The sequence below is a fragment of the Mustela putorius genome, unplaced genomic scaffold, assembly GCF_011764305.1.
Source record: "Mustela putorius furo isolate JIRA1106 unplaced genomic scaffold, ASM1176430v1.1 tig00000421_pilon_pilon_pilon, whole genome shotgun sequence".
NCBI lineage: Eukaryota > Metazoa > Chordata > Mammalia > Carnivora > Mustelidae > Mustela > Mustela putorius.
The window spans coordinates 2,928,416-3,216,773 of record NW_025421375.1 but is presented as its reverse complement, the minus strand read 5'-3'; the positions used below and the strand labels follow the sequence as shown (position 1 = coordinate 3,216,773).

The 288,358-nt window shown below is 40.8% G+C and overlaps 1 protein-coding gene and 1 non-coding gene across 2 annotated transcripts; one reads left to right on the top strand and one right to left on the bottom strand.

The window, feature by feature from the left end:
- Positions 1 to 97,375: 97,375 nt before the first annotated feature.
- FREM1 (FRAS1 related extracellular matrix 1) lies at positions 97,376 to 278,922 on the top strand. The gene is given in 38 exon segments (XM_045079647.1): positions 97,376 to 97,836; positions 126,380 to 126,877; positions 131,671 to 131,765; positions 134,044 to 134,345; positions 136,141 to 136,337; positions 156,031 to 156,354; positions 160,214 to 160,322; positions 163,885 to 164,016; positions 171,692 to 171,825; positions 171,827 to 172,037; positions 172,747 to 172,889; positions 178,326 to 178,519; positions 179,218 to 179,308; positions 180,591 to 180,758; positions 184,330 to 184,538; positions 187,051 to 187,144; positions 192,688 to 192,940; positions 197,817 to 198,011; positions 199,094 to 199,279; positions 204,722 to 204,918; positions 208,902 to 209,124; positions 213,545 to 213,689; positions 218,367 to 218,508; positions 221,412 to 221,607; positions 226,034 to 226,298; positions 234,616 to 235,030; positions 240,748 to 240,949; positions 242,087 to 242,231; positions 251,999 to 252,128; positions 255,101 to 255,173; positions 260,760 to 260,909; positions 262,398 to 262,636; positions 263,456 to 263,503; positions 263,790 to 263,939; positions 264,123 to 264,251; positions 264,688 to 264,803; positions 273,357 to 273,442; positions 275,672 to 278,922. Coding segments are annotated over 37 exon segments (6,519 nt in total). The 5' UTR covers positions 97,376 to 97,836; positions 126,380 to 126,646; the 3' UTR covers positions 275,872 to 278,922.
- Positions 215,753 to 215,859, bottom strand: LOC123392008. Its single transcript, XR_006606687.1, has one exon. It is a non-coding gene; the product is annotated as a U6 spliceosomal RNA (small nuclear RNA).
- Positions 278,923 to 288,358: the final 9,436 nt, after the last annotated feature.

The following is a 288,358-nucleotide window of genomic DNA, read 5'->3' as shown; positions in this document are numbered from 1 at the left end:
AAATTGTATGGTATTTTTCTTTCTCTGATTTACTTATTTTGCTTAGCTTTATACTCTCTAGCTCCATCCACATTGTTGCAAATGGCAAGATTTCATTCTTTTTTTTTTTTTTTAAAGATTTTATTTATTTATTTGACACAGAGAGATCACAAGCAGGCAGAAAGGCAGGCAGAGAGAGAGGAAGGGAAGCAGGCCCCCTGCTGAGCAGAGAACCCGATGCGGGACTCGATCCCAGGACCCTGAGATCATGACCTGAGCCGAAGGCAGTGGCTTAACCTACTGAGCCACCCAGGCGCCCAAGATTTCATTCTTTTTATGGCTGAATAATATTCCATATATAGTATATTATATATATTTATGCCATTTCTTTATCCATTCATCAGCACCCTTGGGCTGCTTCCATATCTTGGCTATTGTGGAAAATGCTGCTGTAAACAGTGGAGTGCGTGTACCCCTTTGAATGATTGTTTTTGTATTCTTTGAATTAATACCTAGTAGTGCAGTTGCTGAATCACAATGTAGTTCTATTTTTAACTTTTTGAGGAACCTCCATACTGTTTTCCACAGTGACTGCATGAGTTTGCATGTCCACCAACTGTGTAAGAGGGTTCCTTTTTCTCTACATCCTCACCAACACATGTTTCTTGTGTTTCTGATTTTAGCCACTCTGACAGGTGTGAGAAGTTAGTGCATGTAGGTTGTTTTGATTGTTTTATTGGTTGCTGGGAGTTTGTTTTTACATTGGGTGCAAGGCACACAGGCATGGGGCATGGATAGTACAGAGTGGGGTTCTCTTCGCGTCCTTTTTGGTGTTTTGTGGTTTTTCTATAAAAGAGTCCAACTGTTTCTGCTTGCTGCAGTCTACTGATTCTGTAGGCTGCAGCCTTCAGGAGGGAGAGGGGGTTTCTGATGAGCCTAGCGCCTGGTGGAGCCTAGTGGTGACCACTCAGGACTGGGGCCTGGTTTTGGCTTTGCCAGGCTGGCCACCAGATGGCTTGCTCATGGAGATCATGGAGCTGGAGGCTGGAGGGGACTCCGAGTGTTCTGGGGACTCCAACACTGCAGCCATGAATGGGAGAGTGGACTTCTGAAGGAAGCAGCTTGCCCACCAGCAACCCAAGTGGGCCATGGGGAGCCTGGGGTGGCGAGGGGCAACTTCCCCAGGATACTCTGCACTTCGTGTTACTGGAAGTGGAGCCCAGGCAGCGCTGGTCATACTGGTGAGTGGCCACAAGCCAGCTGCTGGAGGGGATGGCTGCCATGTTGTGGTTTGTGGGCTGGTGGAAACCCTGGTGATGACCCCTTCCCCCCTCCAAGCCTCTGCCGGCAATCACGGGTGGGTGATGGGGTCAGGATGTTAGGCTGTGGAACCTCATTGCAGAGGAGACTGCTGGAGGCAGCTCTGGGACCGAGGGACAGGTGGGGGTCTGCATTGGAGGTTTGATTTGCATTTCTGTCATGATGAGTGATGCTGAGCATCTGTTCATGTATCTGTTGGCCATCTGGATGTCTTCTTTGGAGAAATGTCTATTCATGTCTTCTGCCCAATTTTAAATTGGGTTATTTGTTTTTTGGGGTGTTGAATTGTATCAGTTCTTTATATATTTTCAATACTAACCCTTTATTGGATATATCATTTGCAGATTGCAGATATCTTTTACCATTCAGTAGGTTGTCTTTTAGTTTTACTGATGGTTTCCTTTGCTGTGCCAGAGCTTTTTATTTTGATGTAGCCCTAAGAGTTTATTTTTGCTTTTAGCTCCCTTGCCTCTGGAGACACATCAAGAAAAAAGTTGCTACAGCTGATGTCAGAGAAAGTTACTGCCTGTGCTCTCTTTTATGGTTTCAGGGTCTCCCATTTAGGTCTTTAATACTTTGACTTTGTTTTTGTGTATGGCATAAGAAAGTGGTCCAGTTTCATTCTTTTTCTTCTTTTGTCTGTAGCTCTCCAGTTTTCTCTATGCTATTTGTTAAAGACTGTCCTTTTCCCATTGGATATTCTTTCCTCCTTTGTTGAAGATTAATTGACCATATAATTGTGGGTTTATTTCTGGGTTTTCTATTCTGTTCAATTGATCTGCGTGCCCACTTTTGTAGGAGGATCAAACTGTTTTGAGGACTATAGCTTTGTAATACAACTTGAGGTCTGGAATTGTGATGCCTTCGGGTTTGCTTTTCTTTTTCAAGTTTGTTTCAGCTATTCAGGGTCTTTTGTGGTTCCATACAAATTTTAGGATTGTTCTAGCTCTGTGAAAAATACTGTTCGTATTTTGATTGGGATTGCACTGAATATGTAGACTGTTTTGGGAAGTATGGACATTTTAACAATATTTGTTTTTGCAATTCACAAGCAGGGAATGTCTTTCCATTTCTATGGGTCCTCTTCATAGGAAACCAATGAGTTTTTATTCATTTTAATACTCCCCCCCCATCTTTTCTTTATGTGCATAGGTTTTCCTCGCATGTTTGTAAATCATTCCGAACAGAATTAAAAAATTTTAATATCCCAGACTTCATTTTAGGTAGAATATTCACTTACGTTTACTCAAAATATATAAGCAAATATCTACCTGAATCACCCAATTATTCAAATGGACCGAGTCATCAGGAGCTCTCCAAATTGCTTGTTTTTGTTGCTTCCTGACCTATACTGGTCCTGTGAACATAATAAAAGGCTTAGAAGAGAGAAAATATCCTCTTTAGTTAGGGACTGCTCTTTAATGAGACAAAGGAAAGGAAACTGATTAAGGGAATTTAGCCCCAGGTGCATTTACTTGTCCCTGTGTAAGTCACGTAACTTCCATGACAATTTCCCAGTGGACATGGTATCACTATGGTCCTTTCCAGGTGGAATAGCCAACAGCCATGGAAAGGCATTGCCCCATGTTTCAGGAGATTTCCACTGTAGGTAAAACATCGCTCTCACCTGTAGAACTCTTCTGTGCGAAAGAATGGACAGTCACCAGTTACAAATGCACTGTATTCAAGAGGATTTTTTGGCTAATTCAGTTTGGATTGGAACACGTTTTCCCACATAAACGATGTTAAACATAACAGTTCAATTTCCAGCTAGATGGCTGAGAGTTCTAATTGTATTATTTTTATTTGCTTCTGTCATAATGGATCTTGTGTTCTATCTGGAATCTAAAAGTCCAGTAACATATCACATATAAATAGCATTTAGCCATTTAGTCTTTAAATGCAAAATCTTCCCTTTACCTCTTCTTCCTTAGTCTAAACTCCCACTTGAAAGCAGAGAAGATTAATAATAACAAAAATAATATCAGCTAACATTTATTGTAGGTCTACTATGTTCCAGTCATTTCACTGAGCACATTATGTATTTTATCATTTAATTCCCACTACTTTCCCCATTTTATACATGTGCAAACTGAGACCAAGAATTCAAGCGACTGTCCAGGGAAAGAGAGTTGTTGAAAGGCAACAGCTGGCCTGAGGCCTCCAAATCCGTGCTCCTGCCTGCCCCCTTGTGGCAGCAGGTGCTCCTGAAGGTGACCCCTGCTGCCATAACCAATATCTATTGGCCGAGTGTTCCTTAGTAAGAATCCCTTTCGGTACCTTTCCCCACTCTAGGCTCATTCAGTTGCCCGTAGTGAGGCTCTCCCAGCCTTGAATTTAGATTGCTCATAACTTTTATACTAGCATGTGTGTAATTATTTAATTAACTGTCTCCAGGCTTCACTAGATGGCAAGTACCATGAAGGAAGGGACCATATCTGCCTTCACCTTTGTTCCCATGCCAGGGACATGGTTGGGTCTCTCTTAATATATTTAGAACAGATGAATGAAGTAGAAGTGGGAGCATCGCTTTTCTGGGAACAGAGAAAGAAGAGTGAGCGCGGGCAGAATCCTGGCTTCAGTGTCTTGGGGCAGGCTTGGGGCTCCCATATTGATGGATTGCTGGGGCAGTCATCGGTGCTATAGCTCCTAGCGCTAGGTGGCCCAGGATGGCATTAGAGTCACTGTTTTACCTGTCTGATCACGACGTCCATCTTTAATCTAAGTAATTTCCTTGGAGACAATTTCCAAACAGTCCGGAGGTTTACTATCAGTACCGTAATTTCTCACTGAGCCCTGTTACCACAATCCATTGGTTCTTCACATGTTTTATTATTTATTTTAGATTTCCCCCAGCTTTATTGAGGTATAGTCGACAAATAACATTGTGTGAATTTTTTTTTAAAGATTTCGTTTATTTGGCAGACAGAGATCACAAGAAGACAGTGGCAGGCAGAGAGAGAGTGGAGGAAGCAGGCTCCCTGCTGAGCAGAGAGCCCGATGTGGGGCTCGATCCCAGGACTCTGGGATCATGACCTGAGCCAAAGGCAGAGGCTTTAACACACTGAGCCACCCAGGCGCCCCACATTGTGTGAATTTAAGGTGTACAACATGATGACTCACTACCCGTAGGTACTGTGAAATGATTACCCTGGTGTTCTTAGTTGAGGCTCTTTTGCTGAGGCAGAGGGTTCCTTTTTTGCTTTGGGGAGGAATCCTGACATACTTATCCAAGGCCCTCAGCATTTCCTCTCCTCTCCTCCAAGTGCCCATTGTAAATACTCTTGTCTGGCCGGTCTTCTCCCCCTCATTGGACTCCATCCTCATCAGGGCTTCCCCCATCTCTGCCTCCAAACTCCTTCTGCTTCTGGGCGCTCCTCCTTTGCTAAACCCTAGGGACCCCGTGAGGCCTAGTGACTACCTTCTCTACACAAAGCCTTCCAGACCCAGAGCTGTATCTGCTAAGTCTGTGCGGTACCCACTTCTTGCGTTCTCTAGGGCATAAGTCTCACCAGATGGCCGGATTCCCACCTGCTTCCTTCCCTGTGTCTGTCTCCCCCCCCCCCCCCCCCCCCCCCCCGCCCTCCCAGCCCCGGAAGCTGGCTGCAGTACCGCGCGTTCTTCGGTAGGTGGCAACCTGCACAAACAGAATTCAGGCAGTTTTTGTTGTTTTGCTTTACAGGATGGTGTCCCTAATGAGAGGCACAGATGCCCCAGCAGCTACCTCAGCTGATCTTGTTCACTAATTAGAAACATTTGCTTCCTTGGAGTCACAGAAATGTTCCCGCTATTCTGTTTTGTGAAGGGGAAACAACCTGAGTTGTTATTTAACTGATTCCATTTTCCAGCGCTCATGGGCGTAGAAGATCAGAAGATACCAAAACAAAGCTCTTATTTACTATTATTATTTTTTTTTCAGAGAACGAGGGAGAAATCATGATTCTTATTTTTCAGTTTTGATATGGAATTTTTCTTCTTACAAGATGATGACAATATTAAAATTCTGTGTAGGGATCTTTATTGTTAAAAATAATTAGAAGGGGAGAATGTTTTTGGAAACACAATGGTTGACTGCTAATTAAAAAAAAAAAAACTGGGCATATCATTTAGAATTCATTCCCTCCTTAACAAGAATATTTGAGAAAGGGTGGCTTTACGAAATGGAGATGTTTGGTACCTAACCCTGGGCACATCTGGTACCTGGACTCTTCTGGACTCTTCTAAGTGTTGCCCTTCCTAAGGTGGCTCGCTCTCTCTGAGATCATACCTTGAACCTTTGTTGTTACTTACTAAAGCATCTTACTTGGAAAATAGATGCACCCCCTTTTCTTGTAGTATTCTTCCAGAACTTTGGTTCACCACTGGAAATTTTACTTCCCAGGGTGTGCTCCTCGGATCATCCAATCCCTAAGATCACTTTACCCTCAAACTATCTTCATTTGTGTGTACAAAACAAGTAGAGTATAAGGAGGTGAGATTGAAATTCAACAAGCAAACTGAAATGTGTACTTCTAAATATATGTGGTGCTCTTCAGAGAAACTCCTGTGGAAGGGCCATAGAGTTATTTTAGTGATGAAGCAGTGTCTTAAAACATTTGAAAACTTCTCCTAGGGTTTTATTTCTGAAACTGTTAGGATGGGATAAGCTCTGTTCTGAGGTCTTAATTCTTAATTAAGGATCCTTAGGTCGTAATTCGTCGTGCACCTTTGCATTCTTGTACTGTTCAGATGGCATTAATCTCATGAGCTTTGTATCGGAGGACAGGTCTTGAACTTTCTCTCCTTTGCAATTTCCATATAGAAGACTTTACTCCTTAGAATGTTGGTATCTGTCCTGAAAAATGAGTAACTTCCGTGGCCTCTACACCACTAGCGTGTGGATCTTTAATTTCCACTGGACTCTCCTCATCTCCAAGGACTGGAAATGTATTTTCTTTCTTTCTTTCTTTCTTTCTTTCTTTCTTTCTTTCTTTCTTTCTTTCTTTCTTTTTTAAAGATTTTATTTATTTGACAGACAGAGATCACAAGCAGGCAGAGGCAGGCAGAGAGAGTAAGGGAAGCAGGGTCCCTGCCAAGCAGAGAGCCCAATGCGGGGCTCAATCCCAGGACCCTGGGATCATGACCTGTGCCAAAGGCAGAGGCTTTAGCCCACTGAGCCACCCAGGCGCCGCCGGAAATGTATTTTCTAATTTAAATAAAAATATACAGAAAAATATCCCTGTAAGCAGACTCTCCACTAAGTGCAGAGCCCGCTGAGGGGCTTGATCCCAGGACCCAGAGATCATGACTGGTGCTGAAAGCCGGAGCTGACCGCTTCACCAACTGAGCCACCCAGGTGCCCTTCAGTACCTCATATATTAATTAAATTTTATCTTTATCTATTGCTTTGGAGTGATCAATTTAGTGAAATCTCTTGTTTGAATATCGGTTTGTAAGGGATAGCACAGCCCCATAGAAACATATGCTTTGCAAATATATTCACTCGCTTATTAATCAGTAATGGCCTAACATGTTCCCTTATTCATTCACTCAACTGCCATTGACTGAGCATATAGTCAGCGCAACTGTTTATTACTGCGCTGGTGACAACAGCAGGAAACAAGACACTCAGTCCCAGGGGGGCTGGCTGTCTGGTAGTTTGCCACTTTGTAAGGGAATCAGAAGTAAAATACTGTTCAGGGAGTACCTGCTGGGTTATTTTCACTTTCAGCTACTTTCACTGATGGAATTTTATTTAATCCTCACAGCCCCCTTTTAGGTTGGGTATAACTAGAGTAATCTGTTTTATTCCAGTGACAAAAATGGGGGAGGTGGGATTTGAACCCAGAAGTGCCACCTCCCTGGCCAGAAATACCTCCTTCTGTGTCTACCAGTTTACTACCTATTTTCTTTCTAGCGAGGGTTTGCTGGAGACTTAGTGTGGACATGACCGTCCTGGCCTCTGAGTTTGGTTGCCTCCACCATAGTCAGTTCCCTTTCCTTAATCTGCTGTATTTTAGCTTAGACTTCATGGTAACAAAAATATAAAAAGAGAATAGTAGCTATAGCCATCTTCGTGTGTTTCTTCTATGTGGGGCACTGTTCTAAGTGCTATGTATGTGCTCAATGAATTTTCACAAAATCCTGTGAAGGAGATATTGTTCTTATTGAATAGGTGAGGAAGCAGAAACACAGACATCAAGTAGGTGGCTGAGCTGGGATTTGAGCCCAGATTGAGTGTCAGGATTTGGGGCATGTATCACAACACCCTACTGTCACTAAACAGTTGAACCCCCACTGTGTGACCATCCACACGAGAACTCCCTCCTTCCACACTCCATAACCAGATAGGGTCTATGTGTCCACATACATGTGGGTACTCTGGGAGCTGCTGCACGTGAGGTACACGCTTTGTTAGGGTTGCTCTGCAATTATTCACCCCAGCTCTGCACAGGCTACTGGTAAGAAGTGACTGACATGGCTTCTCAAGACCTCAGCAATCTCAAAGTCCCCGGACTCTTTGTCATGGTGAATGGGACTTGATAATGACTATTGCAAAATGGTCTTTCTTGTAACCATGGAAGGAAAGATTTTAGAAGCCTCCTTGGTTTTAGATTTTAAAAGTGCTTACAAGTTCCCCAGTCTATTTAGAAATACCTCCTTCTGTGTCTACCAGTTTACTACCTATTTTCTTTCTAGCGAGGGTTTGCTGGAGACTTAGTGTGGGCTCACATTCTGGGCTTGCCATTTGATTTTTTTAAATTGCCATTGCCTTTGGGTTACACAAGCAACTCTTTGAACATAATTTGATTTTTTAAAAAATAACTGCATTATTTTTAGATAAAGCTCTATTATTTTTTTAAAAGATTTTTATTTGCTTATTTCACAGACAGATCACAAGTAGGCAGAGAGGCAGGCAGAGAGAGAGAGAGAGAGAGAGAGAGAGGAGGAGGCAGTCTCCCTGCTGAGCAGAGAGCCCGATGTGGGACTTGATCCTAGGACCTGAGCCGAAGGCAGAGGCTTTAACCACTGAGCCACCCAGGCACCCTCTATTATTCTTTTAAGTCACAGTTCATTTCATGGATTGTATATGGCAGGACTTCAACCCTGATGGACTATTTCAACAATGAATATATGTTTATGAATATGTTGCTTTACGACAATAGCATGCAGCCTTAGCTCTAAGAAGTCTCCAATACAGCAAGATCCTTTGAAATTGGAGCAGTTTCCTAGCATGGTTAAGTTGTTTTTGTAGTCTAGTTTTGACATTATCATAATCTGTTGTTCCACATCATGCTATGGATGAGAACATTCTGTGCCTTTGCTCAGCTCACGTAACGCAATTTAAACTTCATCATTCTACTTAAGACGAAAGTGGATGTTCAGTTAAAAAGTTGTGCCAGTACTGAGTAAAAAAGCTCAAAGACAACAGTTAAAAAAAAAAAAATCTCTCCCTAAAACACACTGTGTGTGTATGTATGTGTTTGCGTGGCTAAGATAGTCAATTCTAGTTGTGCCCACAGCTTTGATTAAATCCTTGCTCAGCGTTGACATTATTACGATCCTATAAGTTGTTTACTGCAGAAGCAAGTAATGCTTGAACATTACATTTCCTTTCTTGTGTGACTTTTTCAGCTTGATGTTATTAATTGCCTTATTTTTTCATTTGCTTTGTTTGTGATGTATGCATTGATAATTTGTTTTCCAGATGCTCCGACAGATTTGTCAAGCATCTTTCAATAATTTTTGAAATGTGTAAAACAGTTGGAAAAAAATCTGTGGGCTCCATTCCTTCACCTCCATCTTCCCTATCTCCATCTTTCTCCTCAGCCACACTGAGACTTGACTCTCTGGGACTACATCATAGGAATCATTGCAGGATTTCTCTGGTCTTGGATGAGTTGTTTTCAGCATTCCTTGTCTTTCCTTTCCATATCTTGATTTTCTGAAGCACAGCCTTGCTGGAGAAGCATGTTTTTGAACTCTTGGGCAGTGTGTAAATGTCTTTATTGTATATTACACCTTGACTAATTAATAGTGTTTCTGGTATGGAATTCTGCTCACATCTCCCAGGATTTTGAAGGCCTCATTTACAGTCTTTCATAAGCTAGTTTTTTTTTTTTTTTAGCTTTATTGAAGTATAATTGAGAAAATTGCAAGGTGCTTATTAGAGTGATGGGTTTTTTCATCCGGAAGACCCATGTCCTTCAGTTTTGGAAAATTCTTTAATTTTATTTCTTTAGCAATTTCCTCCCTTCCTTTCTATTCTCTCTGCCTGGATCTTCTATTAATTGGATCATGGGTATCTAGTGTAATTTTGAGTTAGAATTAGGAATCAGACCTGATTTTATTATCTTCTGTATTATTCTTGGCTTTTTCATTGTGTACTTTTCCAACTCTCATATTGAGTTTTTAAAAAATGTAGCTGAGCTACTTTTCAATTTCAAAGAGCTCTTTGTTTTTATTTTTTATTTTAAAAAAGATTTTATTATTTATTTATATGCTCTTTCTTACAAAAATAAAATCTTTTTAAAAAGTATAATTTCCATATAATAAAATGTATCTATTATAAAATATACAAGCTTGATGAGTTTTGTACACATGGGTAACCACCAACGCAATCCAGAATTATAACATTTCCATAATCTCCAAAACTCCTTTGCAGTCAGTCTGCCCCCAGGTCAGGCGAACATTGATTTTCTTGGTCACAGTGGATTAGTTTTGCCTGTTTTAGAATTTCATATAAATGGAATCATCCACTATGTAGTCCATCTTCTTTTGTTCATCATAATGCTTCTGAGATTCATCCATCTTTTAAAATAACATCTTATTTATTTGTGAGAGAGCACAAGTGCACGAGCAGGTGGAGCGGCAGGCAGAGGGAGAAGCAGACTCCCGCTGAACCAGGAGCCTGATGCGGGCCTTGATCCCATGACCCCAGGATCATGACTTGAGCCCAAGGCAGACAGTTAACCCACTGACCCACTCAGGAGTCCTGAGATTCATCCATTCTGTATCTACATCAGTTACTTTTTATTGCTGAGTGGCATATGGATATATCACCTTTGATTATCCACTTATCCATGGACATTTGGGTTATTGGGACTTTCTAACTTGGAGCTATTTTGAACAGAATTTTAACAAATTTCATATGCAAGTTTTTGTATAGATGTAGGTTTTCATTTATTTTGAGGAAACATTTGGGAGAGCAATTGTTGGGTTCTCTATGGTATTTTATGGTTAATTTAAAAAAGTATATGATCAACTGACAAGTGGGTGTACCATTTTACAATCCCACCAGCAATATGTGAGAGTTCCAGTTGCTCTACATTTTTATCAGCACTTCATATTGTTGCTTTTTAAAATTGTAGCCATGAGACACCTGGGTGGCTCAGTCAGTTATGTGTCTGCCTTCAGCTCATGCCTTCATGATACCAGGGTCCTGGGATCAAGCCCCACTCCCTGCTCAGAGGGGAGCCTACTTCTCCCCCTCCCTCTTCAGCTCCCCTTCTTGTGTTCTCTCACTCTCTCTTTCTCTCTGTCAAATAAATAAATAAAATCTTAAAAAAAAAAAACTAAAATTGTAGCCACTCTAGTGAGTGGTATCTCATTGAGATTTAATTTGAAATTCCTTAATGACTAAGGACATTCAAAATATTTTCTTGTGCCTATTTTCATTTGTTTAGCTTCCTTTGTGAATTGTTGAAGTATTGCTAATTTAAAACAATGGGTTGTTTGTCTTACTGAGAAGTAAGAGTTCTTTTCTGGGTACAGATCTGTTTCATATTTTCACCCAAATTGGCTGGCTGACCTTTTCATTTTTTTAACATTTGCAAAAAAAAAAAAAAAAAAAAAAAAAAATCCTGTTATCAGTTTCTTTTAAGTTGGTTTTTTTTTTTTTAAGTTTTGTATATGAAAAATCTTCACCAGGCCATGGGGTGAGTAGTTTTTCCTAGGTTTTATTCCTGAAGCTTTATGGTTGTAGCTCTTATGAGTTAATTCCATGCACACAAGGAGGTTAATTTTTGTTTCTATGAATATCCTTCTGTTATTCTTTTCTCAGAGCATAGCCTGATCTAGTTTGTCAAAAGTCAACTGGCTGTATTTATAGGATTCCTTTTCTGTTTCATTATTCTGTATGTTTATCCTGCATTACCCTACTGCAGCTAATCCTAGGTCTTGAAATCCAGTAGTATAAGGCTACCAACTTTGCTTGCATGTTTGAGGACCCTTGTCTGTCCTCTCATTAAAACAATAATCACTTAAAAGCACATTGGAAGCTGGGGGAAGAGTACATGGGTTTAGGGCTGTGATCTAAGGTTTTCCTTGAGAGAATCCCTATTAATATCTGTTGAGTTTTCTCTCTTCCTGTGATGTTTAATTTATTTAGATCAGTATATGTTACCGTCTTTCCTGTAGAATATATAGCTCCCAGCAGCAGGGTAAGTAGACCCAATGTTTACCATGAAGGTCCTCCTTAATCCCCAAAGCTCCATGCTTCAGCCCAGCCCCCTGTTTCCTGATGGTTTTGAGTCTCTCTGGTCTGTATTTTTCCGAGGCTAAATTTCCAGTCTCCTACGCAAAAGGGAGAAGGCCAGGGCCTGGCTGCAGGGAACTGGGGAAAGGGGAGGGGCCCTTTGTGTTGATCACTCCTTACTTTGTGTACAGATTTTCCTCCCTCCCTTGGTCTAGGTCCACTTCCGGGTTCCTGGTACGACCACTTCTGAGCCTTTTTGTGGTACTGGGGGTGATTTGGCTTTGTATTTTAAGATATTTTTTTTCTGTCTTAGATATTGGATCTCTTCCCTTTGCTAGAGTTGCTAATACTCCCCTGTCTAATTTCCATTGTTGAACATTTGTTGACCTCAATCTTTGGCAGTCATCTCCTCCCCATTTTTTCTTTGTTTTGGTGCATTTGTACATTTTTATTTATTAATATTTTATTTTTAAAAAGATTTGTGTTATGTTAGTCCCCATAAAATACATCATTAGTTTTTGATGCAGTGTTCCAAGATTCATTGTTTATGCACCACACCCAGTGGTCCATGCAATTTTATGTGCCCTCCTTAATACCGACCACCAGGTTCGCCCATCCCCCCATATCCCTCCCCTCTAAAACCCTCAGTTTGTTTCTCAGAGTCCACAGTTTCTCATGGTTCGTGTCCCCTTCCGATTCCCCCCTTCACTTTTCCTTTCCTTCGCCTAATGTCCTCCATGTTATTCCTTATGTTCCACAAATAAGTGAAACCATATGATAATTGTCTTCTTCTGCTTGTCTTATTTCACTCAACATAATCTCCAGTCCCATCCATGTTGATGCAAAAGTTGGTGTATTCATCCTTTCTGATGGCTGAGTAATATTCCATTGTGTATATGGACCACATCCTCTTTATCCATTCGTCTGTTGAAGGGTATCCTGGCTCTTTCCACAGTTTGGCTATTATGGACATTGCTGCTATGAACACTAGGGTACAGATGGCCCTTCTTTTCACTGCATCTCTATCTTTGGGGTAAATACCCAGTAGGGCAATTGCCAGGTAATAGGGTAATTCTATTTTTAATTTGCATTTGTATACTTTTAATGCCTGTAATTTATTTTAGTGGCACCTCAAGAGGTGGCGGATAATTGCTGTTCTTCATTCTTCATTCCACTGTTATGTCACATGTGCCCTTTAAAGTATAAATAAATAAATAACAAAGATTTCAGGAATGTAATTCCTAAGGAGGTTTGTTGTCCATGAAAGGATGCTTTGTAAAACGCCTGTTGCTGACTAATAATGGCTCGTGTTTCTACTTGCTCATGGTCATAGTTTTGCTCTCCAACCTATGCATTCTGGGCTGGTCACCTTCGGGCCCTGCCTCTGGGTCCCAAGTTCTTTGTTCTTCTCCTGTTGTACCAATGGTATTGCATGGTGGTCACAGGGGTTGCACAGGGATTTCTATTTCTTCTGATATGAAGAATAACTTCGTAGCTAGAAATGATTTTTCCGGAAGTATAGACAACATTAAGCATCACCTTAAACTGCAGCAACTCTAAAGGATTTTTCCTACTTTTGTGGCATCTACACATGTATATTCAAAGTTATAAACAGTGTGTGTAGGTCTCACATCAACTGGAGACCTTCCTTTAATGCCTAGTAAGTTTACACTAGTGCCTTGAAACCATGGCCTGTAGAAGCCCATCCCCATCAAGATTTCTGAAAATTCACAAGGAACTTGCATTTGAATGCTCCTCTCTGACAACTGTGCATGTGTTTTTCTTTGGGCTATGCTGCTATAGCCCGTGTGTGGTGTGAATTCCAACCTCTTCAAATTCCAAAAAACCACCCTCACTCAGAGCATCTGTCAGTATTGAATTGAGAGGTTTTTAACTGAGTAGGGATTTGAGTAGGGAAGAATTTGATTTGGGTAGATGTTGAGTGGAGAAAAGTTTGAGTTGTATAGAGACGGAGTTTTATTAAGGTTGAGTTGAGTTGAGATTTAATTGGATGGTGTGGCCGATTTGGGTAACATACAGAGCTGGGGTCATAGTTTACATAGTAGAGTAAACAAAAAGAAGTCCATAACGAATTCTCCAGAATCATTTTGGGCCCCTCCTTTTGGGGTCATCTTTTGTCCCTTTCCAAAGGGAAAGGGGGAAGGGCTTTATCACAAGGTAAATCTTGCTCTGCTCCCTTGCCCCTTCTTTCTCTCCTCCCGCCTCCACTCATTCTAAAACAACAAAGAAATTCCTTTCCTTGTTGCCCTCAGAGCAATTTCAAGCTCTTCTTGGATAGCCAGATCCTTACTGTTTCAATTTACACTCCAAGTTCTCATCAATTTCTCAGAGCCTCTTTCACTCCTAGGAGGGTGTGGCAAAACTGCTAAAATGATACATTTTTTTCCTACCTTGCTTGCTACATCAAATTAAACTAAGGATAAATTGCAAATTGCCTTTTCTTTCTCTTCTTTCTTTTTGGAGTGCATTGAACAGAATGCCAGGAGTATACGAGTCCATACTGACACGGAAAACTCAGTGTGTGCTCCTTGGAGAACATTAACATCGAACTCTTATTTATTTACTTATTTATTTGAGAGAGAGAGATCACAAGTAGGCAGAAAGACAGGCGGGGGGGGGGGCGGCGGGGAAGCAGGCTCCCTGCTGAGCAGAGAGCCGGATGCGGGGCTCGATCCCAGGACCCTGGGATCATGACATGAGCCAAAGGCAGAGGTTTGACCCCCTGAGCCACCCAGGCGCCCCTAACGTTGACCTCTTGTACATCAGCCCATATTGGGATTGTTGTCTGTGGTTCTATCAATGAATTGGTCAAAATGGCAATGATAGTTGGGTTTTTTTTTAAATGGCAACATGTCAAATGGACTGTGATGAAAAGCTGCTGCTGTGTCTTACTGTCACCATATCACACACGTATATCGCTGCATACGTATTTATGTAGTTATGAAATCCCACCGGTTGAGCACACAAGTAACTGAAGTGCCAGTTCCCAGGTTAGATCTGAAATTCCAAAGCAACTTACAATAATAACAGGCAATGCTTGTGTATCAGGTGCTTAGCCCTCTTGTGGATAGAAAAGATGGGTAAGTCACAGTTCTTTTTTTGAGGGAATCAGAGAATCTTATTAGTGGAGTAAGACCGAAGCAGAAATAATTTTTAGGTAATATGCAAGAGCATCAGCTTAAGGGTGGAATTGTAGGGAGTAAAGCTCTCTGTTTTGGGACTTTAGAGAAGGGAAGGCTGTTAGAGTTTAGTCAAATGGAAAGTCTGTGGGAGGGGAATGGGGCGTCAGCTGTGCCCCAGCGCAAGGTGGTGGGCAGATCGGGAGAGGGCTGGGTTTGGACAAAGATAGGGTTGGGGGAATGGATGAAAGAGGGCTAGAAGAAGATGAGAGGACTATTTCTTAGGTAATACTAACCACTGAGGTCAGCTAGGTACGGTGGGCATTGATTGGGTTCTGGGGCAAAGAGACAACTTTGTCTCCCAGAGAGGAAGAAACCGCCACAATCTGACTATAGACGAACAAAGAAAGACCAGAGTAACTGCACAATTCTGTGTGTGATTCCACAGCGCTTACAGGTCTTTCTCTGTAGAAAGAGGGAGAACAAATTTTTTCTTTCTCAATGAGAAAGCTGCAAAGGGAAATATTTTTGTGAGAAATTCAAATTAAATTGTTTTGCATAATGTGGATGAAAATAAAAATTTCTGTTGACGCTGTACCATGTCTGTCTGTCTGTGTCTGTTGACTTGCCCGTCCACCTTGAAATAAAACCCATTTAAAAACTTATTTTCTCCGTCTCCTGGGAGGCTCAGCCCGTTAAACATCTGCCTTTAGCTCAGGTCATGATCTCGAGGTCCTGGCATCAAGCCCTTGTCAGAGGTCTGGCTCCTTGCTCAGTGGGGAGTCTGCTTCTCCCTCTGCCTCTGCTCCCCCTTCCCACCACTCTTGCTCACATGTGCTCTGTCTCAAATAAATAGAATTTAAAAAAAAAAGATTTTATTTATTTGTTTGAGATAGAGTGAGAGTGAGAAGAGAGAGAGCACGTGTGCATGAGCCAGGGGACAAAGGAAGAGGGAGAAGCAGACTCCCTACTGAGCAAGGAGCCTGACACGAGGCTCGATCTCAGGGTCCTGGGATCATGATCTGAGCCAAAGACAGAAGCTTAACCGACAGAGCCACCCAGGTGTCCCAAATACATACAATATTTAAAAGAAAACTTATTTTTTCTTCAAGAGGAGCAGGCTCGTGAAGTTTGTTATATGAGGGTTGATGAATTCTCTGTGGAGTTGCTGGTGTCCACGAAGATCACCCCCAGTTACTTTATCATGAGGAAGTTTCTCTGGCTTGCTGCGTTCTTTTGTGTATACTCAAACACTTTCTAACAAGAGTTCTCTTTTGTCGAAGCACTGGAGTGTTCCTACAATTGCATTTCAGTCTTCTCAGGCAAGCCTGGTGGACTGAGGAGGCTGGAGGTGGTCTGAGGAAGCAATGGCTGATTTTGACCCTCAGAGGCTTTCAGAGTGCTTGATTTTGAAGAACCCATTGTAATGTGTGAAAATGCACCCATGTTCTAGGATCAGCTTCCTTGATGTGGAGATATTACTTGAGCTGAGGTAATGTCACATTTGGTAAACATTTTAGGTGAATACTTATTCATTTTAATTTTGCAGGGTTTAAAAAATTTTGGAACAAATGGTTTTTTTTTTGTTTTGTTTTGTTTTGTTTTTGTCTGTGCTAGGTCTCCGGATTTGCTGAGGCTGTGGAGCAGAGAGCTGGAAGGCTGTGGGCCCTGTGTCTCTTATGCCTACTGGCTAAAAGTCCTGGAGGGAGGGCCCCTTGAGAGAGTTTTTGGTGGAGGAGGAAGGGTACTGTCATCCCAGTGTGGTCGGCGAGAACTCCAGGGCCGGCGCTTGTACCCACCCCATCCCAGCTCTGCTTCTCTGAGTTCCTGTGGGCAACCCAGGGAGAAAGGGAAGAAGTGGCTGCCGTGTGTGTGTGTGTGTGTGTGTGTGTGTGTGTGTGTGTGTGTGTTTTTCCCTGAGAAATCTGCTTTAGCTCTCCAACCCCTTAGTCCACCCCTGTCTCAGCCCCCATTCGCTTCCTAGAGTCCCAGGTGTTGGCGAAGGGCGCCTGCTTCTCCCTTCTCCAGACACTCTGGCTTTTTTGCAGCCAGAATGGAGAGTCTGTGCTGGGCAGACCCCCAGGGATCTAGGCTTGAGCAAGGGGACTGCTCCCAGTGCTGCCATGGCGTTGCTGGAGACAGAGGTGTGGCTGGGGCATGGGGGTGGGGAGGGGAAGGAGTGGGCTTAGATTTAGCAAGGAGAGAGAGAGAGAGAGAGAGAGAGAGTGGTCAGAATGGATCTGAGCGCACGCACATGAGAGCCACTGCAGACGTAATTCAGAGGAGCTTTGCAAAGGCTTGGATTCCTGCCTGAGCAGTGTGGTCAGCCTTGTCTCTCCCTACTGAGGTATTAATGTTGGGGAGTGTGGGGCACATTCAGGGCGCGTTCCCACCGGCCCACCTTCCCGACTTCTTTCCTTCCAGCGCCTAGGGCTTGATCATTCCCTGTTCAAGTTAGTGTTAGATGTGCGGAAGCTTAGACAACAAGTCTACATTCCTCCCTTTTCAATTATTCTTGAATTCATGAGAGGGGGATCTGAGTAGGTAAGAGCGGGCAGGCTTGGAGAGTGCTGGCAGAATAGTCCCTAACACTGCCTGGGGTGGGTGGGATATAGGCTTTCAGGAGGAGAGTTGAGTTGGGTCTTAAAGGGAGGGCAGGAGCTCAGCGCGTTGGTGGGCGCGCTGCAACATACTCAGGAGCATAGCTTCATCTCAGTGGTAGGAGCTCAGCGCGTTGGTGGGCGCTACAACATACTCAGGGGCATAGTTTCATCTCAGTGGCAACCACAGTAACAAGTGTGTATTAAAAATTTAGTAGGTTCTTGGCATTTAAGTTCTGGCATGTTACAGACATGATATCATTTCATCTCTCGGAGCCCAGAGACCGGAAGGGGCTTACAAGTCCTGAGGAGTGGAACTGTGTTCAGGGATTGTCTCTCACTTTTGTCTTTTGAACCCTTTTATGTGGCTTCACCAAGGCATGACTTTCTCTGTTACCTGCCTAAAGTAGAGCATTTCATACCCCTTGGCACCAACACACTTAGACATCCATGTTTTGTCCATTCCCGTCTAGCCCGCTCTATTGGCGACAAACCGTCCTCTCTCCTCGCCTCTCTCGGGTGATGGCATTTGTCGGGTTTGGGTCTTTTCCCTGGAGTAGGACCCCGGGCTCCCCTCCTTGGTTCCCCAGAACCCCAACTCCGAGTCACACCCAAAGGAATTTTTTTTTGTTGTTTTTGTTGTTTTTTGTTTTTCTGACTTTTTACCATTTTGTCAAATTTCATCTAAAAATTGTAAAGCAAAGAAGTGTGATTTTTTTTTTTTTAAGGCGCGGAACAAAAACTTTGCATGTCTTACACAGCGGCCATGTGGTGTACATCCAGTGCCCAGTTTACAAACTCTAATATAGAACATATTTGAAAAGACTCCCAGCTCATCCACACCGAGAATATCTATGCGCTTTTAGGGGGATTTTGGCATGGGCGTTTCTTTTCCGGAACAGGTGGCGAAGCTAAATTTGTTTGGTGTGCTTGACATACTTGGAGCCTGATATTAAAAGATTTCAGGGGCTGTAATGAACAGCTCTTCCCTTCTTTGTTTATGGGGGGATTGGGTCTTTCTCTGGGTGTCGGGTTTCTGTTTCTGCCCGCGGGGCTGGCTGGAAACCATTCTCGGCCCACGTTCTTCCAGCGGGACAAACAGCTGGGCTGATTTGGGGTTTGGAAGCCTTGTTGCTTGGCTGTGACATGGGGTCCTCCGTTCCCAGCATTTGGGTCGGAATGGATTTTGTGATTTTCCTTTAGGTCCACAGACACAAAAGAAATGTCTGTCATTTCTTCACGATCCCACGCTATGCGAAAGTGCTCCCTGACAGGGTTTCAGTGTTATGGGGGGGCAGGGAAGAGGTTGGGGGTGCATGTAGGCAGGGCATCAATATAGAAACACAGGAGGGTGACTGCTTGCTGGATGTGAACATCTTTCTGGTCTAAAAACAGGTCCTTCAGTGTTTGTTTGTTTCAGCTAATTCCAACAAAAGCCTCTAAATCACCTTTTTTTTTTTTTTAAAGATTTTGTTTTTTATTTTACAGAGAGAGAACATAAGCAGGGGAAGCAGCAGAGAGAGGAGGAGAAGCAGGCTCCCCACTGAGCAGGGAGCCCAACCTGGGGCTTCATCCCAGGACCCTGGGATCATGAGCTGAGCAGAAGGCAGACACTCAGCTGCATGAGCTACCCAAGCGCCCCTCCGGCTCATCTTTGTGATGGACAGTGAGGCTTCCCTCCTGAGGAGGAGGGCCACTTAGGTCCTTGAAACAAGCCAGACTCGGGTCTTTCGAAGTGTAGATTTTGGACTGACTACTCTCCGGCATCGGGCTCCTGGGTGCCCCTGGGATTTGGGTGGCAGCGGTGCCTTTGGTGAGTGGGGATCGGGGGTGACCACAGCCACAGTCCCTTGGTGCTGCCTCTCGGGGCTGGGACAAGTCCCTGACAACATGTTACTTCGTGGGGTCGTTCACCGTGTTGCTTCCCACAGCAAACCTGAATCCGGTTCTTATCTGCAACGGTCGGCATTGCGCTTGCATAGCTGGGGTTTGCAGAATGCCTCTCCGTCCTTGAAGCTGTTGATTTGTTCAAGATCAGGGGGCCTGAGCTTTCAGGGGGATGTGGCACAGGCTTATTTTAGGCACCAACGAGTGAAAATCAGTTTGCCTTTTTGCCCTCTCTCGCTGCCAGCTTGACCTCCTGATACACTTTCTCCTTTCGGTTTCTGCGGGCAAGACTGTACAGTCAGTAAGAAACTGGCCTTTAGATTCACACAGATTTGGGTTCAAATATTGGACTCTGGTGTTTATGCATGATGTGACCCAGATAATGAACGAGTTACCATATACATCCTGTCTTGTAGCCAAGGACGCAGCAAGGCAGAGTCACTGGAACAGAAGCTTGTCTATCTCATGCAACACAGCACCTGCTGCAGGACTGCGGAGATGACGGTATAGTGTCTAGTTTCTTGTTCTATAACCTTCTCTCCTGTGGTCCAAGCTGGTGGCCCCAACTTCCCCTGCCAAATCTGCAGCCCAGACAGTGGGAGGAAATGATGGGCTCTGAATCTCAGAGTCAGAAAATGGATGCTGGAGCATCTAAGAAAGAAGGAGGCAGCTCCTGCAATCCTAGGCGTGGGATCGTGGCCTTCAGCAGCTGGGGGACGCTGACCTTGGGTGGGTGACAACACTAGATGTCTCCTCCTTCTGAGTTGCTCTGATTTTTAGAATGAATGCATTAGTTGAATCTACATGCTTGTTGTAAAATCTCTGCCTCTTTCCTGAGGGTTTCCATCATTTCAGTTGACTATAGCTGCCATCCGTTCTCACTGCAGAAGTTTTGCCTTTAACAGTTAAGGATTGGTTCTCACTGGATGACGGAGAATCACATGCCAGACCGTGACACTAGGAGACAGGTTACCAGCTCTTGCCTGGATCCGTGGTCCCAGGAAACCGGGGCACAGCAGTGAGATGACAGGGGGGAGCCTTCACAGACGGGGCCTATGTGGGAGGGATCGTGGCGAGTCAAGGAAGGTCACCCCAGCCCTGAAAGGTATGGAAGCTGACAGCTTCTGAGGCTGCCATGATGCTGGTGGGCCAGTTTTGCTTTACTGAACTGTCTTCCAAATCTCATGTGGTGACATAACGTGGTGTGTTGTGACGAGAAAACACCAGAGTGCATCACAGACGGTTAAGAGCAGTGTGCACTATTTAATTACATATTTCTATATAGGTTTGTGTGCTCTGAGTCAGGATGTGAATGTTTTTTCTTACCGCGGGTCATGGTAAAAAAAAAAAAGGTCAAAAAGTTATGGTTCTAGTATGAGATGTACCACGTTCTCACGGCAGAGCTTTTTTCCTGTGGTTTGTTTAACTTTATTCCCTGATCCAGATAATACTATGGTGATGGGGAGGTAGGCATTTCTGGGTTTTGTCATCTGTATCTGCCTCTTTCACAAGATGGGTGGACATCAACAAAAAGGCTGGCTAGCACCATCAGCTGCATTCCACAGATAACTGTTGAGCATGAACTGCATACAGACTTTGTGCTTGGGGTGGGGGGGATGGGGGGGTGTAAAACCCTTTGCTGCCCTCCAGAGACTCCTAGACTAGGGATGGTGGCAACAGAGAATTCAACCCCAAGACCAATCAAAGTAGAAAATACAATTAATGTTGATCTAATCGTCATGAGTTCACTTTCACATTTTAGTGGAGGTAATTAGAACTTTAATGTAGGTAACTAAAATATTCTTATTGCCAAGAAATCAATTATTTGTAGGAGATACTCTTTCAACTGGAAAAGTTCTAAAATTTGGTGTGGGCAGAGGTTTGGTAAAGTGGGGACTAATGCATTTCTGATGGGAATGTAAGCTGGTATCATTTTTTTGGAAAGCAGTCGATGGACAATCGTCCATTCTTTGCAGTAATTCCATTTCCAGTTATCCATCTGTTAAAAAATCAGAGATTTGGACAAAAATTAATACATAAAGATGTTTATTGCAGCTTTATTTTTTTAGAGTAAAAAATTAAAAACAACGAATGCTTCATAGGTGAAATGCATGTAAGGGGTTACCATATATGTTAAAGTCACATTTTCAAGAAATGTGTTAAGATACTGGTGTTTATAATATAAATGGAAATATAATGTAAATGGAAAAGAGTAGGATCAAATACTAAATAGGCAGTATTGTCACAGTTCTGAAAACAAAAACAACTCTATTTGTGCATAGGAAAAAACTAGGAAGAAACTCAGTAATATACTATGTGTTTAACCTCCACAAATTGTCAGATTTGGTGATTTCTGTTCTCTTCCTTCAAAGTTTAATGTATTTTCTACAATATGTGATTTTTAAAATAATCATAATTAACAAATGCTATTTTACAAAAACTTTAAAATCCCATTAGTGCTGACATGCTAAGGTTGAGTGTATTAATTTTACAAGAGCCTTCCAAGTACTATAACTCCATTTTTTAAAATTTCATGGATGGGCCTAGTACTTGCCTCCTCCCTTCACTTTGCCACTGGTGGAAGATGTTTATTATGGCAAGAAAAATGATTAGGGCAGTCACATAAATTTGGTCTTTAAGAAGAATAGAATGTGAAATGTTTGCTAAGCAGTTGGCCCCATCTGTGTATCTACTTAGATTTCTTGGAGTCCACTGGACTTAGATGTCAAGGCCAGGACTAACCAGAGACCTTCATGCTTGGTCATGGACAAAAATGAGCACTTGGACTGAATTATGGATTATTTAATTCACCCATATTATATACACAGAACTTGGCGGGGGCAGGGGCAAATGCTCCAAAGACAAAATGGCAGCCACTAGCAACAATTAAGCACTTCTTTGGTGTTGATATCCTAATGGTTCAACTAAATTCATTTGCATTATTTCATTTAATTCTCATAATAACCTAATTATTCCTACTGTGATCCCTGTTTTGTATACAGGGCGCCTTATATCTAAAAAGGTTAACTGTCCAGAGTCCTGTTGATGGTAGATTCCAGAGCTGGGCCCAAGCCCAAAGGAGGCCAGAGACCAAGTTTTCAGACTCTTTGCTGTTCAGCATTCCTGGGCGATCCCTCTCATGCCCACTGAGACCCACGGCAACATTTGCGTGTGGCTAGGTAATCATTTTTAAGAATTCCAATGTCAGAAGAGACTTTCTATCGTGAGACTATTGCCATTATGACTAAATTATTCTGAACTGATTAGGAATGCCAGATGCCTTCAGGTTCATTCTATTAAAATTAGCTTTGCATATTTCTGCCCTACACTCCGTGGAACTCATGTTTTAATCTCCTTGCAAATCCAGAAAGAAAAAAAAAGGCAAAATCATTTTATTGCCAGCAAAAATCTTCTAGGTTTAGTCAAAGCAAGTTATAATTTCTGGTGCTCCTGGGCTCATTAGTTCTTCCAGATGGTGCACGAAAACATGGCAGGAGCTGCAAATTGTGTGGAGGCCGAAATGTAAATCAAGAAATAAGTATTCATTATAATTTGTATGACAAATGGAAAGGCTATAAAGCGAAACAGTGCGTTGCTCGATGAATTTCATCCCATTACTTTTGGGATCCCCCAGAGACTATTTTTGGAAATGGACTTCCCTGATTTTGTCAAGGTCAATTGTCATTACAATTTAGAGGAGTCCCCAGCACAGTTCAGATATATTTAGGATATTGTAACTGCTTTTTTCCTGCTCTTGATGCTCTATGGGCTGATTGTAGTTCTCCGAGAAGAGGGGAAAGGGAGAGAGGAAAGTGTTACCTTAACATTTTGAGGGTTATTTGAAAAGGAATAAGAGGCTAGTGACAAGTGTCCCCAAGCCTGCTGTGGAGGACGTGATGGTGCCCTGTCCAGAATCCCGCCCCCCTCCGCCACCTTCTAGGACAGAGGTGCTCATTCTGCTGTCCTGCTGGAAGTATTGAAGGCTGGTAACTCTCCGTGGAGGCCCTGAAAAGATCTCCCCAGCCCAAGGTCAAATGTCCTCTGGGCAGTCCATGTCTCTTGATGGGTGGATGTAGGAAGATGAGTGCTTAGGCTACCCATCTCCCCCTCTGCTCCTGCCTCAAGTCAGAACAACTCTGAGTGGCCACTCTGGTTCCCAAGTTGCTTACAGGGTTGGCCACGGCCTTTGTTGCGACTGAATCACAGTTCCACTTTCTGCCCAATTTTTTTTTAAAAAAAGATTTTATCTGTTTACCATGTCAGAGAGAGAGAGAGAGAGAGCATAAGTAGGGGGAACAGCAGGCACAGGGACGATGAGGTACTCCAACCCAGGACCCTGGGATCATGACCTGAGCCAAAGGCTGATGCTTAACCAGCTGAGCCACCCAGGCGTCCCTTTTCTAACCAAATTTTTAGTCACAGGTTAGTCTCCAACATAAGCAACACCACCACAAGGAGGTAAAAAGGGACCCAGACCAGGAATCACAAGACCCAAGGCATAATGCATGTTTTGCTGCTACTAAACATTAAGATCTTAGGACATGTAATTTGTCTTTTATGTTCCTTATTTTTCTTCTCTCTCAAGTGTAAAGCTTGGCCTGGATCAGCATTCATCCCCATGGGGTTTCCTCCAGTGGGTATCTTTGGACTCTGAAATTTGACATGCACAAGTCTCTGCATTTTTTTTTGTCAAGAGGGGCTGTAACTTTCTTCTGCTTCTTGAAGGGCTCCACAGAAGTTTAAGAACCAAAGCATTAGGTGATTATCAAATCATCCCTGACTCCACCTAAGAACAGATGCCTCTATGAATTTACCATGTGAATTAAGATGGAAATTATTCAGTGTCAGTGTTTCTGGGTAGAATCTGTAGCAAAGAGGAACCTTTACCGACTTGGGCTCTGAGAGAAAAAGACTGAGTCAGTGGACCAGAAATTTCAGTCTAGGGGTGTTGGGTGGCTCAGTGGGTTAAGCATGTGCCTTCAGTTCAGGTCATCATCCCGGGGTCCTAGGATCGAGTCCTGCATTATTGTCAGTGGAGAGCCGCCTTCTCCTTCTCCCTCTGCCGCCCCCCACCCCAAGCTCATGCTCTCTCTTTCTCTCTTTCTCTCAAATAAATAAATAAAATGTTGAAAAAAAATTTCAGTCTAGTGGAAGTGGGAGTGGTAGAAATGGGCAGTTTTTTGCCCTTCGTTGGGGTGGGGAATTTGTAGAGAAAGCTGCAGAGAACTCTGGTTCACTTGATCCTCAGGAAGCGGGCATTTTGAGGGATCTGCTCAGCAACCTGAGTATATCTGTCTGAGCATACGTATCAGCAGTGACACCCGTGAGGGGAGCAAGCTGGCGCGTGTGCCAGGAGAGATTTGAAGAGCGCCTCTTTGCCTGGTAGCCTATTGGAGAGAATGAATATTCATCAGAAAGTTGCATCTAAAGCGATAGAGGTTGTTGTACCAAAGGGAAAATGTGAAAGTAAGTGAAGAGTGGAGCACAGGTGGGCTGTTTCCCATCTGCAGAAGCGCGGAGCAGAGGCAGAGAAATCGCTGGACAGGCATGTGGCCGGGGGTGGGCACAGGAATTCCTGCCCTGGCAGAAACGCTGGACTAGGCTGTCTTACAGTTGTCTGGGTCTGTGTTTCTCTGAACCCCGTGAAGGATTTTGATCCCTGCTGATTGCGTGGGGAACCTACAATCAGTAGAAGGGCTACAACATTTAAAAGCCACACGATGATGGAAAAGAGATAATGAAGCCAGTGAGGAAATCCCTCCCAGTCTCCCCAGGTGGAAACATCTGTCCGTGTCTGCAGGACACAAACCTGATGGATTCAGCTGCCCGAGTTGTCCTGTGTTCGTTCGTTTTTTGCTATGTGTCCGTACGTTGTGAAGAAAAGCTTCAGATTCTGAGGGATTGCTGTTCACACCCAGAAGGTGGCTGACGGTATCTTACTGAAATAACAGAGGATGCGTGGGGCAAAATAGATGAGAAAAATAACTTTTTGGGGGATTTTTCTACGTAAAGCGCCTCTACATCCCAGGGTCAAGCCCCAGGATGGATGTGTCTGGGTTTATATTAAAGAAACACTTCCTGCCAGTATGGACCATGAGCTGTGTTTGTGATTGCTGTCAGCCTCCAGGTGACTTCTTCACTTACTTTGAACAATGCAGTGAGCCTGTAGGAACTTATTCTTTAAAATTGGAGATTTGGGGCTTAAGGGTCCCCATACTGATGTTATCCCCTTGGTGTGCACTCTTGGATCTCCTGTGGTCTCCCTGAGTCGTTGTATTAGGCTTTCTAATTGTATCAAACATGCATAATTAGCTTGTGTTCCACGGAAATCAAACTGTCTTTTTATTTTTATGAATTTCCAATACTGCTGTCCATTAATTTTCTCTTAGCAAATTCATCTAGGAGCAGGCATGAGTGGTTTTCCTTTTTCATCTTTTTGAGATGAGAGCTATAAGACTCTCTAGAAGCCCGTTATTAATTTTTACCAAACTTGATTCTTTTATCCCTGGGTATTATTTTACTATAGCTTAAGTTAATGAAATTATCTTAAAAACAAATGCTCATTAGTAGGATGCTTTCCCTCTAAATTATGAAGTCATTACTAATATCACATGACTGTATATAACGAGATGAGCATGCTGGCGGATTTGGAAAGAAGTTTCTTCCTGAAATATTCATCAGATCAATTCCTATTTTAGTAGCTCTTTTTGCAGGATACCTCAAAATGCATCAGGCAATGCTGGAATAGAAAGTGACTGGACGACCGCTTGCAGAACCAAAGGCACCAAAATAGAGTGGTTACATCTCAGGTTATCTTTTACACGGACCCTGCTCTGGAGGCATGCTTTTAATGTATCTCCGCTCATTGGCTTCTCACAACTCCCTCCTGGAGTGCTATTTTCCCCATTTTAGGTACAGTAGGCATTACATGAAAATTTGCATAAATCTTTTCTCTTTCACCATGAATCATCTCCCAAACCCCACGACGATGAGGCTCTTCTCTCCCTCCCTCTCTCTCTCTCTGTCTCTCATCACCCCCGCCTCCTCTCGCTCTCTCCTCTCCATCCCGACTGCCTCCGTCTGGCCTTCCTTATTTCTCACCAGCATGACTGACGTGGGCTTTGAGGCTGTCCCATTCTCTGCCTCACAACGGGCTTGGTTTTTCTAACTTATAAGAAGGCTCCTCTTTTAGGCTGTTTTGTTTGCAGGTGTGTGAAACTTCTCTCAAATGATAAAAAGCAAATCAGGAAACTTATGAGCCCACATCAGTGGGAAATCGAAAGAGATGAGCTTGATTCAAGGCCCAGCTTGACCTGGAGTTCCAGACACGGTCACTGCTGGCTACGTCAGTCACTGGCTAGCCAGGACGTCCATTCTCCCAGTGGCACAACCCAGCAGAAACAGAACGTCTTCCCACAGGGTTTTGGCAGAATGGTCCCAGGGAAGATCACAGGCCTACCCACGAATCAGTCGCTCATGCTGCCGTCATGGTGGCTTCTGTTTGGGTTGACCTGGGGATCCATCTGTCCCCTGTAGCTTGGAGGATGGAGTCAGCCCCGCCCAAACCCCACGAATGGGTCCTGCTATTAGCTAAAGAGGGATACGGAGCCTTGGGAGACAAATGCAACAAATGCATGTGACTTTCCACATTTAAAGTCTTGCAGTAGCTCCCAGAGGTCTTTGGATAATCACCAGACTCCTTGGCATGCTATATACATGCCTTGTCTACGTGGACAGGTTTTTTTTTTTTTTATGTTTTTATTTATTATTTATTTGAGAGAGAACAAGAGTGCACAAGCTGGGGCAGGGGCAGAAGCAAAGGGAGAAGCAGACTCCTGGCTGAGCAGGGAGCCGGATGTGAGACTCGATCCCAGGATCACTGGTTCCTGAGCCAAAGCAGACACTGAACTGACTGAGCCACCCAGATGCCCTGGACAGTTTTATTTCTGCTTCACTTTTCTTAGACAACCTGTCTACGGGCCAATCTAAGCATCGTATCACAACTTATTTCCAGCCTGTCAAATTGGGTTAGAGATTCCTTGTCCCCGATTCTATGGTATCATAAACCTCTGGTATCCTAGCCCTGAGCACCCCTTTTTTGCATAATCACTGTTTATCTACCCTGAATTTATTAGAGTACGCTCTTCCCTGAGCTTTGACTGTCCCTATGCCCTAGCCCTCTCCTAGTTCAAGTCCACCAGATGCTTGGGGTAGAGAATGGGGTGGGGGGGACTGTCAGTCGGTCTACCTATGTACTCACTCCCCTTAATCTCTTTAAATAAGTCTGAGATGTGACTAGGCTTGAGAACCACTGAGTTATACTATTAATGTTCCATTTAGATGGAACACTCTGTGATTCTAACCCAGGATTTTGTAGGATTGGCTCCTCCTCTTTCTTCTGTTTTCCTTCCCTCTCTCTCTCTCTGGCCTTTAGGGAAGTCAAAATCATAGTTCGATTAAAAAAATCGATACAAAACAATTTCATTTTAATTTTAATTTATCTGAGGGGCTTTGAAATGCTCACTGACCTGGATGCTGCAATGATCTGAGTTATTCAAGAAGGGGTTACTTTGTTGCCTCTTTGTAGTGGCTCAGCCCAGCCTCTGCTTGTCTGGGGCCCGGCTCTGGAGCGGTGCCTGTGGGCTCTTTATAATTATGTCTCAACAGCCCGGCCAGTCGGGCCTCCGGTGAACAGAGTCATGCAAGACGCTTCCTGTAATGTTTCAAACTGTTGTGTTGTTGACATTCAGTGCATGTGTTTGTCATTGACACATAGGCTCCCATTCCAGCTGGAAAGCCTTGCCTTTCATGTAGAAACTGTTTAAAGGAAATGTTCCTACTTATCTCAGAGCCAGAGAGAGTGGATGGGAGGGAGGAGTTTTGTTTGCCCACATCTTCAAACACCCGGCATTTGGGGGATGGCAACAGGACTGTTTTAATTTGCTCCCCACAAAGGCAGACTTCTGCTGTTTTTCCTGAGATCCTGACAGAAGAGTGTTTGTCTTTAATGTCCCCCGACGAGATAGTGCAGCTGTATTTATGGTGGGAGTTACCTGTAATTTATGTTCTAACTTGAACGTTTAAGAAGATTAGCTGTTTCCTTTCATTTAAAGACCCAAAATGGATTTCTCTATTCTTTTCTTCTCATTTCTTCCTTCTTTTCTTTTCTTTGTAAAGATCCACGCTCCTGCAAAATTTTTTTTTAATTTTTAATTTTTTATAAACATATATTTTTATCCCCAGGGGTACAGGTCTGTGAATCGCCAGGTTTACACACTTCACAGCACCCACCAAAGCACATACCCTCCCCAATGTCCATAACCCCACCCCCCTTCTCCCAACCCCCCTCCCCCCAGCAACCCTCAGTTTGTTTTTGTGAGATTAAGAGTCATTTATGGTTTGTCTCCCTCTCAATCCCATCTTGTTTCATTTACTCTTCTCTTACCCCCTTAACCCCCGTGTTGCATCTCCTCTTCCTCATATCAGGGAGATCATATGATAGTTGTCTTTCTCTGCTTGACTTATTTCGCTAAGCATGATACGCTCTAGTTCCATCCATGTTGTCGCAAATAGAAATGAACGCTCCTGCAAATTTTTAACCACCTGGAAGGTGGTTAGAAAATCAGGACTTCTGTTCTCTGGTGCTCAATTGGAATTGTTACAATGGTAGCATTTCAGAATATAAACATATACTTAGTTTCAATCCAGGAAAGCATAAGAAAATGAGGCAAAGCTAGCTAAACTGGCTATCGAAATGAGGGCAGGACCTTTCTTAGGAGGTTTATGAGAACCAAGCTGAGATCATAGCATGTGCCTTTCTTCTCACGGTTTTGTTACAGTTCAGATCATAGTAAATTTTATTGTCCTGAAAACTTGACTTCCAAGGCCCTTAGGGCAAGTGAACGGGGTCAGCACCACTCAGGTTTTGGGACTGGGAACAGAGGGGCAGTGCGTAGTGATTGTGGACTGATTGACTATAATGGAACCCCAAGTGTTTGTTTTAGAAGCACCAATAGATTCCTTCCCTCATCTGACCCAGTGAAATATGTTTTTTTCTTACCTAGAAACTAGAGAGGAAAACTCTATTTCCCTCTCCAATGCTAAAGGAATTCAGACCCCTTTGTTCATGTTGATCTTTTAGGAACTTTTCTTTAAAACTAACCTTCCATCAAGAAATGGGCAGAGGACATGAACAGACATTTCTGCAAAGAAGACATCCAGATGGCCAACAGACACATGAAAAAGTCCTCCACATCACTCAGCATCAGGGAAACACAAATCAAAACCACAGTGAGATACCACCTCACAGCAGTCAGAATGGCTAAAATTAACAAGTCAGGAAATGACAGATGCTGGCGAGGATTTGGAGAAAGGGGAACCCTCTTACACTGTTGGTGGGAATGCAAGCTGGTGCAACCTCTCTGGAAAACAGCATGGAGGTTCCTCAAAAAGTTGAAAATAAAGCTACCCAATGACCCAGCAATCACACTAGTGGGTATTTACCCTGAAGATGCAAATGTAGTGATCCGAAGGGGCACGTGCACCCGAATGTTTATAGCAGCAATGTCCACAATAGCCAAACTATGGAAAGAACCTACATGTCCATCAACAGATGAATGGATAAAGAAGATGTGGTATATATACACAATGGAATACTATGCAGCCATCAAAAGAAAGGAAATCTTGCCATTTGTGATGACATGGAAGGAACTAGAGGGTATTATGCTGAGCAAAATAAGTCAATCGGAGAAAGACAACTATCACATGATCTCCCTGATATGAGGAAGTAGAGATGCAACATGGGGGGTTTGGGAGGTAGGAAAAGAATACATGAAACAAGATGGGATCAGGAGGGAGACAAACCATAAGAGACTCTTAATGTCACAAAACACACTGAGGGTTGCCAAGGGCAGGGGACTAGGGAGAGGGTGGTGGGGTTATGGACATTGGAGAATGTATGTGCTATGGTGAGTGCTGTGAAGTGTGTAAACCTGGCGATTCACAGACCTGTACCCTTGGGGCTAATAATACATTATATGCTTATAAATTTTTAAAAAATTATTAAAAAAAACAAAACTAACCTTCCATTGAAGAGTTTACTAGTCTCACGAACTAAAATGAAAATGTAGCATCATTTTTACTTATCAGCAGCAAGAATTTATTGATGACTTGTTCTATGTGGGCTCTGTGTAAGAATAGAAAGATGAGAGTGGGCTACATTGACACAGCTACATTTAATAAACTGTGATAAATGCTTTAATAAGGCAACTAGCTGCTGGTTAAATAGTCCATTGCTGCTGGTTACAGATCTCAAAAAAGACAAAATATTTTGATGAGATCTAGATTTAGTGGGTCTATGATAGTTTTCCTGTTCTATGAATCTTGAGGCCCTTTGACAAAAATCAAAGAGGTTAATCTGGCCTGACTCATTTTTGTGAACCTATGCACAATAGTGATTTTCTTTTCTATTTTATTTTTTATCTATTCATTTGAAAGAGAGAGAAAAAGCAAGCGTGGGGTGGTGGGGGGAGGGAGAGAGAGAGCAAACGCTTTGCTGAGCATGAAGCCCCACCAAGGGTTGGGGGGAGGGTCTGGGTCTCACCACCCTGAGATGATGACCTGAGCTGAAATCAAGAGTCAGATGTTTCACTGACTGAGCCACCCAGGGGCCCCACAATGCTATTTTCTTTAATAAAAATTTCCAAATTCTCAATAGTCAATTCTAGAATTTTCCTGGACATTGTCCATTTCATTAGTCTGTATTTTCAAAATTTTTATCTATTCAGAATTTTCAACATTTTTATCTATTCAGAATTTCAAAATTTTTATCTAATCATTTATATTTCTCCAACTTTCCTCTACAGGCAGCACCATCCACAGGGAATGGAGAGTCAGTGTTACTATTTTATAACTAAGCCATCAGCAGTATGAGGCTTAAAGCCCTACATTAATCTGATCAAAGTTAATAAGACAGTTGGGTTTCTGAGCAGGTACAGAGTGTACTTTGTCCACACTTTTCCCACACAAAAAATAACAGAATTGGTAGACAAGTTCCCTTTGGCCACTTAAAAAGCTCCAACCACAACGCCTTCCTAGATTCTGGAAGTTTAGTCTGTATTTGTTTCAAAGATACTATTATAAACCTCTCTTTGAGCTTTGACACAACTTTTTGATAAGTTTTAAATTATTTCCAAATAAGTTCAGAATAGGGGCTCCTGGGTGGTTCAGTGGGTTAGGGCCTCTGCCTTTGGCTCAGGTCATGATCCCAGGGTCCTGTGATCAAGCCCCGCATCGTGCTCTCTGCTCCCCAGGGAGCCTGCTTCTTCCTGCTTCTCTGCCTAGTTGTGATTTTCTCTGTCAAATAAATAAAATATTTTTTTAAAAAAAGTTTAGAATAATTCAGTAACTTACTGATTGATGGACATTTAGATTTTTTCTAAATTTTCTTCTTTTTTTTTTTTTTTTAAAGATTTCTTATTCGTTTATTTGACAGACAGAGATCACAAGTAGACAGAGAAGCAGGCAAAGAGAGGGAAGGGGAAGCAGGCTCCCACTGAGCAGAGAGCCTATATGGGGCTCCATCCCAGGACCCTGGTATCATGACACGAGCCGAAGGCAGAGATTTTAACCCACTGAGCCATCCAGATGCCCCCTAAATTTTCTTTTTAAAATAACTTTAATGAATATCTTTATCATGAATTTTTGTGTATATCCGTATTAATTTCCTCATAATACATTCCTAGATGTGAAAATGTTGGGTCAAAATGTATACATATTTTGATGCCTACTCCAAATTATTTTGTGAGGTTTCCCTTAATACTACCATTGGCTATTGTAAGTATTTTTCAGTTTGACAGAAAACAATGGTACTTCACTGTTGTTTTAATTTACATTTCTTTGAGTACTGAGGTGCTTATTACACATCTGTACTTTTTTGTGTGTGTGAATGACCTATTCATGACTTCTACATGTTTTACTTTTGGGAGCATTCCCATTTCTCATAGTGATTTGTATCAAGTCACTGGTGTATTTCCAACTCTTGGCCTTATGTGGAGAATCTCTTTCAGTTGACAACCTTGGAGATTTTATATTTGACATGTTAAGAGACTGTGAGAGTTTTGTCTTTAAAAAAAAACAAAACAAAAAACAAACATCTTCTCTTCAAGAATTGAAAACAACAACACATGAACAACAGCATCTCAGTACCATCCAAAATTGACTTTCTCCACTGGTCATGACACTTTATGCTCCCGTTTAACTCAAGCACTTCAGCTCTTTCTGATCAGAGGGAGAGTTTCTGGTCCATACTGTTCTCTTCGGGAGGGCCAGGGCATGAGAATGAAACATACAATCTATGATCTAGTAGCTCGTGTCCCCCTTAGTGCAATATCCGCCACAGTATGCTTCTCTCTTGCTAAGCTCCCCTTGCTCTCACCTATGGTTTTCTGGGAATTCAAATAAGACCTGCTGTCTTGCTTCCCATCAGTCCTCCCTATGCCTGGACACCCTTTGTGGGTCAGGCCTCTTTTTAATCCTTGCATCTCTTTTTAATCCCTGAATCTCTTTTGAGAAAGAGGGAGCGAGAGAATGCATGAGTGTGTGTGTGTTGTGGGAGTGGGGGAGAGGAGAGACAGAGGGAGAGTGAGAGAATCTTAAGCAGGCTCTATGCCCAGCATGGAGCCCAACTTGGGGGTTCGATCTCACAAACCCAAGATCATGACCTCAGCCAAAATCAACAGTCAGACGCTTAACTGACTGAGCTGGCCAGATGCCCTTCTCTGAATTTTTTCTTTAAGAATTCTGTATTGTTTTCCCTGCCTTCAGTTAGTTTGTCCTGAAAAGTCTTCTCTGCTCCTGGTCTGCCTTATCCTCTTAGGAAGTTCCTACACAGTCTTAGGACTTAGACTAAAGGCTCAACTGGAGGTGTGATGAGAGGTGAGTTGGTTGCTGGGGACACATAGAAATGGTACTTGGAAGTCTGAAGTCCCTTATAAATAGAAGTGTGACTTACAGCCCATAGTCTATGCAGATACTTTTGTTACTTTGGACATTCTGTCATAGTATAGTTGTAATCTATTTTTTCCCATGAGAAGTTGGAGGACAGGTTTCCTGACTACCATCCCTTTCAGTGTGAATTCTTCTCTTGCTAGAGACTGGGCAGGTACCCATTCTCTACCGGTCTTCTAGAATATTGTGTACATGACTCTCTCAAAATATTCCCTGGTGCCTTGATGGTTCTCCCTTTATACTTCTTTTTCCCACCTATTTTTTTCCCCATTTAAAAAAAAAGGGTTTTATTTATTTATTTGACAGAGAGAGATTACAAGTAGGGAGAGAGGCAGGCAGAGAGAGAGGGGAGGAAGCAGGCTTCCCACTCAGTAGAGACCCCAATGTGGGACTTGGTCCCAGGACCTTGAGATCATGACCTGAGCTGAAGACAGAGGCTTAACCCACTGAGCCACCCAGGGCCCCTTTCCCACCTATTATAACATAAGCTCTCTCAGAGCTTCTTGTATGTCTGATTCATTTTTATATTTTCCTCAACCCAAGTGGTGTGTGATAAATGGAATATCTTTGATAAAAGTTTAACATTGTTAGCAGTATGTCCATCTTCATAGAAGTTATATTTGTAGCATGCAGCACTTGAGAAGTGTGGATTTTATTTTATATCCAATAGTTAACCACACAATACATATATATTATGAAGTAGGAAATGCTCTTAAACAAGAAGAAGAAAAGGAAAGTCTGCTGTAATTATACTTTGTAGAGATTACCACTGTTAATATTTGGGCATCGATTCTCCCAGAATTTGAAGAAGGCAGAGAAAGAAGAAGACGGGAGAAGGAAGGTGAAGGAAGGTGAAGGAAGGTGGAGAAGGAGATTTTTGAGGACTTACTGTGTGCTGATTACAGAGATTTTCTCTCTCAACCCACGTGTTAACAATCTGTAATGGGTCAACTACTGTTTTCTGCATTTCAGGATGGATGATGGGAAGGCTTAGGGAGGTTAAAGAACTTGCTCCAGATCACATGACTGACAAGTAGCTTAGCCTGGATTTGAACTCAGACAGTGTGAACTTAGCACACATGAATCAAAATAGCATGTTGACCAAAGTGTGCATGTCCAAAGCTGAACTTTCCGGGTTTAAAGATTTTATTTTTATTTATTTATATGATGGGAGAGACACAGAGAGAGAGGGGACACAAGCAGGAGGAGTGGGAGAGAACAGTGTGGGGCTCGATCCCAGGACCTCGGGATCATGACCTGAGCCAAAGGCAGATGCTTAACGACTGAGCCACCCAGGCTGAACTTCCTCTATTTAAACTGTATTTAATTTATATTTTCTGTATTTAAACTGTATTTAAATCTCAGTTCCTTCACTGGCAAGCTGTATGATTTTGGGCAAGCTAATCAGTCTCTTACCAATCCCCATTCTCTGATTTTAAAAATGGAGTTAAGTTGATATTAACCCTGGCACAAAGTTAGAATGAGGATAAGAGAAAATAATTTATGTGAAGTATTTGGAACACTGCTACCTATCATGAAATTTGAATAATTTTTTTGTAACCAAAACTTTAAGCCCAAATATTCTCACAAATAATTAATTCTTATGTTACTATATATATATTAAATAAAAATGATCATACTGTAATCCTCTTTATTATCTGTCTACTTCACTTTACTATACTATGAATGTCATTTTAGTTAATAAATATACCTGTACCACATCATTCAAAGGACCATATAGTATTCTACTCTTTGAATACATTGTAATTTATGTAACCAATTTCCTGTTCCTCTACGATGGGAACTTCATGAGATGGGGGCCATTCCAAGTACTGTCCTGTGGTTTTCCTGTGCCTAGAAGGGAGCTAACACAAGGTAGGTGCTCAAAAAATATTTACTGAATGAATGAATGAGTATTATTGAAGTTGCTTTTAGTTTTTCACTATTAATAATATTTTAAAAATTATTTACTTCCAGGAGGGGTTTTGACATTTTAACATTTTCTTGTATAGTAATATACAACCTTCCAGTCATTGTTTAAGCACTGAAGTATAATTGCTATGCTGATGTAAAAACATGTTGTGTCTAAGGGTACCCGTTTGGGTTAAGAGAAAAAACACTGCAGCAAAAGTAAGGATGCATGGTTATGTTTAAAATAATAACTTTAGAAAGTCCCTTTCATGAGATGGTTTCCAAAGAGTGTTTTACCATGTGGGTAAATTTTAACAAAAATTGCTCCAATTAGCTCCAAGTACAATGACAAGCATAGTGCTTTGATTACACATATGAAATTCATTTAGTCAAAAGAGACTTTGAGTAGGAAAAATGCAACTTCGTAAGGAAAAAAAAAATCCCCATTACTATAATGATAGAGCAGCCCCCCACCCCACCCAAGATCTAATCACGTGCATGTTTAGAAGAAAGTGTTTTATATCCTCTATAACAGTAACATCTGGTAACTCTCGGACTGTTCCAAGGAAGCCCTTTTCTGCTTTCACAATTCCTTTTTGTTTTATACAAATCCGTAAAGTTGCCTGTAGAGATGGAGGGAACTTGGAAAATTTTCAACCTCACTTAAAAAATGGGCTACTATTCCTCAGTACCTTGAGCTTGTGTGGAGCGCAGTAATGAACCAGAAACCAAGATGAATGAGGCAAGGAGAGCCACCTCGAGTATAGTTATGATGTAGTTAACGCCTTGAAGAATTTCTTCAAGGAGGTGATGAGCCTGGCCAACAGAACTTCCTGAGTAGAAGGAAGATTAATAGACTATGACTAGCTGAGGAACAGATGCAGCAAAGGGAGGAAATCTAGAATCCAGCCCAGGGTATACTTTTTGGTGGAGAACGCTTGGTAATGATATTATGTTTCTCGATGGCTTGAATTTAGTTTTATTTCTTGGCATTGGAAGCCACGTGCTTCCTCAGATAGTATTCGGGTTGCTTCAGACTTGGTCAGTTTGTCTTTCGTTTTGATTTTGTTCAGTGTGAAACGGATTGTCCCCAGCTCCTTGCAAGTGGTGGGAATGATAGTATGTCCAGATGGCTACTGCCTTCATATCAGTTGGAGCCAAGTCTCTGAAAACCTCGTAAGAGACATTGGAGAGCTGTGAACAATGGTTAAACCGTTAACTAGCCACTGAACTGGAGGCTCAACTGGCTGAGCCACCCAGACACCCCTCACATATTCTGATCTTTATTACCTAATTTAAAGCACTTGAATAAAGTCAAGCACAGAACTATCAGCATATTCAATTTTAGCAATTAGTATTCTCTTGATTCACCTTTTCACGTTGAATCAGTTGACCTTGAAAGAAAAAAGATTTCCTGTGTTTTCTCTAAACAACTTCAGATGGACAGTGGCTGTTGCCCTTGAAAGTGCTCTTAAAGATGGGGCATCCACTCATTTCCCAGCAACCTGTTTCACTGGATCATGATCAACTTGTCTACCCCCATTTTTTTTTAATGCAATTTACACTCCTATTGTTTTGTTTGAGCCTTAGCGGAAAGAACGAATGGACGATGTCCTCCATGAAGTAGTGGTTCAAGTTCTAAAAAATGGCTCTTAGGCCACCTTTGAAGGTGGACTGAAGATCCAAAAGTGGACCTTTTATAGCATAGTCTGTGGGCAGAGCATGGGCTTTGGAATATTTCACTTGGGTCCCTGGGCAAGACGTTTACAACCTCTCACCATCTGACTCCTCCATTATTAGAAAATATTGGGAAGACTGTTGTGAGAATTAAAAGAATTTAAACCGACAGAACCCAGCATAGCACCCCCATGTGGAGAGCTTCTGATAAATGGCAGCATAAACCCTAGGAGCCCCTAGTGTAAAAGATTCTTCCCATAGAAATGCTACTAATTCCCCTTCCTACCTCTCTCTGACCCATAAATAATGAGTATGATCTGGGAATATTAAGATTGGAGAGATCAAAGAGCATTAGATATTGAGAGAAAGGGAGAAACAGAGACAGCCAATTGGCCTACTTACCTTGTGCCTCTTTGTTCTGTTGTGATTAAACTTGGAGCTTCCTACTGTACAGGTAAGAGAACTAGTAAACTTATCATTTGCTGAATTAACTTTTTTCAAACACATTGTAGAAGAGGGCCTGCCTCTGGGGTTGGCCCTCCTCTGCACCCCCAGTAGGCATCCCAGGGCTCATCCCACAGCTGAGCAAATGCTATAAATTCTCTTGTTCAAGTGTAAGAGTTACACAAGACAATGTCTTGTGTGTTGATGTGTTTGTGCATGTGGACATGTCTTTGTCAGAAGCTAATAGAATCAGATCCTTCTTTTAGCCAAGCTTGAAATGCTTCTAAGACTTAAACAAACAAACAAACAAACAAAAAACCCTCGGTTACAGGTTCTTGGGTACTTTTTCCAAATTGACCTTAAAATGCATCCTTAAAATGCAGAGACCAAAACCAATGCAGTCAGGAAATATTTTTATGAAAATTTTTACTGGCCACGCTCTGAAGATTTCAATAGCTCTTAATTGCAGGTCAGTGTTCACCGTGAGCTGGGTTGCCAACAAGTTTCATAGTAACATCATTAGTAGTTAAAGTGGTCAGCCTTGCAAGCAATTTACTTTCTAACCAAATAAATGAGAATGAATTCAAAAGTTTCTCTACAATGACGTCACTTTTACTTGCTTTTATTATGATTCCCTGGGTAAAGAAAGAGAAGTGGTATTATAGCTGGCGGGTAGAAATTTTCCCTGACCCAAGATGTGAACATTATTGGTCACAGCTCTTGGAATAGTTTAAATGAAGATAAAACCGGCAGAAAATGGGATGTGTTGGGCCAACATTGATGCTGAAGTAGAACACTAATACTTTACTAATTCAATGTTTTATTTATTGAAATTCATCCTTCCGGGGTGCCTGGTTGGCTCAGTGGGTTAAAGCCTCTGCCTTCGGCTCAGGTCATGGTCCCAGGGTCCTGGGATTGAGCCCCACATCGGGCTCTCTGCTCAGCAGGGAACTTGCTTCCTCCTCTCTCTCTCTCTCTCTGCCTACCTGTGATCTCTATCTGTCAAAAACAAAACAAAACAAAAAAAACCTTAAAAAAAAAAAAAAAAAATTCATCCTTCCCAGAAATGCATAGGGATACAGGGTCTTGATGAGTGATAGAGTAAGAAAAGGGATCTTTCAGGGGATCTGATTATGGTGTAGTGTAAGATAGTTCTAGTGCTGTCAAGAAAATAAGGAGAGATGGGAATTAGAAACCAAAGGGGTTGTAGGTTAAAAATCTAGTCTTTAAGGAAACCAAGAGAATGAAGAATAGGTACCTTGCCTCTTGTGTCGTCATGGAAGAGGATGACACTTATTTCTCAGAATCTGAAACGGTATAAGAAACTCTGAGTTCGAGGGCTTTTCTTCAGGCCACATGATGAGTCAGGCTGGGGGAAGAGTCTGAGTCCATTCATTGAAGTGTCCTTTTCTTCACAGTTTCAGTTTTGTAGCTAGGTTAAAATCAAATCTCAGACCTAAAGGAAGGGGATACAATTATTTACAGAAATGTTTAGAAAGAACATGAGTCTTCCCCAGCACGTTTTCTTTTCCTCTGTCCCTCATGAAGTTGTTCAATCTTCTTTAAAAACCATTCATAAACTCTGAGGTTCTTGGCAATGCTCTAGATAGAATTCTTGGACTCCTTAATTTTGACCTCTAAAAGCAGTGAACTTCCTGAATTCTTCTGAGGCACATGAAAGGCTTGATGAGAGCACTGATGTGTTTGATACCAGACTGATGGGGTCTTGGAGGTGGTCCAGCCATTCTTGCCTTTAGGCTGCAGTTAAATCAGGCTGCTTTTCAAATATCTCCACAGAGTGAGTTTAGCTCCATTCCCTCAGGAGCCTATTTTTTTTTTTCCCCTTTTAGGACATTTCTCTCTGCTTTATATTTATTTTATTTATTTATTTATTTTTTTTATGGTTTTTTTTTTAAATTTTTTATTTTTTATAAACATATATTTTTATCCCCAGGGGTACAGGTCTGTGAATCACCAGGTTTACACACTTCACAGCACTCACCAAATCACATACCCCCCCCAATGTCCATAATCCCACCCCCTTCTCCCAAACCCCCTCCCCCCGGCAACCCTCAGTTTGTTTTGTGAGATTAAGAGTCACTTATGGTTTGTCTCCCTCCCAATCCCATCTTGTTTCATTTATTCTTCTTCTACCCACTTAAGCCTCCATGTTGTATCACCACTTCCTCATATCAGGGAGATCATATGATAGTTGTCTTTCTCCGCTTGACTTTATTTTCGCTAAGCATGATACGCTCTAGTTCCATCCATGTTGTTGCAAATGGCAAGATTTCATTTCTTTTGATGGCTGCATAGTATTCCATTGTGTATATATACCACATCTTCTTGATCCATTCATCTGTTGATGGACATCTAGGTTCTTTCCATAGTTTGGCTATTGTGGACATTGCTGCTATAAACATTCGGGTGCATGTGCCCCTTTGGATCACTACATTTGTATCTTTAGGGTAAATACCCAATAGTGCAATTGCTGGGTCATAGGGCAGTTCTATTTTCAACATTTTGAGGAACCTCCATGCTGTTTTCCAGAGTTCCAGAGTGGCACCAGCTTGCATTCCCACCAACAGTGTAGGAGGGTTCCCCTTTCTCCGCATCCTCGCCAGCATCTGTCATTTCCTGACTTGTTGATTTTAGCCATTCTGACTGGTGTGAGGTGATATCTCATTGTGGTTTTGATTTGTATTTCCCTGATGCCGAGTGATATGGAGCACTTTTTCATGTGTCTGTTGGCCATCTGGATGTCTTCTTTGCAGAAATGTCTGTTCATGTCCTCTGCCCATTTCTTGATTGGATTATTTGTTCTTTGGGTGTTGAGTTTGCTAAGTTCTTTATAGATTCTGGACACTAGTCCTTTATCTGATATGTCGTTTGCAAATATCTTCTCCCATTCTGTCAGTTGTCTTTTGATTTTGTTAACTGTTTCCTTTGCTGTGCAAAAGCTTTTGATCTTGATGAAATCCCAGTAGTTCATTTTTTCCCTTGCTTCCCTTGCCTTTTGCGTTGTTCCTAGGAAGATGTTGCTGCGGCAGAGGTCGAAGAGGTTGCTGCCCGTGTTCTCCTCAAGGATTTTGATGGATTCCTTTCGTACATTGAGGTCCTTCATCCATTTTGAGTCTATTTTTGTGTGTGGTGTAAGGAAATGGTCCAATTTCATTTTTCTGCATGTGTCTCTGCTTTATATTTAAATAGAATAAAAAAGAGAATGAAATCTTATCATTTAAAATTTTTCCTTTTGTGGGTTAGAAATGGATCATACCCTGAGAGGAAAAAAAAAAATCTTGAAGTTCATTGTCATGGTCTTTTGTCAAGGCTGAGTGGTGTTCCAGTTTTCTTTAAAATATTTCACTGTGAATCTCATTCCTATAACTGTTTTCTGCTGGTGTCCTTGGACAAAGTTGAGAAAGAGCTTTACTTGTATGTTCTCAAGATCTTTTGACCTTGCGATACTGTATGTGCATTTTTTTTTCTGCCAGAGACTTCTGTGAGTACCATTTTCTAGGGGCTACATTAGGCCAATTCCTCAATTGGGTCATTTGGATGACGAAGTTCTAAGACTACTTCCAACATAAGTTTTTTGAGTTTATATTATTTGGGGATCATATATCCCCAGTGTGTGTACACCCCTGTAGAATATCATCACCCTCCATCCATTCTACCCAAAATTGCTCCAGATCACATGACCAATTTGCCTTGATTTGTTTAAAAAGAACACGGGCCTCAAAGGATGCGCTTTGACAAGAGACACCACCATTTTCCACAAGCTTCCCTTACAGATATGCCTCATCTGTGCTTCAGTGTTTAGTCAACTCATTGCCATTGATATTGTTATCTTACAGTTAAGAAAAATAGATCTTTTTTTTTTAAGATTTTATTTATTTATTTGACTGACAGAGATCACAAGTAGGCAGAGAGGCAGGCAGAGAGAGCGAAGCGGGGCTCGATCCCTGGACCCTGAGATCATGACCCGAGCCGAAGGCAGCAGCCCAAACCACTGAGCCACCCAGGCGCCCCAAGATCTTTATTTTGAAGGTCACAACAGAGCACATAGGTATAGTGGTCCATGTATTAACATTGTCTGATAGAGAAATACTGTAACTGGTTTTCCTTTTGACTTTCTCAGCCATTTACTTATTAGTCAACAAATGTTTATTTGAGACTTAGCTGGTGCAAGCAGCTGAGATTTAATTATCTGATTGAGTACAGTAACTGATCATGTTCTGATGTCATCAGTTTGTTCTTTTTCCCTTTAATTCCTTTGTGACGTTTCTGTGGTATAGGATTTCTCAGGTTAGGGTGGAGTTAATGTGAATAATTGGGCAAGTGTGTCCTTTAAGACAGTCTTGAGAGAAGATTATTAAAATTCTGCTCAGTTAGGTACTTAGAAGTGAAGTTTCTTTTTTTTTCTATGAATTTTATTTCTGCTCTTTGAAGCCTCACTTCGACTGTTACTGTAATCAACAGTTTTAAGTGTCCTGGCTATCAATCTGCCAACATTAAACCTTGTATTTTGCCTGTGAATCATATTAAGCCAAACTTTAAGAGTTTAAGCAGAATCAGAAAAATGATGCTATAGAATGACTTTTGTTTATGTGCAAAGATATTTACCAGTGACGGTTTTCATTCTCTTTGAAGCTCTGGCTCCTGTTCATTTTCTGATTGTTCTGTTGTTAATACCTATAAAACGATGCATGATCTGTTGTTTAGAGTTGAAAGGGCCAACGCATCGCAATAGGGTTTACTGTGACCTTGCAGTATTGCGGAAAACCCAGTGTCGTGGATATTAATATTGGCATATGTGGGGGGAAAAAAACAACCAACCCAAGTTCTTGTTGATATTTTGGCCACTATTGGAAAAGATGGCCAGATGTGGGGTACTTTGAAACCCCCTTGATGCTCACAGATATGTAAGGTGTTAGGGTGAGGCAGTCCTTGCCCCTAGGAATGTGACTCACAGTTGATCCAGCTGGGCATGCCAACCTAGGACTTTGACTCTTTCTTCTTTTCCCCAGTATTCATTTATTTGATTTTGGTGAGGTATAGTTGACATACAATATTGCATTGTTTTCAGAAGTACAGCATAATGATTCTGTATGTCTGTATGTTATGCTATGCTCATCACAGCTCTAGCTACCATCTGTTACCACATGATATTAATAATAACATTGACCATATATCTTCTGTTGTACTTTTGACCCCCATGACTCACTCATTCCACAGCCGGAAGCCTGTATCTCCCACTCCCCTTCACTCATTTTCCCCATCCCCCCCCAGCCCCCTCACCTCTAATAACTATCAGTTTTTTCTCTATATTTACACTTGATCTTAGCCAAAAGGCCGAGAAGCAATTTTTCTCTATATTTATAGGTCTGTTTTTGCTTTTTTATTTGTTTGTTTTTTAGATTTCCTTGTATAACTGAAATCATATGGTATTTGTCCTTCTCTGACTTATGTCACTTAGCATTATACCCTCTAGGTCCACCCGTGTTTGTCGCAAAGGGCAAGATCTCATTCTTTTTTATAGCTGAGTAATAACCTATATATATATAGCTTTACTTGTATGTTCTCAAGATCTTTTGACCTTGCGATACTGTATGTGCATATATATATATGGGTTATATATATATATATATATATATATATGCACACACACACACACACACACACACACACACATCATCCCTGTTCTGGGTATTAGTGATCACCAAGGCAAAGCATATATATATATATATATGCACATATATATACACACACATAACATATCTTCTTTATCCATTCATCTATGAAGGGACAATTGAGTTGCTCCCATATATTGGCTATTGTAAACATTGCTGCAGTAAAAATAGCAGTTATATATCTTTCTAAATTAGTGTTTTTGTTTTCTTCGAGCAAATACCCAGTAGTTAAATTACTGGATCATATGCTATTTCTATTTTTAATTTTTTGAGGAACCTTCATACCGGTTTCCATAGTGGTTGCACTAGTTTACGTTCCTACTAACAGTGCCTTTGGGTTGCTTTTTCTCCATATCTTATGTTTTCTCCTAAGAGTTTTACGGCTCTGTGTCTGATTTTAGGTCTTTAATCTATTCTGAGTTTATTTTTGTGTATGATGTAAGAGATTGGTCCAGTTTTGTTCTTTTACATGTAGCTGTCCAGTTTTCCCAGCTCCATTTTTTTTTTAAGATTTTATTTATTTATTTGACAGACAGAGACCACAAGTAAGCAGAGAGGCAGGCAGAGAGAGAGAGGAGGAAGCAGGCTCCCTGCTGAGCAGAGAGCCCGATGTGGGGCTCGATCCCAGGACGCTGGGATCATGACCCAAGCCGAAGGCAGAGGCTTTAACCCACTGAGCCACCCAGGCACCCCCCAGCTCCATTTTTTGAAGAGACTTGTCTTTTTGCTGTTGCATCATCTTGCCTCTTTCCTCAGATATTAATTAGCTACGGGACTTTGACCCCTGAAGGTGTGGTACCAAGATGCCAAGACAGCCAGTGATTATTTAAGTGGTGGTAGATGTAGGAGTCCAGTGGTATAATGATGAGGCTCCCCCAATGGCAGAGTCCAAAACCATTCCCATGAAATGATCTTGACTGTCTCTCATTTGTCTACTCCCTTGGTTTCTGACCATTTTCAGGTTTTTTTTTTTTTTAAGATTTTATTTATTTATTTGACAGAGATCACAAGTAGGCAGAGAGGCAGGCAGAGAGAGAGAGGAGGAAGCAGGCTCCCCACTGAGCAGAGAGCCCGATGTGGGGCTAGATCCCAGGACCCTGAGATCATGACCCGAGCCGAACGAAGGCAGAGGCTTCAACCCACTGAGCCACCCAGGCGCCCCTTCAGTTTGTTTTTTAACCTTCATGTTGATTCTATGGGCTATCCAATAGCTTTCCAGTTCTTCACTCTTCTGCTTAGGTGGTTCCTACTATTTGCAACCATGAACTCTAGCTCTGTGAACTGAGAGTTAGGCTAAAAATGGCCTCTATCTCCTCTTCTTTGCCACCCTATTATTATGCTGCTTCTGTTTTATCAGTGTGTGCTGTTGTGAAGCTTTTACTTTTTTTAAGAAATAAAAGCAATGTGTGAGATTAAGCTCAAGCTGCTGGTTTTCCTGGGGTTATCTTTTGAGAAGATGAGTGTAAAAAGCAGAGAACTAAATATCAGTATGATTCTTACTAGCCACGGAGCTATTTTATGAGTGTTTTAATTAATTTTATGAACTAAAGCTCAACTGGGTGATTTATTATAAAGCTACTGGAATGTCTTTCTGTCCCTCTCTGTTCTGAGTATTAGTGATCACCAAGGCAAAAAATAAAAATTTCCACATGTGAACAAGGGACACAGGAAGGCTTGTTGCTGTCATTGTTGTTATGTACTATTAACTCAGCTCAACACGCGGTGACTGAAGGATCCGATGTTTGTTGGTCTTTCTCATCTTGAAGATAGCAAGAAGGATCTGGGATGGATCTAAATTGGTCTGGTGAAAACAGGGGAGAGATACAGGGAGGCCCAGATGAAAGATCCACAGTCATGTGCTACAGCTTGAGGAGGCTTCAAGTCTGTATGGGGAAGGATGGAGAGGCAGAGAGGATGTAGCTCAGGAGGAATTTGGGGGAAATGGAGATGTGTAATGGGGAGTTTTGGAGAGAGATACTTTGTGTGAGATAGGGACCATCTCCATCTCACCAGAGACATCACAAAATCCATATTGCTGGCTGACTGTGGGGTAGATAGTCTCTTCATTATGGAGGAGGTGACATGTAGGGTGAAAATAGAGACAGTGTGTAAAGGTAGTTGACACTTGGGTTATAGAAATCATTTTTGTAAAATCCCATAAATGTCCTTTCTTACTGTCCGTAACTGGGGGCTCAGTTGGAGACATAGCAAGATTCATGACCAGTGGCTTTTGTCTTATGCTAGATCTATTTTCACACAGATTTGGCCTAGCATTTCCTGAGGACCTCTTTGGCACTGGTCACTAAGCCGGTTGAGTACCGGGGACACAGTGGGGGTCACCTGCCCCCAGCAAGAAAAGTATTCAGTGACTGGGTTCCTTTGGATTCATCTGTGGATTGTAATAACAAGAAACAAGTCAAATGTCAGTGGGTTTTATTATTGTTTTTAAATTCTCTGTGGCAATATATTGACTTTTTTAACTGTACCGGGGTGAACAGCTCCTTTCCATAAGCCTGGTATGCCACCTCTTTGAGCTTTTCATATATTATATGTTTCACTGTTTTGAATAACCCTATAAGGATTCTATTGGACTCTTGAAGGACACTCACGACTCACCCAAGGATATTGCTGGACAAGAGCGCAAGGCAGCCTGGAAAATCCATCAGAATGTGGATGGTTTTTTTTGTTTGTTTGTTTTTGTTTTGTTTTGTTTTTCTATTCTAGGATTTGGCAGATTACCAAAGCTCTGTCTTCAGCTTCTCCCCTCAGGGAGGGTCGAGTCCCACTTTGGGGAATGAGTAGTACTTCTTCTGTCCCTAGTGACCAAATACTTTGGTTATCTCTGGTTTCTGAAGTTCTTAGGATGTTAGCTTTGACAGTGAAGAGAACCATATACAAGCATCGACTAAATTCGGACCTACAGGACAGTACAGCTGTCTTACTTCCCTAACATGTTTGGCTCAACCTCAAGAAATAAACATAAATAGCCTTGTGCTTTGTGATGAAAGGCAAGTCTCTTGCATGAAGAAGCCTCTCTCTTTAAAAGTAGCTTACAGTAATCTAACTATCATGATGAGGTATCAAAACTAACTTACTCTTAATTAAAATGTGCCCTTTTTATATGCCCATAGTCAAAGGATGCGCACACAAAAACAGTAAATTACGAGTTCAAAGCAGTTGAGATTGTTTGCTTTGGAGCGAATGAAAGATGAAGCAGCTACAGAAAAATCCTCCTGGACTGCTTTTGAGTTGCAACTTTCTTGTTCCCTGTCCCCCATTTTTAGCCCCCCGTCTTCAGTTCTGAATATCTGTTGTTAAAATATATTTACCAAAGGTAGATTCCTCCTTGCAGTTTTCATGGTAAAAGGTTTTTCCTGCTTGTAAATTAAAAACATTAAACATTAAAAACATTTTTGACACAAGTCTAAACAGGACAAATGTGTGGATTCTATTTGTTTTGAAATAAACATGGCTTTAAGGCTTTCAAGTGGTAGCCCAGGGAGAGGGAGAGAAAAAGGCATTTTGGCCTTTTGCAAGATCCAAACACTTAGAAATATTCTTCGGTCTGTCACCCCCAGCAGTACAGATGTCCTCGTTCTTTGAACAATTCCCCCAGGACCCCCATTCTATCCGAGTCCTGTGACTGTCGTGAGTTTGGGGTGGTGGGAGCTGGTGACAACCTTCCTGTTTGTTTTCCATCTCCCTCCCATTCCCTGGACCTCTGTATTTTAGGATGTAGGTTGACTATGGGCTATTAGTCTCTTAATCTAAATTTTTTGCCAGCTCAATTCTGCTGCCCTTAGTTTCATTTTTGGCCAAGTTTGGGTCCCAGACCACCTGCATCAGAACCACCCGAAGCACTTGTTAGAAATGCAGAGTCCCAGGGGTGCCTGGGGTGTGCAGTGGGTTAAGTGTCTGATTCTTGGTTTTGGCTCCGGTCATGATCTCTGGATAGTGAGATCGAGCCCTGCATCAGGCTCTGGGCTCAGCACAGAATCTTCTTGAGGTTTTCTCTCCCTTTCCTCCTGTCCTTCCCACTGTGCTCTCTCTCTCTCTAAAAGACATCTTAAAAAATGCAGAGTCCCAGGTTTCACACAGGCCTTTATGAATGAGTACCTTCATGCGTAGAGCTCAGGGATCTGCACTTTAATGAGATTCCAAAGCACACCGGGGTTTGAGGTCTTTTGTAATCAGTACTAGCTAAAGGTTTAGCCATGTTAAACTGTTACCAGGCTAGGATACTCCAGAACAAGATTTAGGTAATGTTGATTTTAGTTAGCACTGCTTGAAGTCTCAGTTCCACTAGGACTTATTGATACCCTACAATGATGCCAGCCTTTTTCATGCTCATTCTTCCACATCCCAATAAGGTACCTGGTGAAGGAAATGTTTTATCCCACAGTGAAGGTGAAGGAATGGGGACTTCCAGACAGTAGGTGTCTTGTCCACCCAAGCTTATACAACTAGTTAACAGTGAAACTAAGATTTGAATCAGGTTTCTGACTCCAGAACCCAACCTCTTCCATTCCTACCATAGCTCTTCTTTTGCTGAATTCCGGGTCTTTCCGGAGCTTCTGCTGTGGGCCAGGCCCTGTTCCGAGTGAAAGGAGACAAGAACGTTGCTTCCCCAGACCCAGTTTGAACCGGGAGAGATAGACAATCCATGGCTCAAATGCACCTGAGTGCATCCACTCTAGAGAAAATGGAATAAATGAAGATTTCTAAACCAGAAAAACGACGTTCTTATCATCCTATTGTCACATGGAACTAAATAAGACAGTATTAGTCTGAAGGGCTAACAGAACCCTCAGTTATATCTAGCAGAATGTGAGAATTGCCCATAAAACATTGATTAATAAGAATTGTCACAGGGAAATGCATCATCTGGAAATTCATTTCTGTCTCCTAATTCATCGTAGCTGTGATCCACCGGTCAGATTGGAAAGAATTGTCAAGCTACTTAAGCACTTCCCCGTGTGACACATTAGGCGAGCATTCTTCGCCCATCATCTTGAGCATCTCAGCCTCCAGAGAAATGAACGGATTCAAAAGGAAACAGAAGTAACCATCTCCCTTCTCGGCTTAGGTCACAGGAGCCCCATGCCCATTAGATTTCAAAAGAAGCTTTGACAAATGTCTTTCTGGCATTCACCAGAGAGCACTTTTTATTTATTTATTTTACTTTGATAGTGGTTCTGTCCCTTCCTGAAAGCAGAATTAAAATGAGTGTCTGGTGTGAGAGAGACCCTAAGGCTTCCACGTGCCCCATGTCTTTCCTCAAATCCACTGAGCTTACCTGAAAACTATACACTTCGGTTTCCTTCACCTACTTCCCCGCACAAGGGCCTCTCTTGACCTTTACTTCTCAGGGCTCTTGAGGGAGTTGATAAAAGAATTAATCCTGTGAGGACTACATGGGCATCTCTCAACATGGCTTTGGAGACCCTGTTCCTGGTTTCCTCTGCTGACCTGAGAGATCTTTGAACCTGGGGCTCCCAGTGGTCTTGCTCTCCTGACCTGTTCCGCCTGGAGTGTCTTTCTTGCTGGGGATGCCCGGCTGACCCTCTGTGTGTGTGGTTCAGATGTTACTACTTCCAGATTGCCCCCTCTTATTCCTGCCCCTTTTCTGAGGAGCTAATCATTCTGCCTTCCCTACCCGACCTCTGCATCTTGGACGAAGCTTCCACACTGCATTTTTCCCTCTTCCTAGACTGCTGCTTTGGAGTTATCATGAGGATAATACTCACGACTTAGCCATCTCTAGATCCTTGGCAATGGTCACAGTGAGAGCCATGTATAAAGTTTTTTGCATCCAGTCGAAACTGGCATAAGTTTGAGATTAGTAACAGGAGTATGGTGACTACAACTAAGCCTTAAAAAAAAAAAAAGATTTTATTTATTCATTTGTCAGAGAGAGAATGAGTCACATAGACAAGCAGGGGGATCCACAGGCAGAGGCAGAGGGAGAAGCAGGCTTCCCGCTGAGCAGGGAGCCTGATGTGGTACTTGATCCCAGGACCCTGGGATCATATAAACCGAACCGAAGCCAGACGTTTAACTGACTGAGCTACCCAGGTGTCCTAGAACTAAGCCTTTATTTATTTTTTTTTAAAGATTGTATTTATTTATTTGACAGAGAGAGAGATCACAAGTAGACAAAGGCAGGTAGAGGGAGATGGGGAAGCAGGCTCCCCGTTGAGCAGAGACCTGATGCGGAGCTCCATCTCAGGACCCTGGGACCAAGACCTGAGTCAGAGGCAGAGGCTCAACCCACTGAGCCACCCAGGCACCCCCTAGAACTAAGCCTTTAACCGAAAAGGAGTTGTTCTAATAAATGAAAGTGGCCAGGAAGTTGTGGAGTCTCTCTGGATGTCACTAAGGGACCTACTATTCAGTGGAAAAGGGGCTCAGCAAAATCAGGGACCATCTGCTGAAAGACATTAATCTCTTTCCCGCTATACTGCTAGGGCATTAACACCCTAGATAAACTGGTGGTCCCTGGGACAGGTATGAAGAATGTCTTTGCCATTGCAGCATCCATTCTCCCTTCTCCTGTAACAGGTCCCTGAATTTGCTTTGAAGAGCTACCTCTCCCTTGTCCTATATTCCTGTGGGACCATCAGTGAAGGCACCAGCTCTCTAGCCAGTTAGCCAGGAAGGGGGCGTGTGGTGTGAGTAAGGCCAGAAGGCCCATCTGTCATGGGAAATTCAAACTCGAGAAAAGAGACCCCCAACTTAAAAGCATGGAACTCCTTCATGTGTGGGTCCCACCCTGAAGAGACTGTCCCTTAGTTTCTGTTCCAGATCCTGAGTGGCATTTGTTCCTGTCTCTCCTGAAGCCTGATGCATTTAGTCATTGATCATCTATTCAGTCACTATTTAATGTATATTATTTGAGGTCCTGGGGATTTGGGGGTTAAACAAGACTGGTAAGTCCCCACTGTCATTGGTTGGACTGGCATCATGTGCCCTTCTTCAGCTCTTCCTCACTCTTGGAGCTAGCACGTATCCTTCCAAGAAATTCGTTTTCTGCTTATCTTAGCCAAGCTGGTTTCTGTTGCTTGCCACCCCAACCCTGGCTGACCCAATGTCCGCGTCAGCCCTCCTTACCTTCTGGATCCGATCCAGCCCGCGCTCATCTCACCACATTGCCAGGCACACCCCCAAATCCACTAATACCCAATTGCAGCAGACCTTTGGCATTTGCCTGTTGTTTTCAGATTTGATTATTTGAGAAGGACACAGTAGAATCCAAGTCACAGGGGTGCCTGGGTGGCTCAGTTGGTTGAAGCCTCTGCTTTCGGCTCGGGTCATGATCCCGGGGTCCTGGGATCGAGCCCCGCGTCGGGCTCTCTGCTCAGCGGGGAGCCTGCTTCCACTTCTCTCTCTGCCTGCCTCTCTGCCTACTTGTGATCTCTGTCTGTCAAATAAATAAATAAAATATTTAAAAAAAAAAAAAAAGAATCCAAGTCACAGATATTTTTGTGGCTACAGCCTCAGGTACTTTCTCCTGCCTTTGTGCTCTTTCATGGTCAAATGCTCTTCCCTTTCTATGACTGTCTGCCCAACAAAATTCTGTCCTTTAAGATTTAGTTCAAACATCAGTGGCGTCTTCACAAACCATAAGAGACTCTTGATCACAAGGAACAAACTGAGGGCTGCTGGAGGGGAGGTGGGAAGGTGATGGGGTAATTGAATGATGGGCATTATGGAGGGCATGTGATGTGATGAGCACTTGGTATTATATAAGACTGATACCTCTACCTCTGAAACCAGCAATACATTTTGTTAATTAATTGAATTTAAATAAAGACAAAAAAAAAACCCCCCAAACAACAGCAACAAAGCACAATTCAGTGGCATCTCCAACTTCTGCCTTGCAAATTATTCTGTAACAGAAGCAAGAGCATGGGCTTTAGAACCAGTCTAACTCATTCACTAATTCTGCATCCTTGGGCAAGTTGCTTACACTCTTTGAGTCTCAATTTTCTCAGATGTAAAATGGGAATAATAATAGCTGCTTCATTGGGCTCTTATGAAGATGGAATGAGATGACATATGTGACATGCTTAGCTCAGTGCTTGATACAGAGGCACTGCTCAAAATAGTTTAGTTCCAAGGGCACTTGGGTGGGGCAGTCTGTGGAGGGTCTGACTCTTGGTTTTGGCTCAGGTCATGATCTTGTGGTTGTGAGACTGAGCCTTTTGTTGAGATCTGTGCTTAGTGCAGAGTTTGCTTCAGATTCTCAATCTCTCTCTCTCTCAAATAAATAAAATCTTAAAAAATATTTCAGTTCTCTTTTGTATCAGTTAAGTCCTGGCAGAAGCAGATGACCCACTAAAATTAGGATACTATACAAAACCGGGCAGCATATATGAGAAGTACAAGGAGCGGGTGCAGTGGTCTTTTGGCCAAGAACAGTGGAGAGACAGCTGACACCAGGCTGAAGGGATGAGGGGAGGGAGAGGATTTAAAGCAGAGAGTCTTGGAGAGAATGTGGGAGGACCAGTAACCTATGGTGGAGGGGCTTAGCAACGTGACCTTGCAGAGAGGGAAATGGGAATAGATACCATCATTGCATTCTCCTCCCTTCCCCTGTGTTCCCAACGGAAGGCTGGAGGGCCAGGAGCCTGTTGCTAAAGCCCACAGAGGTCAGCTTTCCAGACTAGAGACCAGGGAGAAGAAGGGAAGGAGGATAGGGAGAAGACGACCAACAATCTCTTCTACACTTGCCCTTTATGTAGCAAGGTTAATCATTTACTCTCACTATACTCATGTGCAGAGAACTGAACCGTTATTTAACTGATCTGATCTTCCTTATGAACCCCTGCTCCAGTTTTTAAGGTAGAACCATACAAAATTGCTCTTTTGTCGGTCAAGACATGTTGAATATTAATATTTTCTCATGGTCAACTCAGGAGTAAATTTATCCAGGTATAATAATTTAAATAGTCTCCTTATGCCTGGTCTGTTTATAAGCTCCAACTGACACCCCAGCCCAGCTCCCCTTTTCTTATACCCCAATTGAATATTATGCATAGATGAAGGCTAAGTTTTCACGTCTGGACCATGACTTTCCCAGTGTGATGCTGCATGAGATGGGCCACCAGTTCCAATTCTGGATGTTTCTGAACTCACCTCATCTTCGAGGTAGCTGGTGGAGAAAGAAAAGGTATCTGGAGCTTAATTGTCTGGCTTTCCCTGAGTTTCCCCTTCTGTTCTAGCCCTTCATCAAGGAAGGGCAGGTGTTTTCTGTGCCTCTTCTGTCTGATTGGCTGGGACTTTGCCTCTGTCATTTCCTCTTCCTTCCCCACCTCATGGTTTAGTTACCTTTTGTGATAAAAAGGAATTAGGAAGGAAAAAACTGGCTTCTCCTTTAAGGAACAAAACCAGAGGCAATTAAAAGTATTTGTTACATTTGTCCCTGCTTAGGAGGTAGGAACCCCTAGAATAGGAAGCATATTGGGTCACATCATTAATTTTCACCTTAGTGGGAACAAATGAACAAAACTCTTTTTTTGAGTGTGGTTTTTGGTGGAAGGAGGGGTAAAGAAACATTGAAGTGAAAAGTATCCTTGACCAAGAAGAAGAGTGGAAGTGAGACATTAGGGAGATGAACTTCATCCCACTTCCTGTTGAGGATACTGAATGGGCCTGAGGGACTGGTAGAAGTCTTGTTTTCTGCTTTAGATTCAGACACAGTGTGGGACCAGCCATACTCATTTATCTGTTGGTGACCGTGCTCCATCCTGGTGTCTGGAGCTAATTCAGCAGTTTTTATTCAACCCCCTAACATGTCATTGATAAGAAGACTCTATTTCCCTGAAACTGGTTTTTACAGATATTTCCATTCTGTTCCTCGCCTGGTCTGGCTTTTGTCAAGAAAAGAAAGCCCATTCCAGCTCTCTCCAACTGTCAGATAATGGTGGCTGACCTTCCTTATGTTCCTGGGGGGTAGCACTTTGAGGAGACTCATGGGGGAGGCGTGACACGTGTGTGTGTGAGTATGTACGTGTGCACACACACATACACGCATGTGTGGTCGTATGCATGAAGCCTTTGGTTTCTCCATTCTTTAAATCTCATTTTAATACTTTGGTTGGGGAACGAGGGTGGGGATTTCCTGGTCATCCACAGGAAGGTAAGGAGGCTAGGAAAGTAGTCTTCATGTGTTTGGGAATAAATGAAATCCTGACAGCTCTTCATGAACTTAGTGGTGGCTTACTTTTTCTGATCAGGAACACCCCTACGGGTGGAAAAAGCTATCTTTCATCTCTCCAGTGGGTAAAAACCATCTTTCTCTGGGAGAGAAAGGGAATAATGCATCGCTTTAAAAAAAATGTGGGGCCATGGCTATTACTTGTCACTTGAGAAGAGCAGAGTCTTTGGGGTCAGACCTGGATTTCAATCCAGGCTCTATTCCACACTAGCTGAATAATTTTGGAAAGTAACTCACCTCCTCTGGGCTTCAGTTTCTTGGTGAGTACAAAGATGAGAATAACACATATCTCACAGAGTCGTAAAAGAGAGCTAGTTACAGAGCCTGGGACCTAGAAGCGGTTCAGCCAACTCCTGTTCTATGATCAGTGTTGCTTTTCTTTGCAAAGAAGGAAAACTAACATCCAGAAAATTAGTAAAGACAAACTCACAAGAGTTGATTTTTCTCTTCCTCAACACACATAGTACATGACGGGTGACCATTTTCGCAAAGGAGGGAGCTTCATTTTAAGAGCTCCTCTCCTAATAATCTTCAAGTGGTCACTCCAAGAAATTTAATGAGACGCTTCATATCTCGCTGAAGCTAGTTTTAATGAAATGCAAGTTGCAGCTGGTGTTCAAAAAGAAGAAAATGAGAAAGAGCAAGTATATACATAAAAATGGTGTCTCTGTTCTGACTCCCAAAACAAGGCACCATAGACTGGGTGCATTCTGGGCGCGGAAATTATTTTTCACAGTTTCAGAAGCTAGAAATCTGCGATTAGGGTGCCAGCATGGTTGGGTGTGGTGAGACCTCCTTTCCCGGCTGCAGACTTCCATATTCTGGTTGTATCTGTACATGGTAGGAAGAGCCAAAGAGCTCTCCGGGGCACCTCTTCCGTGATGAGCTGAATCCCATTCGTTGAGGGTTCTGCCTTCAGGACCTTGTTCCCTCCCAAAGGCTCTACCTCTTTGTACCACAACGCTGGGTGATGGTTGGTTTGGGATTTACGTATCTGAATTTGGGGGCGGGGCACAAACATTCAGTCCATAGCAAATGACGATTTCATAACAAACTTGTCCATATAGAGTAGTTTCTTCTTGGAAAGGAAACCACCAGTAGCAGAACATCTACTCCATGCTACACATTTTCATATACATACCCTCTTTCTAATCTATACAAATAATAATAATAATAATAATCTATAATCAAAGTTTAAAAACAATTCTTGTACATATTTTATAATATGTACAATTCTTGTACATATTTTATAATATGTACAAGAATTGTTTTTAAACTTTGCCTGTGATCCTTAGCAAGAAATATATTTTAATTATGTCTATGTACACACATATTTGTAATGTATATATAACATAATTATACAGAGATAAAATGGAAGAAAAATGTCATGAAACAATACTTAGCTTATGAAACTCACACTATGATATATTCTCTTCTATGCTCTTTCATTTTGTGAAAATGTTGAGTATACCTCAACGTAATATGATGACCTGCTAATATATAGCAACTCTCATTTTGAAACGTTCTGCGCTGCATTCTAGGTACTAGGATCTACATTTTGTGTTTTACCTCAGAACTGGACATGCAAAGAGCACGTGGCCACAAGCCGGAAGTGTCGGGTTAGGGTCTTGATTCTGAAATCCACATTGCTTCCATCACACTACATGGCCTTTCCTCTTACTGTTGGTGTGTGTGTATATCTATGTCCCCAACATTAGCTGTTCAGAGCCCATGAAACCATTTGTTAAGTCAGTCCAGGGAGCAATGAAAACATTACACTAGACATGAAAGGCATAGCTTCTAGAACTCTCTTCTTTGCTGTGTTCTCACTGAATGCACTGTATCTGTGAAAACCTGGTCTCTTTAATCAGGCATTTTAAAATTATAGTTTTGTCTTTCTTTTCCAAAGGGAGGCACGAGCTGCTGGCTGAAACTGAGGAGAAAAATATCTATTTAGTGTTTGCCTTTCTATTTTGCATCTATTTGGCCTAGAGAATGAACAAAAGGCAATGTAACGAAGGCAATGTTGGGTGCCTGGACTCATTCTGATGATTTTTTTTACTCACACTAAAGCAGACCAGAGAATGCAACATGACCACATGTTATGGTCTATCGTGTTTTTCCAGTGACATGTTGCTTTCTGGAATTCTTAAAAATAATAAACTTTGTGAATCCAATGTAAAGAATAGCTAGGGTGTTTTTTTAAAGAAACCTTTATTCAAAGAGTCTGGAAAGACTGCTATGTGGCCTTGCCCCCACTTGTAATTAAATGGGGGGACTTACCTTATCTGAGATATTTTTCATTGACGAGCTCCAAGAGCCTGACAAGGCAAAGCTTCCAAGGCCTCACAGAGAGCAACTCCTTCGAAGCTCCATTATGTCCAGCACAGAGGTAAGCCTACCTAAGCCACGCATCTGTTTTGACGTTCTAATACTAAGCCTTCTTATTCAAATTGCCAGAATGTGTAAGTGATTACTGCAAAATTCTGTTGTTTGTTTTTTTTTTTAAAGGGAACAAAACAAAAAGATTGCAGGCTTTGATATAACTCAACAACCACTAAGGACTGGACACTTGCCCAGAACACCAGAAAAATCTCTGTTTTTACAGATCATGCATTCAACCAATCAATAAATATCAGGTATGTACTGTGCGCTGGATACACAGGCAAACCATTGACCCTCCTCTCTAGAAGTGTGTTCATTGCAAAATTAATTTCTTTATATGTCCTCTGTTCCAGGAAGCATTTGGGTGACTGGGAGCGCCCTCTGAGCCAAGTTTCTGGTTCTGATACACTAGGCAATGGTATTTCGTGGAAGGTCACTGGAGGCAGTGTTGTGGGGATGGCAGACATGGAGGTAAGCAGTCTCATGGTCTTTTGTTTAAGGGGTAGCTCTGGGGATATGGAGAAATAGACCTACTTCCCTTTCTTCATGCGGCTGACAACAGAGACTGTTGAAATTTGCTTGGTTCTGTAGAGTAAGAGCCCTTTTCTTAGGTTTTTAGAGCCCAGAGAGGGTTTGGCATTATGGTTATAAACTAAAAGGGATTCTAATTACTTACAGTCTTTGGTGTGTGTGTGTGTGTGTGTGTGTGTGTGTGTGTGTTCATTCATTCATTTTTTTTTTTTTTAAAGAGATAAAAACTAAAAACCAACCATCCTTGCCTTTAAGGAGCATCCATTCACGTTTGACACAGTAGTGCCTAATCCAGGAGCTATATTCCTTGAGAAAACTATTTAGCAGGCTCCTTCACAGACATTTTTTTTTTTAAGATTTTATTTATTTATTTGACAGAGAGAGATCGCAAGTGGGCAGAGAGACAGGCAGTGAGAGAGGAGGAAGCAGAGCAGAGAGCCCGATGCGGAGTTCGATCCCAGGACCCTGGGCAGAAGCTTTAAACCAGTGAGCCACCCAGGTGCACTCGCAGGCTTGTTTTTCCTGGAATAAAGGATTCCAGAAAAGCGTGGGCATGTATAAGAGCCCAACAGGTCTTATAAGGGTCTGCTGGATTAGCCATTGTGTTGCAACCAAGTTTTAGGGCCAGGATCGAGTGCTCTTCTTTTAAATAAAAAAAATTTTTGAGCACATGCCTTGTCTGAAATAAGCCACTACAAGGGCTAGTAGCTGGATTACTGTAGACGCCCGATGAACATCTTTTGAGAAAATGCAATGAAACTTGAAATCTAGTGTTGGAAGCAGACACTGACGTTCAACAAATCAGTTATTCAACAAATATTTGTTAAGTGTCTGTTACTGACAGGCATTTTCCTGGATTCTAGAAAACAAGTTTATGGTAATGGTGAGAAATGCGTCACCAAGCTGAAGCCTCGTGTCACAGTAGCAATAGTCATAGGTGACTACTGTTTGGCGCTCATTACAGACCAGCTACCATGCTGCTAAATAATGTAATATGTGATTATCTTGCCGAATCCTCAAGACAATCCTGGGTGATATTGTTATACTATTTTACTTATTACTTTATTTGAGAAAACCGAGTCTTGGGGAGGTGAAGTCACTTGCCCAGAGTCATAGAGCAAAGAAACCGTATAGCTAGGATTTCAGTCTTTGTGGGACTCTCTCTCTCTCTCTCTTTTTTTTAAATAATTAACTTATAATGTATTATTTGCTTCAAAAGTACAGGTCTGTGAACCATCAGTCTTACACAATTCACAGCAGTCACCACAGCACATACCCTCCCCAATATCCATAACCGAGCTACCCTATTCTTCCCCCCTCACCCCCAACCTCAGTTTGTTTCCTGGGATTAAGAGTCTCTTGGTTTTTCTCCCTCCCTGGTCCCATCTTGTTTCATATTTTCCTTCCCTAGCTCCCATGACCCCACACCCTGCCTCTCAAATTCCTTATATCAGAGAGATCGTATGATAATAGTCTTTCTCTGACTTATTTTGCTTAGCATAATACCCTCTAGTTCCATCCATGTCATTGTAAATGGCAAGATTTCAGGTTTCTTGATGGCTGCATAGTATTCCATTGCGTATATATACCACATCTTCTTTATCCATTCATCTGTTGATGGACATCTAGGTTCTTTCCATATTCTGGCTATTGTGGACATTGCTGCTATAAACATTTGGGTGCACATGCCCCCTTGGATCATTACATTTGTATCTTTAGGGTAAATACCCAGTAGTGTGATTGTTGGGTCACAGAGTAGGTCTATTTTCAACTTTTTGAGGAATCTCCATGCTGTTTTCCAGAGTGGCTGCACCAGCTTGCATTCCTGCCAACAGTGTAGGAGGGTTCCCCTTTCTCTGCATCCTTGCCAATGTCTGTCTTCCCTGACTTGTTAATTTTAGCCATTCTGACTGGTGTGAGGTGATATCTCATTGTGGTTTTGATTTGTATTTTCCTGATGCTGAGTGATATGGAGCATTTTTTCATGTGTCTGTTGGTTGTCTGGATGTCTTCTTTGCAGAAATGTCTGCTCATGTCCTTGCCCATTTCTTGATTGGATTATTTGTTCTTTGGGTGTTGAGTTGGATAAGTTCTTTGTAGATTTTGGATACTAGCCCTTTATCTGATATGTCATTTGCAAGTATCTTCTCCCATTCTGTGGGTTGTGACTCATTCATTCTTAATTGTTTTTAACCTAAAAGTTCACAATATCCCTTTGTCATTAAAACATAATGTAATATTCTTTCACTGAAATGATTTTGTAGAAGAAATGAACAATGATTTTGCTGACGGTTGATCTTGCTCAGGCTTACTCGTATGGGATTCCTGGTCAGGCCGGAGCCTAGGTCCAGAGACCTTGGTAATCTGTGTGTTTTACTAAAGACAGCTCTTCAGTTAAATCTTAAGCATCGATGAATCTCATCCTAAATGAGACTGAGACTGTTTTGAAATAGTCCTTGTTTTTTCAAGTTCTTAAAGGCTTTTCCTGCTAAATCTAGAGCTCTTAATTAAAAGTACAGCCCCCTGGAAAGGATGAATGTTCTCCCAGGCTCTGCTCGGACCCACTGTTTACCCTTGGGGTGGAAGAGAGGGTGACTAGGCAGCTGTGACAGGAGCCAGTGGTGATCAGAGAGAAGTGGCTTTTGTTTCCTTCACTTTATACTCTTCTAGTCCTCAAGCACGGGGTCCCACCACTGTGGTGGCTACAAAGAGCCACTAGGGTCGAATTTACTGGATGGTGAGAGGCTGATGCAGGAGGCTGGTCTGGAGACTGGGGACAGTATTCAGGACTTGTGGCAAGTGGTCTTGCTTCTTGAGAAACAGAGGGAGTATGTTACCTGGATTTCTCACCCTCTCTGCTGGGCTGATAATTCCTTCTTTGGGTTAAACTCTCTGAAGCCATTTACTCTACCTCAATGCTTCTTTCCTTACTGAAGGTCAAAGAAAGAAAGTTCCAGCTGCATTTTCATTTGGGATGGGTCAGCTGAGCTCAGCCACCTCTGCTTATTTTCCCCATCTCCTGGTTTGCATCCTGTGCTGGTTATTCCGTTAGCCCCTTTCGACCATTTATTGAGAGCAAAGCCTTTCTTTGATCATTGCTCAGATATCTCGTCTGTAGACGTGTCTACCTCAGGCAGCCGCCATGAGAATGAAGTGAAGTAAATGAAATGATCAAAGAACTTCGTAAGAGTTCTGCAGGTGTCAGAGTTCTGCAGGACTGAAGGGGTGGGTGCACAACCCACACCTTTGAGCAGGGACCTGTGCTTAGAAGAGCTGACACATGATTTAATGCCCTACTGTCACTCTCAGGAAATTCCTTATTACTGTTTTTATTTTTTCAAAAATTAATTGATTGATTGATTGATTGATTAATTAATTTATGAGAGAGAGAGAGAGAATGAGATGGGAAGGTCAGAGGGAGAAGCAGACTCCCTGCTGAGTGGGGAGCCTGATGAATGATTCAATCCCAGGACTCTGAGGTCATGACCTGAGCTGAAGGCAGTCACTTAACCAACTGAGCCATCCAGTCAGCTTTATTTTTATTACTATTTTTTTAATTATATATTTGATGACAGAGCGAGTGCACAAACAGGGAGGAATGGCAGGCAGAGGGAGAAGTGGGCTCCTCATGGGACCTGATCCCAGAACGCTGGGATCATGACATTAGGTGAAGGCAGATGCTTAACACACTGAGCCACCCGGGTGTCCCACTCTCAGGAAATTCTTAATAATTCCTGAGCAGGGGGACCCTCACTTTCATTTTGCACTGGATCCACATATTGGTTCCTGCCTAGCTGTGAGGAGGCCGGATCATGCTCTTCCCTAGTACTGCCCTTCAGAGAGATCTTTGTCGCTGACAATAACATGACACTTAATATCCTAAACATTTACTTTGCGAATGTATGTTAGGACACCAGCCTTTCTTTCCAAAACTCTGTTGCTACTGTAAGAAGGCTAGAAATTAGTTGCCGGATGGTGGGCTTAAGACCTGGCTGGCTTTCACATCCCACAAAGAAATTTGAGCTCCTTTAAAATCAAAGGATCAACGTTATTAGGGGATTTACCGCATTTCCAGAAAGCACACCACCTGCTTTCATCTGCTTTTCTGATTCCTAGGACAAAGGAAATGCTGGAGAGAAGCAGGGAGACCCTGTTCTCATGTTACAAAGAGAACCGTTGTGGAGTGTCATCCTATTCATGAATCTATAAATCCTATGAATATGTCCATGGTGTCTATGGGTATGAAATACTCCTTACTCACCATGCACACTACAGGCGTCCCCCTGTGAGCTCCCAGTCTAGTGGGAGCTTTACACAAAGGCTTGTGTATCGAATACATGAGGAACCTCAAGCAAGCTGGGAATTGGGGGGTTCTGGAGGAGGGACTGCTTAGCTGATACCTGAAGGATGGAAGGACAAGAGGAATATGGTCCCTTCAGAGCTGACTTCAGTGACATGTAGCCCAGGGACACGAGAGACCTTGGGTAGAGCTACACGAGGGATGGCTTTCAGGTCAAGCTGACCAGAGTTTGAGTATTCTTTCTGTGATGAACTAGTTATGTCACCTCAGAAAAGTTACTTGGCTTCTCTGAGCCTCTATTTCTCATCTGTGAAATGGGGATAATTATGGTACCTACTTCACAGGCTGTGATGAAGACTAAGGAGTTGATTTGTCCCAAATCTAGCACAGGGCTTGGCAAGGCAAAGTCTTGATGAGAGGGTCAGTCAAGCCATGAGATTTGATGCAGTGGGGAAGAAATCCCAGAGAGAAAGCCCAGCCATTGTGTTCAGCAGAGCTACAAACAGGAAATGATGCGGTCAGTCTCGTAGGATTAAAAGCAGGGATCTCAGTCTCATAGGATTAAAAGCAGGGATCCTTATTAAGCTGAATATTCAGGAGGCTCAAGTCACAGCCCCGGGGAAGGAACTGGGAACCCTTGTTACTGGGGAGACGCGCTGTATTTGTGATTACAGCAGATAGCATCAAGAGGACGCCGAACACGTCAACCTCTGCTCTCACCCCCCTCGCTCTGATTATTGCCATCTGTTCTCACCACTGAGATCCCTGTGACAGAGTCGCTCCCGCTCCACGATGGCCTGACCAGGTCAGCCTGAACAACGGCAAAAACCATGACTGTTGTTTGCAGCACTCAGCCTAATAGCCTGCTCGCCAGAGAGTCGATTTCCTCTCAGAACTAGGACGCAGGACTGTTTGGTTTTTCTGGCATTTGGTTTAAAGACATCCCGAGCCTGAGGCCAGAGGCGCTTGGCTCTGATTTGGATCATCTCCCTTGCAGAATTCCCGGTTTCCTAAAGCCCTTTGGATTTCCTGTCCACAGCTTTTTTTTTTTCTTTTTCTTATGCTTCTTATTTATCCCTTGATACATAATCAAAACCTCTCTCCAAAACACTCTAGAAAGAGGCGGCTCTAGTCTCTGTGATCAAGGAGTGACAGTCTGATGGTAGAGAAGGAGCAAGCTCATAGGAAAGCTGGACCTATGCATCTGGGCCTGGTAGGTGGGACATTAAGCCTCTCCATTAATAAAATGGAGGATGAAGCATGCCTGGGTGGCAAATGGTGGCTGATGACTATTGCCACCAATATAGAATGGAAAATTCTGATGTGTGCTCTAAGAGGGAAAAATGTTATTATGGGAGAAATCTAAGAGAGTAGGCATAATTAAAATGGGCCAGGAAGTAACTTTTGAGAAAATGATTTGTAGATTGGAGATGAGTGGTGGGGGGTGGTTAATTGGGTGCAGAGCTGGCAGAATGTTCCAATCATAAGAAAGAGCAAATTTTAAGGCCCAGGGTAAGGAAATAATAATAATAATTACAGTAATTATAAAAGCTAACATTTAATGAACTTGTATTATGTGCCAACAACTATACCAAGTGTTTTATTGGTATTCTCCCATTTTATCCTCAGATGCCCTCTGGGGTGTAGGCGCCATTTTTATTCCTAATCTATAAATGAGAACTTCGAGTCTAGGGAGATTAAGTAACAGGTCATGTAGCATGGAAGGGCCAGATGGGTGTTCATGTTCAGCCAGGATGATTAAACACTCACATTCTAAACTGCAAACTTTATTTTAAAAATATTTTCTATTAACATAGAATGTATTATTTATTTCTGGGGTACAGGTCTATGATTCCTCAGTCTTATACAATTCACAGCACTTGGTTCAGCTAAATAACTAAACATTGGTCAGTCCATCTGATAGAGTTCAGCTGCTAACAACAAAAACCTCCTTAGCTAGTTTAAGGAAAAAGGGATTTATCAGGTACGCAGCGGTGTACAGAGCGCTGAAGGGACCAGAAGACAGACTCCTGGGCATACAGTCCAGGCAGAGTTTCCAGAGACAATGTGCTGCTCCCAGAACCACTTGCTTCTTCTAGGGAGTGATAGAGAGGGAAGAGATGTAGTCAGGACCACAGCAGGAAGACCGTGTTAAGGGATTTGTATTCTATCTAGAAAACGATGGGAAGCAGAGGACTAGCATAGTCTGATGTTTTTAAAAGAAGGTCAGCTTGGCTGATGTGTGGGAAGTAGGTTGGAGAAGACCATTTACAGCCTCTAAGATGTAAAGAATTTGACATTTTTTTCCCCTGAAAGATTTATTTATTTATTTGAGAGAGAGAGAGAGAAACTAGCGGGGAGAGGGGCAGAGGGAGAGAATCCAGAAGCAGATTCCCTGCTGAGTGCTGAGCCGGTGGTGGGGCTAGATCTCACGACCCATGAGATTGTGACCTGAGCTGAAACCAAGAGTCAGACACTTGACCCCCCCACCCCAAGCCACCCAGGCACCCCAAGAATCTGACAGAGTTTAAGTACGTTTTAGGTCTTGAGTCAATATGATACGGTGCTGAGTTTTGGGAATTTGTGAAAGAAAGATGTCAAGGATGACTCTGGTTTCAGGTTTGAGAAACTGGGAAGATGGAGAAACATTTTCAGAGGCAAAAAAGACTGGGGAATGATTTGGCTACTGGGTTATTGGGGGAAAAAATGGGAAATCAAGAGTTCTGTCTTGTAGATTTCAAGTTAGAGACGTGTGATGGATGTGCTAGTGGGCATGTTAGTGGGCCACTGTAGATGACACTGGAGATGGAGAGTCAGGACCAGACACAGGAATGTAGGAATCACCAGCAGATTATCTCTGAAGTCGGGAGATGGGTGTGATCACCTCTGCCCTTGGTGCAGTGGACGAAGAGAAGGTAGCATAGATGGAGCCCAGAGCCACGTCTACAAGTAGAGGTTGGGTAGAGCAGATGGGACCAGCAAAGGAGACTGAGCAAGAACCAGAAAGGCAGGAGAGAAACACAAGGGAGTTCAAGGAGGCGAAAGAGAGTATTTCGTGAAGGAGAGTGTGTTTTTTTTTTTTTTTTTTAAGATTTTATTTATTTATATGACAGAGATCACAAGTAGGCAGAGATGCAGGCAGAGAGAGCAAGGAGGAAGCAGGCTCCCTGCTGAGCAGAGAGCCTGATGGGGACTCGATCCCAGGACCCTGAGATCATGACCCGAGCCAAAGGCAGAGGCTTTAACCCACTGAGCCACCCAGGCGCCCTGAGTGTGGTCTTTTTAACGTAAAGATTTACCGGACCCGGCAGGATGGATGCTTTGGTGACGGTGTTCTGGAGAGGGCTGAGGGCAGAAAAGCTGTGTAAGGCAGCATTTCTGAGTCTTGGTTGAGAAGGAGCACAGCTGACAGCCACAGGAGACTGTGACGTCAAAGGGATTTGTTTTGTATGTTTTCAGTGGGATGATAGGAAAGCTTCTAGAATGCTCCTGCGCATGGTCCTGTGGAAAGGAAAGTGGAGGATTCTGCCGGATGAGGAGCAGCGTCGTGAAGGACTGAAGTTCCTAAAAGGGGCAGAGGGGATGGGGTCCTGGCCCAGCGTGCGAGCTCTTTTACCAAGAAGGAGTTAACAAAAGGGATCCGCAGCCACAGGCATCCTGGGGATTTGGTGGCAAAAGCATGTTGGAAAGTCTTGTCTGTTGGTCTCTGTTTCCCCGCTGAAGCACGGGGCAAGGCTGGGGTATCAGTGACGGGAGAAAAATATCACGGTCTGTGGCTGCTTCCATCCTTCCTGCCAGAATAATGGGTGTCCTTTGGTTTACTGTTCAGGTAACTAATGGACCATTCTGGTGCCCAACTCTGATAAAAGGCTTTCTACATTGCCATGAGTTATCCTTTCCATCTCTGGAAACCAGAACTGCCCAGCAAAACCCAAACAGTTGTTTCCTTGCCATAATAAAAGAATTGAGGTTCTCTTCCCCGGGCACACCAGTACACGCGTAACATGTATTTACAAAACTCATCTACCCTTTGGGGTAGACTAGAGAACAAGGGGGAAGCCCAGCACATTTATCCACGAGCATATTTTGGCTCCCCCCGCTCCCATTTCCGCGTTCTTTCTAAAATCTTCAGCTGCATTATTCACAGCATCCTTCTCTTTTCTTGCTGGGTAGAGATACTCGGTAATGAGAAATACTAGAATATTCAGAGCAGAAGGCACATAGCACAGAATCTCCTGGCAGTGGATCCTAATCCGAGGGCGTGCCATGTCTCCCATCACTGGAGGCATTGAAAAGGAGCATGTAACTAGATGTAACTGGACGATCTAGGGTGGGGGCACCCTATCCCGGCCCCTGACAAGAGGTCCGAATGACTGTTTCCAGTTGGAGGTTTCCAAGATACTGCGATTTAAGCGCTCGTTAAAAGGCCCCCGTCAGTCGTGATTGAATGTGAAATGGGACACATGGTTTGCCTTATAATCTATCTGAAGCCCTGACAAAGGCCAAATGTTTTGGAGGATGTTTAAAGTTCTGGCGAAGGTCACAGAGCTCTAATGGGCAGGAAGCTCAGGCAAACTTTCTTTCTTTTTTTTTTTTTTTAAAGATTTTATTTATTAATTTGACAGACAGAGATCACAAGTAGGCAGAGAGGCAGGCAGAGAGAGAAGGGCTGGGGGGTGGGGGAGAGGGAAGCAGGCTCCCTGCTGAGCCGAGAGCCCAACGTGGAGCTCGATCCCAGGACCCTGGGATCATGACCTGAGCAAACCAGGCACCCCTCAAACTTTATTAAACTATCCCTTCCTATTTCGTTCCCTGATCTAAAAGAAACAGTGGGAGCGAGAATGGGAGGAGCCCGGGTAACTGCATTTCCTTGCTTTTACCGTTCTCTTTCTCTGATTGAGTGGTCAGTCCTCTGCAGAAACTGCTCCTGCTAGTGTGTTAGCAGTTCGCTTGTACACTTAGCAACTGGTGCTGGGCAGACACCGAATGCTGTCTCACTCTGGGTGGTTTCACAGGTTTTTTTTCCTCCCTCCGTTCCCCACCTCCTTCCCACACGCTGTGACATTTGGCATCAACTTCTTCACCACTTTTCAGAATTGTCATTGTTTGGTATGTGAATATGAAAAAAAAAATCCTTTTTTTCTTCTTTTTTTCCTTTTTCTAGTGTTTTCTTCCTTTGGTGTCTGTAATTCTTGTTGAACATCTCTCTGGGATTCCTGTTTTTGTATTTTCACCCTTTATAATGCACCTTGCGTAGGTTTCTGTTGAACAGAAATCCCCAGAAACTGGAGTAGAGGAAAACTACTTTTTTACTTCTTTTCAAGGCCATGACTTAGTCCTTCTTTCAGCTTGTTCTAAAAGGTCCAACTTTATTTCAGATACTCTGAACATTTCTCTGAGGATATATCGGCCATCTTTTGCCTTCGAATGAATTTGTTTTAGCAACAAGAACCAAGGGACTTTGATTATCAAGGTTTTATCCATTGGTATAGATACTACTTTTCGTGAGCCAAAGAGTTTTCTAGAATCTTCCTAGAAGGTTGATCAGGACTTTAACTTTGGATAATGCATCTTGTAGAGTCTCCATGGGGAGAGGATTCCCTTTTCCAAGGTACCCGCCTCAGCAGGGAGAATTCATGGTTGAGTTCAGAGTTGGCTTCATGACCTTGGTCCATCACCACAGGGTCTGTCTCAAAAATATCCCTCAAACCCCTTTCCCACAAAGCTCACCCAACTCTGTCCATTGGAAAATGGCTAGGTTTTGTAACTCGCAGAAAGGTTCTGTGGTGGGAAATGTTCTTTCCTGTAATCCTTTCAGATAGGGGCCATCCTCTGGCAGATGGGAGGAAGGGCAAGGTGACTCAGGCCATAAGACATGTTTCTGTCCCTATCTTTGAACCCAGTTCTCTTGTAGTGTCAGGAGAGTGGCCTGAGTGCTACTTGAAGGTCTGTGGAGACTTCCTTGCCAAGCTGTAAACAGCACGTGCCCCTTCTACTCTGGGCTTTTTCTGCCTTCCCTTGGGCCTCCTCCTCTCCCTGGTGTGAAACACAGAGCAGACATTTTTCATTGCCTGCTGCTCCACAGCCTGTCACATGGAGAGAGGACAGTGAGGTGACAGTCAGCTCTACTTCTTCATTAAGGCTAAATGAGGAACTGGAGAGCCATGCTCATTTCTCAGCCTAAACCAGGAATGAAAGGGGGTCTTGGGGCAGGTGGAAGCTTTCCACCAACAGGCTCGGGGCCATTGGAGGTTTCTTCTTATTCTTTGGAACTCAAGGCCTCATCTTCTCCAAGCTTCCAGTTTCGTTTTTAGGGTATGTGAGGCTTTCTGGGGGCTAAGGGGTCATTCTTGGCCCTTTAATGTGGGTGAAACCCACCCACTCTCAACCCACCCCACAGCTGTGTGGTGTTCCAGACAATAGGGGAGTGGAGGAACGACTGAGTGATCTGGGTCCTGGGGCCTGGTCCTTATTGATTTTTTTCCATTGCTTAAAACTGTGCATGTGTGTATGTTTTATAATAGTGGCATTATAATTACTCGTTTTGAAAATGAGATATCCTCACAGGTACGCTTGAAGGAACAGTGTATGCATTGCTACCGTCAGACTTCTTCTTGGGCCCTGGTGGCCTTTGAGAAGCCAGAGCTGCCTCCCCGGAGGAGATGAAGCAGAGCTCTTGGTTTCTCTTGGTCTGAGCTCCTGGAATTCCCTAACCCCCCACCCCACCCCCAAACACACCACAGACAGAAGAAACAAGAAGACAATCATAGAATGAGAGTCAACATTGCTGGTTGGGGGAAACAGACCATCGTCTACAGAGGATGAGAAAGAATTTATTTTCTCTAATTGCATTTCTTGGAGAGAAATTTTGCTGGAAGTGGAGGGTAGAGGAGAATTTTCTGGCTGACCATAGGAAACACCCCCACCCCCACCGGGTCTGGGGCTCTGATGCACATTGCCTAATGGCTGGGGTCTCCTTGGCCTTGGGCTTTCAAGGCCTAGTTGGGGGCATAAGCTTCTGGAGAGCACAGAGGAGGTTGCTTCAAACACAGTTGCTTATTTGGAATTGTGCAGTTATTTTGGGTTTTCTCTGACTTTCTCTGTGACCCACACATCAAGGCTTAGAGCCTTCAGAGCCTTGGAATTTGTCTATTTGGTTTTGCAGGTTCCTGAGTTCTTCCCCAAGTGGATGGATTCCCTGTCTTTATAGGATGTCCACACACAAACCCATTTCTTTTTGAGGATCTGGCCAGTGATGGACTTGTTCTTTGTGAGCTTCAGTATTTCCTCATATCTTGCGGTCTTGGGCTCTGCACAGATATGGACACTCTTTAGGGTTTGCACTATAGATCTTTTTGTCCCTTTGCTCTTTTCCAGGGATGACATCTCTGCTGCAGATGTCACTGCTCTTTTAAAATTTGCTCTTCGATGGAACATCTGGCGGGACCTGGGCCTCATGCTGGGCTTTCCTTGTTACATGCCTCTCCCTGAGAACCTCTGCTTTCTGAGGACCAGCTCTAGGAACTGATGTCCTGGGGGAACTGGGACCTCATGGAGAGAGGAAAGATGAAAGTTAACCCTTTTGAAAATGGCGATTGAATAGCAGAACCATTCCTTTCCCAGCTCCCCTTTGTTCTTCTGCCCCGGCACTGATGCTGAGAGACGAGAAGAATGAGAGTCTGGGACCCCATTTTTCTCTTTCCTCTTTCTAAGCAAGTTGAAGGTCTTCATTATCAAATGAATTATGTGACTGTCTACATTGATTTGATTGTGATCTGTATTCTGTCCACGTTACTCATTATTAAGGTGGATGCATGTATTTTCTACGGACCTTTCTGGGAAACTCAGAGGAGCATTTTCTGTATGTCATCCTCAGAGAGTAGTCTTCTGCTGAAGAAGGATCCAAGATATCAGATTTCCAGGAATATCTGTGCTCCATTCCACAGGCTTCTGCTTTCTTAGGAAAGATGGGCAGTATCTGATCATAGGCTTTCAGGGGCTCAGCATGGCTCATAGATCCTTCCTAACAAAATGGGGACGCTGAGCCTCATGAACCCTGGCATGAGAAGAAAGCTGTTGAGCCATGCTGAGAACCTGTTTGTCTCATGTGTTCTGAATTGTCCTAATGAACCACACTGAAGCATGGTGTTTGAGGTTACTCTGGAGCCCTCTACCAGGTAGCCCTCTTACAGGTAGATGGTCTGGGAGCTTTGGAAAGAAGCCCAGGTCTCCTTTTGCCTTGCCCAAGCTGTTCTCTTAACCTAGATATCCTCATCGTTCGCTGGAGTTCCCATTCCTCATGTATATCTGTTTCAATGATCAATTTAGAGAATCGGGAAGGCAACGGAGAAACAAAAAAAACAAGCATCAATCTCTTCTGTGAGCAGCACCTAGAGCTCCCCTACCTGAGTGGTATCATGGCCTTTTTCAAGTATTGGATTCCACTGGAGGCAGTAACAAGACAGAAGACCCCAACCCCACTCACATTATAGAAGATCGAACCAAAACCCCAGGACCCACTAACAGGCAGAAGAAATCAGCCAATGTGCTCCACCATCTGCAGAACGCCCCTGCCTCGGGCAATGGGGCCACAGCGAGTGCATGCTTCACTCTAAGACACCAGGCTCCCATCTGAGGGTTAGACAGCCACTAAGGGCCCTTGAGTCCAGATGAGGGACAAAAAGAGAATGGCGAACCCACAACCTCTCTCCCACCATCCAGCCAAGCAGGATGCTCCACGAGCTCATGGCCACTAGATCTTTCCCCTCCCCTGGTCTTTCTTCTTTTCCTCAGTATACTATATATATGCATATAACTTAGTGTAATTCCTGCCCCTAATAACCCAATAACCCAGATATTAGCTGGTTCCCCTTTACTTCTTAGAGATACAGACATGGACACCATCACTGCCACAGCCTTTGATGGTCTGATGATCTCTCAGATTTTTTTTTTATCAATTCCCAGGGACTATTAAAAAAAAATTTTTTTTTAAGTACAATATAGTTGCAATGTAATCATGTGTAGAAGCTGCAGTGTATTTACTTGGAAATTGATCCCTACCCATTAAATTTGAAAGGGTCTTGTATCCATCTTAATAATAGCCCTTTTCAATTTCCCCATTTCTTTGTAATGTTTTTCTTCTCCCACAGCTAGCCTCTCCAACGCTCCCCACCTCTCCAGACTTTTCCATTATAGGCATTTCTTTAATTAGAAAGACAAAAACATTTTCTTCCAAAACAGAGTAAATTTCCAGAAGATTTGGATATTATTGTTACATTTCCCTGGGTTGGGGAATAGAAGTAAATATTTGCAGGTTGTGGAAAAGAACTAGGAACGAATCGCTTTGTACAGATGGAGAAATGTCAAGGATGCATTCAGTTCTTTCTGGAAGAAGGTGGACGTGCATATGCACATACATAAATACATATTGAGTGAAGTGGGGATATCTGGCAAGTCGACGTTTTCCTTCCCATGTTTCCTAACTCTGTTATTTCACAGACTCTGTTTTGTAATGACAAGTATCCACCCAGATCCCATCAAAAATGAGCAGTTCCGAGTCGCTCCCCAAACTCCAGTTACTACATGAAATATATGGGAGAGGCAAGACTGGCTAGAGAGCTGTCATTCGGGAGTTCAGCTGGTGGCCGCTGGTTGAGTCTTTCTTCTTTTTTTAAGATGGTATCCTTTATCACTGAGTGACAAGGCAATCAGACTATAAGCCCCTAGAGGCAGTGAAACCTTGTATGTCATGAAGAAGACGGTGAGCCAAGATCACATCCGTCATCGTGGGTAGAAGGTCTTTGATACTGCCTGTGTACTCACGTACGTGACTTGAGTTTATGCGGTACAGCGATTGAATTACAGTCCTCTGCTACACGCTTAATAGAGTTTTTGTTGTTGTCTGCATCAGAAAGAAATGTTAAAGTTTGTGACTTGAATACTACGTTCCATTAGGGATTCTTTTTTCCCCAATTTATTTGTGTGCAGAACCAGCTCTAGCGATTGAACAGCTTGTTTCTGCTTCTATTTCTTTGTATTTGCTGGAACAGGCAATTGTCCCTTGCTTAAATCCAAGAAGAAGAATATTGTTTGTACTGCAGGAAAACTCTTGACCATTATCTGGATTTATTATGGTGTGTTTTCCAGGTAAAAATTATTAATTCACGTAGCTAATGCTGGACAGTAGTAATCTGAAAAGTGAAGAGTCACTGTTAACAATTATGGTCGAGTGACGGATCTCTTGGTTTATTGAGCAGTTTTAGAGGCTGCAGCTATTCCAGAAGCTTTCTAGCCAGTCGTGGCAGAAAGAGTTTGTGCAAAATTGTGTACAAGAAAAACGACAAGGGCAAGAGAAAGCTCAGGAAGTCAGCAGGACGTGGGTGAGCGCACAGAAATCGGGTTGACTTTTTCAGGGATTCTTCTATTGATGACATTTAAAAAAAGAAAAAAGAAACATGCAAACAAGATAGACAAACCACCGAAAATACCCAAAGGAAAAACAAAAGTAAGCAAAACAGGAACCTTCCCAGGCATCCTCACTGCCACAGGAGACAAGGCGCCCCTTGGCTTGCGGTCCCGGAATTCCATCATCTGTCTGGTTACACTGCTTGTTCCTCTTCTCATCTAATCTCCCTTTGCCTGCTTTTTAGAAGAGCATTTGTGAGTGAATTTAGGACCCACCCGGACGATCCAGATAATCTCTCGATTTTCAGAATTTTTAAAAAATTTTACTTATTTATTTGACAGACAGAGATTACAAGTAGGCAGAGAAGCAGGCAGAGAGAGAGGAGGAGTCTCTGATCAGTCTCTGATCAGTCTCTGCTGAGCTGAGAGCCCGATGCAGGCCTTGAACCCAGGACCCTGAGATCATGACCTGAGCAGAAGGCAGAGGCTTTAACCCACTGAGCCACCCAGGCGCCCCTTAATTTTCAGAATTCTTAAGGACACTCGCAAAGTTCCTGTTCCCATATCAGGCCACATTCAGGGGTTCCAGGAATTAGGACGTGAATATATTTGTGGGTCAGTCCATCTTTCTTATTTCTTTCTCAAATAGGAGTTGGATCAACTCTCTACTTTCTTTTCTTTTTTAATTTTTTTTTTTTAAATTTGTTTATTTGAGAAAGAGAGAGGGAGAGAGGGAGGGAGGGAGCATGAGCAGGGCCGGGTTAGGAGGAGGGAGAAAAGGACAGGCAGACTTCCTGATGACGGAGGAACTTGATGTGGGCTCCATCCCAGGACCCTGAGATCATGACCTGAACTGAAGTCAGACACTTAATCGACTGAGCCACCCAGGCATCCCTCTACTTTTCTTCTCTCTCCTCTTTTCCTCATCTGTCTTTGTCTATTTTTTCTTCTCAGTTATGTTTTCTAAAACTTCTTTTGAAAAAAAAATTTTTTTAAAGATTCATTTACTGGAGACAGAGAGAGAGAGGGAAAGAGAGCAAGCATGGGGTGAAGGGGCTGTTTTCCATTTGGGTGAGTCATTGTGGTTCTTGAATGGGAGCAGTTAATACACATTTGGGGGGAACGACCCTATTTATAGAGCATAGGCTTTGTCTCTGAAAAGCCTCAGATCTGTTGTGTTGGCTCAGCCACAAACTTGATGGCCTTTAGTGATCTTCCTTTTATTTATTTATTTATTTATTTATAATACTTGATTGTAGGCTCTCTTACATGTAATAAGATGTACTTTACATATCTCGGGCACCTGGGAGGCTCAGTCAGTTAAGCGTCTATCTTTAGCTTAGGTCATGATCCCAGAGCCCCAGAATTGAGCCCCGCATTGGGCTCCCCACTGAGCAAGGAGTCTGCTTCTCCCTTTGCCCCTCCCACCGCTCATGCTTGCTCGCTGTCTCTCTCAAATAAATAAATACAAAATCTTAACAAAATAAATAAAATAACATGCCCAGATCTCAAATGCATGATGCTGGATTTTACATATGTATACATCTGTGTCACAGTATACCTGCTCCTTCCCCTCATGTAGAACCGCTATTCTGATTTCTAGTGTGATGGACTCATTTTGTCTTCCAAATTCATATAAACAGACTCATACAGTAGGGGCTCTTTTGTGTCTGTCCTATTTTGTTCAATGGAATGTCCTTGAAATTCATCCACACTGTTGTGGGTATCAGTTGGGGAGTTTGTCCTCTTTAGTAACTGAGTAGTATTGCATGGTGTGGCTATCTCACAATTTTTTATCCCTTGTGTTGTTTCTACTTCAGGGCTATTATGAATAGAATTGCTACAGTTGCTATAAATATTTGTGTATGTATCTTTTCTTAGACACTGGCACTCAGTTCTCTTGGGAGTGTATCTAGGAGTAGAATTGCTGTGTTATAAAGTAGAGGTAATTGGTGAGGTTGATAAGTGTGAACAATGTGGTGTATTCACAGTACTGACTGAGAGGCAAAGTATGTTAAGACCTGACTTGAGGGGCACCTGGGTGGCTCAGTGGGTTAAAGCCTCTGCCTTCCACTCAGGTCATGATCTCAGGGTCCTGGGTTCAAGGCCCACATCAGGCTCTCTGCTCAATAGGAAGCCTGCTTCCCCTCTCTCTCTGCCTGCCTCTCTGCCTATTCATGATCTCTCTCTCTCTCTGTGTCAAATAAATAAATAATAATCATAAAAAAAGTCCTTAGTCCTTTGATTTTTCTGAACCTAGTTTAATGAATCTGAAGTAAAGATAATAATAATACCAGATGCGTGTGTGTTTGGTTGGCTAAGCCTTCTCAGGTCATGATCTCATGGTCCTAGGGTCGAGTTCCGCATTGGGCTCCCTGTGCAGTGGGGAGTCTGCTTCTCCTTCTCCCTCTTCCCCTCCTCCCTGCTTGTGCACTCTATTTCTTTCTCTGTCTTAAATAAGTAAAATCTTTTTAAAAAAGTAAACAATAATACCCGCCCTGAAGAGTTGCTGTAAAGATTAGAATATGTAAAAAGCACACAGTGCCTGGCATAGGATCTGGGGTCTTGTAGGGTATTCACCAAATCAGAACGATGGTGGTGGTGGGGTGATAAAGATGAAGATGATGGTCATGTAATCTCTTTATACCCAACCGATGGGTTGGCTTGTTGAGTTAAAGTATCAAACTAACCTCTTTCTTTTATCCTTGAAAGAATATTCAGAGACTTCCAACAAGGCCCCTCTTGTCCAGTGAGTAGACCTCTGCTTCCCAACAGGATCCCAGCATCCCGTCCTTGAAATCCTGATTTAATTTCAGGTGGTGCGATGAAATAGGCATCAGGTGATGTTAATCTCACAGGGCTGAGAGCCACTGCATCGCAGAAGAATCCATTTACCTCTCCTCTCCTCTCCTGAGACTTGGCCGTTCTTCAGTTCTCTGAGGTAGCAGATTGGTTGCATTCCTTCTACATCCTTCTCCATGCTGAGAACGTCACCTTAGACCCTGAAGCCCTCTCCAAGACTTCTGTCTTCCTGGGAAGCATCCTCTCTTCCCTTCCTCTTGTTTCTCCAACAGATCGCAAGCCACTGACCGTGGAGGACGTGCCTCTGCTCCCCCTTCGCTGCTGGGTTTCCGTATGCAGTCTCAGGCTTCTCGAATGTCACCTTATCAATATTTTCTTCTTGTGTCTCCCTGTGTTGTTACTTTCTTATTTAAAATAAACACAAATATGGCAAACTCCTACAGCCTCTGACAGCTGGCAGCTGACACGCTTGGCTGCCTCCACCTTCGAGGTGCCGATCGCTCCGGCAGACTGTTGAAAGTTGTTGTGACTTAGGGAGCAGCTGGTTTTTCTTCTCGTTCTTTTTTACTTTTTTTTTTTTTTAACTTTAGTGCATTTTCTCTCAATTATCAAGGTAATCTATGTTTACAGTGGCTGAAGATTTGAAGAGCTAAATCTAAAGATCCCAAAACAACAGCGAACATTTTTCATGCAATTTTCTCTTTATATGGTCTGTGTCCAGATTCAGCTCCAGCACTTCCTACATTTGTAATCTTGGGGATACTCCTTTTCTCTGAGTCTGTTGCCTCATATGTTAAAGAGGGATGATAAAAAAAAAAAAAAACTCGAGAGGACAATGGGCAAAAGATGTGAAAGATAACTCACCAGGAAGAGATTTTAAATGTCCATGAAACACAAAAAACATTCAAGTTCCCTTATAAGAGAAATGCAAGAGAATGGCAAAAATTTTAAGGCTGGATACTCTTTGTTGGTGAGGCAGGAGAAACACTGGACATTCTCACACACTGCTAGGGAAAGTGCAGAATGGCACTCCCTTCTAGAGGAGAACTTGGCAATTTCTAGATTACTTATATGTTTGCATTTTGATCCGGTAATCCCACTCCAAGGAATTCACTCTGAAGCTGTATCTCAACAATATGAAAATACATATGTATAAGATTACTTATTGAAACATTTTTCATAATTGCAAAATACTGGAAATAACCTAAATCTCTAAATATAGGAAGGGTTTATTGAAGAAACTATGGAATAGTCATATCAAAGAGAATTACATAATTGTAAGACAAAAGGAAAAAGCTCCATGAACCAAAATGGAGTAATTTTCTGTTAAAAAAGCAAAAGCCAGAGGAGTATATATAGTCCACTATCTTTTGTGTAAGAGATAAAGTCAATAAGAAAGTATTTATTGCAAACACATACACACAAAACAAACAAACAAAAAAACCCCCAGAATTTTGGTTTTTAAATATCATACCACATTAAAAATAGTGCTGCTTGAATTTATGACAATGGCTGATTCCAGGGCCAGGCAGAGAAAAACCAAGATGAGCCTGGAACATCTAAGTGAAAAGGAAGAATGTACTTTAAAAATAATGGGAAGGGCGAAAGATTTATACGATCTGAAGAGGAGAAGAATAAATGAAACAAGATGGGATTGGGAGGGAGACAAACCATAAGTGACTCTTAATCTCACAAAACAAACTGAGGGTTGCTGGGGGGAGGGGGGTGGGGAAAAGGGGGGTGGGGTTATGGACATTGGGGAGGGTATGTGCTTTGGTGAGTGCTGTGAAGTGTGTACACCTGGCGATTCACAGACCTGTACCCCTGGGGATAAAAATATATGTTTATAAAAAATAAAAAATTAAAAAGAAAATAATGGGAAGGGCAACTGGGTGGCTCAGTTGGTTGGGTGTCCGACTCTTGATTTTGGCTCAGGTCATGATCTTGGGAATCAAGCCCCTCAGAATCTGCTTGAGGTTCTCTTTCTTCCTTTGCCCTTCCCCTACTCAGACACTCACTCTCTCTCTTTAAATAAATAAAATCCTAAAAAAAAAAAAAAAAAGGGAAAATGTAGTAGTCAGTGTTCTGTAGAGAAACAGAAACAATAGGAGAGAGAGAGAGAGAGACAGATATCCAGGATAAAACATCACATATATAGTGTTCTTGCCAAAAATGAAGACAAACACAAATTGAGAAATCAAATATTTATACATTTGTACATAATATAAAAATTATATATTGTAAGGAACTTAAGAATATACTTATTATACAGGGTTGATTCATGTGCTTATGATGAGTATCAAAATTTGATTATGATAGTATGTCCCAAGATTTTCAAGGTGAGTCAGGCAGCTGGATATCCAGAGAACCAGTGTTGTAGTTCCAGTCTGAGTCTGAAGGCTTAAGGGATTGTGTTCCAGTCCAAAGGCTGGCAGGCTTGAAACCCAAGATGTATCAATGTTTCAGTTCAAATCCAAACTCAGAAAAAAGCTGCTATCCTAGTTTGAAAAACTATCATGCAAGAATATTTCTTACTGGGAGAGGGTCAGCATTTTTGTTCTATTCAGGCCTTTAACTGATTGGATATGACCCACCTATATGGAGGGCAATCTGCTTTACTCAATCTGCTGATTTAAATATTAACTTCATCCAAAACACCCTCACAGAAATATCCAGAATAATGTTTAACCAAATATGTGGGCATCCCATGGCCTAGTCAACATGATATGTAAAGTTGACCATCATAGGACCTATGAATAATAAAATAGAAATTGTGTGTCCATAGAAATAATAAATAAATGATAAATAAGGAAAAGAAAATCTCTTCTTAAAGGCAAAAGTCAGGAATGATAGAGGTAGTTCACCATTTTATGACCTTTATTGTAATAGCTGATTCAGACAGCTATCTATAAATGGTACAAAAGTTGATGAAAGTTTAATGAAGTGATGCATATGTACACACTTTTAAGGAATCCAGAAAATAAGTAAATAAGAAAGGTAACTTCACAGTAGAGAAACTTGATACTACCTAATGGCTTGGGCCACATTTAACCCACCAATAATATGATAAACTGACATCATGTTCCTACTGATGTGATGGGCTGAGAAGGACACACTATCACCCACACAGTGTTTTTGCCAAAAATGAAAACGAACACTAATTGAGGGGAAATCTGCAAAACGCATGGCTTATTCACTTAAAAATATCAATATCATGAGAGACAAAAGCTGAGAAACTGTTTCAGATTAAAGGAAACTAAAGAGACTAACATCTGAATGTAATGAATAATCCTGGACTGGATCCTGGATCTGAAAAAAAGTTGCTATGTAGGACATTATTGGGACAATATAGTCTATAAAATGTTAGCACAGAAGCATGAAATTTCCTGATTTGATCATTATATTGTGGTTACATAACAGAACGCCCTTGTTCTAAGGAAATACACAGTGAAGTACTTAGGAGTAAAGGGTCATGATGTATGCAGTTTACTCAAATTACTGGGAAAATGTATGTGCATGTGTTGAGAGAGAGACAAAATAGTAGAGAAAGAGAAAGAGAAAGTAAATGTGGCAAAATGTTAACTGGTAAGACCAAGTGATGGTAGAGAAGAATTCTTTGCAGTGTTCTTACAAGTTTTCCATAAGTGAAAAGTTACACCAAAATAGTTTAAAAAATTAAAATAAAAAGGGGCACCTGGGTGGCTCAGTTTGTTAAGCATCTGTCTTTGGCTCAGGTCATGATTCCAGGGTCCTGGGATTAAGTCTCATATCAGGGGAGTGTCTGCTTCTCCCTCTGCCTCTTCCTCTGTCTCTCCTTTGACTTGTGTGTGCTCTCTCTCTCTCTCAAAAATTTAAAATCTTTAAAAAATTATAAATTTTTGTCCCAATTCCTGTTTGCATAGGATAGGGTCCTTGAAGTAATATCGCAAAGTCAAAAGGACAGACTTTTAAAAAAACTCTTAGTTGCCAAGTACCTTTCCAGACTTTCCCCATTTTCTTTTGCATCCTCTCTCCTCACCAAAACTGCATATTATGAATTATTTAACTCTTTAGAAGGAGCTGATTTTCAGGAACTAAACTGGGTGGTAGAATTTTCTTATATTTAAAACTTTCAACTTTGCACTTCAATTGTTTAATGTTTTTTAAAGATGAGTTATAAAGAAAAACAATGAAATAGTTTTCTAAAAAAAAAAAAAAAAAAGATTTAGTTGGCCAAAGTAATAAAGGAACCATTGTGGTTTGTATGTTTTCCATATATACAAAGAGAATCATGGTGTCACCCAGGAAAATTAGTTTCTTTGGATGACTAGTCCTAAGATAGGTTTCCATGAGGACAACTGGTTTTTGGCATCACACAGATGTGGGTTCAAGCCTTGATTCTTTCATCTCTTAGCTACTGACCTTGGACAAGTTAAGTTATTGGACCTTTCTAAACCTTTCTTTTCTACTGGCAAAATGAGAACAAACGTACTCTCCTCTCGATATTCTTGGGAGGCTTAAGTGAGGTAATTTTGGAAAGGTGCTTGGAAACTTGTTAGGCACTTTATAAATATTTTTAAAATTCATTATGCAATTAACAATGTTGTGAACAATCTTATTATAAATAGAATAATGGGTACTGTATACGGATATGGTGTCCTTTTACCTAAATCAAGAGGAAAATATGGCCAAAGAGCAACCCACAGAAAGTAAATTATCTGAGAGGTTAAAAGTTGTCCTGGGATTTGGATCTATGACTACTGTGACTGTAGCATAAGAATGAGCCGAGGGTCTGCAAGTTAAATGACCACATCTTAATTGCTTGATTATGTTCCTCCACTTGCCCAGAAGGCCACCAGAGAACACAGAGTTTCCTGCTGATTAGATGGTAAGCTAAGCCTTTTTAGATAGGACAGCCTGGTTTGATTCTGAAGGTTACGAAACCAAGTTTTGTTTGTATATAAAAATACTGTATAATGGAATTTAGGTTACTGAGGAATTAGACATATTTGAAAAACCTGTGGCCATTTTACATTTCTTTAAATGGGGGTAGATTGAAAAAAAAATATGCACTACATCCCATCACCAAAAGACCTCCAAATAGGGCAATCCTCTGCTTGGAAGCGGCTGTAAAGGAAATACCTCTCCCCCAGCACTAGGTCATCATTGTAAAACTGGATTGTTAGTTGTAAAACTTCTGTTAATTTAAGGTCTAATGGAATGGATATTGAAAAATTAAGTTTTTTGCCCCTACTTATCTCTCCAGGAAACAGTCATCATAAAACGCATCACCTCGCCTCCTGATAGATAGCAGATGCTACGACATCCCCATAGAAGAGAGCCCAGGATGTCTAAGCCTATGGGGCAGAATCTGCCATAAATGTCTGAATTATTTCCTGGGCCAAGATTTATGTCACACATTGAAATTAAGCCTAATTTTAAAAGAAATAATCCTTGTAATGAATACTTAAGGCATACCAGTGGCTAATTTGAAAGCATATGCTACAAATTTCTAATGTAGAGTGGTAAGTCGATGTGCTAAAATTATGCATTGATGCACAGAGATAGAGCTCAGATAGAAGAAAGAAGAAATTCCAGCCCTCTTTGGAGGGTGCCTTTTTTCTAAATTCCATTTCAGTCTGTGGAGTGGGGGCCATTAATTTAGGTGGATGATAACTTTTTAATTCTGAGAGAAACTCGGGGATGCCTGAAAATAACCAGTGTGAAGGGTCTTACTTTGCAGGGGTCTATGGAAAGGGATGGGGAATTTCCTCAGGTCCTCTGGTGACATTGCTTTCCCTCACCCTCCAGCTCTCCAGGACGGCTTTATCACGGCAGGAGCTTGGGGAGCGTGCGAAAGCATTTTCAGAGCTTGCTTTCTCTTTGAATTCTTTGACGATCAGATGGCCCAATCTGTTCACTTGTGATGGTTAGGGCCTTTTGAGAAAGGGGATGTCTGATTAGTTGTGCTAAAGCTGAATGGCTGCGGACCTGTCCAGACTTGCTTAGGAGGAAGTCCAACGTGGTGTTGATTTGCCATTCCCTTGCCGTCCAAGGACACTTCATTGAGAGATTGAGGGATTTTCCCCCTTTCTATTCTCTTGTTTTGTTCCGTCATTTGCTTATAAAAACAGCTCCAAAGCATCAACATTTGGCCAATTTGTGATCTTCTGTTTTAATCATGATGGAGTGGTTTAGGATTCCCTAGTCAGATTTAAGAAGGTCATTTCAAAAGAAAAATTCTTTTTTTTAAAATATTTTGTTTCTTGGGCGCCTGGGTGGCTCAGTGGGTTAAGCCGCTGCCTTCGGCTCAGGTCATAATCTCAGGGTCCTGGGATCGAGTCCCGCATCGGGCTCTCTGCTCGGCAGGGAGCTTGCTTTCCTCTCTCTCTCTCTGCCTGCCTCTCCATCTACTTGTGATTTCTCTCTGTCAAATAAATAAATAAAATCTTAAAAAAAATATTTTGTTTCTTTATTGGAGAGAGAGTAAGCGAGCACAAGCAGAGGAAGCAGCAGGCAGAGGGAGAGGGAGAAGCAGGCTCCACACTGAGCAGAGAGCCTGACATGGGGCTCAATCCCAGGACTCTGGGATCATGATCGGAGCCGAAGGCAGATGCTTAACCGAATGAACCATCCAGGGGCCCCCCAAAAGAGAAATTCTTACCTCACTCTCTATTGCAGCTCTCAAACCCTGTCTCTTCTCCCTAATTCCACATAGTTTTAATGATAATAACAAAATAACTAGTAATCATCTGAATTTTTTAAATATAAAAGTTGAAAACTCACACTTCAAATGTCTGATACTTATTTGGAGAACAGAAAAGCTCCTTGTTAGTCCAAGGCATTGATGTATTTTAAAAGTGGTTGATTATTCATGAATAAATATTAAAATTCTTTCATATTTGTGAATACTCGCAGTCTTCCTAACAACCATGCTGTTTATCTACGTTAAAGATGCTTTTAATTACCTGTTTCAATCATTGCAATTTATTGGCACTCCTGTGAATATAGAAATAACGGAACTTGTCTTCATGATTTAAATTTCTCATTTAACTACCCCCAAATTAAAACTAAGATCTTTTTCTGCTTAAAACCAGATCACTTTATTTGGCAAAGAGAATTTAAGTTTTACATTTAAATGCCATTTTTGATCTATTCCTTAAATTAAGAATTAGCATGCCATTAGTCTATAGCAGAAATGGAGATGTCAGGCATCACTTAATCAATTTAAGAAATTAATCAACTTGTGGGGAAAACCCTTCATACTGTGGAGTGCTTTAAAGAAAAAGATGAAATTATCAGTAATTCACAAAGCAACCAGTCAGTGTTTGATCTTAGGAAACAATGACAAAATCTGTTTTTCTCTCTTTTTAAAGGAATTTATTTGCCAGAGAGAGAGAGATATGGAGAGAGCACAAGCTAGGGGAGTGGGAGAGGGAGAAGCAGGCTCCCCGCTGAGCAAGGAGCCCAATGAGGGGCTTGATCCCAGGACTCTGGGATCACGATCTGAGCTGAAAGCAGATACTTAACGGACTAAGACACCCTGGCGCCCCTCTTTTTTTAGTTTAAAGACTCACTTGTTCTTTATAAGGTATTTAACTATGATCAGTTTGTTGTTTTGAAGCAGCTTCTAGCGCTTTCATGGGTTCCATAAGCTTACCTCTTATTTCTGTCCCAGCAGATATATTTGCTTCTAACCTGGATTAGAACATGTTTACTTTTAATAAATACAAGGACAAAATGGATATCTGACATTTTTGTCCTTGAAAGATAAAGGTATTTCCAGAAAATTAGCCTCTCAAGTTACTCTCAGGTTTGGTGAAAGTAGGTTTTAGAGAAAAGATTATCTTGACTTTTTTGAAGGAAAAAATGTCAGAGAAATAATAAAAATCATGGGTTTAGGGGTGCCTGGGTTACTCAGTCAGTTACACATTCAACTTGTGATTTCAGCTTAGGTCTTGATCTCATGGGTTGTGAGATCAAGCCCCAAGTTGGGCTCTGTGCTTAGTGGGGAGTCTGATTGAGATTCTCTTCCTCTCCCTCTACCCCCTCCAATTCTGTCTCACTCTCAAATAAACAAATAAAACTAAAAAAAAAAAAAAAAAAAAGAATCATGGGGTTAGGGGTTCCTGGGTGGCTCAGTCAGTTGGATGTTGGACTCTTGGTGTCAGCTCAGGTCATCATCTCAGGGTCGTGAGATCCAGTCCCAGATCTGCTTCAGATTTTTTCCCTCTCCTCCCCCTGCTCTGTTCCTCCCCCGCTCCCACACCCTTTCACTCTCAAATAAATATTTAAAAAGAAAGAGAAATCATGGGGTTATAAAATGCTCAGATTCAAAGTTTATTTGGAGGATACTTAGATATAATGCTTTTATTCTGCTACATGGAAAGCATTCTGGAAAGGGAGTTACAACATCTATGTTTCAATCCCAGTCCAGCCATTCGGACTTGTGGTCATGGACTGATCATGTAACTTCTTTACATCAGTTTCTTCATCTGTTAAATCTGAAGAATACTGCCTTTGGTACTTAAGGATTAAATAAAACCATGAATGTAAATATGGAATCATGAACTATGACACTATTTGTGGGGACATAAAAAATATATGCCCAGTATTCTTTGAGGAGAAAGTATTAGCCTTACATTCTTTAATTCACTTTTTGGCTTTCATAAATCCCATTTTCTTTGATTCAGTCTTGGACTAATATTATTATGGCTAAAACCAGACTGTTGATCTGGGATTTGTTACATAAGGAGATTGAGAATGTTTGCAAGATATTTGCTTAGATCAGTATTTCTCAAGGTTTTTGGTTTCAGGGTTGTTTTACACTCTCAAAAAATTATTGAAGATCCTAAAAAGCTTTTGTGTATTTGGGTTACATTTATCTATATTTAGAGTACTAGAAGTTAAAATGGAGAAATATGAAAATATTTATTTTATTTCAACAATGAATTTACTCATGTTAATATGTAATATACATGTAAATATGTTGGTGAAAAATAAACATGATTTTGAAAACAAAAAAGTAATTTAAAAAATGGTGTTCTTTTACATTTTTGTAAATCTCTTTAACGTCTGACTAAATGGAAAACAGCTGGATTTTCACATCTGCTTCTTCCTTCACTCTCTTGCAATACCCACATGTCATGTAGTCTCTGAAAAACCATGTTATATACTCAGGAGAGGATATGAATGAATAAGAGAAAAACACTTTCTTATTATTACAAATAATTTGACCTCCTGGAGCCCCTGAAATGGGCTTGGGGCCTCCAGGTATTCCTGGCCACTTTGAAGACTGTTGGCTTAGAAGATACTAAAGACATACATTACACCCTGAGTTGTGATGAGGGTACCTCCCATCAGAATGATACCTGAATCTCATTTAGGAATTGTAAAAATGTTTCTAGGTTGTTGTTTAAAGACCTGATGAGTTAATGATAATCTCCCATGAGCTCAACAATTATTCTGTTTAAAAAGTTGAGGAATAATTGGGATATAACATTGTGTTTGTTTAAGGTATACAATGTGTTGCTCTATGTCGTGACATGATTGCCACCATAGCATTAGCTAACAATTATTCTTCTAACTAAGCATGCTAATTTGTTTTCTGGGGAAATGAGTTTTCTCTACTTCCCTTTTATGGGAAGGGATTAAAAATATCTTTTTATAGTCAATATCTTTTTATAGACTCCTCTGATTTATTTCTCTATTGGCTTATTTGTATAATTGGTGACTAGGTTACCAATTTCTTCAGAAAGCTTAAGAGGAATAATTTAGTTTAACACAAGTGAAAGATGGTAAGCTGGGGGAGGGGCAGAGGAAGAAGGAGAGAATCTCAAGCAGACTCTCCACTGAGCACAGAGCCAGACTCCGGGCTCGATCTCATGACCCTGAGATCAAGACCTGAGCCAAATCAAAGTCAGACACTTAACCAACTGAGCCATATGCCTCCTCAGAATATGTTTTTTAAATAAAACATATAAAAATATAACTAAAACATATAAAAATAAAACAAAAGCAATAAAACATGTGAAAATAAAACAAAAATCTAGTACTTTTTCTGAAAAACATTTTGTATCTGCATTATTGAAGAAAATTTACCACACTCAATTTTTCCAAAGTGTCCTGTTTTCTACGTAAATTGGTAGTTAACATCCATAGCGTATTTGTTAGGCTGGACTTAGCATGTGAGTGCTTTGCATGCATTAGCTAATCTAATGGCATTGGCTTGTCACTCCAGAGGTTACGAGAGGAGCGTATTGATCCAAAAATTCATGTCAACTCCTGCAGGTGTCTAAAGGGTTAATCCTTGTTGTATACACTGGGTAATTCAGATTCTGAAAGATGAGGACACTTCTCCAAGGTCACACTTCTTGTAAATGCCGAGGCTTTCCTGCTGTTCCTGATTCCATGCATGGCTAAGCCACTCTGTTATTCTTTTATAAATCTATTATATAACACTAATGTGGTGAATTCAAAATCTCTGCCTTCTTGGAGGTGCTTCAGTTGTGAACCAGTGATGTTTTATGCTGAAGACAGAGCTTTGAAAGTGAGCGTCCACAGCAGGAGTAGTTAGAGCTGGGCTGTGCAGCGTACAGACCATTCTTCAGCAGTTTGGAGCAGCGGGGACCCCAACACGCTGAGGACTACTCGAAACCACTCCACATGGAAATGCTGAGATCGATGAGCTACTCCTGCCAGTCTTACCATACAGGAATTAAAAGTCACAGAATATATTGCAGAAGCACAAGCTACATAATATGGAACCCTGGCTTGGAGTCAAAGGACCTGGATTCATGCTTGATTTCCATCATGAGTTCTGGGAACTTGGACATACCTCTGGGTTTTGAATTTCTCTTCTGTAAAATGAAGACCCACCACCGGTTCATCTCTGTCATCCCTTAAAAACTCTGTGAGTTCATTCTGTGATTAGAAGCCGCAAAGACAACCTCTTGGTACGGAAGCACAGCTAAAAGTCATTGATTTTTCTATCTGTGAGATGGACAGAAGAATAATGTCAAAATTACAGAGTTTATAATGGTCAAATGTCTATGAATGAGCTTTGGAACTGGAAGAAACCTCCAAAACCTTGTATTATGGGTATTATGTGTGATATTCAGTTAGAGTGTTGTATGCTTATCTGAAGTCAGCCACACTGGAGTAAGTTAGAACATTCACATCTTTTTTTACTTCATGTTTTGAAAGTGATGCATGTTGGATGCTGCAGTTTATGCATTTAAAACCTTCAGTAACGGTCACTCTAAGAATCCAGGGTTTTATACACACTTGATAGAATACACTTTTCTTTCTTTCTTTCTTTCTTTCTTTCTTTCTTTCTTTCTTTCTTTCTTTCTTTCTTAAAGGTTTTATTTATTTGAGAGAGTGAGCAAGCAGTGAAAATGAGGGGGGAAGGAACATAAGGAGAAGCAAATTCCTTGCTAAGCAGGGAGCCCAACCTGGGGCTCCATCCCAGGACTCTGGGATCATGACCTGAGCCATAGGCAGACAACCAACTGAATGAGCCATCCAGGTGCCCCTACAATATACTTTCTATTAAAGATGGTGAAGAATCAATTCTACAGATGTCACTATTTAAGAAGATGAAAATATTTAGCAAAATATCCCCTTGGTTCTAAAGTGCCTTTGTAGAAATTGAGCAAGGTAACCCGTCAATGGAAAAGCAGGGACTGGATAGATCATAAATTCCTCCTCCACTCGCTGTGGCCACGAGCACTGGTTTTGCTGAAGTATGGCTGGTCAGATATTTCATGAAAAGAGTGTGTTGAAGAATAAATTTAGGTTTTGAGTTTTTTTTCTGGGATGGAGTTTCTGGGATCCATTCAGGGCTTTTTGATCCCTGGCAATCGTAACCGTGACAGATTCAGGCATCATTTGTAGCATTTGGAGATGATAAAGTATCTAGAGTATGTTTTAGGTTCAAACGGTTGCTGGTGATGGGGAGCTAAATGTCCTACTAGATTAAAGTTCAACAATTCTTGAAAGACTTACATTCCCATTCCTCGGAAATAAACAATTAAAAATTTGCACATGAAAATAAAGACAAAAAGTTATTTTTCATCCATGATTAGAAGCTAGTGTTCGTACTCGTCCCAGGCATCCAGGGCCTCTGTCAACAACACTTACCCTAAAATGCTCTGGAGGGACCACGGTAAGAGAAACAGAAGATGTCAGGAAATTCTCTGTTATTTTTCAGCGATAGCCTTCTTGAGACGAGGACATCAGATAATAGGAAGATAATGAATGGGATACCTTTATCATTGACAACTACACCCCTGGGGAACAAGATAAAACTACTCTGAAGACAATGACATTGACAAAGACGCTGCAGAAAACACCCAGGGTGCCTGCTGGAGACTGGGGCTGAATGTGAGAGTGATTGCAATTGACCAAGGCCGAGAAGAGCAAGGAGCCATGTTGGATCATCCAGGACATGTTGGGGAGGGCAGCTGATGGCGACTACACATGCTCATACTGCCAACAGCAGTATGTCTCCAGGGATTGGAGGGGACCACTGAGGACCTGCCGTAGCCTACCCAAATCACAACAATAACCAGAGATGTGGGCCCCTTCCCATTTAGAGTGATCCAGCAAATGCAAATCCAACATTTGTTTAAACCCTCTAGCATCTCTCCAATGCCGGCAGCCCAAAGCCCATGCTCCTTGGCGAGGCATGAAAGGCTCTCCCAACTCTAGGCCTTGCCTGCCTATCCCACTTCAGCTCGCATTACCCTTGGCCGCATGCTTAAGCTGCCCCGATGTCCAGCTTCTTCCACTTTTCTCCTTGTAGCACAGTGCTCTCATCCCCATGCCCTTGCCCTTGCAGAGCGCTCTTGTTGAAATGATCTCTACCTTTTTCTCTCTCTGCGCTGTCCTTTTCCTCATTTGAGAGTCAGCCCCGGCGTTTATGTCCTCTCAGAAGGCTTCTCTGAATGTTCGTTCTGCCACATCCTGGTTCAGAGCACGTCCTAGATTCTTCTGTAGAAGCTTCTGTGCATACTATCATTTTACCTGCCTTCTTCAATTATCATTATTATTATAATTTTATGTTGTCCCTCTTTTAGATTCAAAGCTTCTTGAGATCAGGGACTGTACTTTGGGGAGATAATCCTCCATGAGTGTCCTGTGTTTCCGCATGTCTCATGAACAGAGGTACTGACTGCCTTTATTTTTGTACTCCCCTTTCAAGGTTGTTGGAGCAAATGGCCTTAGAGGTAGAAAGTGTCTCCCTCTAGAGCAGTGTCTCCCTCTAGAGCAGAGGGCAGATTTGTTTATTGTCCAGTAAAATAAAGACACTGTCTTCCTCCAGAACAAATGGTAGGTAGGCTTGCCGCCCATAACAAAATATTCAGGTTCCCTAAACTCGAGATTCCTCTTTTGTAGTATACATCACTGCAGATGCAAGTCTCATCTGACCCTCTTTACACTGTCTTGCGGGTGCAAATGTTCATACATGGGTGATAGCTATTGTTGTAAGTAATAGACTATCCTTTGCCACAGACCCATGAGTCTTCTGTCTTCCACCAGCATCCATGAAATTGTAGCAGGCTAACTTGTTCGCTTTCATGGAGGATAAAATCCAAGACTCTTCATAATTCTTAACATATATTCATCGTTACACTTCCAACACTGAGATGGTGCCCAGCATGTGGTGAGTACTTAGTGTTAGACGAATGTATGAACTGACCTCATGCTAGAGAGAAAAAGTAAGAAAGGGTAGCACAAAGTGATCCTCCTCCCACTCAGAGCCTATCTTGTAACTACATCTCTGCTTTCTGCTTATCTGTCTCATCTCCATTATGTCTGCAGTGGACTCCAAGATGGCTCCCAGAATCTGTTGGTTTCCTAACTACATTTTTATTAGTGCCAGGAGAGAGGGTGCAGACCCTTCTGTGATACTGTCTCGGAGCACATACCTAAGTTTATCATTGTCATCAATGCCATTTCTTTTTTTTTTTTTTTAAGATTTTATTATTATTATTATTATTAATTTCTTTTTTTTTTTTTTGACAGAGAAAGACACAGGAAGAGAGGGAACACAGCAGGGAGAGTGGGAGAGGGAGAAGCAGGCTTCCCGCAGAGCAGGGAGCCCAATGCAGGGCTTGATCCCAGGACCCTGGGATTGTGACCTGAGCTGAAGGCAGAGGCTTAACCCACTGAGCCACCCAGGTAACCCCATCAATGTCATTTCTTACGTGCTTGCCAGGGCAGGATACAGTGGTAAGTTTTGTATAATTGAAGTTAAATAATTTATATAATTCCTTTGAATTATTGGTCTTAAAAATAGACAATATCAAAAACATTGTCTATTAAGCATGCTCTACAAACCACAGGACTGTATGGTGTGGGGATTCAACTGAGGAGAGGACATAACTAAAAACTTGTAGCTTCTTGTGAACAGGGCTTGATGTATGTCATTTATGTCGGAGATGCTGGAATGGCTTTTTGACATTGCATCTTCTTACTTCATTCCCATATAGTACGGCAAATTTTGTCACGAGTTTGGAAGGTGAAAGGACATGGATAGGGGCAAGTGCTCATAGCTAAGGAACCAGAGAAAGCATCGGTAGACTCCAGAACGGCTAACTTGTAATTTTTTATCTCTTATTTGAAGCCAAGTTTATTCTGTGCACTTGAATATCATAATTTCTCTTAAATAGCACAGGCTATCAAGTTACCACATTACGTACAAACATTTTGAGAGGTGTGTTAGTCTTATTTGAGGGAAGACCCCCAACATGTTCTTAGACATGGGGAAATGTTTCCAATTTTTAAAAAATTGATTTTAGAAGAACTTTAAATAAGGGCTATTAGTCCTAAGATTCAGAAGAGGTAGTCTGAAATTCTGAACAAAGGAAACTTTAGGAAAAACAGCTTTTCATTATATATACTTTCCCCCATCTCAAACAGATTTGGTTGGGTGGGTTGATTGTAAGCAGGTTGGGAACCTGTAATTGTACTTGTCAGTAAAGACATGAGGTTTTTCCCCCCTAAACAATAACAAAGAATTTCCTCGCTTGATTAACCAGTCTTCAAATTATGCTAAATCCTTAGTGATTTTAGGCTTGTGGGTAAGAATTAAAAAAACAAAACAAAACAAAACACCAGTGGCTTTTAAAAAAAAAAAAAAACCAACCCACAAATACTGTTATTCTTTTTTTTTTTTTTTTTAAGATTTTATTTATTTATTTGACAGAGAGAGAGATCACAAGTAGGCAGAAAGTCAGGCAGAGAGAGGAGGAAGCAGGCTCCCTGCCAAGCAAAGAGCCCAATGTGGGGCTCAATCCCAGGACCTTGAGATCATGACCTGAGCAGAAGGCAGAGGTTTTAATCCACTGAGCCACCCAGGCGCCCCTTGTTACTCTTTTTTTAAAAAAACCAACTTGACCATTGTTGAGTAATACAGTTCAGCAGTGTTAAGTATATTCACACTGTTGTGAAACGGATCTCCAGAACTTTTTCATCTTATGTGTGTGAATTACTTTACCCGTTAAATAGCAACCCTTCTTTTTCCCCCTTCCCCCAGTTCCTGGCAACCACCATACTACTTTCTCCTTTTATGAATCTATTTTAGATAACCTCATACAAGTAGAATCATATAGTATTTGTCTTTTTGTGTCTGGCTTATTTTACTTAGCATCATGTCCTCAATTTCTATTTATATTTTCATATGTGGCAGGATTCCCTTCCTTTTTAAGGCTGAATAATATTATTCCATTGTATATATATATACCACATTTTATTTATCCATTCATCTGTTGATGAGCAGTTTGTTTCTACCTTCTGTCAACTGTGATATGAAATATATGTGTGCAGGTATATTTTTAAGACCCTGCTTTCATTTCTTTTGGTTATATACCTTGAGGTGGGATTCCTGGATCATATTTTTTAATTAATTATTTTCATTAACATACAATGTATTATTTGCCCCAGGGGTACAGGTCTATGAATCATCAGGTTTATACAATTCATAGCACTCACCGTATCACTTACCTTCCCCTCCCCAATGTCCATAACCCAATCACCCTCTCCATAAATCCCATCTCACCAGCAACCCTCAGTTTGTTTTGTGAGATTAAGAGTCTCTTAGGCTTTGTCTTTCTCCCGATCCCATCTTGTTTCATTTTTTCTTTTCCTATCCCCCAAAGCCCCCACTCTGCCTCTCAAATTCCTCATATCAGGGAGATCATATGATATTTGTCTTCCTCTGATTGACTTCTTTCACTCAGCGTAATACCCTCTAGTTCCATCCACGTTGTTGCAAAAGGCAAGATTTCATTTCTCTTGATGGCTGCATAGGATTCCATCGTATATATATATACCACATCTTCTTCATCCATTCATCTGTTGATGGACATCTAGGTTCTTTCCATAGTTTGCTATTGTGGACATTGCTTGTATAAACATTCAGGTGCACGTGCCCCTTCGGATCCCTACGTTTGTATCTTTAGGGTAAATACCCAGTAGTGCAATCGCTGGGTCATAGGGTAGCTCTATTTTCAACTTTTTGAGGAACATCCGTGCTGTTTTCCAGAGTGGTTGCACCAGCTTGCGTTCCCACCAACAGTGTAGGAGGGTTCCCCTTTCTCCACAGCCTCTCTGACATCTGTTGCTTCCTGACTTGTTGATTTTGGCCATTCTGACTGGTGTGAGGTGGTATCTCATTGTTGTTTTGATTTGTATTTACCTGATGCTGAGTGATGTGGAGCACTTTTTCATGTGTCTGTTGGCCATCTGGATGTCTTCTTTGCAGAAATGTCTGTTCATGTCCTCTGCCCATTTCTTGATTGGATTACTTGTTCTTTGGGTGTTGAGTTTGATCAGTTCTTTATAGATTTTGGATACTAGCCCTTTATCTGATATGTCGTTTGCAAATATCTTCTCCCATTCTGTCAGTTGTCTTTTGGTTTTGTTAACTGTTTCCTTTGCTGTGCAAAAGCTTTTGATCTTGATAAAGTCCCAATAGTTCATTTTTGCCCTTGCTTCCCTTGGCTTTGGCGATGTTTCTAGGAAGAAGTTGCTGTGGCTGAGGTTAAAGAGGTTGCTGCCTGTGTTATCTTCAAGGATTTTGATAGATTCCTTTTTCACATTAAGGTCTTTCATCCATTTTGAGTCTATTTTCGTGTGTGGCATAAGGAAATGGTCCAGTTTCATTTTCCGGCATGTGGCTGTCAAATTTTCCCAACACCATTTGTTGAAGAGACTGTCTTTTTTCCATTGGACATTCTTTCCTGCTTTATCAAAGATGAGTTGACCATAGAGTTGAGGGTCTATTTCTGGGCTCTCTATTCTGTTCCATTGATCTATATGTCTGTTTTTGTGCCAGTACCATACTGTCTTGATGATGACATCTTTGTAATGGAGCTTGAAGTCTGGAATTGTGATGCTACCAACTTTGGCTTTCTTTTTCAACACTCCTTTGGCTATTATTTGTTCCATCTCTTTAAAAAATTTGATGGTATTTTGATAGGAATTGCATTAAATGTGTAGATTGCTCTATATAGCACAGACATTTTCACAATGTTTGTTCTTCCAATCCATGAGCATGGAACATTTTTTTACTTTTTTGTGTCTTCCTCAATTTCTTTCATGGATCATATTGGATCATATGTTAATTCTATATTTATTTTTTTTTTTTTTTAAGGAAACTTCAGGTTGTTTTCTTCAGTGGTTGCACCATTTTCTGATCCCACCAACAGTACATAAGGGTCTTAGTTTCTCCATGTGGAATTCTTTTTTTTTTTTTTTTTAAGATTTTATTTATTTATTTGACAGAGAGAGAGATAGAGATAGAGATAGAGACAAGTAGGCAGAGCAGCAGGCAAAGAGAGGGGGAAGCAGGCTCCCTGCCGAGCAGACAGCCCAATGTGGGGCTCTATCTCAGGACCCCGAGATCATGACCTGAGTTGAAGGCAGAGGCTTAACCCACTGAGCCACCCAGGCAGCCCTCCATGTGAAATTCTTAAAGACTATCTTTCCTCCTTGAAAGATTCTCTGGGGATCATGACCAGAGTTACCATTGTTTTTTTGTTTTGTTTTTAGTTTTTGAATTTAAAAAAATATGTTCAAGTTTATTTTTTAGAGCAGTTTTAGGTCCACAACAAAACTAAATAGGCTGCTAAGTTTTCAACTTAGGATGCTAAGTTGTCAACTATCTAAAACTCCTACTTCTTCCTCAGTCATCCTCAGGTTTTTCTGCTAGAACTGATATGGAAGATTACATTCTTCCTTTTGGATTGCAAGCCATAGGAATATAGGTCTGGGCTGCTGGCTGTCTTCTATCCCTTGAAAAAGCCTATACAAGAACACTGATCATGGTGAGCATTTCATAATATATCTACACACGTTGAATTGCTGTTTCACACACTTGAAGCTAATATAATATTATATGCCAACTCTACTTCAGTTAAAAAAACCCAAATAAATAAAAATTTTAAAAAGAAGAAGGAAAAGCTTGTACTTACTAGGAGAAAATAAGGTTACTAGACCAAGTGAAACAAAGCAGAGCTTGTCAGTGGAAAGAGAGACAACTGATGGTATGGTTTGAGCCCTGAGATCACTCAAATTATTAGAGTTGTCAGGACTGGGGTGCCTGGGTGGCTCAGTGGGTTCAGTGGCTGCCTTCGGCTCAGGTCATGATTCCAGGGTCCTGGGATAGGGCCCTGCATCAGGATCCCAGCTCACTGGGGAGCCTGCTTCTCTCTCTCCCTCTGCCTGCAGCTCTGCTTACTTGTGCTCTCTATTTCACTGTCAAATAAATAAAGTCTTAAAAAAAAAAGAGGTATCAGCACTAGTTGAGTTAATAAATACAGGTATGGTGAACATGTTCATAAGTATATGTTCAATAGATATTAGCTATCCTTAATCACATCTCAATATACAGATATTTCTCTATATGTTCTTATCTCCTCCGGTGGTATTGTAAGATTTCTGAGTGCAGGCACGTGGTCCTCCCATGGTCTGTGCAGAACCTACCTTATACTAGGTTGAGTACTCTTGTTGCAGAGAATTTAACAGATCAGCTCATTCCGATTCCTGCAAGACAAGTACAAGTGCGTGACTTCAGCCTCATATTTCTAAACAAGTTTGGGGTTTTGTTAGTAGATTTGTGCCATTTACTTCTAACATGTGTAAAGTATCTTTTGCCTGTGGGTTTGTTGTTACTTTCAGAGTACAGTATTCTGACTTGGCCTAAGTTTCCATGATCTCTTTTTAAAAATGTAACAGCTATTTTTATTTTTTTTTTTATTTTTATTTTTTAAAGATTTTATTTATTTATTTGACAGAGAGAAATCACAAGTAGATGGATAGGCAGGCAGAGAGAGAGAGAGAGAGAGGGAAGCAGGCTCCCTGCCCCGCTGAGCAGAGAGCCCGATGCGGGACTCGATCCCAGGACCCTGAGATCATGACCTGAGCCGAAGGCAGCGGCTTAACCCACTGAGCCACCCAGGCGCCCAGCTATTTTTATTTTGATTCTTTATGAAAAATTCATAATCTTTTGAGGCAGTTGGAGTTAAGATATTTTTCCAGAGTCAATCAATGAAAACTCCTTACTCCTTATGTTATGCTTGGAAAGATAAAATTGATCCTGGTGATAAGCTTTGAAAGACAAAATCACTTCCAAATCTCAGACAGTTGAAATGCAAAACATTGTAAAATTAAGTTGTTTATGTTGCCTTTGGTGCATTTTGCCTTGTCCTATAAAAGATGGACATAAAAAGGATTCCTGATGATTTTTTCATGTTTTCAATGTGTGTACAGAAACCTAATGTCTGATTGCTTTAATACTAGCATTTGAAGCTGTGTTCAAGTTAATTACAGAAAAATGCATTGCCTATTTAATTTTCAATTGTGAGGGCACAGTGGAATAGAATGAGTCTGTTTATTTTGCTTTCCTGCTGGAATTGAATGGACAAATGTGGACATGATAATGTGATAAGTAGAATTTTTAGTTTGACGTTTCCATTTCCATAAGCAATAGCTTTGAGATGGAGGATGGGAAACATTTACTCTAATAGATTCAGTGAAGGGCACTTGGGTGGCTCAGTAGTGTAAGCATCTGCCTTTGGCTCAGGTCATAATCCCAAGGTCTCCAGATTGAGTCCTTTGTTGGGCTCTGTGCTATATAGGGAGTATGCTTCTCCCTCTGCCCCTCCTCCCGCTCCCTCTCTCTCCCTCTCTCTCAAATACATAAATAAAATCTTAAAAAAAATATAACAGACACAGTGAAGCACATGATATGAGTATCAGCCATCATAAAATGAAAGGTCCCAAATCTTCTTTCAGATCTCCAGCTGGACCACTGGCTCCTAACATAAAGTACCGGGAGGATCCCTTTGTTAACAGGTGTATTACTTAGTGTGTGTTTGGGAAAGTCTGTTCCTTCCCGCTGAGAAGATATTTAAAAGATATTTTATAGACTCCTATATTTTATGAATAATAAGGTTATTTTCTTCCTTTCCAATCCTCATGCCTTATTTTTTATTCTTGAACTGTATTGGCTAGGATCTCCTATCCAATGTTGAATTGTGGGAAATGTAGCAGGCAATTTTGTCCTGTTCCTTCTTTAGTGGTTGCTAAAATTTTACCATTAAATGTAAAATTTCTGATTTCTGAAAAAAACAAAACAAAACAAAAAACCTACGGGGCACCTGGGTGGCTCAGCTGGTTAAACGGCTGCCTTCGGCTCAGGTCAGGTCATGATCTCAGGGTCCTGCGTTTGAGCTCCGCATCAGGCTCCTTGCTCAACAGAGAGCCTGCTTCTCCCCTCGCTCTGTCTGCTGCACTGCCTACTCATGCTCTTTCTCTGTCAAATAAATAAATAAAATCTTTAATAAAAAGAATATGAAACTGCTAGATGTATTCATTTTGAACCATCCTTGCCATCCTGAAATAAACCATATTGTCATAGTATCTTTCCAAATAGATTTGTAAATATGTTAGTTAGGATTTTGCACTTATGTTTAAGAGTGGTATCTGTCTACACTCTTCTGATTTTGAGCAGAGCACACCACTCTTCTTCCTGCCTTGCTGTGGCAGTGGGGGTGGGGGAGGGGGGATGATAGGGGAAGTGTGAGGGGGGTGGAGTGGGAGCTGGAGAGTTGTTTCATTCCCTATCCACCCTGTCAATTCCAGACCCTGAGCTCAGCAAGCCTCTGCCTCCAACATTCTTGGAGTTTCTGTTCTTTTCTGTTGTACAGGGTATTTGATTTTGCTTTTATTTTACTTACTTTTTTGTTTTGTTTTAAGTTGACCTATTTAGAGTATGACCCTTCTACTCTTTGTTGCAGCATTGCTCCCTGTAGTCATCAGGTTTTGTAGACTCAGGGGAAAACAATTTTCACAGGGCAATGTGCTGGTGCCCTTAGCAATGTTTAATAGGCACACTCCTAACCCACTCATGGGAGTTGTTGGTGAGGACGGTGGCTGTGCTTCTCAGACTGCTGCATTCTCTAACAGGTCAGCAAAAATTATACATATTACAGTCCAAAAGAAAATGCTAATCTCCAAAACATTTTATGTTTTTCATATCACTCCAACCCTGAGGTTAGAAATAGAATGATTTCTTTGAATTGCATTTTGTTCCTGCACAATAGCACATGTTTTTCAGGGAGGGATTCTTGGTTGTTCCTTTGCTTGTTCTTTTAAAACATTTGGCTTTGCATTTCAGCTTTTCAAGGGGTATTTTATAGAAGTTGATAATTGTGTAATTTTAATGGGACTTCTTTGTATAAGCCGGTACTTTGGATTTCAAGATGTTTTGGCGAGCCTGACTCTATCTGTCTATTCTAGAATATGTTCAGCAAAACATTAGGCCAATGTACACCAATTACATTAAAGAAAATTACATCTGCAGACATTCTGAAATATGTCTCAGTCTAAGTTGTTTGTTATTTTTTGTTTAGAATGCTGAAGGTATTTTTTTCCCCCCACAGAAGTGATGTAAAACGTTTATTTCTGTTTCTCCACTAATCCATAAACTTTATTTAGCCCAGATGTTGTGAGAAGCATATTGACGCCACTGCCTATTGTCATTCCTTTATCAAATGGATTTCGGGTCTCAACTAATAGTATCTACAATAATTTCTTTGCAGTTAAGATATCCACAAGCTGGTAAATTTTTAAGTTCAGTCAGAGAGCAAAATCATCTATCACACTGTGTTTCCTAACTGTTATTAGTAAGGCTTTATTTCTTGCCCTTTCGAGATTAGTACTCGAATCATACATTGTCACTATATTTTGTTTCCTAATGATGGTTTAGTGAACAAAGTTTGTTTACTTATGGAGAACCTTGTGTTTCTTCAAGAAGTTTCATCCATTTATTATTGGAGCAAATGGGGTGAAACAAGATATTCTTTTTTTTTTTTTTTAAGATTTTATTTACTCAAGAAACACAAGTAGGGGGAGCTTTTTGTTTTTTAAAAGATTTTATTTATTCATTTGTCAGAGAGAGAGCACAAGCAGGGGGAGCAGCAGGCAGAGGGAGAAGCAGGTCCCTGCTGAACACGGAGCCCAACGGGGGACTCGATCCCAGGACACTGGGATCATAACTTGAGCTGAAGGCAGATGCTTAACTAATGAGCCACCCCGGCATCCTGAGTTGAGAGATACTTGAAGATTTTAAAGTTCTGGTGACATTGAGTAAGTGTATATATACACCCCTCCTTCCTAAGGTATCCATAAAGCATATTGTAAAATAAAATAATTGTTCTTCTCTTTCCTTCCTTCCTTTCCTCCCTTCCTCCCTCCCTCCCTCATACAATTTTTTCCCCTTTCTTTTCACTTTCCTTCTTTCTTCTCATTGTTTTCAAGGAAGGGGATATGGCTTGTCACCTTGTGACAGGGAACCACAATCTAGGGGAGACTGGGTTTACAGCGCCTTGTTCTTTTCGCTGAAGTTTAGAACAACCAGACATGTCTCAACAGAAACATTTCCCCCAAAGTGAGATAATACTTGGACTTCTCTATTTATGGTCAATTTAAAAGCTGGGACAGATGGCATGCTATTACTTTTTTTTTTTTCTGATGGAGATGAAACACAGGAAGACATTTCATTACGCAGTTGTCAGGGAGCAAGACTTTTACCTGCCCACTGAACCCTGGCAAGTTTAATGAAATGAATTTCTGCAGGGCTGTTTCTTGACCTGTGATGTGTCTCAGTCGACGGGGTCACGCACCCTGTATCAATGAGATGAGATGACTGGAACGTTTGTGACTTTTTAAAAAGAAGTCCAACACGTGGAAAGCCCTGTAGGTTGAACCCCGAAGGAGGGACTTACAAACAGAAGCTCCTCTTTTTCTTTAAAGGCTGTGACAAGAGTTAAAAGGGGCCAGTTCCCCTGCCTCCCCCTTTCGGGAGTGCCCGCCGATGCATCTTGCCTGAATTTGAATAAAAAACCTTTCCGGGGAGGAATGTGTTTGAAGAAAAGAGGTTGGTGGTGGGGGGGGGGGGGGTGTTTGAAGAGTTTGAAGGTCCGTGAAAAAAGCTTGTGCGTGTGCTTACGGCGGGTGTGTGTCTGTAAGAGGACGAGTGTGGGTGGGTGTTAGTGCACGGGTGTGAGCTATGTGAGTGGCATGTGTGAGTGTGCGCACACACGCGTGGGGGGGGGCTGCGTGAATGTGTGCACGCCCGTGAGCGTGGGTCCGTGTGTGGGTGGCCTGCGGGCGCCGGTGCGCGGTGTGTTTGGGCGACTGTGTATATGCCGTGTGCGTCCGTGTGTCCGCGTGTGTGCGAGCGCGTGTGCGCGTGTGCCCGTGTGCCGCGGGCGGGAGAGGCAGCTTCGGCTCAGCCGTGGCAGAGCAGTTAGTACAGAACTCCTAGTGCAAGGGGAGGCTGGGGAGCCGCCAGGAAGACGAGCAGGGGACCTTTTTAACAAAAGCTCAGTTGGGTCCCTGCGGGGCCAGCCAGCAGAAGGGACTGGGGAGCGCTGGCTCTGCGCCAGGGAGGTCGGGCTCCCGCCAGCTCCGCACGCACCCTTTATCATGCCCTCCGCAGGGGGAGTCCTGAGGCTTGGCCGTCGGGAAGTTTCCGCAGCCGCCGCCGCCGCCGCCGCCGCCTCGGAAAGCACCAGCAAGGACCGCGGAGTGAGTACGGCAACTTCGGGTCCGCCTTGCCCTGCGGGGTGGGTGAAGGGATTTCTGGTACAAAGAAAGCGAACACTCCGCTGACCTGAAAGACTGGAATTTCAGCTCTTTTCCTTTCCTGGGATCTAGTTCCTTCCCCCTTCCTCTCCCAGCCCTTTAAACCCGAGATGACTGGGTCAGTGACTCGCCCCCGCCTTCCCGCCTGCCCTGGGCCCCGGGTTTCTAGCTTTTTAGCTTGGAAAGGAAAACCACTACCTGTAAGTATCTGCTTTACGTCCTTCCTCTCATCTTCCGAATGTTCTGTTAGCAGAAAGCTCCAGAGGTGGTTTGCGTGGTAGCGTTCGCTTCCCGTCTCCTCGCAAGAAGTGCGCAGAGTCCGCTTGCCAAAGTTTAGTTCTCATGTCAACTCAGGAAGGTGCCAGTTTGCCCTGTTAAAAACCCATATGCCCACCACGGGAGTCTCTTTAGTATGGACCACAGATTATAAGGTTTCTGGACCCGTCCCCACGGCACTCACCAGTGAAATCACCATTTTAAATTTTGTAACCCACCCGCGCCGCCACCCTGGATCAGAAGGTTTCTTAGCTACATGAAATGGCAAAGGGAAATGAAAAAAACTGACACAACGGGTGCTATCCTCACGGCATTCAGAGAGGGGGAAGTTTGCCCGAGATGGAGTTTTGGATACCTGACTTTGGTTTAATTCTATTTGGAGATATATATTTTTTAAAAGCATGGTTTCTATTTTTATGGGGATGAGAGGGAGTGTTGGAGAGGCAAAGAAATCATTTTGTTCTGAAGTTTAAACTTCAGTTTAAACTGATGTTTAAGTTCTTTCTTATTACCCAGATTTGGTGCTGTAGTGAAGAGTTTCTTTTAGTTTTCATCTGGATCACAGAAGTAATTTTCAAGGCATTTAATTTTCCTTTCTGCCTTTTTTTTTTTTTTTTTTGGACTCCTGTGCTCAGTCTTGTTGCCTGGTGTGAATTACAAAGCTTAAAAAGAGCATTTCCGGGGGCTGGTTAGAGTTTATGGCCTGGGAATCTTGCTGGAGAGATTAACCTCTTCACGGCTGCTTTGCAGCCCAGACCTAGTGATCCAAACGTTCCCCAGGTTTCTGCTCCGGAAAACTGACAATAACTATCCCTGGCTCTCATTAAAGCTTGAAGAATTGCTCCCCACCCCCTGCTTATACTTGATAAAAGTGCCTTTAGTATGATTCTAGGAAAATGTCGACAACTTTGCTCTTTCTCTTTCTCGCCGATTCTCAGAACTTGGTGTCCTAGGAACCAGTTGGGAGCTTGCTGAAAGGCAGGTGCCTAGGCCACACCCTCCCACTTTAGGCCTGGGGAGGGCCTGAGAGTTTATCCGGGTGATTCTGAAGCACGTGAGATCCCTTTTGGATAAGCACAGCTCTATGTTGTCCTGGGCAATTAAATGCTTGTCCTGTGGCTGGTTAATATTAAACCTCATATCTAAATGATCAACTTGAATTTCAGGTGATGTTGAGCATAAAAGTTATATGCAACATGGCTTTGCATGCTTGGCTGATAAAGCAGGGCTTTCGACCAGCTTTCCCACCAACCTCATCACTGTTTCCTTGCTCTTCTTTCCATCCATGCCTTTCCATTTTCACAAGTGAGGAAGGGACTTGGGCAGAACCAAAGGTGCTCTCACACCATGTTCCCTCCTCCATGTGATGGGATGTGTGGTCTGACTTGACCTAGCACACGACCAAGCAATGCTTGTCTTAGAATCTTTCCACCCAGGGCTGTTCTCAATTCTTAATCAGCCTCCCAGGGATACTCTGCTTCTGGGGATGGGCTAGGCTGAGTGGGGCTGAACTGAGCTGGATTATTTCTTGGGACACTTCAGGAGCAGTCTAATTCCTAGAAACTGAGTTTAGATTAGGCCATCCCACAGAGATTGGAGAAAGGGATTCCTCTAGTATGCTGAGGTCCTCGATTGACATATGAAGGTAAGAACTCAGCCTCCATCCCCATCCCCAATGACGTTTTATGCCATTGTATATTTATAGGAAAAAGAAAATAGGATGTGGTCATCAGTTTCCTTCCCCCCGACCCCCCAACCTCACTCCAAATGTTTGCAGGTGCCTGCTACATGCCCGGTCCGGTGCTACTTTCCAAGGACTGTGGAAAGATCAGCATGTATAGTGTGGACAGAGCCCTTGTCCTCATGGTGTTTCAAGTCTTGAAATAAACTTGCTACCAGTCTTGGATGAGCCAGCTAATACTCCCTAAACTTCACCTCCTCCATCAATAAAACAAAAGAGTTGGCTTAAGTGAATTTGAGTATCTTTCCAGCTATGATACTCTGACATTGGCGGACACGGTTCAGTCTTCTAAACACAGACAAGGGGGAATAGGAGCTTTTTAGCATTTGCTTTGAAAACAGGCCCAAAGATTTGGCTTCCTGCTTTTCTTAACGATTTTTCAAAAATATCTTTTAACTCTTCTTTCTCTCGTCAGAGACCAAGACTGCCGGTAAAGTGAGTTAGACAAATTCTGCCTTTGCAGAGCACACAGTCATCCCCCACAATGGGCTCCTGTAACTCTCTGGAAAGGCTGTTTCCCTGGGCCAGGTTACCTAGGACAGCAGCTTCTTATCTTGTCTGAATCTGGTGTTGCTCCCCCTGTGGAGTGCTGGGTGGTCTGAACCGGGCTGGCCAGCTCTGGCCCCTGACCCTTTCATTCAAGTGATTTAATAGCTTTTGTGATACTAGGTGAGAGGCTCCAGCAGAGACCTTTGAGGGTCTGGGAAAGAAAAAAACCAATTCCCTAATGAAATCCGCATTTTGTCTGTACTACAGTTTCTCTTACTGCTGTGACTGCGGGACTGCTGCATTTCAAAGGGTTCTAAAACTTGGCCATCAAGATAAGAAAATATAGCTGTGATCTGGGCTCTTCTGGCTGCCTGCAGATACTATGTTTGGTGGGAAGAACTACTCACTGGAGGACAGTGTACAGGGATACTGCAAAGTTAGGATATTTTTGACCAAAAGTTCTTGGCCTCTTGTTGGTAGGGTTAAAGGAAGTAACAAAATAGTCTTTGGTTTCACTCTTATCCCTCCCTATTTATGGGGTTGCTGATACGATGTCAAAAATACTTCTTTTGTGCATTTGCAAAGGCTTCTTAGATTATATGTTACTCTTCACTCTCAATTTTATCATTGAAACTTTCATATCTGACTTCTCTAGAGACCAAAACAGATAACACTCCAGGACCCACTGAGCTCCACGTCCTTCCTGTAATTTTCCAAGTCCCTAGGATCCTACCTCTGCCTTCTGTCAAGCGTTATCAGCTGCTCAGGACTTACAAATGCTCCCTAAATTCTTACCACAAAAAATGACTTCATATCTTGTGAAGTCGCCCTCAACGCCATGCCATTTTCATCCCAGGATCTCCATTTCCTATTAGCACACAAATTCTTCATTTTGTCAATGATCAGCCAAAACCACTGTGAAGTTAGGAGAATTTCAGAAAGGACTGACATTCCCAGATGAGAATTCATCCACATGTTTCAAAGTTGCTGGGTGTTTCCTGTCCAATCCCTTTTGTAGCCCAGATTTGTTTTTCCCATTAAAGCGATTCCCCTCCTGGGAAAGGCCAACACAACAACACACAATAGCAGTGCACTAATGCTGTTTTATGCAAATCTTCCTCTTTGTTATATCGTGGTGGGCTAATTTGGTTTCATCCAATAAGCATTAGTGATTGTTTTGAAACCAAAAGGAAGTATTAATAGGAGAGCTCAAATATTAAATTGAAGTGGTGTAATAGGGAAAAAAAAAAAGATCTTTGAATAAATTTCAGCTGGGTTCCAGTCCTTGGCTACAATATTCTTTGTTTCGGTAATGCTGGCCCAGTTACTTAGTTTCCTCTGCGTCAAGTGAGGGTACGGACACTTACCGGATGTTCATGGGGCTAAAGGACATTTGGAAAGCACCTAGCATGATCCATGATGAATGACAAGGATCAATGAGTATTTCTACTAACACAGGTGTGAAGGCTGGAAAGAACCATGCCTGTGGCAAGCTGCTCGGTCCATAGGTGAAAACAGAAATGAGAAATCAAGCTTTCTTCTAGATTTCATGGACAGGGAAGAATAGATGTTATCCCACCACTTCCCTGGCTTTGGTCCCACTTGATTCCTTCTCCCAGCTGGAACAGACCCATGAGCTCCGGGACCATCTGAGGGATTAGTACAGAGAAAGCAAGGGCAGTGTGAAAATCAGTCTGCCCTCAGTTCTTCTGACCCTCCAGAATGGAAAACTTTTATAGCCATTTCATATATAAAGACATTATTTTAGGTTTTTGGCAGGGAGGATTTTGCTCCATTGTGGCCAGGGGTCCCACTTCTGGGGCAAATGTTTAAGAATTTGAAACTTGGGGATTGTACCTTGGGCAGTTTGTGAGCTATTCACCAAAGAGAAAACGACAAAACATAGCCATTCAGACATGCGCTGCTCACCCCGCACTCCCCCATGCCCCCAGCCTCGGTATTTCTCTTCCAACAGTGTTTTCTTATAGCTCCGGTGTTTGCACTGTGATAAGCCAGTCACTCAGCTAATATTTACTAAGTTTCTCTGGGCCAGAGAAGATGACCAGGAGAGGAGGGACTTGAGTGAACAGAACAATCATGGTTGTTATCTTTGAGAAGCTTACAGACTAGGGTAAAAAGGTTGACTTTTTTTTTTTTTTTAAAGATTTTATTTATTTATTTGACAGGTAGATATCGCAAGTGGGCAGAGAGGCAGGCAGAGAGAGAGGCGGAAGCAGCTTCCCTGCTGAGCAGAGAGCCTGATGCAGGCCTTGAACCCAGGACCCTGAGATCATGACCTGAGCGGAAGGCAGAAGCTTTAACCCACTAAATCACCCAAGTGCCCCCCAAAGTTGACTTTTAATCAAATGACTGCAAAGAAACAATGAAATGCCACATGCGGGGAGGGTATCCCAGGATTCTATGCAAGCAGATAGAACTGGTGTGGGAGAGAGACCGAGACCTGAAGGAGGGACAGAAGTTAGCCAGGCAAGTGGGAGTTTCGTAGAAGTTGGGGAAGGGCATTCACGGCAGATGGAACAGCACGGATAAAGCATATTAAGACTCGGAGTGGACAGTGCAGTGAGTTTAAGAAGGGAAGAACTGTGTGACTAGCTTGCCAGGAGATGGAGGAGAGTTCTGTGAGAAGAGGCTGGGGAGAGGTAGACGACAATCATGCAGGGAAATTCTGTCTCACAGTTAAAGGGGACCCCAGAAAGCACCGAATCCACACTCCCTCTCTGGGACGAGAATCCCTTCCTCTGTCTTTATCGAAGCCCTTGCCACTATTGGACAACTCGGAAGGAGAGTTCTGTCTGAAAGTAGGGTGCAGGGAACCTGGGTGGTACAGTGGGTAGAAGTTCTGACTCCTGGTTGCGGCTTGGGTCGTGATCTCAGGGTCATGAGATCTGTGTTCAGCAGAGATTCTCTCTCTCTTCCCCGGCCCCTCCTGCTCATGCTCTCTCTCTCTCTCTCTGTCTCTCAAATAAATCTTTAAAAATGATTTATCTATCTATTTGCACCCTGAACCCAGAGAGTAAAGTCTCTCTTCTTTCGAATCATTCGAAGACAGACTATTTCTTTCATAAATTACTGTCCAAGCAGGTCTGCACTTTCCCGTTCACATGCAATCCGTTTTTGGGAAAGCAGTTTTACATTTGTGCTGTGGAAAGTGAACTTACTGGCTTCAGTCTATTATTCTAGCCTCCAGTTGTTGAGAGCGTGGATCTTGATTGTGTCCTCACTGATAACAGTTGACTTTTTTGGATTTGTGTTGTTTGTGAATTGGTTGAGCTTGTCTTCTGTAACTTTGCAGAGGATTTTGGGAAATTATTTAACTAGAGGAAGCCAAACATGGAGCTATGGGCACCCCTGAAGATGTTTCTCTTAAGAGAAAGGGTGCCCCTAATCTCTTTTTATTTTGTTTTTAGAGAGGAAACTAGACACAACATCTCTATAGCCCAGACTCACAGATATGTTCAAGTCTAAATGAAAAGAGTTCAGTGACATCAGTGTATGAAAGCATAGTTTGACTGTATTTGCTGATTTCATTTACCACCATCCTCAGAGCTACATCGGTGTGGCTGCTTTTCTGTTTTGGGCTTGGATTTGGGAAGGGCCACTGGCCTGCCCATTAAAACCCATTTATCAAATGGGTGTTGAATGCCTATCACATGCAGTAATAGTTCATCCTCCTGCCTTCAAAACACATAAATACCTACACCATCAGGTAGGATGTGATAAATGCCCCATGATAGGTTTAAATAAAATGTGATTCTTCTGCTACAGCAGAAAGGAAATTTTGCCAAATGGAATGATCATGTCTTTGGACATCTTGAAGGAAGCATTTCACAAGACCTTAATACTTAAAGGTTTTAATCAGGATGGAAGCAAAGACATTCCAGGCAGGGGCATACATGGACAGGGGTGTAGAGATGGGGAGGATGCAGCAGGTCCTTGTGACCATGTCACTGGGGGCTACGGGACGGGGTTGGGCTATGGTCTGGTAACACATATGTTTAGAAGTGTTAGCCAGAGTGGATACATAGTGAGAAGCTAGCTGAGGTGAAAATTTTAAGAAATGCCATATTTTTGGCAGTGCAGCATGACCCAGAGAAGATTAAAAAAAAAAAAAAAAGAAAGAAAGAAAGAGAAAGAAGAACAAATGAAAGAGAAAAAGGCAGTGGTTAGGTCAAAAGAGAACCAGGAGTATACAGAGGTATAGAACCTGGTACAGAAGCAGTTATGCAGACAGTGGGTGGAGGGCACCATTGTATACTGTCAAGTTCAGAAAGGATTGTTGGAGAAAAGTTCAAGTTGACGTATCTAATGGTGGGTCCCTGGCAGCCTTTGGGACAGCTGTTTCATCGGACTGGAGGCTATCAAAATCAAGTGATCCTCTTCGGGAACACAAGGTGGTGAGGATGTAGGCTAGTTGGTCAAGGGGAGCATATGGTGGGAAAGGAGAAAAGAGGATGTTTGACAAGTAGTAGGAATAAGAGTCATAGTGACACCAGTGGAAGTAGCAGTGGTCAGAGCCAACATTTGCCGAGTTCTCACTGTGTTCTAGTTGTCTACACACGTATCTGTGCATCCGATTCTCACAGCATGACTCCAGGCTGGTGTTTCAGCCCCTTTTCACTGTTAAGACAACTGAGACTAAGAGAACTGCACTTGGCCGAGATGATGTCAGGCGGCAGGACCAGCGTTCAAATCTAAGGTCTCTGCGTCCTCAGGACTCACCGGTGTGGCCACTTTTCTGTTTTGGGCTTGGATTTGGGGAGGGCCACTGGGATGCCCATTAAAACCCATTTATCAAAGTAACAAAAATTTTAAAAAAGCACACAAGAATGGGAAGGCACTTGAAGAACTAATTTCTACTAAGTACGGGATAAATCTCTGCTTAATTTCTGAAAAGACAGTATAACCTTTTGAAGCACAAAGTCATTGCTGTGTAATGTGCAGGACGTGGTTGTGCACTGGTGAACCCATCCTGTTGCGGTCCAGCCCACGGCTCTTTGCAAATTCCAGATGCAAGGGCATTTTCTCTTCCTTTCCTCTCCTGTCACTCTCCTTACTTCCTTCACCTTTTCTTTCAATAATTGCCTCATCTTAAGAAAATCAGACTCTAGGACACCTGGGTGACTCCATCGGTTCAGGCTCTGCCTTTGACTCAGGTCATGGTCCTGAGGTCCTGGGGTCGAGCCCTGCATCAGGCTCCCTGCTCCACAGGAAGTCTGCTTCTCCCTCTTTCCTCTGCCCCTTTAACTGATCATGTTCTCTCTCTCTCTAAATAAAATCTCTAAGAAAAAAAAAAAATCAGGCTCCTCCTCCCCATCTGCCACAGCTCGGTAACTTTGATCTCCTCCCTGACTGCGGCCTCCACGAAGATCCACTGCTTTCACACAGTAGGTTGGCGTGAAGCGCTATAGCATTTTAAAACAACTTTGCTCCAGTACTGGAGAACAGTTGGTGCCTTAAGCCCTTAGAATTCTGTAACAATTAAAAATAGCCACTGCTGGAGGTATTGATTGGTGATTAAGAGGTCACTGGGGGTAACTTTTCAGTATAGAAAAGGAGCAGGAGTTGAGTGGCCATTGGACTCTATTACGTAGCTACCCAAGACTTTCACACTCTTCATCCCTGTGTACCATATGTATGAATTTGCTATGGCTGCCATAACGATGAACTATAGACTTGGTGGTTTAAACAGTACAAATTTATTTTTTCACAATTCTCGAGTCTAGGAGTCCAAGATCAAGGTTTTAATAGGGCTGTTTCCTCATGAGGCCTCTCTCCTTGGCTTGTGGAACTGATTTCTTCTCCCTGTGTCTTTACATGGTGTTTCCTCAGTTACCCACCTGTGTCCTAATTTTTTCTTTTTAGAAGGACATGAATGATATTGGATCAAGGGCTACCCTAAGGACCTTATTTTAATTTAATTACCTCTTTAAAGACTCTGTCTCTAAATATAGTCACATTCTGAGGTACTGGGGGTTAAGACTTCGATCTATGTATTTAGGGAGAATAAAATTCAATCCATAAAGACCAGGCCACCATATCAAGCCTCTGCTTGTTGTTACTTAACTGATCTTCTAAATGCTGAGGACAAAACTGCAGCAGAAGGAAATCGAATAAAACGCGTGGACCTATAAATTCACGTTTAGAAATCCATTTGTAATACACTCTGGATTTTGAGCTTGACTTCAGGGTGGGGAGATGAGGAAACCTTCTTGGGCAGGACTAGCTTTGAACTTCTAAAAATTCTAGGTGAAACCCATTCTGCTTTTCTTATTTGGCTAAGAAGCCCGCACAACGCCAGTTTAACCGTTCAGGTGAGGAGGGAACCATGTGCCGTGTCCTCGTTTGCCTTGCAGATGCTGTGAAGCCTCCTATGTTGGTTGTTGCTGGATTGCTTTATTGGAAACCAGTGGCCTTTATTTTACCCCCAATACAGAGACATTTCCTTTTTTTTTTTTTTTTTTTTAAGATTTTATTTATTTATTTGAGAGAGAGAGAAAGAGAAAGAGGGAGCATGAGAGGGGGGAAGATCAGAGGGAGAAACAAACCCCTTGCTGAGCAGGGAGCCCGATGCAGGACTTGATCCCCGGGACTCCAGGATCATGACCTGAGCCGAAGGCAGTCGCTCAACCAACGGAGCCACCCGGGCGCCTGACATTTCCTGGTCTGTAACTTTGTAAGTTGCGCTGGCATGAAACTCCTTGTAGTGTGTGGAAATCACAGGCTATGAGATTCAGTGGTAGGAAAGCTCAAGTCTTCGTACATCCCTTCCCCCACTGAAGTGTTTGTCTGCATTAAGAATGGCAAATGATGGGATGCCTCTATGGCTCAGTCAGTTAAGTGTCTGACTCTTAATTTTGGCTCAGATTGTGATCTCAGTGTTGTGAGATTGAGCCCTGCATTGGGTGTTGCGCTGAGTGTGAGGCCTGCTTTAGGCTTCTCTTTCTCTCTCTGCCCCTCCACCCTCTCCTGCTCTCTTTAAAAAAAAAAAAAATCTAGCGCTTTCTCTCTCTCCGTGTATATATATATATATATATATATATGGCAAATGATGACAACCACTTGAGATAAAAGAGACATAGTCAGGGATGATCTGTGGTGTTGCACAGCAGGCTTGCTATCATGGACAGCCCAGGGCTTGGAGGTATCGCCTCTGAATCATTAGCTCTATGGCCAGAGAGATCTGACATCAGAACTTCAAAATCTAAGACCGAGATTTTTCAGACATCTTAAGACCGAGACTGAAGACTTCAAGGGGATGACTTGGTAAGGAGCACAGATGCCCAGGAAGTGAGAGCATTTGAATTTGTTAATTAAGAACAACAACAAACGCAATCTTTACAACAACCTTGTGAAATTAGTGTTACAGATCCTCACTCCACAGATGATGAAAGGAAGTCTGAGAAGGTTTAAGTAACATTTATTTTGTAGGTTGAGGTTCTTTTGAACCTCTGAAGTGTTCAGAAAGTGAATGGCTTAGAGTGCTTATCCTTCGTTCAAAGGCTTAATTGATGTCTGTCTATGAAGAGATGTGTGAGGTAGAGAACATGATATAAACGTAGTGGAGTTATTACCTTTCTATTAATATAAAAAGAATAAAAAACAGTTTTATTTCCTTCAAAGGATCGATCTTTTTTTTTTTTTTTAATTGAGCAGAAAAAACTCAAATTGTGAATCCTAAGCAGAAGGCTAGAGGCAAAATTTGAGCAAAAATTTGAATTGAGCAGAAAAAGCCAAATTGTGAATCCTAAGCAGAAGGCTGTAGGTAGTGAGATGGGCTCCCGCGGATAGGATCGAGGTTCATGAACTTGGTAGCAAATGTTAGAAGAGGCATGAGATGGTGGCTCCTGTTTCATTGAAGAACTGAAGCGAAGAAACTGGCACACTAGGAACACAAAAAGGTATTAGACTTTGGTCTACGGCCATACCACCCTGAACACACCTGATCTCATCTGATCTCGGAAGCTAAGCGGGGTTGGGCCTAGTTAGCACTTGGATGGGAGGAATTAGACTTTGGAGTCACATGAGGGATTTTTAATTTATAGACCAGAAGGTCTGAGTGTTTATATTTTGCAGCAGATGATTAAGGAGAGAGCCTCAACTCCCCTTTTACTCTGATCAATAGTGACCACAAGTGATGATCTCAGGGAGACCTCCGACTTCCTGCCTAAACCCAAATGATTATTTCTATCATAACACGAACTATCATAATATGGGGGGGAAGCATGGAGAGATATTAGCCTTGTGGGTAATAAAGTTTGCTGTTGCAATACACATATTTAACTATGTCTTTAAAGATTCACAGCGAGGGAAAAGTTGGAATGCAATAGAAAGTAGTCCTTGCCCAAAATTTTGCTGGCTAAACTTGATGTTAATGTCTTTTATTTTAGACTGTTTCCTTTCTAACGAGTTTGCTACTTTGGGAAACCGCTGCCTCATGCCTGTACTTGTCACGCATGTGACTAGCTTCCTAGGAATGGCCTCCCAGCTAGGCTGTCTGGACAGTTTCCCTCATTTCCTCTCTGTCTGGGGCCATCCTGTCTCCCTCTCCTTTTCCCCATTGCTCCCCAAACTGGATCTTGCTTTTAGCCTCTTCCTGGTGCTGGTCTTCTGGGTGGGACCCCAGCCCTAGACCCACCACTTCACTCCACTCTGATGGTTTTCAGATATGCCAAAAAACCTACCTTCTGTCTTTGGGCACTAAAGCCCCCTTTACCACCTCTACTCCGAGGTGAAGAAAAGAAAGTGCTGTTGTTCACAGCAGTGATTCTCAAACCTGGTGGCTCATGAGAATCACCAAAGAACTTCTGATTTCAGATGGCTGGACCCCACGCAGGCAAATTACATCTGAAAAAATTAGAGATGATTCAGGAGTTGTCTTGAAATGAAGCCAGAGGTGGGCCCCTGCTGGCTTAGGAGTGACATTAGGGCAACACTTTGACCTTATAGTGTTTCTAGAATGTTGTCAATGACAAAAACCGTCTTCAGCCCACATGAAGGCTGTTTAATTACTTCCAGCAGTCAAGTGGGGCTGAAGCCATGAGAGCAACATCTCGTTTGTAACCACTGCTTTCCCTCAGGCCTCAGGAGATATTGGGGTCAACCATCACACTGCAGGAACTCTGCGGGCCCTGTTTACTATTTGGTATGTGAAAGCAGCACCCCAAGCACCACCACCCCCCCCACCCCCACCCTGAGCACGGTTATAAAATGAACAGTGCCCCTGGAATTTGATGTATTGAACTGAGAAAAACCCAATAACGGAGTCTCACCTCCTTTGGCCTATACTCTGAAGGATAGGTATGTTAGCTGGCTTCCCCAGAAATACTTTCCGTCATGTTGAGTTTATGTCATGCTCAGTGACATCACAGTGTGAACTGCCTTCCACTGCTAGTCCGGACGCTATGCCTATGGCTAATACGTTCTCACTTCTAGAGGAATGATTTGCAAACCCACTTGTAAAAAATAGTCTATTTGTGTTTTGGAGACTTAAGAAAATGTTTACACCAAGACCACTTATGTGCACCCTATTTGTCTCTCTTTTTAAAGATTTTATTATTGATTTGCAAACCCACTTTTAAAAAATAGTCTATTTGTGTTTTGGAGACTTAAGAAAATGTTTACACCAAGACCACTTATGTGCACCCTATTTGTCTCTCTTTTTAAAGATTTTATTTCTTTCTTTGAGAGAGAGAGAGAGAGAGCACGCGCAAGTGTGCGCCCACAGTGGGGAGGGGCAGAGGGAGAGAGAGAAGGAGAGAAAGGAACTCCGGGCTGACTGTGGAGCTGATTGCCTGGTCCGATCTCAAGAACCTGAGATCATGCCCTGAGCAGAAACCAAGAGTTGGCTGCTTAATTGACCGAGCCACACAGGTGCCCACTCTCTCTTTTAAAACACTTCTCTGACTTGGTTGTGCTTATAATTGTCGTGGTAAGCCACTCTTATACGTTGCCATATTCTTGTGCACACATGTATTCAACAAATAAGTCATCTCATCAGACATTCAGATACTTTTAATTTGCAGCCTGAGATTTTGTTTTTGAGCTAGGACTGAACCATTTTTAATCTCATTGCCTGAGAGCATTCTCCCACTCACTGCAGCCCACCCCCAATTCTGCCAAAGTAAGCAGATTATGTTTCCACTCTTCTTAATGCAATTAAGCTCAGCGGAGCACAGAGGGGTCGGGGACTCATGCATCTGCAGGAGACCTAATGGTGGCCGCTGGGTTCACCTGGGGGAGCCCTCAGTGTGGGAGAGTCCTGTGGCCAGCAAGGCCTGCTGGTGCCTGAGTAGCTGGATGTCTGCAGATCGTGAGGAAGGGCAGAGCTCTACAGCGTGGACACAATCGTGCTCGTGCTCGGTTCTGAACACCAGGAAGTCCCTGTGGCTTGCCTGGCTTCTTTTTTGTTGCCAGTATCCCTGCACCGCTCTATAGAAAATTTTCTAGCTCTGTTGGGTGTTACTGGAGTGTCAGTTCAACCTAAATCCCAGAACATGTCAAAGGATGGCTCAACTAATGATTTTTTTTTTTTTTAACTTGATATACTTCAGTTTCTGAGCAGATTTCGGTTTATGGAAGAATTGAACAGCGTTCTCACATACACCCCATCTGCCCACTTTCCCCGGTTACTAACACCTTGTATGAGTATCAGGTACTACAGGGGATAAGCCAGTGATGATTATCTAAAGTCCGTAGTTTCATTAGGATTCACTAGTGATGTACATTCTCCGGGTTTTGATGAATGTTTAATGACAAGTATCCATTACAGTGGTAAATTTGTCACTAAGTTTTAGAAAACACTCTGATTGGCCTGGGCCAGAAAGGGGACGGAGTTACCCGGAGCCTTGCTTGCTGTCTCCGTGGGTGCGTGTGCCCCTGCGCGCTGGGGACTCCGAGCAACAACACATTTACGTACATTATCACGTTTAACTATTTTAATGGCCCTGAAAGGTGTCGCTTTTTGTATAGGTGAGGAAACAGAGGCCAAGAAAAAATAAGGACCTTGTTCAAGGAAATAGTGGAACTGGGAGAAATCTGATTTAAATCCAGCCTCTGTTCTTATTACTGTGGCATTTCCTTTCACTTCAGCAGTAATCCTAGAGCAGAGCATTAAGCCCTCCCCACCTCCTCCCTCCTCTTCCTTCTCCTGTACTATATTTGCAAAATTATTTCTAATAAACAAACATTCGTAAAACAACTGTTTGTAAAATAAAGTGATGTACAGGTCATGGCTAAACCTAGTTAGAATTGTGCTAAGATCCTCAGCAGAGAAGAAAGGAAACACTCTCATTAGAGTTCTGTTAAATTTAATTATTTGTTGGTGTTAAGAATTGTCATTTTTTTAAGGATTCAGTGTTTGTTTCCTTGTCTTGACCCCCATCTCCCTGAAGGGCAGGTATAGGCAGTGAGGCGAAGGCAAGAGATGTTCACTTGGCAGATCTTGCCCTGATTGAGGGCTTTGCCCATGTGCTGGAAGGCTGGCTTCCAGGAAAAGTACTCTCACACCAGTGTCTGCATCTCTGTGTATAGGACTTGCAGTTTTTTTTTTTACTTTATCCCAGGATTTGATATTGTGGTGTGCTGTCCATTCTCTGCCTGCATTAGTGAATAAGACAGCAGGCAAATCAGTTCTTTAATCCTTGGCAAATCACTTTGCCCCTTAGGGCGGTTGCTTCCTCACCTTGACTTCTGTGTGTGTGCTGGAGTGTGCAGAGTATGGGCTTCAGGAACGGGGGCTTTGGAACCTGTCCGCTGGGGTTGGAATGTCAGCTCAGTTGTTTATTAGCATATGCCTTGGACAAATTACTTACCTTAGAACCAGAATCCTTAGAATAGAATCTGCTCCATAGGTGGTTGTGAAATAGGACCAGATGTAAAGTAAGTACATAACACCCAAGAACGTTGGTTTAAGTAAAATTTGGAGGAGAAGCTCCTTCCAACCCTAGAATTCTGTGACTTTTGATGTACTGTGACTTAGTCTCAAACAACATTACATTTTTTTTTATCATTATCACTTGGTTTCTTAAGTCATCAAAAGCATTTCCAATGCAAATCAAAACTGCAGTAAGATACCATCTCACACTAGTTAGAATGGTTAGAATTAATAAGTCAGGAAGTGACAGATATTGGCAAGGCTGCAGAGAAAGGGAACCCTCTTACACCGTTGCTGGGAATGCAGGCTGGTGCAGCCACTCTGGAAAAATACTCTCAAGAAGTTTCCTCAAAAAGTTAAAAATAGAGCTATCCTATGACCCAACAATCACGCTCCTGGGTATTTACCCCAAAGATATAGATGTAGTGATCTGAAGGGACACCTGGACCACAGTGTTTATAGCAGCAATGTCCACAATAGCCAAACTGTGGAAAGAGCCTAGATGTCCGTCAATAGACGAATGGATAACGATGTGGTGTGTATACACACACACACACACACACACATATATACATATGTATACATATGTATTCTATCCAATAGAATACTATGCAGCCATAAAAATGAAATCTTGTCAGGACGCCTGGGTGGCTCAGTTGGTTAAGCAGCTGCCTTCGGCTCAGGTCATGATCCCAGCATCCTGGGATCGAGTCCCACATCGGGCTCCTTGCTCAGCAGGGAGCCTGCTTCTCCCTCTGCCTCTGCCTGCCATTCTGTCTGCCTGTGCTTGCTCTCTCTCCCTCTCTCTCTGATAAATAAATAAAATCTTTAAAACAAAACAAAAAAAAAATGAAATCTTCCCATTTGCAATGACATGACTAGAATTAGAGGGTATTGTGCTGAGAGAAATAAGTCAAGCAGAGAAAGACAATTATTGTATGACCTCACTCATATGTGGACTTTAAGAAACAAAACGGGGGTGCCTGGGTGGCTCAGTCGGTTAAAGCCTCTGCCTTTGGCTCAGGTCATGATACCAGGGTCCTGGGATTGAGCCCCACGTCGGGCTCTCTGCTCTGTGGGGAGCCTGCTTCCTCCTCTCTCTCTGTCTGCCTCTCTGCCCACTTGCGATCTCTGTCTGTCAAATAAATAAATAAAATCTAAAAAAATAAAAAAAATTAAAAAAAAACAAAACGGAGGTGCATAAAACAAAGAAGGAAAAAATAAAACAAGATGAGATCAGAGAGGGACACAAACCATAAGAGACTCTTAATCATAGGAAACAAACTAAGGGTTGTTGGAGGGAAGGAGGGGGTGGAAGGGATGGGGTGTCTGGGTGATGGACATTAGGGAGGTGCTGTGGTGAGTGCTATGAATTGTGTAAGACTGATGAATCATAGGCCTGTACCCCTGAAACAAATAATACACAATAGTGGAAGGAAGGAAGGAAGGAAGGAGAAAGAAAGGTTAAAGGGGCGTGTTTGTAGATGAAGAGAAAGAATATGGCAGAGTCAGAGGATCAATGAGTAGATGTTACATCAGAAGCACAGTCTCTGTGTAAATGAGTGGAGAGGCAGGTGACTCCTAACAGTCCACTAAGGTAAAACCCCCTGCCTTTGAGAAATGGAGGTCTGTGGGACAGATCAATAATCAAGTACTTCACAGTAAAAAATGGTATTGTTACGATAGCATATGCGCACAATGCTCTAAGGAGCTCCTCAAACTCAGCAATTTACCCTTAACTTGTACTGTTCGAAATGGAGTACTTCATGGTGGAAAGGACTGCTCAACATTCAGAAAACTACCCAGGGTGGTGCCTGAGTGGTGTAGTCAGTTGAGGGTCTGACTCTTGATTTCTGTTTAGGTTGTGATCTCAGAGTTGTGGGATTGAGCCCCATGTTGGGTCCCACACTCAGTGGGGAGTCTGTTTGAGATTCTCTCTCTATCTCCCCCAACCCCATCGCACTGCACCCTCTCTCTCTCTAAATAAATAAATCTTAAAACAAAACAAAACAACTACCCAGCATTGCTCCTTGAGCTATACTACAATAACCTTGACCATCTTACTTGCATACCATAGCTAATGATAAAATCCAAACTCACAGATGTCTGGTGAAGAAAAGAGGCCAACCATCACAAATAGTCCTGTTAAAAGATCTGCCAATATGGAAATCCTTTTTTTTTTTTTTTAAAGAAATAAGTATGAATTTGGAAAATACTTTATGAACAAAGATATTCATTGCCCCATACTGGAAAACCCAAATGTCTAACAATAAGGAAGAGACTAAATAAACTGATAGTACATCTGAAGTTTTTAAAAAATAACATTTTCCCAATTTTTATAATAGTATAAATTCATTGTGGAAAATTAAAAAAAATTATAAAGAAGAAAATAAAAACTATCCAAAATTCTAGCATGCGAAGATAATTATTGTTAATGTATGGCCTGCTTTCTTCTAGGAATAGTTACAAGCTTCTTTTTTATTTAAATTTAGTTAATTTACATATTGTGTATTATTAGTTCCAGAGGTAGAGTTCAGTGATTCATCAGTTGTCTATAAGACCCAGGGCTCATTGCATAACATGCCCTCCTTAATGTTCATCACCCAGTCACCCCATCCCTTCCACTTCCTTCTCTCCAGCAACCTTCAGTTTGTTTCCTATGATTAAGAGTCTCTTATGGTTTGTCTCCCTCTCTGGTTTCATCTTGTTTCATTTTTCCCTTCCTTCCCCTATGATCCTCTGTCTTGTTTCTCAGATTCCTCATATCAGTGAGATCATATGGTAATTTTCTTTCTCCAATTGACTTACTTCACCTAGCATAATACCTTCTAATTCCATCCAGATCGTTGCAGGTGGCAAGTTTTTGAAGGCTGCATAGTATTCCATTGTATATATACCACATCTTTATCCATTCATCTGTTGATGGATATCTAGGTTCTTTCCATAGTTTGGCTATTGTGGACATTGTGCTGTAAACATTCGGGTGCACGTGCCCATTGGGATCCCTACATTTATATCTTTGGGTAAATACCCAGTATTGCAATTGCTGGGTCATAGGGTAGCTCTATTTTCAACTTTTTGAGGAGCCTCCATACTGTTTTCCAGAGTGGCTGCACCAGCTTGCATTCCTACCAACAATGTAGGAGGGTTCCCTTTTCTTTGTATTCTCGCCAACACCTGTCATCCTAACTGGTTAATTTTAGCCATTCCAACTCCCTTTCACCTTTCTAAATAAATCCTATTTGTCCTAATTTAGCTCTCTCCCCTTGTAGGAAAGTGCTCTCCCCTATGCCCAGTATGAGTCAATGCTGCCCTCCTATTTATTCCTGTAGCAGGCAATGCATTCCACCATTAGAACACTTACCACTCTTTTTGAATTCAGAGTTTATATGTATTCCTTCTCCATTACAATATAAATGTGCTGTATGAGCAAGAATTTTTTTGTCTTTTTTTTTTCTTTTGTCTAGCACTTATTAGAGCCCTTGTCACAAAATGGGTATTCTGTAATTGCTTGTATCTTAAGTGAACTAGTGAATTTGTCCTCTTCAAACAGAGAACCAGGATCTAATGTAGAAAGGGAATTGTTCCCAGATGATGAACTTCTGAACATGACCTCATGTGACTTTCAACAGAATCTCACTTCTGGACAACTTGGTGTTTGGTGAATTTAAAAGATACAGAATTCACTCAAGAAGAGAAAAGCCAATTTTAATAGTGTGACTGTGTTTGGGAAGGTCCTGAGTTTAAGTCTGGGTGTGTACACATGGTTCAGTCCCAGGTAGAGTCGACCATTGTGAATGAGAATGTTTTTCATTCTGTTTAAGTTATTCAATTAAAACAAGCTGTTGTGAAAATTTGTTTGATACAACCCTCTGGCTAAAAGCAAAGTGAATGTAAATTATGGTCACTTCCTAATCTTCAAGGAAATGCCTTTGATGGTTTAAGAAACTTCAAAAGTCATTAAAAACAACTGTAAATCAAGGGGACAAAATCTTTTTCACCCTGCCATCCATTTTCTCTACCTTTGAAGGTAGTTTTAGTGGAAGGTCTTTGTAGAGAAAGGCCAGATGTCTGGTTTCCAAAGAGTGGCCTGGAATTTGGATTTCTGATGTAGATTCATTAAATATGGATTTATCAGGGATGGCCAGAAATTTGTGGCCATTCTGTATTTCAGTCATTTTTAACTCTCTAACCAAGTGTTTCTTGAGTGATTTATCAAAGAACCTGGATTTTGTATTGGGACGGAGAGTGTTTTCTGTAAGTTTGCAAACTTCCATGTGAAAGTTTTTCTTTCCTCAGGGCTTCTTAGAGCCTCTGATATGCTCATATTGCATTGCGAATCTTAAAAACAAAAACAAAAACCTTTTAGCTTTCTGTGTTTTAGATATATTTGGATATAGAAGACTTTTGTGTGTGTGAAAGCTTATAACATCCCCAAAATGTGTATTTTAAGAAACATAGTTCGCAAAATGTGACCTTGATCAGTGGGATAAACACTGAACTACTGAAAAATCCTAGAATGGAAACCTTCTAATGAGTTTGTGTGGTGGTCAAAGATCCATGTTTGCAACTTGGGTCTTGACAGCATAGCCCGAGGAAAGGCTTTCTCTCCATAGTTCTGGGAGTCTGTCAGGACTTGCTGAATTGGGGGAAGAAAGTACTGAAACAATAGTCTCTGGACCAAGCATTTGTGATTTGAGTGAGCTTCAGGGATGGCGGACATTGCCATGGTCTGGATGTCAGGAGGACGAAGTTTCCAAACCAGGCTTTGTCTCCAGACACCTGTGTAATCTTGGTGTGGAGACACTGATTAAAGGAGATAATTTGGGTGATGCAAACAAACTTTACTTAACACTTCATGAGGTAGACAGTCTCAGGAAACTGCAAAATGGGGTAGAAGGCCAGAAATTTTATAGGATAAAGAATAAAAAACAAGGGGCGCCTAGGTGGCTCAGTGTGTTAAGCCTCTGCCTTCGGCTCAGGTCATGATCTCAGGGTCCTGGGATAGAGCCCCACATCGGGCTCTCTGCTCAGCGGGGAGCCTGCTTCCCCCTCTCTCTCTGCCTGCCTCTCCGCCTACTTGTGATCTCTGTCTGTCAAATAAATAAATAAAATCTTTTAAAAAAAAAAAGGATAAAAAGCAAGGAAGAAGCAGCTAGAGAATATCTGACTGGTTGTGGCCACATGGTCAACCTTGTTGAGGGTGAAAAGGCGTAGAGTTGGCTTGGCCTTCGGGATTGGCTAATTGAAGAGACGGCGTTTCTGGTCAAGCAGAGCATTGACAGGGACACGAAAATTATCTAAGTTTCGGTCTGTGATTGTGGTATCCTGGGCAGGAGTGGCTCCGTCTTGTGCCTGGAAATTTCTTTCAACATTAGTAAAGTCACTAATTGCCATGGGACTTTCTTTCTTCTGTAAAATGAAAGGCTTTCTAAAAGAGAAAATACACATAACATAAATAAAAAGCTATATCGCAAGTAAACAAAGGAATGCAAGTTAAAATAGGGGTAGGATACAACATTTCACTTTGGAAGTGAGGAAAATTTAAGAGGTGATATGGAATGTGAGCTAGACTGAAAATGGTGTCAAATTAGCACCATCTCTCTAGAAAGCGCGTGTATCAGGATCCGCAAAATAAATTCATACCCTTTGATCTTATAATTCCACTGCTAGAAAACTATCAAAAGGAAAGAACTAGACAAATAAACTAATGTGTAATTAAGGAGTTTTCATCACGATCTACTGGCATGGTAAGTACTTCAGCATAACAAGACATGAAGGTGGAAATCATAGTATATCCATGTGTTGGATAGAGGGCATAACTGAAAAGTAAGATCACAAGGAATGTTTAATGATATGGAAAATGCTTAAACTAGAATGTTGCATTAATAGGAAAAGATCATCCATGCTCTTTTTATAGTATGATTTTAATTAAGTTTAAAAATTGTATATACATACACATACATTTGAAAAACCTAAGGATGTTTTCTTTGGGTGTTGGGAAAGGATATTTATTCCTTTTTTGTGTGTTTCTTTGTTTTTATCTGTTAGTTAATGAGAATATATTTTTTAATACACATAAATGGGGGTTTTTTTCAAAAAAGATGACTACATTGATGAAAAAATAATGAAGGATGTGGACTCCTTGATTTCTAATGTCTCTCCTAAACCATATATTCTGTGATTCAGATTGCATTTTAGAAAAAATTTGCAGAGTGGGGGAAGCACAATGCTGTAAATAGAGTCAAGACACATTTTATTGATTTAATAGCCTGGAATTTCGAGGAGACCTGTTTGCCTTGAGATCTTTAAACTGTGCTGCTTGTGTGAGGAGTTGGAATAGTAAGATGCAATGAGACAGGGCATCTGCCTTGATTATCTGCTCTTAAAGTAACAGCTACTTCTCTGAGAGAACATTGCCTGCAGTGAAACTTGAACTCAGGCAACAGTCATCAATTGCTGTCTGCAACTGTCCCCTAAAATTGTTAGGGGTTCACGTACTGTAAGAAAACAACCCCGAGGGGGTAGTGAAGTAATTGCAAGGAGTGTAAGATTTTGCTGTGATGTGGGGACAGCGGGGTGGCTCACTTAAGCCTCTGCCTTCAGCTCAGGTCATGATCCCAGGGTCCTAGGATGGAGCCCCACATTGGGCTCCCTGCTCAGGGGAAGCCTGCTTCTCCCTCTCCCACTCCCCCTGCTTGTGTTCCTTCTCTCACTGTGTCTCTCTCCATCAAATAAATAAATAAATAAATAAATAAAATCTTAAAAAATATATATATTTTGCTGTCATGTGAAGCAGTGTAATGTCTTGTGGTTAAGTGTGTGGGTCCCAGGGTCAGGCAAAACTAGGACACAGACTCGAGTCAAGCTGATGACCTTGGGCAAGTTACTTAACCTTTTTGCACCTCATTTTCCAAACCTGTAAAATCGTTCTCTACATCCTAGAACTGTTGCAGGAATTAAACAAAGGTAATATGTATAAAGTACTTTGAACGTCTCCTAGCCCTTAGTAAGCACTTAGTAAATGTTAATTCTTGTTTATGATTCTTCTGTCACTTCTTTAAGGCACTATTTACCTATGAAATCAGAACAATAGTAGAAAACGTGTTGTAGGGCTTGTCGTGAGAGTAACAAAAACATATAAAGAACAGAGCTCACTGCCTGTATATAGTAGGTAATCAAAAAATGGCGATAGGAAGACATGAACAATCCTTTGATAAAGAAAAAACAGTCTTCGAAGTCATAAGCTTTTTCTTCTTCAAGATTCTATCTCTCTATTTGAGAGAAATCTCTCTGGAAATTCTGTATTGGGCAAGACTGCCAAAGATTTTTCACTCTCGTGGGGTTGTTGAGCAATTAAAACTCCATAAAAGGTTATGTGTTTCTCAAAAAGAAAAACTTTTTTATGACTGTATCTTCCCAGCTCTTTTGTGATTTATATGGTTTAACTATTCTTTGTTGGAGAGAAAAGAATGAGATCGGTAGCATACAGGAGGAAAAATCCCTACACCGAGACTCAAGACCTGCTTCCCCCAGGCTCTGCAGCATCAGGCTATGACCTCTTAGAGTGTTGACTCCCTGTTGCCTATCACAAGGAGCAATTAGACATGTCTGTCTCCCCCAGCGGGGGCTGAAGTCAGAGGAGTCAGTGCATCTGAAGTCCTTGGTAAACTCTGCCTAAGTCTTAATTTCCTCAACCAAAATACAGAGAAGAGAACCATTTTGCCTGAGTTTGGACAGCTAGCTGTTCTCTGGATACAGTTTCCCTTGAATGCCCATTCCTTTGGAGCACTTCATGTCATCTATGATTTGGTTTCAGTTCAGTTGTCCTGTGGGCAATTTTATTCAGCGACAAGTTTACGCTTTAAATTTTTACCTTTGATTTATGTGAGTTATTTTGGAAATTCGTTTGGGTGAAAATAATGATGATTTTAAAAATCCATCAAAAAAATTCCACGGTGGCTTCTCAGGTCATTCTGATTGATATTTTAAAGATTTTAATGTGAAGTAGAGTTAGAAAAATCTCACTGGCTTTCTTCATCACTCTAGGCAAGGATATCAAAATCTCTCTGTTGGGGTAGGTGGGAATGGGTTGATCCTGAGTTGGCTGTTTTTAACTTTCCTGAGTTGGCTATTTTTAACTTAAACCCACTTTATTAATTTTCTCCTGTTCTCCTGTTTTGTTATTTATTTCTTTAAAATTTAAATTGAAGTATAATTAACATACAACATGATATTAGTTTTGGAGGTACAATATAATGATTCAGCATTTCTATATATCACTCAGTGCTCGTCACAGTAAGTATACTCCTAATCCCCTTTCCCTCTTTTACTCATTCTTCCACTGATCTCCCCTCTGGTAACCACCAGTTTGTTCTCTGGATTTAAGAATCTGTTTTTTTGTTTATCTTTTTTATTTTTCTATGTACATTTGTTTTATTTCTTAAATTCCTCATATGAGCAGTATCGTATGGTATTTGTCTTTCTCTGACTGACTGCTTTCACTTAGCATGATATTCTCTAGCTCTATCCATGTTGTCACAAATGGCAAAATCTCATTCTTTTTTGTAGCTGAGTAATATTCCATCGTAGATATAAACCATATCCTCATTCCTTCATCTCTCAATGACCCCTTGGGTTGCTTCCATATCTTGGCTAGTGTAAATAATGCTGCAGTAAGCCTAGGGGTGCACATATCTTTCTGAATTACTGTTTTCATTCTCTTTGGGCTTATTAGGTCCTGTTCTTTCAAGTTTATTTTCATTTTTAAAAACTTGAGGGTACTTGTAAAACAGGAAAACAAACAGTTCCATTGTTTGCATCATCTTCCCTTGACTGGTAACAATTAACCTGGATCACTGAGAAGAGTATCAGGCTATCTACCAAAGTCCTGCACACAGCAAAGCAAACCAACAAGAAGATATAAAATTATTGTGCTGGGCACAAGATGGGGAAGGGTATATCTTTGCATTGCATAGCTACCATTGCAAACTTTAAAGAAGAATAGTAGTAAATATGATTCTTATCAGGGCACACATCATTTTCATTGACCACTGAAAATTTCCATTGCAGAAAGAGCCGGGGAGTACAGCTAGGATCCATTCTTTTCTTGATGTGTGCAAAATACTCTAGCTAAGTAATAAGAGTTTCATGTTTTTATTAACATAAAGAATACATGCTCCTAAGGTTAAATCAAATGTGTAATTATGAAGTAAATACTAGCTCACATTCCTTAACCCCCAGCCACCTGGAAATGTTACTAAATTACTTTCTTCTGTTCAGGAAATTTACCAAGAAAGAAAGGTTGATTACAGAAACATTTTTTGAATATTTATGAGGAAGAACTCAAAGCAGAGTCCTTTACCACTTTTCAGAATATGTTTTCACTCATTTTTATTGGAGTGTACAGCTATTCCTTAGAATACCTGATTCCCATAAGAAGGAAAAAGGCAAAGGTGAGAACATGGTCGATAGGAACAGAGCTGCTTTGGAGCTGCAACCTGAGGATTTTGAAATGGTGAGAAGCAGCTGAATCACCACACAGACAAAGAGAGACAGGGTTTGTTTCTGTTAAAGGGTAAAATTAAGTCTGGAGTGGCTAAAAGTCAGGTGACAAGATCCCTTGAAGAATTCAGCCGCCTTTCTGCTTCTGCATCTGAGTGCTTCTGCTGATTCTGCTCACTCCGTGGGTGCCTCCACTGGCATTCTGAGAGAGCTGTGGGCAGATGGATTCTAAGCATCTGATGAGGCCCTATGTTGGGACCAGAAAAGGGGCTTCTTGTGATGAGCTTTATCAGGGTGTTGTCAAGTAAATGTTGGTTCCCTCTGGACGTCATAATTTTGTATCAGAGTCAAGACAGTTACTACCATTTAATTTGGGGGGTGGAGGTAAAAGGCCCATCATTGCCTACAAAACTTTGTATGATGCAGAGCCCAGATTTCCTTATCTATTGTTCTGTTCACTTGTTTGCTCTTCTCTTCTCCATTTGTTCATCCAAATCCTCTCTCTCCCCTCCTCGGCTGCCTTCTTCGAGTGAAAAATCAGAGCAATATTTTCCATGGAATGCCCACATTCTTGATGTTCCTCAACACCAAGAAAAAAAAAACCAGAGCAAAATCTGAATGTAAATTTAACATAAGTACAACATACTCTTTTTGATCTTCATGGAGCTTAATTTTGCACACTTCACTCAAGCCCTCTGATTAAAGGATATTTGGTTTTGAGTTTGGAAATTGTTACTCTTGTGCCCTTCTTTTCTCTCAGTTGTGTTGCTTCAGGTTGTTTCCGAAATACTGGAATTCAGTTTTTATCGTTACAGCTTGTCTTACGATCCTGAGGAAGAAAAGAGTAAATGAAAATGTAAACAGAACATACTTGGTTTGACTTGTCCGGGATCCGACTCTGCCACCTTCACCAAGGGCCAAGTCCTGCCATTTGACTTGTCTCAAGACAAGCTTTCCTCTTATTCCTTTGATGGATTTTGTGATAGTGATGCTTCATTTGTATGGCACTTTATCATTAGAGTATTTCCACATGGATTATTTCATTTGGTCTCACAGGGAAACTGGAAGTGGGAGGATGGATGGCTCTTCTCTTCAAAGAGGAAGCCAGTGTTCAGAAGAATCAAGCCAAATCTGGATTTTCAGAATTCAGGTCCACTCTTTCCATATCATTGCAGCTTAGGAAGCTACAGGAATAGATTTTCTCCTCCTTCTCTCTTATCTCTTCCTTGTGGAAAAGCATAGGATCTTGGTCTGTGTACTTCTAGGCTAATTAAGAACTTATTATAATATGATTAGAGGATGACCTATTGCCCCGTATACTATTAGGCAAGAAGGTACACTATTTAGCTGATTAGTGACTAAATTAAATTAATAGAAAAACTTGAAGAATAAGGTGATGATTAAAGCTATAATTACACTTCAGTCATGAGTACCAAAATAAACACCAAGTATCAGTGGGTTAAACAAAAAGTTTATATTCTCTGCCATGTAAAATTCTGGAAGAATGGGCTGGTATGGTGACTTCACTTTGCAAATGTCCCTTCTAGGTTCCTTCTAGCTCACAGCTTTGCCAGCCTGTGGTGTCATCCTGGGCAACGAGATGGAGGAGAAATCATAAAGATAAATCCATGAATAAAAAAGATAAAAATTCTCACCTCTATGAGGGAGATGGTTACACACAATGTAAATAAGCAAATGTATTATTAGATGGTTTTAAGGACTAAGGTTGAAAACAAAGCAGAAAAGAATGCTGGGGATGTTTTAACGGAGTGGTTAGGTGTGGTACAGAGCAGGTGTTACATTTGATGAAAAACTGGGAGCCAGTGAGATAAGAAGGAGAATATCCGAGAGAAGAATGTGCTAGAGGCTAACAGCAAGTGGGAAGGTTCTGGATGGGAGCAAGAGAAGGCTAAACTTGACATGTTTGAGGAAAAGCAGAGACGTTAGTGGGCCTAGAGCAGGGGAAGTGAAGGAAAGACAAACAGAAGAGCTGATGAGAGAAGTAAGAGAGAAACATGTTACATACATGGTTGCCTTATGGCTTTTACACTAAGATGAAAGGCCATTGGGGGTTTGGGGCATGGAAGTGACCTAAGTAATATTTAATAGGATCTGTGGCTGCCATGCTGAAGCTTGGCTATCGGGGAGGCAAGAGGCAAAGCGGGGAAGTCAAATTGGATGCTATTTGTAGTCATCCAGCAAAGAATTGATGATACAGCTTGGCTCTCATAACAACAATGGAAGTGAGAAGTGGTTGGAGTCTGGATATGTTTTGAAGAAGAATGCATTCAATTTATATTGCCAAGTAAGCAGATTACTACAAACTTAGTGACCTAACACAAATTTCTTATCTCACAGCTGACATTGGTTGGGAGTCTGGTCACAGCTTACCTGGGTTCCTGGCTTCAGGCGGCAATCAAGGCATCTTCTCTGGAGGTTGGATGCCAGTCTTACCTGGAGGCTTGACTGAGGCTGCATCTTCTTCTGAGCTCATTCAGGCTGTTGGCAGACTAGAACCCAGGGACGCTTGTTTTTCAAGTCCAGCAGGAGAGCCTGGAGCCCCAGTCTGCTAAGACAGATTATTTTCTTAAATAGTGTGACCATGGGAATGACATCCCATCACCTGTGCCTTATTCTGTTGTTTGGAAGCCTCAAAGATTCTGCTGTCACTCGATGGGAGGGAACTCCGGGATGCTATAGGCCGAAATTCTTGGAGGTCACCCTAAGTTGTGTCCATTGCAACAAACGAACAGGATTTTGTTGCGTTGTTTAGCAGTAGACTAAACATTGAGACAAAGGAGAGAACAACTAAAAAGTTGGATGCCATTAACTGAGATCGGGGAGAGGGAGAGAGGGAGGACCAAGAGCACAAATTTGGCAACATGAAGAATGAGATGTTCGTTAAACACCCCTAGGAAGATGTCACATAGGCAGTGCCCTATGGAATCCAGAGTTAAGGGAGAAGGTTAGAGATATAAATTTGGGACTCATTAGCATATAAGTGGTATTTAAAGCCAAGAAATGAGATCATGAGGGAGGAAGGGTAGACAAAAGCCAGGTCCAGGGACCCTAGGCTCCCCATGTTAAAAAGTCAGGGGATCTTAGAAAAAGCAGGAAAGGAGAAGGGAGGTGATAGTGAGATAAGAGGGATGCAGGAGAGCCTGCTGTCCTTACGGCCTTTACAGGTTGATTTAATTCTTTAAAAATCTCAGAAAGCAAAGTTTTTCCCCTTACCTCTCCATTTTGAGAAACACTTAGCCATGCTCTTCTTTCTGAATGTGCTGCCTTTTTTTTTCCCCCCTCGAGTGGTCTTAGATGTCAAACATGAATGGAAACCAGGTTTGACTTTGTTGTGAAGGTTCAACAGCAAAGTTTACATTTCTGCCCAAATAAGCCAACCTCATTCAGCCGGATTGTGGACAACACCGTCAGTGGGAGTGTGGGAACAGTTTTAGTTTGAGATTGACGCCATGAAAAAAAAAAAAAAAGAAAGACTGTTCTGTAAAATGTACACCCCCCTTAGATACCAGGTGACGTATGTCATGTACTACCTCAAAAGTGAATGGTTTCAAACAATGACAAGAGAATGAGTCCTCCCTTGATGTATTGAACATGGGTGATTTTTTGTGTACACCCTTTGGTCAAACATTTATTTGAGTATCCTTTGGTTATGTACAGAAATTTGTTGAAATCATTAAAACGTTAAGACTTCCTACGGGCATAGTCAACCATCATTGGTCCACCCAACCTTAGCCTGAACCTGAGGATTTATTGCAATATGTTTTACTTGGCAGAGTCATATCTGTTATGGAACACAGAGAAATAATCTTGAAATTCTAAGTGGTGAAAGTAGAAACAAAGATTCCATTCAGTGCGTTATGTTACAATTAATGTCATAGACAATACCAACATGTATGCATACGCCGAGTCAGCTGTGTCTAGTCAAGCTATGTGACTTGATTCCTAGTCTTTTTGGTGTAAAAACAACACCCCCCCAAAATGTTCACTTAGAAAAATATCTGTTCTCCAATTTACACTCAAGAGTTTCTCAGGGTCTTCATTGCCCAGCAATGTCAGAGTTGTGTTCATGGGACAAATTACGAAGCTCGTTTCTTATTTGGGTCATGATGATTAAGAATTCATCAGTGTTTGAAACAGCATGCAAATAATTCTGTCAGCTCTCTTCTACAGATTAGCTCTGGTCCTCATTTAACAGATGAGGAAACAGAAGCAGAGCTCACCTCCCAGGCAACCAAACACTGTACTTGGGGAGTGAGGCTGGTTGGCTCCTGTGGGACCACACAAGTGATATCCCCATGGGGCAGGGTGGGGGTGGCGGTGGGGGGCAGCTTTGAGTCCGGAAGCGGGAGTTACAAGCAGGGTAGTGAAATGGCTTCACTGCCTTTTTACATGGGCCTGGAGGTCAAGTTAGTTTATTTGTTTTTAATTTAGCTGAAATTATAGGCTGGTTGAAAGATTCCTTTGCCAGCAGGGATCTTTTGAATAGTCACACAAACCTTTTGGTCTCTCTCTCTCTCTTTCTCTCTCTCTCGCTTTCCTCCAACCTCTCCTCTCATTTGCAGGATTAGAAAAGCACTTGGGAGGCACATTCATCTTGCTGGCGTTGTCAGGAGTGATCAGCGAGTTTTATTAAAAGCCCTGGGATTGCCTGAAAAGCCTCCTTGTCTGGCTTTGAAATGAAAGAGACATGTTAAGATCTTGGGGGCACATCGTCAGGACCCTTTGCCCTGCCCCTTGGACTATGAGCTAACATCTCTGGAGGAAGAACAGAAGCCCTCTTGTGTTGAAGGGATTTCACCGGTGGACAAACCAAGTTGGCCCCTGACAGCATGAGCTCTCTGAACTGGGGTGGGCCCAGTGTTCTGCTCCTGCTGCTCCTTGGCTGGGCCAGTCCCACCTTCATCAGCCTTAACCGTGGGATCAGGGTGATGAAGGGCAGCTCTGCCTTCCTGTCGGGAGATGACCTGAAGTTTGTCATCCCCAAAGAGAAAGATGCTTGCAAAGTGGAAGTTGTGATGAACGAGCCAATGACCCAAAGGGTCGGGAAACTCACTCCACAGGTAGGTCATTCCTGAGATTTTTCTATTCAGCCATGTGTGTGAATGTGAGTGTGTATGGGTGTGTGTGTGTGTGTGTGTGAGAGAGAGAGAGAGAGAGAGAGAGAAACGAATGAAACCAAAGAGGGATGGGACAGCCTTTCAAAGGTTGGAGTAGGCCCTGTGTGGTGTGATATGATCAGTCTTTATGGGATTATTCTTGTCCCAAATTAGCTCATCCATTGCTAGTCAGGGTGCCTTTGGGTAGATGTCAGGATTTCAAGATATGTTTTAGGCTACACTTGTGATCGCAGAATAGCACAAGTAAAACGTGAAGACATTTTTATCTGTTTCCATCACTAGAACATTCCGGGGAGTGGGAGGAGAGACATGGCAAGGAGAGGTGAAAATACTTCATTTTAAATATTCATTGTTTCTTCAAAAATGTCTGTAGAAAAATGTGTTCCTTTAGTCAAAATCTTGGAGACCTTATCATTTAAGAGTATATTAGGCACAATCCTTTTGTAGGATTATCTTCTAAGAGCCGAATAGAGTTACTGTCTAAGTCATTGGGTTGAAAATAGTCTGTATTATCATATATTGTACTTGCCTGAAGTAGAAGTTTACCTCTATATAAAATAGGAAATTGGTTCTGGTTTTATGGCTCATCCCTACTGTGGTTTAACTTCCTCCCAATGCAGACAATTTTGAGAATGTTCTGCACTGGCTGCTACTGCTGCTTCTGGAAACATGCACCATTATTTGTGAACCGTGAACATTAACTTTCTTCTCCATTTGGCTAAAGACTTTTATTCCAGGAAGTTACTCCACAGTGGTACTAGATGATGTGGAGACAAATGGAAGGGGACTTAGATCGATACTAACTCAGGTGGTTATTGCAAGCTGTTTGATTTACCGCTCTCAGAGGATAGGCCAGTTCTGAAATACATCACAACTCTGTGGTGGGTTTCTACTTAGGGAGCATTCCTGATGTGACAGCAACAAAATGTCTCTCTCCAGTTTCCCACGAGATTTTCTTTTGTTATTCAGAGCTTCTGATGGGCACCTCCGAACTGAATACAGTAATGGTCCCAGCTCCTAAGGGGTTGTAGTCCCAAGTGTTTGGGACTTGCAGCATCTTTATACTTTCTCCCAACACCGTTTGCACTGCAAAAGTGTGTGTGTGCATGTTTTAAGATTTTGTTTATAAGAGAGAGAGAGAGCATGAGCAGGAGGAAGGGCAAGCAGACTCCCTGCTGGACTTGGGGTCCATTCCAGGACCCCAAGATCATGACCTGAGCCTATGTCAGATGCTTAAGGGACAAAACCACCCAGGTGCCCAGTGGAAGTTTGGTTGGTTGGAACTTACAGTCAGGGAAAGAAGAGAGACCTGAGGTGGCTCATACCTAGATCCCACATGACTAAGGGCAATGAATAGGTGACATGAATAAGCTCAACTACAGAACATGGGTCCTAACTACAAGGACTCAGTTTGTTAAAAGCAAATCCTTGGATTTTTAGAGAGCAATAGAGGACCCTAGTCCTAGAACACCAGAGTCCGGGGCTGCACGGATGTATATGGGTGCCTTATCAAGAAATGAACTCGTAATTTGGTACCCTTTCCAATCAATATATTTTTAAAAATCATTCAGTATTTATTTAGAAGTGAGGTTGAATATTTTATGAGGGAAGAGAAAAAAATTTCTTCCTGGTTTATTATCTCTGGCCCTACGCGTGCAAAGCAAAAGCCCTGTTCTTCACCAGATTCTCCCTCCTTAGAAAGTAATTTGGGGAGAATATACTGTTCCTTAAGTCAGCCTCTGAGGAGTATCCTCTCCCTGTCTCAAATAGCCTATGACTCATAAACATATATATAGTACTTTCTCCGCAAATAGTGGAATTGTCTCCATTATTTATTTTTGGTGATGTTTAATGGTGTTTGCCATCTGGCTGTCTCTGAGATACTAGAGAGCGAAAGAGCATCTAAGTGACTACAATCAGGTAAAACACTTATTAGAGTCAAGGGTTGTAAGAGATCTCCTAGTCATCTCCATTCCAAAATTTCTCTGATTTTAAGACAAAAATCCAGTTGCTAGAAAGAATATGGAGCAGAAACAGCGTGCCTGTCTGATTTAGGGATGTCTGAATAGGCAGGCCAGGGATGGGGCTCCAAAAAAGTCCCAACTTGTCTCCTCAAGTGCTGTGGCTTTAAAATGAGAAAATGTTCAGTGAGCGCATTTCTGGAGGTAAATGTGGCATCTCAAATGGATTTGTATGGTCTAAAGTAAATATGTGACTTGTATCTTCTAAAATTTATTGTGTAGAAAAGGAACCCATTGAGCTGTGGAGTTTCATTACCCTTTTGTCAGATATTTGTACCAGAAGGAAATCTATGTATCCAGAAAACTTTGTTTCTCAAACTCCCGGATGATCTTCCTACTTTAGTATGATAATTTCAACAGAAACCAGATTCCTACATAAAGTCTGTTGTTTTCTCTTTTCTTTTTTTGGGGGGGGGTTGGGGGAGATTATGTGCTTATTTTTAATGCAACGCTTCCAAGGCTTGATTTCTTATGGTGTTTTTGAAATTAAGCATAGCCGAATGCGTGTGCATACACACAAAGCCTAAGCATTATTCTTTAATAGCACTTACCAGTAAGTTGAAAGCAAGGCTTATGTGAACCCGTTTCTAGTGAGATGACTGTATTAACAACACCCTGCTGTGTAATGAACAGTTTTATTTGATTTGCACAGAAAATGTTTTGTTTAACATCTGTTCAATTAGTGTTTTCATTTCATTACTGAAGTTTGTCTTAGGACCAACAGGTTCATTTTCCTATTGGATATTTGGAAAGGGATTTCCATTGGCGCACACCAGTACCTTCTGTTTAGATAACCCTCCTGATGTAGTCAATTAGGCAAGGTCTGTGGCAATATGTTTTCCCCATGTTTTAGGACACAACTTCCTCACACCGAGCACTTCTCACACCTGTTTCAAAGCAAGACATTTCTTGGGTGGAAAATCCCCTCAGTTTAGAGCTGAGCTTGCTTTTTTGAATCAGAAATGCGGCCGTAAGAAAACATCTCTAGGTTGAACCAGTATACTGTCATTAAAGTGAGTAATGAATTAGGAATGTGTGACAATTTAATTATAAATTGTAATTGAAAAGCAGTTGAAGTGGAAAAAACCAAGGCTAGACAGTAATTAGAAAAGGATTTAGCTCTCCTTTGTTTTAGTTAGTAAATTTATGGACAATTATGGTTGTCGCCTTTTATAAAAGGAAAACATATTACGAAAATAAAACAGATGTTTCTTTTAACAAACCAGATTGTCTCTTTATCACCAGGACTATTTGTCAATGATATGGGGAAGGTCTTTCCTTTATCTCCTTCTTTGTTGTCAATTAAAAAGAGGAGCCAATGATGTCTGTGGGAAAAGATCATTTGTATTAGTAGTAAAGTCTTAGAGAGGATGATGTTGTCTGTAAATGTTTGAAACTGTGACAGAATGTAGGCTAAACACCATGAACTCAACAGTTATGGTATGGGGATACTACAAGGGTATTTCTTAACACTCTGACAAGTCAGGTTGGGCAGAAGGAGAGTCATGGTGTGGTTGGGAGAGAAAATTCTTCTTTTAAGAATTACAGTCCCCTCCCGCCCCCCAAAAAAGAGAGTTCCCAAAATACAACGGTACAGTTTCCTTAATAGGGATTCAGTTAATTATAATTTTATTTGGATGGAAGAAATTACCTTTAGCTTGCTATTGGTCTCATCAACCACTTTAAAAAAAGATTTTGTTTATTTATTTGAGAGAGGGAAAGTGCATGAGCAGAGGGGGGCCAGGGAGGGAGAGGTGGAGGGAGAATCAGGCTCTCCGCTGAGCAGGAAACCCCAGGTGGGACTTGATTCCAGGACCTGGGGATCACAACCCAAGCTGAAGGCAGGCGCTTAACCACCCATGCCCCCTCATCAACCATTTCTGCTGTTCGTAACCAGTAAAGCAGTCTTTTGCAATTATATGAGAAGCAGTTTGGGGCCACGTTTGGCTCTGATCAACCACAACAGTGTCCATAGCCTGTGGCTTTATTTTGGAATATAAAAATGCTATTTGGAAAAGAAAGAAAGGAAAAGAAAAAGATATATAATCAATACAGTGTGTTAGTGTGTGGGGTAATGTGTACCTTTTCATGCATATGCACAGGTAGGCCTCTAATTCCATTGCTATGAACCCCTGAAGGGTGTGGGTGTATTATATTTTGATAAATGGAACCATAGTTTAAATATACTGGAGACTGTAAACAGAATCATTTTAAGAGATAATTACTCCTTAATATATCTGCTTGATCTGTTTGGATTATCATGGTTTAGATATTCTTTTTTTTTTTTTTAAGATTTTATTTATTTATTTGACAGAGATTGAGATGAGATCACAAGCAGGCAGAGAGGCAGGCAGAGAGAGAGTGGGAAGCAGGCTCCCCGCTGAGCAGAGAGCCCGATGCAGGGCTGGATCCCAGGACCCTGAGATCATGACTTGAGCTGAAGGCAGAGGCTTAACCCACTGAGCCACCCATGCACCCCATGGTTTAGGTATTCTTAAAATAAGACACATCTATAGAAGCAGGCTGGGAGCGGGCACAGGGGTGGGCAGAGATGGTGGTGGTTACAACATGGACACGCGTATGCACACATATACACACTCAGACATACCGTTCTAACAGACCATGGTTTCCCTAGGCGGTACTCTGCTGCCAGAAACATCTAATCTTGTACCAATTTTTTTCACAAGTATTTGTCCATTTCTTCACGTGAACTAGGTCTTTGACTGCCATTTCCTTCCCAATGAAGTAAAGTATATTCATAATGGTTGCCCGATTCTTGATGAAGACACAGTGAAGCTTAGACTTTACAGGTAAGCAGCACACATAACCATTCTGTGTACTTCTTCAGGATTTTTCTATAGATTGATGTTATCATGAGGCTAGTTGCTAGATCCCAAACAAGCAAGTAATCAATAGAAATTGGGGACCTAAGTAGGTGAGGCAAGAATTGTCGATTTTCAATTATCTTTATTTGTATCATCTTTTCTGTGGAAAGCTTCTGTCCTGTTCCCCTGTAAAGTTCTTGTACAGGTCACTCTGGTGATCTACCTTCCTGCTTATGATGGGAAATTAAAATTACGAAATACAAATTCTTAAAAAGAACTCAGAAAACATATTCCAAAATTGAATGCTATTCTTTATTTTGATTATCAGCTGCTCAGTTAATAAGAAGTCAGGTATGTCTTCTAATCGTAAGCATATTAAATGATAAAAATGTTTAAATAATCAGCTATAAAGTTAAGTACAGAGTGTCTGTGTGAGCCAGCAATTCTACTCTTAAATATATGTGTAAGAGAAATAAAAACCTTTATTCCCCCAAAACTTGCACACAGATCTTCATTGTAGCATCATTCATAATAGCTAAAAATTTGAAATAACCCAACTGATGAATGTGTGAACAAAATGTGGTGTATCCATACAATGGAATATTACTCAGCGGATGAAGTACTGATGTAGGCTGTAACATGGGCGAACCTCGAGACCATCATGCGAAATGAAACACACCAGACACAAAAGGTCACATACCTTTTCTAGAAAAGGCAAATTCATAAAACACAGAACACAGATTAGTGGTTGCCAAGGGCCGGGGGAAGGGCAAATGGGGAGTGATCACTAACGGGTAAGGATTTCTTTCTGTGGGAATAAAAACGTTCTGGAATTAGGTGGTTGTGAAGGTTGCACCACCTTATGAATATACTAAAAACCACTGAGTTGTATACTTTAAAAAGGTAAATTTCATCTCAGTAAAAATTAGCTTAAAAATTAAGTTCATGGTTATGGTATTGCTCACTTCATAGAGGTAACTGACAACGCAGTTGGCGGAGTAGGTTTTTTTTTTTTTTTCCAAGATTTTACTGACTTATTTGATAGGGAGAGAGCACAACAGGAGGAGAGGCAGGCAGAGGGCGAGGGAGAAGCAGGCTCCCAGCTGAGGGGAGAGCCTGACATGGGGCTCGATGCCAGGACCCTGGGAATATGATCTGAGCCAAAGGCAGATGCTTAACTGACTGAGCCACCCAGGCTTTTAGATAGGTTTTTGGAGTAGGCTTTTAGATAGATTTTTACGGCGGTTATGAATATCTGGCTGAAATATCTTAGTATGAATTTCCCTTAAGTACCACAGTACTATTGCAAAGAGTTTTGTAGAAGACACTAGCATGTTGAATCGTTCTATAGACACTTATAATCACCTACTATAACTCAAGGCCCAATGCTGGGCATAGGAAACACAAGAATGAAGATTCATGGATTTTTGGTGTTCATAATCTGATGCAAAATATGGTAGATAACTGTAATGTGAACAAGGGCTGAAAGAGAGGCTTGAACACAATGCTGTGCTCAAAAAATGAAATAGTACCCAGAGATTCTGTATCACCAGCACACAGGGCTGTTTGATCTTTCTAAGGCTTTAGAAAAAAAAACTAACCTTTTGCCTGGAAAAGCTGGTGGTTCTGGCTTCTCCCACTTCTTCCTTGAGTTTCCAAGGGGCAGGGTAGGGGATTTGGCGAGCAGGGCTCAGTCAAAGCAGCTGCTGGAGGACATTCGAAAGAAAATATTTAGAGGAGCTGGAGGCAGAAAATCAGAGAACATGCTTATTCCCCTCTCTCCTCCTCATCAGCTCCTTTGGCGAGCTACTTGGCCTCTCTCTGCCTCAGATTCCCCCTCTGTAAAGTGGAATTTACAATGTCTCTCATAGGTTTCTGAAGCGCAGAAAGGTGTTGATGCTTCAGAAACTCCTCATCCTTTCACTCCTGAATTAAGACCCGATCCATAAATTACACAAGCTTGCTACTCAAATGACAGATGTGCTAGAAGTGAGACTCTGAGCTCCCAGCCATCACTACATATCAATGTGGATGATGGGTTTGAGAGAAGGTGTGGAAAGAAAGCTCACTGGGGAGGGAGATGGCAGATAAAGGAGTTGACACCAAGATAAGGAGAAGAAAGGAAGAGATCAGAGATTGGGAGTCGAGTATATAACAAAATGCAAACTCTACCCTATATGCGCATTTTATAAAGTCAGTCTTTAGATACCGGAAGTGTACCTGAGCTCTGCTAAACATTGCCTTTGCTTTGTTCTCTCCACAGATTTACTGAGACTGATACCTTCACAGAAACCTTTATCCTGCGGGTCTATCTCCTCGAACCAGACTGTAACATCATCCGTAGGAGTAACAATGTCCTGGAGGTGTCTGAATTCTATGGTCTTTCCCCAGCCATTGATAAGAACCTCCTCAGATTTGATTACGAGAGGACGGCTGGCCTGGAGTGTACGGTCAGGCTGGATCCTGTGGGAAGCCGGCTGCCAGCCCACGGTCAGATGGTCCTGCTGGAGCCTCGGCCAGAAAAACCTCGTGGAGATCAGCCACACAGTTTTTTCCCTGAGACTCGTATGTACCGTGTTCTTTTTTGTTATTTTTTTTTGAAGATTTATTTATAAGCGAGAGAGGCAGGGACAGGGAGAAAGTGAGAATGGTGGAGGGAGAGAGGGAAAGTGGGAGAGAATCTCAAGCAGACCCCCTGCTGAGCTTGGAGCCTGATGTGGGGCTGGATCTCACGACCTGAGCCAACACCAAGAGTCAGATGCTTAACCGACTGAACTACCCAGGCTCCCCTCATATGTATGTTTTAATATGTACCCAAATGTTAATAGAACTGACAAAAACATCTGTTAATATTCATCTTCTATTTTGACAAAAAATATCTTTTATCTTTGATATTATAACTGGTTGAACAATGTTGGCTAGTGGTTAAGAGTATGGACTTTGGAATCAAAGTGACCTGGGTTTGAAACAGCTTCTGCTCTTTATTTCCTAAGTGATTTTAGGTAACATATTTAACCTGGTTAAGTCTCTGTAAAATGGGCAAAGATAGTAGCTGCTCCCCAAGTTTGTGGCCGGATGGAGTAAATGAGATGACATGCATGCAGTGGGCTTCACATGGTGTCGGGCCCATAGCAGGCGCTCAGTGATGGTCAGCTGTTATTCACAGTGGCAGTGGTAGTAAGAGCAGCTGGTGCATTTATTAAGTATTATTTGATTACAAATAAGTTTGACGTAGAGCAGGTGGCCATTAGCTGTGGTTTAAATCAGGAGGAGTTGATGGATGATGTCCCTTCTGTTACTCATCTAATCAGTGTATTTTGGGTACCTCCTCTGTGCATAATAATGTTCTAGGCACTAAGGGAAGACCAATAATCACAGTCATAGTGATACCTTGAATTTGGGCAACAACTTACAGCTAAAGGTATGTTTGCACATGAACCCTCCCATTTAGTGTTCATGACCATCTGGCTAAAAATTAGAACACTCATTTTATACAATAGGGAAAGACCACTCGAAAAATAAGTGGCCTATGGGTATCACCCTACACGACTGTAAAAAGAAGTTGGGCAAAGAAAGAGACACACTCTTGAAGAGATGATGGTGGTTTTTATTTTTTTTTTTATTTATTTATTTTTTTTAAAGATTTTATTTATTTATTTAACAGAGAGAGATCACAAGTAGATGGAGAGGCAGGCAGAGAGAGAGAGAGAGAGAGGGAAGCAGACTCCCTGCTGAGCAGAGAGCCAGATGCGGGACTCGATCCCAGGACCCTGAGATCATGACCTGAGCCGAAGGCAGCGGCTTAACCCACTGAGCCACCCAGGTGCCCCATGATGGTGGTTTTTAATGGGAGAGAGCAGGTTGGTTCAGGCTATCAAAGATTACTTAAAGGAGGGTTTAGTAAAAGGACTAAGGGGACCTGGAAAGGTGTCGGGACTTGGGGGGTGTGATGAACACAGTGGGGAGTGAATTTCAGCAAGTTGAACAGCCTTGGAGAGAGTGCATGAAGGAGCCATGGACGTGCATGCTGTGAAGGAAGACCAGCACTAGAATGTGGAAAGCCTGTCTTGACCCAGTGGCCTATTTGTCAGGGATGTTCAGTCACCAGAACATGTATTTTATTATTTTTTTTTTCAGTGTAACATTCTGTGGGCAAGGATCTTGGGGGAGAAAACGGGTCAACCATTCTTTTCAGGAAAAGAAGTTATAGGGTTATTGAACAATGCCATCCCCCTCTGTGAATGATTAGAGGGTATGCGTGGGTATTCCTGAGGCAGTCAGGATCCACGGGAGGGAGGATTTTTAAAAATTTCACATTCATGCTCAAGTAGCTGTCTTAACTCAGTGCTGTACATTCTAGAACTGGGAACAGAGCTGAGGTGTCCAGGTGGAAGCTGTGCCCTGGGACTGAAGAAAATGGGAAGTGCCAAGGTGAGCTGCGAGGAGTTCCTGCTGATGGGGCTTCGCTATCAACACACAGATCCCCCTTCTCCCAACATCGACTACATCTCCATCCAGCTGGACCTCACAGATGGCAGGAGCAAAATCGTGTACAAGGTAGAGTTGGGGCTTATGTGTCTGTGTCCTCAGCTGATCTGTAGCGAGAGAGCCACTCGTGCTGGCTGCCACGCCAGGGACAGCTCCTGTGCTACCATGGGTGGGACTGCCCAGTGACTCATTAGAGCTGCAGAATATAAGTATATAATTTCCCTTCCCTGCCTCTCTTCTAGCTTTGCCCCTCTAAGGCAATGGAGGAAGGTCTGGTCTGGTCACATGCAACCCTTCTTATGCCTCTTCCTTCAGTTTTCTTAAGCTTGACAATTGGTCTTTTGGAGCACCCTCTCTTCCAGGCTTCATTTCCCTCCATCTTGGTTAGAAACTTTTTTCGCCTATTAGAGGAAATGAGGGGGTCCACAAATCAACTAGGCAAGGCTGTGGGAGACAAAGAGCAAGTCCGTCCCAGTATTATGGGAATAGTGGTTTATATCCTTTTTACTCTTTCAGACTGGGAGATGGAAGACCAGGCCATCAAGGAGACAGCCCAAGGCCCCCTCCATCTTTCAGTCTCTTTCAAATCCCCCTGCCCTTTCCTCCTATTGATCTCTTCACTTTGAAATGAAGGTAGAAGATGAAATCAATTTATATGAAATATTTAACACCCTACTGAATTGATTCATGTACTCTGTAATTTGTTTTATTTGGGGCAACTGTGTACCAGCTGAAACAGCTTGGATTCTGTGCTGACATAAGATGATCCAAGATTAGAGTCATGAGAGACCTCCATCTTTCAAAATTTGACTTCTCACAGGATTTCTCCCAAGAAAGTCAGATATTGAACATTGTCACTCCCAAGGAATGGATAAAATACAAAATGATAAGAAAATGACAAGACAGGATCAGAGAATTATAGAATTGAGATAAAAAAAACAACAACTTTGAGATGGTCTGGTCAAATCACCTGGTGAATTTTCAAAGATTTTTAAAAAGATTTCTGAGTCTAACATTAATAGCTAAGAGCATGAACCCTGCGCCCACTTTGCCTGGGTTCAAGTGTGTGTTTAACTAGCTATTTGACTTGGATTTTATGCCTCATTTTAATAAATCTTAAAATGGAAATAATGGAACCGACTTCTTAGAGTAATTGAGAGAAATAAACAAGATAAAAGGCAGTTGGTGCAAAGCCTAGCACATAGTAAGCACGAGGCGTATTTTGCTAGTTAAAAAAGCCACCCAGGAAAAAAAATGGATCATCAGCTAGGTTTGGAAACAACTGGTGTAGCCCAAACAGCTTGTTGTATAATGGTGATCAGAGAAATCATATACCTTGCACATACATACACAGCTGTTTTATGACCGAGTCAGAACTAAATTCTAGGTCTCCTAACTAGTAGTAGATGTCGTCTTGTCTTTGTGACACAAAAATATTTTTACTTTTATCTTATTTTATTTTGTTTTATCTTGAGAGAGAGAGAGAGAGAGAAAGAATGAGTGGGGACGGGGGAACACAGGGAAAAGAGAGAGAATCTCAAGCAGGTTCCATGCTCAGTGCAGAGCCTGACACAGGGTTCAATCTCAGGACCCTGAGATCATGACCCAAGCCGAAATCAAAAGTTGGATGCTCAATTGACTGAGCCACCCAGGCGCCCCAAAACTTTCACTTTGATTGACGTATCTCCATTAAAAAATATATATACTCATTTTTCTTCCTGACTGATTTTTTTAAAATTTATTTTTTATTTATTTTCAGCATAACGGTATTCATTATTTTTTTCACCACACCCAGTGCTTCATGCAATCTGTGCCCTCTATAATACCCACCACCTGGTACCCCAACCTCCCACTCCTCCGCCACTTCAAACCCCCCTCAGATTGTTTTTCAGAGTCCATAGTCTCTCTTCCTGACTGATTTTTAAATTTTACTTCTCTATATTGAGTTAGGGCTTTATTGTTTATATTTTTAGATCAGTTTGATTGGGATTTTACCCCATAAAATGACCTTCTTATTAATTAACCTACTCCATAGTCAGTTTGGCATCATAAAACATTCCTTTATGAATATCAAAGTAATATGTTCACTGCAGAGAATTTTTTTTTTTAAGATTTTATTTATTTATTTGACAGACAGAGATCACAAGCAGGCAGAGAGGCAGGCAGAGAGAGAGAGAGGAGGAAGCAGGCTTTCCGCTGAGCAGAGAGCCCGATGTGGGGCTCAATCCCAGATCCCTGGGATCATGACCTGAGCCGAAGGCAGAGGCTTTAACCCACTAAGCCACCCAGGTGCTCTCAGAGAATTTTTTTTGAAAAACACACAGAAAGCAAAATAAGAAGAAAACGAAATGAGCTCTGTTTCTCCCACTTTTTACACACACACGTATGCACCCTCATGGTCAGGAGACATGCACACCAATGTTGGTTTTGTTTTATGTGACTGAATTTATACTATATTTGAAGATTTTGAATTTTGTTATTTTATTATTTTTATATTTGTACAGTCCATCCTCATCAAGTGACTAAATGACTATTTCGTCCATAATTCCTTCTAGGTTCTTAAGATTTTCTTGTTTACAGTTGCCTTTTTAATCCATCTGAAATGAATTTCATCATATTGTGAAACACAGGAACAGTTTTTTTTCTCCAAGTAGTCAAAAATTTCAACACTAGATTTTGAATAATGAAACTGTTTCTCATTGATTTTTGATGCTTTTTCTATTGAATAGAAAGAAAGGCTAGCTCTGTTGTTTCTTAGATATACCTCCTTATTTCTGTGCCAGTATCAGTTATTCTAAATATAAAAGGTCAGTAATACACTTTAATATTTCACAGGCAAGTTCTTCCTTATCACTTGTCTTCAAAGTTTTCTTATCCATTCTCACCTAATCTTAGTTCTCAATAAAGAATTAAATCATTTATTTCCATTGGAATATTAGAACATTTACCACACTGAGCACTCTCATCCAGAAATGAGGGACCTCACTTCATCTAGGCAAATATTCTTTGATGTGTTTCTGTAAAATTTGCAGTTTTCTTCATGTAAGTTGAGCACACTTACTAGTTCAGTCCTAGGCAGTTTGCTTTTGAGAAATTACTGTGAATAGACACTTTTCCCTCCATTATATCTTCTCATTGGTTACTGATGATAAATAGGAAAGCTATTTTTGGTATAATTTTCTTTTATCTGGCTTCTTTCTTGAATTCAATTATTCTAAGAATTTTTCAGTTCTTTGGGCTTTTGAAGACCATAATTATGTCTTTCACTAATGATGATAATTTTGTCTTTTCTTTTTCAGTAATTATTCCTCCTTTTTTTTTTTTTTTTCCTCTATTCCCCACTGGTTTGGCCAGAATAATATTAAATATTATGATGCTTATAAGAATACTTGCTTGTATATTTTATCAGTCTTAACTGCCCACCCACACTGTCCTTTTTTGTGGGGAGGGGTTTAAAATTTAAATTCAATTAATTAACATATAATGTATTATTAGTTTCAGAGGTAGAGGTCTTATCTACCTCTTTGATTCATTAGTCTTATATAATACCCAGTGCTCATTACATCACATGCCCTCCTTAATGTCTAACTCCCAGTTACCCCATCCCTCCCCTCCAGCAATCCTCAATTTTTTTCTATGATTAAGAGTCTCTTATGGGGGATGCCTGGGTGGCTCAGTCATTAGGTGTCATGATCCCTGGGATTGAGCCCCACATTGGGCTCCCTGATCTGTGGGAGCCTGCTACTTCTCCCACTCCCTCTGTTGGTTCCTCTCTCTGTCAAATATATAAAATCTTAAAAAAAAAAAAAAAGGATCTCTTACAGGTATGTCTCCCTCTCGATTTCATCTTGTTTTATTTTCCCTCTCTTCCTATACCGTCCTCTGTTTTGTTTCTTACATTCCACATATGAGTGAGATCATATGGTAATTGTCTTTCTCCGATTGACTTACTTCACCTAGCATAATACCCTCTAATTCCATCCATGTCATTGCAAATGGCAAGATTTCATTGTTTTTGATGGCTGAGTTGTATTCCATTACATATATATACCATATCTTCATTATCCACTGATCTGTCAATGGACATCTGGGCTCTTTCCATAATTTGGCTATTGTGGACATTGCTGCTATAAACATTCAGGTGCACATGCCCCTTTGGATCACTATATTTGTATCTTTGGGGTAAATACCCAGTAGTACAGTTCCTGGGTTGTAGGGTATCTCTATTTTCAACTTTTTGAGGAATCTCCATATTGTTTTCCAGAGTGGTTGAACTACTCTGCATCACCAACAGTATAAGAGGGCTCCCCTTTCTCTGCATCCTTGCCAACACCTGTTGTTTCCTGATTTGTTAATGTTAGCCATTCTGACTGGTGTGTGGTGGTATCTCATTGTGGGTTTGATTTGCATTTCCCTGAGGCCAAGTGATGTTGAACACTTTTTCATGTGTTTGTTGGCATCCAGATAGGATGTCTTCTTTCCAGAAATGTCTGTTCATATCCTCTGCCCATTTCTTGTTGGAATTATTCATTCTTTGGGTGTTGAGTTTGTTGGATACTAGTCCTTTATCTGGTAAGACATTTGCAAATATTTTCTCCCATTCTGTTGGTTGTCTTTTGGTTGTTGACTATTTCCTTTGCTGTGTAAAAGCTTTTTTTCTTGATGAATTTCCAATAGTTCACTTTTGCTGTCATTTCCCTTGCCTTTGGCAATGTGTCTATGAAGAAGTTGCTGTGGCTAAGGTTGAAGAGGTTGCTGCCTGTGTTCTTCTCAAGGATTTTCATGGATTCTTTTCATGGTGTAACAAAATGGTCTGGTTTCAGTCTTCTGCATGTGGCTGTCCAATTTTCCCAACACCAATTTGTTGAAGAGACTGTCTTTTTTCTATTGGATATTCTTTCCTGCTTTGTTGAAGATTAGTTGACCATAGAGTTGAGGATCTATTTCTGGGCTCTCTACTCTGTTCCACTGTGTGTCTGTTTTTATGCCCGTACCATGCTTTCTTGATGATTATAGCTTTGTAATATAGCTTGAAGTCCAGAATTGTGATGCCACCAGCTTTGTTTTTCTTTTTCATCATTCCTTTGGCTATTTGGGATCTTTTCTGGTTCCATACAAATTTTAGGATTGTTCCAGCTCTGTGAAAAAAAAATTGACAGTATTCTGATAGGGTTTGCATGGAATGTATAGATTGCTCTAAGTAGCATAGACATTTTCACTGTATTTGTTCTTCCAGTCCATGAGCATGGAATGTTTTTCCATTTCATTGTGTCTTCCTCAATTTCTTTCATGAGTGTTCTATAGTCTTCTGAGTACAGATCCTTTGCGTCTTTCTTTAAGTTCATTACTATGGTTTTTGGTGCAAATTGTAAATGGGATCAATTCCTTAATTTTTCTTTCTTTTGTCTCATTGTTAGTGTATAGAAATGCACTAATTTTGTATCCTCCTGCTTTGCTGAATTCCTGTATGAGTTCTAGCAACTTGGGGGTGGAGTCTTTTGGGTTTTCCACATAGTTTATCATGCCATTTGAAAAAAGTGAGAGTTTGACTTCTTCTGTGCAGATTTGGATATCTTTTATTTCTTTTTGATGTAAGATTGCTGAGGCTATGACTTCTAGTACTATGTTGAACAACAGCAGCGATAGTGGATTTCTCTGCCCTGTTCCAGCCCTCAAGGAAGAGCTCTCAGTTTTTCCTATTGAGAATGATATTTGCTATGGGTTTTTTGTAAATGGCTTTTATGTTATTGAGTGATATTCCCTCTATACACTGTGGAGAGTTTTAATCAAGAAAGGATGCTAGACTTTGTCAAATACTTTTCCTGCGTCTATTGAGAGGATTATATGGTTCTTATCCTTTATTTTATTAATGTAGTGGATCATATTGATCGATTTGCTGATGTTGAACCAGCCTTGCAGCCCAGGCATAAATCCCACTTTGTCGTGGTAAATAATCCTTTTAATGTACTGTTGGAGCTTATGGGCTAAGATCTTGCTGAAAATTTTTGCATCCATGTTCCTCAGAGATATTGTCTATAATTCTTTTTGGTGGGGTCTTTGACTAGTTTTGGGATCATGGCAATGCTGGCCTCACAGAATGAGTTTGGAAGTTTTTCTTCTATTTCTATTTTGAAACAGCTTAAGAAGAAAAGGTATTAGTTCTTCCTTAAATGTTTGGTAGAATTCTCTGGAAAGCCATCTAGCCCTGGACTCTTGTTTTTTGGGAGATTTTTAATTACTTTTTCAGTTTCCTTGCTGGTTATGGGTCTGTTCAGGTTTTCTATTTCTTCCTGTTTTCTGTTTTAGTTTAGTTTGGTAGTTTGTGTGTTGCTAGGAATGCATCCATTTCCTCCAGATAGCCTAATTTGTTGGCATATAGTTGCTCATAATATGTTCTTATACTTGTTTGTATTTCTTCGGTGTTGGCTGTAATCCTTGCTCTTTCATTCATAATTTCATTTATTTGGGTCCTTTCTTTTTTCTTTTTGATAAGTCTGGCCAGGGATTTATCAATCTTATTAATTCTTTCAAAGAACTACCTCCTAGTTTTGTTGATCTGTTTTACTGCTTTTTTCTATGGTTTCTATTTCATTGATTTCTGCTCTAATCTTTGTTAATTCTCTTTTCTTGCTAGATTTAGGTTTTATTTGCAGTTCTTTCTCTTGCTCTGTTAGGTGTAAAGTTAGGTTGTGTATTTGAGACTTTTTTCTTTCTTGAGAAGGGTTTGTATTGCTATATACTTCCCTCTCATGACCACCTTTGCTGCATCCTAAAGGTTTTGAACAGATGTGTTTTCATTTTCATTTCTTTCCATGAATTTTTAAAAGTCTTCTTTAATTTTCTGGTTAGCCCATTCTTTTTTCAGTGGGATGCTCTTTAACCTCCATGTATTGAAGTCGTTCCCAATTTTCCCCTTGTGATTGAATTCTAATTTCAAAGTGCTGTGTCCAAAAATATGCAGGGAATAATCCTAGTCTTTTGGTACCAATTGAGATCTGAGTTGTGACCCAGTGTGTGATCTCTTCTGGAGACTCTTCCATGTGCACTCGAGAAGAATGTGTGTTCAGTTGCTTTAGGATGGTATGTTCTGAATATATCTGTGAAGTCCATCTGATCTAATGTGTCATTCAAAGCTCTTATTTCCTTATTGATTTGCTGCTTAAATGAGCTGTCCATTCGTGAGTGGGGTGTTAAAGTCCCCTACTATTATTGTATTATTACCAATGAATTTCTTTATGCTGTTATTAATTGATTTATGTATTTGGGTGCTTCCAAGTTGGGGGCATAGATATTTATAATTGTTTAGCTCTTTGTGTTGGATAGACCCTTTATGTATGATAGACTGTCCTTCCTCATCTCTTATTACAATCTTTGGTTTAAAATCTAATTTGTCTGATATAAGGATTGCCTCTCCTGCAGCTTTTTTTCTGAAGTCCATCAGCGTGGTAAATGGTTTAACACCCCCACACTTCCAGTTTGGAGGAGATTCATCTGAAACGAATCTCTTGTGGACAACATATTAATGGGTCTTGCTTTTTTATCCATCCAATATCCTTTGTCTTTTGATTGGAACATTTAGCCCATTTACATTTAGAGTAACTATTGTAAGATATGAATTTAGTGCCATTATATTAACTGTAAAGTTACTGTTTCTGTATATTGTCTCTGTTCCTTTCTGGTCTAGGTTACTTTTGGGCTCTCTTTTCACTTAAAGGATCTCTTTTAATATCTCTTGCAAGGCTGGTTTCATGATCACAAATTCTTTTAGTTTCTCTGTGTCCTAGAAGCTTTTTATCTCTCCCATTTTGAATGACATCATAGCTGGATAAGTATTCTTGGCTGCGTATTTTTCTCATTTAGCATCCTGAAAATATCATACTTGTCCTTTTCGGCCTGCCAGGTCTCTGTGGATAGGTTTGTTCCCAATCTAATGTTTCTACTCTTGTAGTTTATGGACCTTTTGTCCTGAGCTGCTTTCAGGTTTTTCTCTTTGTCTCTGAGATTTGCAAGTTTCACTGTTATATAGCAGGATGTTGACCTATTTTTATTGATTTTGAAGGTGGGGGTCTCTGTGTCTTCTGGGCTGGAATGCCTGTTTCTTTCCCCAGATTAAGGAAGTTCTTTGCTATAATTTGCTCCAATATACCTCCTGCTTCTCTCTCTTCCTCTTCTTCTTGGATCCCAATTATTCTAATATTGTTTTGCTTTATGCTATCATTTATCTCTCAAATTCTTCCCTTTATCTCTCTTTTTCAGTGGTTATTCATCTCTTTTTTTCTCAGCTTCTTTATTTTCCATTATTTGGTCTTCTATATCATGAATTATCTCTTCTGCCTCATTTATCCTAGCAATTAGAGCCTCTGTTTTTTTTTTACATCACATTAATAGCCTTTTGATTTTAACTTTATTAGATTTTAGTTCTTTTATTCCTCCAGAAGGGGATTCTCTAGTGTCCCCTATGCTTGTTCCATACCAGGTTTGGAATGTATTTTGGTCTGTTTGTTAGAAGAAACTGTATCCCACAATTGTAAAGAAAGGAAAACTTATGTATACATAAAATAAAATTAAATACAATGAAAGTATAGAATGTAAGTATAAAAAGGAAAATTGTAAAATATTTTTTAAAAAGGAGTTAATACATTTCCTTGGGGGGAGACAAGATGGTGGTGAAGTAGGAGGTGGCACCCTTTCAACCTGTACCCTAAAGTGAGCTGATTACCTTCCAAAGAACTCCAATCACCCACGAATTCAGCCTGAGATCAGAATTATACACGTTTGGATCTCTACAGGAGCAGAAGACGCCAGTGGGCAGGTAAAGCGAGTGGGAACATCGGACTGCTATCAGAAGATAAATAAAAGGGGGAGGGAGCCACCAGAGCTGACCCCTTGGAAAGTAATATCCCAATAGGAGAGTCCCTGCGTCTGGAGACCAGCATTAACTTAGAGTCTGGTAGAAAGCACTCAAAAAGAGCAAAGGATCACGTTGGGGGGGGGGGAATTGTGGGAATTGGGGCAGTTAGGGACAGGGGCTGAAGTCCCCAGACCTAGGACAGCCAGCCCTGGTGCAGAGCCAGAGAGAGTGCAGCGGAGAAACCAGGTCTTGGTCCCTGAGCCACCAGCTTGCCTGAGAGCGCATGGAGTCCAGCCCCTCACAGGAGCCTCGCTAGCTGGCAGAAGCACAGACTTTTTACAGTCTCCACGCTCGCTCTGTGCCCTGCTATCAGAGTCCGAGTCGGACCCCCCGCCCTCCTCTAAGAGAAGTGTGCACAGGCACCAGTCTGGTGCTTTCAGACCCGGAAAGACCAGGCACTCCCAGCCCCGGCCAGTGGGAAAATCTCAGTGTGCAATTGCTGCTTGGAACATCTCTGGCGATCTGGAGCTGGCCAGACAGCTGCCGCTGCCGTGGTTTTGGATACAAGCAAAAAATCCTGCGTCCCCAGGGACCACGACTCGGAACCTGTTCTGCCTGCGGCCAAGGGGGAATATATTTGGGCTCTGCAGCCAGACTGAGGCTTCTCTCTGAGAGTGAGGTCAGGGTGCAGTTTGCTTTCCTCTAAACCTACAAAAACCATCAAAAGCGGTCAAGGCGAGAGAGAAAAAAAAAAAAGTGAACAAACATAAAAACCTCCAGAGACAAAAGCCTGAAAAAAACCAGTTTCTTCAGAGCCCACCCCCTTGAGGGGAGCAGGAGGACTTAACTCAGAGAACATCATTGACTGAAAACCCACGTGGCAGGCCCCTCCCCCAGAAAACCAACCAGGAAAGGAAAAAAAAAAAAAAAGATGACAAGACAACTTTTATTTTTAATTTGTTCCCACTATTCTGGCTCATTTCTTTTTTATATAGATAATTTTTTAGCCTATTTACCATCACAGTGAGATGTCCAGTACATCAAATTCCATAATAACCTTCTAACCTGAACTTTTTGATACATACACCTGTGTTTTTCTTTTGAATTTCTATTTTTTAAGTTTCTTTTTTTTAAATTTTAGTTTAGTCTAGTTTATTTATTTTTTATTTTTATTTTCTAATATTCATATAGAGTTAAACTTCAAGGTAATCCCCTTTCCCCAATGAATGCTACCCCTATAGGTAAACCAATTTTTAATCCCCCTTTATCTTAGAAAAGTTTAGTCCTTTAACAAAGATATTAAGATACATCCAGAAAGAATCAAAACAACCTTCCTCACCCACACTGAGAATTTATAACCACTCTCCCATCTTTTTCTTTCACCAGTGTTTCTGTGTTTTTGTGTTTGTCCTGATAGTATATAAATCTTACAGTTGGGGTTCTTTTTGACAAGGTTCGTCCTTTATTTGCATATATATCTATATCTATATCTAGATATAGATATAGATATATATGCAAATATGGGTTTTTTTTTCTCTTGTCATATACTTTTATCAGTCTTTTTGTTTGTCTGTTTTTATTTGTATACTTCATAAATCTTACCTTGGGGCCCATTTGGGCTGAACCTTCTCTTTTATCTTCCCTTTCTTTCCTGTCTCTCTCTTTTTCTTTTCTGTTTTCTCTTGTTTGGGTGGGAAATCCTGATTGTTCAGAAGTGTTCCAGGTTGCATCTTGACTGCACCATGGTCGATACATCCAGCTACATCCGTTCAACCATCTCTCACCAAAATGACTAGGAGGAGGAATGCCCAACAGAAGAAAAATACAGAGGATGGGCCTTCTGCAACAGCGCTAATGGCTATCAACATAGACAATATGTCAGAAAGAGAATTCAGGCTAACAATTATCCAGGCAATAGCTAGGTTGGAGAAAGCCATGGATGACCAAACGGAATTGATTAGGGCCGAACTGAAAGCAACCAGAGATGATGTTCACAATGTTAAGGCAGAGCTAAAAGCTACCAATGATGAGGTTCACAATGCTCTCAATGAGTTCCAATCTAAATTCTCTCAAAGCTAGGATAACTGAGACAGAAGATAGAATTATTGATCTGGAGGACAAACAGATAGAAAGGATCAGGAGGAAGCCTGGAACAAACAGCTTAGAAGCCATGAAAACAGAATCAGGGAAATAAATGATGCCATGAAATGTTTCAACATCAGAATTATTGGAATCCCTGAAGGGGAGGAGAGGAGAAATAAAGAAGCCTAGAAGATATAGTGGAACAAGTTCTTCATGAAAATTTTCCCAATCTGGTGAATGGAACCAGTGTTCATGTACTAGAGGCCGAATGGTCTCCACCCAAGATTATAGATTCCAGAAAAACATCAAGGCACCTGATAGTCAAATTGAGGAATCATAATTGTAGATATAATCTCTTGAAAGCTGCTAGGACAAAGAGGCTCCTTACTTACAGAGGAAAGCCCATCAGAATAACATCAGACCTGTCCACAGAGACCTGGCAAGCTAGAAGGGGCTGGCAAGATATATTCAGGGCACTAAATGAGAAGAGCATGCAGCCAAGAATACTTTATCCAGCAAGACTGACATTCAAAATGGATGGAGAGATAAAGAATTTCCAAGACCGGCAAGGCTTAAAAGACTATACAACCACCAAGCTGATACCTCAGGGAATATTAAGGGGGGTTCTATAAAAGAGGAAAAATCCTAAGAATAGCATTGAACAGAAATATAGACACAATCTACAGAAAGAAAGACTTCAAAGGTAATATGATGTCAATAAAAACGTATGTATCAATAATCACTCTCAATGTGAATGGCCTAAATGTGCCCATAAAATGGCACAGGGTTGCAGATTGGATAAAATGACAGGACCCATCCATATGTTGTCTACAAGAGACCCATTTTGAACCTAAAGATACACCCAGACTGAAAGTGAAGAGATGGAGAAGCATCTTTCATGTCAGTGGGCCTCAAAAGAAGGCCGGGGTAGCGATTCTCATATCAGACAAATTAGATTTTAAACTAAAGACTGTAGTCAGAGATACAGAAGGACACATCATTCGTAAAGGGACTATCCACCAAGATGATCTAACAATTGTAAATATCTATGCCCCAATTATGGGAGCAGCCAATTACATAAAAAAACCTGTTAATCAAAATAAAGAGTCATATTGATATGAATACATTAATAGTAGGAGATCTTAACACACCTCTCTCAGAAATAAACAGATCATCGAAGCAGAAAATCAATAAAGAAACAAGAGCATTGAATGACACATTGGACCAGATGGACCTCATAGATATTTACAGAATATTCCACTCTAAAACAACAGAATATTCAGTCTTCTCAAGTGCACATGGAACCTTCTCAAGAATAGACCACATATTGGGTCAGAAATCAGGACTCAACCAATACCAAAAGACTGAGATTATTCCCTGCACATTCTCAGATCACAATGCTTTGCAACTGGAGCTCAATCACAAGGAAAAGTTCGGAAGGAACTCAAACACCTGGAAACTAAAGACCACCTTGCTTAAGAATGCTTGGATCAACCAGGAGATCAAAGAAGAACTGAAACAATTCATGGAAACCAATGAGAATGAAGACACGTTGGTCCAAAACCTATGGGATACAGCAAAGGCAGTCCTAAGGGGAATACATAGCCATGCAAGCCTCCCTCAAAAAAATTGAAAAATACAGAATACACCAGCTGTCTCTACACCTTAAAGAACTGGAGAATCAACAACAAATCAAACCAACTCCACACATAAGAAGAGAAATAATCAAGATTAGAGCTGAGATCAATGAGGTAGAAACCAGAGACATAGTAGAATGTATCAATGAAACTAGAAGCTGGTTTTTTTGAAAGAATCAATATGATCAATAAACCATTGGCCACACTAATCCAAAAGAAAAGAGAGAAAGCCCAAATTAATAAAACTATGAGTGAAAAGGGAGAGATCACAACTAACACCAAGGAAGTAGAAACAATCATCAGAAGTTATTACCAACGGTTATATGCCAATAAGCTAAGCAACCTAGATGAAATGGATGCGTTCCTGGAAAACTATAAACTCCCAAAATTGAACCAGGAAGAAATTGACAACCTGAATAGACCAATATCTAGTAACAAGATTGAAGCAGTGATCAAAAACCTCCCAAAAAACAAGAGCCCAGGACCTGATGGATTCCCTGGAGAATTCTACCGAACTTTCAAGGAATAAATAACACCTATTCTCCTGAAGCTGTTTCAAAAAATTAAAGCAGAAGGAAAATTTCCAGACTCTCTTTATGAAGCCAGCATTACCTTGATCCCCACACCAGGCAAAGACCCTACAAAAAAGAATTTCAGATATCTCTGATGAACATGGATGCTAAGATTCTCAACAAGATCCTAGCAAACAGGATTCAACAGCACATTAAAAAGATTATCTACCATGATCAAGTGGGATTCATTCCTGGGCTACAAGGATGGTTCAACATTTGCAAATTAAACAATGTGATAGAACAAATTAATATGAGAAGAGAGAAGAACCACATGGTCCTCTCAATTGATGCAGAAAAAGCATTTGACAAAATCCAGCATACATTCCTGATTAAAACGCTTCAAAGTATAGGGATAGAGGGAACATTCCTGAACTTCATAAAATCTATCTATGAAAGACCCACAGCAAATATCATCCTCAATGGGAAAAAGCTTGCATCCTTCCCGTTGAGATCAGGAACACGACAAGGATGCCCACTCTCACCACTCTTGTTCAATATAGTATTAGAAGTCCTAGCAACAGCAATCCGACAACAAATAGAAATAAAAGGTATCCAAATGGGCAATGAAGAAGTCAAACTCTCTCTCTTTTTCAGTTGACATGATTCTTTAAATGGAAAACCCAAAAGACTCCATCCCCAAACTACTAGAACTCATACAGCAATTCAGCAATGTGGCAGTATATAAAGTCAATGTACAGAAATCAGTAGCTTTCTTATACACTAACAATGAAAATATAGAAAGGGAAATTAGAGAATCGATTCCATTTACTATAGCACCAAGAACCATAAGACACCTGGGAATAAACCTAACCAAAGAGGTAAAGGATCTGTACTCGAGGAACTGCAGAACACTCATGAAAGAAATTGAAGAAGACACAAAAAGATGGAAGACCATTGCATGCTCTTGGATCGGAAGAATAAACATTGTTAAGATGTCTATACTGCCTAGAGAAATCTATACTTTTAATGCCATTCTGATCAAAATTCTACTGGTATTTTTCAAAGATATGGAGCAAATAATCCAAAAATTTGTATGAAATCAGAAGAGACCCAGAATCACTAAGGAAGTGTTGAAAAACAAAAATAAAAGTGGGGGCATCACGTTAGCCAATTTCAAGCTTTACTACAAAGCTCTGATCACCAAGACAGCATGGTACTGGCATAAAAACAGACACATAGGCCAGTGGAACAGAGTAGTGAACCCAGATATGAACCCTCAACTCTATGGTCAAATAATCTTCGACAAAACCGGAAAAAATTTACAGTGGATAAAAGACAGTCTCTTCAATAAATGGTGCTAGGAAAACTGGACAGCTATATGTAGAAGAATGAAACTCGACCATTCTCTTAACACCGTACACAAAGATAAACTCTATATGGATAAAAGACCTCAATGTGAGATAGAAATCCATCAAATCCTAGAGGAGAACATAGGTAGTAACCTCTTCGATAACAGCCACAGCAACTTCTTTCAAGATATGTCTCCAAAGGCAAAGGAAAGAAAAGTGAAAATGAACTTTTGGGACTTCATCAAAATCAAAAGCTTCTGCACAGCAAAGGAAATAGTCAAGAAAACAAAGAGGCAACCCATGGAATGGGAGAAGATATTTGCAAATGACAGTACAGACAAAAGGTTGATATCCAGGATCTATAAAGAACTCCTCAAACTCAACACACACAAAACAGACAATCATATCAAAAAATGGGCAGAAGATATGAACAGACACCTCTCCAATGAAGACATAAAAATGGCTATCAGACACATGAAAAAATGTTCATCATCACTAGCCATCAGGGAGATTCAAATTAAAACCACATTGAGAAACCACCTTACACCAGTTAGAATGGCCAAAATTAGCAAGACAGGAAACAACATGTGTTGGAGGGGATGTGGAGAAAGGGGAACCCTCTTACACTGTTGGTGGGAATGCAAGTTGGTGTAGCCACTTTGGAGAACCGTGTGGAGATTCCTCAAGAAATTAAAAATAGACCTTCTCTATGACCCTACAATTGCACTACTGGGTATTTACCCCAAACATACAGATGTAGTGAAAAGAAGGGCCATCTGTACCCCAATGTTTATAGCAGCAATGGCCATGGTCACCAAACTGTGGAAAGAACCAAGATGCCCTTCAACGGACGAATGGATAAGGAAGATGTGGTCCATATACACAATGGAGTATTATGCCTTCATCAGAAAGGATGAATACCCAACTTTTGTATCAACATGGACGGGACTGGAAGGGATTATGCTGAGTGAAATTATCATATGGTTTCACTTATTTTTGGAGCATAACAAATAGCATGGAGGACAAAGGGAGTTAGAGAGGAGAAGGGAGTTGAGGGAAATTGGAAGGGGAGGTGAACCATGAGAGACTATGGACTCTGAAAAACAATCAGGGTTTTGAAGGGGCGGGGGGTTGGGAGGTTGGGGGAACCAGGTGGTGGGTATTGGAGAGGGCACGGATTGCATGGAGCACTGGGTGTGGTGCAAAAACAATGAATACTGTTACACTGAATAGAAATTAAAAGAAAAAGGAGTTAATAAAATAAGAAATTGGTTGAAAAAGGAAAGAGAAAAAATTGAAGTGGAAAGACTAAAGAATAGGGGGGAAAAAGCCATGAATTCTATATAGTGTTTTCCCCGAGTGCTGGAGTTGTGTAGTTCTCTATGATGGGTAAACTTGGTCTTAGTTGGATGTTCTTGTTGATCACCTTGGGTGGGGGGTCTGTTGCACTGATTCTCAGGTGTCTTTACCTTAGGCAGAATTGCAGCACCCTTGCCAGGGGCAAGACTAGATCAGTGGCTCCAGGTTGCTCTGTGTGGCTTTTTTTCCCTGAAGGTTTCCTGTGCAGCTTTAGGATGAGAATGAAAATTGCGGTCTCCCCATGTCCAGCCCTGGAGCCAAATGCTCAGGCCCCACTCCTCAGTGTGTCCTTAAGGAAAAGCAGTCAGTCACTTATGTCTCTCTGATCTCCAGTCACACTTGTGCTCACCTGGCCTGTGACAGAATTTTGTCTCAGGCTCACAACCCTGTTTCGAGTCTCTAGACCCTGCAGACTCCTGAGGCACACTCCTGAGCCACTCCTCTTGGTGGGTAGGGTGTGTCTCGCAGGTTCTGCTGCTTGCTGGGCCCCTGCTTGGACAGTAGTCATTAGACCACTATTTGTGGTTTATGGTTTATGGCAACCCTGAGCTGAAAGCCCACTCCTGGGCTTGCTAATTGCAGCTGGCTTCCCCGCTCTGATACCTGGGACCTCTGCCACACTCAGGCATCTCTGGGCTTCCTGTGATCCTGGGGATCCTGGGGATACTGTTCCACTTAGGATTCTGCCCTGCTTTGCCATCAGAGCACCTCTAAGGCAGGGACATCCCTCACTGGAACAACCTTTTAAAAGTTCTGATTTGGGGCTCTGCTGCTCCCTCTGCCTGCAGTTTATCTTCCTATATATTGCCTCAGAGTACCGTCTCTGCACCTCCTACCTTGCAGAAAGTGGTTGTTTTTTAATTGGTGGAGTTGCAGCTGTTCTTTTCTTAGGTCTCTGGTTGAGTTTGCAGGTGTTCAGAATGATTTGATAGCTATCCAGCTGAATTCCCACTCCACTGTCTTGGACAATGCACACTGTCCTTTTTTAATGCTTTTTGCCTTGATTCATCTTTCTTTGAAAGTAATATGGTCACTTTTGCTTTTTCCTTTACATGATAACTTTTGATCATCCTTTTCATTTTAATATTTGTATATAATTTTATTTTAAATTTCTCCCCTATAAGACATATGTAATTAGATATTTAATTTCAGAATATTTGTCTTAAACAGGGGAATATAAGGTATAGTTTTGTAATGGATATGTATTTTTTTCTATCATTTTGTTTTATGCTTTCTGGCTAATTAAAAAAATTATCTTGCAATACAGATTATATTTTCTATGCCTGTTTTTTCACTTATTTGAAAGTCCTTTATCTCATTTTATATTTTACTGGAATTTAATTCCAAACTTTAAAACATTGTTTAACTTCTATTTTTAATATTTAAGACAAAAAATGAAATGAGTTTCGTTAGGTCTTTCCTATATGTGGTAAGGATTGATCTTGTTTATCCTTTCTCCTGGGGATTTCCCATCTTCCGGGCTTTGTTATACAATCTGCAATTTCAGTTTTAGGATTCAGTTGTTATACCTGTTACTTCTTCAATCATTTATCTCTTATTTCAAGTAAGCTTTTTTTGACATTTATATCTATTTTGTTAGCATGTTTAAATTAACATATTTATTTAGGCTTTATCCTAGGTTTAAATAGTTTTACTGTTCAGCACTAGTCCTTTTATACTATGATTTTCCCATACTTGAATTTCAACATTATGACTTTTATGATTCTTAAATATACATGTTTTTAAAGTAGTTTCCATGTCCAGCATGAAGCCCAATGCAGGGCTTGAACGCTCAGCCTTGAGATCAAGACTTGAGCTGAGATCAAGAGTCAGATGCTTAACTGACTGAGCCACCCAGGTGCCCCTTAAAAAAACATTTTTTTAATGGCACGTGAAGACTGATATCTCAGTATATCTTTAATTTGTCTTCATTAAGCATGGAGTGGGAGGAAAGAGGGGTTGATTGTCTTCTTTTCTCTTTCTCTGTTGCATTCCTCTCTTTTTAGTTTGCTGGCTAGTCTTGGAACTTCTGGTCTTAGAGGGCTTGGTTTGTGGGGAGCATTGGTGAGAGAGGTCTTACTTGATCAGATACTGATGGAATAAAACTTCATGCTCTGTAACTCTGGCAAGTGTTTCTAGCTTAGGCTTTGTCTCCAGGGCAATTTTGTGGTTTCTCTGGGGATCTCCCATCCTTGAGATCTTCTTCAGGTAGAACTCCAGTAGAGTCATTTCTAGCCTGAGTATTCATTTGCAATTCCTCCCCACAGCTCCTAGGATGATTTCCACCCCCAGCTTCCTGCTTCTGCCATTCTTTGGCTTCTCACAGATACACCCAAAAGGTCAAAGTCCAGTATGACCCAAGACCAACAGTCTGTCCCCTTCAGCTGATATGTGGTAGCCCCCATATGTTTACCTCTGCCACAAACAAGGACTTGACAGATCCCAGAAGAGACACCAGTATTCTGGGTCTGGCCCCCTTGCTTCCTCCTGTATGAACCCAGCATTAATCCTCGCCATCTCACATGTAAAAGATACATTTAAGGCTGGCCTCCAGGAAACTTCTGTCCTGACACCCAAGACAAATGTAGCATTGTCGACCTTTCCTCTTCACGGGGTTGGGTGGGGTTGGGGATTGAGGGAGTGACTCAGCACAGAAAAGCAGTCTTCTCTACAAATAAATCTTTCTCTTACCCCTCTCAACCCTTTTCTATTCTTGCAGTGGTTGAAGGGGTTCTAGACCAGTTCCAGACGATTTGCTTTGTAAATGTGCCTATAGTATCGGTGCCACATTCATTTTGAAATCTGGTATCTTTCTCATTGGAACCTCAGCTGACACTGAGTTAAAAAGAATTCTGTTCTTTACATTTCGTTTCATACGGATAACAACTTCTAGTCCAATATCCAGTGTTCTGCATACTGAATGGGACTCCTATCATTAAGGGTCATTCTTTACAATGCAAAACACCAAATCCCATGATAACCAGCATCTCCTGCTTTGAGGACTTTTCCTCATAAAGCCTGATCCCAAGATGCAATTTCCTGGTTTCTCTGGCAATCCCCATTATAGGGGCTGTTTGCTCATAGCGCTCTCATTTGAGGGTGCGTTTCTAGCCTGATTGGTAACTTTCAGCTTTAATTACCTTCTTGTCACCTGGGGACTCGGGGTCTTAACTAGACAGATGAGCCACCACCCTTCAGTTGCGTGGGTACTGAGTTACAGAGACATTTTCCTTCATCCTGCCTTTGCCCTCTTCAAACCACATGGCAGGAAGTGGGCAGGGTGACCAGAGGAGATAGGTGGGGCACGCCAGACACAGCTAAGTGCTTTACTTTGGTTATCTCATTTAATCCTCACTTAATACTTGGGGTCCCACTATTTGTATTTTACAAAGGGGGGAAAAGGCTTAGGAGTTAAACAGTGTGTTTAAAATCACACAAGTGCTGGACATAGACTCAAAAGGACAGTTCCTTCTGACACCAAAATGAATGTACCCTTTCAATCCTGGCTACATACTAGAGTCCACCAGAGAGTTTTAAAAATACCAGTTTTCTGGTCCCTTTTTGGGAACAATTAAATTCGAACCCACAAGAGATGAAGCTTGGGCATCAGTATGTGTTTAAAACTCTCCAATGATTCAGGCTCTTGGGTGGCTCAGATGATAATTGTCTGCTTTTAGCTCAGGCCATAATGCCAGGGTCCTGGGATGGAGCCCCACATCAGGCTCTCTACTCAGTGGGGAACCTGCTTCTCTAACTCCTACTCCCCCTGCTTGTGTTCTCACTTTCTCTCAGTCAAATAAATAAATAAAATAAAAAGCAAAAACAACAACTGTCCACTGATTCTAATGGGCAGCCAGGTTTCAGGCCATTGCTGGACATCCTGTCTCCAAACTATTAGCCAAACTATTAGCCATGTATGTGATCGCTTCATTCATATTATTTCCACTTCGTATTTTTTTTCCTTTTCAAAAGTCAGAGAGTGCGTGGTTGCCCGTCTATATCAGAGCTGGCTTTCCTAATCAGATTCCAAGGGCTGCGTTCATGGCCATGTTTACTCTGGAAGTGGATCAGTTCATCCTGACCTCCCTGACTCCATCCGTTCTGGACTGTGAAGAGGACGAGACCCCTAAGCCCTTGCTGGTGTTTAACATCACCAAAGCTCCGCTGGACGGCTATGTGACACATCTGTGGGATCATACCAGACCGGTCTCCTCATTCACCTGGAAGGATCTAAGTGACCTGCAGATAGCCTATCAGCCGCCGAACAGCAGCCATTCTGTGCGGAGACATTATGAGGTAAGAAGAAAGGGAGATGAAGCATCTAACCTGTCTGGTATCCACAGTCAGTGAAGATGCAGGCACTTCTCATCACCTTCAGGTTAGTTTGTACCCTCAGTGCCTCAGAAGAGAATCAGTCACTGTAAATCTGGAGGCAGACTCAAATGCTTACAGGAGCTGGGCCTGTGATGCAAATGAGGAGACTAAGCAGGGGGAGGGGATGGGAGAGGGAGACTGAGGGGAGGCAGCTGCCCCCACGCCAGTGATTGCTGCCTTGTGTGAATACACACAAATCAGGCCACACCCAGGGTAGCCTTAGCTCTTGTTCTTCAGAGGAGTTGGAGATCCATAAATTTTTCTTTTATTTTGTAAAAATGTTTCAACTTTTAAATACAGGATACATATTTAAAATTCTGAAACATATTGTGGCACCTATGAAATATTTCTGAGGGCTACTTTTGGTCCAGAGGTCACTGGTTTGAGAACTCCGGTGTCCTTGATGGCCTTTCTGCATGCCATAGACCATGGGAGTTAAAGATGACTTTGTCTACAATCCTTTCATTAACAAATTCTTTTTATTTTAGAGATTTATTTATTCATTTGAGAGAAAGAGAGAGAATAATACAAGCGGGAGGGGCAGGGCGAGGGAGAAAGAATCTCAAGTAGACCTCATGCTGAGTGTGGAGCCCCACATGGGGCTTGATCCCATGACCCTGAGATTATCACTTGAGCTGAAACCAAGAGTCGGACTCTCAAGCCACTGTGCCATCCGGGCACCCCTCATTAATAAATTCTATTATTCCTTCTTTGTAGAAGAAGTGTTTTACTGGAATCCTTACTTTATTTATTTATTTATTTATTTATTTGACACAGAGAGAGAGAGAGAAAGAGACAGTGAGAGAGGGGACATAAGCAGGGGGAGTGGGAGCGGGAGAAGCAGGCTTTCCGCTGAAGAAGGAGCCTGATGCAGGGGCTCAATCCCTGGACCCTGGGATCATGACCTGAGCCAAAGGCAGACGCTTAACTACTGAGCCACCCAGATGCCCTGAGATCCTTAATTTTAATGAATAACCCTGACTCAGGATAGGAGATTCCATAATCTCATTAAATGACTAATTTCTCTATCAAACACTTTCCTGTCAGAAAAGTCTCCTTCTTGTCTAATCTCAGTACCTTCTTTTTTTTTTTTTTTTTTTTTTAATATTTTATTTATTTACCTTCTGCTGCTCTTCTAGCCTCTTCCCTCTAATTTTGTTTTGGATGGGAGTTGAGAACAGCTGGTGACAGTCTTGCACATAATAACCCTCCGCAAACTTGCAGACCTAACCTCCCAGCAAGTTGATTCAAACAGGATGGAACGTTGACATGAGCAGATTGACACAGACCTGACTTCAGGTTTATTAAGGAAAATGAGTGTGCCTGCCATTCCAAATTGCCCTCTATCTAATTTAGGCATTCTCAGCATTTAGCCTCCAGGGAAGACAAAAGACTTGACTGTCAGTGCCATGTTTTTGCCCTTTGCTTTGCTTTTCTTCACTTCATCGTAGTAAGTGGCAGCCATTTTTTTCTTTTTTCCTTTTGTCTCCCATTCCTTTTGTATTACCGGGTCATTACTCATTAGATGTCCAGTTTTACCTCGAACTCCTAAATAAAGCACAGCTCCTCTGGTTGCTTTCTGTGTGTCTTTTGGCATGGTGTAATGTGATCCTAAAGCAGAACCTGGTCAAATGTGTGATTTTTGTCATTGCTGTTAGAGGGTGACTCTCAGTTTTCTCAGTGATTAGGTGCTTTGCAGATTCTGTGGGCTGGAAGTCCTGGGCTCCTTCAGTCACCTAAGGTAGGACTCCCGAGGCCAGCGCAATGACCCAGTGCTCCTGAAGCTAGCCAAGCATTCCTTGGACTATAATGTCAAGGCGGTCCATTCTTTTGGCCATGCAAATTCAAACTCGTTTTACCAGGTACCCTGTTGGTTTGAGAACACTGTTTCTTAGTGAGCACGTGACATACAATTTCAGATGGCTCAACCTAACAGATACTGACATTCTACCTCCAAAAGACATCCCCGCCTGGGTGTGGTTCCATTTCTAGTCTATTACTTTGGCCCCCTTGAACCTGTTTCTTTTGTGGGGTAGTACATGCTGATATGCTGCCATTTAAGAATTTATCCTCTCTGGTCGACCAAATGGCGATTCAGTGTCAAATGGACATTCTTCAAAAGTAGGCATGTGCCTTGCATTTCTGTCTTATATGCCATCCTTCCCTGTCAGCATCTGGTAAAATATGTGCATAATACATAAGAAGGTTCAAAACTTAATGGGATAAAATCTTAAAACAAACAAACAAACAAACAAACAAACTTAATGGGGCACTGGGCGGCTCAGTTAGTTAGGAAAGAGTCTACCTTAGGCTCAGGTCATGATCCCAAGGTCCTGGGATGGAGCCTTGTATCGGGAAATCTCTGCTCAGCAGGGGGTCTGGTTTTCCCTCTCACTCCCTCTGTCCCTCTGTCTCTCAAATAAAGAAATAAAGTCTTTTTTTAAAAAAGATTTTATTAAAAATTTATTTTATTATAAATTTAATTTATATAATTAATAATTTATATTATTAATTAAAATAATACTTTAAATTTAATTTATATTAATATAAATTAAATAATTTATATTTTATTATAAATTTAATTTATTATAAAATCTTTTAATAAAATCTAATAAAATTTTTATTTTATTATAAATTTTATTAAAAATTATTAAAAATTTAAAAGATTTTATTAAATATATTTTTTTAAAAAGATTTTATTTCTTTATTTGACAAAGAGAGAGAGATCGCAAGTAGGCAGAGAGAGAGGGGGAAGCAGGCTATCCGCTGAGCAGAGAGCCTGATATGAGGCTCGATCCCAGGACCCCGAGATCATGACCTAAGCTGAAGGCAGAGGTTTAACCCACTGAGCCACCCAGGCACCCCAAGAAATAAAATCTTTATGAAAAACCTTCTCATATAGCCCCATTTATTAGCTATGGATTTCATGGAAGCGAATAAAATCTGGGTATTTAAAAATATGTTTGGAAAGATAGATGCCTCTAGAGCAGGGTCTCTTAAAAGCAGCACCAGTGGCATTTCGCACTGGCTGATTCTTTATTATGCGGGGTGTCTTGTGCGTGGTAGCTTGTAGGAGCATCTCTGGCCTCTGTCAACTATTTAGTGGCCGGTAGGACCGCCCACCATGCTTACCTATTTGTGAGATCAAAAATGTCTTTAGACATTTCCAAGTGTCCCCTGGGGGAATAAAGCCTCCCACAGTTAAGATTTATTGCTCTGGTCCTTGTACCTCGGGCTCGAGTGGCCCGAGGCTGGTCTCTTGAGCAAATACAGGGACCCTTTTTCACCCTATTCACCTATTTGAGGCTAAAAGCTTCTTTTATGGAGAGGAAAATTTAACAATACTGCTAACTAATGAACAAAATCTAGAGCCTGAAAACGTGAGATCTGGTTGTCGAAAATGACATCAGGCGGGGCGCCTGGGTGGTTCATTCGGTTAAGCATCTGACTCTTGATTTTGGTGCAGGTCATGATCTCAGGGTCCTGAGTCTGAGCCCCATGTCAGGCTCCTCGCTCAGCAGGAAGTATGCTTCTCTCCCTCTGCCCCTCCCCCTGTGCTCGCTCACACACACTCTCTCTCTCTCTTTCTCTCTCTAAGATACATAAACCAATCTTTCTTTTTTTTTTTTTTTAATAAATAAAGCAATCTTTAAAAAAATGAGTTATGGCTTCAGCAGAAATCTAACCTTTTGCCTCCCACTGTGGAGTCTGCCCCAGGAATAGTGGTATTTTATGCTCTAAACTGTCAATGTGTGATCCATAGGCAACTGTTTGTTTGCAGCTGGAGGTGGAGGTTTATGATTTCTTCTTCGAGAGGAGTGCACCGATCACAGTCCACATCTCCATCAGAACAGCAGATACCAACGCCCCGCGGGTGTCCTGGAACACAGGTGAAGCTCCGTGGACTGTGTCAAGCCACAGAGCCCTAAAGGGAAGATGGGAAAGTATATGGGTCAGGAAAGAAAGGTCGTTTTCTTCCCATTTCGCACAAGAGGCAGCTGAAACCCAGCCCGGTGAAGGCAATCAGATCGTTGTTTTTGTTTTGTTTTTCCTACTAGCAGGGTGAGAAATTTAAATCCAGGATTCCTGTGTGGGGAAGCCAAGTTTTTCCTCTGGAAGAAATAAGCCAGAAAGGCACCTTTCAAATGAATGAGGCAAAAAGTGACTACTTGGGAGACTGAGCTATAGTCGGGACAGAGAGCAAAAAGGTGTCCAACCGCTATTCAGAAGGAGGGAAGGAAGCGGTAGACTAATTCATTGTCCTGTTTCTAAGACAGGCAAGGAAGCCACAATGCAGGAATAAAGAGCTTAAAGTGCTTTATTTTAAAAGAAGGTCACTTCTGAGTGATCTTTAATGCAATGTATATATTTAGATCAGATGTAAATGTGGAATGTAAATGAGGATTTTTCTCCTTTCCCATTGATCTCATTGACAGCATTTAAAATATACTTGTAAGTAGTGGCCGTAGGTTTTGTTAAGGGAAAACATCTCTGTCTGATTTAAATCCCCACGTGGTGGCTTAAACTCGTTGCCGCGTGTGTGTGTGTGTGTGTGTGTGTGTGTGTGTGTATGTATGCCCTTGCATGTGGGTACACACACACACATGTTTGCATGTATGTGAGTTTCAGTCATGAGAACATTGGTTGAGCAGTCTTGTGTTTCTCTGTCCTACTCTACCTGTTACAGGGATAATGAAAGAAAAGAAGGAATTGCTAACCCGAAGTTTAGTAATAATCATATATTAAATGAATTATTGCTTCAGATAAAGACTTAATAGTCTGTGTGATCTGTGAAACTCAAGCTTGTTAAGAGAGCTCCAGATCTGGTTTTGACTACTTGGGACATGACAATTTTTTTTAAAATCAATTTTCAGTTATGATGAACTTAATACATGTTCATCACTGAAAACTTGGCAAGTACATTAAGCAATAAATTGAATGAATGGATGGATAATAATAATGATACCAATAATGAATGGATAGTAATGAATAAATGATTAAAATGGTAATGAATGAACAAAATCATGTATTACTCCACCATGAAGACAGAACCACTCTTAATATTTTGCTGTCTATTCTTCTAGTCTTGCTTGTTCTTCTGCTGTGTCCCACGATGCCTTGGATTATGCTGTACCATACACTCATGGCTTCAAAACCCTTATTACCAATCACAGAGATTTTTTTTTTTAATAGGCTCCACACCCAGCATGGAGCCTAGCACAGGTCTTGAACTCACGACTCTCAGGTCAAGAACTGAGCAAAGACCAAGAGTTGGACACTTAACTGACTGGGCCCCTCAGGCATCCCTCACAGAGATTCTTTATATGTGTTTGTTCTTCCTCCCTCTCTCTTTCCTTTCTTCCTCCCTCCCATCTTTCTCTCTCTCTCTGTCTCCTGATTGTATGGCTTACCCCAGGTTCCCCAGCCAACAGCCCTTGAGGCAGGTCATATACTAACCCTATACCCAAAAAGAATGAGGGGGAATGGACGTTGTGAGGAACAAACAAAAAGTTGACAAGACTAAGTTGGTGAGAAAGTGAAGTTGACTGCTCCCTCATGCTGGTGTCTCCAGGAGGAGATGGAGCCACTGTGTGTAGCAAGAGTCAGAGTTGGGCTGGGGAAAGGGTGAATAGTTTCTCTCTTAACTCCTTCCCATCTCCTGTCTCACTATGGTCAGTTTGCCCCGCTGGATGTTAGCTCCCCACATGTCCATGATGAGCTACCTGGCCCCTCTTTGCTGTTGCAACAGAAACTCCCTGGGTCCCCTGGTGTAGGTAGGACCTGGCTGTGGTGACAAGAGTGGGTCATGCCACAACCTGGCCCTTGACCAAGAGGACAGCTGAGGTAACCAGCCACATCAGAAGATGAGGCAGTGGTAGCAGCCAGGACTTCACAATTGTGGGGACTGTGGGGCTCCCAATGGGGCTGTTGCTTTGAGACAGCACATGCATGGTCACAGCTGGCAAGAGGGGATGGGGAGAAGCTAACCAGGTTTGAAAGGAAGTGTCATCGGGTCCACCAGTACACTACTTTTAAATTTTATCAATTTGTTTCCTCAAAAAGCATTGCTCCCTTTTATTTTTTTAATTTTAATATTTTTAAAAGATTTTATTTATTTATTTGAGAGAGATCACAAGCAGGCAGACAGGATGGCAGAGAGAGAGGAAGAAGCAGGCTCCTCCTGAGCAGAGAGCTCAATCCCAGGACGCTGAGATCATGACCTGAGCCCAAGGCAGAGGCTTAAGCCACTGAGCCACCCAGGTGCCTGCTTTGCTCCCTTTTTGTATTCTTTGCAATAGGTCAGTTCCTGTATCTCCTGGATAATGGCATTGGCAGTGATGCTCAGCTCTGCATTTTCACTGGAGTGTTCCATCCAGGATCTGTATTCTGGCTGCTCTGAGCAGCACTTACCCTCTCCCCACATTTCCTCCAGCATGCTGGGTCCAGGGAGAAGATTTTATTTCATTTCCTTTAGTTACAAAGGTCCCTTCTTTGTTAGAGTCCAGAACACAATTCAGCCGTCATTGCAGAGTGTCAGACTCTTGACGTCTAATACCGCTCAATGCTCCGCTACTGTGGTAGCTCTGTATTTACATGGTTACCCACTTTACATTCTCTGTCCTATGGGCTACTCTTGCACTCATAACATATGGAAAAGCTCTTCTGATTCTTTTGCCTGCTTAAAATTTCTGGATTCATCTTTGAAAAATTCCTCGTGGTATTTTTGAACTAGAGACCACTGTGAACATAACATCTCTTCTTTCCTTTAGTTATTTATTTTCTGGACCACAATGTCTCCAATGGATATATAAGGAACAAGTTGTGAGTTTGGGGTTAATAGTATTAAAAGAAGAAATATTATGGGGTACCTGGAGGTTCAGTTGGTTAGCTGTCTGCCTTCATCTCAGGTCATGGTCCCAGGGCCTGGGGTCAAGCCCTGAGTCAGGCTTGCTACTGGGTGGGGAACCTGTTTGCCCCTCCCACTCCCCTTGTTTGTGCTCTCTCTCTCTCTCTCTCTCTCTGAAATAAACAAATAAAATCAAATAAATAAAATCTTATTGAAAAGTAGAAATATTACTAAAAATATGGGGTGCCTGGGTGGTACAGTTGGTTAAGCATCTGACTCCTGGCTTCAGCTCAGGTTATGATCTCCGGGTCATGAGATCAAGCCCCACATGAGACTCCACACTGAGCATGGAGTCTGCTTGAGATTCCTGCTTCCTCTTCCTCTACCCCTCCCCTCTGCACACTTGCTCTTTCTCTCTCAAATAAATAAATAAATCCTAAAAAATAATTTCTAAAAATAAAAACGAAATTCCAATTTCTTGTAAAGCTTTCAAAGATACAATTTTCAGCTAGTTTTGTGACTGAAAATTCATTAATCTTGTCTTAAAGTAGACACGTTGGCATGTCATAGATTTTTCCAGGACACTTGTCTGTTTTCTCTTATAGGTCTGAGTCTTCTAGAGGGCCAGTCTCGGGCCATCACTTGGGAGCAGTTCCAGATTGTCGACAACGATGACATCCATGCTGTCCGGCTGGTCACCGTGGGCGGCCTGCAGCATGGACGGCTTACACTAAGAGGTGAAACACCAGTCTGTTTGACCTAGAAGAGAATCTGAGCAGTATTTTCTCCAAAGGCAGATCATATTTGACAGGATGTACATAGCATCTCTTGGGTCTCATTTCTTTCTCTCTTTTTTCCCCAAGTTTTTATTTAAATTCTAGTTGATTAACATATAATGTAATACTAGTTTCAGAAGTAGAATTTAATGATTCATCACTTACATATAACACCCAGTGCTCATCACAAGTGCCTTCCTTAATACCCATCAGCCATTTAGCCCATCCCCCACCCACCTCCCCTTTGTTAATCCTGTTTGTTCTTTATAGTTAAGAGTCTCTTATTGTTTGCTTCCCTCTCTCCTTTTTTTCCCTCTTCTCCTATGTTCATCTGTTTTGTTTCTTAAATTCCACACATCAGTGAAATCATATACTCGTCTTTCTCTGAATGACTTATATTGCTTAGCATAATACCCTCTAGCTTCATCCATGTCATTGCAAATAGCAAGATCTCATCTTTTTTGATGGCTTCTCTATTCTGTTCACATATTTTATTATATATATATGTATATACCACAACTTCTTTATCCATTCATCAGTTGATGGACATTTGTGCTCTTTCCACAATTTGGCTATTGTTGATAATGCTGCCATAAACATTGGGGTGCAAGTATCCTTTTAAATCAGTATTTTTGTATCCACTGGGTAAATACCTAGTAGTGCAATTGCCGGGTTATGGGGTAGTTCTATTTTTAACTTTTTGAGGACCCTCCATGTTGTTTTTCCAATGGGGCTGCCCCAGTTTGCATTCTCACCAGTAGTGTAAGACAGTACCCCTTGCTCTGTATCCTTGCCAACATCTCTTGTTCCCTATGTTGTTAATTTTAACCATTATGACAGGTGTGAGGTGATATCTCACAGGGGTTTTGATTTGCATTTCCCTGGTGATGAGTGATGTTGAGTATCTTTTCATGTCTGTTGGCCATCTGTATGTCTTTGGAAAAAATGTCTGCTCATGTCTTCTGCCTCTTTCTTATGTGGAGTATTTGCTTCTTGGGTGTCAAGTTTGCTAAGTTCTTTATAGATATTAGATACTAATCCCTTATCTGATGTATCATTTGCAAATATTTCTCCCATTCTATAGGTTACCTTTTCGTTTTGTTGATTATTTCCTTTTCTATGCAGAAGCTTTTTTATCTGGCTGAAGTCTCAGTAGTTCATTTTTCCTTTTGTTTCCCTTGCCTGTGGTGACATATCTACTAAGAAGTTGCTGTGGCCGAAGTTGAAGAGGTTGCTGCCTCTGTTCTCTTCTAGGATTTTGACTATTTACTGTCTCACATTTAGGTATTTCATCCATTTTGAATTCATTTTGGTGTGTGGTGTAAGAAAGCAATCCAGTTTCATTCTTTCTCATGTTGCTGTACAGCAATCCTTTGTTGAAGACACTGTTTTTTTTTTCCACTGGACATTCTTTCTTGCTTTGCTGAAGATTAGTTGACCATAGGGTTGAGAGTCTTTTTCTGGCTTCTCTATTCTATTCCATTGACCTATGTGTTTCTTTTTGTGCCAGTGCCATTGCTTTGTAATAGAGCTTGAAGTCTGGAACTGTGATGCCTCCAGATTTGCTTTTCCTTTTCAAGATTGCTTTGGCTATTCTGGGTCTTTTGTGATTCCATACAAATTTTAGGTTGGTTTGTTCTAGTTCTGTGAAAAATGCTGGTGGTATTTTGATGGGGATTGCATTAAATATGTTGATTGCTCTGGGTAGTGTAGACATTTTAACAACATTTGTTATTCCAATCCACAAGCATGGAATGCTTTTCCATTTCTTTGTGTTATCTTCAATTTCTTTCATCAGTGTTCTATAGTTTTCAGAATACAGATCTCTTACCTCTTTCATTAGGTTTATTCTTAGGTATCTTATGGTTTTTGTTGCAATTGTAAATGGGATTTATTCCTTGATTTCTCTTTCTGGTACTTCATTATTGTCATATAGAAATGCAACAGATTTCTGTATATTGACTTTGTATCTTGCTACTTTGTTGAATTCATTTATCAGTACTAGCAATTTTTTGGTGGAATCTTTCAGGTTTTCTTCATAGAGTATCATGTCATCTGCAAATATTTGACTTCTTTCTTGCTGATTTGGAAGCATTTTATTTCCTTTTGTTGTCTGATTGCTGAGGCTAGGACTTCTAGTACTGTATTAAATAACAGTGGTGAGAGTGGACATCCTGGTCCACTCTCAGTTTTTCCTCATTGAGGATGATAATAGCTCTCAGTTTTTCATATATGATCATTATTATGTTGAGGTATGTTGCCTCTATCCCTACTTTGTTGAAGATTTTAATCAAGAATGGATTCCTTATTTTGTCAAATGCTTTTTCTGCATCTATTGAGGGGATCATATGGTTCTTACCCTTTATTAATGTGGTATATATCACATTGATTGACCACTTTTGCTGCATCCCAAAAGTTTTGGACTGTCACATTTTCATTTTCATTTGCTTCCATATATTTCTTTATTTCTTCTTCAACTTCCTTGTTACCCATTCATTCTTTAGTGGTATGTTCTTTAGCCTCTATTTATTTGTGGTTTTTCCAAGTTTTTTCTGGTGGTTGACTTTAAATTTCATAGCTTTGTCATCGGAAAATATACATGGTATGATCTCAGCCTTTTTGTAATTGTTGAGGGCTGATTTGTGACTCAATATGTGGTCTATTCTGGAGAATGTTCCTTGTGCACTTGAAAAGAATGTGTATTCTGTGTACTTAAAAAGAATGTGTCATTCAAAGTCATTATTTTCTTGTTGATTTTCTGCTTAGATGATCTGTCCATTGCTGTAAGTAGGGAGTTAAAAGTCCCCTGCTATTATTGTATTATTATCAATGAGTTTCTTTACGTTTGTTATTAATTGATTTTATATTTGGGTGCTACCAAGTTGTGGGCATAAATATTTACAATTATTAGATCTTCTTCTTGGAAAGAGCCCTTACTCATGATATAGTGCCCTTCTTCATCTCTTTTTACAGTTTTTGGTTTAAATTATAGTTTGTCTGTTTTTTTTTTTTAATTAATTTTTTATTTTTTATAAACATATATTTTTATCCCCAGGGGTACAGGTCTGTGAATCACCAGGTTTACACACTTCACAGCACTCACCAAAGCACATACCCTCCCCAATGTCCATAATCCCACCCCCTTCTACCAAACCCCCTCCCCCCAGCAACCCTCAGTTTGTTTTGTGAGATTAAGAGTCACTTATGGTTGGTCTCCCTCCCAATCCCATCTTGTTTCATTTATTCTTCTCGTACCCACTTAAGCCCCCATGTTGCATCACCACTTCCTCATATCAGGGAGATCATATGATAGTTGTCTTTCTCTGCTTGACTTATTTCGCTAAGCATGATATGCTCTAGTTCCATCCATGTTGTCGCAAATGGCAAGATTTCATTTCTTTTGATGGCTGCATAGTATTCCATTGTGTATATATACCACATCTTCTTGATCCATTCATCTGTTGATGGACATCTAGGTTCTTTCCATAGTTTGGCTATTGTGGACATTGCTGCTATAAACATTCGGGTGCACGTGCCCCTTTGGATCACTACGTTTGTATCTTTAGGGTAAATACCCAATAGTGCAATTGCTGGGTCATAGGGCAGTTCTATTTTCAACATTTTGAGGAACCTCCATGCTGTTTTCCAGAGTGGCTGCACCAGCTTGCATTCCCACCAACAGTGTAGGAGGGTTCCCCTTCGCATCCTCGCCAGCATCTGTCATTTCCTGACTTGTTGATTTTAGCCATTCTGACTGGTGTGAGGTGATATCTCATTGTGGTTTTGATTTGTATTTCCCTGATGCTGAGTGATATGGAGCACTTTTTCATGTGTCTGTTGGCCATCTGGATGTCTTCTTTGCAGAAATGTCTGTTCATGTCCTCTGCCCATTTCTTGATTGGATTATTTGTTCTTTGGGTGTTGAGTTTGATAAGTTCTTTATAGATTCTGGACACTAGTCCTTTATCTGATATGTCATTTGCAAATATCTTCTCCCATTCTGTTAGTTGTCTTTTGATTTTGTTAACTGTTTCCTTTGCTGTGCAAAAGCTTTTGATCTTGATGAAATCCCAATAGTTCATTTTTGCCCTTGCTTCCCTTGCCTTTTGCATTGTTCCTAGGAAGATGTTGCTGCGGCAGAGGTCGAAGAGGTTGCTGCCTGTGTTCTCCTCAAGGATTTTGATGGATTCCTTTCGCACATTGAGGTCCTTCATCCATTTTGAGTCTATTTTTGTGTGTGGTGTAAGGAAATGGTCCAATTTCATTTTTCTGCATGTGGCTGTCCAATTTTCCCAGCACCATTTATTGAAGAGGCTGTCTTTTTTCCATTGGACATTCTTTCCTGCTTTGTCGAAGATTAGTTGACCATAGAGTTGAGGGTCTATTTCTGGGCTCTCTATTCTGTTCCATTGATCTATGTGTCTGTTTTTGTGCCAGTACCATGCTGTCTTGATGATGACAGCTTTGTAATAGAGCTTGAAGTCCAGAATTGTGATGCCACCAACGTTGGCTTTCTTTTTCAATATCCCTTTGGCTGTTTTAAGTGTGGCTACTCTGGTTTTCTTTTGACATCCATTAGTGTAATAGGTGGTTCTCCAAGCCCTCACTTTCAATCTGTTGATGTCTTTAGGTCTAAAATTAGTTTCTTGTAGGCAGTATACATGGATCTTTTTTTTTTTTTTTTTAGTCCATTCTGATTTCCTATGTCTTTTGATTGGAGCATTTATTCTATTTACACTCAGAGATATTAATTTATTCGTATTTGTATTATATTACAAGTTAATTGTATTACCTGTAAAGTTTGTGTTTCTGGAGATTTTCTCTATTCCTTTCTAGACTTTGTTGCTTTTGGTCTTTCTTTCCTACTCAAAGTGTGTCCTTTAGTATTTCTTGCAGTTTAGTTGTCATGAACTGCTTTAGTTTTTGTTTGTCTGGGAAACTCTTTATCTCTCCTTCTATTCTCAATGACAGCCTTGCTGGATAAAGTATTCTTGGTTGCATATTTTTCCCATTTAACCTGTTCAATATATCATGCCACTTTTTCTGGCCTTCCAGATTTCTGTGGAGAAATCTGATGTGAACCTGATTTGTCTTCCTTTGTAGGTTAGGGATTTTTCCCCCTTCCTGCTTCCAGAATTCTTTCCTTATCTCTGTATTTTGCAAATTTTACTGCAGTAAGTCTTGGTATTGGCTTGCTTTTGTTGATTTTGATGGGAGTTCTCTGTGCCTCCTGGATTTGGATGTCAGTTTCCTTCCCCAGATAAGGAAAGTTTTCAGCTATAATTTGTTCAAAGAAAACTTCTGTCTTAGACCTCATTTCTATTTTTCTATTTTTATTTTTTTAAAGATTTTAATTATTTATTTAAGGGATAGAGAGACAGAGAGTGCATGAGGTGGGGGAGAGGGACAGACTCCTTGCTGAGCAGGGAACCTGACTCTGGGCTCAATTCCAGGACTCTGAGATCATGACCTGAGCCGAAGTCAGATGTTTAAATGACTGAGCCACACAGGTGCCCCTTAGACCTCATTTTTAAATAAATTGTCATATCCAGAAAATCTGGAGATCTTAGCTTTTTCATTAGGGTGCTCACATCAATGGATGACCATTTATTTGCTTACTTATTTATTTATTGAAGAGGGAGGAGCAGAGGGAGAGAGAGAGAGAGAATCTTAAGCTAACTTCATGTCCAGCACATAGCCGGATGTGGAGCTTGATCAATATCACAACCCTGAGATCATGACCTGAGCCGAAATCAAGAGTTAGAATGGACTGAGCCACCCAGGTGCCCCTGGATGACCCTTTATGAATAGCCTCCTGTACTTGGCTCATATTTAAATTTCAGATGCCAGGTAGTACTCCTTCTAAATATATTCTTTAACTTGTGATCTTACCCCCACTAGAAGATAAAATATTTCCCTCTCATTTCTCTGATTCAGAAAAATGTATTGAAACTTTATTTTTTGAATATTTGGTAATTATGTTATTATGTTAATAACATTATGTTATGTTAATTATGTTACAAGGATAGTAGTTAACAAGGCAGTAAGCCCTAACAAAAATAATATTCATGTCATATGATAGTATAGTCCATTCCTTATAATGAGCTCAGAGGATTTAATTCAGTTATCCTTTTGGTTTAATGCATAATGCAGAAAGGGGGTTCTTATTTATTATCATTTGTGATTAGGATTTCTGAAATCAAAAATTAAATGATAAATTCTCTTGTCTAATCCTAGGAGAGTAGGAGATTGGTTTAAGCCTAGGTGTATTAATTAGGGTGGATGTTCAGTTACATGTAAAGGAAACTCAGTTCCAGTGATTTAAAAATTCAATATCTATTTTCCTCATGTAATAAGTTGCCCAGAGGTAGGCATTCCAGATCCATGAGGCCAGGAGCTCTTTCTGCTCTGTCAGTGGTCACAAGCTAATGCATACACCTCTAGACTTTGGGTCTGCATTCCTGGAAGGAAGAAAGAGAGGGACAATGAAACAGTTATGTCAATTAATTTTCTCTCTTTAATAGCTTTTCACAGAAATCTGATACAACAGGTTCCACTTAAATCTACCAAGCACATATTACCTCCCAGATGCAGTGGTGTCTGGGAACCTGAGTATTTTATAATGCTCATATTGCCATTCCAAATAAAAGTAGGATTCTGCTACTGGTGACGAAGCAGGAAGAGGCTACTGGACAAGTAACCTGCAGTGTCTATTACACAAATGTTTAATCACTTATTCCTCAGGGTTTTAAAACAACCATACAGTGTGGGGAGACCACTGGGGCACTTGTCATCAAGAATTGTAATCACCTATACAGAGTGAAGCAATGTTTATTAGCACTGTAGAAATGAAGAGTAGAGTGATAGCCCATGATGATGTGGCTCAGAGGAGGTAGAAAATAGTACTAATATTTATTAAGTATTTTCTTTGTGCCAGATACTATACAAAGCATTCTATATACTTATATCAGCTTTATGAAATGAAGTAGTATCATTATTCCCACTTTACAAATGGGGAACCTGAGATTTAGAGAAGTTGACTTGTTTAAGGTCATCTACCTAGAAAATGGCTGAACTGGGCTTTGAACTGAGGCCATTAGATACCAGAGCTCTAGCTTTTGGGCAATAAGCCAGTGATTCTCAAACTTTAGCATGTGTTAGACTCTCCTGGAAGTTTAGTGAAACAGATTGCTGGGGCCTATCTATGGAACTTGCATTTCTAAAGACATCCTAGCTGGTAGCAATGCTCCTGGTTGAAGACTGCCCCTCTAAGAGGTGCTGCCCTGTAGGATGACAACAATGAGTTTAATAATCAACATATTTTGTAGGCTTACTGTTTTTTAAATTCTCTCATCCTTACTAGGGAATATGAGGTAGGTAGTATTAACCCTGTTTCACAGATGAGTCTCAAACAAATTAAGTACCTTGCCCAAATCCACACAACTCATTAGTGTTATAGCCAGTATTCAAAACCAGGTTTTTGGAGGTCCAGAGCTGACTAAACAAGACTGTTTAAGTGAGGCATGAATTGGTTGGTCCTCTTTCCTTAACGCCTTTTTCTCTACGGCTGCTTTCACCATAGCTGTTCTCTTGGCATCCCTCACTCAGTCAGCTCCATCTCTGCTGTCTCCATCAGGTGGGAAAGGATTTCTCTTCACTGTGGCTGACCTTCAGGCTGGAGTTGTTCGCTATCATCATGACGACAGTGATTCCACCAAAGACTTTGTGATCTTCAGGATATTTGATGGCCAACATAGCATCCGCCATAAGTTTCCCTATCAACATTTTGCCTAAAGATGACAGTCCCCCATTCCTCATAAGCAATGTTGTGATTGAACTGGAGGAGGGGCAAACCATACCGATCCAGGGTTCCATGCTCAGAGCATCAGACATGGACTCCAGTGATGACTACATCTTCTTTAATATCACAAAACCTCCTGAAGCTGGAGAAATCATGAAGAAACCAGGTCCAGGGCTGATAGGTAAGTTCTGAACAGTGAAGATTGTTGGCGCCAGAATTTGTACAAGGGTGAACATCAAGTTTATGAGGTGTGATACGATGATCGTTCTCATTTTATGGATGGGAAACCTCACACCTAGAAAAGTTAAATTGATCTATTCGAATTTGTGCATCTGGAAAGTTCCAGCCCTCAAGCTGACTATTACACTATGAAAAATTATGTCTGCCAAGCAAGATGATAGAACAAATAAGTTTGAAGAGAAGTGTTTGGCCTATTCTAAATATTGGTAAAGTAATTTCCTGAATAACATTTGTTTATGCTTTATCAGAATAATTCCATAACTATTTCTTAAAGTACTCAGGAGTAACAAAATAATAGTGATCAAGCAGTTAGTGTTAGTTAAGACTGTGTTCCTAAAAAATATTTTTTGTAATGCTATTTTTTCTACATATTTTCAGATAGGTGTAGCAACTTTAATTTTTCTGCTTATTATTTATAAGCCTTGATAATATAATATTTAATATTATATTATAATAATATAAATAAATATTAATATGATATTATATAATATATTTATATTATTATATAATATAAATATAATATTTAATGAAAATTCCTTGGGTGCATACACCATATGAGGCAGAAAGTACTTCAAAGGTAAGTCCAAAGTTTATACTCCAACATCTGGGAGATTGTTACAAAAGTATGTGATGTTTTGTGGACCCAATAGGCTATCCTGTCCCTGGCTTCCTTCAGAGGGATCTATTTAATGGCATCATTTACTATCGTCACTTTGGTGGAGAGATCTTTGAAGACTCTTTTGAATTTGTCCTGTGGGACAGCCACGAACCTCCAAATCTCTCAGTGCCGCAGGTAAGAAGCTATCTCTGAATACTGTCCTCAACTCTAATCCACAGATAGCCGTTCTGGGAGGTGTCATTAGAAACTATATAAAAGCAGGTCTTAAGATTTTAAGTTTGAGAAGCAATGGATTCAGCAAGGTTAAGTCAATTTCTTTGCATGTCTTCTCTATCTTTTACTTTCCTAATATGTTTTGTAAATTATTGTGTTTGTATAGTATTGTATTTGTAAATACTGCATTTGCAAATTACTTGTAAAAACTCCGTGTTATGTTATGCTGTGTTTTCAAGATTATTTAACCATGGGACCCTTGCAGAACACCTACCAAATATGCTGGCCTCATAACACTCAAGAAAACACTGGCATTTTATGTGTAAGTGGTGAAGTATAGTCTCTGAAGTTACATTGCCCATGTTTCTCTCCTGTCCTTGACCCAACCTGTGCCTCAGTTTCCTCACCTGTAAAATAGGTAAATACTACAACTTCCTTATAGGGCAATTGTGAGGGTAAGGGAGATAATTATATATAAGGTACTGAGCTTTCTGGCATATGGTAAACACTCAATAGATAAATTAGTTATTATTTATTGTTGCTTTTGAAGAACTATGTGTTTCACCACCACTCAAGTATATCATTTAAGTATACAGGATTACAGAAATAAGTTTAAGGAGGCATTCTCATATATAAATTATAGAAAAGGAAGTTAGTGTAGGATCTGGACAACTATAAACTTAAAAGGTAGTCTCCATATAAAGAGAGCATGGCTGGTGGTAGGAGTGGAAAAACAGCTGAAAATAAGTGATCACTTACTATACATAGTTCTTCTTGCTAAGCATTTTATACCTATGATCTTGGAAGGTAGCATGTGTAGAAATCTAAGCAAATCTAGAACCAGCTCTAGAATGATTTTTTTAAAAAAAGACTTATTTATTTTAGAGCAGGTAGGAACAGAGGGAGAAGGGGGAGGAAATAGACTCCCTGCTGAGCATGGAGCCCAGCTGCAGAGCTTGGCCTCATGACCCTGAGATCATGACCTGAGCTGAAATCAAGAGCCAGGCGCTTATCAGACAGAGCCACCGAGGTGCCCCTCTAGAATGATTTCTTAAAGCATATGTCCCTATTGGCTATATAAGGCTTCTCATAATGTCACTGTCACTTACATTAGCCACTATATAGGGCACTGAGCTATTCATCTGTTTGCTAAGACAAAGGTAACAAAAAGGGATGATTAGGAAGAATGACGTCAGAGAGCCCAGAAACTGAAGGAACAAGGTGATCCCTGTTAAGAGGGAATAGAGAATGAATGAGAAAATTATTAATTCATCTGCATATTGAATAACAAATCAATTCCTTTCCAAATAACAACTCCCTTTTTTGGTCAGTGTATTCTATGCCATTTCTAGGTTGCATTTTTGCTTGACTTTTTGGTTGACTTGATGATGCAAAATGGCGACAACAAATAGGATTTATTTTTAAATCTTCTATTGTAGCTATTCAAACTGACCTGCTTCTGACTAGAATATCATATCACTTTTAGCAGATTATGTATTTTTTTTTAACTGAAAGCTCAGGACTTCTTTTTCCTCTTTTGCTATTACATATTTTATGCAACATAGGTATAGAATTATTTATATTTATCTCATATTTATCGATCAAATGGGGATGTGAGATCTCCCTAGAGTAGGAAAACTTCATTGAAACAGAATTATTTCTGAATCTTGGCAAATAGGTCAGACCAAACTCTGCAGATCCAGTTGTAAGTTTATTCCCTATGGTGGATGGAAAGCAAGGATCTCCTCAGGTGAGACACAATGTGCATAAAGCAGGAAAGAACTTATATAAGCAGGGATGCCCCTTCTCTCCTCTAGTCCTTCTCTACTGAATGCTCCTCTGAGAGGTTGACTGACACACCAACCAACAGTATATCTACACATCAGCAAGAAACCCCCTCTCTCTTTCTATCTTGGTTGTCATTACTGTCATCAAATTAAGCCTCACCTGCTCAGTTTGTTTTTGAAAAGTATTTCCTTTCTTATCCTTCTCAGTAGAGGGCTTTTTAGGTCTTAAGCTGTAAGAGATCTTAAACCTAGGAGAAAGTGATATTAGAAGTAAAATGGGATGGGGGGGAGGGTGTAATTGGTGAGGGGGATTAAGGCATGCCCTTGTCGTGATGAGCACTAGGTGATTAAAGTGAAAAACTTGAGGAAAAAAAGAAGTAAAATGGAGAATGGAAAATAAGGATAGATGAGAGAAGTAGGAAGAGGACTAAGAGATGGAGGAAGAAAGGAAGCAGGTGCCACAAAGGCTTGTAGTTCAAGTGGAAGGAGGCAACTGGACATGACTGGATGAGAATGGGCATCCAGGGCATGGACATTTGTCAGAAGTCAGAATGGAAAGTGGGGGGTTGGCAAAGCTAACATGGGTATTAGTTTCTGGGGCTGAGAAATAGCACCGGATAATCTCAAAAGAAGATGCAAGATAATGAATCAGACCAAAATCAAAGCTGAGGCAGAGAAAGGATCAAGAACCAAGGCTTGATGGCTTCTGGCTAAGAAAGTCAGATAGTAGCTGTCGGAGTATCATATGTGGACCCTGATCCTGAGGGTCAAGGTCAGGCTTTGTCATTTTGTGTACTGGTTTATCACTTTATATTCAGATTCTCTTCAAGTGTGTGTGCAGGTGCCTGTGGCTGTAAGTAGACTGCAGGGATGCAGGGAGAGCCAGCAGCAAGAGCCCATGATTGGGCACTACTTTCTCACTGTCTGGGAAGGGCTGCTCAATGTCTTTTTTACAACCAAATTTCAGTACAATGAGGATTCTTTATTTCTCTATGGAGTTTTTTTAAAATAGGATTTTTCCTACCCACAGACACACATACAATAATTGTTTAAACATACATAAATATGTAAAGATTCATCAACTTAAGTGATCATAAAGCATGTTGAAAAATGTGCCCACCAAGAATTACTACAGGGGTATAAAAAAGCATGCTTGTACATTCTTTTTATACAAAGAACACATTGGAGAATAAATTAGCATGGAAAATGGTCTCTTTGAAGGCACAATAACTATTGTTTCCATATTAAATCCAGTTTTTCAATTAAGTGGAGCCTTGCTGATGCACACTATGGCTGGGAGGCCCCATAGAGAATTTCTGAACTTTGTAGATTAGCAAAAAACTGTAATTGGAAAAAAAATTGTGACAGACTCCAGGAGACTGGAGAAATGACTGTCATTGTGTTCTTTTATTTTGATAACTGGCTTTAGTTTTTAATTATTGAAATGCTTCGTAACGGAGTAGTAAATATGTTGTATGCTTTTGTAAAAGCAATGAAGGATGGATCAGGGGATTAATTAATTGAGCACCTACTACTAGATACTCACTGTGCTACTAGAGAGAAAAATTGAGCCCCAGAGGGGTAAAATTATCTGCCCCAGGGAGCATAGCTTGTAGCTGACCGAGCCGGTGTCCCAGGCTTTATCACAGAAAAGCTTAACTATGCCATAGTTTTTGCTCTGTGCATCAATTTTAAAAGGAATTTTCTTCATTTTCAAATTAGATATTGTGAACACCATTATTGTAGACAAAACTGGCATTGCTGATCTGTGCTTTGGTAACAATATTAAAACTAGAATCAGGGTAAGAATACCTCGTGCATCAAGCTGTGCAAAGATCCATGATGCCAAACAGATGTCCCGTTTCGGGAGAGAGTTCGTAATTGCTTTCTCGCAAACAGTCATGGATTATTGGGGAAAAAAAATAAATGTGATTATAAAAGTTGTGTGGCAAAACTGCCTTGCCCTCTTACATGATCCCAAATCCTGAGAGTACGATTTTAAGTTTTTAAAATCACAGATAGGACATACTGACTGGGTTAGCAAACACCAATGAAGTATCATCTACCTACAAAATACCATGCTAATTGCAGAGCAGCCAAAATGAACACAATATTTATTGAGCACCTACTATGTGCCAGATACTCATCTACATGGTGATATTTGATCCTCATAGCAACTCTATGAGATTATTGTTGTTACACTTAACTAACCAATAAAACTGATACCCCAAGAAGTTGAATGACTTGTTCAAGATTAATAGCTACTGAGTGGTATATTCTGCATTTTAACTGTCTGTCCACTGACAAATTTCACAGGGTTTTCAGTATGCTATGGTTCTCCCCTTGTGGACCTTTCAGTCTAGGAGAGACTGACATGTGGACTACTAATACTATAAGGCAGTAAAATATTTGTTGAGGGATAAGCCAAATTCAGAAACAATTCCAACTGAAAAATTGGACAAAGTTTGTTTGTTTAACAGATTGATTTATTTCTTTTAGAGAGAGAGAGAGAGCATGTGTGGGGGGTGGGGTAAGGGCAGAGGGAGAGAGAGAGAGAGGGAAAGAATCTCAAGCAGACTCCTTACTGAGAGGGCAATCTAATGCGGGGCTCAGTCTCATGACCCTGATACCATGACCTGAGCCAGAGTCAAGAGTTGAACACTTAACTGACTGAGCCATCCAGGAGTTCCAAGAAACTGGGCAAAGTTTTAAAAAAAAGTCCTCAAGGGTAAGAAAGCCTGAGGTTGCTGGAGAAAGCAGGAGAAAAGCATTGTAGACTGAAGGAACAGCATGATCCAGAGCATAGAGGCCTTCTTGAGAACTACAACTGGGCATCTTGTGCTCATCTGGAGTCCTGGGTTAATGTTGAAAGGTGGCACAAGATAAAGTTGAAATATAGAGTGTGTCTAAACTGTGGAGGTCTTGGGTGCTATGCTGAGGAGCTTGAATAATTTAATCTGAGTGGTTGTTTAGTTTTTTGGGGAGATGAATAACTGAGTTGGCCTGCTTTTTTTTTTAAAGAGAGCACTAGAAATATGTAAAGTCGAGATTAGGTACTGGAGTTAGGGTTCACAGGAAGCTATTGCAATAATGTAGGGAAGAAAGAATGAGAGTGGGAGCTAGAGCAGTAAGAGTGGGAATGACAGTTGGGGTGGGGGCGGGGTGTGGTCATGGCATAGGAAATTTGGTAAGCAAAAACTCTGGGACCCGGAGATGTGTTACATGTCACAGGAGAAGGAGGAACCAAAGTCATAACAAGGTTTCTAGGATCAATGACTGAGTAGAGGGTGGTAGCAAAAGAAAGCATAGATTGTTGGTGGAAGGGAGAAATCGAAATAAAATCAGGAACATATTTTGTGTATCATATGCCTGTTCTGTAGCTTTCATGATGGCATTAACTATATTTGTGATAATTTTATTTTTAAAATATAACATTAAATGGGCATGAATGTTCCATTTTTGGCCCAAGTTCTTAATAGCTCCTGAATCATTTCAGTGGAAGTATATTACAAATGGGAGCTTTGAATAGCATCTTCACCATGACTGGGGGACTGTGGGGACATTTTCTTTGGTGTATTTCAAATTAATGGCACAGATAATTTCTTTCCAGGTGGTGACCATCCATATCACTCCAGTGGATGATCAGCTTCCAAAAGAGGCTCCTGGAGTTTCTCGGCATTTGGTTGTCAAGGAAACTGAGGTGGCCTACATAACTAAGAAACATCTACATTTTATAGATACAGAATATGACAGTGAGCTTCTTTACACGATAACGACACCTCCGTTTTTCTCTTTCGGCCACAGGTATCTCTTGAGAAGTCATCACCTGGGCTATTTGTTGAGGGTTGTGTCCAAGGACTGAGTCACAAGTGTCCCTATACAGTACTGTGGTTCAGTTGTTCTCTTGGTCAGACATGAACTTGTACTCAAGTCCACATATATTGTAATATCAAACTTATCTCATACCTTCCTTCAAAAGCTGTATTAATTGGTAAGTGATCTGCTACTGGTAGTGTCTTCAGCTTAGGTAAGCTTCAAAGAGTCTTTAATCTGTTTTTCATACAACATTTCTTTTTTTCTAAAGAGAATGTTATTTTTGACTTTTTATTAAAAGGTATTGAATCTTTATAACACTATTTTCAGACATTGCAGGCCACAAAATGGTCATATTGTATGACCCCAATCAGAAAAGTGACATGAGTATACCTGAGGCTTGTGCCATATACACGATAGCAAGGAAACATTTTTTAGAATGAGAAGAATGATCTCCTTTGCAAAGCAGAAAATTCTGTACATAGTTTCTGCAGTCATAAGAATGGCATTGATAACTCTGGACTGAAGGCTAGAACCCCCACAACAGCAGGAGAGAATATAAAGATGGAACATTTGATTTCTTCTTACAATGAACATTTGTAGCTTCAGAAAAGTTGGTTGCAGGCTCTTTGACTAGTTGTTTCTTGCCTGGAAAATTAACTGATGTGTTCTCCTGTATTTCTCTTTAGACATCTGGATGCTGGGAAATTATTCATGGTGGATAGCATCCCAAAGCTGACCAAAAATCCTGCAGCCCTGGGACTGGGGTCATTCACTCAGGTATGATGCTATGCTAAAATGTTGACAAACATGATGGAGGTGTCTTCTGAGAGAAAGGATGACACTCCTAGTGTTGGACTCAAGAATGTTGGCCTTTGACATCTGTCAAAAGCATCAAATGCTTGATGTCTACATTCTGTCTGCTTGAACACTTTTAACTAGGATGTGCTATCTATTTGACAATGCTTCATTGAGCTGGATATGATTTCAAAATCTTGCTATAATTCAACACAGCCTTTTGTATTGTTTTACCAGTAGCAGGGCTCTGATTTACAGACTTGGTGCTTATGGTTTTATTCCAACGCATTCAACTGAGGATCCTACCATATTAGTTTCTTATGGCTGCTGTAGGTACCACAACTGGGTGGCATAAAATAACAGAGACTCACTGTCTCGAAGTTCTGAAGGTTGGAAGTCTGAAATCAAGATGTTGGCAGGGTTGTGATTCTCTGAAACCCTGTAGAAGCCTTCCTTGCTCTTCTTTGGACTCTCTGATGCTCTTTGGCTTGTGGATCATCACTCTATTCTGTCTCTGTCATCCTGTGTGTCTTCTCTCTATGTGTCTCTCTCTTCTTAGGAGGACACAAGTTACAGTCCATGAAGGGCACTACCCTTCCCTGTGACCACACCTTAACTAATTACAGCTGCAACAACCCAATCCCCAAATAAGGTCATATTCTGAGGTACTAGAAGTTAGAACTTCAACATATCTTTTTGGGGGGACACATATTCAAAGTATAATACCTACTGCCTTCCCAAATCTTCATCAACCTTCTCCCCTTCCTGTGGACTCTACCCTGAAACTCCCCTAGAGTCACAGTGATAATGATGAATACTTAGGCAGCAGCTACCCCTGTCTGTAGGGCCAATTCTGCCTAATCTCACAGTAGCTAGATGTTGCAAATGAGTATATAAACCCCATGTGCTCAGTACTATTACTTTATTATTTCATTTATTATAGTGATAAAGAAACAGAGGCCTTGAAAGTTTAGTTAACTTGACCAATATCACATAGCTAATTTATGGTGAAGCTGGGTCAAAATTCACATCTCCTGTCTTTAATAGAGTTGTGCTGACTTCAAGCACTTGGCATATTTACTTTCTTTGTTCTTTTTCCTCCTGGTTTTAGAAAAAGTGATTTATAAAATAGAGATTTTGGACTCTTCAAAGTGGCATTTCTAGTGTTCGATGTCAACATAATGGTTCTTGGGGACCGAGTTCTCTGAAAATCTCTGATCCTTGCAGATGGGCACCCACATGTCCATCTCATTTTGCTTTGCAGCATGCTGTGAACCACATGAAAGTGGCCTACATGCCACCCATGCAAGATATAGGCCTCCATCCGGGACATGTGCAGTTTGCCTTTTCCATCAGTAACCAACATGGCAGCACTTTGCATGGGATCTGCTTTAACATCACAGTTCTTCCAGTGGACAATCAAGTTCCTGAGGTATGTATGATGTTTGATATTAAAGATGACAAGGCTGGAAGATCTCAGGAAAGAAAGGGAAGACTTGAAGACTTACTAAAAATGCTAACTTTCCTTCAGGCTATTTTCCAGAATTTTTTAATTTTTCAGCTACAGTGTAGGAAAAAAAGCTTGGGGAGGGGAGTCTTTCACCTCCCATGGGACTTTCTGTCTGAAAGGTGAGATTTTCCAGTTGCTGAATTTGGCAATATTTTCAAAGCTTTATCATAACCTCTTTCATTTTCTTTCCTTTCTGCTAAGTCTCACATGCTGATCAGGGGAAGGGGATTAAGTTATGGGTCTCTTAGCAACCGGAAGGACTTATTTGATCTCATTGCAGGCCAACTCTAAGCTTGCTAATCTAAATAAGGTTTTTAATTTTTCAAATGAGTGAAGATGGGTTCTTCTATCCTCTCCCATCCCAGCCCTAGTGTTGACATAAGCGGTCAAGAAGCTGGGCCTCTTATTAAAACTGAACTGCAAAGGCAATGCTACCTTGTCTACATCTTATATGTGAGGCTAGACTTCAAAGTGAAAGTTTGATCCAAACCCCATCAGGAGGTCAGACTTAACTCGTGTGGCTATTCCTGGGCTCATTTTACCCTCATAAGTAGAAAGACAAGGTAGGATTACCTATTCATCAGGACCCAGAGGGATGAGAACCCATACTTCTCTCACCCCTAAGGAAAGAGATCACCTTCCAGGCACCTGCTTGGAGGACAGTCAGGAGCCCTGAGGCTCCCTTTCCTGCTTCCTCCTCTACATTTCTACATCTGCCCAAAGTTGGATGGCAGATGTCTCACTCTGAGGGAACAAGTGGCTTTCCCAACCCACAGAGCTATTCTGACAGAGCCAAACAAGACTTTTAATTAGTGAGTTGTCAACATTCACACATTTCATATCAAGTCTGGCTTTCTGACTTCTCTTGAAAATTTGGGACCTCGAGGAAGAGTAAACTCACTTACTTATCCTGAGCAGCAGTTGCCTGGGCTTGCTCTCCAGTCTCCAGAGGCCCCACCACGCTCAGCACACTCATTTACATTGCTGGCCTGCCCCCTCAGGCCTCTGAACTTGCCATTTTTGGCAGAAGATGTGCCAAAGAGCTCACGAAAAAGACCAAAGAATCCAAACTATATTCTTTGATTCCTTCCCTGTCAGGGACCAGATCACATTCCCCGTGGAAGAAATAGTTTAGAATGTCTGTTTATTTTATTAGATTTTATTCATACCATCTTTTTCCACGTATGAGATACACGCCCTGAACTAGGCCAACATCTTAAGAAGTCAAAGCATCTTCTAAAACAGTCACAGAGATAAATAGTGTTTTAAGCAAAGCAATCCAAACCTCTTGCTAGAGAAGAATGATCTGTGGAGAAAACTAGAAACATTCAAGTGAATAGTTAACCTCCCTTGTTTGAAGGTAGACTGAGTAGCTCTGAGGACTCGGGGCTAACGTGGCATAGCACCTTCTTTTTCCTATAGTGCATGGGACAAAAGAAATCATGCCTTAGAAAACTGAGACCATTAGAAATAAAATCAAATGAGTAGCTTAAGTGAAACCAGTCGCAAGAGTGTTTTCCTGGCATAAAATACCCACAGATAGCTGAGTTGAGTGATAACCACTAGGTGATTTTAATATCATGCTAATGGGAAGGCCCAAAACCTAAACACTAGGTTTGGGCAGAGACTGAAAAGTTAGTGGTGAATGAGTTGGGGGAAATTAGCCTTATGCTTTTATTTTTTGAAAGTTGCCCTAAAATACATATATATTTTGAAAGCCATAGAGTACAGCGGAGTATATCTCTTGAAACATTAGCATCTCGGGGTATTAATTGATGCAAATTTGGAATCAATGAGGTTGGCAGATGTGGACCTTGTCTCAAAGATAATGCTCCTCTTTTAATAATAGGAGTATTCTTTCCTTCTCCTACAAACAGTAAAAGTGTAGGAGTAAGCCGTGTGGGAAGGATGGGGGCGAGAGTCATTGTAGGGAGAGAAGTCCCTTGTATTGTGTTTTCCTTTCTAGTAGAGGTAGCTTATTTAAGAATAGAAGGCAACTGTCTCAGGGTGGTTGGTCTAATAATTTCCATGACCCAGGGGGCTGCCTTGGGGCAGCTGTGCCCTTGTGGGCAGGAGGTTAGAGGAGGGCTCTGAGTGAAGGCTGTGACTTGTCCTTGCTCACTTCTTTTTCCTCTGCCCATTTCCACGCCCCCCAACCCCCCCCCCCTCCAACCACTCCCTTTATCAACTTTTTCCTCAGGAACATTCTGCCTTCTGGGAGCAGCAGCTGGTCTGAAGAGAGCAGCTTCTTTCTTGAAGAATGCTGTATCCTCACATGGGTGGGGCACTTACCTCAGACCTTTAGGAGGGGAACTTCAGAGCCCATGATTGGTACCCCAACTCTATCTGCTTGCTTTTACTTCTGTGTAGTAATATAAATTTAGGAGAATGAGAGGCTAAACAGAGTTCACCAATGTTTCTACTGAGGATCTCAGAATGTTGGATATGCTTACACGCCTTATAAATCTCCAAGGTGAAGATACTGTACATGACTCTTCTCAAGCCTTATTTGGCCATAGAACACTTCTTGCCAAGTCGCAATGTAATGATAAAATATCCCAACCCCTTCTGACTTGCTTTTTACTTTCAAATGAATTGTTTGTTGAGTAGTGGATTTTTCTGTCATCAGAAGTTATCTTTATGGTTTTATTATTTGTCTGATGTTTGAATAAATGTATTTCTTATGGAATCTTCAATCTCTGATCTTCAGTTTCCCAGGTCTACTTCTCTATCTTGAAAATACTCATTACATTTGACACTTAAAAGCTCCAACCAATTTCCCAAATCTTTAAGAATTTTTAGGGTAAAAGGAAGAGATGGATTCTGTCCTCTAGGGGAATTTGATATAAGTGTTGTTTGTTGTTGTTTGATATATATATATATATATATATATATATATATATATATATACATTGCTGGATATATATATATCCAGCAATGTAGGGTATGGACATGGTGATGGACGTTACTATTTCCTCTATTTAGTGCCACTGATAGTAACCAATTTGGTTGCTGCTTCCATTATAATGGGTTCTGAGGTAATGAATTGTAGATACTTTCAAGCTTACAAATCCACCTTGCTTCTTTGTATACCTCAGTGCTTAGAATTGGAAATGTTTAGTAAAAATTTTTTTCAGCTGGGACGCCTGGGTGGCTCAGTTGGTTGGACGACTGCCTTCGGCTCAGGTCATGATCCTGGAGTACCGGGATCGAGTCCCGCCATCGGGCTCCCAGCTCCATGGGGAGTCTGCTTCTCTCTCTGACCTTCTCCTCATTCATGCTCTCTCTCACTGTCTCTCTCTCAAGTAAATAAATAAAATCTTTAAAAAAAAAATTTTTTTTTCAGCCAAGATGTTCAGCTATGAACTTGTTCCCTTTACTACATCCTTGAAAAATTAATTGACACGTGAAGGTGGTACTAGACGTTTTCCATTTATTTAATGAGCTCAGTCTTCAGGAAAAGCTCATAGAATGTTTTCTTCCTTCTTTTTAGGTGTTTACCAGCTCCCTGAGAGTGACTGAGGGAGGTCAGTGTATCATCAGCACAGAGAATGTTCTGGTTTCTGATGTGGATACCAAACTGGACAACATCTATCTCTCCCTGCAAAGACCGCCTCAGTGTGGAAGTGTGGAGCTGGATGGATTTCCTCTAAACACAGGAGGCACATTTTCTTGGGGAGACCTCCATGCCTTAAAAGTTAGGTTAGAACAATTCCTGGATCTCTTTTTTGATATGCTTTGGCCTTCATCTGGATGAGTTGTGAGGCAGAGTAAAAGATAGAAGTTTGTTCGATTTTTTCAGGGTTACTGGCAAGCCAGTTAATACTTCAAGGGTCAGTTGAAAATTTGAAATGATAAACTTTCAATTTCCCTCCAGACATTTTCTTTCCATCTGTCTAGCTTGTACCAGTGGAAATGACTTTTTGGATATTTGAACAAAAGGAGTTAATTACCATGAATGTTAATTTGCTTCAACTATACATATCACAAGAGGCAGTAGCCAAACTAGATGAATATAGACTGAAATAATTTATATGGCTAATCTATATAGTTGAACTTGGCTTTAAGGACAGTCAGTTTCACTGTGGAAACTGGGAATAAATTCTGTTGATCAGTATATGCTTAGGGTTAATTTCTATTCCATTGTACTGGGAAGGGACTTGCAGGCAAACATGAAGGGTAGACTGGGTAGGTAGAGCATGGAATAGTACTTGGGTTTCTGACAGAGAGAGCAATTTATTTGTCAAGGTCCTACAGCAGTTCCCCTCACCTTAAGGTCTTTCACCTTTCTTGCTACTGTGGTTCTCTAAGAAACTTTCCTGCAGAATTTAGTAACATGCCTTCCCTGTAAAACAATGCAAGATACTCAAAAGCAAGGATCAGGTAGACAGATATACTAGCTGACTTTTCATTTATAGGTTCAAATTGTAAATGGGAATTTTGACCTCTCAGAAGGTATTAGGCATCAAATGCTTAATTCCACACTTGGAAGTTGACTAGGAGCTCAAATTTGTGCACAAGAACATCAATTTCATCTGAAATTTAGTTTGGTTACATTAGTTATTCATGATCTCTAATATATTGACCTCTTTTTCACTACTCATCTTATCCTCATTAAAATTTCCTTTTTTTAGAGATCTCAGCTCTTAGCTACATGTTAGAATAAGAGCTCTGTTTAGGTAATTCTTACTAGGGAGCAAGCGATGGATAGAAGAGTACTATTATCTGCCAGCACATATAATTCAAGGACTTGCAGTTGTGGTTTTTTTTTTCCATTTAATCTTTACAGTAATCAAGCCTGACAAGGTCGATGGTTGTATTCTCATATTATGTGGTATATATTATATTATAGTTGAAGAAACTCGGAGGTTGAAGTCACTCAGTTAGTATCTGGAAGAGTCTGGTTTGGGAAATTCTGTTTGATTCCTTAGCCATGCCTTTGGATGTGTACTCCTAGATCCGCTTGGCTCTTTTAGGGGTATTAGTATGGTAAGATAGGACCTAGTACATTATCACATATCTATTTTTGATGAAAATATCAAGGAGCATAAGAGGCAGTGTGTGGGAGGGATACTGGGGTGGGAGTGGACTTTCTTCACCACTGGAATGGAATCCCAAACCTGAGTCCCTACCCAGTGTATGGGTAAGAATAGTTCTGAGTAAAATTATCTTTTAACCTGGGATTTTTTCATATCTAAGTGCTTTATATGATTGATATATGATTTTTTAATATTTATTTGAGAGAGAGAGAGAGAGAGCATGTGCATGTGAAAGAGGAGAGGGGCAGAGGGAAAGGAAGAGAGAGAGAATTTCAAGCAGACTCCCTGCTGAGTGTAAGCCCAAATCAGGGCTCCATCCTAGGACCCTGAGATTATGACCAGAGCCAAAACCACGAGTTAGATGCTCAACCAACTGAGCCACTCAGGTACTCCTCAATATTATTTTTATGTAAATTTTAATTTTATTTCTTAGGGCTTATTTCCTATTTTGAACAAATCATTGATGAGCTAAAAATTTGGCTCAATTCAACCACTCTTTAGAACTTACCATGTATCACTACAGTGGTTGGAGAGTAGATGGAAAGTCTTGAATTAGACAATTCTGTTATAAAACTTGACTGGAAATTAAAGAAAAGTAGGGCCAAAGCTAACTCAAGGAAAAATATTTTGAAGTCTGGAGGGATTCAAAAATCTTTATAGGTTGAGTGAAAGAGAGCTAGTAAATAGAAAAAAGAAAATGGCAGAAGAGAAGCAATAAATAATTCGTAGATCAGAGTTTTGTAGAAGAACTGAATAGATCGAAAGTACAGGCAGAAAGATCAGGCTTAAAAATGGTGGAGGAGGGGCCTCATCAAAATTCACAGTGTCCTTCTTTTACCTACTATCTGTCTCAGTTACTCCCCAGCCCCAGCCTTATTCTATGTAAGTAAGCAAAACTACACCAACTGGTTCCCATTGCCATGGTGGCAACTTGAAGGGCTAATTTTGGTTTGTCAGACATATCATGAAACCATATAAAACAGTTTTCCAGGGTGGAGCAAATTTTTACATTCAGGGACACTTGAGTAGTTCGGTATGTGACTTTGTGATTATGTTATGTATTTTGTTATTCGTTTACTGGCCATATGGCCAAAGCCATGGAAGAGCTTTTGTGTCAGACATCTCCTACTGTCACAGTGGTCTTGAGGGGCTAGTGGCAAATATCATCCCCACAGGTATCAGCATGATGGCTCTGAGAGACTTCAGGATGACATATTCTTGGAGGTCACAGATGGCATGAATTCAGCAGAATTTGTTCTACATGTTGAGGTGGGTAGAATGTTTCCTTCCTCATTCATATAGAAATAAAGCATCTGGTTTAGAAGCCCTTTTTTTTTTTTTTTTTTTTTTTAGAATGAGAGAGAGCGTGAGAGAGAGCATATAAATTGGGTGGGGACAGGTAGAGGGACAGAGAGAGATTCCACTTTCAGTCCAGAGCCTGATGCAAGCCTTGATCCCACAACCCTGAGATCATGACCAGAACCAAAATCAAGAGTCAGATGCCCAACCAGCTGAGCCAGCCAGGCCCCTGCTTTGGAAGCCTCATTAGAATTCCTTGTAGAACTTGAAACTTGTGGACTCCAAACAAGAGCATACCTGCTTATGTCTGAACGTCTCAGGACAGGCAATAGACAGTGAAGATATATTGGTGAAATGGGCATGCTGCCTTCTCCTTCTAATCCATTTAAAGCTTAAGCCACTTGGACCTCAAACCCAGATACTTAACTTTAAAACCAGTTGGTTCTGTGTATAAATGGATTCTGATATTTCTGATGGCAGCTACCATCACTGGGCTTTTCCCTCTTGTGCAGAAGAAGCCATGTCTTTATGTGTGTGGTGCCCCTTTATGAATTCCTGTTCTATATTCTCCTTTCTGAGATCTATTTGAAATGATGATTTTCCCCCTTTGGACAAATGATGAAAAAATCTGTACATCAAGGTTGATGGGAACCCCTGAGTTTCTCTGTTATGTGAACCCTTAAGTCCGTAAACAAAACTCATAGGGTTTGCAGGTATTTATACTTAGTGACAAAAGAAGGTCTGCAGAAAGAATTATCATGTCCCTCTTACTGTTATTTACCAAATTCTATTTCTGTTTGAATTTTGTCAGATCTCTGTGATGTGAAATTTTAATTAGTGGTGATAATGTGTTTGAATGATATTTTTATGGTTAATAATTAATTAAGAATGATCATATCCATCTAGTATTTTTAAGAAGTAGAAGGAATTATTTCCAGCACAGGGCAGTAGAAGGGGAAGGAATTATCTCCATTTTATAGGCAAGAAAACTTAGGTTCAAGAAGTTTCCATGACTTGCCCCAAATCATTCATTTGTGTGTACACAATCTGTTTATTGTTACTTTTTAAGCAAAAGGGCACTGGCTTTGGAAGCCAATCAGAAGTACAGGTTATTTTTTGATAATTATGTGTGATTGTTTTCTCCCCTGGAAGAATGTTTTAAATATTATTGCCTTTGGGCTTCATTAACTATTTGAAACCTGAAGCTATTTTGTATTTTGTAAGGTGGTCATCATGGATATATTGATGACATTCATCAGATAGAGTCAAGAACAGTAACAATGAGCATCTTTAATGAATCCACTCAGAGGACATGAACAAAGATACTGTTTCCTAATAAGCCAATAGAAAATAGAAGAGTATTGCATATTTTTTTTAACCTCTGATTAAATAAGTAAATCTGAGTTTCTACTACCCCATTCCACTACCCTTTAAAGGAAGATATGAAAATAATCTCATGTATATTTGTTGTAGAGTTGTTAGCCTGTTTAAATAGCAGGGTGTGCAGATCATATATACATATTTACCTTTCTTCATTTGCTTACTCCATAAATATTTAAAAAGTACCTTCTGTAGGCCAGCTCCTATGCTAGATGCTTGGGATACAATGATGAACATGACAAAGAAACTCTCTGTTCTGTTAGAGATGATGGTCAGGGGATGATGGCAGACATTAAATAGATTATCACTGAAATGATTGATTAGTTAAAATGCTGTGTTCTGCGAATAAATGGAGTGCTAAAAAAGAGTAAATGGTAGAAGTCCCTAAGTGAGTCTGAGTCGTCAAAGAAGTTTTCCCTGAAGAATCCACATGTAATCTGAAGGAGAGAGTCGCTGAGCCAAGAGCTGAGGCTGAGCCTACCAAGCCAAGGGGCAGAGAGAGTGTGCAGAGATGGTGCAAAGACTGGAGATGGGGTCTTCTGGTGAAAAGGCAGTGGGGTGGCAGAGGCACTCTTACTGCGTGAAACGAGGCCTCAAACACTCTTGGAGTAGTGTTGGGAAGCAGCTGAAGGCCCCCATAAGGACAGGGCTCGAAGAAAGCCACATTTTATTTATTTATTTATTTATTTATGCATTTAATTTTTATTTTTAAAGATTTTATTGATTTATTTGACAAGGAGAGACAGGGAGAGAGGGAACCCAAGCATGGGGAATGGGAGAGGGAGAAGCAGCAGTTTTCCCACAGAGCAGAGAACCCGATGCAGGGCTTGATCCCAGAACCCTGGAATCATGACCTGAGCCGAAGGCAGCCACCCAATCGACTGAGCCACCCAGGCACCCTGAAAGGCACATTTTAAAAGGTGAAAAATTTACATGATCTGAAGAGAAACCAGAGTTATAAAAGCCACATTTTAAAATGATCCCCATGGTTGAAGCAAGGGGGCAGGAAATGTGGGGTTGAGAGTATCCGCAGGCCAGACTTGATAAATAAGTGAGTAGCCAAGTTTGAGACTGTGAACTCAGAGACAGGATGGCCTTTTTTCTGATTTAAAAGACTTGCCTTAAAGAGGAGTCAAGATGGCGGAGAAGTAGCCCGCTGAGACGACATCAGGTAGCAGATCAGTTAGATAGCTTATCTAAACATTGCAACACCTACAAATCCAACGGGAGATCGCAGAGAAGAAGAACAGCAATTCTAGAAACAGAAAATCAACCACTTTCTGAAAGGTAGGACCGGCGGAGAAGTGAATCCAAAGTCACGGGAAGGTAGACTGCGGGGGGAGGGGCCGGCTCCTGGCAAGCGGCAGAGCAATGGAGCACAAAATCAGGACTTTTAAAAGTCTGTTCTGCTAAGGGATTTCGCTCCAGAGGCTAAACCGGAATGAAGCCTACGTGGGGTCAGGATGGCCCCAGGTCCCGCAGGGTCACAGAAGGATCGGGGGTGTCTGAGTGTCACAGAACTTGCAGGTATTAGAACAGGGAAGCCGGCTACAGAGACAGAGCCGAGGAGTGAGCTCTCTGCTCGGGGTTACCTTGAACCGGTCTCAGGCTCGGTGAGCTTGGAGCGCGGCCGGAGGCCAGGGAGATGGGAGTGATTGAGCACTGTTCTCTGAGGGCACACTGAGGAGTGGGGCCTTGAGCTCTCGGCTCCTCCAGGCTGGAGACCGGAAGGGTGCCATTTTCATTTCCGTCCTCTGGAACTCTGTGGAAAGCCCTCAGGGAACAAAAGCTCCCGAAACCCCGAACCTGAGCGGATTACTCAGCCCAGCCCTTGGTAAGGGCTGTGCAATTCCGCCTGGGGCAAAGACACTTGAGAATCACTACAACAGGCCCCTCCCCCAGAAGATCAACAAGAAATCCAGCCGAGACCAAGTTCACCTACCAAGGAGTGCAGGTTCAATACCAAGGAGAGCAACAGAATTCCAGAGGAGGAGAAAGCAAAGCACTGAACTCATGGCTTTCTCCCCATGATTCATTAATCTTGCAGTTAATTTAATTTTTTTTTTCAATTTTTTTTCTTCTGCTAAATTTTTTTAAAACTTTTACCTTTTTCTTTTTTAACATTTTTTAACAAGTTTATCTAATATATATATACTTTTAATATTTTTTCTTTATTCGTTTTCTTTTTTTAATTGTTTTTTTTTTCCTGAACCTCTTTTTATCCCCTTTCTTCCCCCCATGATTTGGGGTCTCTTCTGATTTGGTTAAAGCATATTTTCCTGGGGTCTTTGCCTCCCCTTTAATATTTTACTTGCTCCTTGATATACTCTTACCTGGACAAAATGACAAGGCGGGAAAATTCACCACAAAAAAAAAGAACAAGAGGCAGTACCGAAGGCTAGGGACCTAATCAATACAGACATTGGTAATATGTCAGATCTAGAGTTCAGAATGACAATTCTCAAGGTTCTAGCCGGCCTTGAAAAAGGCATGGAAGATATTAGAGAAACATTCTCGGGAGATATAAAAGCCCTTTTTGGAGAACTAAAAGAACTAAAATCTAACCAAGTTGAAATCAAAAAAGCTATTAATGAGGTGCAATCAAAAATGGAGGCTCTCACTGCTAGGATAAATGAGGCAGAAGAAAGAATTAGTGATATAGAGGACCAAATGACAGAGAATAAATAAGCTGAGCAAAAGAGGGACAAACAGCTACTGCACCACGAGGGGAGAATTCTAGAGATAAGTGACACCATAAGACGAAACAACATTAGAATAATTGGGATTCCAGAAGAAGAAAGAGAGAAAGGAACAGAATGTATATTGGAGAGAATTATTGGAGAGAATTTCCCTAATATGGCAAAGGGAACAAGCATCAAAATCTAGGAGGCGCAGAGAACACCCCTCAAAATCAACAAGAATAGGTCCACACCCCATCACCTAATAGTAAAATTTACAAGTCTTAGTGTCTTAGTGACAAAGAGAAAATCCTGAAAGCAGCCCAGGAAAACAAGTCTGTAACATACAATGGTAAAAATATTAGATTGGCAGCAGACTTATCCACAGAGACCTGGCAGGCCAGAAAGAGCTGGCATGATATATATCAGAGCACTAAATGAGAAAAACATGCAGCCAAGAATACTATATCCAGCTAGGCTATCATTGAAAATAGAAGGAGAGATAAAAAGCTTTCAGGACAAATAAAAGACTTACCGTTTTGAGGCGCCTGGGTGGCTCAATTGGTTCAGCCGCCCACTCTTGATTTCATCTCAGGTCATGATCTCAGGGTTGAGATCAAGCCCTGGGTGGGGCTGAGTGCTCAGTGTGGAGTCTGCTTGTGATTCCCTCTCCCTCTGTCTCATTCCCCTGCTTGCGTGCGTACTCTCTCTCTCTCTCTCTCAAATAAATAAATAAATAAATACATGTTTTTTAATTAAAAAACAGTAACAGACTTGCCTTTTCAAGTGTCTTCATTATCCTGTTGGATTCAGAGAGCCGAGTGGACCCATGTTACTCTTCTTTTCCTTTCTACTTTAGAGCTTTATTTTCAGAACAATGAGAGAAAAACGTTTTGTCGAGGTGAAGCCTGGGATTGATTTAATGGTTATGCAGTTCCAGAGTTAACTCAAAATGTTTGAAATAAGCTGCTGCTTATTGTAAGTTTGGAGAAACTTCCTGGGTGGCAAGAAGTTGAGGGTAGACAAAAGCTTTGTAATCACCAAATAATTTGAAATATAAATAACTCTAATGTGGTAAATGTAAATGCATCAGACCACAAGGACCAGATTTCCTCTGGAATATGTGTGAATTTAATAAAGGAGGTTAGGGACTTTAGCAAAGACTAATTTGTATTACATTTACATTTTGTCTCTCTAGAAACGGATGAGAGCTCTGAGTCCCAAACCATAACCATACCCTTCCATTCCTACCTCAAATGTGTCTCACGTTGGCCATTTCTTACAAGATGGTTCATATGGGGAAAAGATATAGCCTGCTTGGCCAGATTCCATGACTATTGTTTCTTGTGTCTGGAAGATCGAAAATGCCTGTCATTCCGGCTGAGCTATGGTTTACCAGCTGGGCAATTTGTCATTGTTCTCTTTTATCTCGAACACATGCATTTTTTCCCCTAGGTATTCCCTGTAAATGATGAGCCACCAATCCTAAAGGCTGACCTCAACCCCATGATGCATTGCGCGGAGGGTGAAGAGGTGGTCATCACCTCAGAATACATTTTTGCAACTGATGTGGACAGTGATGACTTGAAGCTGATGTTTGTGATTGCTCGAGAGCCTCAACATGGGGTGGTGAGGAAAGCTGGAGTCACAGTGGATCAGTTCTCTCAGGAAGATGTCATCTCAGGGGCCGTGACATACAAACACACGGGTGAGTGACCACATGGTGACTGGCGCGCATGAACGGACACAAGCCCCACCACAGAGTCGTAACTCATAACCCCACTTCTTGCTGTGGGTTTGATAATCTAACAATCTTGATGCTTGCTTCCATTAAAAAAGAAGCAAGTATAATCTTTTTGTAAGTATAATCACCATATTTGTAAGTATAATCACCATATTTAGTATTTGTAAGTATAGTCACCATATTTAGAAGGATTTCTGATCTCCATAACATGAATTTCAGAGTGGAGAAGGAACAAGTATTCTTGCTGCCTTGTTCCTGAAGCTTCCACTTAGACCTTTAATTCACCCCGGGTTGTCTACATTCCCTTTTTAGTCAATTTGAAGAAGACTGTATTTGACCATCACAGTTTGGGATCCATAAGTCATAGCAGAAATGCATGAACTAAGCACTCTAAGATAATTATAATTATACTTTTAAGGGGTATCTGGCTGGCTCAGTTGGTAGAGCATGCAACTCTTGATCTTGGGGTCAGGAGTTGGAGCCCCATGTCAGGCATAGCGATGACTTAATAAAAATTTTAAAAAGAAGTCTACTCTAGATCACCAGCTAGCTCCTAAGAAGTAACTTGTCTGCCTTTTGAGTTCCTGAAAAGCAAAGGTGGTATCTTACGTTTTGTGTAATGCCCATGTCAATAGACGCCAGGAGACGACAGATAATGATACAGTAAAGGCTTGTTTATTAGCATCGTTCTTTCATTTCTAGCATCCTGTTATCTTGTTACCCAGAAGGTATTTGCTCCCCATGTAAAATGTTCAAATAAAGAAAATATTAATTCAACATCTGTTATTTGCAAGAGAGAGTACTAGGCATTAATGGGCTACAAAGGAGTATACTCCAGAGTCAGCTGTGAAGGACTTTTAGTAGATGGACCCACTCATGTGCAAAGGAAACAGTGTCCCATAATCAGTACCTCATCAATCACTGCCCCTTGCACTTCTTCTGATCTCTAGTTTGAGTGCCCTTCCTCGGTAATAATACTATATACTTCCCGTCGCTCCCTTTTATTGCTGCTTGATTACAACCTCAGGTGTCCTCATCCACATGCCACTCTCATGCGTGGATTCCACAGGAAGCGGGGTGGGCTATAGAAGGTCAGGTGAGGGTGAAGGGAGTACGAGGTATCAGAATTCCAATCACTTTCTTATTTGAAAACACGTGGAGAAAACAAGCAGTGAGTGGGAGAGGAAACCCGGGATGGGGGGGTTAGAGATAGAAAAGGAGGAATTTGGAAATGGCGGGGAGATATTGTGAAATGGTATTTTTATAGGTACTTTGGAAAATAATTTATTAGGATGCCCATTGTTTAATGGTTAATTACTTAGTGGGGCACATTTTAATCACTCTGCCACACATCTTTTATTTATTTATTTATTTAAATGGTATCTCCTTTTCTTCTTAAGTGTATTTAGTCTTAGGAAGGGTTTCACTGCTTATTTTCCTGGCTTGGGGAGCAGAGTCCACCTGCTTGATGTCTCTTGAGGGTCCACAGCAAATCGCTTCATTTTGATTTCCCCAGTAGATCTCAGATAGACTAGCAGAAAAGGGATCAAAGACCAACCACTGTTGGTCTGTGAGTTTTTACATAATTTTAACACCTGTGGCAGGCTAAAGCAACATAGAAACATTAGGGGTGAGATGAATCTGTCTTCCCTGCCAGTGCTTTGTTCCAAGTGCTAACCAACAGGTGTTGGTCTTTATCAATCCCTTTGGTGTGATGGCCATGTAAGGATGTATGAACTCTTTTTTTTTTCCCCCATGAGACCTAGTAGGATGTGAGGCAAATCATTTCAGACAGATGGGTATTTTACTGTTGCTGTGTTACTAAATTAGCAGAAATACTGCCAATTTGAAAGGTGGTTTGTTATTTGAATGATATGTTTCCTTATAACGTTCTTTCTCCCAATGACTCAATTGGTAGTGCTTTAGTGCTATGCAGGAGAGAGTGTGAAGAACCACGGGTCTACAGGGCCTGAAGTTTCGATGGCTCTGCTCTTGCCTCTGTATGTGGATTATAAAGGACACCTGGGGGGTGATTTTTTCACCATTATTTTAGTTGCTTTCCATGATGATAAAAATAATACCACATGCCCATTTCAAAAAAGACTTGCAAAGTGTAGATAAGCATAATGAAATTTCAAAAAATCACTTATTTACCTCTCAAAAATGGTCCCTGTTAACATTTCGATATTACAGTACTTTATCTTCCTTCTTTAAAAAAAAAGATTTATTTATTTATTTATTTATTTGAGAGAGAGAGAGGGTGAGGGGGAGAGAGAGGGAGAACACATGCGGGGTGGGGTTGGAGAGAAAAGGGAGAGGAATAAGCAGACTCCCTGCTGAGTAGGGAGCATGAGGCTTGATCCCAGGACTCTGGGATCACGACCTGAGCCGAAGGCAGATGCTTTAACTGACTGAGCCACCCAGGCATCACTGTCTTCTTTATTCTAATCATAATTTTTACATGGTTGCTCATCATGTTGTATGTGCAGTTTTGTTGGTTACTTTTTACATTGAGATTATCAGCTAAAACATTGATTAAACAGTTATTCAATGTTACAAAGTTATTATAAATGTAAGTTTTAATAGTCAAATAATATTTTATGATGCAAAATGACATTATCCACGTACTCTTTTCCAAACATTAAGCATGAAGTCATTCAAAAAAACTTCCGTAAATAACGTGGTGGTTAACAGTGTTAAGTGTAAATCGTGTCCTGACACCATGCTCCATTCAAGGTAGAGAATTCTCCACCCGTGTTGTAGCCTTTTTTTGTGACTAGATGCTGAGCCTGGCTTTCCAGCTTTTCTGTAAATGTATCCTATGCTTTCATTATATTAAAACCACAGTTATAGGGGCGCCTGGGTGGCTCAGTGGGTTAAAGCCTCTGCCTTCGGCTCAGGTCATGATCTCAGGGTCCTGGGATCGAGCCCCGCATCAGGCTCTCTGCTCAGCAGGGAGCCTGCTTCCCTTCCCCTCTCTTTCTGCCTGCCTCTCTGCCTACTTGTGATCTCTGTCAAATAAATAAAATCTTTAAAAAAAAAAATCACAGTTATGGAAGGTACTGTTTGCTTTTTTCTTTCTTTCTTTCTTTTTTTCTTTTTTCTTTCTTTCTTTTTTTTTTTTTAAAAATGCTCCCTATTCTTCCTGGAATGATTTTTCCACTTGTCTTCTCAGCTCTCTGTCCCTGCAGGTCCGCCTTCCTCCATCCCAATTCTCTGCTTCATCTGCCTGGTAACTCATTCATCATTTAACGCTCACTATAAAGCCAGCAGAGCCTTCTGGGAAGACTTCTCTTTCTCTGTGATGTTGTCCTGTCCCCATGACCCTTTCTGCCAAAACTTTCATCTTTCTTCACCTTCAGCCCCTTGTACATATTCAGGCTGAGATATATGAGTTTTTCATTTAACTGGTAAAAAAAAAAAAATGACTTAATGTTGGCAGTTTCATATGGTTCTTTTTAATACACACACCTGTGATAGACTAACTAAATTGCGTTTCTTTCTCGACCATCAGATTGGGTCAGTGCCTGACATGTAACCTTTTGGCATTTGGCATTTGACATTCTTTTGAACTGTCTTTTGGCGCTTTCAGATGTCTGCCTGATTCTCTGCTGGAACACCCAGAAAATGAATTACCACATAGGAGGCATTAACTAATATGTATTTACCAAGTGAATGAGAAATAAATTAGTTTTATGCCAATTTATTTTTTATAAATATGAATAAATGAGAGGCATCTTATTTGTTACTGCTTCTAACATTAAAGGCTTATTATTTAATTCTAATTCTCTCCATGCCAACTTTATTTTTTCTTATGAGCCAAGTTTTCTCATTCTCCAATCCTGTGGCTGCTCAGTGATACCATCTCTTGATTTTCCTTGTCATTAAGTAGGGTAGAATAATGCCAAGCACAGTACTGTGTAGATTTGACCAATGTGTCTTGTGAAAAGAGACAACATCCCTGATCTTTTGTGCTCTTATCTCATCAAAACTCAAACAAAATTGCTTCCCTCGTGGTACTTTCAGTGTGATGCATGAGAATTACCAAAAGCATGTCTGCAGAATTTTTGTGTCCTGTGGGTAGTGAATGCTTCTACCTCTGTGCTGTTAGTGACCCAAGAGCAGATCAGCCAGTTTGCTGATAAACTCTAATCCTGACATTTTTTTTTTTCTGTCTTCCTCTCACTGCTTCATTTGGGGCCCTATGAAATCCCTACACATAGCCCTAAAGAATAAGAGGAAAAAAAAATACCACTTTTTCCCCATGTCCTGTTGCTATTTTGCTAACATCTTGGCTGTTATATAACGAGGAAAATATTGAAACAAATGACAAAAATGTGGTTCATCTTCCTAGTCTTTCTACTCTTCCTTCCCAGCTTCTGCTCCTAACTGCAGTGGTGTGGTGGTTGATGGTTGTCCATTTAAGGTAGTTAATGTAAATGGGAAGACAATGCAGTTGGAAGGACAAGGGTGCTTCTGCTCTCCCTGTGGTTGGTCCTAACACTAAACCACTAGGAAGAATGAAACCATCACTAGGCAAGCTTGGTACCTCTCCCTTGTTCATTTGTGAATGATCAGACCCTTTTCAGCCCCTTTTGCCTCTCCATTTGCCGAGAGATGGCTGTCAAGGATTTCACCAGAGGCAAGAGATAGGCAAGCATTTTTCTTTGTTATTTTCATGAAGATTTCCTTTCCCATTGATAAAACTGAGTATTACGTGTTAGCCGCCTGAGGCTCTTTCCTCGCCACTCTTGCTTGTAGAAGAGGTGTGGGTAAATTTCATCTTAGTATTCTATATTTTTAAAGAAAGTCAGGTTTTAGCTGTAGTTGTGTCTTGCAGGTGGTGAGATTGGCCTGGTGCCTTGTTTGGATACCATTACGTTGGTGGTTTCGGATGGAGAAGCTGGCCCTTTTGTGAATGGCTGTTGCTTCAATGGGCCTCGTCCATCTGTTCCTCCTCATGAGTCCTTCCCGGTGTATGACCTCAATATCACGGTGCAGCCAGTGGACAACCAATCGCCTTCAATTGCAATAGGTGACAATGTTTTTTTCTATCAAAGTTCTGTCATTTCATCTCGTATCATGTCTGTGGTTTAGTGAATTAGTGCACTTGACTTTGAGTTAAAATGGAAAACTGCCACGCAATTCTGCCTGCGAGAATTGCTTCCGCACAATTTCTAGAAAACTCCATATTTATAAAAGATAACAAGGCAAAAGAATTTATTTGTCTAAATATGTGTGTAATTCTGTGTGGAGAGAGAATGCGAGTGTGTTTGCATGTGAGTGAGCGTGTGTTGGGATGAGGACAACATTTGGAATCCTCGAATATTCTGGTTTTATTTCATGTGGGAAAATATTATTTGCCTGCTGGAGAGAGAGTAATTTATTTTAGCCATAATAATTTCTATTCGAGCAGAATGAAAATACCAGAGAGGCCATTTATATACATTTAACCTTATTTGCTTTTTAGAAAGTCATCGCTTCTTAGGCATTATGTATATGTTCTGTCTCTTAGAAAAAAAAAAATACAAGCATATGTATGGATGTTATTGTAATTTGCAAGCTATCTCCCAAGCAATGTTCTGGAAAGGAAGCATTATCCCTGCAGAATAATTAAGCACCAAGGCATGAAAAAAATGTTCGTTATGAGCAATTCATAATAGCTCACAGGCAATTAACGCTCTGACAAACAGAGGTAGCAACTGATCTTGAAGAGTACATAAACTACATTTAGTGGCTTATCATTAAAATGGTTTGGCAATTCTTATTTTCATTTGTCACTTCTATAGAGGCACAAGGGAAATCAGAGTTCCTTGAGAATGACTAAAGGGCTGTCCTAGAGCATTTAGTATTTCTGCTGTCTTTCCATTATTGTCTGGCTTGCTTGTACAAGAAAAAAAATATAATTCCACAAGTCAAATTAAATTCCACCCATTACCCCTGAATATTTTCACTGTAAGGAAAAATTATGCCAAAGGAAATGAACATCTCCCATGGAAGTATATTTGCATATGGGAGGCTTCTCTGAATTGGAATTGCAATCACTCCCTTTTGTTTTCACTATTCTGATTAGAGGATTTCATGCTAAATTGTAATTGCGTTGTTATTTGCATGCAGGTACCATGTTCGTGGTAGATGAGGGTTTCTCTGCAGCCCTTACTAGTAATCATTTGTCCGCCGCTGACCCTGACACTGCAGGAGACAACTTGGAATTTGTCTTGGTTTCTCCTCCCCAGTTTGGCTACCTTGAGAACACACTCCCCTCTGCAGGTTTTGAAAAAAGCAACATGGGTGTAAGCATAGGTAAGTCATGGCTTCGTGACCAGTGATAACTCGCCTATGTTTACGTTTCTGACTGGCTACATCATGCTTAATGACTGCGTAGGAACTTCAAAAAATGTTCAAAGCACTACATACACTCAAGGAATTGGTATTATAGTGGGTACTTTTGAATCTTGTTCTTTTTCATTTTAATTTTCTATCTTGAAGTGCCCCACATATGGGAGTTTGCTTCAAATAAAATGGAATTTCACTTATGAAAAATATAAGAATAAGTAGGGAAGAAAGAACATTTTTAAAAGACCTTCAGAGCAACACAGAATACTGTGATAGAATAAATCTGGTGGGAGCTTATAGGTCTCCTCTCAATCTTTTAGCACTTTTACTAGACATTGGCAGAAAATATTAGGATATGTTTCAGGGGTATAACAGAGAGAGAGCCTGAAATGTTGAAGGTGATGACTATAATTCTGGAACCAAATTGTATCTCAGATATTTAAATAGCTCTTGTATTTCAGGCAAAAACAACTAAAACAAAAACAGACACCAAAATAAAAATTATTCAAATACATTTTATCTGTTTATTCAAAGATAACACCTTAGAAATAAATGAACTAAAAGATTCTTTAAGCACTTTTGGGGGCTTATCCAGTTTAGCTATGAGAAAGGCTGGGTTTAAGATTAGTTGCATTAATAGAGTGACTGGATATAAAGAAAAACAAGACTCAACTATATGGTGCCTACGAGAGACTAACTTCAGGTTCAGGGACCCACACAGGCTCAGAAATGAAGGAATGGAAAAAAAATATATTCCATACAAATTGAAATAAAAAGAGAGACAGTGTCCTTATAACAGATAAAATAGACTTTAAGTCAAAACTGTAACAGGAGACAAAGAGGATCACTGTAAAATGACAAGGGAGTCAGTTCCTCAAGAGAATATGACAGTTGTAAACTTACATGCATACAACATTGGAACACCTTAAAATATTAAGCATATGCTAACAGATCTGAAGGAAGTAATGACAACAATGCAATAATAGTAGGGGACTTCAGTACTCCACTTTCAATAGTGGGTAGATCATCTGCCAGAAAATCAACAAGGTAACAGTGGACTTAAACTGTATATTAAACCAAAGGAACCCAGTAGACATATACATTACATTCCATCCAACAAATACAGAATCCACATTTTTCTCAAACATATGTGGGACATTCTGCAAGATAGATCATATGATCTGTCACAAAACAAGTCTTAGCAAATTTTAAAAAAACAAAGTCATACCAAGTATCTTTTCTGACCACAATGGTATGAAATTAAAATCAATAATGGAGGAAAAGTAGAAAATACACAAGTATGTGTAAATGAAGATACTCCTGAACAACCAGTGAATCAAAGATGAAATTTTAAAAAAATCCTGAGTTCTTATCACAAGGGAAAATTTTGCTTTTTTCCTTTTTTTAATCACATCTCTAAGAGAAGATGGATATTAGCTGAACCTGTTGTAATCATTTCACCATATATGTAAATCAGACCCTCATGCTCTACACCTTAAATTTACACAGTGATGTATGTGAATTATGACTTAATAAAACTGGAAAAAGGAAAGAAGATCTCGAAACATAAATGGAAACACAACATACCAAAATATCTCAGATGCAGCAAAAGCAGTGCTAAGAGGGAAAGTTATAGTAATAATTGCTTCCATTAAAAAAACAAAAAAACAAAAAACAAAAAAATCTCAAATACACAGCCTAACTTTATAACTCAAGGAACTAGAAAAATAAGAACAAAATAAACCCAAAGTCAGCAGAAAGGAGAAAAGATTACAGTAAAAATAAGTGAAGTAGAGATTAGAAGAATAGAAAAGATTAATGAAACTAGGATATGATCTTTCAAAAGGATAAATGAAATTGGCAAACCTTCACCTATCCTTACCATGTAAAAGAGAGGACTTAAATAAATATAACTTGAAATGAAAGAAGAGATATTATAACTGATGTCACAGATATACAGAGGATCATAAGAGACTATTATGAACAATTATGCATCAACAAATTAGACAATCTAAAAGAAATGGATAAATTCCTAGAAGCATACAACCTACCAACTACCAAGTCTGAATTGTGAACTAAAAACCCTGAATAGACCAAGAATGAGTAAGGAGATTTAATCAGTAACCAAAAACCTCTAAGAAAGAAAATCCCAGGACCAGATGTCTTTACTTGTTCTATTGAATTTTTAAAGAAGAGTTAACACTATTTTTAAGCTCTTGCAAAAAAAAAAAAAAAATCAAATAGGAGGAAGAACTCCCAAACTCATTTCTAACACCAGAATTACCCTGATACCAAAGCCGGGTAAGGATACTATAAAAAGAAACCACAGACCAATATCCCTGAAGACAATAGATGCAAAAATTCCCTACAAAATATTAACAAACTGAATTCAGTAGCATGTTAAAAAAAATGATACACATGATTGAAAGGAAATTATACCTGGGATACAAGGGTGGTCAACATGAGCAAATCAATAAATGTGATTCACTACATTGATAGAAAGGACAAAAATTCTATGATCATCTCTATCGATACTAAAAAAGCATTTGTAAAATTCAACAGTGTTTTGTAATAAAAACTGTCAACAAATTTGGTATAGAAGGAAGATACTGCAACATAATAAAAGGCATAAAAGACAAAATCACAGCTAGCATCATACTCAACAGTGAATGGTTAAAAACTTACTCTCCAAGATGAGGACCAACACAAGTATGCCCACTCTTACCATTCCTATTCAACATAATACTGAAAGTCCCAGCCAGAGTAATTAGGCAAGAAAAAGAAATAAAAGTTGTCAAAGTAAAAGGAAGAAGTAAAATTGGCTGTTTTTGTAGATGATATTATATGTAAAAATTTTTTAAAGAAGTAAAAAATTTTTAAAGATTTCACCAAAAAACTGTAGAACAGGTCAGCAAATTAAGTAGTTTTAGGATACAAAATCAACATAAAAAGATTGGTTGTATTTCTATAACCAATGGTGAACTATCTGAAAAAGAAAGAAAACAATTTCAATTACGATAACATAAAAAACAATAGAATACTTAGGAGTGAGTTTAACCAAGGAAGTGAAAGATTTATACACCAAAAACTGTAAGACATAAAATTGATGTCTTGATGGAAGAAATTGAAAAAGACAGAAAAGATGGAAAGATATATCCATGAATTGAAAGTGTTAATGTTGTTAAAATGTCCATACTACCCAAAGCCATTTATAGATTCAAGGCAATCACTATCAAAATTCAAATGACATTTTTCACAGGAATAGAAAAATCAATGCTAAAATTTCTGTGGAGCCACAAAAGGTCCTGAATTGCCAAGGCAATCCTGAGAAGGAACAAAGCTGGAGTCACCATGTTATTGGATTTCAAACTGTATTACAAAGCTATACTAATCAAAACACTTTGGTGTAGATCATAGAACAGTACAGAGAGCTCAGAAGTAAATGCACTCATATATGGTCATTTAATTTATGACAGAAGAGCCAACAATATACAAATGGAAAAAGACAATAAATGGTGTTGGGAAAACTGGACAGCAGTATGCAAAAGAATGAAAATGGACCACTGCCTTATACCATGCTAAAAAAAATGAACTCAAAGTAAAGACTTGAATGTAAAACCCGAGATCATGAAACTCCTAGAAGAAAATGGAGGTGGTAAACTCCTTGACATTGGTCTTGGCAATGGTTTTTTGGATTTCACACCAAAAGCAACAAATGCAAAAATCAACAAAGTAAGACTATATCAAGTTAAAAAACTTCTACAGAGCAAAAGAAACAACAAAATGGAAAGGCAGTCTGCAGCATGGGAGAAAATATTTGTAAACCATATATCTGATAAGGGATTAATACCTAAGATATATAAGGTACTCTTACAGTTCAATAGCAAAGGAATCTAAATAATCTGATTTAAAAATGGGCAGAAGACTTGGCTAGACATTTCTCCAAAGAAGATGAACAAATGGCAAACAGATACAAGAATAGGTGCTCAACATCACTCATCATCAGAGAAATGTTGATCTAAAACACAAGAGGTATCACCTCCCACCTGTTAGAATAGCTCTTATCAAAAAGACAAGAGATAACGAATGCTGGCGATGATGTGAAGAAAATGCAACCCTTGTGAACTGTTGGTGAGAATGTGAATTGGCACAACCACTATGGAGATTCCTCAAAAAATTAAAAATAGAACTACCCTGTGATGTAGCAATTCCACTTCTGGGTGTATAGGAAATGAAAACAGGCTATTAAAGAAGTATCTATACTCCCATGTTTACTGCAACATTATTCACAATAGCCAACACATGGAAACAACTTAAATGTCCACTGATAGATGAATGCATAAGGAAAATGTTATATAAATATGTAATAGAATATTATACAGCCATGACAAGAAGGAATCCTGCCATTTGCAAATCATATATGGACCTTGAGGGTGTTAAGATAAGTGAAATTCATTAGGGAAAGACAAGTACTGTATGATCTCACTTATATGTGGAATCTAAGACCATTGAATTTGTAGAAACTCATAGGATAGTGGTTACCAGGGGCTGACGGGTGGGGGGAAATGGAGAGAGGGTGGTTGAAGGGTACAAACTTTCAGTTATAAAATGAATAATTTCCAGGAAGCTAAGGTACAGCATGGTGACTATAATTAATACTATATTGTATACTTTAAAGGTGATTTGAGAGTAGAATTTTAATGTTCCCACTATAACAACACCACAATGGTAATCATGTGAGGTGGATAATGTGTTAACTAAATCTTAAACTTATAATGTTACATGGCAGTTATATCTCAATAAAGCTGGGGGGAAAAGATTTATTGCATTAAAGGTATGCAGTTTGGTCTGTGACATAATGCTCAACGTAGAGCATTTTTGTCTTTTTGATTTAAGGCGATGTCAAAACAGCAGGTCAGCTAATTCCACTCAGTCCCACCTGTCACTTGATGTGTATGTCAAGTAGGCAGATGATTGACTGGCTCTTGTTTCGCCTTCATATGAAGGAGATGGTCTCTTTTTTATTCAAGCAGGACAAGGACTATTTATATGGGAGCAGTGATTTTAATCGAGGGAAGGTCTTGCTTACATTCATTGTAACTATATAAAGAACAGTCACGAAGTCCCGATGTATCCCGGTTAGCGGTTACCACCTTTCTGTTCTCCATGCAAATTTTAATCCTTCCCTATGATTTACGGATATCTGTATTTATGCTGATGGCAGACAGACACTACAGCAGCCCCTGATAGCTGATTCTTAGATCAATTGCTCCGATCTCTTATTTGCTTTTCTGAGAAATAAACTATTGGGTTAAGGGTTAAGAACAAGTAGCTTGGGGAGAAGAAAAAAAAAAAAATATATATATATATATATTTCATATTGACCTGTTCCATGTTGGTGTGTTCTAGCTTCGTTCCGGTGGAAAGACATGAAGGCTTTGCACATTAATTACGTGCAGGCCAGGCATCTAAGGATAGAACCAACGGCCGACCAGTTCATGGTGTATGTCACAGATGGGAAGCGACGCTCCTTGGAGATACCATTTCACATTATCATCAACCCCACGAATGATGAAGCTCCTGACTTTGTAGTGCAGAATATTACTGTAAGAGACATAACGGGATTTTCAGTTGCTTCTTTTTTAAATCATTTTCTGATTTTATTTTCACCAAGTTCATTTACATTGGTCCAGGTGCACTTAATACATTAAGTTGAAAAGGAATGGGGGAGAATAGTCACCTGTATTCTAGAATACAGTTACTTGAAGAATATTATTCTAGTAGTAATGATGGCAATTGCAAGCATATAGAATGCATGAATGGACTTATAGCTGCATAGATAAGAGGATGGAGTACTTACTAGGTTGTAGGTGGTATTTCGAGTCCTTTACATGTACTCATGGAAAGGCTTACAAGGCTTTTAGGGTGATGGTATTATTATGATTGCCTTTTAGTAACTGCAAAAATGAGACACAGAGAGGTTAATTCTGTGGCCCAAGATCACAGAGCATGGAAATAATTGGCATATAGGGAATGGTACATAGAAGATTTGCCCCCAGGCAATTTGATTTTATAACATGCCCTCTAAACCAATGCTATCATGACAAGGACTCTTAATTCACATATATTAAGGCATCTTTTCATATAGCTATTTTTATTTTTTTAACTTTTATTTATTTTTTTTAAAGATTTTATTTATTTATTTGACAGAGAGAGACACAGCGAAAGAGGGAACACTAGCAGGGGGACTGGGAGAGGGAGAAGCAGGCTTCCTGCTGAGCAGGGAGCCCATTATGGGACTCGATTCCAGGACCCTGGAATCATGACCCAAGTTAAAGGCAGATGCTTAATGACTGAGCCACCCAGGTGTCCCATATAGCTATTTTTAAAGATTTATTCATTTTGAGAGAGAAAGAGAACGAGAGGGAGAGAGAATGTGTGTATGAGCAGGAGGGGCTGAAGGAGAGGCAGAGAAAGAATCCTCAAGTAGACGGGTCATGATCTCCGGGTCCTGGGATCGAGCCCCACATTGGGCTCTCTGCTCAGTGGGGAGCCTGCTTCTCCGTCTCCCTCTCCCTCTGCCTGCCTCTCTGCCTGCTTGTGATCTCTGTCTGTCTCTCTGTCAAATAAATAAATAAAATATTTAAAAAAAAGATAAAACCATTTTTACATGATAATGTTTTTTAGTTTTATTTAAAAATTCATATAGATAGTTAAAATGACCATAATATCACTCCTCAGATAACATCTGTTGTCTTTAAAAACATAATAATAAAATACGTAGTTATACAAGTTAAAATATTGAGGAACATATGCAGTGAAATATGAAATATGACAGTCTCCCTCTTCTACAGCCTCTACCCATATCCACTCCCCATTGACTTTTTAGTAATTCCTCAGAAATAATTTGTGCAAATGCCAATAATATGTGTTTGTATGTGTGTGTGTATATATATGTTATATATATGCAATTTTTCTGTATTTACTTATAAGTCAGGGGTCATATTATACCTAGTACTCTCCACTTTTTAGAAAAACCTAATTATGTATATTGGAAACCTTTCCATATCAGCATGTAGTCTTTTAAAACAATTCTGTATTTTACATACAATTATTTAATTCAGAAATATGTACAGCAAATCTTGATTAAATAGAGGAATACAGGCTTTGGAATAAGAGGGGTTTGGGTATTGCTGTTTACTGGCTGTAGGACCCTGGATAAGCTATTTCTCTCTGTACTTCTGTTTCCTTATCTGCAAAATGTGTATCAAATCCTTAAGGGGTAACCATGTTGAACAAGATGGTCAGGCACATACTAGTCCCTTAGTAAATAGGTCTCATTTGTATTATTGTTAGGTTTACCATCTTTTTTCTGACATTTACCAAAGCAAAGATGATTTATTTTGAAGCCATTATCTAGCCTTATTTGTCACTGAAAATTATCAAATTCTAAATGCACAAGTCTTTATTTGATTTGGATGGTCTACTGACTCTTAATGGTATCTGAGAGTCACCTCACCAAGAGACTTAAGACCTAGCTCCTGCCCTTCCCTTTCTCTTGGCATGTGGGTTCCTCTGGAGAGCACTTCAGTAATTACGAGAGAGAAGAAACTCTACAAATGATTCCTTTTATACTTACCTCTGTTGTCTTGTATCTATGCAGAGCTAGAGTTTCTGAAATAATTAGGCCACTGGGAAATTGTCCCTTGCCCTTCTCTGAAAGTAATCATGCTTTTTACCTGGGCACTCCTTAGAGAAGCTGTTGGAGGGTATCAGATAGGGAGCCCTATGTGTTACTGCCAGAGCTGGCTTTAAGTTTCAAGTGATTTTTTTTTTTTAATAGCCCTATTTATTATGCTTTCTTGGGGAAAATCTGTTTGTCTTGTAGAGAGTCAAGCTTCCATCAAGTTGGGCTGCAACTTGCCAAAAAATATGAGGTTTTAAGATGTCCTAATTCATTTCAAGTGGCTATACTAGTGAGTTTCTGCATTTTGTGCATATTGATCTAAACCTTTTATTTAGCATCTCAATAAATGAAATGTGCAAAAAACGAATCTTAATTTTTCAGTGAAATTTCCCGGTCGTGTTGTGAAGTAATTTACCATCTGATAAATGAGAAAGGAATGAGCCATATAGTGAGTCCCCGAGTCCTAAGCTTTTAGGAAGAAGGGTAATGAGAACATATTTTCAGTGGCTTTATGAAAATTTTTGGAGAAAAAGCCAAGCTACCATCAAAGATGATTTCATAGTTATATCACTGCATGTTAAATTATGATGCCATCTTTGTCTTTAATAGGGAAGGCCAGATACAAGAAAACCGACATCATTTTGGCCCAGGTATCAGCATGGCAAGTGATTTCTTCTTCACGCATGCGCAGTAGACGCTAGTCGCGGGGAGCCTCCCAGTAAGAGAGGCTCGAGAGAACGGGCATTTTAACAAACCTAAACTTTATGTATCCTTCAAGGCTTACATGGCCACTCTGCCCTGAAGACACTCCTGGTCTTCTCCACCCTTTTGCACTTCCTGTTTATTCATCTTTAGTATCGCTAGATAAATTTCTTGTTGTATTATAATCACCGATGGACAGGCCTTCATGGTCTCATCTGACTTTGGATAGAATATTTCATTCCCCACAGCACGAGGCCCAGTGCCTTGCAGATTACCAGTCAGCATCTGTTCGATGGATACAGTCTGATTATTTAGGTCTTGCTTTGTTTCAAAAGACGAAACAGGTATTTCTTTGTTCTCTTCATTCTTGCTATGAGAAAAAGATCCAGACAGCTAAGTACCATGTCAAGTTCTAAATGGCTGGAGGCTACCTGAGATGAAAAACAGTCCGTTCTCTTTGAATTTAAAGGATTATGAAACCTGGAGTGGGGGCTGGGGGTAGGAGGAGTTTGAGGCATGAGGGTTGGGGAGAGGTGAGGGACCCTGAATTAAAATAAACACTGTTAGGCCTCCAGAAGCCTCCTTCTCAATTGTTGTTCATTGCAACTGAAGTACAGAAGGTTTTCCTGTGATGAGAACATAGAGAATGAGAATGAGAAAGAGAATAAAGAGAATGAGAAAATAGAAAAATGAGAAACATAAAATATCCCCAGTGCACATAGCAGACATCCATGCCATTTCCGAAGCAGAAACAAGAATTGTGAAAGCAGCAAGGTTCAGGAGGTTAAAATAACAGATTAGGATCTGAAGGTGAAAGGTCCACACTTAGTTTTACAGTTGAACTCTGTGACTTCCAGAAAGCAAGCATTCTTTTGATTGCTTTTGATTGCTTTTCCCCCGAGCTTTGAATTATGGGTTGGGGGGGATTGTGTGTGTATGTGTGTGTGTGTATCTTTTGTTCTTTAGGAAATGAATAAACTGCTTTGAAATCTTCAGAGAAAACATGAGAGAGATTAATAGATTTATTCTTTTCTTCTAAGCCCATGTTAAACCAGCCATTTCTTTTTAGGACTCATTACACACACATTTCATAGAAAATTTGTAATAGGATATCTTAAAATCATTTTTTTGAAGCAACTTGCTAAAAGAAAGACAAATGTTATTTTGACACAGCTGACATGCCGACTTGTTTTTGCTCAGGTGTGTGAGGGTCAGATGAAAGAACTGGATACCTCCATCATCAGTGCTGCTGATCTGGATGTTCCCAAGGACCCCTTGCTTTTCAGTGTCACTCGTAAACCACGCCATGGCCTCCTCATCAACAGGGTGCTTGGCAAAGACTTTCCGCAAAATATGCAGCCTGTCAACCCCGGCCAGAAGCATGAACTCGTTCAGAACTTTTCCTTGGAACTTCTCAAGAATGGTAGATCATGTTCCACTTCAATTCACTTATTGTTGTTGATTTAGTAATTTAGCCCAGAAAAGCTAATAGTAAACCTCAGATACAGGAAGTGAAGAAATGGCATTCAACTACTTTATTCATTTTATCTCTCAAGAGTTTTCTCTGGGCTCTGGATTCATGTAGGGCATGAAGCCTCAGTTACAGATAGTGTGCAGTTGAAAAGGAAATAGTGTTTTCTTTCACTTTGGGAACATCACTAAAAATGACATTTGTGGGGTGCCTGGGTGCCTCAGTCGGTTGTCTGACTCTTGATTTTGGCTCAGGTCATGATCTCATGGTTGTGGGATCAAGCCCTGCATCAGGCTCTGCACTCAGTTGGAAGTCTGCTTGAGATTCTCTTTCTCTTCTCCCTCTACCTGTCCCCCTGCTTCGTGCTCTCTCTATTTCTCTCTGTCCAATAAATAAATAAATCTTTAAAGAAAATGATATTTATGATTTGGGGTATTTTAGCTCCAACTTTTTCGCATCATAATAAAAAATTCCTTTTAAAACTATTGAGATGATGGACCCAAATTTGAAGAGATTTGTTGGCCAAAACTTCTATGTTCAGAACAAATATAGAACCACATATAATAACATTACTCTCAGTGGAGATAATTTGTTCTTTAAGGACATGACACATGGGAATAGCAGCCTGAATTATTTTTTAATTACTCTTTTTTTAAAAAATCAATTTTACCCTATTTTCCAAATAAAAACATACTTTTAAATATTGGAGAAAAGGGCGGGTCTAGAATCACTGCATACTCTCTCTCCTTCCTGCCTTGGCCAGGTTAGCCAACACAGTGCCTTCAGAACCAGGGTAACCTCTGACCTCCCCAACCACCCACCCACCAGGCACTCCAGACCATCCCCTTCCTGGGCTGGCTCCTTTCAGCACCGGTTTAGCACTTTTCTACTTTCTACATTTCTCCATTCCCCAACAAGATTAAGCTCTCTGCCCCCAAGTTTATTTTGCAATGGCTGTGCCACATTGTGTCATGTTTGAATTTGAAAAGTTAATTCATATGTTACTTGGATTTTGTCAGTTGCAAAGAAACTCTGAGGGTTAAGTGATGATATTGCCAAAGCAATAACCGTGTGTATCGAATAATACAAATATGTTGTTACAGTGTTCTTCTTTTCAAATTTAGGACAAAGGAAAAGGAATAATCATTCAAATTGTACTCTCAAAGTCTGTTTTGTAATTCAGTTAAATATTATTACTTATTATATTACTAGGCTAAATAAGCATGCATATTGGGTAAAGTTTGCACCATAGGATGATTTTGAAGAAAAAATAAATGGTTTACATAAATTAATGCTTTGGTCAATAACTTAGTAACATTCTCAGAGATTAGATTTTTGTCTTTATTTTATTTTTGATTCATTTATAGCTACATTTTAAAAATTTTTTCAGTATATTCTCAGATACATCCTCTAACCCTAAACATACAGAATTTATAAAACTACTGCCACATTATGTAATCTGGCTTTCTTTCTTAGCAACTATAAGAAGCTTCTTACTTTTTAAATGTTAATTGAAAACATGTTTGTGATAACTCCAGCTTTTCATTAGATGGGGGTGTTGCACTGTAAATTTTTTTACAACTATCTTCTATTTTTAAATATCCAGAGAGCTTTTCATTTCTTGATATTACAGGTTACATATAAATATGCTTTATGTATATTTTTGTAACATAAATCCTAGTGCACATCTCTTAAAATTTTTTTGCCATAAATTTTTATAATGAAATTACTTGGCAAAACAGGAGAGCATTTATAATACTTTTGGGGGAAAACTGCATGAACATGCTTAGTTTCCTAATCAAGAATGGATATATTTTTTAAACTTTTGTGAATTTTGTAGTCAATAACAGTCCCTCGTTTTAGTCTTAATTTGAAATTCTTAGAGTATGAGTAAGATTTACCATACTTTCATATTTATTGACTATATTTGTTTCACCTTTTTGTAAATTACTTGATAATGCCATTTGCTCATTTTTCTATTCATTTATACTAACTTATAAAAGATCATTAACTACTGATGTCTCATAATTTTGTTACATATGTTACCAGTAACTTTTTCCTCTTCTTATTTGCCTTTTAATTCATGTTCTTAAGTACAGAAATCACAAATTGTAAGTGGTGAAATTTATTGTTATTTTTCTTTATGTGGTTTTCTTTTGTTACTGTATTAGGAAGATGCTCTACATTCAGACATAAGATATTTACTTGTATTTTCTTCCAAATAATTTAAAACAGCTTTAATGAGATATAATTCACATGCCTTAATATCATAACAAATAACAATATAACAATATAAAACCTACCAATAACATAAAAAACCTACCATTCAGAGGTTTTTAGTATATTCATCATCACGATTAATGATTTTTTAGATCATAGAACACTTCCATTATCCCCCAAAAGAAATAAAATACTCATTAGCAGACATTCTTATCCCTTTCTTCCTCAACCCTTGGCAGCTAGTAACCTATTTTTTTTGTCTCCACAGGTTTATTTATTCTGACGTTGCAGAATCATATAAATAGAACCTATGATCTTTTGTAACTTCTATTTAACATAATGTTTTTCTTTAGCAATGTTTTCAAGGTTCATCTATATTGTAACATGAGTCAGTACTATGCCATTCCTTGTTATTGCCAAATACTCTATTGTATGGACATAGCACATTTATTTAATCTGTTCATCAGTTGATGGATGTTTGGGTCACTTCCACTACTTTTTAAAAAAATATTTATTTATTTATTTATTTATTTGTCAGAGAAAGAGCACAAGCAGGGAGAGCAGCAGGCAGAGGGAGAAGCAGCCTCCCTGCTGAGCAGGGAACCCCATGCAGGACTTGATCCCAGAGTCCTGGGATCATGGCCTGAGCTGAAGGCAGGTGTTTAACTGACTGAGCCACCCAGGCATCCTGTCCTTTCACTTTTGACTGTGAACATTCATGTATATGTTTTTGTATGGATATGTACCTTCATTTGTCTTGGGTCTGTATCTAGGAGTAGAATTGCTGGGTCATATAATAACCCTATGTTTAACATTTTGAGGAACTGCTAAACTGTTTTCCAAAGTAGTAGCATCAGTTTACATTCCTACCAGTAATGTATGAGAGTTCCAGTTTCTTTGCATCCTCACCAAAGTTTGTTACTGTCTATCTTTTTATGATAGTCATCCTAGTAGGTGTAAGATAGTATCTCATTGTGATTTTTATTTCATTTCCCTAATAGCTAATAGTGTTGAGCATCTTTTCATGAGTTCATTGACTATTTGTCTATGTCCTGACATCCATCTTCTTTGGAAAAATGTCTACTCAAATCTTCTGCCAATTTTGTAATTGGGAGTAATTTTATCATTGAGTTGTAAGAGTTCTTAATGTGTTTGGGATACTAGACCCTCCTTTATCAGGTATCTGATTTGTAAATATTTTCTCCACTTCTGTGGGCTGTTGTTTTACTTGCTCAATAGTATCATTTGCAGTCCCAAATTTTTAATTTTCATGAGATCTAAATTACCTTTTGTTTTGTTTTGTTTTGGTCACTTGTGCTTTTGGTGTCTTGCCTAGAAATCATTGCCTTACTCAAAGTCACAGAGATTTACTTGTGTTTTCTTCGAACAGTTTTTCTAGTTTAGCTCTCACGTTTAGGTCTATTATCAATTTTGAGTTAATTTTTGTATGTAGTGTGAGGTAGGGATCAAACTTCTTTTTATTGTCTGTAGCTTTTGAGTTGTCTCTGCACTATTTATTGAAAAGACCACTCTTTCCTCATTGAAAGTTTCTGTGCTCTTGATGAGAATCAGTTGCTTGTAAATGTACGAGTTCATTTCTGGACTCTTCTATTAGATTAATCTATGTGTCTGTTCTATGCCAGTTTCACACTGTCTTGATTACTATAGTTTTATAGTAAATTTTGAAAATGAAAAATGTGAATCTCCAACTTTGTTCAAGATTGTTTTGGCTATTCTGAGTCTCTTGCATTTTCATGTGAATGCTGTGTAGGTTTTTGAAAAGTAGTTTTATATAAGTTTTTCTTCATCTAGGATTTATTTTGGTTCTTGTCTTGAGGTCGATATCTAAATATAATTTTCCCCAAGTAATGAACCATGTTCTCATACAGTGTATTAAATGATATATGCTATCCTCACTGATGTCTAAATGAGATCCTTATCAAATACTTAAGTATTTAAATATGAATTTTTACCCAATTAAGAGGACAGTCTTACTTCATAAAACAGTTTAATTTCACCCAATTGCACTGACTAATGAACTCTTGGTGATATTAATACCTTGGAAATTAAAAAAGATTATGTGTGTTTTGAAACAGCTTAATCATAAGAAAGATTTACTTTCTCTCTCCCTTTTTTTCCCTGCTTCTTCCAGGAATGAAGTTGGTGTATGTGCATGATGACTCAGAGAGCCTTGCTGATGACTTTACAGTCCAGTTGTCAGATGGGAAACATAAGATATTAAAAACCATTTCAGTGGAGGTCACCCCAGTTAATGATGAGAAACCAATGCTGAACAAGTAAGCTCCCTGAAAAGAGTCCCTTTCAGATGTTCTAGAAAATTTTGTGGTCTGGAAGACTAGGTGCAAATGTCATGTGTGTCTTCCAGGGAGAAACAAGACTTTGACGGCTCTTGTCTATCGACTCGTCCCACCTACTCATAGAACTTTTAGTTCAAATGTTCATGTAACATCTCCCTAGTTATTTGATTTTCCTCTGAAAGTTCTAGTTAGAGGTAAATAATTAAGAATGACTGAGCCTATTGTATGGAATGAAGAGTGTCCTAGGTATTTAAACACCTGTACACACACATACACACACACACATACACACACCCCAAAGTGCAATAGATTATGTATAGACTTAACTAACATGTGATAATATTAACAGTAGACAGTCCTCCCCGTGGATTCGATCAAACTTTTAACCTGGAGTGGCTGAGTTTAACTTATATAAATGCCATCGCTTTTGTCATCTACGTATTTCATGATCCACCAGTCCTCTATGTTCCATCAGGGTCAATACTCTTTTCCCACCTGGTATCAAAATGATCACTTAAGTGATCGTTTAAAAATTCTGAGCTGATTAATTGCAAACCATCTCGGTGACTCCCTCTGTAACTGATCAGTGTGATCATAGAGTAAAGCGTCTTGGTCAGATACATTTCTGCAGCTCCAGCCATGGCTCGTATTACTGGCCACCACACACAGCTGGACCAGGGCAAAACTTGAGGAGGCCCATCATTCTGGTGCTGGATGCAGAGAAGTGTCTGCTTCTTTTGATGATCGTTTTTTGGAGAATTGCATCTCAGACATCAGTTCCACTAAAAATCTGCAGCAGAATTTTCAGTTTTCTGGGATCTAGCTGGACTGTTGGACTGGGATGACCCTGATTTACAAAAATGAAAATAGGAAGGGTATTGTGATAATTAGGAACCCCCCCCTTTTTTTTAAATTTTAAAGATTTTGTTTATTTATTTGACAGAGAAAGAGATCACAACTAGGCAGAGAGGCAGGCAGAGAGAGAGGGAAGCAGGATTCCTGCTAAGCAGAGAGCCCGATGCGGGTCTCAATCCCAGGACCCTGGGATCATAACCTGAGCCGAAGGCAGAGATTTAACTGACTGAGCCACCCAGGCACCCAGGAACCCCCTTTCTAATGACCTCACTGTATCTAAGAGAATGGGAGGGAGGGGCAAAACGGGCGTTCATTAACAGACACTGTATTGGATCTTTTAATGGACATTTCCTTAAATCCTCACCACAGTTATGGGAAGTAGGTATTATCCTTGCTCGCAAAATTGAGACCAGACAGGTCAAATAACAAGGTGTCACTCAACTCTGATTTCCTGTTTCGTGATGCATTCTTTTTTTTTTTAACTAACATATAATGTATTATTTGCTTCAGGAGTATAGGTCTATGAATCATCAGTCTTACACAATTCACAGCACTCACCATAGCACATACCCTCCCCAATGTACATCACCCAGCCAACCCATCCCTCCCAACCCCCTCTACTCCAGTGATCCTCAGTTTGTTTCCTGAGATTAAGAGTCTCTTGTGGTTTGTCTCCCTCTCTGGTTTCATCTTGTTTCATTTTTCCCTCCCTTCCTCTATGATCCTCTGTCTTGTTTCTCAGCTTCCTCATATCAGTGAGATTGTATGATAATTGTCTTTCTCAGATTGACTTATTTCACTCAGCATAATACCTTTGAGTTCTATCCACGTCATCTCAAATGGCAAGATTTTTTTGATGGCTGCATAATATTCCATTGTATATATTTACCACATCTTCTTTATCCATTCATTTATCGATGGACATCTAGGCTCTTTGCATAATTTGGCTCTTGTGGACATTTCTCCTATAAATATTGGGGTGCACATGTCCCTTTGGATCACTACATTTGTAACTTTAAGGAAAATACCCAGTGGTGCAATTATTGGGTCATAGGGTAGCTCTATTTTCAACTTTTTGAGGAATCTCCATCCTGTTTTCCAGATTGGCCGCAGCAGCTTGCATTCCCACCAACAGTGTAAGAGGGTTCCCCTTTCTCCACATCCTTATCAACACCTGTTGTTTCCTGAAAAATATGGACCGGTTCATGAATTTGCATGTCCTCCTTGTGCAGGAGCCATGCTAATCTTCTCTGTATCGTTTCCATTTTAGCATAAGTGCTGCTGAAGTGAGCACTGTCAACCTCTTTGTAAGTGGGGATAGTAATAGTATCCTTTTCATAGGGTGGTTGCAAGGATTAAATGAATTAAAATATGTAAAAGTATTTGAAAGATTGGCTAGTACACAGGAAGTGCTCCTAGGTGCTAGTTATTATCATTATTAGGAGCTATTCTCACCCTAAAACCACGAAGATGACCCAGTTCCTCATTTATTTCAGTGCCAATCTATTTAGAAGAATAGTTTGTGCTTTGTCCATTTCTGCCCAATCTCTCCCACTTTATTAAAGCTGCTCACTTAAAAGTTACCCTTGGCCTTCCTATTGAATTGAATGGCTCGTCTTTCCTTGCTGGACCTTATTAGAGCATTTGCCTCCATTTCTTTGGAATACCTTCTAGATGCTATAGTAGATGCTTCCAGAGTTCTGGGCCACGCTCCTTCAGCCCCCTGCTCCGTGATTGTAGTTGCTCTCATGGTGGGACACATCAGGCTCACTGTCAGGGTCACATTACCAGTGCCATGGTTCATCACTGCATTTGCCATGTTGCTCAGGGCTTTCTGTGAAGCAGCATTGGCTCATTTGGCCCATTTGATCCAGACACAGCAAAAACACTCTGACAGTAGCTCTCAACCTATGGGAGCTAGTGCAGAAGTAAATGTCCCACACTCCCACCCTTCAGAAGCACAATTTTTTTTTAAAAAGAGATTTTTTTTATTTATTTGAGAGGGAGAGAGAGAAATAGGGAGATAGAGAATGGGCAAAGAGGAGAGGGAGAAGCAGACTCCCCAGGAGCCTATAATGCAGGGCTCGACCCTGGGATCATGACCGGAGCTGAAGGCAGATGCTTAACCAACTGAGCCACCCAGGTGCCCCAGAAGCACAATTTTTTTTTTAATAATTTGGGGGTTTGTTTGTTTATTTATTTATTTATTTATAAAAAGATTTTGTTTATTTGCCAGAGAGAGAGCACCAACAGAGGAAATGACAAGCAGAGAGAGAGAAAGAAGCAGGCTCCCGTTGAGCAGAGAGCCCGATGTGGGACTCGATCCCAGGACCCTGGGACCATGAACTGAACCAAGGCAGAGGCATAACCCTCTGAGCCACCCAGGTGCCCCCCCCCCACCAGAAGCACAATTTGAAGCATATTCTCTATGGTTCTTCAAAGGATCCCCAGAAGCCCTGAGTCCATAGCCATAAACACCTTTCATTGCCTTACTCCTCCTGCTCTGTCTCGCTCCTCATTCCTCTCTCTTGTTTCCTGGAATCACTTCCCAAATAAATCACCTGCACCATGGTCCTTGTCTCATGGTCCCTTTTGGGGTAACACAGACTATGACATACTGCCCTCTCCTTTGTCCCCTCTGATATCTAATTCTGGTAACTTTCTCCTACGAGCTTATTATCTTCTTCATCACATGGGCTTCCTTCCTGTTTTGATTAATCTATTAATGGTACCACTCACCTCCAGAATCAACCAGTCAGCTGATTCATTAGCCTTCAAGAGGAATGGGATTCATGTCTTCCAGGAAAGAGGTGGGCAAAAATCACCTCCTTCTGCCAGGGAAGATGTCAGCTCTGGAGAGGCAAAAGAGTCACCAAGTACAAGAGGTTAGAAGTGAGGTGTCTGGGCTCTGGCTTGTCAGCAGAGAGCCTGGAAGCTACTAGAACACCAGTTGATGCTACTGAAATGTCCTTTATCTGCATCCCAAGGAAACTTCATCGGTTTTTATGGGAAACCAAGCAGTCAGGTTGGACAGCTTTTGGCCTTGTGTGGTGACCCAAACTGAAAGCTAGAAACAAAGGTGGAAAGAAATCCCTTCCTCACTTGGGTGAGACAGAGGAAATGGCCGTATTGGCTGGGAGAGGAGTAGAGGACAGTAGCAGTATTTATAGCAAAAGCAGCAGCTGCTCATCCCTGCCGTGTCTTCAGGGGCTAACCTGGCAGGTGTGGCACTTGGAAAAAACAATCGCTGTGAAGGGAACGCTGTCTACCCGGAATGTTATCAGGGAAAGGGAGGGTAATGTAGGGGGCCATGGATGGCCTAAGTGTCACCGAACTCGTAACAATGCTCGTAACAGTGCTTCAAGAAGGTACCAGAACCAGGGGGACTAAGCCAGTCTGTCTCTTTAAGTAAGTTTTTATCTGTAAAATTTGAGTGATACTGTCTTGCTCACTTATGTCATGGAGCTGTTGTTGTAGCAAGTGAAATATTGGAAATAAAACCGTTCTATAAAATAAATTACAACAGAAGATGGTGAAGTGCAATGCATAGAAACAAGCAGAAGTCTTTAATTACTTCACACCATGTTACCTGTGACTGCCTAGTTGCCTTTTAGGGCTTTGACGTGTAAAGTGAAATGAGAGCCTGTTTCACGAGCCCGACTCATCATTTTCGGTACCTTGGATAGGGAACAGCATTCCCTAGCTGTTGAAGATTGCGAACTGTGATAGTCCTTGTGAATGCACCCTGCAGAAGCGATGCCTTCTATTTTCCTATCAACCTAGACATCTTCCTTTCTACAGGAAGGCTGAAATTACCATGAAAATGGGTGAAACGCGTATTATTTCTAGTGCCGTGCTTTCAGCCATAGATGAAGATTCACCCAGGGAGAAGATTTACTATTTGTTCGAAAGGCTTCCCCAAAACGGGCAGCTTCAACTTAAGGTTGGTGGTCTTTTTACTGTTCTTTTTCAAAACTAATGTAGCAGGTATACATTTTCTTAGTACACAGATTTCTATAACTGAAGCTATTCTCTAATAACCATATTTTGCCCAGAGGTAGAAAATTTAATTTTCTTAGTTTGGGGTGAACTTACATCATGCTAAATTTTCTTACTCGACTCAGGGCAAATTCAAACACTATCAAGATTCTTCATTATTTCGCCTCCACTGGGATCATACCTAAATTTTGGGAGAGTTGAGTGGCTGGGGTAAAGCAAGTTGTCTAATTGCTGATGAGAACCATGCATCCTTTGAGATATCTTCATCCTTCCCAGATTTAAAAAAAAAAAAAATTTAAATAGAGGTTATAGAGCACTTATTGTGGATATTAACAAACTGATGCTGAAGTTTGTATGGAGAAGCAAAATTCACAATATAGTGAACAAACAGGAAAACAGAGTTAGAGGAATGGGACTATCTGGCTTTAGGACTCACTATAAAGCTGCATTAATTCAGGTAGTCTGGATCTGATGAAGGAACAGATGAATAGATCAATGAAATAGAATAGAAAACCCAGAAGTAGACCCTCATGAAAATACAGTCCACAGATCTTTGGCAAAGGAGCAAAGGCAATACAATGGAGAAAAGATAGTCTTTTAACAAATGGTGCTCACCGATCTGATTCAGACTGTGCTTGATGCCCAAGGAGGAGCCCAACTCACATGATAGATCAGTCGCTTGAAAAGGTCCCATGAGTAATCCATCAAAATGTTTGTTTGAATGATGGATGACGTCTAGCAACAACCACTGCCAGCCATCCCCAATGCGATTATTTGACTGAATGCTTAACTTTTAGTATAATGTCAGCACAGTCCTAGAAGAGCAGTGAGGATTCATTCTGCGTGGAACAGCTTGATTATCTTAGATCGTAGGCACCATAGAGAATCGGAGTGAAGAGCAATCACTGATTTAAATTGAGGTACAGCTGTGTCCTTATTTCATTTCAAAGAGTAATGAAGCAGAAATGCAGTGAGAGCTCACGCATTTGGGTAGCATGGGAAGTGAAGGGTTTGGGGTATGTGGAAATGCAGATGGGTCCAGCTTCCCGGTATGACACCACATCATTCTTTCCCAGCTCCTTTGGGCTTTGCCAAGTCTCTCCAAGACCAGGGACTGGGACTCTAGGACTCCTGGACTTTCCCAAGGGTTCTTGTGTTCTTGTTGATTTTCTGTAGTTTGCACCACCTTGAGTCTGACTCTTATTTTCTTCCTCTTTGGAGGCTTGCAAATGATTTTGTCAAGACAGAGCCAGCATTTGGGAGTGTAAATGGAGAATTGCATGGAGATGGGAGACAGGAAAAGCTATCTTTTTCTGTATTTACTTTCTCAGAAAGATGACAAACAAAGAAAGTTAAATAGAAGGCAGGTCATCCGGTTTGAAACCTGAAAGAGTCTGTTTTAAAAACTAAATCTGGAAATAGGTTTAGGATGGAAACACATAATGACCTTAAATATTACAACATAACTAACTTTCACCCAGTGAGCCCTGGGGCAGAACATACCTCTGTACAAACATCAGATGAACAGATATATTAAAGAAGAGGAAACTTTATCAAAGAGGATGTAAAGAGAAGTGGTAACACAGTGGTGGTGGGGTGGGGTGGGGCGGTGAGGCATTTTTGCCAGGAGCTGGGGGTCTATAGAATAATGTGTCAAAGGAAAAAAAAAAAAATCCAAGGATTTAAATTTCTATTTTAGTCTCTTAAACCAGACAAGGAAAAGTACAGGATTATATTGTACAAAAAATTTGTAAGATGACATTTTTCTTGAATTTTGTCAAATGACTTTCATGAGCTATTCTTGGGGCAAGTTATGTATCTTCAGAGAATAACAAGAAAATTAGTATAAATCAGATATAGATTTATTAATATTGTGTTTTGAATACTCTCAGTTGTCAGTTCCCCCTAGCATAAGAACCTCTTTTAATTGAGGATACCACAATTTCTGCACTGAGTTCAGTACAGAATATGTGCTTAACTGATGTTAGCATGTTTTTTAGGAGATATTGATAAAAAAATAATATATGATATTTGCAGTTATGTTTCTTTGCTGACTCGATATAAACAGAATGATCAGGATCTTGTTAATTTTCTCTGGGCTTCAATAAAGCTGGGAAATGTACTGGGAGTAAATACATCCATCTTATTTTTGTTTTATCTAATTCAGATAAGTCCAGTGATAAACCAGTTTGAAAAAATAGGTTTGATTAATTGTATGATGATAGGAACTAAAAATAAAAAAAAAAAGGAACCTTCAAATGAAACATATTTAATTTTTAAAGAATCAATTTCAGGAGCTCGATTACCCACCTGCTCTCATTAATTGGAATATCTAATCAGCTGTGATTACTCATGATAAATACCTTGGAAGTAGCGCCACTGTTGAATTGCCACAAGACTGTCACAAATCTTTTGGTTGAAGGTAGTTTTCTCCCAAGGTCTTCATTTGTTTTAATGTATTTCTTTGAAAGGAAAAAAAAATAAGATAAAATGGCAAAATAATAAATTGAATCTGGAGTTTCCCTGAAATATTATTTCTCTTGGAGGCTTACAGGGAGTATAGGAAATATCAATGAACCTAACTTGTAAAGAGGGGTGCCTGGGTGGCTCAGTGGGTTAAGCCACTGCCTTTGGCTCAGGTCATGATCTCAGGGTCCTAGGATCGAGTCCCGCGTCAGGCTTTCTGCTCAGCGGGGAGCCTGCTTCCCCCTCTCTCTCTGCCTGCGCCTCTGCCTACTTGTGATCTCTCTCTGTCAAATAAATAAATAAAACCTTTAAAAAAAAAAAAACCAACATAACTTGTTAAGAAAAAAACATGGGTGGCTGACTAACTCTGGCACCTTTCAGGTAGGGAGGGACTGGGTCCCTGTCTACCCCGGCATGAAGTGCACTCAGGAGGAGGTGGACCTGAACTTGCTGAGATACACGCACACCGGAGCGATGGATTCCCAGAATCGAGACACCTTTACCTTCTACCTCTGGGATGGTGACAACAGATCACCAGCACTGGACTGTCACATAACCATCAAGGATATGGGAAAAGGTAAAAACATCTCTCTCAATATTTATTGGGACCAAGTTTTAGAACCAGAAGTGAGCTGCTGAAACACTCAAAGGTTTTCAACTAAATCCTCCTCCATTCCTTCCTCCCTTCCTTCCTTCCTCCCTTCCTTCCTTCCTTCCCCCTCTCCTCTCTCTACCTCCCTCTCTTTTTTCTTTTTCTTTTTTTAAAAGATTTTATTTATTTATTTGACAGACAGAGATCAGAAGTAGGCAGAGAGAGAGAGAGGAGGAAGCAGGATCCCCGCAGAGCGGACAGCCCGATGCGGGGCTTGATCCCAGGACCCTGGGACCATCCTGAGCCGAAGGCAGAGGCTTTAACCCACTGAGCCACCCAGGCGCCCCTACCTCCCTCTCTTTTTGACTTTCTTTCTTCTATCCCTTGTACCTGAAATTCCATCTCTTATGATTTGCCCCCCTGACTCCTCACCTGCCCTGCCTGGGAGCTCTGAGGCTCGTGAGAGTAGCCCATCAATTTGTCGTTTTTAGAATTTCGAGAGCCTATTGGAAATCCAGCCTTGCCCACAACATGGCAGCCTGGGCTGCTTTAAGAGTCAGGGTTTTCTGTTACAAGTAACATTTTACCAAATCAATACGAAAACTCTAATTTTCTCTTCAGGAAGAGAGTTGTTACTTGAAAAACAAAGTCTCAGGGGAAAAACATTTCCAATATAATTACAAAAAGAAATAAAAACATATTTTAAAATTTAGAGCTCAAAAAAGGAACTTTGTCATTGAAAAGGTTAGACTGTTGCTCATTTTCACTGTGAAAGTGTTAATACCAGCTCTTTCAGGGGAGAACACGAGGAGATACTAAGCTGCTCTTGCATGAAGCAGACCCATTCGTGTAATGGGACTCAGCAGCATCTAAGCGGGAGAAGGAGGAGGGTGAAAAAATACTGGGAAGAAAACTCAACAAGGCAAAGTGTAAGCTTTAATGTTACGCAACTCTCACCACCCCAAAGCATTGCTTAGAGTTTATGTGAGGAAGGCACAATTCATTTCTTGTTCATCTGCACCATCCCAGAGTCTCTATATTCTTAGGACCAAGCATATTCTTGGATCTTTGATACATTTTTGATTGACAGAATGCTTCCCTTTTTGCCTTGCTGCCAGGAAGCTCAGAGGACGGCGATCTTACATCACCTGTATGATCGAGATCCAGCAGTCCTGAATTTTTCTCTTTTCAGTTGCCGTCAGCTTGATTGATTTTGAGATGTTTATTTGGGGTTCTAAAATAACATATTTTATTAGTTTGTTTCCCAGTTGTAAAATATGTTCCTTGAAGATGGCCAATAAGTGACCCTTAGAGAAGCTAGATATGACTGTATGCATTTCTTTCTTTCCATAAAGTAAAGGCTACTACGTTCATCATCAGTGCATGTTCAAGCAAAATGTAATGCAAGTCCTGTGTCGTGGAGATGGCTAATGTGTTAGGACAGACTGCTCTTGGCTGAGATGGCTAATGTGTTAGGACAGACTGCCCTTGGCTAAGCACAGTGCATTCACGGGGTAGGGGAGGGGGGAGTTCTGCTCTACACAACCATCTGGGGATTTTTTCCAACTAGAGGATCCTTCCTGACTGAAGGCCTTGGAGACTCTCCGGAAGTGAAACACGGAGGAAAATGAGAGGATGCCTAGCCCGGGCTTGGAGGCACCTGTCTTCTGCACCTTCCAGTGTCTGAATGCCACATTAGGGAAGTCTGGGCAGTGGAAACTCTAGTGGTGCGCCCAGGAAATGAGGCTGGTGAGCGCCTGGCCATTCTCTGCTGGAACTGACCTGTGATTCTTGTCCGAAAGGATTCATGAAACTTATATCAAACAGATATTTTAACCTACTAGCGTTTTCAGAAGTTCCAGATTCCTTTTCTTTGCTCCTTTTTACATCATGGTGTGTTTTACATCTATAGAGTGTTGTATTTTTTTTTTTTAACTTAGTGTGAATTTTCTCAGGTTGTAGCATAACTTGAGAACTGTCATTGTTCATCTCTGAATAAAACTACACTGAATATTTAAACTAAACCGCAACCCTAACATCGAGCATCTAGATTGCCTCCATTTGAGAGCGATTATAAATAACATCGGGCCTTCCATTGTTCTGTGGCTTGTGATTTGCACAGTGGCAAAAATGATATGAGTTATCTTTGAGAGAAGCTTAAAGGGACTTCATCTAACAGTTGACCTTGAACCGTACTCTGCTGTCGCTGTGCTGAAAAACTGCGTTGAGAGAAAGCCCAGCTGCTCTTCCTCCCCTCAGATCCATCTTCTGCTCCTGCTGAAACATTCTGTAGGTGGTTTTTATGTCCTGGGCTTTGTTCATCTTGACTCCCAGGAGGCAAGCCCCATCTGGGGCTCAGGTTTTGATTTAAAGTTAAGATGCTCTCTGATTCTCCATTGCACCTAAGTTAGATAGCATTTTGAGTTAAAAGCACCAATAATCTACCAAAAAGACCAACTTAATCATCTGAAACAGAGTTTCTCAGTCTTAAGATTACTGACATTTTGGGACAGATAAATCTTTGTTGTAATAGACTTTTTTTTTTTTTAAGATTTTATTTGTTTGACACAGAGAAACACAGCGAGAGAGGGAACACAGTAGAGGGAATGGGAGAGGGAGAAGCAGGCTTCCCACCGAGCAGGGAGTCTGATGTGGGGCTCCATCCCAGGACCCTGGGATGATGACCCGAACTGAAGGCAAATGCTTAACGATTGAGCCACCCAGGCATCCTGTAATGGATTTTCTTATGCATTATAGAATGTTTGGAAGCATCTCTGGCCTCACCTATTAGATGACTGTAGGAACCCCCAGTTATGACCACCAAAAATGTCTACAGACGTTACCAAATATGCCCCGGGGACCAAAGTTGCCACTCATTGAGAACTACTGGTCTCATTGTACTTCCTTGATATTTTATTTTTTTTGTTCCTCATCAGACCTAACATCTTTTTAAATTTTATTGACAATTTGTATTTTTAAATTTAGAAATGGCATTTACTTCACACATATTTCTAGTGTTCAAGTTTGTGCTCTGAAGTCAGATGGTTAGATTATAAATTCTAGCTCCATCCTGTATTTTATTATTTTTTAAAGATTATTTGCTTGCTTATTTATTTTTTTATTTATTTGACAGAGAGAGAGAGAGGGAGAGAGGGCAAGCACAAGTAGGGGAAAGGGCAGAAGGAGAGGGAGAAGGAAACGGCCCTCTGAGCAGGGAGCCTGATGTGGGGCTCGATCCTGGGACTCCAGGACCATGACTTGAGCCAAAGACAGACGCTTAACCAACTCAACCACCCCTAGCTTCACCTTTGATTAATTGAATCATCATTAGCAAGTTAGATACATTTTTCTGTATCTTAGTTTCCTCATTTATAACCTGGGAGATTATATATAGCCTACCTCATAGTTAGTGTGAAGTTTTAAGAGCCTTACCCCTGTGCCTGACATAAATTAGAAGCTCAATATTGGAGTTATGATTTTTTTAAGCAAATAAAGTGAACAAAATTGAATTATCATCCTTAGTTTGTAAAACTGCATCATTTGTCCACATGTGGCCCACGTCTCCTCATTTATGCATTTCATACACGCATTCATTTATTCTCTTTTAAATACGTAATACACAACTGTGCAACCACAAGGACTGGAATACTGACCGTAATGCACATCTGCCCATGGGCTTCTCCCATCCTGCCTTGAGAGCCATCATCCTGAATTCCGTGTTCATATTCTTACTGTGGTTTATGGTCTTCTGGGACTTGCTCATGCAAGGGACAAATGGTAACAAGCTACCTCTGTGTTCCATGTGCCTCTAGTTCACTCATTTCGCTACTGTTTACAATACAGTAGTACCATTAGATCAGAGCTCGCTTACATATTTACTTTTTGAAAAGCCCTTTGGGTTAGCATTTTCAATGAGGACAGGGCTGCTGTGGCCATTCTGGTCCCATCTCCTGGGGGCCAGTGTGTGCTTCTCTCCAGCACACAGCTGGAGTGAAGTCGCTGGGTCACGACCAATGTGAATATCCTACTCTTTACAGCATGTTGCTGATCATATACCCATTTATATCCCTACCAGCGGTATCCTCTTCAACACTTGGTGTCATCAGAATTTTAAATTTTTGCAAATCAGAGAGTCACAACCTGGTTATAACTTCTTGTGATCTTGATTTGTATTTCCACGGTGATTGATGAGCTTGAGCATTTTTTTGTATCTCTGTTGGCCCTATGTGTTTCTCCTGCTGTGTCTTATCTGCTCCAGTCTTTTGCCTGATTCTTTTTTAACCGTAATTCTATCACCCTTTCTAAACCATAGTGTTTTTGATTTTTACAGTTTGGCCTTTGGCTTTTTACCTTTACCTTGGACTTTTTTTTTTTAATTTGGGTCTTGACCGCAAGCTCTTCTGCTGTGCAGGTGATATTGTCATCCTTGTGAAACCACTGGTGGTGTCTAAAGGTGACCGGGGTTTCTTGACGACCACCAGTCTCCTTGCTGTGGATGGAACAGACAAACCTGAGGAACTGCTCTATGTCATCACCTCCCCTCCACGGTTTGGCCAGGTCGAGTATGTTCGCTATCCTGGAGTCCCCATCACAAGCTTCAGCCAGATGGACATAGCAGGACAGACAGTCTGCTATGTGCATAAGAGCAAGGCAGCTGTCTCCCGTGACACCTTCAGGTGAGCCCCAAGGAAACTTTTCAGAACCCTTTCCCTGGATTAATGCCTTGACAGACCAAAGGTGGCAGAAAATGAGTTCTTTTCCAACTCTTTTATAGCAATGGTCTTCTGCTGCCTAGGTGTATGAAAGGTGGAAGTGTACGATTAATTGGACAATAGCACAGCAAGAAATTAGAGCCTGTTGTTTAAAAAAAAAAAAAGCACATCTAAATGCCAGCTACTCTAGGAGAGGAACTAAACACCTTTGAGTCCCAGCTAAGGAGAAACTAAGTGAATTTTCTGCTTTTATGGGGTATCTTTTTCTATCTGAGGAAAGGCATTTAGTGGTAAACATTTAGCACAAGCAGACATGGCTTTTTGATATGATGTGTTGCAGGATCTATATCATAAATCATATTGTTATCAAGTGTCCCCATAGAAACAATGTTATAACTGGGGGCTGTATACCTATTTAAGAATTCTATAACAAATAAATCATTGGGATGAATTACAATCTGGTGAAAAGACAAAGATACAACATTAATGAAAGTCCACATTCATTTAAAATACTGAAATCTATTTCTAGTCACAAGATTAGAAGGAAGACAAACTCTAGAGGAGCAATCACTTAGCAGTCCCCAGAGCTGCCTGGTCTCAAGGTCCTTGATAGAAATCCAGATCTCCAAGGCTGGGATGAAACTCTAGAAATCTTGAAGTACCTGAGAGGCTAAGTTGGTTGACCATCCAACTCTGATTTTGGCTCAGGTCATGATCTTAGCTTCCTGAGATCTAGCCTTGAATTGGGCTCCACACTGGGCATGGAGCCTGCTTAAGATTCTCTCTCTCCTTCTGCCCCTCCATGTCACCCACACCTGCCTCTCCCCACATAGCCCACCCAGGCACTCACTCTCTCTCTTTCTCTCTCTGTCTGTGTCAACAAATAAAAAATGAACCTAGAAATCTTGATTAGACTAGCCTTTGGGGGAATCATTGTACCTATGCAGTCTTGAGTTTTACCAATTAACATGGAGGCCCTGAGACCATTGGTTAATTTGCCATACTTGAAGAGCTTATGACCCCCAGTACAGTTTTCACTATGTCAGAATACAGCTTCCAGTATGGTGCCTGGCTTACTCAGTCAATAAAACATGCAACTCTTGATCTCAGGGTTGTGAGTTTGAGCCCCACAATGGCTGTAGAGTTTCCTTAAAAAAAAAAAAAAAAACAAACTTTTAAAAATACAATCTTCAAAAGAGCACTATAAATTAATGTAAATGTAGCACTTATCACTATCATATATTTTCTCTCTCTAAATTCTGTATGTTTGCTATGAGAGACATTGTTTAAATGTCAGTAAAGATGATTTTGCATGCCTTCTTGGAATTACGACTTGGAAAGATGGCTAAGATAATTAACTGTTAAAAAATTGGGGGAAATTTGAACTTGTATTTTCTCTTTTTTTCTCTTGACAACATGTCCTTAATAAGTAGATAATCATTTGGTTGATCAATATCCAAATAATAATTTAATGTTTGAGTGTTGCTAAGCATTAACTAAAATGTCAGATGTGGGGATTCCTTTTCATGCTGGTTCTTTCACTCTAGAAGGGGTAGAGTTGTAGACATTACACTCTCTACCACTGTGTGTAGACTGTGTAGACACAGTCTTGGGGTCAGTTACCACCTTCATTACTTACCACTCTGTGGTCAAATCACACTTCCTCCTGTGCTCTTGTGTCCTCTTTGTGAAAGGAAATGATGTTTATAGGACTTGTTTTGCAGGGGTGATGGGAGATATAAATGGGTTTATGCATGTAAAGTACTTAGAAAAATATGTGGCACATAAGAAGAATGAAATAAGTATTAGCTGCTCTTATTACTACTATTATTATTAATACTCTTGTTCTTATCATTGTTTATTATGTTCTTTCCTTGGCCCCCTTTTTCTGACAGTGTTTACAGTACCAAGATTAATCTTGGAGGAAAGAAATTACAAAGAAGAGTGATGATTGTTCTTTCTTCCCTTGTTACTTATGGAGGTTGGGTGCTTCTTGGCTTAATCAATGTATATCAGATTTAGGGCTTTTAATTTTACACCCATTTCTGGAACTGCTTACTCCTGTCCATTCCCACTTTCCCTGGTCAGTGCCCATGGAAGAGTCTGTGGAAAACGTTAATAACCATTTGGAGAAAACAGTGACCTCGCCAATGAATAAATATAGATGTTCGGAAATCAAGCTTAGATATTAATCAGGTGGTGTTGAGGAGTAGAGAATGAATTACAAAATTTCTGTATGTGAGGATTGAAGATACTCTAAAAATTTCCTAATCCACATCCATAGAAAGTCATACAAGATGACATTTTAGAAATCATTTATTCTAGGAATTTTAAATTTTATTTATTTATTATCGTTTTAGAGGGGGAGGGGCAGAGGGACAGGGAGAGAGAGAATCTTAACAAGGCTCCATGCCCAGTGCAGAGCCCGATGGTGGGCTTGACCCCACGACCCTGAGATCATGACGTGAGCCGAAACCAACAGTCGGATGCTTAACTGACTGAGCCACCCAGGTGCCCCCAAAATTTTTTAAATATTTAGATCTTGAAGAGATTTACTGGGAAGATTGATAAAAATACATTCTTGACTCTCACTCCAGAGAGATGACTCTGCTAAATCCAGTCTTGGGCCAGAAATCTGTATTTTTCAAAGCTCTCCAGAAGATTCTGAAGCAGTCAGGACTAGCAATCACTGGTCTGGTCCAGTCCATTGTTCCAAGAACATTCTATGGAGCTTTGAGGATTTACAAAAGCCATCTTGGGGCCTCCCGGAAACAGAACATGAAGGAATTGAATTGGTGAGGCTCTGGGACCCTCATCCCAGTTTACTGATAAAGCTTTCGGGGTTTTTTTAGGTTTAATTGTTGTTTTTATGTTTTGTTTTGTTTTTATTGTTTTTAGTTTGTTTTGTACGCTGGGCTCCTGGGCAAGATTTTCTTTTAGCAGAAAGCCTGTGGCTCTGTTTCTCAGAGTGAGTAATTTGGGCTAATAGTTACACAAAGATGCAAAATGACCTGGGTTGGTACAGGGAGAATGCAATAAGTGACAGGGAATCCAGAGTAAGAAACTACTCCCTCCTTATTGTTTCAAGAAAGAAATCTCAGGCTGGGGCTCCTTTGGTTTCAACAGCTCTTCAATATTAACTGCTTTCCTTTTTAGCAGACAATACTGTCCTTGGGTTCCAAGCCATTGGACCACAATACCTAGCAAGAATTAAAAACATCGTTTTCTTGCATTTATTTCTGCAGTATTTATGGGATTAAGTTTTTAGTAGTAAATATTTTCAGCTTTTCTAGTTAAAAGATTTTCTCTTAAATACATTTGTTTAACTACAAGAGTGAGTTGATCTAAAGCAAAATAGTAATAAGAGTATAGGTGGTAGAAGAATATGGCAAAAATTATGAAGATGTTGTTTGAATTTAGGAAACAGGGGTGAAAAGACACTGATTTAGTCCAATCCCTTCATTTACGCAGAGGAAAGCTAGTATTGCTTGAATACCTGTGATGTGTCAGGCAGTGTGCTAGACTTTTTTTGTCGATCATTTTCCTTAAGCCCTACGCCACTACCTTGAGAGAGATGATTTGGTCCCATTTCATGCATGAGAAAACCAAGAGGCACAGAAAGTCATCTACATTGATGTCACTGAGTATCAGCCAAACTGTGGAGAAGATCTCATTTTTAAGAGACTTTTTTCTATTGTACCAAGAATTCATGGAGAAAATGCACCTGTGGGAAGAAACCTCAATGTGTCATTCTGATGTTTGGCCAGAAGTCTGACATATTTATAGTGGAGGAGCCTAACATCTGCCCCAGACCCATGTTTTAATCTTGTCATTTCACTCTCCCACTCGTGGGCTGCCGTGTTGTTTGTCAGGTGGATCTAACCCAAAGCTGAGCGCCGGTCTTAATGAAAGTGTGCAATCGTGGTGCTTTTAAAAATTAAATAGATGCAACCAGTCTAATCACCTCAATTTATGTCGCTTGCTGTTAAATCTGGCAAGGAATTTGGCTGGGTAGGAGAGATAAATTCTGTGGCAGAGAATGTTTTCCCCTTTCTCTTTTTAATGTAAGATATGGCAGCATTAATTAAACGGGGGAGCTTAATGGTCAGATTTTACCTTCTGCAAAAATATTTTGTGAATCATAAATTTCTCCTGCATTGTTTGGTGCTGCCGGCCTTGAAGAAGGATTTGGCAGCACATTCGAGGACAGATGACACCAAGTGATTAGCAAGCTGACTTCAGCGGCTGGCAGCCGGGGACTAAAAGAACATGCTAATGTCCTCCATTTTGACATGCTGGCTGGACTTTTTTTTTTTTTTCCTGAGGAACTGGCTCTATTTATGATTCCATTTTTATCTTTTAAATGCCATGACAGATGGCAGATTCTTCAGCCAATTCTCTTGCCAGGAAACGCAGAAAGCCTGAATGCACCACCATAATGGTGAAATCAGACCAGGCAGGCACCCCAGACGAATCTGAGAGCCATTCCCCCAATTTCATGAGGACAGTGGTCAATCCTGGTGGTGTCTCTTTTCAGGGAGGCTAACTGGGGGAAATGAAACAAAAATGGATCCACAGAAGAAGCTGCCCCCTTGATACCACCAGCTTCTTAACCTTGGAATGGACGCCATCGTCGCAATGGCACTGTTGTTTCAAAACTTGAAAATTGATCTGGAAGGCTTCTTCAGGGGCGGTGGGGGAGAGCATTTGGAGGATCATCTGGTCAACCTTGGCGGACGCACTGACCTTGGTGCCCATGTTCTGCTAGGCTTGTTTTGACTGGGAAGGCAACCATGACCGTTCACCCTGTCTCCCACCGATAATAGGACTAGTTTCCATTGTTACTCGTGAAAGTGGAAGGAGGTGTTTGATCTGGTCACGTTTAGAAATTTCATCCTTTTCACCACTGGTTTATTAGCTTTTGGTCAGCACAGACAGCTGCCTCGGTGTCCCAGCTGGGAACACTGGCCTCAGTAAACATATTTCTTACTCCTGTATGGTCCCTGGCTTCCCTTGCCCTCAGTGCCATCTGTCTGATGGCAGGCTGCCGATTTCCGACGTGGTCAGCTCCCCATCATCAGGCAGGGAGGAGTCTGAGACGGACAGCCTGAATCTGAAGACAGCTTCAGTGTCCTCACGCAGGTCATGCATTGGTAGATAATTACGGCCATCCTGAGGCCGAGCTTCGAGGTGTTTTCAGAACTCAGTTTCCATTGGGGAAAGTCAGAATGCGCCCCCGTGACTCACTCAAGCCCCCTTGACACTCCTTACCTCTGATCCATCTCACCCCTCCTTTCCCTTTTTTCTCCACCCATATTTGACATGCTTTTAATGGGGTACACATTCCTTAATTTCTCTGATTAATACTAATGCTAAAAATGCATGTCCTTGGGGCGCCTGGGTGGCTCAGTGGATTAAGCCGCTGCCTCCCGCTCAGGTCATGATCTCAGGGTCCTGGGATCAAGTCAGCAGGGAGCCTGCTTCCCGCACCCCCTCTGCCTACTTGTGATCTCTCTCTGTCAAATAAATAAATGAAATCTTTAAAAAAAAAAATGCATGTCCTTTGGCTTAAATTTGTGCTAAACTATAAACAGCTGATTTAAAAACTTTCCACAATAGCACATTGTGAGATAGGGATCTGATAGTCTGATAAGGAGTAGAGAGCCACTTTATTTGAATGGGAGGCGTGAAGCATGTTTCTGGAGGGGTGAAGTGGAGAAAAGAGAAACTGGAGACACTGAGAGAATGCCTCGTCTCCTTTTTATTTTTTTCCTTTGGGTTAGATGATGGGCTCCAGCGAAGGAGGGCTAAAAAAGTAACAGGAAAACAACGGAATAAAAGCATAATTCCACGAAAAGCTCTCCCTAAGAAATCATTTTCTTTTTTCTTCTTCTTTTTTTTTTTTTTAGATCATGATTTTCATCTTAAAAATGCATAACACTTGACATTTGAAATTGCCAAAGGGACTAATAAGTACAAAGATGAAGAACACACAGATATTTTTCTGGGTGTGTTTCCTTTTGCTTTTTCAAAAATAACTAATTTTGTAAACACTCATGATACAGCAATAAAATTGTCCTATTTGCTTAGAACCGACTTAGTAAACATTTAGTTTTACAAAAGAACAGCTGATTGTTTTGTTTTAAGGAAACTGTGATTTTGCTCAGTGTGCAGTTCTAAAGCTAGAATCTTTATCCAGACTGTAAAAATAATGCTATGGAGAGAAAAAAGAAAAACAGGTTAAATTCTTTACAAGTCAAGTTGTGTGAAATGTCAAAAATTTGCTTTATTTGTAAAATTCCACTTAGTGCGTTCACTTAGCAGAAAGGAATAGATTGGTTTTTCTTTGTATGACATGGTATTTTCCTTGTAGGCAGTCTTATCAACTAGATAATTAGAAAGCTCAAACATTTTAGCTTAGCCTTCAAAGTAAAATCTGTGCTCGGCCAAACTCCTGTTCCTTTCCTTTCTGTCCAGCTGCTCCCTTCTCTGAGCCCTCTGCCTCAGGCAGGCTGGTTGACTGTTTGTGCTCCTACAACCTGGTTTCAGGTTGTCTCCTGTACAAAGGCAAAGCGATCAATCCTTTAACCCTGAAGGACAAGACACATTTTACAAAGAATAAAGAACTTGTCAGTCAAATTTGTCAGATTAGCAAAATAAATATAAACCTCGTATCTTCTCTAGTTAAAAAAAAAAAAAAATCCAAAGAAAATTCTTAAGTAACTCCAGGTTATATTCTACTAAAACATTTTTTTTTTTTTACATCTGTGGAATATAAGAGTGTCTCCATGAGTATTTCTAGCAACCACAGTACATGGAGAAAAACTAACAGATAGAACTCCAGGATTATTTCGAAGTACACCTCTTTGGTCTATGGTGAATTCATCAACTCCACTGAGAGCAGTGATTGGCTAACTTCTTGGAGATCCCATACTCTCAGTTGCCCTTCAAGTCAAATACACACATGGACACGTTCTAAAGATCATTTTGATTGGTTTTCCTGTTGCCCTTGGCAGCGGTGGGTGGACTGATTTAGCGATCAATGAAATCAAAAGCACATTATGGTATCACAAATCCAGGGGCGTGTGAGAGATTTTATATACCTTGAGTTGATATCGTTTGAACTTTCTCTCTAGCATTCTGTGGTGGTGCTCAGGTACCACAAGTCTGTCTTTGTGGTTTGTTAAACTGGCCTGTATTAAAAACCCTTTAAGAGCAGGAGGTGTGGGATCCGGAATCCTAGTTCCATTCCCAGCTTTGTCTCCTATCTGCCTTATGATCTCCCACTACATCTGTACCTTTCTGATATATATTTTTTCTTTAAATTAGGTAAGTAATCCTTGTCTGGTGTAACTCCCATATATATTGTAAGGGGCAAATAAAGAAGCACAAGAAAAATTTGAGGGATTAGAGCATCATATGATGTTTTAAAGTTAGATGATCCTTTGCAATCATCTGGTCTAATCTTTTACTTTCTAAAAGGGTAAAAATGAGGCCCGGGGAGGGGAGATGAGTTAGGCAGGATTATATGGCTGAGTAATATGATCTGCTCTTAAGAAATTTACCACAAAGGGATGCCTGGGTGGCTCAGTCAGTTAAGCATCTGCCTTCAGCTCAGGTCATGATCCCAGGGTTCTGGGATGGAACCCCACATCAGGCTCCCTGCTCAGCAGGAAGCCTGCTTCTCCCTCTCCCACTCCCCCTGGTTGGGCTCTCTCTCTCTTTCTCTGACAAATAAATAAATCTTGAAAAAAAATAATAAATTTACCACAAAAAAACAGGAATAAAGTGAAATTACTAAAATTAGTCACTGATTTGGCCCCCAATTATGTCTTAAAAGCTTACCTCATTAAATGTCTACAAAGAAAATACAATTGCAAAATTATAAACATGTAAAATGAATGTACTCTTCCAACTCATGCAAGGGATCTACTAAATTCTACAAAAAATCTACCAAAAATTCCTGTTTGGGGCAAGGAATTCTACTAAATGTTGACGAGCCTGAGAAATACCACTGACAGAATGAGGCTGTTCTATCACATGAGTATGCCACATTGTTGAAAAAACACTTTCGGGTGTAGAATGTTGTAGGTAATTTGTGTGTTACTTCGTGACTGGTTTAAAGGATAGAACGATATCCTTCTGAAGGATCTGCCCTTGGGCTTTCATTTGAGTCCCAGCACAACATGTCTTTTAGTAAAAGGTGTGTATTATTATCATTTCATTCCAGTAGATTCCACAAGATTCCATGCTGAAGGCTGCCCTTGCCTCTCTTTGCCAGATTCATCATCAGCAATGGCCTGCAGACCAAACACGAGGTTTTTGAGATCATACTGGAGACTGTGGATAGAGCCTTACCTGTGGTGACCAGGAATAGGGGGCTGAGACTTGCTCAAGGGGCCATGGCCCTGCTCTCCCCTGACCTCCTCCAGCTGACTGACCCTGACACTCCAGCAGAGAACCTTACCTTCGTGCTGGCCCGGCTCCCGCAACATGGCCAACTTTACCTGCGGGGGACAGTGCTGCTTCAACATAACTTCACTCAGCAGGATGTGGACAGCAGGGATGTGGCCTACAGGCACCTGGGAGGGGACTCCCAGGCTGACTGCTTTACCTTTGTGGCCACAGATAGGACAAACCAAGGCTTTGTGGTGGAGGGAACAGTGGGCCAAGAACCTGTTTCATTCACCATCCAGGCAAGTATGATGAGCCCATTGGTCATTGCCACAGATGTAGAGAAAACAACTTTCCTCCATTCCTTCCTTCCTTCCTTTTTTTTTTTTTAAGATTTTATTATTTATTTGTCAGAGAGAGAGCACAAGCAGGAGTGGCAGGCAGAGAGAGGCAGACTCCCCGCTGAGCAGAGAGCCCAATGCAGGGCTCAATCCCAGGACTCTGAGATCATGACCTGAGCCGAAGGCAGGTGCTTAACCAACTGAGCCACCCAGGCATCCCAACCTTCCTTCTCTTATTCAAATAGGTGTTGTGGGGTGGGTCTACAGCATGCCAGGCATATTAATATGGACATATTAATGCAAAGCTTATTCATATGGACAAGACAGTTGCAAGAGTTCATGACGAGACCGAAAGAAACAGAAAACATGGGCTTTGGAGTCAGATTTGACTAGGCTGGAATTTATTGACTAGGTTTGTCATTTATTAGCTGTATGACCTTAAGGGAGTCCTTTAACTCTTCTGATTCAACCTTTCCTCCTTTGAAAACCATGCCTTCCAGCATTGTGGTGAGAATAAAATCAAATTAGATATGGCAGGCACTAGTATATTGCCTGAAATACAGTAGATATTCAATATCTTGTAACTACTGTTGTAATATCTAAGTGTTGTATTATGACGATACCTATTGGTTCGCATCATCTGGTGGCTTTTTAATGGTTTTCGATTGGACACGTGAAAAGTACAAGGCAGCATCAATATTACACATGAAATAATAATGGGAAAACAACTGTAGTAGCTACGAGTGTCAGAGCATTAACTGTGGGTCAGACCCACCTCACATAAAGCTCATTTCCTTCTCAGGTAGAGGGGAATTTTATTATCTGCACTTAATAGGTGTTCAGGAGTTCACAAGCTCAATAATGTGATCAAAACCATATAAAGACCCATGGTCTTTCTGATCCCCAGTTCTGTGCCCTTCCTCTGGCACTGCTCTGCCACAGTTGTATTGACTATTAGGATGATTCGGGGAGGGCATAAGGTGTTTTTCCTTTTTTAATCAAAATACATCACCCTTGACTCCACTTTCTTTGGATGTAGTTTATCCTGTTCTACACACTTCTGCCAACTGTAGAAGAGATAAATTTACATGTCCCAGTACCTTCTGATTATGTGAAATAATCATAATTTTCCCTGCTCTTTAGTCTCTGTTTTGGTCAGCTGTTTTCAGGGGGACAGCACACATGGGGTGTATATAGGGAAAGAGAAAGGGAAAAAAAAGAGAGATTTATTTTCAGGAATCGGCTCACCATTATAGATTGTAGAGTCTGACATGTCCAAAATCTGCAAGGCAGGCCAGCAGGATGGAAATTCCAGTAGGAATTGATGTTGCAAGTCTCAATCTCAAAGGCAGTTGGGAGACAAAATTGCTTCCTATCTAGGGGACCTCAGTCTTTGTTCTTAATCAGTCTTCAACTGATTGGATGAGACCCACCCACAGGGTAATCTACATTACTCAGAGTCAACTGACTGAATATTCAGCACAACTAAAAAATACCTTCACAGCAACACCTAGCCTGCTATTTGACTAAACAATGAGCATTCTAGCCAGCAAAGTTGACACATAAAATGAACTATCACAGTCTCTATCTAAAGTGGGATCTGAGTAGAAAGGTGGGGAGTCGTGGTAGCATAGAGTAGATGCAGGATGAGTCTTTGGCTCTAGGAAGGTCCAGAAAAATGTCATAAAATTATGATGCACTGGGAGAAGAGACAAGGTACTGATGTCATCAGTATGAAAGAAGTACTTTGTATATTGTAAAAGTTTTTTTAATTATATGTCTTAATTGTTATTTGTCTCATCCCACTCTTCAACCTATTAATATACTTTTTCCTGACTCCTGACTGTCCACTCTAGGTACAGAAATGTAACTGTACTGTCCAACCAATAATACTTTTCTTGGTCTACTATGCTGCAAATTTATAGGAGTTACACATTCTAAGTACAGGCAGGAAAGTTCCTTCCTACCCTGCAGAGTAGAGAAGGAAAAGGGAGTAGAATTTAGAAGAAGTATCAGAGCTTAAATCAGGCCTGTTCCAACACCAACACTCATCTTACAGAGCATAGCTATTGTAAGAGAATGATCTCGTGGTAGTTGCAGAATTTACTGATTGGAGAATGTTGGATATATGTTGTGAAAGTTCTTTTTAATCCAAAGCACAAGGTATTTTTTGTCATAAAATTAAATTATTTTTTAAAGATTTTATATATTTATTTGACAGAGAGAGAGAGAGATCACAAGTAGGCAGAGAGGCAGGCAGAGAAGAGGGGGAAGCAGGCTCCCCACGGAGCAGAGAGCCTGATGTGGGGCTCGATCCCAGGACCCTGAGACCATGACCTGCGCCGAAGACAGAGGCTTAACTCACTGAGCCACCCGGGCACCCCATAAAATAAAATTATTGTAGACAGGGACAGCCTCAAACTTTCTCCCATAACTCCCCTGAATTTTCTGGTCTTTCAGAGCAGAGAGGTCAGGCAGTTTAGGAATTAAGTGACAGATGCCCCTCAATATCTTGCTTTCAAGAGCTTCTTTGGTGAGACAATATAATGTCCACCACTGAGTCACAAGTTGGTCCAAATAAATCTCTCAAGTGTGGGTGTACTACTCTTTTGGTCCCATCCTGAGTGGAACCAAAGGCAAAGCCACCAGACTTCACAAGTTTAAAACACAGCTGCATTTTGCTGAAACATGCCCAACCTGACATCCATGTTGTAGGGAATCATGACTGTGTGACCAGGACACCACCATCATGCTTCATTGAGTCCTGTACTCCTCTAAATGGGGATGGGCTGGGGGTAAGGGAGGAAGGACCAGTGTCGCTGCCCTCTATATGGTTTACCTGTGTCTGAGATCATTGTCGATGAATCCAGCACAAGTTCTAAAGGATGTAGCCTTCTTTTCTTTAAAAAAAAAAAAGTGGCTTGGACTCCGATATTTTGAAATGCTTCCGACTTACTAAGCCAGAGCTGTTTTTGAAGAAGTTTAATGGGATTAGGGGCAAGTGTGGCCGAAGACACAACAGGAGACCATGTAACCAGAGTTTTTATTTTTTTAAATATTTTTAAAAATATATTTTACATATGTTAAATAGTTAATATGTAATATATTTACTATATAAGCAAACTTAAATATAAAATACATTTATATATTTATATAAAAATTTAAATATAAAGAAATTCAAATATATATAATAATATATTTTTTAAAAATATTTTAAAAACAAATCACAACAGGCATTTATTCCTTTCTCTCTCTCTCTTTCTTTTTTTTTTTAAGATTTTATTTGGGGCACCAGGGTGGCTCAGTCGATTAAGCATCTGCCTTCGGCTCAGGTCATGATCCCAGCATCCTGGAATTGAGCCCCTGGTCAGGCTCCCTGCTCAGCCCCAAACCTGCTTCTCGCTCTCCAGCTCTTGGGCTGTGTTGCCTCTCTTACTCTCTCTCTCTGTCATAAATAAAATCTTTAAAAAATATATTTAAAAAAATAAATAAAATCTTTAGAAAAAGATTTTATTTATTTATTTGAAAGAGAATGAGAGGGAGAACAAGAGAGGGGCAGGGGGCGGAGGGAGAAGCAGATTCCCAGCGGAGCAGGGAGCTGGATGCCGAACTCAATCCTGGGACTCTGGCACCATGACCTGAGCCAAAGGCAGTTGCTCAACCAACTGAGCCATCCAGGGGCTCCCCATTTATTCCTTTTGTAACACTTTTATTTTTAAGGAAAATGCAACATAAACCCACTCCTGCACTCAGCTGGTTTTAACATTGAGGGTTTCTTTCCTGGCTCTGAGTATTTTTATGTTTCTCACCTGCCATTCGCCATCCCTCCTACTGGCCTCCTGGCCATCATGAGTAAAGCGGCTTCTCCCACAGAAGGCCATGATAACTACGTGACTCCCCGCCTCCCAGCCAACTGCGCAGCTCCGAGGTTGTCGTGAACACTTTTTAGGAGAGGAGAATGACTGTAACTTTCAAAAATTGTTGTTGCTTTCTTTGTAAAATAATTGTTTATTGTAAACAATTCATAAGCTACAGAAAGGGACAAGAGCAGTCATACCACTCAAAGATAACTACTTTTGGGGCACTGGGTGGCTCAGTCGGTTAAAAATGTGCTCTTGGCTCAGGTCATGATCCCCAGGGACCTGGGATGGAGCCCCGAGTCAGGCTCCCTGCTCAGCAGAGTCTGCTTCTCTCTCTCCCTCTGCCCCCCCCCCCGCTCATGCTCTCTCTCCCTGTCTCTCTCTCTCTCAAATAAACAAAATTTGAAAAAGCAAAAAACAAAACAAAGATAACTACTTTTGGCGACTGCCTTTCATTCTTTTATTCTGTGCAATTAAAAAAGTAGGAGGGTATGATATATACTATCAAGCATATTGCCTGTTTCTACCCTTCATTGTGTTATGAAAATTTCCTAATGTCATTAGATCGTTTTTGAAAACACAATTTTTAAAAGCTGAATAAGACCCAGTGTCAGGTAGAGATGGTTTGTAAATCCCCTGTGGGACTTGTAGTTTTATGGATTTGTTTTGTTAATTACTATTATAAATTATATTTAGTGAGCATATATATGTATAGATGTGTATGTGTGTATATTTTTATATATATGCATATGTATATACATATATATATATGTAATCTCCACACACATTTTGTGTACACATCTAATTATTTCTGCAGGACATACTCAAAAAAATGAAAGATTTGATCAGAGTATATATACTTTTGTTATATATATATACGTATGCCAAATTTCTCTCCAGAAAATTTTCACTAATTTGCACCCCTACCAGCAAAAGATAAAAACGCCTGCTCTTCCAAACAGTTACCAACATGATGTATGATTATTCTTGTAGTAAAAAAAGAAACTTGCCAACCTGCAAGGAAAAAAACATATTTGATTGTTAGAAAATTCCACGTAGAAATACGTAATGAACCTCCTTTTTCCCCCACTCCATGCAACCAAACAGGTTTATGTCAGCGCTCCCGGAACTTTGTCTATGTCTGTATGAACATACAGATGAACAAAAACGGTACTGTAGTCATCTCCTCTGCCACAGCTTACTGTTTTGTTTTGGTCTGGTTTGGTTTTGGTTTGGGTTTTTTACCAGTTCACAGTCAGTTGTGGAAATTATTTATTTTCAGTGCCTCCTACCTTGGTTATTAAAATAGCTGAATAATAGTTTATTATATCATCTTCTACCAGACTATACAAGTCTTATCATGGCACTTACCCTTTCCTTAGCTAGGGTGAACCAAGATTTGCAACAGTATCATTTGGGGATAAATGAAGTTAAGACCTGAATGGATGGGAGTAAGAGGAATAGGCACCATGGTCCCGTACCAGTTGTCTAGTATGAGTGGCCAACTGTGCTTATCATTCAAACCTGCTCCTTCCCTAACTTCCGACAGTCCTTTGCAAGATGGACCGAGATTCCTACCACACCTGAATGAGGCCCTTTGCGGGGTCTGAGCCTTTGCACTTCTCGAGCTCATGAGTGATTGCCCATGCATTCAATATCTCCACAAATTGAGTCTACTCGCTTAGTTACGTGGTTCTCATCCTCAGTGAAATAAATACACAAATGCCTGTAAATAATCACCTTTCATCATTTAGACCCTATGTTGTTTGGAGATGAGAAACCTCTATATAAGACTATACATCATTATTGACTATCTAGGTTGACCAGCTGGACAAAACAGCCCCCTACATCACACACTTGCATTCCCCTTCTCAAGTGGGGCTCCTGAAAAATGGATGTTATGGGATTTACCTCACTTCCCATGTGTTGAAGGCATCAGACCCTGACACCGATGACGATCTGATCATCTTTAAGATTTTACGAGGTCCCCAGCATGGACATCTGGAGAACACAACAACAGGTACTTGCCTTCCTTAATCCTTGTAATTGCTCATCTTAAAATACCCCATAGCTGGCAAGGCTAGAGAGTAATTTAATTAAGTGTAGGCCCATTTGGTAAATACTCCCCAGGGCTTACTGATAGAGGCAGTTTATAAATCAATATTGGTGCTAAAGAGGGTTTGAGGCTGAGCAGTCCTAAATTCATCTCAAGTGGAGAATCAAGTAGTGATGCGCAGCTGTTTATTATTTTTTTTTGAAGATTTTATTTATTTACTTGACAGAGAAATCGCAAGTAGGCAGAGAGGCAGAGAGAGAGAGAGGTAGGAAGCAGGCTCCCTGCTGAGCAGAGAGCCCGATGTGGGGCTCGATCCCAGGACTCTGAGATCATGACCTGAGCTGAAGGCAGAAGCTTAACTCACTGAGCCACCAGGCATCCCTGGTAGCCTTTTTAAAAAATATTTTATGTACTTGTCAGAGAGAGAGAGCACAAGCATGGGGGAGCAGCAGGCAGAGAAGCAGGCTCCCCACTCAGCAAGGAGCCCGATGTAGGACTTGATCCCAGGACCCCAGGCTCATGACCTGAGCTGAAGGCAGACACTTAACTGCTTGAGCCACCCAGGTGTCACGCAGCTGTTTATTATTTACAATTCTTTGTAACAGCCAGATGGTAATATAGTCAGAGGAACACACAGTGTCAGTACCAATTTCATATTTGTGACTAATTTTTTTTTTTCTAGCAGGAATTCTAAATGATGTCAGTTCATTAAACTAAATAAATAAATAAATAAATTGGGAGGGGTATAATAGTTTCTCTGGATTGCAAATTATTTCTGCTGTATGAAGACAATGATCAAAATATGTCACTAAAAAGGATGGCACAGAATTAGAGATTTTATTACTGGATCTTCCTACTCTCCCTCTATTTTTATATTTTCTTTAAGGCACAATATTTCTGAGCCAAAGTAAATTTTAAAGCCGAATTTAAGCTTATTGCATATGACTTTAAAGATACTTGCAATAATGTTAATTTCTTTAAAAATATCTACTTTGACTGTTTGTAAAGCTCTGCTTAAAATAAAATTGCCATATAATTTATCAGCTTTTATTTAATATTTTGCTTGATTTCCCATGAAATTCATTCATTGCTTTCTTATAGGTGAATTTATCCATGAGAAATTTCTCCAAAAGGACTTAAACAGTAAGACCATTCTTTACATCATAAGCCCGTCTTTGGAAGTGCATTCAGATATCGTGGAATTTCAAATCATGGACCCCACGGGGAACTCTGCTGCTCCTCAAATGTAAATTATTTTGCTTCTTCAGCGGTCCTATACATAGTAATGTCCAGAATATATCTGATTGTGAATGTGAAATATTCATTTTAAAACAAAATCCAAGGATAAATTGTTAGGTCATTTTAGAACCTCGTAGAATTCATTTTGGAGAAAGAATTTTCTTTCTACTGGGAGATAAGGGGAAAGCCAGTAGCCTTATATGCTATGGGAATATTAAAAAGTTAAGGTATAGAGTGCTGGATCATTCCTGTTACTCATGTAAATACATGCACTTTTGCACACAGAGCAGTTTCTGTCTTGGTAGTTCACTCACACCCACGACTGAGCTTGCAGGCTCAGGGACAAATCATGCAGCAAGAGGTCACTCTAGGACTGTGTTAGTAACCCGTCTTTGAAAATACCTACAGCAGAAAGAATGGGGTAATCAGGAGAGGCCCACAATACATCTCTTCCCTCCAAAGAAACCAAAAAACCCTCCCAAATGATGACTTGTGACTGCTTCTGTACGTTAAACTGATCACAGGTAAGACGAAGGCAGCGTAAAGGGAAACACTGGGTAACAGACATTGTATGACATGCACAAGGGTATTCAATCCTCACAACGAACAAGATGAACAGACCATCCTAATATTTCGGACTGGGCCCCTGTTCTAAATTCTCTTGAATGCAGGGCTTGAATAGTTTACCAGTTATCAGATAATCACAGAAAGTTTCATCAGAGTCCGATTCTCCTAATGCCGTGTTTTTCTTTCGAAATTTGACACACTTTCCAGTGCCCTCATAGAAAAGTTGCTCATTTACCCTAAATTCAGTGTTTGCTGCAACCTCATAAATCTACACATTGTGAGAAAGCACAGCCTCTTTATGGGCCTTTTATGACAGAATATGGCCAAAGGAAGACAACAAATTAACCCCCGGTCTCCCCATTTTTACTTTTTCTGGCAGAATTGTAGTTCCAACAATTGCCAGCAGAGGTCTCTATAGTCATTGTTAGAAAAATGTATCCTCTGCAAAATTCATTCCCAGAGTCCCACCTCCACTTGCCCTGATAAAGAGTAGCCCCTGGCCCAGATTAATAACCTTCACAGATTTTTATTGAGTGGCTGTTATATGCCCCATTTGCAGTACTGGGGATGCTGGGGAAATAGGCATGAATAAGGAAGACCTGGGCTTTGATATTAAAATACCAATCATGAGGTTATAAAACTAAAATGGAGGACCACCACCCATTAAACTGATCTTATGCAAGAGAAATGATTCGTTGGCATTAAAATCTGTACAGAAAATATATTACCTACCTGCAACTTCAGATGGGTGTCTTCCAGTTAAGAAAATGAAAAAAAGAAATCCCGCTCCAAAATCATTAATAAATTGATTACATTTGTTTTTTAATAATTCAACTAAAGAATGAGACTATTGACCAGACTTGTCCGTGACCTAATGCTGACCGCTGCTCCTTCACATGGTGAACATAGCATGGCTGACAGGATTTTTTTTTCTCCAGCAGTGATGCTAGATTGGTATTGCTTCAACTGCAAACCCTTTTTGTTCCTCATGGTTACAAAGGACATTGCTTTTGAAGACAATTTGTGTTGTTAAATAATTCTCAGATTCATAGGAGAATCCCAGAAGAATTTATAACCTTAACTGAGGCGATTTTAAATAGACTCCTGCTTCTGTGATACCAATTTTCACGTACGTCACTAAAGAGATTTCTAAATCAGCTAGAAAGGATTGGAACCAGCAAAACAAGAGGATGAAAAATATGTCTACCAGGGGTTAACCCAGAAGTCCCTTTGATTTGATTCTGGCATACATTGTTTTCTTTAGGGAGGTAGGGGGAGAGAGAAATTACTCAGCACTTATCTTCATGATTTGTGAACGGTATAGCTGTCCCAAACCTCATTTGTAAATAGATTTTTTGGAACAAGAAGCCTGTTATTCCAGTAAGAAACAATGTTGTGAATAGTTGTCTTTCCAAAACAGCTCACAAGGACCTAGTTACATGTACAGTATATGTTATAGGTATTTACGGGACAATTGTTTTCTGTTCCTTTTTCTTTTTCTTTTTTAAAGATTTTGTTTGTTTATTTGACAGAGAGAGGGAGCGGTCACAAACAGGCAGAGCAGCAGGCAGAGAGAGGGGGGAAGCAGGCTCCCTGCTGAGCAGAGAGCCCGATGTGGGGCTCGATCTCATGACCCTGAGATCATAACCTGAGCCGAAGGCAGAGGCTTTAACCCACTGAGCCATTCAGGCGCCCCTTTCTTTTTCTGTTAAGAACTTGTTTTTTTGAGTGAGCAACAGAGAGAGCAAGTGCACAAGCAGGGGGAGGGGCAGACTCCCCGGCTGAGCAGAGAGCCTGGTGCAGGACTTGATCCCAGGACCCTGGGAACATGACCTGAGCTGAAGGAAAACGAATAAGCAAGGGAGCCACCCAGGCGCCCTCTACTCTGCTTCACTGATCTTCTTTAATCGTCCAGTTGGGTCAATCTTTAATCAACCCAACCAGCATTCAGGTACCATCATAATCTAGAGTTTATATATGAGAAAACTGAAACACAGAGATAGGAGGTGACTCTTCTCGGCTCACGCAGCTAATTAGTGAAGGAGCTGGGATTCAGGTCCGGGAAGGGCGGCTCTCGAGTCCACGGTTCTCCTTATCACACTGAAGAACTTCTTGGCCACTCTTAACAAGTCAGCTAGACTGGCCTACCAGGAAAGGAGCAACAGACTTACCTCCCTGCTTTTTCTCCAGTCTTTGGCCACCAAGGCAGCAGAAAAGGAGGAATACATATTCTTCAAGGACTTTTGTGTTAGGGGTTTTTTTTTAAGTATATTTCAGCTATTAATATTAATGTGCACTCCATGTCTGACACACTGGTACAGAATTCTGGTATAGATAACAAAGGAAAAGCCACTGGACTTAGAGTCAAGGAACAGAGCTCGTGCTTTGGGTCTGCCATTGACCTAGGTGATTGCGTAAACCTTAGTTAACTCTTTGGTCAGATGAGGGTGGTACCACGATTTGCTTAGAGAAACAAAGGAGATAAAACACGTGAGAGCATCTTGCACAGTGTAAGTCCTTGACAATGGGACTTGCCGCGGTGATTGCTATTGTTCATTCACATGAGTACAAGACTGACTGTTTGAAGACGTATCCCGGAGACGTCTGGGGGCCTATCTCTAATTAGAAATCAATTCTGGGATGATTCACAAAGTAAAGAGTCAATACACTTATTAATCAATAAGCTAAATTATTAATCAATAAGCTAAGTCTTGTGTAATTTTATGTTCTTGGTTGGGTTCGAAAGGATTAATAGATTAATAGAGTCCATTTATTTGGAGGGGTGAAAACTTCCCTGTAATAAAGCTAAAGGGACCATTGAGTACAATCTGGGGCAGAAGGAAGCTTTTTTAAAAACCAGGAGGGACCCACGTTCAGAATCTTGATTGCTAGTAAGTCTTTGCTATGGCAGCATTTCTACAGAATATCAGTTTTGAAGGGTCTTTGGATATTCCATTAGACAAGGTATTAGGAAATCTAGATTTAATCAAGTTGTTGCAGGTGCCTGGGTGGCTCAGTCCTTAAGCATCTACCTTCAGCTCAGGTCACGATCCCAGGGTCCTAGGATCCAGCCTGCATCAGGCCCCCTGCTCAGTGGGGAGTCTGCTTCTCCCTTTCAATTTCCCTCTGTGTGCGAGCGAGCTCTCTGTCTCTCTTTCTTTCTCTCAAATAAATAAATCTTAAAAAAAAAATAAATAATCAAGTTGTTGCTAGCTAGCTAGCTTACATGCTATTTAACCGCATCACTTCCCAGAGTCACAGAGATGCTTGTACGGAGTGGGAATCTGCAACAGGGATATGGTATGCAGCGTATCTCAACTCAATTTGACATTAGAACCCCCACCACTCCACCCCAGACTAGCTCATGGAACAAGTTTTTCATGGAATACATTTGGGAGACGTTTTATCGTAAATAGAAATTATTCTAGAACACTGAGATGCATGGAAATTTGCATAAAGACTCAGATTTGGCCAAGTGCCTAAATTTCAGGCACTGTGCTAGGTACTTTCACATATGTTGTCTAATTTAATCTGCAAAATGCAATCCTCTGAGGGTGATAAGGAATTCAGGCTTAAAGCATTTAAGTAATTGGCCAGAAGTCACAAAATGAAAGAAAGGCAGAGCCGAGAGTGAACCCTGACCTCACCACCTCCAAGTGAGCGCTCATCTTGGTGGCTCGGGCCTTCGCGTGACTCAGTCCCGGCCGTACCAGTCCTCCGGCCCCACTCCCATCTGAAGACCATCCGCAGAGCTCCCAAGCCCAGCCACGCAGGACTCGCGCTTTTCCAAACGCTTCTGCAGACCACAGGTGCAGACAACTTCTAACCAAGGCAGTTTCTTCTCAGGTCTCCTGTATTGACCTCTTTCATGCGGCCACTGGGGGGAAAAGTTAACTTCAAAAAGAAAAGTTGACCCATGCTGAAGTTCATCATCGCCCTGGGTCGCTTTTCCAGCTGCTGCCCCATTCTAAGGACTGATTCTTCTCCTCCCTCTGGCTACCCTTATTCGTTCCTGGCTTTGAAAGAGAAGGGACAAAAAGAGATCAAACAGTGAAGGAATTCCTAACAGGCGTACCCTGCGATGTTTGAGCGACTTTTATGAAACACCTTACAGGGGAAGAGGTTGAAACTCTGGGCTAGCTGAAATTTTCACATTACCTGCAAGCCAGAAGTTGGAGCATTTGCCTCCGGATAGATTGAAGAAAGCACAGAGGAAGGGAAGGGAAATGACACTTATTAAACGCCCACTGTGTACAGGTGCTGTATACATATTAATGAATTTTAATTTTCATCTGAGTATAATTCTCGTTTTAAAGCTAAATGAAAACTGAGACTTGGAGAGACTGGGTAACTGACCAGAATCACACACTAATAAGCGGTTGCAAGATGTTCTGACTCCAAAGCACTTGGGTACTCAGTGTTTCGGGTACTCAGTGTGCTGCCTCTTGGCTAAACACTGTTTTCCCATTACCACCAGAGAAAGACAAAAAGGAAAACACAGGTGTTCATAGCATGAGATTATGGAGATTAATAACATCCTTTTTGAATTGATAAGTTTTAGAATACTCAGAAAAATATTTTTTAGCCTTTTAATTTTTCTTAAGTCATATGCTACTTGATTATGAAGATCTAGTTGGAAGAATAATTTAATCACCATTTTAGCTTCTATAAAAACCTTTCACTGAGAAACTCAAAATACTTAATGAGTATTCATTAAGGCTCATTTAAGCCCTTTGAAGTACAGACTCATCATTATTTATTCTTTGGGAAGTGAGGAAACTGAGGCACAGAGCAGCTGAGTGCCTTTTTCACACACTCTTACTAACCTAGATTAGTGTCCCAAATCCCAAACTGGGGTTTTATTCCCAAGTCTTTCAGTTAATTGTTTTTTCATAGAAATGACTCAAGTAGCCACAAAATGAAATTGCAGAAAGTATCTATCTATCTGTATGTGTGTGTTTTGTTGTTGTTTTGGTGTTTGTCGTTTGTTTGTTTTCACAGCAACACTATTGACAATTTGGGTCAGGTGACTCTTTGTCATGGGCTGGGGGTACGCTGGGGCCAGGCAGGGGGACCTGTGCTTTGCACAAGGTTTACAGCCTCCCTGGTCTCTGCCCACGAAATGCCACTATCACCCTCCTCCCCACTGTGACAATCAGGGCTGTCCCTAGACATTGCCAAGTGTTGAGAATCATGCACATACCTTAGAAAATATAATAGTGTGCGCTAAGCCATCATGCTTTATGGTCCACTGCTCTCTTGTCAACGCATCCTTTCTCGATAGTCTAATAAAGTGCAGTCATAGTTAAAGAATCCAGAGTAAGGGCTGGAAAGAACATGCGAGGGTCATCTATTGCAGCATTTTTCAATTTTTTGAAATACGATGTTAACAGGGCCAGGAAGACGAAAGGTTTCAGTGGTCAGCTTCACTTGGGAAACAGTGGGTAAACAAGATCTCTTCATTCATTAAACAAGTATCAATTGAGCACCAACTGTTTTCTAACCACTCTCAGGGGACTCGGGAGTGTATCAGTGAACCAAAGAGCTCTGTTTTCTTGGATTGCAATTTTATTTTTTACTTTTTATTTTAAAGCTCTTATTTATTTACTGGACAGAGAGAGAGCACAAGCTCTCAGAGGGAGGAGGAGGAGGGGGAAAGGGAAACTTGCTGAGCAGAGAGCCCGATGCAGGGCTCAATGCCAGGACCCTGGGATCATGACCTGAGCTGAAGGCAGATGCATAACTGACTGAGCCACTCAGGGGCACCTGGATTGCAATTTTAAATTGGGTATTTAGATGACTTTCCTTACATTTGTAGCAAAAGTTAGAGAAATGTCAACAAAAATGTTATCCTGAGAATCAGCTGACTTTGAAATCTACAGTAAAAGTGTAGTATATCTTATATTATTACTTGTAAATTGCATCCTATACACCCTTAAATTCATATTAAACACACACACCTATACAAACACACACACACACACGCATCTCTTCCCTCTGGAGAGTACATGTTAAAATATTTATAATCATATCACTGCTTATATGAACATATAAAATAGAACAAGGCAATACGTAAATTTAAAGTATGTGCTAAAGTTAAACAAAAGACGAGACATTAAATGGAGACCGGAAACAAAACAAAGCAAGACAGTTTCCTTGTGCTGCACTTTGGGATCTTTTTTTGTGTGGTAGAGGGACCAGAAACCTCATGACTTCTAATCCAATTTAATCTCCACTGATCCGTCCTATGTCTTCCGTTCACAGTAGTGGATGTTGGGAATTCAAATTCACTTTCCTCATTAAATCAAATTTCCTGTTGTGTTAAGTACCCCACGGTCACTGAGGGAAGTGTTTCTCAACTGAGGATGACCTACCCCTCAGGGACATTTGGAAGTTTCTGGAAGCAGTTTTGATTAGAGGAGCTGATGTGACTGCATCTAGTGGGCAGAGCCAGGGATGATGCTAACCATCTTACAATGCACAGGACAGCTCAGTAACAAAGAACCATCTGGTCCCAATGTCGACAGTGTCCAGGTTGAGAAACCATTCCTAAATGACTTGAAATGATCACCATATGCATGTCGCATAAAGTATGTCCATAAACTTCATTTCTGACCCGAGACTGAGCTTTGCCCATGGCAATAGGACAAGGGAGGGATGATTAAAATGTGAAGATTCAACCCAAGCTTTGTCTGCATGACCTGTACATGTCCACAGCTTTCCAGATTTCTCTCGTGGGCTCCTGCATCTGGTTGTCTACGTAACGCCCAGCACACAGCTGTGTGACTTCTTGCAAGTGGAATTTCTTCTTTCTTTTAGGTGTTTGTGTAGACTGTAAGCAACAAGCATCAGCAATAGAAGGATCTCAAATTCAGTACTGCAGAAACCAAACACACTCAAAACATGTGTTGCACCTATCCTAGGGGTGTGCCTGTGCTTTGGGATTGAAATATTTTTCCAGAAAGTATACAGGATGGCTTAATTTTGTGGCTTAGCAGTAGATCTTTATTATTTACCGTGTGGATTTTTAAGAAAAGAAACTAGAACATTGTGTGATGACAACAACCTTATCCTGTAGCCACTTTGCAGCGTTCTAATCGTGCATCAGGGAAATGCACGCGTTTCTCCGAACACCAAAGCCCTTTATCCTTTGAGGCTGAACCCCACCCTGCGTGGTCCCTTTATGGATCTAGATCAGCAGTCAAATTGTGTTTAGCTTTTAGGCCTTGAGGACACCTGGATCTTCAGAGTGACATTGATGAATTTTTGCCTGTCATGGTTTCCATTAACAGCTGAGGATGGATTCTCAGAAGACTAGACATTGAAACTCATCTCAACCTTATGGAGACTTAGCTGAAATCCACCCATTTTTTTTTATCTATTTCACTCATTCCCACTGCTCTTCTGTCCTTTCTGTTTCACCTTTCTGTCCTTTGCCGCAGTCCATCTTGTTGATTTATCCCCCGTTCTCACTTAGCGGAGTACTTTGAGAATTCTTTGCCACACATTATTTTTGTTGGCATTATAATAGCCTCATTGCATGTTATCTTGTGATTCTTGAAGCATAGTCATTTGTTTCTTTATTTCTTGACTGTTCCGTGCCAGATTTAAACTCAGTCACATCGAAGACCAGTGAGGATCCCAATATTTCTGATGAGAGGATTCTGTTTTCATGTCAAAATTTTACAAAGCCCAGAATGCTAGTAATAATAAATTTCATGTGTATCGATTGAATTAAACATGTATGTTTATATAGATTCATGAACCTCTGCCATAATTCTGGGCTCCCACACTACCTTGCCACCCAGGTCTGTGGTCCTTGGAGACACAGACAGTGTTATTGAGTTTATCTTGCTGGTGAACTTAGAGTACGCGACTGCAACATGTGGCTGGTGCAAAGACATGAAGTGGATATTACAGGATAGTCTGCTATTTAATTTGAGTGGTCCCCAGGAAAGCCTGGAAAACCCCATGAAACCCATACTCTACATGGTGGCATGCAGAATTTCTAGTTGTGTGAGAAAAAAATTATTAAAAATATGCATTAAGTGGGGCGCCTGGGTGGCTCAGTGGGTAAAGCCGCTGCCTTCGGCTCAGGTCATGATCTCAGGGTCCTGGGATCGAGTCCCGCATCGGGCTCTCTGCTCAGCGGGGAGCCTGCTTCCTCCTCTCTCTCTCTCTCTCTCTCTCTCTCTCTCTCTCTGCCTGCCTCTCTGCTTACTTGTGATCTCTGTCTGTCAAATAAAATAAATAAAATCTTTAAAAAAAAAATATGCATTAAGAAATCCAGAAGAAAAGCCTACATCCAATTGGAAGATGGGGGAGACAATAAGGCAACCACTGAGCGTTTTACAAATGTAGAATGGAAAATGAGAGAAACAAAAGTGACAGGAGTGTGTTAAATAATCATTGTGAAGAGTGCTTGTGTCCCATATACTTGTGTCTCTGATTTTCTCCAGTTTTTGGTGGGGGGGAACTTGCTTTTTTTTGGGGGGGGGTGGAAAACTTCCCTCTATATTATGAGGAGTAAAGTAGAGAGTTTCCATCCAATGTTGGGCTCACTAAATCTACTGTGGGAAAAAGACCACCCCCTATTTTCAGGTTTATTCAGTTGCATTGCTGTATCCAAACCATGTGTCAGTTGGCCTGTTTCATATGCACAGAAGGAGGTAGAGATAATGGTTATAAAACCCATGCACATTGTAATTCCAAGACACATCCTGAAAGATAACTAGTTATTTAACTGAACCCAGGTTCAGAGAAGTTCTGTGACTAGAACACTTCTTGGAATACCAGTGAAGGCCAAAAATAAGAAAGAAGATTCCCTATCAATGTCCTTTCCATAAATAAATGTCTCCTTGAACTTCACCACTCCTGGTTCCTTCCCCTTCAGAAGATTCATGTTTGAATCCCCCTGACAGCCTTTTAACCTTAGTTTCTGCTTTTGTAAAACAAAACTCTAGTTCTTATACTTCCTAACTCAAAGCATTGTAAGCATTGGATGAAATTGTTGGTAAAAGTTCTTTTTGAGCTAAAATGGACCAAATAAGCCTGAGAAATGTTAGCACTGGTGCAGGTAGATGAACCACATCTGTCACAGGATATGAACCAGTGATTCAGTCTTCTACCAAGCAGAGGATCTCTACAGGCATTTATTGTGCACTTTTTAAAAATTGATTTTCCCTTTTCTTTTTCTTTCATGCCCAGTTTGGAACTGAAGTGGTCTCACATCGAATGGTCACAGACTGACTACGAGGTCTGTGAGAATGTGGGCATGTTGTCTTTGGAAATTACCAGAAGGGGATATTCCATGGACTCCGCCTTCGTGAGTGTGAAGGTAACAACTCTAAAATGTGAAGTGTCAGGCTAAAACTTGGGCTGCTGGTTGGTGCTTTTCAATTATTTTCTTAAGAAGAAAACCAGAATAACCATGGAAATTTCAAATTGCAGGATTACCCCATTATTTTAGAGATTCTATACCTAACATTTTCTTGTCCGTCCCCCCTTTATCTAGCTTCATTAGCTTCTAGATAAGGTATTTTAAACCCATTTTTTGTTTTTAAATCTGGTCATTAAGTCTGGAAGTTTGACTTTACAGCAAGATATATCCAACCTAGTGAATTCAGGCCAAAGTCTGCTTTGGAAAAGAAAGCTTGTTTGCAAGACCTTATGAGGTCTCCAGAGCAAATTTCAGCCCCCAGATGGCTTTCTCTTAGTATGGCACCAGGATCACTTCTGGTGGTGTTAGTGGATGAGGAAAATCAAGGACAAACTTATCTAAAGAGTCACCCAAGTTAAAATTAAGAGGACACATATCAATCTAGGCCTCCGAGGGGCACCTGGGTGGCTCAGTGGGTTAAGCCTTTGCCTTTGGCTCAGGTCATGATCTCAGGGTACTGGGATGGAGCCCCACATTGGGCTCCCTGCTCAGTGGGGAGCCTGCTTCCCCCGTCTCACTGCCTACTTGTGATCTCTCTCTCTGTCAAATAGATAGATAAAATCTTAAAAAAAAAAAAAAATCAGGCCTCCAAAATATAAAGAATATTCAGTAATCACTTAGAGATTAGTTGTATTTTTATTCCTTGCCATTGGCTTGGATCATGGAGCACAACTTAATGGCTTCTAGAACTGAAGGATCTTTTTAGGAGTCACTATCACAGTAACACTTCAAGAGAATGACAGCTTGAAAAGCTTTCCACCAACTAACAATGGTGAATGAGCCTTGGAGACTCTACTCCTCAATCTCATGAAAGAGGCAGTGATATCAGCTTCTGGAAAAAATGGCCATCTAAGTTCAGTCTCCATTGCAATGATACACTGTATCATTACAATAGGTTACATCACATCATTACATCATTACATTACAATGATACATTCAAATCACCCTCAGAACCTTGTGCACCCCAGTTGTACCATAGCCGCATTTAGTATTGATCTTTCCAGTGGATATGGACTTTTTCACTCCAGATCTGTGGGTGCTTTATTGTTTCTGAAACATCAGACAACTAGGTACGCCCTATAATTTCCCAGCAGATCATTTGTACCAAAAGATATCTGCCTGAACAGTATTTAAATGATGCTTTGGTCATCTATAGAAAGCATCATATGCTTATGTCTAGAGTTTGGGGCCACACACCATTCACCTGGCCAGGTAGAAAGAACATACGTAGCGTGACATGGAACCTTTTGTCTACTTCGGCTGCATGCGCACCGCGATCCTGCCGGTGAGTGTGCAAGCCTTTATCAAACACTGCCCCGAGTCTTCAGAAACAGCTCTGCCCAGAGCACTGATGCCACTGTATACCAGAGCATATTGGCTGCTTGACCAGAAGCAGGGGAAGAGAAAGCACTTTCCCCTGCATTGTTAGCCCTGGTTTGAAGTGCGCACCTTCTCGAGGCTGATTGCTCCCACCAGCGTGCCTCAGACCATTCCTTTTCCCACATCGGATTCTGTCAACTCAGTGGTGGTAAAATGCTAAGTAATTGCATGTGCAAGAAGCCTGCAGGGAATGTAACTTCCGGCATATGGTGGCTACAGGTGTACAATGGGCTGCCTTTTCACAATGCAAGGTTGTGCAGGAGGAGCCTTGGCATTGTGGGCAAAGCGTAAATGGAAGCTTAGCAGGAAGTTCCCTCTCCAACACATTTCCACGGCAGACCCATTCTCAGGTCTTAGAGCCTTTGATGAGCAATGGAGGGAATGTTTAAAGCCAAAAAAAAAATAGGAACTTTGAAGTTTTCCATGGTGCGCTTCATTTCTTGGCATGAAGGTAAAGAAACATAGTAACCCACATTCTTGGCCATCTTAAATGTCTAAGAAAGGACAAAGTAACAGCTGTCTCTTGTGCTTACACCGGGTTCTCATCTGATGACTTCTTTTTCACACTAACCAAGGACACTTTTCTTATCGCAGATTTAGGCTCCCTCCGGGGAAGATAAGGCCGGGACTTGAGAGCCCTAAATCGCCTCTGGTTTTCTGCCCTGGAAGTGGGGAACAGGAGATCAGCAGTCTCTGCAGATGAGCACCACTTTTGTTGTTGTTGTTAATGACTTATTTCATGGAGATTCGAAATCCTCCACTGTGTGTGTGGATTGATTTTGTGTGGCCATTCATCAGGTTGGCCACCCCCATGGGGCATACATCTATTTCTGTGAAGAGCAGTGGTTTCATCCTTACAGGAAAATTGACCAGAGTTGTTTCAGGTCAACTTGTCTAAGGCATTCCATGCCCTGAAACTCGTAAGACACCCCAAAGCTACTTGTGGGGAGCCCCTGCTGTTGCTTCTCCTTCTCCCCCCTTTCGTCTGAGGCACCATTCAAAGCCAGTTTGGGGTGGAAGGAAGGGGATGAGATAAATAGAACTTCATAAGAAAGAGAAAAGTGGTGCTTAAAATTTATGCTGCTTTCTCCAGTGACTGAATCATTTATAAAGAAGCGAAAAAGAGAGAAAAAAGAGCTTTACTTTGACTTCCATTGATATTCGTCTAAGAAAAGGTTAAGTTTAAGGAAGATCCATGTAGCTTAGATCAAAATGGTTTATTATAATTGAAAAAAAAAAAAACCCTTTATGTTAAAAACAGACTAAAGAACATGAATTGGGGTGTCTAGCTGGCTCAGCCACAAGAGCATGCAACTCTTGTTCTGGGGGTCATGAGTTCAAGCCCCATTTTGGGTAGTGGGGTGTAGAGCCTCCTTAAAAAAACAAACAAACAAAAAACCAAGAGTTTAATCTATTGTGACACTACACTAGATGTTTCTGTCTTAAAAATAATTATTTTTATTTAAAAAGGACATTTTGTTCTTCTTAAGGTCAACCAATTGTCAGCTACAGTTGGAAAAGACTTCACTCTGACTCCGTCTAAACTGATTCAGTTTGACCCAGGTATGATTCATGTCTGCAGTTTGTTTCCTGTTTGTGGAAGAATGTGTGGTGATCATGAGGACTTACTTCAGCTACTCTACGAGAGATCAGTTTGGACTTGAGTTTTTGTCCCTCATATTTCACTTCATCACAAGTGAATATTTATTTAAAATGAGAAGAAAGCTCATAACTAATAAATATAAAATATCAAAGCAAACATCCAAAACACCCAGGAAAGGGTGTCATCTAAAAAACTATTTGAGGATACCTGAGTAACTCAGTTGATTAAATGTCAGACTTCCGTTTTGGGCTCAGGTCATGGTCTCAGGGTTGTGAGATCGACCCCCACATTGGGCTCCACACTGGGCTTGAAGCCAGCTTAAGATTCTCTCTCTCCCTTTCCCCCATTCCCCCTTCTAACCCCCCCAAAATGAAATAAAAAATTTCTTGGAGTCCTAACATAAAGCTGGGCTAATATAATTGCCTCATACTTTGATGGAAATTTTCGGAAAATCATATTTGCATGAGGCCATTTGTAAATGATTTCTCTTGGAATAGGTTGAAATGAGGGGATTCCAGGGAAGATTAATTAGATAGCACATATTTTGTTTTAAATCTGTGGAAAATATTTTGCCGGGTGCAAAAGGGAATATAAAAGTATGGTGCCTACTCTCAAAGGTGTTCTATCATGTGGGAAATAGAGACATGAAAACAACTCACTAAGTACAGTGGGACCCAAAAGATGAGCCATTGTTCTAAGAGGAATCCTGGAAGACTTCCCAGAGGAGAGGTACTCTGAGCAAGCAGAAGGAGGAGGAGGAGGGGACCTCAGGGTAAAGGAGCAACATACTTCTGGGAGACCGTGCCTGATGAACCGTTCCTGGAGCCACACCTTCCTTTCCTGGTTTCTGTTGAAGGTGCAGGTAGCTCTCCTTCATGGCACACATGGTTCTCTCTTTCTCTCTGGTCTGGGATGGACCTGGATCCCTTGTCTGTGGACAGATAGAAAAGGACTTACAAAGCAGCTGGGGCCTGTTGCTTCGTGCTCTCCCATAGGGGAGGTGTTCTGCACTCTGAGAACATTCCACCAAGTCACAACTCTTGCCGTTATCGGTCACTGACACATGATGATTCAAAACAAAGCGGCCCAAGTATTATCACCATTCCAAAATTGACAACCTTCGTAGCAAACATAGAGAAGAAATGCCTCTCTGCCCTTCACCACAAATAGCATGATGCTTTGTGACTAGTTTAGTTTGCGAAGGCTGCCCTCATAAAATATCACAAACCCGGTAGCTTAAAAAGAGAACTGCATTTTCTCACAGTTCTGGAGGCCACAAGCTCAAGATCCAGGAGTCAGCAGCACCGATTCCTTCCCAGGGGAGGTGACAGAGAATCTGTTCCATGCCCGTCTTCCACGCTTTGGTGATTTGCTGGAATCCCTGGCATTCCTTGGCTTCGGCTGTATCTACAGCAGTCTTGTCCTTGTCCCCACATGGCTTTCTTGTGTGTGGGTTTGTGTACAATTTTTCCCCTTTTATAAGGACACCAATCATAATGGATTAGAGACCCACTCTATTATGACTTTATCTTAACCAGTTACTTCTGTAGTGACCTTATTTATAAGGTCATGTTTTGAAGTATGAAGAATTAAGATTTCGATGTAAAGATTTTGAGTACCCAACTCAACCTGTAACAATGAACCTTAAATTTGACACAAAACTACCCAAATATTATGACTGGCCTCCTTCCTGTGATATTTCCATTTCTGACTCGTGTTAAGTTTCTTCCTCAAGTGACCTGCTTTGTAGGAGAGCTGTTCCCACGATGTATTCAATGGTTACTCACAGATTGCTGCAGGCAACACAAGAGTGTTCTGGTCAACCTGAAGATGAAAGATTTGGGTGCTTTTGCATTGTGTGAGCTCCCTTTGTACTTCATGTTAAGGCAGTTCAAACCTTTCCACTTTGGAGAGAGCCAAGAGTCTTTGCCATATGTCCTCTTTATTATTGGAGGCCTGTCTGTCCCAAGGACTCCAGTGATTTGGGCTTTCAGTAGATTTCAAGCAGCCTGCCAGGTGCTCCATTTGGATTGATAGCAACTAGAAAGTATCACAGTCAGAGGAGGCTCTGAAATTTACTTCTAGGAGGTCCCACTGGATAAGATAAAGACCAATCTGTCTACAAGAGTTTACATGCTGTTTTGAGTAGATACTGATGACTTCTGGAGGCTCTCACTGGTCATCTTAAGACATCTTAAGAAAAAAAAAATCCTGTAAGTTAAAAAGAAACAATACCTCCTTGCTCATTGTTTTAGGAATGAACTAGCCAGAATGGTTTCATAAACTGAAGTCTTAATTTTGGGTATTTTAAAGTTCCCTATGTTCACAGGTTCTGTCAATGTTTATTTACTCCCATGTTGTTAAGCCTTACCTCTTCTGGGTCTGGTTCCCCACCCCCACTGCTTTTGCCCGGAGCAATCTGCTTCTTCAAAAACATAGCCTCCGCAATGGGTGAAGAAACAGAGTGAGAAATTAAAAATTGCGGGATATTATAAGGTTTGAGAACTTTGGGAAGGGTGCCGGAAAGAAACACATGACTTTTCAGTCTAGAGAGCTATGCCTCGCTGCTGTTGTACCGAAACCCAAACGGAACCTGCCTACTTTGCATTCAGCTATGGTGACTGATTGATTCGAAATGTAAATATTCTTGAGAAAATGATTGTTTTCCTTTTCAGTATGTGTTCTTGAAAGGTTGCTGCTTTCTTAATTGAGACTAAATCATTCCTAAGAGTCAAAATGTTTTCCAAAGGAACAGATCTCTGACATGGCATTTACTTAAAAGCACTGAGGAAACAGCTTTCAGTAGTGAAGTCTGCTTTGCAGGAAAATATCCAGGAATTGACCTACTCTAAAGTGGGCTGTGTCTGCGTAAGGTGACACCTTTTCTTCAGCACCTTTTGTTTTATGGGAACAGGAGGCCAGTTCAAGGCTTCTGAAATTGTTTATAATCTCAGTGATTTAACAACTACTTTACACCTTGAAAATGGGAAAGGAAGGAGAAAGAAAAACCCAGAAAGTTCTTACTGTCAATCTCATTAACCTATGCTCACCTGGTAAGCATGGAAACAAAAGTGGAATGCAAGCAAACCAATCAGAAAGTACGTAAATGAAATTTAGAAGAGATTTGCTCTAACCATCTGATTCTATTCCATAAGGTCTTAGAAAAACTTTATTTTGGGGAGGGGGTTGGGGTTTAATTTTTTTAAAAAATGACCCTTAATAATAAGAAGGCAATTGGTTGGACTTGGATTTTTTTTTCCTTAATTTTTATTTATTTATTTTTTGGTATTGGAGTTTTATTTGAATAATGCTTAACTTTGGGGGCTTTGAGAGTCAAAACAGTTCTCTGAACATTAAACTTCTTCACAGTCTTGTCTCTTATGCCTTCCTGCCTTTTTTATTACAACAGCTGCCTATGTGGTCTCCCCACTTCTAGCCTCTTTGCCCATCTTCCCGGGTCCCTAAGTCTTCCTGTGTAACACTGAGATTGATTTTTCTAAGACCGTCATTTTCAAGAGTCTTCCTTGTTGCCTATGGTTTAAGGTCTGAATCCAGCCACCTGGTGTCCAGGGCTCTCTGCAGCCTGGCCACAAACTGCCTTTGCTTTTTTCCATCTCCCGTTCCCTGGTGTGAGCTCTGTTCTAGCCTGTGCACCCGCTCAGCCTTCCCTGTTCAAGGCCTTTGCTCCTCTACCTTCCTGCCTTTGCATGTGCTGTCTTCCCACTCCCTCCCTCCAAAGCCTCTGAACTCTGAGGCCCACATATTCACCATCTAGTCTGCACCTTTTGGCAGCAAATCATTGCATAGCCTTGCATAGTGGCCTTTTCTGGTATTTACATCTTGTCTATTCAAAGAGGGTTTAAATTCCTTTATGTCAGGACATGGCATTCTCCATAGCATCTAACGCAAAGGTAAGTATGAAATAGATACAAAATGTATATTTTGATCCATCCACCCAGGAGGTAGGAATTATATGGCAGTTTATGTTAGATGTTTCAACTTCTATTTTTGCAAAGACTAGGAAAGTAATTGATTTATGGATTCAGTTAATACTGAAAGTTTAACAAATCGGTTGTCAGCCTGTTGTTGTTAGTGTTCTTTTTAATAAAATTATTTCAGCTACACTTTATTTTTCCCCCCCTCTAAGTGCAGCCAGGAGTAGGATAAGGGAACAGTTTCATCCTTCCAATGGATTCTTCAGGGGATTGAGGAAATGTTGATTAGATCATGAAATCTGTATGTGACACATCTTCAAAAAGGAGACTGTCATATAGACGGCACGATCGAGAGACATAAATCGGCAGCAAACAATGTGCAGAGAGAAAGGAATCCAAATTTTCAGAAGGGAAGGCTAGGGGAAAAAAATAATAATAAATATATATATATATTTATAAATATATAATAATATATATTATATCATATATAATATATAATATAATAATAATATTATATATATATATATATATAATATTCTACAGATGGGCTTCTGGGAATAAAAGCCCTCTAAGAGCCAGTGAATAAATGCCAGGGAGTAAATTTTCCAAAAACAGTCCTAGAAAGCTAAACCATACATTTGTTATCTTTTTTCCCCCTTGAACTTAAACCTTCTTCTCCACTAAACTGTACTTTTTTTTTTCTTCCATCACGTTCCCTTCTAAATAAACTAAGGGAGATATCCTGTAATCTGTGTCACAGAAATGGGTCAGGATCAGACAATCTCACACGTTTCTTCCAGTTTTAATATTTTGTGTTTCTGGGGTTGCTTTGTGCCCCATCTTTGTGGTGACAGAAAGGCTGGGGCTATGTTTGTAACATCAAAACCAAGCTTGACTATAACTCCATGAGCAGAGGCAGACAGAAAGAGGGGAGGGAAATGGGCCCAGTATATTTCTAAAAGCCCCCAACCCATAAATTCTCTTGAGAAAGGTATCAAATACTGAGTATGACATCATTAGAAAAAGCATTTGTGGGCTAGAAGGATCTCAGGAAGTGGAGCCGCCGATGGAGGCAGCTGTCTTTGGAAATCAATCACTTCAAGGGTTCCATGAATAGCATGAAGTACCCTCCGATAATCAGTTTTCACTGTCAGTACCAACCTCTTAAGATTTTTGGAACTATTAAGATTGTAAGATTGTGGTACTTGTAGGAGAGAAGGGGACCGGTTGTGGGGGGCCGGTAGGGCAGGGGGGCAGCATAAGTCTTGGATCTCATCTCCTAACCTTTTTCTTTTCTTTCTTTCTCTTTCTTTCTTTCTTTCTTTTTCTTTCTTTCTTTCTTTTTTTTTTTTTTTGTTCATCTCTTGCATAATGCAGCTTACTTTTTTGTTACAGTGTTTGCATTGAAACGGAATCATCATTGTCCAGGAACAAATGTGGTCTTTTAATATTATTTGGGAGAACAGCGGGACTCAAGCGAGTTGCTAACAGTACAATGGCTCGCTCGGGCTCCTGCCGCCTAGCTGTAGACATGTTAATTAATATATTTCTCTGACACCTAGGTGATTGAAATAGCAATTAAAGAGTAATTAAAATGTTTACTTCTTGTAGGAATGTCAACGAAGATGTGGAATATAGCAATTACCTATGACGGATTAGAGGAAGACGATGAGGCCTTTGAAGTGATTCTGAACTCCCCCGTGAATGCGGTTCTTGGCACAAAGACAAAAGCTGCAGTGAAAATTTTGGACTCAAAAGGAGGTATTCTTTGATCCTCATCTTGAAATCAGGAACTGTCCTGGCGCTCTAGCTGCTTGCTTTCAACAGCCAATGTGCTTGATAACGCCTTCAAATCAAAATGCTTAATTTCTTGTCAAGAAAGCAACCTCGGTCATGCTGTAGGCCCTTTATTCTGCTTTCTGCTTCATGTGGTTTTCCTCCTGCTAAGAACTAGCGTTTGAGAAAAGCAACAAGTCAGTGGCATGGTTGTTTTTTTTTCCCCCTACCCATTTGTTGTTCTCACCGAGGGGGAGACAATGTTGGTGAGAATCTATCGACAATTATTTTCTCCCAGAATTTGTAGGGCTGTAATTATCTTCCTCTGTTAAAGAGAGCTCTTAATGCCTCAAATCTGAATCCCCACTGTAGTGTAACCAGGAAAATTCTAAGAGAGGAAGGAGTTGGAGAGAAATTGATGTGAAAGATACATGTGGCCGGGGGCTTCAGGAGCAGCTGGGGAATATTAATGAATAACCTTGGGTTGCAGAACCAAGTAGGTCCTGGACAATATAAGTAAAAGAACAACCTGTGAACTAAACAAAATAAAAACCGAGCACAGGCCTTGGTGCTCTGATTTTTTTTTTTTTTTTCTCTGCTAAATACTTTCTACTTAGGTGTCTGGTTAGCATTTGACAAGCATCCAGTTACCACGCATGGACTCAGACCTCTGCTTTTACACCTGTCATGCCCCGCGGTATGTTTCCCTGCCTGAAATCCACTCTCCCCTCTTCTTTCTCCTATAATGAAAATAAACGCTATCCCCTTGCCTTCATGAAGCTCCTATTTCCACAACATCTTTCCCCATCACCTTTATGGCCAAACTGATTTCTTTTTCAGTAGAACTTTCTGGTCTCAGTAAGTACATAAAATATGTGAAATACTTACTTTACATATGAAGTACACAAGAGCCACGGGAGGGTGAGGGTTGGGGGTTTAGATTTTTGTCCTATGAATTGGAAGTGTTTCCAATAGAAGTAGTTCCATTAAGACTTTCTGGCTCTTTGTTCAGTAACAGTCGAATGCTAATTTTTTGTAACTGTGACTTGATTTCGCTTCTTCAGGCAATCCCAGTGCCTGAAGGAGACCCGGGAAAGGCTGAGCCTTTGCAGTGTTTACGAACTGACAATTGATCAGTGAAGAAGCCTGAGGAATGCTATAATATGAAGGGACTTGAGGCAGTTTCCCCAGTACAGGGTCTGATTGTAAAATTATGACAGTGGTTTCCATTTGGCGTTTGTGAAATCAATTTCATAACTTCATAACCACCCGGCAGAGGTGCAGAAGGGCGCAGCTCTCCTGCATGGCCGCGAAGGAGAGCAAAGGAGTTTCTGGCAAATGGCAAAGAGGCAACATCTGGGGAGAAACCGTCCATCTCAGTTTAAGGCCCTAGCTGCTGCAGGGGCTGTGTTGATGCGGATCACTTGCCTGTTGGTGTATAATGAACTGACTGGCCATCATTCATGCCCCCAGGACAGTGCCAGCCTTCATATTCCATCAGCCCCAACAAGCACAGCGCACGGGAGAAGAACATTTGGCACCCGCTGTCCCCCAGGTCTTCCTCACCCACCAATTCTGGTTCCTTTCATCTGGAAAGACGACCCCTTCCAACCTCCAAGCGGCTGGCAGTCACTAGGGGACACATTCAACAGGGTTTTCAGTCTCCAGATCTTTCTCGTATGAAGCTTAGGACCCGGGGGAATGGCAAAACGGTAAGGACGGGGAACTTCTGGGATGGGAGGTATGAAGGACATTGTAAAAGAATAAAAAATATAGTAATAAGTGTTCTAAGACACTGATGAAGCTGATTCACATAGTGAATGGGAACCACGGTTCCTTGCACAAGCATGCGATACCCGCCCCCCCCTTTTATTAAAGATTTTATTTTTGAGTAATCTCTACACCCATCATGGGGCTCGAACCCAGGACCCCGAGGTCAAGAGTCTGAGGCTCCACCGACTCAGCCAGCCAGGTGCCCCCATGCAGTGCCTTTTGGATACAGATATCATAACGCTGCCCACTTCCTTAACTTATACTAATTAAAGGGATGAATGTATTGACTCATCCATCTGATATCTGCTTTGGTGCCTTTATGGTCAAAACAGACAGCGGATAACCAGTGACCCTAGAATAGAATGAGATTAAGTGATCTACTTGGGTGTGGAAACCATGGCTTTGACCTTATTGACACAGGATTCTAACTAAGCACATTCTCATGAGTGGATGTGTGTGTGAGAGTGTGTGTGTGTGTGTGTGAAGTTTTCTTGGACCTCTGTGTACTATAAATATGCCAGGAAAATAAGGATGTCTTTTCTCCATAACAAACTATGAGTGTGTGAATCAACACTGGTAAGTTGGGATTAAGTCTAATGATTTTAAAAATTCTAATGATTTTGGCATGGAAAGTCTTAAGCAACACATGTTCTACCATTTTTTTCGACACTAATAAGATCTAACTGAAAGGGTTTCACCCTGATGCTGGTTATTATCTCAGCCAATTTTGTTCCTGTTTTGTACTGTCTTGATTTCAGGTCCTTCCATCCTCCGTTGATAGAAATGGAACCGACATCATCTATAATGTAAGCATAGTCTGAGAAAATTCCTAAATTTCTTGTATTTATGAATGCAGAATATTTAGTGAAACTATTTTTTAAAAAATTTCTTCTGTCTTTATGCGTTTCTCTTAAGAGCTTGTTTTGACATTTGTTTTCAAGGCTTGGGTGGTGAGGAAAAACAAAACAAAACAAAACCTTTTATCTTTCCACATTAACGCAATTTTTTAATTGCTTATTTTTCCAACAGACATTTTTATTTGTTCTCTGGGTGTTTGCTTTCTCTTTATTATGGTTTTCTGGTTTCCTCCAGTATCACGGAATAGTTTCCCTGCCGCTGGAGGAAGACGGTTCCCCATCCCACAAAAGCAAGGCCAAAGTCTTGATTATGAGCCAGACACAAAAGACGAGCAAATTGGCAGATAAGGTGGAATCCACAACCGACTCACACTTCCCCAGACAGGTAGGAAAATCTTCTTACTTCTTATTCATCCTACAACAGGCTGTTTGCTGGGCCATGAACCAGGCTTCAGGCTTGGGGATCACTCACTGAACACAAATGCTACCTAACAAACGAAGACCTGAAAGGGGTGAGTGTGTGATCAGCTCACGTGAAGTCCATCTACATTACCTTGCCTTCCCATAGGACCCGCTGCCCTCATTTCCAAAGAACTGCACGCTGGAATTAAGGGGACTTTTGCACTTTCAAGAAAACCTCCAAGAGCTGTACGAGTGCGATGGAATTGCCTGGAAAGCTTGGAGCCCCCGTACCAAGGTGGGACACAGGACGGGCCGTGAAGGCAGTCTGCTTGCATTATGCTCTGTGATAAACTGGTAGACAGGAAAGGATCTGAGAGCTCAGGCTACATCCTCCTGCCCTCGTTCTGCTTTGAACGTGAAGAGGAAAATACGGCCCAAGGGGTGTTTCACAAATCACAAAACACGTTCATTAATTGATACAATTAAAGCAGGTGTTTACTCCTTTTCTTTAATCATCAGAATGTCAAAAGTGTAAAATCGAAACAGTGCTGACTTCAGTAGTGTTTTCTGTAAAACGCCATGGCATCCCTCAAGGTGGAGAATTGGGATAAGGGCTGAGGTCATTTCTGGTGACAGAACTACTCTAGTCAAGTTAAGGGACTGTGGGACTCTGTGCAGAGGAGACTCTAGAGGGTAAAGACCATGATGTGAACATGGACAATATTTTTCAGGTGGTGGAAGGTAAATCCTGCCCAGCTGGGTGGTATCGTCACTCAGGGTACTGCCACTCCCTGGTCACGGAGCAGAAAGGCACCTGGAACTCAGCTGCCCGAGCTTGCAAGGAACAGTAAGAAACCCTCTTTCACATTAAGTAATGTTTTCTTTCATACTCTTTCTATTTTCTCATGCAATTGCAGGGTTGCTGCGTTCTTTGGAGCATTGAGTGTCCAATAACTACTTGGTTTTGTTTTAGGAAACCCAGGAGAGCTCTATAGTTCAGAATGGATTTGAGATTGACCTAGATAATGTGTAGTAACCTATCTCTCTAAGTGAAAACTGTGATTGCAGAAATTCTATGTTCTAGCCTCTTTTGGTCTTTAGGAGAAAGTCAGAGGAATTTTTCTGGGTCGGCAGCCTTGCAAGTTCTATCTTTAAAAAAAACAAAAAACTAAGTACGGATTCCTGTCCACTGATTTGGAAAATACATAGCAATGAAAGGTCTTATAGTATCAGACTTATGACAATGCCAGAGACAGTGATGATTATGAAACCAGACAAGTCGGACAAAGTGTCGGAGGGTCATGGAACACTTAGTGAAGGATGACTTGTGGTCAGATCATGACAACAAAATTTATCTAGCCCAGAAGGACTTTAAAAATGCATACATACCTATCCGTGCCCCCCCCTTTTTTGCCCACCTGGATATTATCCAGAACAGTGCAATTAGACTAATATTCCCCATGGCTGGAAATGGAGACTAGAGAGAAGTCCCTGGTGAAGGGCAGTCAGACCTTGCACTTCATCAAATTCCAGCAGTTGTGCTTATCTAAAAACACTGTTAAGAAATCGAAAGGGTGAACCACAGTTGGCAAAGCTTATCTCCAATCGTCCAGCTGATCTCGGTCTCAAACCCAGAAAATACCAACAATTCCTAGCAACCAGAACAAAAAGACAACCTGATGAAAAAAATAGCAAATGACTTGGAGACTTCATAAGGAAAGATATATAATTGGTTGATAAGTGCATGAAAAGATGCATCCGCATTAGACATCAGGGAAGTGCAAATGAAAACCACAGTGAAATACCTCTTCCCACCCAGGATAAAATCACAAAGACTGACAATACCTAAAGAGTTCTCATATATGCTGGTGGCAGTATAAAAGGGTACAACCGCTTTGTAGAGCTGTCTGGGAGTTTTTAAAAGAAGGTTACGTACATTTATCCTGTGGCTTAACATCCCTACTCCTAGGTATTTACCTGAAAGAGAGAAATATTTGTGCTAAAGGGGTAGCTCAGTTGGAGGAGCATGTGACTCTCGATCTGGGGGCCATGAGTTCAAGCCCCACAACGGGTGTAGAGATTACTTAAATAAATAAAAGTTAAAAAAATATGCTAGAAAAAGAATTCTTTCACAAGAATTTAATAACAACTTTAAAAAAAAGAATAATAATAGTTTGGGTATGGGGTACCTGAGTGGTTCAGTGGATTAAGCATCTCCCTTCAGCTCAGGTCATGATTCCAGGGTCCTGGGATGACACCCTGCTTCGGGCTCCCTGCTCAGCGAGGGGTCTGCTTCTCCCTCTGCCTCCCCCTGCTCATCTCATGCTCTCTCTCTCTCACTCACTCTGTCACATAAATAAATAAAATCTCAAAAAAATAATAATAGTTTGGGTCATTTGTCTTTTTGTTGTTGATTTATAAGGGTTCTTTATATTTTCTCTATCAACAAGGAAATAGACAAATATTCTTCTTCTGATCATTTTATGAATGATAAAATGGAATGAACTACTAAAACCTCCAACAATGTGAATAAATCTCAAAAACCTGTAGAGGAAGCAACCCAACATAAAAAGAATGCATATTGTATGATTTTGTTTACATGAATAGGAATAACTAATTTACTAGTTGGTGAAAGAAATAAAAACAAAAACAAAAACAGTTATCCCTGGTAGGGATTGTAGGGTGATTAAAAAGTAGAATGAGGTAAGATTCTAGAGTGATGGAGAGGTTCCATGTCTTGCTCTGGGTGGGTTGTTACATAGAAATATACAACTGTAAAAATTCATTGAATTGAATATTTAAAATGGATGCATTTTACTGTATCTAAATTATAACTAGATTTTTATTTCTTTTTAAGATTAATTGATTTTAGAGGGAGAAAAGGTGGGCTGGGGAGGAGCAGAAGGAGAGGGAGAAAGAATCTTAAGCAGACACTGGGCTGAGTCCCACTCTGGGCTTGATCCCACAATCCCAAGATCACCAGCTGAGCCACAACCAAAAGTCAGACACTCAACCGACCATGCCACCCATGCACCCCATAACCAGATTTTTAGAGAGCTAATTAAATATTTTAAGAGTCTATGTTGTTTTGGTGGCTCAGTCAGTTAAGCATCTGCCTTCAGCTCAGGTCATAGTCTCAGGGTCCTGGGATCGAGCCTCACATCGGGCTCTCTGCTCAGCAGGGAGCCTGCCTCCTCCTCTCTCTCTCTGCCTGCCTCTCTGCCTACTTGTGATCTGTCTGTCAAATAAATAAAAATAAAATATATATATATATGTATATATATATATTTTAAGTCTTTTCAAAAACTGGTCAAATCAACCCCCTTTTTTCACTGATGTATTTCATGTCTTAAAAAAGAGTGCTATAGAGTTTAATCAGTGACTTTCAGGTTTTTGTTGATGAGTGGGTGTAGTATAAAGTAAGGTAAACTATTTTTTGATTTTACAAATAATTATTGTCTAAATGCATGTCTTCCCATATTGCTGTATATTTAGAGACAATGAAGACATTCTTCCACCCAAATAAATGGGTGTCCTACTTTTATTTAAATTGTGTCTGAATGCATTGATAGCCCAAGTAGGAAGAGTGGTATAGATCTTTTTTCCTTCTTGAGGAAAGGGCTCTGTATGGAATGAAAAGCTCTCTGATTCAGCACAGAGAAGATCGCAACATGTTCCGAGGAAGAGGAGGGTGTGGTTGTGTATACTGACCAAAATGAGGAGGCGTGCAGGAGAGCAGTTACACTCTATCCAAGGTTACCCCGATCAAATTGTTGTGGGATTCGTTGATGAAATATAGGTGAGCAGAGCAACAGAACCCCAAACCTCAAGCTTAAAGGCAGCCTTATTGTTCCTCTTCCAGGGGTCCTCAGAGGACAATGCAGCTAACTCTGTTGGCCTATAATGAAGCTCTAACTGGTTCTTCCTGTTATGAGAAGAGTAAAGTCCATGTGGACTGAGCGATATCTTTCCATCCCTTCATCACTGTTGGCCTCAGGTCACTGAGTATATTTTCTTAGAAGGACTGTCTTTACTCTGATACTATGATCTCTTGCTTTTTGGTGTCAAAATTCATTTCTTTTGAAATCATGGCAATTTGTAATAATACTGGTATCTTCCTGGTGACCAACCTACATTAACCCCCAATATATATTTTATTTTATTGATCCACCTAATTGCAGCTGGGTTTTAATGGTGAGTACAAAGAGTACAAAGACTAGTTATGCATCTATTAATTTTCTCATAAATCTAATAATATTATGCAATTCCCTCATCCCAGTAATAAACTTGAGGCTCGAATTAATTTAAAAGTCTAGCTACTTCCTCCTGCATTTGACCTAAGATCTCATCTGTGACTTGGGTTTAAGCACGTTTACACCCTGACTCTTTTACTGTAGCCTGACCTAGTTCTACGTGCCTCCTTGCCAATAATGCCTTCCTTTTATATTACACAGTACAGTTTACAGAATTCCTTCACCTATACTAGCTTATTTGACCCTCCCATCATTTCTGTGAGGGAAGCATGTATAATTATCTACATTCTACAGATAAAACAAGAGATTTGGGGAAGCAAAATCACTCGCTTGCAGACTTCATTTCTATTATACTTCCCAAAATAGTTCCTTAAGGACAGAGGCTATCTCCTCTCAGGTGAATCGAGAAGCACACCTATCTTAATTTTGTGTTGAACTAATCTAAAGTAGGTTTCAAAACTTTTTGTATGAGTACTTTGTATCTTTCATAGCAAAGATACAGTGCAATTTTTATTAAATTATGGACCCTAAGTTTCTTTTGGGTTGGAATCAAAGTAATCTTTCAGAGCAAACCTAAGATACAATCAGATTCTCAGTTTATAAATTCATTCATTCAACAAATATTTGTTTGGGCACTTACTGTACTGGAAATGTCTAGGCCAGACTGCATCTCAAAGTATTATCCCCCACATTGGCCCCACAGCCCAGTAACTAAATCATTCTTTATTCATCAAAGAACTTCAGAGAAATTGACACTGTCTCCGTCCAGATACAACTGTCCCATATGGCAAGTCTTTATTAAAGATTTTAAAAATTTATTTGAGACAGAGAGAGTGAAAGCGAGAGAGAGAGCATGAGCGGGGGGAGGGAGAAGCCGGCTCCCCACTGAGCAGGGAGCCCCATGTGGGGCTTGATCCTAGGACTCCAGGTTCATGACCTGAGCTGAACGAAGGCAGACGCTTAACCTACTGAGCCACCCAGGCGCCTATACAGCAAGTCTTTAAGCCCTGCATTTTTATATCAGTGAGGTGTCATACAACCCTGACAATTCCTTCCCACATCTCTTTCTCACAAAGCTCTATTAAGAAGGTGAAAGTCACCTTTTTAATTGCCTGGATGGCTCAGTCCCTAAGCCTCTGCCTTGGGCTCTGGTCATGATCTCAGAGTCCTGGGATCAAGTCCCACATCAGGCTCCCTGCTTGGCAGGAAGGCTGCTTCCCCTCTCCCATTCCCCCTGCTATGTTCCCTCTCTCGCTGTGTTTCTCTCTGTCAAATAAATAAATAAAATCATAAAAAAAAAAATAGGTGAAAGTCAGTGGGGCATCTGGGTGGCTCAGTGGGTTGAGCGTTAGACTTCTTGGTTTCAGCTCAAGTCCTGATTTCAGGATCATGATCTCAGGGTCATGAGATGAGGCCCTGCATCAGGCTCCTGCTTAGTGGGGAGTCTCCTTGAGATTCTTCTTCTCCCTCTGCCCTTCCCCCTGCTCTCTCTCTCTCTCTCCCTCTCTAAAAGTAAATAAATGAAACTTTTAAAAAATGTGAAAGTCCCTAAATTTAAATGGCAGCGTTTAGCTCTATTGAGTTGATGTCTCTGGACCTAAACCTAAACAATGTGAGTTCCACGCTGTGTTTGTTGATTGCATATGTGAACACACAAATGGTATTTAGAAATAGTACAAAGAGAAGGATATTTTGTGTTAGAATAACTATTATAAAATCTATTACAGTAGTGATGGAAAATTTCCATGTCATATTAATTCAAGGGTATTAAAGATCATAATCTAGTAGATCATGGCATTATAAGCAGGTTCAAAAGTAATTTGTTCATATTACTTTGAAGTTATTTTGGTAAACTCTAGTCCCAGGGAATTATTTTAAGCTCTAGAACTGTGATTTCTTTTGAGATATAAAACTAAGAAAAATTTCAGAACAAAAAAAAGTTTTAAGGGACAATTGGAGTTTTTTCATCATATTTTAGAAAGAGACTGTGTATCTGTTGGTAATAAAAACCCTTTCAAAGTACACTTTATGTTGTTTACCAGATTGGTCCAGAACTTAAAACATTTCTCAAATACCATTTCCAGGATGTGTAAGGGAGGTAAAGATGAATATGCATTGTATTTTGAAAGGATGAGAATGATTACCCCAAGAACAGTAATTACTAGTTATAGCAGTAAGTTAAAAGCAAACTGAAAGGAAAAAGAAAAGATCTCCGTATCCCTTTTGTTCGGTCTTTCTTAAAGAAATACTTTTGGACAATACAGGGTTACCTCTTCAGTATAATTTTTCTCTAAACCCCAAGACCTCCTCTACCATTAAATGTTTATATTTACCCAATGGGCCTTCCTGCCTCCCTGGACCCATTACCTCTCAGGTTCATTGTGTTTTCTTCTCCACCTTTTTGTCTTAAAAACAGAGATTCTTCACTATATCAGACACCTGAATCTATGATAGCCCTGTATGTTGACAATACTGGAATTAAAATAAAAATCTTAATTAAAAGACATATATCAAAGGAAGAAAAATAGGCATTCTGGAAATTATCCATTCCTTCTATGATACAAAATTTATAGTTTCAACATTCTACAACTTGGGTATTTACTTTCTCATGAATTAATTTTAGGAGATGGTTTTAGATTTTCTAATTAGAATTAATATTAATATTAGTATGTTTTTGATTTGGTATCAGGGATATTATTCAATTCTGGGCTGTGTTTCCTGAAGCTCTCTTCCCTGACGATCCTTTACAGAGGGTCATTTGCAACACCCATGTTCCAAGAACAGCAAATTTTGCTTTCCTCCTTGTCCCTAATCAGATAGCTAACTCAACTCAATCTTTATCTCCAATCTCCTTTCCTCTCCACTGGTGTTTTATTATTTTTCCAACCCAGAGGAGCTAGACTCCTAGATTAGGTATTTCTTGAATTTACATATTGTAATCTCATCTGCTCATTTCCTTAGGCAGTCATTGTACATTTGGTAATTCTATTATTATAAATCATTATCTATAAAACCATTTTGTTTTCCCAAAGCAGTGTCTGGAACCCCTGCTGGCCTGGCCTTAAAGAGTTACCCTGAAATACATCTATACTTAATCAGAACATTTCAAAGAAGTAGATGTTTATTTCTTTAACTAGAAAAATGAAAGTTTCTGTTTTTATTACTACACTTTGAATGCCTTCAAATTTCAGAGCTGTCCAAAGATTTTTATTTACGTGTTTCTTTATTTTATTTTTATATCTCTCTCTATACACATGCATATAGAAAATGTTTACACTATTTTGTATGTATGTGGGCATGAAGGAAAAGGAACATTTTTGTAAAGTAATCAACATACCAGTACCTAAATGTTTCTTTTATAAAGAAAGCTGTCCTAAACACAGCTACCTTCCCATCTTGCTCTTTGGGGATTTTTGCTCCTTGCAGAGACAAAAAAGAACTCGAACTTGTGCTTGTCCAGCACAAATGGATTTTACAAAGTCTGTTTGCGCAGTAGTTTCAAGAATCGTAAAGCAGGAGATGTTAGATATCCACGAATGAGCTCTGATACCTCCTAACGATGAAGGTTGCAGTTACAGCAGTAAAGGCATTAGGGGCAGAGCAGGCTGAGAACTCAGATCTCCCATGCTCTGTTTGCGCTCAATATTGACTGGGGCAGCCCCTCAAACCTTCCCTTGATCTGCATATTACACACCTTCGGCATTTTGAGATCTAAACCCTCAGCCCATTAGAATTACCATATTGGATGTGAGAGGAAGGGAAGAAGTCGTGCTCTAGGATCTGCTGTCACTGTCAGACAGGAGATGACAGTAAACAATGAGGTAAGAGCCAGTCACAAAACCCAAATCCAGCAGACTGAGGACATTCAGAGAAAGGGTGAAGAGACTTAACGTGTCTCAGAAGTCCTACAAGTCACCACTGTAGGACAGAACAATAAAGTACTGGTTTGAGTGGGAAAAAAATCATTAAGATGGATAAATTATGCTCACCATATGTGATCTGGAAAAACAGAGAAATGAACCGGAAATTTGGAAAGACATTGGCAAAATGAATAAAATATCAATGGATATTAACCAGGCAAAATCATGGTGACTTTGTCTCTTGTTTGAAACTTTCTATAGTAGAAAAAAAAAAAAAGAAGATATGGGGTGGGGTAATTGGATGAAAGTGGTCAAAGGTACAAACTTTTGGTTATGAGATAATTAAGTCCTGGGAAGTAACGTCCAGCATGATGAATATAGTTAACACTGCTCTAAGGAATGCTTGGAGGGTCTTGAGAGAGTAAATCCTAAGAGTTGTCATCACACGGAGAACAACTGTTTTTCTTTAAAAAAAAAAATATATATATATATATATTTATAAGATATATAAATATATATATGAATATATATATGTGTATATATACATATATATATTTAAATGAATTGATGGATGCTAACTAAAAATACTGTGGTAATCATTTCACAATATAGGTAAGTCATGTCAATATGCTATATCCCTTAAATATAAAAGCAATTCATTTTTGGGTGGGGGAGTGTTTATAGATGTTTACAGGAACACGTGCTTAACTTCTACACCACTTATGAAGTTTTGGCAGACCATGCTCGTTTCATTGAGTATGAGCAAAGGGTCACAACTACGGGGGTATTTGAGTAAATACACCAAACACAAAATGTAGACCCCAAGTAACTTTATTTGAATAGTTTGGGTTACCTTACTGATCAAGTTAACTGGATATTTGTCAAAATTATGCCCATTTAGAGATAGACTCCCCATGAAAGGGGTAATATTTTGGCATTAATTTTTATAAGTGGGTAGTTGCTGATTTTTCTAAAACAGATATTTATAACCTATTGAATTTGTGCTTTAAATCTCAGATAGTAATAAAATAAAAAATAAAAAAGTAAATCTCAGATAGTCTTTAAAAAAATATCTCACTTTCTTTGATGTCACCAATCCCACCTTACAGATAGTCATTAAAGTTAAAAAAAAAAATAGAGTATTCAAATCCTGGAAAGTCCTTTCTATATATATATATATATTTTTTTTCTATTTTAAACCAGTTTGATTTCTGTTATGAATTTCATCTCAACAGGAAAGTTGGGCTACTTGTCACTGATGCTGCCTTTTTGTTTGTTTCCTTTTAGTCACCTGGGCAGCCTTGTAACTGTTCTCTCCAGGCAACACATGCGATGGCTCTGGGACATCAGTGGAAGAAAGCCCTTTTGGATAGGTAAGTGTTTGTGCTGTACTAAGGAGGGAGGCGAGAACCTCAAGAGGGCACCACCCTCCCATGGGCCAAATAATTGTGGCTTATAGTAACAATCAAGTGTTAGATGGCTGGACAATCTATTTTTTTCTTTATTGGAGGGGTGGAGGATCTGTCTTTCAAAACTCACCTCTGCGCGCCCGGGTGGCTCAGTCGGTTAGGGGTCTGCCTTTGGCTCAGGTCATGATCCCAGGGTCCTGGGTTCGAGTCCCACATCGGGCTCCCTGCTCAGTGGGGAGTCTGCTTCTCCCTCTGCTCCTCCCTTGCTCGTTCTCTCTCTCTAATAAATAAATAACATCTTTTTAAAAAATTTAAAAACCTCATCTTAATTGCATACTACTGTGATTGGTAGACATCTGTCTCAAAGAAATAAGCAATGTGGTTTGATTTACAGGTGAAAGAACTCAACAAATGCTATATCTTAAAGTAAAAAATTAGAAATAGCTATAAATAGGGGATAGTTAAATAAATTATGGTATAACCATATGAAGGACTATTTAATATTTAATGTTTTGTAAGGCATTGAATATTAAAGACATGACAAAGTGCTTTATGTTTATTGTTTCATCCAGGACATACATGTTGGAGCATGTTACATATTAAAGATATATTTGTGACAGGATGCTGAGTAAAAAAGCAGAGCCCAGAGCCATATGAAGCATAAAATAATTTAGAATATATTTAGATATTTTATGCATATATGCATATGATATATATACACATATATGCCCATGATATATACATATATAAAAAAGGATGCCAAAGAACTGGAAATGTTTATCCCTATTGACAATTATTGGTGGATCTTAATTTTATCCCTTGTTTTCTGAAGTTATAGTATCTTCTTCAATTTTAACAACAATACAAATCTCTCAGATTCTATTTTTAGGAATAGAATTCTGGGGGCACATCCAAGTCAGACTTTTCACCATCTGTCCTAGAAGGTATTGGATTTCAGGGAACAATAGTAAACCCAGTCTTGGCTTCTCAAAATCTCTGTCATACTTAGTACATCTCTAAATTCTGAAATTTTCTGAGAGTATTAAGTTAAAGCTAGAGGAGTGGTTTTCTCTGCTTCCATAATGACTGATTTCAAAGCTCTATTCCCACAGAATGCTTAGGCATAACATCTCCTCCTGATTACTAACACAAGGAAAAAATCCAGAAGGAGACAGTAGTTCATTTTATTCTACGCCAAAATTACTGAGGGAGAATCATGGGAGAAGGTTATTCGCTACACTGTTTTCATGGTTAAACTTCGTTGGGAGGGGTCAGATCATGCTCTTACAGGGGACTCTTTTCTCATTGTATTCTCTTTGTTTCTGCAATGAAGGAAGGTGAGGAGGAGGAATGTTTCTTTAAGAAAAATTACAACAGCTTTGCAACACTAAAGTACAATTTGTAGAGTAGCTAGTGAGAGTAGAGAGGCAGGTGGAGAAAAGCTGCTTTTTGTTGGAATTACAGCAGACCGAAAAAAACTACGTTCCAGACTAAAAATAACACCTAGTTAAGCTACTTTCAAATATGAAAACCGAGGCATGTACACAGTGAGAAGGAACAAGAGTAGACAAGAGTATACTTGTTTCCCCGGGATAGGAGTCCTGTCTGTAGAGTGATGTGAGTAATAATTACTGTTTATCAAACATGTATGTATGTCAGGAACTTCACATGCATTATCTTATTTAATACTTAAAACAGCCCTTGATATACTATTTTTATTGCCATTTCTTAGATGAGGAAACTAAAATTTAGAGTCATTAAGTAACCTGCCCAAAGATGCTCAACTAGTAAGTGGGGGATCAAGCATTTGGATTTGGATCTGTCTGATTCCAAAGCCATATGTTGTTGTTGTTGTTTTTTAATTTTTAAGTTTTAATTTTTTTAAAGATTTTATTTATTTGAGAGAGAGCGAGCGAGTGGGGAGGAACAGCAGAGGGAGAGGGAGAAGCAAACTCCCCACTGAGCAGGACTCTGGGATCGTGACCTGAACCAAAGGCAGACACCCAACCGACTAAGCCACCCAGGCACCGCTCAAAGCTGTATGTTCTTACCTGTATTTTAGGATTCCCAGGCCCTATTCTGTGTTTTAGAATGTAGGCCTGTGTTTGTATATGATTACTGAACTTATAACCATAGACTGATAGGATATTCAAGCATAAATGTAATATTGGCCCATTTTTTGGTTCACATTAGGTTTGAATGACCAGGTGCGTGCTGGCCACTGGGAGTGGATTGGTGGGGAAGCTGTCACCTTCACCAACTGGAGGAAAGGACCCCCTCAACGTATGAAGCCCGGCAAGAACTGTGTTTTGGCGCAAAGACAAGGGAAATGGCAAACACAAGACTGTAGGAAGGGCAAACCTCACAATTACGTGTGCTCCAGGAAAATCTAAATGTAACTGACCTTACAGGTGCCCACTTGGGATTTTTCACCTATTTATTTACAGAATTTGTGCATATTGTTCAATGCAAAACAAGTCATGACTGACTTAGTACATTTTTTTTTATCATAGTATATGAGTGATCTAGTAAAAAAAGGAACATTGAAGAATTGTTCCAGGAGGATTGATCAATGAGCATTTCTTTCAGGAAGAGATACAATCCTTGTGTCTCAGTACCTTTCAAAATAAATACCTAAAGTATTATATGGTATAAGATTTGCTTATTCCAGAATATTCCCACCCTGTCCTCACTCCATATCTAAGTCCTCACCAAGCTCACGATCCTTGGATTTTTTTTTGTCCCAAGACCTCAGTTTTTTGTCCCGTTCTGAAATCTGTCCTGGCAGGGGCTTGTACCACTCCAGTCTGAGGAAAGCTAACTTTACCAGCTCATTAAATCATAGTTGAAGAGCAAAGGGTTGCTTTGTCCCTTTGGAATGTGAAACCTAAGATGAGAGTCTTGTGGATAAAAAAGGGAGAATTCTTGGGCACCTGGGTGGCTCAGTTGGGTGGGTGGCTGCCTTTGGCACAGGTCATGATCCCAGAGTCCCAGAATCGAGTCCCTCATCGGGCTCTGAGCTCTGCAGGGAGTCTGCTTCTCTCTCTGACCTTCTCCCCTCTCGTGCTCTCTCTCACTGTCTCTCAAATAAATAAAATCTTAAAAAAAAAAATGAGAGAGAGAGAGAATTCTCTGTGGTGGAAAAGGAAGGCTTTAGATGGGAGACTCTTGCAGATGGAAGCTCATTTGCAAAGCTCTAGTTCAGGTAAGAATTCAGAGACTACATTCACGTCAGGGTCTACCCATCCCTACTCATGAGACAGAGTTCTTTTTCCAATAAAAATGTTGGCCTTGTACCTTCCCAGAGCTCATCATGATGGTTTCCCCTGGCCTCACAGATTCAGGAGAAATTTGAAGTAATGTGAACTTCTCTTTTCATTTGGGTATACGGTAAGGACTAACATTTCTCAAGGACATTTGGAATAGAGTTTATGCGAGTGATGTTTAACACATTGAAGAAAAACACTGCTTCCTTGGAAGTGTCCCAGTGAAAATTGCTGATGAACAAAGAAAGATAGTACTGAAAACAGAGCCCTTGAAAACCCATATTCTCAGAATGGATTTTGATATAACTTTGAGCCCTTACATCTCTACTATTTCTAGAAATGGCATGCTAACCCCATCTGGTAACATAAAGTCCCTTATGAATTTATAATATCAGCTGAATGAAACCTTTTCGTACCAGTGAAGTGTGTTGCAGTCTTACAGGAACTCCCTTCTGAAATCAAGTTGTAATTACAGGAAATCAGAAATTTATTTCTGAAGCATGTGTTCAAAATTTTCCTCTTCTCTTAATCACCAAAAAATGTGGTTGTACCAAATGTAGCTAACTTGCTCTATGAGTAGTTCAGAGTAATTTCAGTCAAGATGGGGTTACCAAGTAGACTAAAGCTTTGGAGCATGTTTTATTAGACTAACACATTTGGTAAAACTAAAATAAACGGAAGAAATTCAGTCCAGTTTCTGGATATAAAACATGACAAGCTTGTTTTATTTCTGCACATTTATCAAGATTTTTGGTATTAGAAATATTTGCAAAGAGAAATGGGGATCACGTTTTGGCATTTTCTACCTCTCACTTAAATTTAAAAGCATGGTGGCCTCGTGAGGCTCCTCGCTTCAGGGATCCCACCTAGGCTCGGAACTGATGACAACATACAGGTCTCTTAAGCAACACCGACACTCTCTGGTATTTAACCAAAAGATGCAAAACCCACCCTCCATACCAACTCCAGTCCTCTCTGACCCTCTGGCCTCTGCCATTTGGAAAGGCGAGATGCCAGATTATGTAGCAAAGGGTTGTTTACCTGAAGAATGATATCCTAAGAGGGAAAGTAAAAGCTCAAGAAATAAAGAGTTCAGAGGCCACTCCCTTCTAGAACAACAGAGCTATGGTAACTATTTAAAACTGGGAATCCAGAACCAGGGCTGTTATGGAGAAACTGATCAGCATGGTAGATTTTATTATACTTATCTGCAATGACAATGATGTTTAAGTGTAATTGCAAATGCTAGTATAAAGAGAGAATGTTTTATGATTTTTGTAGCAACTAGGAATACTAGGATAATATTTTTGAATGTTCCTGATCATGAAAACATTGATCCATTTATAAAACGCAAGTAATTGAATGAGGATACAAACAAAAATTCTGGCAAGTTGGGATGTTGGGCAATATTTATCATGACCTTTATTTCTTCCCCATGATTGAGCTTTGACTCAGGGGAAAATAAAAAAAGCAAATGATTGTTATCTAAAAAAGAGAGAGAGAGACGGGGGCACCTGGCTAGCTCAGTCGGTGGAGTGTGTGACTCTTGATCTCAAGGGTTGTGAGTTCAAGAACCACGGTGGGGATTGAGATTACTTAAAAATAAAATCTTAAAAGAAAAGTAAATGATGGTCATGGTTCTTGCCACCTAGATTGGTCACTGTCACTTGTCAAGTTCTGGTGGGAGCAGGAAGGAAGGAAATGGATTAATGGTAGAATAAGGAATGGATGATTATATGAGAGTAGAGGGGAGAGAGGAGAGAAGGGCTGAGCAGGGAGAGAAGGGACTGATGGTAGCTAAGAAGGAGAGCATCAGAAAGAAGGAGTTAAATGTCACCTGGCTCTTCTCCCCAGGTTTGAATACCAGTTCAGGAAAAGCCGCCTCCATCTAAAAGCATCAACCCAGCTAAGTAGCATGTAGCTTTTCAGAATCCTGCGATTTTTGTTCTTTAACTAAAGCATACGTGTGTATACAGCATACATTTTGCTGAATGTAAACTTAAAAACATATGATAATTACTTCATCTCTTTCCAAGGAGTGGTAAAAACGAACCAGGTGACATTTTTTTCTTTAAAAATTTTATTTATTTGACAGACAGAGATCACAAGTAGGCAGAGAGGAAGGCAGAGAGAGAGAGGAAGAGAGGCAGGCTTTCTGCTGAGCAGAGAGCCTGATGCGGTGCTCGATCCCAGGACCCTAGGATCATGACCTGAGCCGAAGGCAGAGGCTTTAACACACTGAGCCACCCAGGCGCCCCCAGGTAACATTTTTTTACATTTCTGTTTTTGTTCATTTTTACTACAGCCAAAAAGAACATGCACATAATTTTCATTAACACTATGGTTTGTATAATTCAAACCAGGAGCTGGTGCTGATTAATTTTTGCAACAAAGCAGCCTATGAAATGTACTGTCTCTAGCATTGTATCAAAATTAATAAAATAAACTTATTTCTACTTCTGAACTACTGTTGCTTGAGTTTTTCACAGATTATACTTATTCTAGCTAATGTAAGAAGGGATGGGAAGGGAAATGCAGCCCGTCTTTCTTATCCTCGCTGTTTAAATCAGCCTTCAGTTCCACGGCTTCCAGCCAGCCACCCAGCCACCCACTTACCTACCATCGATTCCACGAATATTACTGGAGTGTCGAAGGCCAGCCCCTCACCTATTCTAGATACTGGAGATATTACTGTGAACGGGATAGGAAAGTACAAGTAGAAAAGCATAGTGTATACATGCAAATTTCTAATAGTCTTTTTCTTAAGCATCAAACTTTTTATCAGGGCGGAGGTCACAATGGAAGTCACAAGAGAGAAGTACATTATCCCTTTTTAGAACGGAAGGGAAGCACACTCCAATACAAAGAGCTCACGCTTTCTTTTGTTATATTTCTCTCCTGATTAGGAAACTGGCATTACTTCCTGTGTTTACGATCAGGTCAAGGTGTTATGGGTAGCATCTATCCCAAATTTCCTGTCTCCAGATCAGGTGAGGAACTTAAATTTTCCAGTCTAGTTTTCTAAATTTTGCAACAAGACAAGCAGTAGGTGTCTCTGCATCTCTCAGATCCCTGGAGCATCAGGAATTAAAAAAAAGAGAACAATGATCTCATGTCACCTGATATCCTTACTGTCAAGAAGAGGACGTTGAAGTCTGCAGAAGGTAAAGGGGGAAGAGATTAGTACTAGAACCAGAGACCTCCAAATCACAGGCTGACTCTCTTCAGATTATTCTATGTATTCTCATTCTTACCACTCTGAGCACTCTTACCACTCTGCTAATATTCCAGTAAAATATCTTTGACTGAAGAGTACGATAAAACTGACGGACGCTTGACAACGTTATCGTAAGTAAAAGACAGGGAAGGCCTTGTACTGCTGTACTGCATGGTCCATTCATATGAAATGTCCAAAACAGGCAAATCTATGAAGACAGAAAGTAGATTCATGGTTGCCCCGGGGGTGGGGAAATGGAAACTAATTGCCAGTGGGTACCGGGGGTACTTCTCGGAGTGTGGAAATGGTCTGGAATTAGATAGTGGGGATGGTTGTACAACATAATGAATACACTAAAAATGAACTGAAGTGTGCGACTTTTAAATGGTGAATATGAGGTCATAGGAAGCATATCTCAGTAAAAATGCTATTAAAGATCGCCATATAAAAATTTATTTTAGAAAGCTATAAATGGGTTGATATATTGGCTGCGTGTCTATCTGACTAATCCAAGATACTTTTTCCAGTCTTTGCCTCATGTCTCACCCAGGTTTTTGTTTGTTTATTTATAGAGTTGGTTAAGAGGAAGAGAAAGTTGATTGGACGTACTATTTAACTTACAGGACGGCTTTATTGATCTTCCTCCCTTCTCCCCATGAATCATGAGAGGGCTGTTACGGGTGGCAGAGTGTGTCTGGATATGTGTAATGTCCAGAATGCCATGATTTTCTAAAATTAATTCTACAAGTCTTTAGAACAGGATCATGCAGGAAATGAATATACCCTCCTCGTAACTTACGCATATAACTGTTCATTTTGAACAGTTTTTATAGGTCTTATATTCTGCTAGGTAATAAAGTCTAGTTTATCTTAAGACAGAAAGGAACAAAAATCAACCAACACTTCCATTAAGGGCCTTATGGTAACCCGCAATACTTTTTCCAAGCAATGAAGTGTGTGTTCACCTTTTGCTTCTATCCCCATCTGTATTTTTGCTTCCCAAGGGCAATCAATCCCAACTTACTTTACAGAAGAAAAATGGAAAAATATATGCTATCCTAAAACAGGTCAAAACCAAGCTGAAGCGGCTATATTAATATCAGAGTAGGTTTTAGAGCAAAGAATACAACCAAGGTTAAAAGAGTTTATTTTATAATTTGAACAGGTCAATACATCAAGAGGACATAATAATTCTAACATTTAGACGTCTAATAACAATGTTTAGAAATACATGAAGCAAAAACTGATAGAAATAAACAAATCTATGATTATTTTCAGAAATGCTAATACCCTCTCAATAACCCTCTCAATAATAATAGAAGAAATGGGCAGAAAATCAGTAAGGATTTAGAAGCATGGACAATGTTAACCAAATTAACCTGCCATTGCTAGAACACTGAACCCAACAACAGGATAGACATTCTTTTCATGTGCACAGGAAGCATTTGCTGGGGCAAGCCATTTTCTGGGACATACAATGAATCTCAATAAATTTAAATGGATTTAAGTTATACAAAATTTGTTCTCTGGCCATAATGGAGTTAAATCAGAAATCAATAGCAGAAGTATCTTTGGAAAACCCCTAAGTGTTTGGAAACCAAATTATAAACTTATTCAATCGATAGCTTAAAGAAGAAATCAGTGGACAAATTAGAAAGTATGGTGAATTGCCTAAAAAATGAAGACAACAGGGGAGGGGCACCTGGGTGGTTCAGTCAGTTAAGCGTCTAACTCTCAGTTTCGGCTCAGGTTGTGATCTCTGGATTGTGGGTTGGAGTCCTGTGCGCAGGGCGGAGTCTGCTGGAAATTCTCTCTCACTCCCTCTGCCTCTCCCCTTGCTCATGCAATTTATTTATTTAAGTAAATAAATAAAATCTTTTAAGAAAATGAAAGCAACATATCAAAGTCTGTGAGGTGCCATTAAAGCATTATGCCGGGGAAATTTATAGCACTAAATGTCTATATTTAAAAGAAGAAAGGTTTTAACTTCAGCTTCCACTTTAAGAAACTAGAAGAAGAAGACAGCAGAAATAAAGATATAGAAAATATCAGAGAGAAATCAATGAATCTCACTAAAATTGGTAAATCTTTAACGGGACCAATCAGGAAAAAAATGAGAAGACACAGATTGCTAAGTTCCAGATAGCTTCACTATTGAATTTTATAAATATTTAAAGAAGAAATAGCGCCAATTCTACAAAACTCACCCAGAAAATCTCAAAAGAATATTTTCTGACTTATTCTATGAGGCCAGTATTACTCTGAAACCAAAACTATACAAAAATATAAGAATACTACAGACCAACATCCCTCATGAATATAGATTTAAAAAATTCTAAACAACACTTTACCAATTCAAAGCCAACAATATATACAAAAGGATAATGCATCTTGATGAAGCCACTATTAAGAAAATGATAGGCCACAGTCTGGGAGAAAATATTTACTATACATTTCTCTGGTATCCTGACTATATCAAAGAAACCCTCAACAATTAATAATAAGAAATTTTTTAAGTGGACAGAAGATTTGAATGAATATATCACTACAGAAGATATACAGGTGACATATAAATAAATGAAAACATGTCAACGTATTAGTCATTAGGAATTAATTAAAGGTGCAATGAAATAGCATTACACACCTATTAGAATGGCTCAAATTATAAAGACTAACTGACCATACAAAGTGTTGGTGAGGATATGAAGGAACTGGGACCCTTACACACTGCCGGTGAAATATCCGATAGTCCAGCCTCTGGGAAACAATTTGGTGGTTCCTTAAAAAGTTAAACATACACCTACCATGTGATCCAGCCATTCCCCCCCCTAGTGACTCACACAAGGGAAAAGAATGCTTATTTCCATTCAAAGACTTACATATGAATGTTCATAGCAGCTTTATTTGTGATAGTCAAAAGTATAAACAGCCAAATGTCCATTATCATGTGAGTGGATATGCAAATTACAGTACATCCTTGCAATGAAGTCTATTCAGAAATATAAACAAGTGGGAGATTGCTACAACAACATGGATGATTCTCAACAGAATTATGCTGACTCAAAGAGCTTGACAAGAAAGAACACACAGTGTATAGGTCCTCTATTTATAGAAAATTCTAGAAAGTGCAAACTTTATGTATAGTAACAGAAAGCAAGTCTGGTGCTACCTGGGAATGGGAGAGAAGAACAGGAAAAGGCAGAGGAAAAGGACTGAAAAAGGATGCAAGGAAATTTTAGGGGTAGTGGATATATTCACTATCTTGATTGTGGTAATAGTTCACAGGTATACATATATGTGTCTATTTTTAAAAAATTTATTTGACAGAGCACAAGTAGGGGGAGCGGCAGGCAGAGGGCAAGGGAGAAGCAGACTCCCTGCTGTGCAGAGACCCTCCCCACCCCACCCCACCCCACCCCACCCCACCCCCACCCCCCCGCCGGCCACCGAGGGGCTCAATCCAGGACCCTGAGATCATGACCTGAGCGGAACAAAGGCAGACGTTTAGCTGACTGAGCCAGTCGCCCCTATATGACTAAATCTATCAAATTATACATTAAGCACAAGTTTATTGTATGTCAATTGTATTTCAATAAAGCTGTTTGAAGAAAGAAACAATAATTTCTACAACATGGAAGATTTTCAAAAGAAAAGAGAGCTCTAAGTCTAACAATATCCTTATTTCAGGGCAGTAAACTGTCGGCATACGATTGTATGATTTCAATATCCAATGACAGAAGAACACTTAATGGAAAATTATATTGTCTCCATTAAAGTGATAATTCAATCACATAATGTTATTTTAAAATAGTAAAATATAAAATAATGGATGCATGATTTTATTTATTTATTTCTTTCTTAAATTGACATATAATGCATTTATTTCAGGGGTACAGGTCTGTGATTTGTCAGTCTTACACAATTCATAGCACTCACCATAGCACATACCCTCCCCAATGTCCATCATCCAGCCACCCTATCCCTCCCTCACCGCCCACCCGGGCCTCAGCCTCCAGCAACCCTCAGTTTGTTTCCTGAGATTGAGTCTCTTACGGTTTGTCTCCCTCCCTGGTCCCATCTTGTTTCATTTTTTTCCCTCCCTCCCCCCACGCCCCACCTCTCAAATTCTTTATATCAGAGAGATCCTATGATAATTGTCTTCCTCTGATTGACTTATTTCGTTTAGCATAATACCCTCTAGTTCCATCCACGTCAGTGCAAATGGCAAGATTTCGGGGTTTTTTTCTTGATGGCTGCATGCACCTTTTTAAAAACTACATTGCAAAAAGGAAACTGATGGGGGAGACAAACATGAGCTGGGTTTATAGCACGATTCCACCATGTACTTGCTCTGTATCTTGAATTCTTTAAACTTAGGTTTCTCATGTATAACAGGGGGATGACAATAACTTTCTGGAAAAATTGCTGTGAAGATTAAATGTGAAACTACAAAGAACATGCCTGGAACATAATGGGTACTCCCTAAATGCTACCTTATTAAAAGCTGTTGTGTGTGTACTTGGGGGAGGGGGGCGGGGCAAAGTACCTGGAAGAGAGTGACAAGTTTTTTAAAGATTTTATTTATTTGAGAGAGAGCACAAGGAGGACTGGGGAGAGGGAGGGAGACTGAGGCAGAGTAGAGCAATAAGCAATCTCCACACTGAATGTGGTGCTAGATTCGGGGCTTGACCCCACGTCCCTGAGATCAAGACCAGAGCTGAAGTCAGGTGCTTGCCCAACTGAGCCACCCGGGCCCCCCAAGAAAGTGACGATTTTCAACAGTGCTTGTGTTCACCAGTAAACAGGGAAAGAGGATCTGGGTGGGGGGCGGAGGAGAGTAGGGGTTTTAAAGTTCTGAATGACAAGTGAGAACACTTCCACATGTTAGGACATTTGTGTGGAACGTGGAAGTGGTTCCAGCTTTTGGAGAAGTCCAGATGACCAAGGAAGCCCTTTTGAAAACCCCAATATGCCTTGCTTTCAGACATGATCTGTGATACACAAATCTCATGATAAAGAGAGCCACGCTAGCAGATGGTTTCCCACGCGGCAGAAAGAATTGTTTGTTGCTAAGGACTGGAAGGATAGTTCTTCTTCTAAGAATGGCTCCTCCCAGGAGCCATGTTTTCACAATCTCCCTTTGCATTCAGTATTTCGGGAACATGCTTGTTCTGTGTCTTGAGGGTCCATCCTGCCGCCGGGTGAACACGTGAAGAATCAAATGGTGCTAAATGGAGAGGAAAGGTGGTTCGGCTTGTATGGCCGTCAGGACGGATTCAGGCAGGAAGTGAAAGGACGGGAAACACCAGCAGAATCTGGCTCCCAGGAAATCTCCTTGCCTGAGGGTTTCCTACCCACCAGAATTCTTGGGTCATTTTAGGGACCAGCCTCAAATAACAAGCTTCCAAAGAGTTTCAGATTTGAACTAAGAATGGAACTTTTGCAAATATGACAAAGGCCTCCCCAGCTTTATGGCCACCTTGGGCCTCGGGTCAGGTAGGCAACAGAAGGCAAGCCTTCCTGGAAAGTTCTGCTTTGCTTTTGCATTTTATTGTCATGATTTTTCACAGTTTGTCTCATGTCACCTTGTTACTTAATTCCCACACCTCCAAGGGAAAAGGAAAAATGTGTAATATTTTAATATTTATGTTACAGATACTTAACATTATGTTTCTACATAGGTGTTGCCAAGATAGTCAAGCCAACCTTTATTTATGGAGGGTAGGAAATATAAATCTGTCTGAAATCTTTCACGAAAGGAAGGTCTTAATATTTCCAGAGTTGATTTTGGTACCTACTCTTGGAGAGTTAGGAAAGGGTTGTCAATACAAGGTGTCATTGTTTTAGGTTTCCTATCCATGAGCTGCTTTTTTTCCCCCAACTTCCCTCTCTTTTGGCAACTTCTCCTCGCATTCTGTCCCACATTTGGCCCCGAGTCAGTTGAAAGCTTTGCAAGTTGATTTTCCATTCCCATCTGAATTTTAGCTTAGCTGTGGAACTGTTTTCCATGTGTTTTTAATCATTTGTCCATGTGTTATGAGCTTATAGGGACAATATGGTTCCCCCAAGCTGCCTGCATTGTATAAGCAGAAACTGGCAAGGTAGCCAGTAGGGAAATGGTTTTCAGACAGATGCCCCCTACACTCATTTCTGTTGGTGATACACCACCCTCTTCTTCCAACTGGAGGAAAACAATTTACAAGCTGCGTAAGTCACCTAACACAGATAGAGTCCTCTGGCAGGAACTACCTTTTCTGGGAGTGTAATTTATCCTCAAAGAGCAACCTGCCTAGGAACTGTGGCTGCTAAGACAAGGTTCAAAGTTCTGAGACTGTGGCCAGGCTGGGTTATAAAGGAAGGTTTATTCTGAGTCTTCCCAGAGTCCATGGAAATTTGGTTTTAAAATAGAGTCTGAACGTAGAGAATTAAGGTTAAGTTCTCCAGGACAAAGAGATAGCTCTTGGAAAGTAGAGCCCAACAAGGCCGCATGTCAGAAGTTTCCGTCCACATTTTTATTGGATTTGGCATGTTAAAATGAGCACTCGTTAACCTCCTAAGTGTCGAGCAAGGGACCAGGCACAGAAAAGAAAGAGAAAACTGCATTTAACAAAATCCCTGTTCTCAGCTGCTGACAATGCCATCTCCAGCAAACGCAGACCTTGCCTACTGGGAGCCTCCTCTCCTAGTTACGAAGACACACATGCACCCAAATTAAGCCAAGTCTAAAGAATCACCAAATGGCCAAGTAAAGAAGGGACCTGGCTTCTAGAATCCCAAAGAAACTCTAGTGTTCTGAGTGAGACACCCCTTGTAAATCCTCCGCTACCCAGGGAGCTGGCCAGATGGTTGTTCTGCTCTTATAGCTTAAATCTTCAGGATTTTCATAGCTGTTTTGCCTACTCTGACCTCCTTTTTTCCATTTTCTTTAGGACCAGATTTATGAGAAATGAGTTAAATATCTCAGAGAATTGCAACAGCTATGAGGAGGGATGGGTGATCCTGGGACGGAGGATTTAAGACAGTGCTGAAACCAAACTCTGCGTGGGTCGATGTATCAGGGGATGTGAGAACACGGAGGTTGTTTGAACAATTCTTTTCAAAACTTTCCCATGAATGCAGAAGATAACACCAAAGTGTAGAACCTGAAAACTTGTAAGAAAGAAAGAGATTTTTAAAAGATTCAAAATAAGGAAAGGTTGTATAAATGCTAGTGGGAGGCAGCCATGGAGAAGAAGAAGGTTGATGGGGGAGAATATTTGCTACGGTAGATTGGAAATGGTGGCATGCAAGGGCAGAGTGGAAAAGAGAAATGAATCAGGATGCTGGGATGGTCGGATGGGAGAGAACTCTCCCATCTGCTGGCTTCCATCTTCGTCCGTGGAAGAAGGGATGAGATCATTTGCTGGAGACCATAAAGGAGTTGCATGGTCAAAGGCTGGAGACAGAGAAGTTTTTAAAATAATCTGTAGAGAAAATAAAGACAGAGTTGGGTAGAGTAATAGGAAAATTGTTGGACAGTACAGAGGGTTCTGTTAAGAAGGAGGGGAGTTACTGTAGAAGGAGCCCTTATCTGCCACTTTGACATTGACCCTGCCAGCATTCCACAACCCAGGTGTGGCCCAGGAATGGTGACAGCTGGGTGACTTCAGACCTGGAGCTCCACTAGATGGGTGCAAGAGAAGGGCAAAGGGGCAAGGGAATTGGGAATATTGCACACGTTTGAAGTGATGGGTCCTGAATCCAACCAGGATAGGGAAGGAAGTGAAGACCGGAGAACTTCGAGATCGTCATCCATTCATTTTTACAACCAGTATTTTGAGTGCCTACCATGTGGCGGGACCTGTTCTAAGGCCTGAGATGGTGCTTCCAGGAGACACGGTCCTACTTTCATGGGCTTTAAAATCTAAAGTGGAGACATGTTCAACCAATGTTCAGACAAATCACCATGTAGCTACAGCTGTGGTAGGACTATTACAAGGATAACGAGGAGCACAGGGAAGGACTCTATAGAACTGAAACAACAGGAAGTGATTGAGAGAGAGAGAAAGAGAGGGAGAGAGGGAGAGAGATCGTGAAACCCACCATGTAGAGGTGGAGCCTTTCCTGATAAAAACGAGTCGAAATGGAGGGGGAGGGAGAGGCCAGGGGAACGGAGGTCATCAGACTTCAATAGGGTCTTGAATAGGGCAGCATGTCACGCTGATGGCCTGTTGTTGGGCAGACCCATCCGTGCAGACACAGACGTCATGCAGGGTGCCAGCAGGATTTGGGGTGAAAAGAAAGACAATGGGCCCAATGAGGAAGGCAGGGCAAGTGGTATTGTCCCTGACAAGGTTTAAGGACCCGGAGTGCTTGTGATCCTATAGCTTCCAAGCTGGAAGGCAGAGTTGGGAATCA